This window comes from Vitis vinifera, chromosome 12 (assembly GCF_030704535.1).
Source record: "Vitis vinifera cultivar Pinot Noir 40024 chromosome 12, ASM3070453v1".
In the NCBI taxonomy this organism is placed as follows: Eukaryota; Viridiplantae; Streptophyta; class Magnoliopsida; order Vitales; family Vitaceae; genus Vitis; species Vitis vinifera.
Window position 1 is genome coordinate 6090139 of NC_081816.1, and position 284384 is coordinate 6374522.

The 284384-nt window shown below is 33.9% G+C and overlaps 25 protein-coding genes and 4 non-coding genes across 51 annotated transcripts; 13 read left to right on the top strand and 16 right to left on the bottom strand.

Annotated features, from left to right (window-relative positions):
* Positions 1-447: 447 nt before the first annotated feature.
* LOC100255092 (lysM domain receptor-like kinase 3) lies at positions 448-6941 on the bottom strand. Its single transcript, XM_010658923.3, has 12 exons — positions 6081-6941; positions 5282-5315; positions 5162-5166; positions 4876-5031; positions 4260-4462; positions 3567-3656; positions 2890-2983; positions 2650-2801; positions 2477-2568; positions 1423-1561; positions 1045-1143; positions 448-943 (listed from the first exon to the last, which is right to left on the bottom strand). Exons 1-12 carry the CDS (start codon positions 6694-6696, stop codon positions 779-781), a joined length of 1845 nt encoding a protein of 614 aa, XP_010657225.1. The 5' UTR covers positions 6697-6941; the 3' UTR covers positions 448-778.
* Positions 6942-36159: 29218 nt separating this feature from the next.
* On the top strand, positions 36160-38902 carry LOC100263749 (uncharacterized). Its single transcript, XM_002273429.5, has 5 exons — positions 36160-36646; positions 37338-37459; positions 37570-37661; positions 38403-38489; positions 38582-38902. The coding sequence occupies exons 1-5, from the start codon at positions 36297-36299 to the stop codon at positions 38687-38689; spliced, it is 759 nt and encodes a 252-aa protein (XP_002273465.1). The 5' UTR covers positions 36160-36296; the 3' UTR covers positions 38690-38902.
* On the bottom strand, positions 38626-44175 carry LOC100241486 (uncharacterized). Its single transcript, XM_002273500.4, has 18 exons — positions 44050-44175; positions 43627-43744; positions 43342-43529; positions 43132-43239; positions 42822-42886; positions 42453-42558; positions 41907-41990; positions 41397-41543; positions 41184-41312; positions 40789-40856; positions 40645-40678; positions 40471-40555; positions 40039-40106; positions 39853-39966; positions 39708-39743; positions 39516-39602; positions 39279-39370; positions 38626-39167 (listed from the first exon to the last, which is right to left on the bottom strand). The coding sequence occupies exons 1-18, from the start codon at positions 44173-44175 to the stop codon at positions 39071-39073; spliced, it is 1752 nt and encodes a 583-aa protein (XP_002273536.1). The 3' UTR covers positions 38626-39070.
* Positions 44176-44274: 99 nt separating this feature from the next.
* LOC100249947 (uncharacterized) lies at positions 44275-46818 on the top strand. The gene is made up of 2 exons (XM_002270990.5): positions 44275-44840; positions 46134-46818. The coding sequence occupies exon 2, from the start codon at positions 46169-46171 to the stop codon at positions 46595-46597; it is 429 nt and encodes a 142-aa protein (XP_002271026.1). The 5' UTR covers positions 44275-44840; positions 46134-46168; the 3' UTR covers positions 46598-46818.
* An 813-nt stretch (positions 46819-47631) lies between these two features.
* Positions 47632-53517, bottom strand: LOC100258598 (serine/threonine protein phosphatase 2A 59 kDa regulatory subunit B'). The gene is made up of 2 exons (XM_010658924.3): positions 51582-53517; positions 47632-48411 (listed from the first exon to the last, which is right to left on the bottom strand). The coding sequence occupies exons 1-2, from the start codon at positions 52836-52838 to the stop codon at positions 48022-48024; spliced, it is 1647 nt and encodes a 548-aa protein (XP_010657226.1). The 5' UTR covers positions 52839-53517; the 3' UTR covers positions 47632-48021.
* Positions 53518-55334: 1817 nt separating this feature from the next.
* Positions 55335-63623, bottom strand: LOC100253455 (chromatin remodeling protein EBS). Of its 3 annotated transcripts, none has more exons than XM_002273644.4 (6): positions 63141-63623; positions 62297-62639; positions 62070-62138; positions 60292-60427; positions 57426-57477; positions 55335-55796 (listed from the first exon to the last, which is right to left on the bottom strand). In XM_002273644.4, exons 1-5 carry the CDS (start codon positions 63211-63213, stop codon positions 57451-57453), a joined length of 648 nt encoding a protein of 215 aa, XP_002273680.1. In that variant the 5' UTR covers positions 63214-63623; the 3' UTR covers positions 55335-55796; positions 57426-57450. The 3 variants fall into 3 exon arrangements, with proteins under 3 accessions (XP_002273680.1, XP_003633285.1, XP_010657227.1); XM_003633237.4 differs by lacking the exon at positions 55335-55796 and adding an exon at positions 56487-56792; XM_010658925.3 differs by lacking the exon at positions 55335-55796 and having other exon boundaries at positions 57133-57477.
* A 3692-nt stretch (positions 63624-67315) lies between these two features.
* LOC100248152 (homeobox protein knotted-1-like LET6) lies at positions 67316-72198 on the bottom strand. Of its 2 annotated transcripts, none has more exons than XM_002273769.5 (5): positions 71836-72198; positions 71106-71368; positions 70498-70741; positions 68015-68259; positions 67316-67889 (listed from the first exon to the last, which is right to left on the bottom strand). In XM_002273769.5, exons 1-5 carry the CDS (start codon positions 71846-71848, stop codon positions 67686-67688), a joined length of 969 nt encoding a protein of 322 aa, XP_002273805.4. In that variant the 5' UTR covers positions 71849-72198; the 3' UTR covers positions 67316-67685. The 2 variants fall into 2 exon arrangements, with proteins under 2 accessions (XP_002273805.4, XP_019078791.1); XM_019223246.2 differs by having other exon boundaries at positions 71841-72187.
* An 8584-nt stretch (positions 72199-80782) lies between these two features.
* LOC100243031 (plant UBX domain-containing protein 4) lies at positions 80783-87600 on the bottom strand. Its single transcript, XM_002273869.4, has 4 exons — positions 86878-87600; positions 81945-82230; positions 81473-81568; positions 80783-81376 (listed from the first exon to the last, which is right to left on the bottom strand). Exons 1-4 carry the CDS (start codon positions 87387-87389, stop codon positions 80993-80995), a joined length of 1278 nt encoding a protein of 425 aa, XP_002273905.1. The 5' UTR covers positions 87390-87600; the 3' UTR covers positions 80783-80992.
* A 310-nt stretch (positions 87601-87910) lies between these two features.
* Positions 87911-90700, bottom strand: LOC100265324 (glycine-rich RNA-binding protein 4, mitochondrial). Its single transcript, XM_002273962.4, has 4 exons — positions 90380-90700; positions 90231-90299; positions 88351-88457; positions 87911-88266 (listed from the first exon to the last, which is right to left on the bottom strand). Exons 1-4 carry the CDS (start codon positions 90507-90509, stop codon positions 88150-88152), a joined length of 423 nt encoding a protein of 140 aa, XP_002273998.1. The 5' UTR covers positions 90510-90700; the 3' UTR covers positions 87911-88149.
* Positions 90701-96463: 5763 nt separating this feature from the next.
* LOC100244809 (pyrophosphate--fructose 6-phosphate 1-phosphotransferase subunit beta) lies at positions 96464-101936 on the bottom strand. The gene is made up of 16 exons (XM_002271023.5): positions 101712-101936; positions 101312-101467; positions 101074-101195; positions 100425-100478; positions 100175-100281; positions 99961-100066; positions 99552-99615; positions 98929-99017; positions 98448-98579; positions 98096-98266; positions 97881-97996; positions 97655-97766; positions 97407-97491; positions 97273-97317; positions 97012-97080; positions 96464-96767 (listed from the first exon to the last, which is right to left on the bottom strand). Exons 1-16 carry the CDS (start codon positions 101896-101898, stop codon positions 96691-96693), a joined length of 1692 nt encoding a protein of 563 aa, XP_002271059.1. The 5' UTR covers positions 101899-101936; the 3' UTR covers positions 96464-96690.
* An 8465-nt stretch (positions 101937-110401) lies between these two features.
* Positions 110402-112490, top strand: LOC100260125 (50S ribosomal protein L30-like). Its single transcript, XR_009467086.1, has 2 exons — positions 110402-110488; positions 112382-112490. It is a non-coding gene; the product is annotated as a 50S ribosomal protein L30-like (transcript).
* A 2314-nt stretch (positions 112491-114804) lies between these two features.
* On the bottom strand, positions 114805-118639 carry LOC100255020 (protein NRT1/ PTR FAMILY 6.4). Its single transcript, XM_002274191.5, has 5 exons — positions 117828-118639; positions 117616-117733; positions 117312-117529; positions 116364-116911; positions 114805-115820 (listed from the first exon to the last, which is right to left on the bottom strand). The coding sequence occupies exons 1-5, from the start codon at positions 118083-118085 to the stop codon at positions 114923-114925; spliced, it is 2040 nt and encodes a 679-aa protein (XP_002274227.3). The 5' UTR covers positions 118086-118639; the 3' UTR covers positions 114805-114922.
* A 3001-nt stretch (positions 118640-121640) lies between these two features.
* On the bottom strand, positions 121641-125010 carry LOC100267124 (endoglucanase 11). Its single transcript, XM_002271058.5, has 5 exons — positions 124756-125010; positions 124447-124659; positions 124165-124365; positions 123697-123960; positions 121641-122496 (listed from the first exon to the last, which is right to left on the bottom strand). The coding sequence occupies exons 1-5, from the start codon at positions 124978-124980 to the stop codon at positions 121834-121836; spliced, it is 1566 nt and encodes a 521-aa protein (XP_002271094.2). The 5' UTR covers positions 124981-125010; the 3' UTR covers positions 121641-121833.
* Positions 125011-133791: 8781 nt separating this feature from the next.
* LOC100261947 (probable plastidic glucose transporter 1) lies at positions 133792-140816 on the top strand. Its single transcript, XM_010658928.3, has 12 exons — positions 133792-134115; positions 134213-134336; positions 134761-134961; positions 136158-136257; positions 136870-136982; positions 138213-138306; positions 138401-138557; positions 139095-139241; positions 139341-139414; positions 139712-139800; positions 140083-140197; positions 140320-140816. The coding sequence occupies exons 1-12, from the start codon at positions 133908-133910 to the stop codon at positions 140515-140517; spliced, it is 1620 nt and encodes a 539-aa protein (XP_010657230.1). The 5' UTR covers positions 133792-133907; the 3' UTR covers positions 140518-140816.
* Positions 140817-140918: 102 nt separating this feature from the next.
* LOC100256852 (uncharacterized) lies at positions 140919-151026 on the top strand. Its single transcript, XM_002271127.4, has 10 exons — positions 140919-141545; positions 142137-142284; positions 143264-143438; positions 143921-144036; positions 145049-145108; positions 146366-146516; positions 147016-147082; positions 148860-148931; positions 149140-149205; positions 150669-151026. The coding sequence occupies exons 1-10, from the start codon at positions 141363-141365 to the stop codon at positions 150801-150803; spliced, it is 1173 nt and encodes a 390-aa protein (XP_002271163.1). The 5' UTR covers positions 140919-141362; the 3' UTR covers positions 150804-151026.
* Positions 151027-155387: 4361 nt separating this feature from the next.
* LOC100249876 (nucleobase-ascorbate transporter 1) lies at positions 155388-165470 on the top strand. 2 transcript variants are annotated; one of them, XM_002274567.4, is made up of 14 exons: positions 155388-155687; positions 159503-159600; positions 160021-160197; positions 160753-160853; positions 160935-161010; positions 161502-161561; positions 161648-161835; positions 161921-162017; positions 163757-163843; positions 164033-164091; positions 164197-164288; positions 164555-164632; positions 164716-164876; positions 164983-165470. In XM_002274567.4, exons 1-14 carry the CDS (start codon positions 155612-155614, stop codon positions 165193-165195), a joined length of 1563 nt encoding a protein of 520 aa, XP_002274603.1. In that variant the 5' UTR covers positions 155388-155611; the 3' UTR covers positions 165196-165470. The 2 variants fall into 2 exon arrangements, with proteins under 2 accessions (XP_002274603.1, XP_010657232.1); XM_010658930.3 differs by lacking the exons at positions 155388-155687; positions 159503-159600 and adding an exon at positions 159709-159935.
* A 6891-nt stretch (positions 165471-172361) lies between these two features.
* Positions 172362-172447, bottom strand: LOC132254833 (small nucleolar RNA snoR77Y). Its single transcript, XR_009467214.1, has one exon. It is a non-coding gene; the product is annotated as a small nucleolar RNA snoR77Y (small nucleolar RNA).
* A 60-nt stretch (positions 172448-172507) lies between these two features.
* LOC132254836 (small nucleolar RNA snoR2/U65) lies at positions 172508-172656 on the bottom strand. Its single transcript, XR_009467217.1, has one exon. It is a non-coding gene; the product is annotated as a small nucleolar RNA snoR2/U65 (small nucleolar RNA).
* Positions 172657-172743: 87 nt separating this feature from the next.
* On the bottom strand, positions 172744-172938 carry LOC132254826 (small nucleolar RNA Z112). The gene has a single exon (XR_009467207.1). It is a non-coding gene; the product is annotated as a small nucleolar RNA Z112 (small nucleolar RNA).
* Positions 172939-184264: 11326 nt separating this feature from the next.
* Positions 184265-195759, top strand: LOC100244748 (AUGMIN subunit 2). 2 transcript variants are annotated; one of them, XM_002274660.5, is made up of 7 exons: positions 184317-184623; positions 185215-185337; positions 192884-192988; positions 193198-193266; positions 193630-193743; positions 194446-194806; positions 195321-195759. In XM_002274660.5, exons 1-7 carry the CDS (start codon positions 184501-184503, stop codon positions 195338-195340), a joined length of 915 nt encoding a protein of 304 aa, XP_002274696.2. In that variant the 5' UTR covers positions 184317-184500; the 3' UTR covers positions 195341-195759. The 2 variants fall into 2 exon arrangements, with proteins under 2 accessions (XP_010657233.2, XP_002274696.2); XM_010658931.3 differs by lacking the exon at positions 195321-195759 and having other exon boundaries at positions 184265-184623; positions 194446-195039.
* Positions 195760-199012: 3253 nt separating this feature from the next.
* On the top strand, positions 199013-206213 carry LOC100251719 (uncharacterized). Of its 10 annotated transcripts, none has more exons than XM_002271162.5 (10): positions 199013-199571; positions 199686-199801; positions 201036-201177; positions 201262-201555; positions 201650-201797; positions 202316-203272; positions 203376-203614; positions 203708-203781; positions 204531-204639; positions 205737-206213. In XM_002271162.5, exons 2-10 carry the CDS (start codon positions 199746-199748, stop codon positions 205767-205769), a joined length of 2052 nt encoding a protein of 683 aa, XP_002271198.2. In that variant the 5' UTR covers positions 199013-199571; positions 199686-199745; the 3' UTR covers positions 205770-206213. The 10 variants fall into 10 exon arrangements, with proteins under 10 accessions (XP_002271198.2, XP_010657234.1, XP_059596967.1 ...); XM_010658932.3 differs by having other exon boundaries at positions 199013-199508; XM_059740982.1 differs by having other exon boundaries at positions 199035-199571; positions 201036-201186.
* A 425-nt stretch (positions 206214-206638) lies between these two features.
* LOC100267064 (small ubiquitin-related modifier 1) lies at positions 206639-214230 on the bottom strand. The gene is made up of 3 exons (XM_002274913.3): positions 214014-214230; positions 207041-207190; positions 206639-206948 (listed from the first exon to the last, which is right to left on the bottom strand). The coding sequence occupies exons 1-3, from the start codon at positions 214101-214103 to the stop codon at positions 206883-206885; spliced, it is 306 nt and encodes a 101-aa protein (XP_002274949.1). The 5' UTR covers positions 214104-214230; the 3' UTR covers positions 206639-206882.
* Positions 214231-215394: 1164 nt separating this feature from the next.
* Positions 215395-218339, top strand: LOC100261876 (glucan endo-1,3-beta-glucosidase 12). 2 transcript variants are annotated; one of them, XM_002274792.4, is made up of 3 exons: positions 215395-216152; positions 216295-217617; positions 218104-218339. In XM_002274792.4, exons 1-3 carry the CDS (start codon positions 216095-216097, stop codon positions 218136-218138), a joined length of 1416 nt encoding a protein of 471 aa, XP_002274828.1. In that variant the 5' UTR covers positions 215395-216094; the 3' UTR covers positions 218139-218339. The 2 variants fall into 2 exon arrangements, with proteins under 2 accessions (XP_002274828.1, XP_059596968.1); XM_059740985.1 differs by having other exon boundaries at positions 216295-218339.
* A 3749-nt stretch (positions 218340-222088) lies between these two features.
* Positions 222089-224665, top strand: LOC100246581 (clathrin coat assembly protein AP180). The gene has a single exon (XM_002271201.4). The coding sequence runs from the start codon at positions 222491-222493 to the stop codon at positions 224264-224266; it is 1776 nt and encodes a 591-aa protein (XP_002271237.1). The 5' UTR covers positions 222089-222490; the 3' UTR covers positions 224267-224665.
* Positions 224666-228674: 4009 nt separating this feature from the next.
* Positions 228675-231819, bottom strand: LOC100263717 (protein CELLULOSE SYNTHASE INTERACTIVE 1). 2 transcript variants are annotated; one of them, XM_010658935.3, is made up of 2 exons: positions 229467-231819; positions 228675-229104 (listed from the first exon to the last, which is right to left on the bottom strand). In XM_010658935.3, the coding sequence occupies exon 1, from the start codon at positions 231205-231207 to the stop codon at positions 229498-229500; it is 1710 nt and encodes a 569-aa protein (XP_010657237.1). In that variant the 5' UTR covers positions 231208-231819; the 3' UTR covers positions 228675-229104; positions 229467-229497. The 2 variants fall into 2 exon arrangements, with proteins under 2 accessions (XP_010657237.1, XP_059597151.1); XM_059741168.1 differs by having other exon boundaries at positions 228675-229107.
* Positions 231820-232819: 1000 nt separating this feature from the next.
* LOC100258570 (uncharacterized) lies at positions 232820-247702 on the top strand. 7 transcript variants are annotated; one of them, XM_019223829.2, is made up of 17 exons: positions 232820-232945; positions 235293-235414; positions 235509-235733; positions 235819-236456; positions 236621-236781; positions 241009-241069; positions 241639-241704; positions 242178-242263; positions 243421-243484; positions 243907-244119; positions 244686-244751; positions 245196-245275; positions 245359-245482; positions 245918-245982; positions 246398-246460; positions 246786-246898; positions 247366-247702. In XM_019223829.2, the coding sequence occupies exons 3-13, from the start codon at positions 235592-235594 to the stop codon at positions 245477-245479; spliced, it is 1698 nt and encodes a 565-aa protein (XP_019079374.1). In that variant the 5' UTR covers positions 232820-232945; positions 235293-235414; positions 235509-235591; the 3' UTR covers positions 245480-245482; positions 245918-245982; positions 246398-246460; positions 246786-246898; positions 247366-247702. The 7 variants fall into 7 exon arrangements, with proteins under 7 accessions (XP_019079374.1, XP_010657238.1, XP_010657241.1 ...); XM_010658936.3 differs by lacking the exon at positions 247366-247702 and having other exon boundaries at positions 246786-247165; XM_010658939.3 differs by lacking the exon at positions 247366-247702 and having other exon boundaries at positions 246407-246460; positions 246786-247165.
* Positions 247703-249536: 1834 nt separating this feature from the next.
* LOC100253430 (uncharacterized) lies at positions 249537-250803 on the top strand. The gene is made up of 2 exons (XM_059741187.1): positions 249537-249626; positions 249963-250803. Exon 2 carries the CDS (start codon positions 250053-250055, stop codon positions 250596-250598), a length of 546 nt encoding a protein of 181 aa, XP_059597170.1. The 5' UTR covers positions 249537-249626; positions 249963-250052; the 3' UTR covers positions 250599-250803.
* Positions 250804-262333: 11530 nt separating this feature from the next.
* LOC100256784 (1-aminocyclopropane-1-carboxylic acid oxidase 2) lies at positions 262334-264037 on the top strand. Its single transcript, NM_001280942.1, is given in 4 exon segments — positions 262334-262559; positions 262658-262884; positions 263005-263338; positions 263429-264037. Coding segments are annotated over 4 exon segments (957 nt in total). The 5' UTR covers positions 262334-262454; the 3' UTR covers positions 263720-264037.
* A 9888-nt stretch (positions 264038-273925) lies between these two features.
* On the bottom strand, positions 273926-278525 carry LOC100251662 (probable tyrosine-protein phosphatase DSP4). Its single transcript, XM_002275407.5, has 5 exons — positions 278047-278525; positions 277838-277931; positions 274736-274793; positions 274595-274638; positions 273926-274426 (listed from the first exon to the last, which is right to left on the bottom strand). Exons 1-5 carry the CDS (start codon positions 278295-278297, stop codon positions 274241-274243), a joined length of 633 nt encoding a protein of 210 aa, XP_002275443.1. The 5' UTR covers positions 278298-278525; the 3' UTR covers positions 273926-274240.
* Positions 278526-284384: the final 5859 nt, after the last annotated feature.

Below are 284384 nucleotides of genomic sequence, written 5' to 3' on the forward strand. Positions count from 1 at the left end.
ATTGGATGACATGGAGGTTAATGATGGAACAAATTATATCTACACCATAAAATCAAATAAATGAAGCAAAAAAAAAAAAAAAGTTAAATCCAGAAGTGAAGGAAGAAATTACCAAAAGGGTATGCCAGGATATCTCAGTTGCCTCCGTAAGTGATATATAGTAATAGGTTCGAATTATGTCATTTAAGGGGAGGTCCGACCCTCAAGGTTTGGGTTCTCATGGAGAGTATTAAGGACTTGGCCATATCAGATTATTGGATTATAAAAATAAAAATAAATAAATAATTAATTAATTATAAGAAATTGATATAACTGATAATACTTAGAAGAGATGATAAACCCTTCTTCCAGTTTGCAAAATAATGATGACACATTCACTCAGTGTCACCGTTCAAAGTAGCTGCAAGCTGCAACAACTCAAACCATCTGAACAGAATGACAGCATACTCATCCAAACAGTCCATGACTTGGAAAATCATGATATTATTCTTTCACACCAATGGTGGTCTCAACATGAAACAAATACAAGGAATTACAGACTTCTCTTCTGTTCTATGGCTTCTGCTTTAACATGAAAAAGCTGAAAAGTATTCTACTAGGGTATTGTAGGCATACAATATCCTTCCATGGCTTTCACTGATTTGTTCATCGATCAATAAATAAATTTACATGATCCACCCATAATTCTCGACTATACACATTTACAATGATGGTCTGGAACAGCTTATTTTGAGTGTTTCAGAAGGAAAAATGGTGAAGTATTGTGGATATTCAGTTTCTACCTTCCAGACATTAGATTGACGAGGGCTTGGTTGTCGTAGAAGGAACCAACATCCCAGTCCTCTGTTGAGGATGAAAGAGTCATTAGGGCAACCACGATGGTTCTCATGCTTGGTCTTAGCTGAGGATTTTCCTGGGTGCATGCTTTGGCAAGTTGGGCCATCTGCAACCAAAATTATCACCATAAATTTTATTTAAATTAGAATTATTAAAACAAAAGATTCAAAATTTTTTTTTTTTCCTCTTTGTAAGAAATGAATTCACCTTGCGCACAGAGTCGAGTGGGTAGTTATCTTCAAGCCTAGGGTCAACTAGTTTGCGAAGGTCCTCTCGTGGATCTGGCTTATTTAGCACATCCTCGAACTGTAGAACATGCAAGTATGATACAAATCAGTGCAAGGTTGTATTTTCAAGGGCAAATTCTGAGTAGTTATCAGATGGGCAGAGGCTGCCGTTAGCCCAATGCAAGTTAAAAGCTGGTTGATCAAGAATTGGGAAAGTTTCAGAATTACAGTGAAAGGAATTTGGCTTGTTTAGATTGAAACAAATTCAATTTGAAAGACCTAAAGCTAAGAAAGTTTGAGCCCATCTTCTCACCCCTCTTGATTAATCAGTAAAGTAGGGTTAGTAAAGAAAATTTACCAAAGCCACAAGGCCCTTTGATTCAGCAACAGAACCATTGTCCTTGACCACAGCCTCCTTGGCAGAAATAAGTTCATAAAGGACAACCCCAAAAGCATATACATCTACTTTGGGAGAGACGTCACCATATTGAGCGTATCTGCAAACAAGTGCACTGACTCAATTAGTATTATACACAAATAAATAAATATAGCCAAAGCAAATTTTGACTCTCTTCCTCCAGCCCACTCTCATCTGAACCCCACCACAAACTGCCCACCATGCTACATAGAAGGAAGTGTTTCTTTCTAATTTTAAAAAAAGAATTCTGCTCTGAAGCTTCCTTTTTCTCTCATATTTAAATTAGTTGCATGTGGAGAAATTTGAAACAACCTAAAAACAATGGAGAAACATGCAAATAGAACCACAACCACAAGTCACGTTTCAAAGCATTTCTAAGGGAATGAGTAACTCAATTTCTTCCCTTAAGTTCTTCCTGCAAGTTTTCTCATTGATAAAACATACTCTTAAAGTTTTCACAGGCCAAATCATTCTTACTTCACCAAACATATTTCTAACTTTATTTTACTACATTCTTTTGCTTTCCATACTTTCCTTCCATGTATTGCTACCAGATTTGTCCTCCCTGATGTGTCCACTTATTTAAAAATTAACAATTATTCTGACCCAGAACAACAAAATCAAACTCCAATTCATCTCAAAGGGACTCCCTGCCCAGAAACTTAAACATAGGCTCTCATAAGAACATTTTATTTTTAAATGGCAAGTTACTAGGTGCCATTAATGGGTTTGTTACTAAATCCAGCTTATCAGCAGGTTTACACACTTGCTGCTAGGTATATGGTGAAAGTTTGGAGATACGGTCATGATTTCAAGGCTCCTATTGGTCATAATTTGTAGAGTGGGGGAGATGTATTAATAGTGTCCAGAATGATCAACCAGTGAGCTCAAATTGTTTTTTGTTGCCACTTCAATCTCCCAGAACACCCAAAACCTATCATAATTACTGAGTTCAATATTCTTTCACAAAACAGATAAACAAAAGCCATCTTACTCTGGTGGCATGTATCCAAATGTACCCACAAGACGTGTGGGTAGGGATGAACTCCCAACTTCAGTCAATTTTGTTAGACCAAAATCTGCAACCTGCAAAACAATTTTTTCAGTAAAATAATGTGAACATAGAATTCACATGTCTGATAATAAGGGTAGAGGAATTGGCTGAACCTTTCCATGGAAATTCTTATCTATCAGTATATTTGCTGACTTAATATCACGATGGATATACACAGGAACAGTATGCTCATGAATATATTCAAGACCTCTTGCTGAATCAAGGGCAATTTGAACCCTACTAGACCATTGCAATGGGTCCCTTCCTGGAAAAAGATAAAAGTGATCATTATGATTTCTTTGAATGCAGAACTACCAGAAAAGATTTTCATCATGTACATGTTGTACTCCCACCTGAGCCACGCAAATGTTGGCTTAAGTTGCCATTCTCAATGTATTCATAGACTAGAAAAAGAGAACCCTCAACACAATATCCAATCAAGCGCACCTGCAATATTATAATATATATTAATAGAGATACATAACTGTTGAAGTGAACAACAATCAGGCCTTCCAATGACATTCAGGCAAGGAAAGCACACTGTTACCGTATAACCCCAATAACTATGGAGATAGTTGAGCAACCAAAATATTTCCCAGCAACAAATACTAGATATTTATCTTATATTATAGCACTCAAACAGAGCCGCATATGTATGTGTGTGTGTGTATACCTGATATCAAATTGATGTAAAGGGAATGGTCGGTGCCATGGTTCATTCCAGGACATATTAAGCTGACTATCATACCTTTGGACTCAAAGACTTAATCCAGGATCAACATAAAGTGATGATTATAATAAATATGCAACATTTTGAGGGTACATCTACATCATAAAAGATAAACAAAAACATCCAACAGGAAGTTAACAATGTGATAATGCTAAGATACTACAAACTACAAGCTGGTGAAAATTCAAGCGATATTGATTAACATAAAGCATCACAACAGCACTAAATTCTTTTAAGGACAAATAAAATCAAGCTGTTTCATAAAAATCCAACTGTTTTAAGAGAAAGGAAGTGTAATACCAAATTTAGGTGATGCACATGTGTCAAAACTTTTAATTCAGCAAGAAATTCTCTTGATGCTTGCATATCCATCTTCTTGATTGCAGCTTTCTGCATTAAAGAGTGAGGAGGGAGGAGAGGGGAGGGGAGATGGTGTCAGAGGAGAAGGAATATAGACATTTAACATCAGAAGTGAACATGACATGATGATTATACTTGTGTGTCAAGTGAAGAAATATGGATATTTAACATCAGAAGTTACCAACACATCATAATGTGAAGTCATCTTCATGCATTCAATGTGCATGTTAAAAGCAGTAATCACTTGGAACTCTCAAATATACTTCAACAAAGTTGTGTTCAATAATATGCTTGTTGGCTACTGGTGCAAGACCCATCCACCCAGATTTCTGAGCATCACATTATATCTTTGTCTGGGCTATTTATGGCTACCAATCCAATAGATGATATATTCTTGTTTATATTCTCTAATCTAGAAGGACCCCTGCAATTGTCTAATTTGAAATCACAGAACACTACATGATAGGGTAGGACTGATTTTGTATAAACCTGTTGAGCTCTTATTGCAAGAAACTCGGATAGCTAACTACACAACTAACATAAAATATTCCACTGGCATAGCATAGCATGTATGACTTTTCTCTTCGAATTCATTGTCTTTTATGACAAGTGATAACAGGCATCACCACAAACCTCGCCCCTCAGCTCTGCATAGTAAACAGATCCAAAGCCACCTTGACCGATCTTATTAGCCAAATTAAAATTATCAGAAGCCTTAGCAAGTTCTTCATATGAGAACTCCACTGATTTGTCCACAGTAATGCCTGTAAGACCTGCAGAAGAACCAAAAGCAGGACCTGTTGATTCTACAGCTTTATCTGAAGCAATTCCAGGACCTAAACCCAAAAGAGAGGAAAAAAATTCATCAGTGAAATCACCATATTCCATTAAAGGATACAAATCAGCCCAGGCATTATAAGAAAATAACCAGATAGTTACACCATGTCAAATTGAACATATATTAAAATTTGAAGAAAAAGAAATGAGCACAAGTATAAACTTAAGAATAAACTTGAGACATCTAGTTACGTAGACAATGGAACTGCATCAAATGGTTGGATAAAATTTATCAACTTATCTAAAGTTGATCTATAGTACTTCCCCAAGAGATAGAAATTAGAATAAAAGCTTGAAAGGCATTATTGCCCAAGCATATCCATGAAGTACTTGTTCATTTACAGATACAACTAAACAAACAAACAAACAAACAAAGGGGGCAAAAAAGGGGAGACAAATAAGAAACAAGTACCATGCCCAGGTTGAAGAGAATGTTCTTCAGTTGGAAGCAATGCTGCTTCCTTCACCTTCCTCTTTCTGTAAAATCCAATATATATACAAACTGTCAATAACAGCACTCCTACTACTGCTGCTATAGATATGCCAGCAATCACACCACCTGCTAATCCTGCTTATATAAACGAAAACCAAAAGCTTAGAGTAGCACTAAACTTTCCAAGTTATCATCTAACATCTGTCCAAGAATAAAAAATGAAGACAATCATCACCGAACCAGTATGCAGAAAAGAGGAAATCACCTGTGCTGCAAAAGGGTAAAAAAAACAGATATAGATGTTAAATTTATAATAGGTTCTGAGATGAAACAAGTACTATAGGTTAGTTTGCGAGCACTTCAAAGTGGTAGTAAGAGAAGTTACCTGGATTTCAGGGCCCGATAGCTTCCACTGGTATCTGCAAATTAATTGATAAAATCAGTGAGACAACATCCTAGCAATTTATAGCATATGATGACAACTTAGCATCACTCCCACCACATCAAATTCAATTAGTTACTTTGCAATATTGTGATAATTGCCTTTGTTAGGATCTAGAACTGAAACATGAAAATAAATTATTGATATTTTCTATAATATTTGAACATGTGTCCATCACAAATGGGATCACCACTAGAATTATTAAAAAAGGAAAAAAAATGATAGTAGAAGTAAAAACACGATATTTTGTTGATACCCCTGCATGATCTGTCTTTAAATGACGGCCTAATTTGCAATCTACTTATTTTGTTGTTCATTTCAGTGGTTCAACCCAGCTCACCCAAAATACTGAGCTGCTCCATTATCCATAACTGACTTCAAATTTGCATAAACCCATATTAACAAAAATTCCAAACTGTGCCTCGCACCAGGCACAACCCTCATTTCTGTTCATCGCTCAATTATGAAGCATCTAACAATAATGCGGGTTCCAAATTCGAAACTTATGGAAACTCAATAATCCACACTATAATCAAATCTGGATCATGGAAAGTTCCTAGTGAACCCTATTATTTTTTGGGCTGATTTAAACTGAATTCCACAAACCCGGCATTCAGTTTCTCAACTCCGAAAACATTCATGGCTCCAATTGATATACAAACAAAACTATCATTGACATCATAGCTTCCAGGTTCCATTCTACTATGCATCAACAAACTTGCAAATCAAAACAGGAAATCACCTTTAGTAGGAATGTAAACAAGCCCACTCCCAGCACTAAAATTGGAATCCGGATTGTAACTCTGCAACAAGGAAGCATTCAAACCCTCTGACTCTGCAACCGAAGTCAAATTATCCTCTGGGCGAAGCGGGTAGGACAAGAACAACCCATAATCCTTGGAAACGGTGCTATTGCCACAAGAACAATTTAAAGTCACATTCAGATAAGCATCCGTATCAGGAATTTGATTGGCGGCATAGCTATTGAAGTTCTGCAACCACGCCGAAGTGGTCAGATTTGAATAGTATGTCTCCGCAACAAGATCGTACGTATCACCGGACTGCACCGTGTAGTTGAACACTTTGCCCAGAAATTCTCCATTGATGCAATCACATGAGGAGTAAGGCACGCGGATTCTGGTATCGGCTTCAACACTATCTTGATTAGCGATTTGTGAGTTGTAGCTGAGAATTTCAGAAATCGTTGTCTGGAATAGCTGAGAGATAAAAGTGAGGTTGGAACCTTGCCAGACATAGTATGAGCCCAGAGCAAGATCACAGCCGCGACTGCACTGCGAATCAACTGCACAGAAAACGGAGAGCAGTACAAAAAACCCTAAACCCACCTTCTGTTTCATTTGAAAACCCTAGAACCAGAAACCGTAATCGAGATGTCTTGTGTTCCTGTCAAACAATTATCAGATGAAATGAATGGTTTGATTTTTGGACCGTTGACTGAATTTTCTCCCCTTTTTTTTTTTTCCCTGGGGTGGGTAAATTAAAGTAATGGTCACTGTAGAATGATTGGCGAAGATAATGACGTGGAGAATCCGCCATTTTCAAGCTTAATCTATGTCCTAGTTCCTGTCCTTTTCTCTGCAGTGTGACCTAGCAGTAGATTCAAGCAATCAAGCCCTATGCTTTCCTCTTCCAACTTTCTTTAAAAATCATGATTTATCATCACTACTTCTTTATCTTCTTCTTCTTTTTTTTTTTTTTTCTTTTTTTGCCTCCCTAATTTAAGAATATTTATTAGTATATAAAATAATTAAAAAGATGTTTTAAATAAAGTAACTTACTAAAGAAAAAAAATGATAACTAGCATTGATATTATGTTAAATTATTAATTTTTTTTAAATTTAAGCTTATAAAATATGGATTCAATAGGCATATCATGTTTTTTAACAATTTATTTATTTATTTATTTTTTTGTAGATATTTATTGCATCATTTTGAATTAATAATTTTTTTAATTAGAAAAAAATTGTTATTTTTAATAGGGTTATTTGGATAAATGACTCAAAATAAAGGTAAAATTGTAAAAGTAACTTCATCAGTTAATTGTTTTGAGAGTGACATAATTTGGACATTTTTACCCTTATTTATTTCTCTCCAAAAACGCATAAGATCTCCACCAAATGCATGATATCCCTTTGAAAGCAGGAAACTTTAGTTTTACCTCTCTCATTGGTACTACATTTCTCTCACCAATATTGTGAGTACATCCTATACACCATTTCTGTAACCCACCAATAAAACTGAGTGAAGAGAAGTAGAAAAGAGCAGAGAAACATAGAAGAGTAAGATCCCCCACCAAAGACATGATATCTCTCCAAAAACAAAACATTTTAGTTTTACATCTCTCATCGGTACAACATCTATCTGCATATCTCTCACTAACATTGTGAGTACATCCATATACACCATTACTACAACCCACCATCAAAATTGAAGTAATAGAAGCAAAGCAAATTTAAAGAAAAACATATGGCAAGGTCGAATGAAGGTATGTAAACCCATTTGGGAAAAAAAATTACCTTAGTTTTGCTATTCTCAACATTATTTGGTTGTAGGGAAAAAAAATGAAATTTTTTGTTAAAAAGATTTGTATGAAAAGAGTAAAGTTTGTATTTAACATATAAAAATCGGACGTAACTAGTGTTAAGTTCTTTATATATAAAACTTGAAGATAGTTGGGTACAGTTCAACATGTTAATCGACAACTTTGCGGGATTGAGTTACTTATCCAAATAACTACTATTTTAATATTATTTTTTTGTATCAATAATTCAATTTATTTATTTATTTTTGTTACAGTGATTGATGAAGTGGGAATAATACTTTTGTATGAAGGAGATTGGGTGTAAAATGGAAACATGTACTGCTTTGAAGGTTGCCAAGGTAAAGGTATTGAACTTAAAAAGACTACAACATATGAAGAATTATTGAAGATTGTTATCACATTTTGAAAGAAAATCCAATAGAGCACAATTTTTCAATGAAGTATGTATTCAATGGCAATATACCATCCATTCCTATACAAGTAAGAGATGATGGAGATGTGAAAATTTTCATTCTTTTAAATTGTACTGATGATAAGTTGCCAGTCCATTATGTATCACAATAGAAAAAAGAAGCGGCAATCATGGGTATGAATCAATCATCAACACTGATTTTAGCTCTCTCATACTTTATCTAGGGTTGAGAAAGAAATCAATATGGGCCCGATATTCATAAATAGTGGTGAATCTTTGAGTGGTTTTGATGATGAAAATAGAACAAGGTTGAGCTATGATCCACTTAATTGTTTTGATTCTAATTACTTGAATATGAACAAGGATGGTGAAGATGGTGGAATGAATGTCAACCCGAACAAGGATAGCCAAGTAATGCAAATTGATGTAATGGAAAAGGCAGTAATGAAACATGAAAGTCATGCAGAAGAAAGCATAGAGGAACCATTTATAGTTGGTTATAGTGAAACTGGTGATGATTACATGGAAGAACACCAAATATACTCTAATAAGAAAGAATTGTAGAAGAAGTTGTGCATGATTGCTTTGAAAAGAAAGTTTCAGTTCAAAACATTAAAATCTTCGACCAAGTTATTGTATGTTGGATGTGTCGATAAAGAATGCAAGTGGCGACTTCATGCAATCAAGTTGAGAAATTATGATCTATTTCAAATAAAGAAATATCATTCAACACACACTTGTAGCTTGGATATGATATGTCGTGATCATCGTCATGCAAGTAGTTGGTTGATTAGTGAAAGCATAAGAGAAATATATCAAGGGGTTGGTCATCAATATCGACCAAAAGAAATTGTAGCTGATATTCGAAACAAGTTCGGTGTGGGGATAAGTTATGATAAGGCATGGAGAGCTAGAGAATTTGCTATAAGTTCTATTAGAGGATCACCAGAGGAGTTCTATAGTGCTTTACTATCTTATTGTTATGTGTTGGAGCAAAAAAATGATAATCAATTTAAGTATTTTTTTATGGCTCTTGGTGCATGTATTTCTAGGTTTCGTACATCAATAAGGCTTATCATTACAATCGATGGAACATTTTTTAAGGCAAAGTACTTAGAAACTTTGTTCGTTGTTGCATGTAAGGATGGAAACAATCAGATATACCCTTTATGTTTCAGAATTGGTGATTCTGAAAATAATGCTTCTTGGGAATGGTTCCTAAAAAAATTGCATGGAGCAATTGGCCATGTTGATGATCTCGTGGTGGTTTCAGATCGTCATAAAAACATTGAAAAAGTTGTGCGAAAAGTTTTTCCTCATGTAAGAGTTAAAACAAATTTCTTGAACTTAACTGTAGTTAAGCTTTTTTAATAAAGAACATAGGAGTTAAGTTTTAATTGAGGATACTCACCTAAACTGCACTAGGGTTAAGTGTAAGTTACAAGTAACTTAACACTCGTTAAGTTTGAATTAAAACAAATGTCCTAAACTAAACTGAAGTTAAGTTTTTTTAATAAATAACTTAGTAGGAGTTAAGTTTTAATTGAGGATATTACCTTAACTACACTAGGGTTAAATTTCTTTTATAAGTAATTTAACACTCATTAAGTTTGAGCAAAAAAAATATGAGCTCTACATTGAAATATAAGTTTCTATTATTATGCTTACTACAATAAATTCAAACATGTTAACAATCATATCATAGTCACATTTATAAAAAAAAATATTGCAACCATTCATTTCGTTGGATGTATGAAAAACATGTAACTATTTAAATACGTGCTATAACATAGGAATTTGCTAAACAAAAAACTTCAATGTCATTACATAGAAACATCTTCCATTATCCAATTACAATCCATTTACAATAGCAGGATCACATAGGAAGTTTTTTATGGAAAAATAACTCCACTGCCATCTTCTCAGGAAACCAATCCATTCGCTCGCCTGTTAGTGTATCCATTGGATGCTTGTGCATCATGTATTCTACAAATTTAATAAAAAACATACCACAATCACCACTGCATGAACACAAAAAATGTGATGTTAGCAATGTTAAATATTATTGTATATATAATGAAATATGTGTGTTGGCATGTAAAATATTGTACTTAATCCTTTGATTGCTGTGGAATGTTGTTCAATCTCTCAATGTCCCACGCACGTTCACCATTGGGGTCACCATTCTCCCCATAGTATTTTGTAGCACTTAAGATATGTGGTAACAACATTACTATGGGTGTGACGAGTGTTTTCAATCTATTGGGTTTGTTAATTGACTTTAAGGAGTCATAAATGTAAATTCTCCAACTACGAAGGTGGACAACTCCTAGTACTCAATGTGTGTTCCTTAGATTGATAGGAACATATATGACATCAACCTCAGACTATTTCAAAGAAGGCCTAGGATAAAGACCCATAGCATAATCGATGAGAATGTCATCTTCTGGTAAAATGAATTTGTTTCATGTCTTTTGATTCATCCTCCAACAACCATCTACTTTTTGCTACATAAGGAAAAAATAATCAGAAGTGGTGAATATAACTTTAAAAACAAAGTGAAACAAAGTTAAAATGCACTAATATGCTTACCCAAAATAATGTGTCAGTGATGGTGAATTTTTGTGTAAACACATTAGAGTTTAGTATCCTCATTTTCTTGAAAAAGTATAAAGTGACATCAGTATGCTGAAAATTAAAAGGAATAATAATTAGTAATCCAACAAATTCTATATATTAATGAATAATGTAGGCAACAGTCACAAATTGAGTCGTTGAGCCATTCTCCAGGAAACATTATTTTCTGAAACCATTTTTGGTCCACCTTCATATACTCAATGTTCACTTCAAACCTTTATGTCATATAAGGAAACAAACCATTTGTCAACTTCATAAATTACATAAAAAAAATAAAAATTAATTGAATCAATATTGTAAATAACTTACTCTTCCTCAATCTCATAATTAATATATTTTGTATAAGCCACCTTTGCCTCCATTGATGGTGGGCGCAATGGATCAAAGATTGATGATGTTATGTCAGTCTTACTCATTAATAATTTCCTTCTCTTTGTGGGATCTATAAATGGGTGTTGCAGTAGATGGGATTTCTTTATCTCCCTTATTCGCTTAAAGATATTCGATGATAGTTGATGTGGGAAAACATGAACTACCGTTGCATCAGGTGGGTCATCATTCAAAGCCTCCTTATCATTGTCTTTCCTGGATGAAATAATTTTTTCTAACTTTGATTTGAAGTCCAGTGTTGTTTCATTTCCCATTGTTGCAGTATATGGCTCATTACTCGATTTTCCAACCTGAAATTACATAAAAATATATAAATATATTTGAATAATCAACAACAACCTTTTACACAGATAATCAACAATAATACGCAAATCTACATATATATCAGAAGATCATAGAGTGTGTTGCAGTCTACCATTCAAGAGAGAATTCTTGGTTCGTTCTCTTTCTCTTCATTTTTTCAAGATCTTTTTCGATTCTCTTCCACTTCATTTCATTCTCTTTCTTTCCTTTTTTTTTTTAGAAATTGGAGAAAAAAATGCACACTTCAATCAAATGAATAACCTTTTAGAATCCTTTTACACAAATAATCAACAACAATACACAAATCTGCAAAAAAAAAAAAAAAAAAAAACAAAAAACAAAAAAAAAATAAAATTAGAAGACCATAGAGTGCGTTGCAGTCTACCATTCAAGAGAAAACCTTTGGTTCGTTCTCTTTCTCTCCCTTTTTGCTCTTTCGAATTTCTCTTCCTTTATGCTCTTTTGAATTTCAAAGATTTTTTTTTTCAGGGGTAATTTAGTCCAAAATGGGTCATTCTTCATGTTTTAAAAAGGCAAAGGTCATTTTTCCAAATACCACCTTATTTTAGCACTTTTAACTAAATAACTCTTTTTAATATACTTTTATTATCCTTACTCTAATCCTTAGTGAGAATGACACTCATATATGGTCTCAATGAAAATATAACAACTTAACAATTATTTTAAACTAATTGGAGAGATGGTAATAGTTCTATTTAGCACTCTCCCTCAAGCTTAAATGGGATGAAATTATATTAAGCTTGCTTCTCAAATTTTCAAAATGGTTTGTGCAGAATAAAGCTTTTGTTGATGTATCTACTACCTTTTGCTTTGTGGGGGTATGTACCTAACATCAAATTCCTTATTGAGGACTTTTTCTTTGATGAAGTGTACATATATCTTTATTTGTTTAGTTCTTGCATGAAACACATGATTTGAAGCTAATGATCCAACACTAACATTATCACACCAAAGAATTGAACACTAGGTCAATTGTATACCATATTCTTTGAATAATTGTTATAGCCAAATAATTTTAGTTGAAGTTGGAGCCAAAGATCTATACTAAAATTCTATGTTGGAACAAGCCACTATCTTCTATATTTTTTTTAACTCCATTGAATTAAGTTATTTCCCAAGTAGTTATAGTAGCCATTTATGGACCTTTCATAATCCAAGCTGCTTGCCTAATCTGCATTTGAAAACTTGTATAGATGTAGATCAGAATAAGGCTAAAATGAATATCAAAATTGAGAGTCCCTATGAGATATCTTAAAACCTTTTACATGCTTTCTAGTGACAATTTGTTAGAGCATGAAAGAACTAACTTAACTTGTTTACAACAAAGGAGATGTTAGGTCTTGTCATGATGAGATATTATAATGTTTCAATAGTACTTCTATAGAGAAGGTTGTGAGAAGGCAGAACTGTCATTAATAGAAAGTTTATTACCATAAACTATAGGAGTTTGGCAAGCTTATGTAGTGATCATATTGGTATTTTGCAATAGATTCAAAATGTATTTAGACTAAGTAAGATAAAGTGCTTCTTCATTTCTAAAAGTTTCAAAACTAAGAAAATTATTGAGAGATCCCAAAATTTTCAAAGGAAACTTGTTAGTTAGATCAATTATTACTAGTTTTATCAACTTTACATCATCATCGGTTACTAACATGTCATTAAGATATATTAATAGAAACACAAACTTTCCATTTGCTTTGTAAATGAATAAACTTGTATCTAACTTAAAATTGTTGAAACCCAATTGCAGCAAAGATGCTTTGAGCTTATCAAGCTAAGCCCTTTGAGCCTATTTTAACCCATATAAAACTTTATTTAGCTAATTACATAACCTAATCTTCCCATGAAAACAATTTCTAGCAAGTTACCATTTAGAAAAACATTATTCACATCAATTTGTTTAATATCCTAACCTTTTGAAATAACCAAGCTAAGAATAATTCTTATAGTTAAAGGCTTCACTATTGGACTAAATGTCTCAAAGTTGTCAATGCCAAGTATTTACTGAAAACCCTTGGCAACCAAACGTGTCTTGTATCTTTGAACAGTCCTATCAGGTTTATACTTCACATGTGTTTCCTGCTATATGCATACCCTCTTGATATGACACCAAGGACCATGTATGATTCATAAGAGCTTTGCATTCTACAACCGTTGCTTGTTTCCACTTAGAAATCAAGTACAATTTGACTAATAGATGATGGTTGATTGTAGACCCTCAATTTTGTCCCTTTAGCACATGTCTTTAAATTCGTTTTCAGTGTCTCATAGTAGTTCCTTGGTGGCCTATTACTACTCGTACAACTTACCCTTTTTCTGAATCACCTCGGAGACTCTAGTTGAGGGATTATCTAACCCCTTATTGTGACTCTTGGCAGCCCTAATTTAGACTTAGGCTTTTTTCGTTCATTTTTAGGATAGCTTTTAGGTACACTTGGCCCAGTAGGCACTTTTAGACTCACTTTTTGTATGACTTGCATGGCCCGCATAGGATTGAAGATTTTATTCAATTATTTTGTTTTACTTTATTTATTTTTATTTTATTTTAATCTTTGATAGGTTGTAAGATTGCTAACTCTTTTTGTTTTTATTCTCTCTATTTTCGTTTTTTTTATTGTTTGATAAGAGAATAGGGGCTACTATTCAACTCTCACTAAGGTATGTGCACTTAAAAAGGTAAGAGAAATATTTAGCGAGGAAAAAAGAATTAATGTGGCTGCATACATATGGAAAGAGAAGATCCTGCATGAGAACAGAGGAGCATCCTGATTTTTGAAAAAATGAAGGGAAATAGAAGAAAGGAAAGTGGATTCTCTTGAGCAGATTGAGTTTGAGAGGCTGATACGAATATAAGGATTTTTTTTTAGGGACTTAAAAAGAAAAACAGGCATAAAAGAGGCGCATGAGAAGATCGTCTGGAGGAGAGACATAGAAGAGAGGGACTTGGAACATGTATAGAGAGGGAGAAGATTGGTGGACGAAAAAGGTTCGGGGAGCAGATTTCTCAGTCGGGAAAAGGTGCAGCAACCTGGAACCAAGCAATTGGAGAGGAGAACGTGCAGGTATGTTTCCAGACTTTTACTATATCACCATTTAGTTTCAATCTTTCCTGACTTCTTAGTTTTCTAAAGATTCATTCTTGTCTTTTGCTGTGGACGCAAGGACCGCAATTTGATCAGTTGAGACTGGCTTGCTTGCATGTTTATGCTATTTTAATATTCCTTTTAATGTCTTTGGTTCCATCTGAAAGCAATCTGAATATAGGTTTACCTTTGAATTTGATGCTATGGGTCTTGCCCCCATTTATGTCCCAATCTGGCTTCAAAATACTCACCGACTGTCTTCTTTTCCCCTGTTTTCTTTTCTTTTCTTTCTTGGTCTTTTTGTGTGCTTCTATATCTACGTTTCTTCCCTTTCTTTACCTTGGTATTCTCGGATATAGAGACCATGAGCATTCCGAGAAAGATGGGAACTTGATAAAGGCTGTGTAAAACGGGTTTCCTTGGGGTTAAACAGATGCAGAGGTTACCATAGTTCTTGAGGGTTCTTAGTTTGTGGCATGCTGGGTTTGATGTTCATAAATTTAAACCATGAAGATGTTCCTTGGATGTTTGTGATTGATAGATGAATCTGTATTCTTTGGGTTTTTGTACGATAAAAAATGAGGCATTTAAGGTTTGATAGTTTGGTCGAAATTAAGGTTTTTTTTTTTGGGCATTGAAAATCAAGTCAAGAAGATAACCAACGAATTGAGGATTTCTCTCAGGGAAGCCCTTGATAAGGAACTGAATCTTATGGTAAAGCATGACTTACATCCTAGTACTTCGAATGGCGAACTGTTTAATATTTTATCAAATAAAGGAAATAACGGTATGAAAGTTCCAAACTTAGCAATGTATGTGCAGATTTCTGAATTGAATCTTGATGGTACGATTGAGGAGCCGGAGCTTCTAATATATTCTACTCTTTGAAGTTGTGAGATCCTTCCCAAAAATTGCCACGTGGCTCCCTCTCCCTTGGCCGTGCAAACTGCCCCCCTTGCGACGCGTGACATCGCTCATTCCACCTGGACGGAAATTCTCACTAATTCCACCCGGATGTCTCACAGCCGTAATTCTATTCGGCCGACATCCCACTTTCTCTGAATATCTCACAGCCGCAATTCTATCCGGCCGACATCCCACTTTCTCCGGATGTCTCGTAGCCGCAATCCTATCCGACTGACATCCCACTTTCTCTGGATATCTCACAACCATAATTTTATCCGGCCGACGTTCCACCTTCTCCAGATATTTCACATCCGGCGCCTACCGCCGGATGGGAGAGGAGGACGATTCAACTTTCTCGGGCAGACATGTCCGGACCCTTTCGATAACGCTTATCCGGATAGCATCTGTGGCCAACGATTCACACTCCACCCGGATAGCTTGGCTCATCAGATACTCGCGATTCGCTGGATCCATTTCCGCCCACAATCAAAAGCAAACTCCGACAATACTGCTGAACCAAGTCTCGGTGGTGGGAAATAACACAAAATGCAGGAAATACAACAATGCAGAAAATTGGAAATTCTGAACCTTCAATTCAGTATTTGACTTTTGTTGAGGAGAATCCAATTGAGCTTACAAATTGAGATGTCTTTTAAGTTGAAGCATTTGACAGTTGAACACTCTTGTAGTGAATTGGTCCCTTCTATCCAGAATTTCCCGGCTTCACTTCATGGCAACCTTGCTATACATACCTTCTCTTCTATTTGCTTCTTTGATTGGGAACTTATTGTTTTAAATTGAATTTTTGAACCATTGTTCAACTAAACATTCCTGGCTTTGAAAAATTCATCTTAGATCTTTTCTAGGTATGAAATCCATATTCTAACATACTCTTGCTGCCATTTTCCTTCCGACATGCATTTTCACTATTTTATTTGATTTTCAACCGATTTTCTTGATTTTTCTCAATTTTCTCAAGCATGAACAAACTTCATGATTCCAAATAATGGAATTCATAGAACCAACTCATGCGAAATCAACTAGGGCTTTGGTGGGGGCTCGACATTCATAACACTCTCTTCAATACTGTTTGCTTGATATGTTGATTTTTTATTTTTCTTGATGAAATACTTGAATTCACTTTATATCTATTGTTGAGATACCCTTGTTCCCATAGACGTGTGGATGCTCACTAAACGGGTACGCCCCTTCTATCCTTCAACTCTAAAATTCTATATGTTATCATGAATCATGACCATGTTTGATGCCATAATTGATTGTCTTGATGTTTGATCATCTTTGATAAAATACATATTATGTGTCATATTTCCAAACTAATATCTTATGTTTTATGATAGCGCTTGAGAAGCTGTCCGAGTACGCATCCTAACTTTCCTTTATTGTGATTTGATCTTGTTTGGCATGCTATTTTTGGAATCTCCTAGCCTACTTAGGTATCTATAATTAACTGATTAATTGCCACACTCCCCTTAACTTTGTTAGTAGAGACCTTTTTAGGGCTTAGAGAGGTGCTACCTTTTAAAGGTACCTTCCCAATAGGTAACCTGATCCCCGGACTTAGACTCAGGTTTTTTTCAAAGACACGCTTTTCCAAAAATTATGGAGTCATTTTTTTTAGGGTTTTATTTCTTGTTTTATTTTCTTTTTAAAATAAAAATAAAATAAGTGGCGACTCCGACTTTTTTTCCAAAATTAATTTTTCACAAATAAAAAGCGAGTCTCGCCGATCGAGTGAGGGCGCACGTGAAAAATCTGAGTCCACATTGATATTAGATTTACACATTGAAACAGAAGTATGATAAGTTTTTTATACCAGATTTTGAATGAGTTTGCATGTTATGAGTGGAGACAATAGATTTACAAGTGGGAAAATCTTTAGAAATGAAATAAAATAAAAAAATTAGTTGATGGTAATATAAAATTATGTGGTTTAGAGGAAAGATTTTTTAGTTCTAATAAACTAACTGAATGAGATGTAGTATTAGAGGAATAAGGATGCTATAAAGAATTTAAATTGGGACGATGAGAAAAGGTACCTTGCTTCAGGGCCTAATGAATTGATTGTTAAACCATTTGATATGGAAAAACCATTAGTTGTAGAGTTAAGCATGAAGCTAAGATTGATTGTTAAGGACTAAGCTAAAAAATTAAGGAAAACTATATAATTTGGCAAGAGAAGTGGTGGAAGCAAAATTGGTGGACAATAGAAAGCATTTTTCATCAAATGTGACACTTCTAGTCGTATAAACTTGATCAAAGAATGAAGGTATTTATACCATTTGTGATATAGACTATGTCCAAGAAATACACATTTGGATGGATGAAAGGCAAATTTATGCTTATTATAAGGTCTAAGATTCAAAAAAATGCACAACCAAAGATTTTAAGAAACCTATAATCTAGTTTTAATTGATACAGCTTCTCGATAGTGAAATATTATTAAGAGTTGGTGTAGGAAGTCTATGTATTAAAAATACAGTTATAGCAAAAGCATCCCACCAAAATGTTAAATGTGTGCTTGCTTAAGCTAATAAAGTTAGCTCAATTTTAGTTATATGTCTAAGTTTTCTTTTAGCTTTACCATTTTATTGGTGAGTATGAGGACAGATATGTCTAAAGTCTATGCCAAGATTGCTTAAGAAGGATGGTAGTGTTCTATCAATCCCATTCCTAATCAAATTGTATGTATTTTATTCTTCTGTCAAACTGCAGTCAACAAGATTTTGAAATTGAATAAAATGGCAAAAAGTTTATATTTAGCTTTTAATGGAAATATCTAAGTGTAATTTGTGCATTCATCAATAAAATGAACATAATAATGATAGCACTCAGAAGAAATAACAGGGACAAGACCCCAAAGATCAATACAAATTGTTTTTTTAAAGGAAACTTGGCTTTATTCAACGAATTTGGAAACACATACTGACAATGCTTGCTATACCAACAAGAGCCACAAAAACTGACATCTTTTGTTAAGGAGTAAGAGAAATTCAAAGTCTTGAAAACATGACCTAAGACTTGATTAATAGGATGTTTTGATCTTTTATGCCAAAGATTGGCATTACAAGGATTAAAATCTAAAAGAAGACCTTGACTTTGGACAACTTCCTAGTACGAACTGGATCTGGTAACATCAGTTTGGTACAAGACATATTTAATTTTTCCTTATAAGAGAACTCTACGCATGATCTTGTCCTTGAATAAGTAGCAAGTGCTAAGGATTTCAAAAAAGACATTATAATCTTTAGTGAATTTAGAAATAGTAAGAAGATTTTTAGTGATGGTAGGGACATGAAGAATATTATTAAGAGAAAGATGAGTATTTGTGTGTGAATTAATAATTGTCGAGCCAACATGTAAGATTTTTAGGATTTGACCATTACTGACAGTTAACTTTCCTTTGCCCTTGTAGTCTTCTTTTATGGAAAGATTATTCAAATTAGCTATCACATGACTTGTAGCTCCAATGTCAATATACCAAGTTGAATAATTTACAATAGATGGTCTAGTAAGATATGCCTAAAAATGATCATTTGAGGCATTGTGGCCTTTTTTGCCACGTAATTAACATAGGTTTTCCTTGTCTACCTCTTCCTTGATCTTTTTCTTTGATAATATCCTTGTCCTTTGCCACCTCTATTGTGATTTCGTCCAAAATTTCCCCTTCTTAATGTAGCAAAATTAGCATAAGCTTCTTGAACATAAATAAAGGTTGTAACATGTTGTTGTTCAATGCGTGCTTTATGGCTTTGAAGTAAGAATTGTGCTTCCTATAAAGACTTGATACCCTTTCTACTAGTAAGATTAACCACAACTGTATCATACTCAACAATGTCCTCCAAGAATACATAGAAGCAAGTTATTATTTGTGATTTATTGACCTATTGCAAATAAAGTGTCGACAATTTCACACATCTTTAGCATATAATCTCCAATAAAAAGAGATCTTTTCTTTATGGATTGAAGCATGTTTCAAAGTTGCAGAATCCAAACTATTGAATCAGTATGACTTTTCAGAAGTTTGCCAAACCTCAGTGGAGGAGGTGCATCGAACTATATGTCCAAACATAGCCTTTGAAATTAAAGCTAGAAGCTAACTCATGATCAAATGGTTTATTTTGAGCCATATAAAATAAAATAAAAAAATCTTGGTTAATCTTTTCATTAATGAATCATGGTGGACAAATCTTGCTTCCATCAAGATATCCTTCGAGACCATAAGCTTGGATTGTAGAAAGAACTTGCAAGTGCTAGAATTAGTAGTTCTTTCTTGTTAAATTCATCTCCAAAGGAACTAAAACAGATGCGAGGCAGATTTGTGAAGAAATTTGCGGAAGTGAGAGGGCAAATTGGGAAATGCCATTGTTGATTGCAAAAATAGAGGTATTTCCACTATTGAAGGTATTTTTGTCATTGTTGGTAGTGGCTTTACTTGAAGGTGTCATTGATATTTGTCAAGTAGCTCTAATATCAAGCTAAAAAATAGAGAGAAAAATATGGAGAAATCCAAAGAAAGAAATACGAAAAGAGAAAGAATAAAATATCTGGAAAATATGGTTCTATGATGCATCCAACTATAGACTATTACATTTCATTTATAATGAGGTTTCTATAGTAATAGAAAGATAACAAGAAGTTGTTACATATAATTGTGTTTAGTTGCAATATAACAACTCAACAACTATTCCAAAACTAACTAGATGCATGACAATAGTTCTCTTTAAAAAAATAATTATTTAAAAAAAATCAATTTGGGAAATTCAAACATAATAGATTCAACCAATATAACAAAACAATAATATTATTCTTACTTGATCCATACTGTTGATGAGACTTCAAATGTAAGCCTGAATCATCTTTTGAATTTTTTTTTTCAAGATCTTCAACTTACTACTCTCATATAATGGATGAGTCACTTATGTGGTGCATGTTATTACAAGCGTTAAAAAAAAACATAAAAATGATATTGTGATTTGGGACCGTAACTTTATAAAAAAAGGAAATTTATACTCTCAATCTTCCCATCAAAGGTTACATGGGAGTTATACTTTTCATTTACCAATATTATATACAAATTAATCCTTAATGGCAGGTTATCAACTTGGATACATTTATGTAATCACATAGATTATACTTTTCCATCTTCCTCCATTACTCATAAACTTCATGTATAAAATAAATTTCATAGTAACAGTGTTACAAAAGTTATGACACAACATTCATGTAAATGAAAGTTCCTTAAACTCCTCATTTACAATTTTATTCTTCTACATAAAAGACTCTTAGATACCCCATCAATTAGTTCACCTACCTATCAATTGGTATGATCCTTAAAATATATATATATAAATTATCAATATTTATTATAGAAATATAATTATGAATGTCACACATTATAAAGTAAATAAAAAATAAAATAAATGTTAACATTCTCAAAATTGGTTTTTGAGGAAAGTGTTCCCTCTTAAATTGTAAGAAATGTATTCACTTTAGGCATCGACTCTTTTCTAAATTTTATTTGCCTATTTATTTATCTATGACTTGTAACTACTAATTGGTTTCTATATGAAGACAATTCGAAAATTTACAGTAATTTGCTAACAAAACTAATATAATATGTTAGAAAACCAATGTGAAATTATAATATTTGAAACTCAATATATAATATAAAGTAAATTTTAAAGAGTTCAATGGAATTTTTTATAATGAAACTCAACAAATAGAGAAGATAAAAAGTCAATTTTAAGGAGTTCCCAAGAATGGGGAATACCTTTTTTTTTTTTGTATTCTGACCAATTTGTGATTTTTGAGTTTTAGGACTTTATATCAATTGATATAAACTAATCAACCTTTTTTTTGAAAAAAAAATTAATTTTTAAAAATTATTTTAAAATTTTTAATTACATTAAAATAAATATATTTTATAAATACATAAATTATTATTATTTTTATAATATATTTTATTGAAAAGTATTTATCATTATTATTATTATTATCTATGTTTTAAAAATAAAAAAAATTAAAATTAAATTAATTTAATTTTATATATAATCCGACAAACGGATGGGATAAGGCAATACCCCCACCCCAACCTATTATCTTGACCAATTTAGGTGGTGGTTGTTGTTTTTTTTTTTTTTTTTTCTTTTTCTTTTTGAAATTCTAAATAAAACTTAATATAATTTTACTTTAAATACAACTTAAATTATTTTGTTATGCTAAGCATTAAGTATTAGTAAGGTGAGAATTGTGTTAAGATAGTGTTTTGATTGTTTCAAAAAAGTTATTTTTGTATTTAATAAAAAATTAAATATTTTGATATTTTCTATTCAATAATTTTTTTTAAAAATAAATAATAAGTAGAAAATAAATTAAAAACAAATAATTTAAAATTTGAAAACAAATTGATTTTAAACATTATGTTAAAAAAACCATACACCACCATAGTCTTTTCCAGTTTATTTTTGTTGTCCGATGCAAATTTGGAAAGTTAAAAATTCTATGACCATACGTACAAAAAAGCCCTAGTATTCACCAAAGTGTCCTCATACCCTCCACATATTTATGCAAGCAAACCACTCCCTTTGCACAGAAACTTAAGTATTTGAGAAAAATAATCATTTCCTCAACTAGATATAAACATTAAGACATTGTTTAATAATTGTTTTAAAAAATAACTCTAAAAAAATAATGTTTTATTTTTAATCATTATACATGTTTATATAATTATTTTTTAAAATAATCTTCACAAAATAAATAAAAATAACATAAAATATGTTTTCTAAAAACATTCTACATTTAGTTTCTTAACAATAAAAAACAAAAAATCATTTTTAGTTGTCAAACATGTTTTCTCATTTTTTTTGTTTTAGAGAACAAAAAACTATTCTCGAAGAGGCCGAAAGCTACTCTAACACGCCCAGATGGGATAAAACCCTAATCAAGAATCAAAATTTTGTCTTCTGATTCTGAGACCCATACGATGGTTTTAGTACATTATACCACTAATACACCAATAATGCAAGACAACACACCATCAGATGACCCATCCAGTCAAATGAGCAGGCCAAGGGCTTGAAACTAAAAGTCACTGAGCCCCCAACAACTTCTACATATTGTTTATTAGGACCCCACCAAGCCCTTTTGGGAATCAAGGTCTTTGCATCAAGATTTTCTATCCAAACTGTGGAGCATTAGGAGCGAGGGACATATATTGAATTTGTTCAACTCTCACTTGAGTGATTTCATGGAAAATAAAAACCATATTAATTACAAAGTAAAAGATGCCTTTCAGATCATAAGAGTTGGAGTTGATGCAGCACCCAACCTGGCAATCTAGTTTGAGAATTGATTAATTAGTTGTTCCTCCCACTCATCTTTTCAATTAGGGATTCCAATTACCAACTTTCCCACAAAAAATCTTTGGTGTCTATCACTTCATCATATTTTGAACTATGCAAAAAATTTAAGGTTGTGTTTGAATTATGAAAAAAATAGTGAAAAGTGAAAGATAAAAAAGGAAGAACTAATCTAATTTCTCTTCATTGGTTTAGTATGGAAAGTATGAGAAAATAAATCAAATGTCATTAAAATTATTTAAAAGTTTAATGGTTTATTTGGTAATTGTTTTCAAATAAATTTTTGTTTTACAAAACATTAGATGACAATTTTCAAAAATTGCTTTTAAAAACTATTTTTAAAAATAATTATCAAACAAATCCTAAGTATTCCCAAATTGATTATTATTTATACAAAAATGAAAGAAGGGAAAATGAATTTAAAAGAATAGAAAAAAAGTTGTTAAGGCTATGATAGGGAATTATTCTCAAAAATAGTTTTTTGATTTTGAGAGAGAGAAAAAAAAGATGTGATTGATTGTGAACTGGTCTCGGAACAAATTTTTGAGAATTATTTTTTCAATAACATATTTTATTTTTTTACATTCGTTTTTTAATAATTATTTTTAAAATAGTTAAACAAATATAAAGAATGGGTGAAAATAAAGTATTATAAATAAAAATTATTTAAATCAAAAAATAGAAACAAAATATTCTAAGTTTGCTTGAGAATCAATTTTGAATACTTTTCCAAACAAGTCTTAAGTTTTCTTTTTCTTTTTCCCTTCTGCTCTTTATGATATATATACATGGTTTGTTTTTCTTTTGGTGAATCTATATTTTATGTTTTTTAAATAAATGATAGTTTAACACATAAAATCAATTTAAAAACCAGCACAAGATCACATGGACTTGTTATTGATGACATTCAAGATATCCTCTAGTGGTGGTGACAACTTTTTGTTGGGGTTCTTATGGGGCCTAAAAGATATAAGCCTTTGCAACAATCAACAGTATCTTATGCTTGTAAACCAAGATGGTTGACAGAAAAGAAGGAACAGGAGTGGGTGGGTGACAAAAGTGGAAGCCATTTTTCAAAGTTTGATGTTACATTGAGAATATATAAGGATTTCATACTTGGAAGATTACACACTCATTGCAATTCAGGTGGCCTTTCTCTTTTCTTCCTCCTTTCCATTATCATCCCTCCTCATGAGGCTTCCACCACTTTCTTACTCACCTCAACACCCTTCACACCAGCCAAGATATTCACCTCTAATCTTAAAAGTTCAACAAGTCCCAAACGTATGACTTGTTTGAAAACTATTCTCAAAATGTAATTTTTTTAAATAGTTTTTATTATACTTTTTACTATTAAAAGTCTGTTTGAAAATTTACAATGTTTTTCGCTCATTTTTATTTTTTACTTTTTTTAATTTGAAAACAAAAAGTTGTTTTTGAAAACAGTTAACAAACAAATCCTTATACCTTATTTGATAATTATTTTTAAGAATAACATTCTATTCTCTAAAATAAAAAAGAAACAAAAAAACATATTTCCCAATCAAAATATTATTTCCTATTTTTTATTCTTAAAAATGGAAAATAAAGTATTTTCAAAAAATATCTTTTAATTGTTTTCGATTATTTTTATTTATTTTTTTTCAAGAACGTTTTAAAAAATCATGAAAAATAATTAAAAATAAAGTATTATATATAAAATTTATTATTAAAATATATTAAAAATATTAAAAATAAGTTAAAAATATTTCAGATTTTCAAATAAACTTTTATTCTCAAAAACCGTTTTCGAAAACAATTAGCAAACGGAACCTTAATCTTATTTTTTTTATTACTTGGCTTGATTTTTTAAGTAAGATTTGTAGTGCATTCATTACATATAATTTGTGGATTCTTTGGAGGTGGTTGGTAGCTGGTGGTGCTTGTTGGGTGGCAGTGGTGGTTTGATGGTGGTGCATCTTCTTATGTTTCATGAGACTTGAGACTATGCCTGGAGGGCAATTTTTCTTATTGACAGAAATGTGAACCCTAGTGGAGAATGGACATACATCTGTGTGTGAGTTGTTGCACATTGCAATATTGATTGGTTGCAGCTGTGAAAAGAGCTGTTCCCAACTACCATTTCCCATGAACACAGATTTCTTTGAAAAATTCCTAAATTAAAAAAATAAATAATTTTTTTTTTTTTAAGTACCTATCCAACTTTGGTCCACCTAATAATTATATATGTGATAATTAATTTTCCAATTGTTAAATTTAATATACCCCATAGTTTATTTCCTAATAATTGTCTATTCATTGTCTATTTAATTCAAGGCTTGAAGAGACAATTCCATGTGGGATGAAGAGATGGGCCAATGTGCAGAATGATACAAACTCATAAATGGTGTAGATTAAGCAATAACAACACAATATTTCCCCTCTTTCAAGGAGTCATTGATACCATCATTGAGCAAATGATCCCAAATCTTAAGATTGAGAATAATGAATGAGGGTGTGGGTCATCTTCAAGACTTCAACAAGTTTTTTATTTGAAAGAGGGAATTTTTTATGCCGTACAAACAACATAAAGGAAAGTGGCCTTTGACCACTAATTTGTGACTTTCTTTTGCTTCCAATTTCATCAAGAATGTTGTAATTTTTTGAAGGGGAAAAAAAAAAAAAAAAAACTTTTATGGTAGAGGTTATAGTAAAGTTAACAAGGGTTTTTTTTGGTATGACCCTTTGTCTAGTAGTTCATTTTTTTAATCATTAGTCAAGGATGGGGCTTTCTTTGTTATTCTAAATTAATATACCTTTCTTCTTCCAATGAATTTAATAATTGTGTCTGTAGAATTCTTAAGTGGCTGGGCCAATTCAGTAGGGTACCCTAATCCCAATTAATTTAAAGACAAAATTGACACAATCACTCAAAAATTTGGCATTTTGGTTAAGTGGGTCTTGAACAATTCAGTTGGGTATACCCTAATCCCAATTAATTCAAAGATAAAATTGACATAATCACTAAAAAATTTGGCATTTTGGTTAAGTGGGTCTTGAACAATTCAGTTGGGTATACCCTAATCCCAATTAATTCAAAGACAAAATTGAGATAATCACTTAAAAATTTGGCATTTTGGTTAAAGAGTCTTGAACAATTCAGTTGGGTACTCTAATCCCAATTAATTTAAAGGCAAAATTGACATAACCACTCAAAAATTTGGCATGTTGGTTAAAAGGGTCTTCCACAAATCACTATAATTTCATATTAGACTCATCAAACCCTACTTTTAAAGCTAATATATAGAATAAAAAAAATATTTTTAAAATTTAAGATAGTATTTTTTTTTAAAACTTGCATCTTTTTAAAATAAATATACGAAGGGTTATTATCATTTATTATTGTTAAAAAATAGAAAAAAAATGTATCCAAATGATACAAGCAAACTAGGAAATTATTTTGCCCTGGTACTTTGCCACATGGCCTATCCCAACCCAACTCGACCAATCTTACATTTTTTTTTCTCTTTTGAAAAATTAGAGTATAAAAAAAGAAAAAATGTAATAAAATTAGGTAGCTGAGATTAAAAGAAAGACCTTTCATTCTACAAATTAAATAATTGTTTTAGGGATAGACTCCTTTATTCTACCTAATAAATTATTGGTTTAGCCATGTTCAATGGTATTATGAGTAGGAAGAAGATACCCACAAAAAAAACAAAAGCACTTTTTCAAAAAATTATTGTTGTATAAAATTATCGTAATTTTTGATGTCTGTATATTCATATATATATGTTAGTTGCACAACTAAAAGGGGGTGAAAATTATAATTTATGCATCATATGGAAGAGCTTTTCAAACATGTATGAATTTGATGAACTTTAATCTAACCACGCGAGTCTTCACTCTTCCTATTATTCTACAACCCTAATTGAGTGCGTCGGCATTCAAACTTTGACTTCTTCTTGATCAAAATACCCTTCAATATGGGATTATAAACTAATGTATTTATCAATTGACCTTCAAAGCCTATGGGCATTTTTGTCATTTCATTTGGAACAACTTTCGACTCTAGTTTTCACATAGATGCAAGTTTTTTTGTGTGATAAATTTTTTTAGTCACCGTCCCCATTGAATTGGCCACCCCCACCACCACCCTCAACCGTCATTTTAGGCTAGGGATCCCATGCTTGACCAAACTGTCATATATTCACACCTTGGAAAATTGATGACCGTCCGATCTCGATCGGACGGTGTCAACCCTTGTTGCCCATCACCATGACTTGTGATGGATGTGATCCTAGGGCAATGAGGCCAATGAAGACCAAAAATTGAAGTGTCTACATATGACATATGGGAAAATAAGACGTGGGCCAACCTTGTCCATATATAAATGGCCTAAAGCTTTAGGCCACAACTCAATTTGCTTTCTATCTCATATTCCCCTCACATATTTTTCAGCTATGAATCACTTTCACCTCTCCCTCTTCATTGCCTTTCTCCTTTTCTTCACTCCGATGACCGTCCAGGCCGCTCGACACAGCTTCCCTCGGCTCTCCTTCGCCAGCCAACAAGTTTTCCGACCGCCGGAAGAAGCTCCCATCCACGGACATGCCAGTGAGTACTTCAAATCGGAGAAAAGAAGAGTCCCAACAGGATCAAACCCGTTGCACAACAAGCGATAGTATCGATCTTTTCGACGATTTTTCCTTTCATTTCATATGATCATATGCTACAGACTTTAAAGTAATAGGTTATAGGGGTGTAGAGATGATGTACAGAAGGTAAAGAAGATATATATAGTAGCTGGAATCCATATATATGTACCATGAGTTTGATATATATTCTTATTTATAGATTTGTTTAGCTTGATTGTTGCAGCTAGGGTTTGTGATTTTAGCCCATATTGTGAAATGGTTGTCTTTGTAATAGCTTTATAGTTTGATATTTTGTACGATTTAGTGTTTTACATTATATAAATATATATACCTCTATGTTTCGTGAGTTTTTCCTTTGTTTTCTTGCCAACCAAACAACTATGAGAATTATGATCATATCAATGCTTCTTGATGATCCAATCTTCTCCTACCATCAAATTTATCTCTCATCAATTTGAGTTTTTCAAATTGGGAAATTGCGTGAGGCCGAGTCACCGAACCGGGTTTCTGACTTGGATCATAGGAGAGTCATTAAATGTGTAGTATAAATACCCATAATTTCATGCAACCACCATGCACTTAAGAGCCATTGTTGTACAGGAAGAGTATGTGTTTCATACACTTGCAAAAACCAAGGCAAGAAATGCAGAAATCAAGGCTTGTGATGGTTGTACCTTTTGGACAGTACGTGCTTTAACTTATACTTAGAAGATATAAGTCAAAATAAGAGGGGTAATAGTGGGAAAAAAGGATGATGGTAGAAGCATGAATATCCCTGCATTTTGAGCAATTCAAGTGTTGTAGAGAGAATAGGGTTTTTGTGAAGGTGGTGTGGTCCACAGTGTGGAAGTGCAGATATGGTTATTACGGCTCCACTTTTCTTTATGGGTATGCGCATGGTGTATTTGAAGTTAGTGAAGTTATTATTATTACATGGTTGAAAAAGAAAAAACTTTGGGTTGCCCTAGTCAAATGAGAAATATTGCCATCTTCACACATCAATAAAGGTATGAGATGAATTGACCTATCATAATAATAGCTCATGCCATAAATAAATAAATATTACACATATAATATAGTATGCCATAAAGTCCATTTTTGAGGTTGCAGTTTCCGGGATTTAGGGTTTAAGCCTCAGAGTAGGGTTGGGATCCAAGATCTTGATGATGATGATGATATGGAAAAACCTCTTCTAAGTTCAAGGTATTATATTCAAAAGAAGGTCTATTTGCTCTTTTGTCTTTTTCATTTTCTTGCTTTATCAGAGAAGTTGAAGGCAAACCATGATAAGGAAGTGTAATTTTTGAAGTCATAAGAAAATTGTAGGAGAGAGATGTGTAATTTGTCTTGTTTTAAGCTAATGAAAGAATATATTTATGATTTAAAAATAAAATAATTGGCTAAAAGGGATAAAATTAATAATCTCTATATTTATGGATTTATGGTTTCTCATGTTTTTGTTTGAAAAATAACCAATTTTTTACATAAATATCTTTGATTATTTTAAGTATTTATAGTATGCTTTAAAAAAAATAGTTATTTTTATAAATAAAAAAAAACAATATAAATTGGGTTTCCAATAACCCCCTTAATCAAATAACCCTTTAAAAATCGCATAAAAAATATGATATTAATTTGAAAGTGATCTTGATAAAAGCGTTAAATTATATAATGCTTTTGTTAATTGTATGTTTATTAAAATTATTTCTATAGAGAAATTGGTATTTGAATATAAGGTAAAAAAAAAAATGTTTTTAACTCAATGGTATTTTTAGAGTTCGTTTGGTAGTGATTCTAGAAATTAATTTTAATCTAAAAATTATTATTTTTTAAATAAATGAAAAAGAGAGAAATTTGACACATTTTTTAAAATATGAAGAATTATTTGTAGTGTTGGAAAATCATTTATAATATTTTTTTTAAAAAATATTTGATAAGTGATTCTCTTAAAAATACTTTCAAAAAAAATATTTTCACTAAAAATATTTCAAATAGAAATACTGTCAAATACACTATTAATAATATATTATGTAATAAATAAATAATCAATTGCACAAAGAAGCATTTATCGTGTGCTAATCTATGAATCAATTTCAGATTATTCTTTAAATTTTTAAAATTAATTTTTGAATGACTTTTAGTATTTTTTTTCCCCAAACATCTCAATTTTGCAAGAGAAGTGTGTCCAAGTTTTAATACATACAAAGTTCTAACTCATAGTTTCATGCTTCATCAAGATTTCAAGTATAGTGGTTGTGGGTTCTAGAAGGATGGATGACATGATAGTTGAAAATATTTGAAGAGGGATTAAAGTCGATTCTCATTCAAAAATTCTAGAAAATGGGTCCTACAAGAAGACTAGGCCAATCCATCTCAGAGACATCTATTGTTTCTTTGGCAATAGATTTTAATGGCATAAAAATACAAGGATCAATTCATCACCTTAGTTGCATTCAATCATCCAATCGATAGAGCCATTTGAATTGTCTAAAACTACATGAGTGATTGATTGTACCCATGCATGATTTTGATTGCTCGAATACAATTGTCTAAAATTATTAGATTAGTTTATTCTCACAAGTTTTAAAGGATTTTGGTTGATAAAATAAAATAAGATATCATATGTATATCGTAAGATTTTATTTTTAATGGAATATAATATATTTAAATATTATATCTAATGGATATGTTATATATAATATCTAATGGATATGTTATATATACTTATATTTGGTGTGTATGAGAAATAAAAAATAAAATGATTATTTTAATATTTGATATTTGTTTAAAACAAAAATTATATTACATCATACTATTTTCTATTTAAAAAATAAAATCTCTTTCATATTTAATATTATTTAAACATCGTTCATTCTATAGTTTATCATTTAGTAAGTAAATTTTTTATTTATTTATTAATAATATTCTTAATTAAAAGATTTAAAATTTATAAATAAAAATATTATATTATGTTGTTAAATATATATATATATTAATACGTTTATTAATATTATTTTAGATTATATTCTATACATATTTTTTTTATTCTTTTCTTTTTCAAACTATAATTTTAATTTATTAATGAAATTTTTTTTATCTTGTAAAATGATTAATATAAAGAATTAAAAAATAATAAAAGAAATGAATGGGAAAAATAAATTTATATATCATGAGATATGTATAATCCATATATCAACTTAAAATTATCATATCGCATATATAAAAAATATAAATAAAACATTGAATAATATATTTTACTACTTATCTTATCTTATCTTATGTTTGATTGAATATGAGATATAATAAGTTATAGGATAAATTATCATATCTCATGTTATATTTAGTAAACCAAACATAATTGTAGGATTTATTTTCAAATGTAAAAGAGTTTTAAAGAAAAAAAAAATTCATATATCAAAACTTAAAACCTCAAGGTCTAATTGTTGGAAATTAAGTTTAAGTTTCACTTTTCTTTCAAAGAAGTATGGAGTGGCAATTAATAAGTAATTAGAGATTGTTATACTAAGCAGTGATAGGAGATCATCACATGGGTGTGAAGGAAAATACAATAACAACAATGCATTTGCGAATAAGGACTTAGAGAGAAATGTGCATATAAAATATAATAAAACTTTAGGCTCAATTGAGGGTTGTTCTTTGAGCCCACTTGTTTAGGCATCAACTTAAGTTCATTTCTTCTTTATGGTCGCTTGAAGCTTAGTAAGAAGTTTTGTCCCACTTTGGATGAAGAGAAGAAAAGAAAAAACCAAGAAAAATGTAAAAGATTCTCTATTCTTAATTTGTGGAGGATTTGATGTATGTCATGGTATCACAAGGCTAAATATAGCTCATGCAATCGGAGTTATGAGCAGCTTTTGCTTAATCTTAGAAAGAAACACTAGAAGGTAGTGAAGTGAATCTTCAAATGCTTGAAAGATAACTCAAGTGTGTGCTACTATTTTGAAAGCTCAAACAATCTTGGAAAGATTTATCAATGAAGATATGACTGATGATACAAATAGAAAGAGATCAACATTTGTTTAATTGATACCTTTGCATGAAGGGCTATTTCCAAACTAGCTAAGTTGTAGCATCATGAATTGCCTTATCCACAATAAAAGCTAGGTATATAGATGCAACTAAAGTAATGAAGGAAATCTTATAGTTGAAGAGTTTTCTCCAAGAATTGAGTTTGAAATAAGAAAAGTATGCAATATATTGTGGTAGCCAAAATGCTATGCATTTAAACAAGAGCTCTATGTATCATTCTCACATTAAGCACATTGATGTGAAATATCACACACTGAGAGATATAGTTGAAGAACTTCAAAAGGTCATTCAACTAAAAATAATTCATATTTATAAGAATGTCTCAAATATTTTGGCAAAAGTGGTTTCTAAGCAAAAGCTTGGGAGGTATTCTTCTAACGTGGGTTAAAAGGGGAGATTTTTTGTTTATTCCCTTAATAAAGCTTGTGAGGCTAAAGTTCTTTTGGGCAACAACTTAAGCCCATTTATTGGCATTTAAAAGCAAGTTGTAAATGCTCTTGTTGAGAGAGAGAGAGAGAGAGAGAGAGAGAGGGGGGGGGGGGGGGCGGAAGAGTAGTTGTTGCAAATTTAAGGAGAAAATAAAATAAAATTGAAGAAAGACATTCTGTTAGAGTTGCTTCTAAGTACAAAATGTTGTGTTGATTGATTAATCTCACAACTCATTTGTAAAGGTTTTTCTTTGATAAAATCCTTATATCACTCTTTTATATTATTGAAATGGAAGATGTGGTTTTTCTATTTCAATCTATATATTGACGTATTCCACCAAACTTTATCTCATAGAAGTCTAGTGAGATCCTTGTACTTCACCATTTGATAATGAAATAAAAATTTCTCCATGATATTTTACCTCCTTTAAAAGAATTTTTCTATATTACATTTAATAACTCTTTTTTAATATTTTAATTTATTGTTATTATTGGTTTCTAATTGCTTTTATTGTTGGGTTACTTGTGAAAGTAAAGTTATTATTGTTAACCTAAGGGTTCTCCTAATCACATTTTCATGACAATAACCCATGGTTAGTATACTAATGGTTTAAAATAAAGATAAGTTTTTAGATTTTAATTAAAAAATTCAATTGGAATGACAAAATACTCATCAAGGGATCAAATGATGCAAGTTTAAGAGAATATGAAAATTGTTCAAACCTATGATTTATTTGTAAGATAAATACACAGGTGCACCTAAGTTTGTCATACTAAATCATGCATCTTTAAATACTCAGTTTATACATTAAAGATACATTTTCATTAAAACATGAGTATTATCATACAAACTTTAGGCAAATTGTTTTAAAAATTGACTATTGATACTTAAATACCATGTTTAAGTGTTAGAAGTGAAATAAATAAATAAAAGATAGGTTTTCTTGCCAAATAAGGTGAATCAGTCAAGTGGATTGACCAACTCGACCAATTAAACGGTTAAGTTTTCTCAATCAAGGGCAGATGAAAAGATGCAAAAAAATCTTCTCTATTTTCTAGTAGTTATGCATTCCTAGTCAGGGGTGAGACTTCTCTCAATCGAAGGGTAGGTTTTCTCGATCGAGACTCAAAGATCACCTGTTATACATTTAATACCCAACGGCTAGTCAATCGGTCAAACCGAAACTCGACTAAATGAGGTCTTTTTTTGTTATTTTTTGTTCCTGAGACTAGAAACTTATAAATAGAAAGCTCAATTTTATTTATGAAAAAGAGAACATCTGCGATCAATTGTCCAACTACTTGTCCTTCATTTAAAGCTCTCATTTTCTTCTCTCTTTGGTTCATTGTTTTGTCACTTGCATATCCTGTAGCGCACCATTTCTTATTCATCTTAGCCTTTTTTGTGTATTTGAACATGTTAGAAAAATTAGGCTAATCCAACCTATGGTAATCATCCTAAAGGGGAGGGGAGGGTGAATAAGGTGATGGTCCCTTTTTGCAAATTTAAACTATGTGAATGTAAGAGACAAATTATATGTAAGTATATAATAAGTAATATAAAGACAATTGCATATAAATTAAAAGAATAGAGAAGAGAGAATGCAAACATAAGATTTTATAGTAGTTCGGCGCAACCCGACCTACATCCACTCTCCTATACCTTTAATCCCAAGTTTGAGGTTCCACTAATTCAAGGCTTCCAAACCAAGCCTTCAAGCAATACAATTGGATTATGGTTCCAATTCACCCTCTTGGATTTTTGGCTCCAAGCACCCTTTACACTTCTCAAGAGATATCCCACTCTTGAACAACCTCTCAAGTGATACCCCACACTTGAGAAACTTCCTCTCAAATATTTACAAACAAATGATCTCACAAAATCCTAATATAAAAACTTTAAGCTCAAATGATACAAGAAAACTAGGATTGAATTATGCACTAAAGATATACAAGTTTTAGAACAATGGTGCACTAAAAAACACTCTTTCAAGGCTCAAATATATTCAAGAAAGGTTTGGGAAGGTTAAACTTTTAAACAATGAAGATTAAAACATTTTTATAGAAGAGAAAAGTTAAACTAGTCGTTTGGGGGTTCGACCGGTCGAGTTAGGGGTTGACCAGTTGACTAGCCGTTAGCATTTAATGCTTGGCAGGTGATTGTTGGGCCTTAACCGGACCTCAACCGGTTGAGGTTCAACTTTGACCAGTTGAACAACCGTTCTAGAAGAAAGAGAAAGTTTTTTACACACTCGACCGGTTGAGCTGGGGGTCTACTCAGACCTCGACCGGTTAAGTTGGGGGTTGACCCGGACCTCGACCGGTTGAGCTTGCAGTCGACCGGTTCCTCATCCGATTCAACCGATTGAGCTGTTTTTTAGCTTAACAACCAACTTTTTCAACTTAAAACCTCTTAAAACAAGTTTGAAAAACATTTAACACAGTTTTTAGTTGAAAACATGAAATCATCCAATTCTTAACATATTTAAAACAAAATAACTATTTGATGATTTTGGTGTATAAGTAAAGAATGTAATGCATGAAAATCTTAATGCACCAACAACCTTACAAAGAGATCTTATAAAGCTTAAGTCTTGAAAAACACTTCTCTTTGAGGTGGTCTTCTTCTTCATGATTTCTCCTTGGCTTGATTTGTCTTTGTGATTGCCACTTTGAAAATTATCTTGCCTAATCACACTTGAAATATAATCATTAGTTATAAACCTTGTTTTGTTATCATCAAAATCAAGATTAACCAAACCTTGGTTTCACAGAATATTTATTGAGCTAGGATGAGAGTTTGTTTCTGTATTGTTTAAGTGAGATTATGAGCATTGAAAGATTTAAGTTAGTGAATACTTGAAAGGATTGTATAAGCGTCCATTGAAACTAGATTCCAAGCATAAAGACATTAGAAGCTTGGTTGAAGTATTAAATGGAACCCTCACTCAATTGGAGTTTAAGAAAAGTGGACGTAAGTAAAGGGTGTCGAACCACTATAAAATTTGTGTTTGCTCCTCTCACTTAATCTCTTTACATTTGTACCCTATTTTGATTAAATTTGTAATGATTAGAAAAGTTTTTCAAAAACTCAATTCACAATCCTTCTTGGGTAATTTTCCTAATAAGATTAGCCTTAATTTCACACTTGCCAATCATACTTAACCTTCCTTCATTGGTATTTATCCATCTCCCACTCCCACCATAATATTCTTCTCTATTGGTATGGAACTATGCCTAACAATACTTTCTTAAGATCCAGTGATTATATTTTACCTAAGTTCGCTTAGAAAAAATACATTTTGGAAGACATTTCCATTTATCCTTAGTGTCATTATTTATCATTGTTTGACTTCTTCTTTTTTTTTTAAAAAAAAAAAAAACATTACATTTGAATATTGTTGATAAAAATTATATCTTAGATTATAATTTTTTTTTTAAAAAAAAAATTGTCTTTGTAAAGACTTCCTATTCTCTTACCTCTAACAATCCTATTATGGATTTTAACTTTCTATAAAACAAAATGAGTTTATCATGAATTAAATATTTCAACCATGTTATAAATGGCCATAGCATTATGAATTCCTGGCCATGTACTATCATCATGCAATTCTTCATCATGACTTGAAAGAACTAGATAAGACATGTTATTCATGTGGCATTGAATTGATTCCTAAACCAAGGGATCTCAATTTTTTTCCATGCCCTTTTCTTTATAATTTCTGATAAGGAAGAGCGCTTCACTGCTTGGTTCCCAAGAAACAAACAACTCCTTTCTGGTTTCTAGATAATAGCCATTACTTTTTACTCACCTTCTCTTTCAACTGTCCTCCCTATCAAAGTTATTATTTATTCCATTAGTTTTTTTTCTTTTGTTAACATCAAATTCAACTGCTTTGAGAGTAATTCATTACTTGACCAACACATCACGCCTTCTCTTTAAAAATAATCCCATAAATTCCTACAAAAATTTTGGAATGTCTATTTTCCCAAATTAAAAATTCATCAAGAGATTAGCTTATACTAACAACCAAACACCCTCAAAGGCCAAAAACCAACTGTATAAATACCTAACACTAACTGAAAATTGATTGTGCACAACGCAAACGACAGAGATTTAGAGGGATTTTTTCAAGGGAGAGAAAGAGAATGAGTTTTCTTAGAGGGAGATTAGCTGGAGCAGAGGGAGCATACTTTTACCAGGAAACCAAACACGCCGTGGCCCGGCTCGTTCAGAACAACAGGAATCTGCCAGTGTCGGCTTCCAAAGCGGCTTCATCGGCGGAGCACGAAGGCCAAGCCGATGTGCTTCCTGAGGTTCTGAGACACTCTCTGCCGTCGAAGATCTTCCACCAACAGCCGTTGGATTCGTCGCTCTCCAGTGCTTCGAAATGGGTTCTTCACAGTGATCCAAAAGCTACCTCCACTCCCTCTTCTAATGATATGAACCCTCTTCGAGCTTATCTTTCTCTGCCCCAGGTCACTTTTGGACCCAAAAGGTCGGTTTTTTTTTTCTTGTCCTGTTTGGTTGCTGAGAAATTAGGGGGAAAATTTAGGAATGGAAAGAGGTTTTTTGAAATTCTGGGACCCACAAAACAAAGAACCCTATGCCCAACTGAGGCGCGAGGGCTTGCATTTCCCTGCCCCAGGTCACTTTTGGACCCAAAGGGTCAGTCTTTTTCTGTTCGGTTGCTGAGGGAGTGCAGGAAAACGTAGGAAAAGAAGATAATTTGGGGTTTATTAAAGTTGGGATTTTCAATCTTGGGACGTTAAGAAGGAAAAAAAAAATACCCTTCAATGAAATCAAATTAGTGCAATATTTGGAATTCAGTAATATGTTTTTTTGCAGAGAAATTGTAGGGGATATGAAAGAAGTTGGAAATTGAAATTTAGATTTTCAAATTGTATTGAACTGACAAAGCAAGACACTTTGCTCACCTGAGGCAAATAGAACTATTTGTTTTATTGAAAATGATTGGGGATAAGGTAGCTTCTTCCTCCTTCAAGTTCATGAATTATGCAAATGCTCTTAGCTTTCCCAAGTATGTCTGCCATGAAAAGCAAGTTTTGTTGAAAGCATCATGAAGCATACCATGGGCATAAATAAACAGACCCATTCATGTTGGATTAAGAATATTTGTTTTCTTTCATCGTGCTAATTTCAATAAGCTAATATACTGTTACTGACAGATGGCAATTGCCTGAGCAAGGGAACTCGGTTTTAGCCTCCACAGCCAATGAATTGCGGCGTGACAGGTACAGCCATGTTAATCCTGAGAAATTGAAGGCTGCAGCTGAAGGGCTTTCACAAAGTATGTTTTATTGATCTTCAAATCTTCTCTAAATTTCACTTGAATAATGGCTCTTTAATTTTGTGTCGTTGTATCTTAATTCTTACACCTGGTGTGTTGGTTTCTTCAAGTTGGAAAGGCATTTGCTGTTGCTACTGTGGTTGTATTTGGTGGTGCCACCTTGATGTTTGGAGTGGCAGTCTCCAAGCTACAGGTGCACAATGTAAGTATGGATTTGGCATGCCTTTTGATTCGTAAATTCTCTCCACTACGTAGATTCTTATCTTGTTGTGAATTAGTCATTCTGATGAGAAAGGGTGGTCTGCAAATACAAACATTTCCTATTGTTTACCTTTTTAGTCTTCCACGTTGGTAAGCCCGGCATACTGACTTTTACTATTATTAGGAAAAGAATCAGTTCATGAAACTATTTGGTCCTCCAAATTGTGGTTGTTCATCGGAATGTCTATTCCAATAAAAGACCAAGATGCAAGGAAGGAATTCTTCAAGCCTGGGTTAGAAAATTAGTGTGATTTGACAGAATCTAGAATTTTTTTTTTTCTTGGGGTTAACCTTTGATACATTCCAGAAGCCTAGTACAGGTTGAAATATTGAGATGGGTAGAAAAGACAGAAAAGCTGAATCAGAGTGATGTATGGTTTGAACATAAAAGCACTAAAGAAGAGAAACTTGTTCATTTGCAGAAATGAGATGTCTGTTCAACAAATTCAAAATAATTGTGTTGGAAAAATTCATTAACAACCAGTAGTGCTGTGTAGCATGTTAAATTTACGACAACTTTAATATTTTTCGTAGTAGAGATGAGACAATCTCCAGGACTGTCTTCACTGGTACATTTGTTCAGCCTCCTCAAGGAGATTTATTGTCCATGTGCCACCCATTTCTCTGTTTTAGCTTGACAAATATTGAAATAGACAAGTTTCCTTATCTTTTACTTCGACAGAGTGATGACATTCGAATTAAAGGAAGAGAACTGGTTCAGCCAAAATTTGACATGCTCAGGGAGCAACTGATTCCCATGAGAATTTGGGTACGCTAAATCAGCAGATCTAAACCTGACCATGCTTTTTTTTTTTTTCCTTTATCTTGCTTGCTAACTAATTCAAATCTGTCTAATTTCAGGTTGAAAATGTGTCAAAGAAATGGCATGTGGAAAGGGAGGAAGATATCAAAGAGAAACCTATTATAAAGGAGCTCACCAAGATACTAGGGGCAAAGACATCTAACTGATATCTTATAAGGTATGTACATAAAATTGAGTGTATGCTTATGGTTGTGGCCACAAAGCTGGAAACTGGAAAGTTGAAGAAAATAAACAAATCTCTAGTATTGTATACATCAGTGATTTGATTGGCCAATTTCTTTCAATTTTTGAAAGATTAGTCAATAAAAAGGTGTAAAATCAAAGAAATTGTCCAATACAAGCCATTTCAATTTAGCATATATGCAGATGTTTATTTGGATGTATTGATTCTCATAGATGAAGTTTTTTCTCTCTGAGTTCCCTTCCTAGTCTCGAGGTGATAGAAACCCTGTGGAAACTGTGCAATTATACTGGTTTCTTCACTCCATTTCCTCATCCTTGGCTTTCAGTCATCTTTGAGTGACTCTTCATTGCTTGTAATCTAAACCAGCTCCATATTTCCAAGCCTCAAGATACCGCTTCCACTTGTACTTCATCTTGGCCGGAAATGCATTTATCAGTGGCCTTGCAGAAGAAAGTGTTAAAAGGCATGTAAGCGAAGAATGAGATAAGAAAATTTGTTGAAGATTTAATGGTTTAATTAAGAGAAAAAACGATACCCAGAAAGATCGTTACCTAATTGCAGGATCAATGAAGGTTGAGAGAAATGTATAGTAACCCAACATGACAAAATGTCCAGACCAGTCAAGCAGCACTGGAACACCAACCTTTGTTTAACAAAACACCAGATGCTTGTAAAGATGCAGGAATGAAAATTCACTACTTAAAACCAGATTGTGATTTACATGTTCTAATCTGCTCCATTTTTCTAAGTACTCCCAGCTGTAAATATGGATTTCATTCATAAATTACCTGCTTGAAAATTGATGGAAGAATTTGAGGTTTACTCAGCATAACAAGGCCTAATGTCTTGACAAGAGGCCCAAACTGTATAACATCCTGTAACAATAGAGAGTTTCAATGGAAGATTGGCTCTAAAACTTAACCAATTCAACAAATCAAGTTGAAGTCAGGAACCATGAAAAAAAAAACAGAAAAAAGAACCTGAAGAAATGGCCTTAGTACTGGATCACCTAGCCTCTGGTGAAGTTACACATGAACTCATTAGAGAAGAAAAGAAAAGAAAGGTGTAAGCAAGAGGGGCAGAAGCGAAGGGTCTCTGGGATTGTTTGAAGCTACACAAGCCTACCTGCATGCTCTGGAAATTGACATAAAGAAGCTCACTGATGAAATCAGGAGAAACATCATACTGTTGCTTTGCTGACATTGCCCTTTGAAACAACCATGCTGCACTAAGGTTGGGCTGCATTGAACAAATATTCATTGAGCTAATTGTGTGGTAGAAGTTGCTAAATCAATTACAGAAAACACGAACCATATATGGATTCAGCAAAGACAAGTTGTATGAGTCAAGAAAGTTGCCAGTGATTGCTTCATATATTCCTGGATTTGCAGGCAAAGAAAGATGTAATATTAGTAATTTTCATTATCAATATCAAAGTATCTGGGAGGATGGAAACCCCCACAGAAAGAGAACTCATTCTTTCTTTCCACAACATTATAACACATGATCCACCCTCTTTTTAAGGTGGGATCATCACAAATGAAACAGAGGGGAAAAAATATGGAGCCACCACTGCTATGATTTCTTGAAATCCTAAGGAAATGAATGTTTTATATATGAAAAGAAATAAAACTTGCTTCAAATAACAGCAATTCTGAGTTATTACTCCCAATAATTAATCGACGTTGTAAGATTAGAAAACAAAGTATACAATGCTTCTCCGATTTCAAATTGAGAATGTACCAGTTGACAACCTCTCAAGGTGCCTGGTCAAGCTCCCAAAACCACCAAATGAAACTGGTGACTGTATGCCGCTAGCATCACCAAACTGCAGAGAATGATTTTGTAACACTTCCATTCCATTTGATATGTGACCATTATCTATTGGAGGCTTTAGAAGTATATAATGTAAAACACCTGTAAAATGCGATCAAAAGCTGCTGGCAATGGACTAAGGCGACCCTCCCCCATCGGAAAAGAAGGATGCATCAGATTTTAAGCATATACAAAACAAATCGTTTTAACCAGCGCTTGCAGTATATGTACTACTTGCATTGTTACCTGTCACGATATGTAGGGAAAATTCCAAATACAACTCTCAGTATCTGTAGATCTTCCAAAGAGACTCCCTACAAAGTATGAAATGCCAATGATATCAATACGAGAGCCTCAGAAAAAAAGAGAAGAATTAAATATACTGGCACTACTATTTGGAAGTATGATTTTGAAAAAATTTATTGAGGATGTCATGGCAATCTCAAAGGATGGGGAAAAAAAAAGTGGAAAAGAGGTAAAAGGATTTAGCAGAAGTTTTGAAGGAAGCATTTAGATATGCTGAAGGGGAGCTTAGCCTTGCATTCCGAATAAAAGTAGTTTAAAGATCTAATGTCATCTTGGCATAACCAAAAGTGTAGAAGCATGATTTTAAGAATAGACTAAGATTCTTAAAATTCGACCTGATATTCTGGCATCATATCCCAGTAGTCTTCCAATAAGTCTTCCAATTTTGGGCATTTTGGTTGAGGATCAACATAAGTAAACATGTAAGTAGTTCGATCCACGGGACCTGAGCCAGCTGGAAATGCCTGTAAATTTTTAGAGAAAGCTTAATTAACATAAGTAGAGAATTTTCGAACTGATGCCACTAGCATTCTGGAAAATCAAATTACCTCCCAAAAATATTGTACTTCTGATTCTCCAACCTTCTTGACTGATGAACTACTGTATATGACATCACTTGTTGAGTTATTTGTAAAACCACGTGCACAAGAACCAACAACAAGGCAAACTCCATCTGGCTTCCTTCCACCCCTCATCTGTAAGATATTTTACATTAACAAACGGTTTCGGACCATGTGTAGACATGCTTATTTCCCAAGTAGGATAATCTTTGATCTAACACTAGATTAGTAAAGCAAATGAGACTTCTTTACAAATTTGTTCATATCACAATCCTTAAGCTCAAAATAAAGATGGCTAATGGCACATACGCAAACGTGCACACACACACATATATATTTGTATGTATGTATGTATGTATATACAATATGTGTGTGTGTAACAATTGCTTCATCTTTCCTCAGCTTCATTTTTCAACTATCCTGTATATGCTTTGATATGGGAAGGATATGGCAGCGATTAATAAGCATGAATGCTATGCACAAGAACAAAAATTAGACCTGCTTTACCACAGGGGAAAAATTCCCCATAGCATCGATGAGAAGACGTGTTGACAAAATATTTCCTTCTGCTAGTTGCAAGACCTATGGAATAAGGTGATAAGTAATAGTCCAGTTAGTACCAAAATGCATTAAATGAAGGCTGTTAATTAAGCATATATCTGTTTTCAAGATGTTTGGTTCCAGTGCCATTCTTGGAACCTTGACTTTCAGGGTTCAGGAAGGGGAAGGACAGTGAACAAGATTGTATTTTCTGGTAATCATCATGAGGAAATGTCTCATGTATTAAACTCAAGCAGACTACTGCCATATAACTCAGTAAGTGTCATTTTTTTATGGAATTTAAATTAAAGTGGATCCCATTACCTATCTGTGTCAACTGTGTTCTTCTATACAAGTTGTATAGACTTTTAAAGTTTTTCTGTGTCGAAAATATCTTCCACTCAAGATCGGCACTGGAATTCAGCCAATTACATGACTTAAAAGGTAAATGACAGACATCAACCAATTCAAATGTCAAAATTTTGCAAACAATAGTAAGCTCACCGCTGCATCCTCATATATGCATATATTAGACACGCTGTAACCCTCAAAGATGACTCCTCCAAGGGATGTAAAACGTCTCTTCACTACCTCTATAAGCTTTACAGGTCTGTAGCAGTGAGATGCAAATCAGAATATGAAATGAGCTGCAGAAGCCAAGTCTTTGCACGCGAGGAATATATTTTACTATCATTTTGACTGGTAAATAGTATGTGAAGTATGATGCATTTCAGCATAGCATTTGTCAGCTAATAACAGTATTCATAATGAACTATATTTTCCTAAAACTGATAATGCAAATTCGGCAAAACAATATTTGCTTTCTGTTAAGTACAATATGACACAATGAAACAGTAGAAAAAGATGACTTACGATACACCAAGATTAAGAATGTCTTCAACCCAAATCTCGCCCTTCCCCTCAAATCCACATCTGTTCTGGGCAGTTCATGAAATGCCAAAGGAAAATATACAAATATGTAAGCTAGCATCAGAAACAAAGAGACAAGTGAATGCTTTGATGGAGTTTGGCTTTTGAAAAGGACCTTTGAGCCCCAAATCATGGACCCAATCCCTTTAGCAAACATGGCCCTTGCAATTTTGTTACTACAACTACTATGTGAAGAATTTGGACAAACCAAACTTTTGACCCATCAACTTATGTTGAAGGTTTTGGAACTCACAGGATTAAATTTCGCTGCTGTAACTTGTTTGATATCATCTTCTACTAGAATGCCAGCTTCTACAAGTTCCAAAAGTTCTTTCCTCGAGATATTCCATTCCTGTTCCCTCTGATCATTGTCCAAAAAAATATACTAACATCATCTCACAGCACAGCTGGTTATGTTCATACCGCAAAACATTTCTAGAAACGCCACAAGATAGAATCATACCCCTTTTAGTATGTTCCTCTCCACAACGCCTACTCGAAGACCTTTGGAACTCAAGGCTGTGGCAATGAAGATCCCCAAAGTACCTCCACAAACTAAAACATCAAATGTTTCCACTGCTTTGTCATCCACAGCAGAATGTTTGAACAAGCCAGGAACACTCGAGACTACTTTCCGGGGTTCTTGGTAAACTGCGAATAAATCAAATTAGCCATCATTTTATATCATGCAACCCTGGATCCCCTAAGACAATGATGGGAAATTGAAGTGAGTTCATACAAACTCTACCTGTTTGAGCAGAGCAAATGCTAGACCACAGCTGGTCCAGCCTCTTGAGGGCACTATAAGAGTATGCTCCACCAGCACCACCCACTTCCCCACTTACAGATATACTCTCCATTATCCTCTACAACATTGAAATATTAACAGTTCTATATCAGTTGGCATAAAAAGAAACACAAAAAGGGGAGGAAAAACAGTGTAAAACAGTCAAAAACTGGAAACTACTTCGATGAAATTGAAAACCCTCGAGATATAATTTCCCCCAGCCACACAACACCATGCCAATGGAGCTAAATCCAGCCCAAAATCCTTTTCCTTTCCCAAATCATATTTCCAGGAAATGAAGGAAGCCCAGAGTTATTATTCTCCATGGAAATTTTCTAGCAACCATTTTGAGTGGAACCAGAGAGAGTTGAAGAAAAAGGGTACCTGGGTTCTGGAGGGAAGGGCTTGTGTCTGCAAGCACACGGTCCTGAGAGCTCTCTGCCTTCTTCTCTGCAGTGATGGGCCCTGGGAGATGCCATAATTGGGTTGTTGAAGCTGAAGTACCACCATGGCGGTGGTGCCTTAACTTGGTCCAAATTCTCTGAAAATTTTCTCACTTTCTCTCATTTGCTTTTCAATTTATCATTGGAACTCAAAAGTGCAGGTGAAATATGGGTACCAGCAGCTGACACGTCAAGCACCCAGAATTTTGGGGAAAGTTCCCTAAAAAGATTGCCTTACCTGAAATGACTACATTTAAAAAAATATATATTATTTTATTTGAAAATAAAATTTTGATTTCAATTAAGGAATCTTAACATACTTTAAGAATAATCCTTAACAAATTTTTATTTTTAAGAATAAAAATATTCATTATTATTATTTTCAAAAGCATCATTCTCGCATTTTAAAATAAAAAATTATTGTTAATATTTATTATTTTTATTTTCAAAGTAAAAAAGGAAAAAAAAAATTGACAGTTTTAAAAGGGCGAAACGGGTGACAGTGTTATAGGGTCACAGGTGGGTGAGTCAATCAGGGCTCTTTAAGATAAACCCTCCTCCAGGGTTTTAGAGCTGCTGCTCTACAGGTGGAATTTTTTCTTTCTGCTGTTTGGTTGCTGAGAAAGTGCTGGTAAAAAAGGGTGCGTTTGGATAATCGTGTTTGGGGTTACTAGGCTACTCTCGACCCTGGAAGTTGCCTCAATCTCATTTCTCTCACGTATCGCGGTATAGGTACGACGATCTCTCTCCTCTCTTCTTGATGATGACTTCTGCCTCCAAACCCTAACCATAAATGTAACTAATTTTTGCAGACACTTCTATTTTTGTATATGCTCGACTAACCCAAAAGATCAATTTTTTTTTTTTTGGCTCAGTTGAGTAAAGAGTTGTCTTTTGGGTTCCCAAATAATGAAAAGTAGACTCAAATTTTAAATTTCCTTCAATTTTCTTTTCTTTTTCCTGCATTTTCTCGGAAAATCTTTTGAACTTTAGCCGGAGAGTTTGTGATTGTCTATCATTTTTTTTTTTTTATTTAGTTAGAATGCGGGAATGCTTTGCAAGAATATGTGAGGTCGTCTTGAAGTTATGTAGAATGGTGGAGTGATAGAAAATTGAAATTGTGATGAGACACTTGAAAGGACGTGAAAAAATGGCAAATACTAATCATCAGATCTGATGAAAGCATTACCCACAAAGCCATTGTGTTTGTATATAAAATTAACCTCATATGGGATTTTGTGGGCATGAAGAAATCCAATTTTCTGAGATATGGTTGAGGATGGGGGCCATGCTGTCGTGTGTCACCATTTGCATAATCTTTAATCGTTTGATGAAAATCCTAATGGCAAAGGCACAAGACAAAACAATTGATAAATTAGAAGTCTAATGACCCTTGAGGAAAGAAGGAAAGATATGGGAAAAGGATGAATGATTAGAGGTGATGTAGATAAACCTTGAGATGTTCTCACATAGAGAATTCTCCTTCTGACCCAAGCCTAGCCATCTGGCATTTGCTCAAATCAGCTCAGCTGCATGAAACAACACCTACTATTGGCTATACGAGTCTTTCATTATTGCTCAACTCTTTCAATCTGAATGATTCACATTGCTTAAGCATTATAAAAGGTGTCAGGTCCAACCTGGGTACCTTGTACTTCTAAGTGCATGATATATCAAACAAAGTGCGTGTGAGCTGTGCAGATATACTAGAAAGTCTGGAGGAGTAAAGAACTGATGATATTACTTCGATGATTGAAGTTCCCATCAGAAAAGAGTTTCAAACATTGCCCTTTTTCCACATGATATGGTCATTATGTTGGATATAAACGCCATGTTGGCATGCTTAAATGATTGCATTATCATTTATCCACTATCATGGCACGAATAGGAGATGCACTTGTACTCAATTTATGTGTTGTAAGATATATAGTGTTGGTCCATGGAGATCAATTATTTTATGCATAGTGTTGATTTGTGTTGTAAGCTCTCTAATGTTGTGGAAACAACTTTTATCATTTTGAGCAGGCAATATAAGTAATAAAAGGGGAAATTGTGTAAGTATGGCAAGCATGTTCATGGCACCTACCTTCAGTCTTCTTTCCGTCAATAGAAGCAGCAGTGGATGCAGAAAGCCAGACTGCACTCCTAGGCAGTATCATGCTATAACAATGAGGATAGAGAAACCTCTGGAGGAGTTATACAATGTGAGGGTGGAAAGGCAAGTGTCACCAAAGCGACTGGAAGAGCTGGGGGTTTCACGATGGTCGATATGGAAGACTGGCAAATCTAGGTTGCCTTGGGATTGGCATGTGGACCAGTTGGTTTACATTGAGGAAGGGGAGGTGAGGGTTGTGCCTGACGGAAGCAAAAAATACATGCAATTTGTGGCAGGAGACCTTGTTCGCTATCCCAAGTGGTTTGAGGCTGACCTCTTCTTCAATGGTCCCTACCAGGAGCGCTACCGCTTCCGAGCATATGGGGATGACTAGTAATTCTGCATTACATTTTTTCTGAAAGTTTGTTTTGGGTTCTGATATCCTCTCTTCTCCTTTTTTAATCTTGGGTTCCTCTAGAGAGATACACACTCCCCTGTGAACTTAAGACCAGTTTTCTGATGTATAAGTGTATCAATTTTAGTTGCGGCCCAAGTGAATAGAAATGAATCAGAAGTTAATGTACACTTTGATTATGCATTTTTTGTTTAAACCAATTCTCTCCATCATAGTTTTGATAGCTGCTGCTATTACCAGTACTCGCAGGGGAACAATGTTAATTGTTGAGCTATACCATTTTCCTCGTGCCAAAATCCACTCTCCATGAAATAAATGTCAACAGCTAGATGAACTCTCAGCAGAAATCCAGGACACTGAATTTGAGAATAGAAGCATAACTACAGATTAATTTAGTCTTGCTGCTGCAAGGCAGGATCATGCTGGTTTGTTGATGATTGGGGCATGAAGAAAGCTTTCAACATGCATTTTTCCGATCTTATTGTTAAGTCCCATGGTTTGTCCCTTCCCTGAGATGCCATTTAAATGATTCCCAAGTACTTTTTCTGAGAAAACTTTCATTCTACTACAAAATAGAGGCTTCAAGTGAGGCTTTTAGTTTGGGGGGGTCAGACAGCAAATCAAGGCTAGCCAAGAAAGTTTGTCAAATTAGTTCAAAAGATCCTCCACACCAATTGGGAATATAAGTAACGCAAAACGAATGAGAGCCTCTGTGCCTATTTTGGAAATGGTGAGAGTTAGGAAATCACCTGAGAGAAAGTAACTTCTGAAAGCATTGTTAAACTAGATGAAGGCACAACAGAATAATACAGCAATGATCTACCAGACAATGAACGGCCAAGAAAAGCTGAGCTGCAGCAACCAGGCAATCACCCCAATATCACAGCAATGAATCAACCGCCAGAGGAAGTTTCAACTCAGGGAAAGGTGTGATGGGCATATCTTATAGCTATAAACAGAAAAACAAACACGAAAAATAAATGGAAAGAAATGAAAGGAATAAGAATCACAACTAAAAGTACAAAGGGAACAATCTTTTTGCATCATTACACAAAATAAACATTATCAGGTAGGAAATCCGGAGCAGCACTACCTCTATAAACCAAATCCCTTATGATACACACACTTACACCTCCATTGATAAAGAGGAAAAAGGGAATGAGCCCACGAGAACCAAAGGAGTAGAAAGAAAAAAAAAAAAGGAAAGAAAAGAAAAGAAAAGCCACTTCAATATCCACATAACCCCACCTTCACTTTTCAAATTTGACAGGTGGAGTTAAACCTATAAGAACCCAAGGGAAGCAAGGTTAACAATGGCTATACCGCACCCATTGGGTCTCACCCTGTATCCTTCAACTACGACTTACAGGGTAAATTCTCACAATTTGCTCAAGCAGCAGCCATCAAGCACCTGCAGTAGTTCGAGGATTTGTGCTGGTAGAAATGGCAACAGAAGAAACAAACTTCGAAACAAGCACAGCCTCGTTGCTTACAGCCTTGGAGGCTGCCAAATCTTCCAAACGCTTCCAGGTTGATTCCCGCTTCTCCTGTATCTCCCTTTCCTTGGCTTCATCCTCTTGAAATTTGACCAAGCATTCATCAAGTAGCACCTGGTCTTGATCTGAGAATATCTTTCTCACATTCAGTGTCAGGCTTTGCACAGCTTGGTTCCAGTGACTCCTTGCGTTCCTCTCCAAAGCTGGGAAGATTATAGGCAGTATCACCATACAGTTCTGTGTGATCAAATTCCTTATATGGTCATTGTTCCACAGGAACAATGCACGTTCAGCTACCTGCAGTTGAAACCATGTCCAAGCCAGGTCTTTCTCAGTGTAATTGGAGGAATTCAAAGTTCATTCATTTAGATGTATCTGATGGAAATGTTTCTAACAAAAATTTATACAAAAAGATCAACACAAACTGAGGTCACAAAGACGCCTCTGTAATCAATGAGATGATTGTTTACCCTAGCATTACTATCTTCCCCAACTTGTTTACATAGCATTACTATCTTGTGATTTTTCTTCCCCAAAATTACTTGCATCTCTTAAGGAATTGAACGGTAAACATTTCCATTATAGTCCTGAACTCTGCCTTGACTATTCAGTATCGACAAGATGCAGGTGATTTTGAAATATATATGTATATATCCGCAAGGAAACATGGGAATTCATTGTCAGGGTCAGTACTCCTCAACCACTTTAGCAATGACCATAATCAAAACAATTGCCTCTTTAATGTCCAAAATACCTCCTCATCCATATAAAATGATAAAACCCTAATATCAGCTTTCCTTCATTTCTATGTTTTTACCTAATGGATAATACCATCCCCACATGCCATGAGAATAAGCACACTAATGATGAATAGAACAGCCTTTCAAATTTTTTCTAGGATTTATGATTGATGATCCAGGAGGCATTATCTGATATCACATTGTCACATAACAGAATCCTTACCAACCTTAGCTTATAAATATGAGGTACAAAGCCAACAAAGTAAAGGGTATTATTCAGGAAAGGCCTTGAACTTTGTAATGGCAAGATTCACCAAACATTTATTGTTGCAAAAGAATGTTTTAGGGCCAGTATATATAAGGCAACCCATTAGAGGAACCCAATAATTCATACTTCTCTGCCCTGTCCAAACGGTCACTTAGCTACAGTATATGTTGTGTGAAGTCATGCCATTAGAAAGCTCAAGCCTCCTAATTGACACCCTTGCTCCTATAGTTACATCATTCTTGGGTTAGATAGTTTCTCAGACTCATGAAAAAGTTGGTAAAGATTGCATATAGGAAATAATTGGATTTTCCAAAACGGTTTGCTTTAAAGTTTAACCGTACTTGCTTGGCTTGAATACTTAAAAAAGCATCAGAAACAGTAGTTGGTACTTCATCACTGATTGTTCATCAATGGCATGTATGGATGGAGCTGTGTGTTGGGTGGCAAACATAGAGAGAGAATTTATCATTTCATATGATCATTAGCTATTTTAGGAGAGAAACCACCAATTTTCCCTTTAAGGAGTGGTATACTGCCATACAGCCTCTCCCCCCAGCCCAAATAGACAAGAAGACAATATTCTGATTATTCATGAAATCCATCACAACTCAAGAAGGAAAAAGGGGAATATGCAAATGGCAAATGACTGTAACCTTTTGCAAAAACCACAATAAAAACACAGAGGATCTTGAAGATATAGTTGGCACCTGGTAAAGCTTCACACCAACTTTAAATCTGAATAAGTTATTGGTCCAACTTTTATATGATATATGCATTATAATCAGTAAAAATAATCTTATTGGCAACAATCAAGAAATACCCTCTCTATTAGCATTCCTAGATGCAGCTCTTTTACAAGAGGAAAAAAATCAGTGGCGATATTGTTAGTTATTAATACTAGTTTCAATGAAACACAAATAAAGGGTCATACATCTAAAGATTATAGATAATTTACCCATCGCATTCCATCAGTTAACTAAGTACTCAAAAGGAATAAGCTAATGACATCTTTTCTAGAATAATATTTGTACACAAACTGGACTAAGACCTAGGAACAAGATAAAAATAAAATGCCAGGATACTAGATTTCAAGACAGCAATTGGACAAGATCTTGGTTGAAATATAAGAAGAAAATGCATATAGAATTAACAATTTCTTTCAAGCAAAGTGTCCATGTAAGACATCTAGCTCATGGAAAGGCATTCTCAAAAACAACAATATTTCAATAATTGAGACAGGTTTTTAAAGAGGAAAAATATGTGACAGTCCATCTCATGCATCCAAGCACATTAAGCTAGGGAGCAACAGAGGTTGGAACCTTAAATAGGATAATTTGTCAAACAATATAAGCATGAAAAACAGAGAACTTCCAAGTTAATGATTGATGATATATTGATGAAATAAAAAGCACTCCAATTCAAAGAAAACTTTGAAAATAAATCTCGTTCAGGATGTAGATGCTTAAAGAGCTTTATATTTCCCAACCAAATAAAAGCATTCCTTTGCAAGTTAGTGGAGAATGTCTTTCTATTAGATATTCTACTAAGGAGAGACAAAATCCCAAAATATGTGGTTTCTGTAAAAGAATATCCTGAAGTTCTCACTCTTATATTCAAGCAATTCAGTTTGACGAGTATTTGGAGCAAAATAATATAGGAGCAAAATCCAAGCAAAGTACTCAACCACCTCAGTTTTGGAAGGCAAATGATATAATGGATCAAAAATCTTTAAATATGCAATTATTCTCATCACTCTAAAGAGCATAGGAGAAGGGATCTATATTTGAATAATTAAAAAATAGAAATCAAGTATGGTTTATTTAAAGAAATTTTAGTTCCTAACATAGTCATGAAAATATTGAAGGAATTTTTTTAGTACATATGAATTTATAGATAAAATGATCTCTGATCTTTCATCTTGACATTCAACAAAATCAAAGAAATAGCCGACACCCAATGAAAACCTCCTTGTTATCTGTTCTACTTATCTTCAACAGCTTAGTGAAATAAGACAAATTGAAGTTATCAACAGAGAGCGTCTTCCTTTCTTTCTTTTTTTCGATAGGGTAACGACAGAGAGCACCATAAGAAATACACATGGACAAACACAATTATAGAACTAATAAATTTAGGAAGCAACTTTCTTCAAATGGATAATAAAAGTTATTGGAGCAAAATTTGTCCTACATTGAGAAAATCTTGTCATATATCATTGTCCATTTGGCTATAAATGGCCTTAAACATGACACAACAGACAAAGTTCCTAGGAAGAACTACCTATAGAACTGCAAACCACAAAACCTTAATATATATATATATAAGAGTTACAAACAAAATGCAAAAGGAAACAAAACAAAGAGCAAACAGATGAAGGGAAATATGAGTGGTAACCTTAATGCTGATACTAATGTATATGCCCAATGAAAACATACAGAAAACAAAGAATCTGAATCCAGTACCTGAAAATGTGAGCTATTGAGGCACCGACCAATCTGCCGGAAAAGAGGGACCATGCAGCGCTGAAACTCTGCTGGCTGAGTGGCTTCTAGAACTTCTTCCAATTCACCAAGAAACATAACCTCCTTTGAACTATTAGTTATGGGCCAATACTTCAAAAGGCCTCGAATCACTGTATCAGCCAGCTTAAAGTCTTTCTCCACAAACTGAGTGATGCAATACGAAAGTTGCTGATGATACATTGACACACACTTGGGTTTGTGGAGGGGAATCAATGCACGAACAAGGAACAGCTTGTGCTCTTCCTTCAAAGGCAATGCAAACCCATTAATTATACTGCCCAATATCTCAAGCAATTCTGCAATCCCATTGTGCTTCTCAGTCTCAAAGATGAACCTGTAGAATATGTTGTTGATAGCTTTCCTTATGAAGGGTCGATGCACCATGAACTTGCCGTAAATTCTGTGAAGTATTGTTTTTAGATACTCTCTCTCCCTCTGGTCCTCGGAGTCAAATAGGTCAAGCAGTCTCAATACAAACGAATGATCAACATATCTTTTGGCAAGCTTCGCATCAGTCTCTGATGAAGCTACAAATCTAAGTAGAAATTCATACACAATTTGAAGATGGGGCCACGCAGGCTCCATAGTAGGTTCCTCCTCTTCTGGGTCATACATTTCTGGGGTCTTATTATCATGATTGGAGGACGAGAACGTTCTAAACAAATTCAATGCCACCATCTTTGTAATCTCCTGCATTGCCGTTTCATTGAATTTCGAACTCACTGATGAAATATAATCAACAAGCTCAAGCAAAGTTTGCCGCTTTATATCTTTCTCTTTAGGATTCTTCGATGGATCATTGAAATCAAACACAACGCAACACAAATTCAACTTCCTAATGAAAAGATTGGGCTTCTCCGGGTTGGGAACGTCCCGAAAACTCGGCAAGGCCTCATATGCTGCAGAAGCTAACACCGGTCCGACAGTAGCGACGGCGGCTGATTTCTTCCCGTGATTCGTCTTACCGGAATTTGAGGAATGCGGCGCCAGTGTCCCATTGTTCGACCGAGAAGCACTGGCACTCGAATTCGAAGATTTCGCAGAACCCGAATTAGCTTTATGACCAGGACCCATTGAATTCGAATTGGGTCCCTGAGATGAATTCACAGGGGCGACCGCACCGTCATGATTAGAGTCATTGTGCGATGATTTCGAGGATGGTTTCCGAGGTAGCTTACCCAGTAACTGTTTAATCATATTCACAAACCCTAAACCTAACCCTAACCCTAACGCTAAACCCAACAAGAGCCCAACTTTCCGCCTCTAAATGCGTCCTAGCACATAAACATTACCCCAAACAATTCAACAGAAAAACCCAATACAAGAGAACTGAGAATTCGCGTCCCTGCAGAAACCCTAATTACCAGCTCATACCTTCACATTGACGAGAGGGAATTGAAAGATCTAAAAGCAAATGAAGAAGACCCAGAAACAAAAAAACCCAGAAAACCCTAGAAAAACCCTATAGATGATATGTGAACTAATAAACCCCACTGATCTGAACTTGAAGAGCCCTATAGTATGTAGAATCAATGGATGCTTGATAGAGAGAGAGAGGGGGGGGAGAGAGAAAGAGAGATAGGGGAAATTGGAAAATAAGAAAAATATAAAAAATAACAAAGCCCCCTCTCCCTATATCTCAAATATCTAATCTATCTTTGTTTGGCAAGTTTGCATGCTAAGAAGGGATTTAGAGTTTAGAATTTGGATTTTGGAGATGGGAAAATATTGAATTTTGGGGATTTGAATATTAAATAGAAGAAAAATAGGAGGTAAAACTGAAAAAATTGTTATGAAATAAGGGTGGAGAGAGAGGAGAGGTTGGATGTTTGGCCACTCATGAAGGGTATAGGGCTAAGTTGTCAATTTACCTCCATAACCATTTTGTTAGGGTTGTTTGACCCATTTGTTTAGGGTATGTGGCCTGGCTGAACTGTCAATGGACTTCTCCACCTGTCCCAACCATTAGGCCAATTAAGATGGTTTTATTTAGAGTTTTTTTTATTTTTTTGTTCTATTTTTTGATAAAAAATTTATTTAGGGTTAGATTATGGTACTAAAAGATATCCTTCAACAATAGATTATATCTTATCATGTGTATTTAAAGCTTATTATTTTATATCTGTGATCTGATTTATTTATATTTCAATATCATTTTTTTCATATACTTTTAAAGATAAAGATTGAAATTTGATAAATACATTATTAGCTTTTTCCTTAAATATAAAATAACCTTTATATACAACCTTTTTTTTTAAAAATAATAATATTTTTATATTAAATTTTTAAATTTATATATCTTTTAATAAAAATATTCAAATAGATTTAAAAACTTTCATGAATTTAAATAAGAGTTTTTAACCTTAAAGGAATCAATTATTTTATTAATATATAGTGAATAAGAACTTGTTTGAAAATTTTTCTTAAAAAATATAAAATAATTTATTTGCTTTTTTCCTTTTCTATACTTGAGGAAGTTTTGAAATCCCATGCTAATGCTTCAATGTGGGTACCATGTGTTGAAGATAATCATGATTCCTATGTTACTTGGTTGGCCCATATTCCTTTGAATCCACTTCTAATATGCAGCCTGATATTTTTATTATTATTTTTTTTTTTTTTATCAATTGTATGTCTTTTGGGGTTGGGGTTGTGGGTTGCCACACCTTGAAGGAGCAGGGCAAGGTATACCTTGACACAAATTCCAACATGGAGATGGAGACACTCCATGAATTGGGTTGAAGAGAAAGGGAAAAGGGTAGACAAAATTCAAAAAATTATTTTTGAATTTTTGTGATTCAAGATGCGAGTACAAACCACAACCCTTTATAAATTTTGGTCACCATAAATATTTTTTGGTCAAAGTTTCTCATACCAAGTGCCATGGTTTCAACTTTCTTGAAATGATCAAAATTCCTAAAGATATGATCATTCCCATGAAGAAAACCCATGTATGAATGCACTTTTTTTCTTGCATTCCATAGACCACTTTTTCATTTTCCTTGTTCATCAAGATGAATTTCTTATGACAACTGAAAATTCTCTTTTATTTAAATGGTCTCCCAAATAGGATTAAAAATAATCTCATTTCTTTGTGCCAAAGACCATTCCATTATAATTAATTCTATTTCTTTGTACTAAGATTTCTTTTTCTTTTTTTAGATTCATTAATTTAGATTTAAACATACACATCGATAGCCCAACAAAATCGAATTCCTAGTTCGATGATTTCAAATTCGATATAATATTAAACCTAAAGCTCAAAATTACGATTAATATGATTACGAGTGTCAATATTTGATACAATTCGTCAATACAACTCAAACCCATTGGACATGTTATTCACAAGTTTGGATTGAAAATAATCATATTTGAATCAAATTTGTGCCTACTTCCAAAATTCATTTAATAAATAGGTTATTTTTGCCGCCTATTTGATAATACCATTAATTAACCTAAATATAGCTACAAGTCATTTAAATCATATTTGACTCGCTTAAAATTTGATTTAATAAATGAATTAATTAAATAATAAACAAATCGGGTTAAAGGGTTCATCATATTGACTTAAACAAGATCTAACTCGACCTATTTAATCGTATCATGATTTTAACCACCTAATTATTATTCATATCGTGTTTGAATTAACCCATTTAAATGAATAGGTATAGCAAAACACAAAAACAACCCACCAACACGAATTACTACCCTTACATATAATACAATGAATTCATAAGAGAAAACAAAATAGATTCAAGTGAGTGGCTCCAAGAGAAGACAACCCTTTTCCCATGACCATGACTTGTGTAGCCAATTTCTTTACCCTGTAGCATGGCTTCTTTTTCTTTTTTACTTTTTTTTTTTCTTGATAGGCATACTTGGTAACATGGCTTCTCAACTCCAACATTCCAGGCTATTATTCTACTTTGTCAACCATGCTTAATATTAGTCAATGGAATGTTAAAGCATCTACAAAAATTTGACCAATTTAAAGGCAATGAATTGAAACCATTGAAAACGGCTCTTCACTAAAACTTCTGAGAAAGGATAGGCCTACTTTTACTCAGCATCACTCATTATTGATGAGAAAAAGAGGAAGAGAGAAGCACAGATGCCAAGAGCTAGGGCTTTGGAAAATACCAAGGTACCACATTGCTACAATTCCAGACAATGATAATCAAATTTCAAACAGGTATAAAGAAATAAGACTAAAATATAAAGAAATAAAACCATAATATAAATAAATGAGAACAAGATACCAACAAATAAAACCTAAATTTTATTACTGTGATTGGCTCGCTTGTATGGTATCAACAAGTAACTTTTCGTACCATAGGATGGCAGTAGGGCTTTTATTCCCATTTTTTATCTGGGTTTGTTTTGTTTGGCTCCAAGTAGAATTTGATGCCGGTGTCCAAAGTAACAGTACCTAAGGTTCTGAACCCATAAAACTCTTAATGTATTTTACAAACAGAGAGGATAAACCAACCCCAGAGATGAAAATTATCCACACCCTGAAGCTAGACCAGTCTACCGGATTAGACCTAGAAATATGAACTATCGTCCTAGCATATATGATTTCTTAGAATTGAAAGAGCCTTAAACACAAGACACATAAATGACATAATGCATTCCTGTTCATCAGAAAGTACAAAAACCCGTTGTGAGTATCTTTGAATATGTAGGGTGATATTCCAGCTGATGGGAGATACTAGGGCATAAGTGTATCTTCACAAAACAAAGCAACTTGTAAGAATAGAGCTTTGGAAGCAACATTTCACATGGGAAAAAAAAAATGGGTTTCTGCCATTATCCTAGCAGAGAGGGGGTTCCAACAGAATCTAATTCCACCAGTGAAATCAGCAGATGAATTAGTTACTTGAATTTAAACCCACCTGTTTTCTTGAACAAGTTGTCTCAGGTGAAATGTACCATTACAGCAGGAGGTCTCAAAAGACCCAATAAGGAATAATATCCACAATTCAATGAGCTTCCCTTCAATTGGGATTCACACTAGTTTCCACAAAAAACTGCACAGAACTTGCACAAGGATGTTTAAAAGCCTATCCCCACAAGTACAGAAAGAGAACAAAGCAGCATTCCTAGAAGCTCCCATCATATGCAACCATACAAGTTGAACCAGGAAAAGCTCTGGAAAACAAGAAATGATCTATTCACATTGACAACCACATTGAGGATCTGAAAATATGAAGGTATATTGTGGAATTGATTTTTAAAATGGTAGAGATAAAGTGAATCAAGTCCTTGTGGATAAAGATTTCAGAGAAATATATATTAAACCCGATAGATATTCGGAAACTAGATTGGCAGATAGCCAACAACATGGCTGTAAAACCATCTTGCAGGGCACCAAAAACCCCTCCCCCTCCTAAGAAACAAAAATATAAATAAGAGGAAAAGGCTATTGTGACATCACATGCAGCAATAGAACCTGGGGGGGAAGAGAGAGAGAGAGAAAACGAAGAGCAGATAGCCACAAGTCTGAGTTGTCTCCTACCATTTGAAGTTTGATGTGATTTCATGGGTTCTGGATTAAGATTAGGATTACTCCACCTTTTTGCACAGATTGTACTCACAAGGACAACACAGATTACAAAGTCATCTCCTAATCCTAGCACACATACAGATTTATATATGAAGTCAAACATGGCAAATTTAGAAAAGCCTCTGGCTTGTGCGAGCACAGTATCTTCTCTGCACTGTACAATTCCACAACACAACGATAACAACAATTGTGGAGCTAATGTGCAAGAAATTGAGTACCTCCTCATTATGCATCGACCATCAGTCATCTCTTCCTGCGCTTTGGTTCCACCTAGCATAGAGTGAAGGACAAGAACCAATTACAAAAAAGTGAAATGGTAAAGATGGAAGCAACACGGACAATGTTAAAATGATGAGCATTGTAAGAACAGTTAAAAGAATGTGCTTGTACAAGTAGTATTTAGATACCCCAACAAAATGAAATAGTTCTATTGTGTTTTATACAAGTTCAGTAAAACATTTTACTTCTCGCATCCCTGCTTGCAGAACATTAGCATGGCTCAATTTTCCAGTGTTAGCTATATAGTTCCTGGTCCTAGATTGGATCCATAGCAACAGTAATTTCCACTTTTAAGTATCAACACTGATCATCATCATAAGTATACAAACACTACGAACCTACAAAAAAAGGAAGTGATGAAAATGGAATACCAACATGAGCATGAAACCATTTATTTGACTAGAAAGTTATAAAGAAAACTAGCTCAAATTGTTTCTAGGTAATTCTTTTACACAATCTATAAACAGTATGAAACTCCTTAGAAAATGGCCATTTCCTCATGAACATCATTGCCAAGGTGGGGTCTCTCTTCATTGATCATTAAGGGTAGCATCTTGGTTGCAAACTATTGTCAGATCTAGCTAAGGAAAATTTACATCAAAACTGCAGCGCTGATGGTCCTTACAAACATTAAGCACCTGTACATGAATGTTTAACCCCTTCCCACCGTAGAGTTAGACCAAATAACCAGGCACTCTCATGAGGAGCAGATAATAATCTGTCCAAATACTGAAGTAGAAAGAATTTTGTCATTCCATCTACTTCTCATGTTGATCTTGCAAAACCTGATCCACATACCTGGATCCACCAATCCACAAGGAAGTTCAATTTGGTTCTTTTTATGAGAAAGTTGAACCAAAGTAGGGAAGGTTAGTTCAGAAAGAAAAAGGAAGCTCTTTGGAAAAGGGTTATAGTAGGGAAGTTCCAAGAAGCAGCATGGGGGGTGTGGAGCTCATGTGAGGCAAGGGATAAGCATGGAGTGAGCCTGTGGAAGGCAATGAGAAAAGGATGGGATGTCATTAAAAGATCTTGTTTCATAGTGAGAGATAGGAGGGAAAAGTTCTCAAAGGATAGGTGATATGGTGACTCAACTATAAATGATTCTTTTCCCTCCCTTTTTGCTATAGCCACTGCAAAGGACACTTAGGTAATGGATGCATGGTAGTCAGGGGAAAGGGAATGTAGGAGACCCAGTTTTGTAAGACAGCTACAAGACTAGGAGCTGAAAAGAAAGGGGGAATTTCTATTAAGATTCCAAATGAAAGTGGTGCACAGGAATGGTGGAGATATGATAGTCTGGTTAGAAAAAGTGGAATTTTTGCATGGAAAACAACTTGCTGTAGGACCCTCACAATAGATCAGCTGAAAATTTGGGGTTTGGACCATGGTGAACAAATGCTTCTTGTGTAAAGATAAGGAAGACTCAGCAAACCACCTTTTGCTTCATTCTACCCAAACAATAATTTTGTGACAGCTAATCTTCTCATTGTTTGTGGTTGAATTGGTGATGCCAGAATAAGTTAAAGGTGCCATCTTAAGTTGGTAGGGATCCTTTGTAGGGAAGAGAAAAAAGAAAGCATGAAGGACTGCCCCCTCACGTTTTTTGGATGGTTTGGAAGGAGAGAAATGATAGGTTCTTCAAGGATGTGGAACAAATAGATCAAATGCTAAAATTCTCATTCTTATGCTTATTTTTGGAGTGGGTGAGGGTGGGCTTAGATGAAGTGACAATGTCTATGGTTGACTTAGCCGATTATTTTTTTATATCTTGCTTTTTTTGTTTTGATCTTGCCTTTTGGTGCCCTTATATGCGACTGGAGAACTCTAGTGTGCTCTTTTTACAGGCGCTGTTAATATATCTTTTCTTGCTTTCTTAAAAAAAATAAAAACAAAAATAAAAGAGAGAAAGTTGAAGCAAAGAAACCTCTATTTGAACCCAATAATAGAAAAGGATAATATTGTGTTTGGTTCTTCCATACCTAGTGAACCTAAACCAACCCAACCCAATAGGTACTCCCAGGATTCTCAGTTTCTATATTCTCAAATTAAAATACTAGATTAAGCAGGTTAGCCAAGTTAGCCCCCAAGTAAACCTCTAACAATAGACAAAATAGTCACATTCCAGGCAGATGGCTTTGGAGCTAACAAAAATTTAATCCAACCCAAATCAAGCCCATTTCCAGCACTATTACTAAAAGATATCCTAGACTTAGACGGTATCTTGAGAATCCAGGGAAAAGTACAAAACTAGATGAATCCTATCAGATTTAATAATATGAAACAAAACCAATCCCTTGACTAAGCTAGCATTCAAAAAAGAAAAGAAAACAAAGAGGTAAAACATATTGAAGGAAACCAGTTTTAATAAATAATATATATATATATATATATATATATAAATTAATTAATTAAAAAAAAAAAAAGCATGCTCCAAAGTATAAACAACACAAGCATTCTTCAAAAATGAAAATGAAAAAACTATTTTCAACAATTGAGCAACTAATACATGTTCAGATATATTTTAGTAGACAGCTCATGTGTTTGCTTTAGAGAATAGTTGTTTTTCATCTTACTGTTAATTTCTTCTTACCATTTGAGGCAATTTTATCTTTTAACAAATGTAAGAGCAATAACATCAGAAAAAATTTATGGACACTCCTTAGAACTTGAAATCTCTTTCACATTGCTTCTCCAAAGACATAACAATAAAGAGTGAAGATACAGAGGTATGACATGAATGATATAATATAACATACAGATTTAACTGCAACCAAACATGAAAAGGTGGAAATACAAGTATCTCACCTTAGCCTCAGATGGTGATACTGGGAATGCATTCAACGATCTTTTGGCATCATCATCAGATGAACAGTCAGAACACAAAAAGTGGTCCAATTTCTTTGCCTCTTCTATGGTCATACCCATGCAAGAAGGATGAAACCTGCAAGGAATTGTTATAACAAGTTAAAAACAATTGTGTGTATATAAAGGACATACACATAAGGATATGTGGCCTGAATCAGAAGATAGGCAAGACAGGAGAATGCAGCATTATGATGTTCAGGATGAACCACATGGTAATTACTAAAACTAAAATATTCACCCAACCTTCAGAAGACAAATGCTTAGAAATCATTGAACAAACTGCAGAAACCCAAGTTGAATACATAGGCCTCCCACTCAATATTTCTGGAAAGCGTTCCACTCAACAAGTTCATTTCAATTATAAAACCTTTTTTTCATAGGTAACTAAAGATTGTATTATCAATGTATTTAATTGTAAAACATTAAGATCATATATCATTAGTGCAAGATCCCACACATGACAGAATAGTTGTTAGTATATCTTTGTATAGGAAACAAGAGATTTATCAATGTTAAGGCTTAAAGAAGCTTGTTGATGTAAAACACTTTCCTTATGGATTGTGTGTTTAGAAACAACTTCAAGAAAGATCAAAAACAAATTTCAATGCTTTCCCAGAGAGATTTATAGGATTATGCCAGAGGATGCTAGTGCTACTATGATACTAGAAAATCTAATCTTTCATTTTATTGATATTATCATCCATTCTTACCAAAATGGAAAAAAGCTTTAATGGCCACTTAATTGATTTCTACCAGTCTGTTGCATTGTTTTTTTCCAAGCATTTATGCAACTTAAAGCTTTTTTATTCTGGTTGTTGAGTTGAATATGAAATTTGGAGCTCAGATATATAGTTCAATAAGATAAATATCTTCAAACCACCATTAATGCCCTTGTTAGTTTTGCCTAAAGAAGTGGCAGGCATTTGCTAATATTAGACAGAGGAGGACTCAGTCGGCAAGTGTGAAGCCCTAAGCTAAAAACAATGAATAAATCAACAATAAAACATGATAGAATATTAGTAACACCTGAACAATATTTGTTTAAATACCACGTAGCTCTAAGAATCATAAAAATTTTAAAAATCACTAATGCAATTGCAGTTAATAAACCCGAAGAAAAGATGAAGCATCTTACCAGTCATCATTCAAATTACATAGTCACTCCATTCAATAGCTAAGATAAATGTATTACAAGAAAAATAAAATAAAGTTCTAAACTCTGAAGATTAGGGTCTTGTTTGGCAACTGTTTTCCAAAATAGTTTTCTATTTTTCATAACAAAAAAACAGGAAAACATGTTTGGCAACCAAAAAATAGATAATATTTTTTGTTCTTAAAAACAGAAAATAATTTCAAAAAATATCTTTTAGCTATTTTCACTTGTTTTCTAAAAATTGTTTTAAAAAGTAATTCTACAAATATGGAGAATGATTAAAAATAAAGCACCATAAATAAAAGTTATTTTTAAAACATATTTAAGGACATAGAAAATGGGTTAATAGCATTTCAGGCATCCAAACTGACTTTTGTTTTCAAAAAACTATTTTTCAAAACTGTTTATGAAAACACTTCCCAAACAGAGCCTAATTTTTTTATGATTTCAACCTCTAGCAACAAACAATATTTAAAACCAAAACCTCACAAATGTACAGGGCATTAATTTCTTTTGATTAGTTTTCCGCATAACTGAACAAATAAAAAATATGCAACAAGTATACCAGTCCTTGCATCCTTCGCACTGCACCATAAGGTCGTCCGGATTATAAGGCATCTCGCACTTACAATACCTTTAAATCAAAACCCAAAAACATTCAAGCATCAGTCAGTGCCAATCAAAAACCCTCAAAACATCCAATCCAAGTAATTATTAGTTTAACAATTTGAAAGTAATTTTCTGCTTCTATGAGCTAAATGCAGTTTAATCTTTAATGGAACTCGGACTCACACAGCAACCCGGTCGGGAGTGAACCCTCCTGTTGCAGCCTTGTACTCGAACCTACAGAAGTAATCCTCAGCCCCAACATTCTCAAGCTTAGTATAATTCTTAAATGAGTGAACAATGCACTTCCCTTCTATAGTGTGGGCACTCTGCACATCATAGTGGTCGGACAAAAACAGCTCCTTGGCTCCATGGAACTGCCTTCGCCCCCCAATTGACTCCTCTGGCCGATAATACCACCGCACCCGAACCTTCACATTGTTCCTATGATCTGCCTCAATTTTCTCCACACGCGCAACATAGGGAGGCTTATCAGAGTCTGATGGTCGCATTAGCACACAATCTCCAGCTGCCAACCACAGATTTTTTAAAAAAAAAAATCCACCCCAAATTGTCGGATTTTCATTATTTGATACTAGGAGATAACAAGAACTTCAACTTTACTAATTCCCGGATTAGAAGGGTCTGTTTGGCTCCGTTCTCACAAAGCAGGTTTTCGCTTTCCGATTTCCAATCACAGAAACTGGAAAAGGGTGTTGAAAACTCACCCGAAAAAAGCATTTCCGAAACTATTCTGTGAAAATCATTTCAGATAAAATGCCCATTTCCCATGAACATCTAAAACAAGTTTCCCATTTCCGGTTCTCAGTTTCCCTAAAAACTTTCGCTCTTCTCCAGAAACCCATTTCGGTAAACCCTCCCCCAGAGGACAAAACCAAACAGACCCCAATCAGTTCCCTCCCTCCTCCACAGTTCTCGGAGCAACCAACCAGCAGGTAAATCAAAACAAAAACCAGAGATTCAGATTCCACATGCACAAGCCAACAGAAAAAAAAAAAAGAAGCCTCACCTCTAACAACCTTGTTGGTGCCCTTGATGGTGTAAGAATCCAAGTCCTTTTTGCCAGGCTTGGTCTTGGCCATGAATGGGGTTGTAAGATTCACAAAGAATAAGCTCTAGAAAGAGAAACAAAAAGCAAAGCTTCCACAGACACAGGGTTGGGAAAGAAAATAGCAATGTTAGGGGGACTTGAGATGGAATTATGGGTGATTTGTGAGAAGAAAAATGGTGGGTTTTGGAGAGTGGAGTGAAGGGGTTTTGTGGGGGAGTGGGAACACAAACCCTAGATGCTGGGAAAGGGAGAGAGAAAGAAAGAAAGAAAGAGAGAGAGACCAATGTCGGACCAGAGATTTTGTTTGGATGTGAGTATGAACAGTGATACGTAATATGTAGCCCACATTATGTACCATGGACCATCTCAATTCACCCTTCATGCATATGTCTATTTGTTTATGCACTCCTATTTCCTAGTCCCTCTTCCCTATATGTGGACTAATTGAATTTCAACCTAAACTTCATCAATTTCAATTCAATTTTCCAAACCCAATAACCAATAAAATAAAATTAGAACTTGAATTTTTTATTAAATGTTTGTGACTGTTTATGGATTAGGGCAAAGAAGATGTCTTGGATAACTCAAGTTGGCAAAGAGGCCGCAATCTTTTCTCTGTTCTTTCAACTGTAAAGACAAATCTCACACATTACCCAGTGCACACACTGCTAAAAAACAGTAAAAATAGCTTCTTGTCTGTTCAAAATAAAGAATTTTCATATGCAAACAAGAAAACTTCCATGGTGGGATATGGCAAAAGAATGACACTAGCCATAGAAGGGTGGTGCTCAGTATAGGAAAGTAGGTGAAGAAAAAGGCTGCATTAGGTGGTTATAACGCTGATAATTGTGGTGGAAAAAAAGGCACATTTGTTATGCAGAAATGACTCAATTACTTTGTTTCCTTTCTTGTTTGTAACCCCATTGTACTTCACATTAGGGCATTGGAAAATGGTCATCTATTTACTAACCTCATTGTACTTCATATTAGGGCATTGCACAATGGTTATTTGTTTACTTCTGATATGGCATAAAGGAGGAGCAAAGGTCTAGCATGAAGATGTGATAAGGGGCCAGTTGTGATCTCAAACCCACTATTAAAAGTCAAAGCCAAATAATTATGGTGTCATCATCATTAATTTTTTACATTTGTGATTGATGGGTTCCATGGGTTCTTCTTTTTGTTTAATGAAACTAAAAGGATACAAATGAATTCTCCAAAAAAAATGATAATGGGTTATAAATTTGGTTAAGAAAATACTTCAAATATTTTTTATGTTTTGAGAAATACACTGAAGTACTTCAGCAGTCAAATGTGTATCATTTTGGTTTTTTCATGCCATTTCACTTGTATATGGAAGCAAGAATAACAAATTCAACACACCAACTAATGGTTCAAACCACCTAAGAAATCAACCACTTTGATATGTTTATCAGTTAGGTAGAGATGCCATTATCATCGAGTTCCCATAAGATCTAGCAGGCATGCAACAAACAAGAGGCACTCATTATTCATACCAAATCTTCATTTCCCAGCCAAATATAAAACAACAACAAATAATTAGGGTGGTCACATAGACCACTAAGGGATTTGCATTTAAAAAAGAAAAAGAAAAATATGGTTAATTAAGCAATATTCTAAAAAAATATGAACAAACAACCACTATGGCTTCACTAATTATTAGGGTTTAGGTCTAAGAAGCATGTTTTGGTGTTTAAGTTGCTAATTATCTTAATGTTAAGTGATGAATAAATATGATTTAGGGTAGGTCCAACTGTATGCATTCCTACAATGAAAAGCAATTAGTGATATAGGTAACAGCTATGAAGCAAGGATGCCCTCACCTACACCGATTAATTTTGTACTTAAAAATTTTAAAGTAGGTTTCCATAGCATAGCATGGATGTGAAAAAAGAGGTAATGCCTTTTTCTTTTCCTTTTTTAAATAAAGTTGGCCTGCACTTTGAGGGTGATGGTAATGTACATGGTGCCTGTTAGTTTTGAGTTCAGTTTCATGCACAACCTTGTTGTGATACAAACCAACAATTTTAGGACAGTGCCCTTGATTTTAAGGAGAGGTTGGTCCTTACCCACATGACCAATTCAGTTCCTTGGTCAAAATCATATTAGGAATTTAGGATGGGGGCCCTACCTCAGCACAAGGTTTTGTTATGTGCTCTATTTTAAGGTGTATACAATTATTTAAAATGAAAAAATATGCAACTTTAAAGTACTAGTGACTTCACCATGTTTGGCTGTATGAGCTGTTTCTTCATCTGTCTGTCACCCTGAAAGAAATGGTAGAAGAGTCCAAGAGAGAGTGGTGTTACAATGAAGATTGAAAACCAGCAAAGAATCAGTGGGCTTGGCAGGTTTTCCAATCCAGCCTAAAAATGGACTTGGTAGGCTTTCTACTCACAACCAACTGGGCCAACCTCTCCAAGTGGCAATAAGTTTTCAAGGTTTTCAATAATAGAGCTTTAAGACAATTTTCAATTACTTTTAGAAATAAAATTATATTTATGAATTCAAATATAAAAAACAATATTTTTATTATTTTTTCGTGAAAGTGTAACATACTTATATATGACATTTAAAATATCTGGATATATCATTGATATATCCTAATATATCCAAATCTGTGAATCCTGATATAAAATTTTAGAAGATATATTCATTAATTGATATTTTCAAATATTTTTTTAATTTTTCATTTTTTCAATTATTAAACAAATTAATTATAATTATTTTATTTTTACATTTGATTTAATTTATTACCGAAAATATAAAAACTTAATTTATTAAATATACAAAATATAAATAGTAAAAAAATTATACTTACATTATTATTTATTTGATATTATTGAATATATTTAAATTAAAATGAATCATAATTTTAATATTAAATATATTTTAAAATTAAACATCTTATCATAATCTTATTGCAAAATAATATATAATACAACTTAATATTTATATTTTTTTATGAACGTAGGGACATTATTATCAAATATGACAAATTATATATATATATATATATATATATATATATATATATATATATATATATATATATATATATATATCAATTTTAAAAAAATAATAACTTTACAATGTCTATTTTTACTTCTTATAAATTTTTTTAAAGTTTTTCTTAATATTTTCATAATTTTCATGTCATCGATATTTTATATCAAAACATCTATTGATATATTAGATATATTCATAAAATTAAAATACCAATATTTTCATCCTTATATATAATACAAAAGTTTCCAAAATATCGTCCATATCTTCAATGATTGCTTAAAACACTCTACATAAAAACAATTCAAAATATTTATTATAATTTGTTGTTAAAATCAACTTATTTTAAAAAAGATTATTTGATTAAAAATAATGAAACCATCCTCATTTTGTAAATTTAATCCTCCACTTTTTTAACCCTAAAAAATACTCATTTTAGACAAAAATATCATCACATTTTTCTTATAAAAATATTTTTTTTTTTTAAATACACATGTAAATGATCAATATATTAAGGGACATTTGCATTAAAAATAAGTTACTTTTCAAAGCGAAAAACAAGAGATATTAGCTTTACAAATATATCTTTCCATCCCTTCCAACAATATCCACTTAGGATCTAAGCTTTTGTACACTTCATCTAATAATATTAGTATTTAATTGCTTAAGACTATATGCATGCTAAAATGTTAGTAGATCGATTCAACTGGCTGAATTTTTGCTATCTTTTCATCTTGTTTGGGTTATTCTTATGTTAGGTTACTAGGCTACCCATATTCCACAAACCACCAATGAATCTTAGAGTCCATGACATTAAACTAGGAAAGGTTTTTACCCTAAAAATTGTTTTTAAAAACCTGAAAATTCACTTATAATATTAAAAAATCACTTGCAATATTTTTAAAAAAAATATTTGATAAGTGATTTTTTCCAAAGACACCTCGATAAGAAGACAAACAAACTTCCAAAGATTTAGACTATAAAACAGTATATTTTATATATATATATAAGAATCAAGGAAAGAAGGAAGGAGCATGATAGGCTTCCCCCTGTTATAAGGCTAGATATGAATTAAGTTCAGCCCTCCAATAAAAGAAAAAAGAAAGTTAACCAATGGCAGAAAATCAGTAGATTCATACTTTTGAAGGGTTCTTGTCAACCAGATCAATATTGCTGCTGAGAGAATAGTAATCGGTCTCCCTATATATATATAACAAACAAAGCTCAAAATGAATACAGATAAACCACAAAGCAGTGGTGAGGGTAGAGCCACATTCCACGTGGAAACTAATATATATATATAATATATATATAAAGCAGCAGCTTAACTTAAATTCTTTTCCCTTCTGCTTCATATGCAGTACCAATACCATTACATATAGTACATACCTCTAGACGCATTACCAATGATGTTGCTCATAACAACACTTTGTTCAATATAGAGAGCTCAGGGTTTTCAGGTTTGGAAAATGTAGATCATAGAAGCGTAGGCGTGCAGTCCATGGGGAACGGATTGCCCATAACGCTGTCCATGTAGTAGTGGGGATGGGTTGCGTCCATCACCACAAACTGCATATCCTCTGAAGGTTTCCAGTGGCGTTTCCTCTGATTGATGAACCAGTTGTTTATCTGTTTCTGATCTAGACCAGTCGATTCTGCAAGTGCCAGTTTTTGGGACTCCTGCATGTTGATGATTACAAACATGTGAACTACAATTTCAACAAGTTTTCTGCAAAGCTTGTAGTCAAGTATGTGATCTTAGCATGCGAGGAACAAAGCTGTTAAATGGAAGTGATGCGATTTACCGATGGGTAAGGCCACTTGTAGTGTCTGCTCCACCAGTCAAGCAACTGCTGCCTGGCTTCCTTGGGTAGTTTCCCTTTCTTTTTCTTCTTCAGGAACTCCTGCTTCAGGCTACCCAGATATCCACTGTACTTGCGCAGAAGCTGGCCCTTCAGCTCCCTGTCTTCGGCTTGAGGGTCGATGCAAGTGTCATTCCCATCAACCTCCTCCTCAGATGATCCAACCCGACCCGCATAACTACCACAAACTGATGACAAGAAACCAGAAGAGCAAATTCAAGTCAGTGTATTCACCTGCAAACATGGGCCTCTAAGAATCTACAATTTTGGAAAGATGAATGATTTTTTCTTTCATAAGAGAACACATATGTGCATACACAGAGTGTTTCAGTTTAGGTCCCTTAATTTTTCAGGTTATAATATTGGATGGAGAGAGCACGCCCCTAATACCACTGTGTTCATCAGAGAATTTTGGGAAGATCAATCATTTTCCTCATTATAAAAATCAATTAAATCACTGAGACATTTGAAATAATACTGAAGATTCAATTGTCTTGCTTCTCAGTCGCTGAGACACTGCCTGGAACTCAGACAACATCACAGTTTAGGTCATGTACTAGTCAAACCCGGATAAAATATTACTTTTTCTCCTTTAAATTTCCCAAGTAATCAAGAAGCAAGCCCATGAGGAGCGCCATTCATGTTTGAATGCAGACCTGCAGAAACAACTGGGAAACTGCTTCAACTGCTTACCGTACAGAAAGACATGCATGTTCAAGAAAGCAGCATCTTGATACACAAATAACAGATATGGTCGGCACCCTCACATATTCAATGCCTTAATGAACCTACTTGCCATGCAACTAAACCTCTTGATCGTTCTTTAGTACCCAATGTCAACAAGATCTACCAGGCATTCCCTCTGTATGCTGTCCGAGAGACCAATTACCTAGCTTATATATAAAAGATGATATACCATGGCAGATAAGTGACATTGTGGTGTTCTTGCCCTCAAACTATGGGTTGATAGTCACGAGTTAAATATCAAAAAGGTATAAGATATTTGATCCGACCGACAGTATTTCTCTAGACATCTCAGAATGACTTGGGTCATGTCCTGTGGAAGTTTGATCAGTCCACTGAAATATATTTAAGTTTTCAGACGATTTTGTTTCAGTTTTTCAGATTATGCCAAGAACTTTTAATGCATTAAAACCAACTTATTGACCAAACAAAGCTAACAGTAAATCATTACGAACTTCACACATAGCAAACGAAATAAATTTTATAAACCTAGTCATGGGGCAGTGCCCTAGGGCATAAATACCATAAGACTAGACAAAAGGACAAGTTCTATACTGATGCATCTTCTTCAGCGGTCATGCAATTAATGAAAAACTGAAACCAGATAAAAAGATGATTAAAGCCTTCCATGCATTCCGTGGCATATATATATATATATAATATAAATATTTTCAGGTTATTCATCCTATACCAACAAAAACAAAACAGGAACAAGGTCAAAAGTTGAACAATAAACAAATTCTTTATCAAAATAAATCATTGAAAAACTGAAAAATATCTTTGAATCTATCGACTAGCCCTTGTCCTATTGCATATGTATGCATCATATGCAGGTGTACTATCTCAATAAACAAAACATATAAAGTACCTAGGTTTCAGTCTAGCATCATTGTTAGAACTTAGAACAAGGATAGGATTCAACTCCCTTTCTTTTTCTCTCTGAACTTACAATAAAAAGCAGAAAGAAGAAGAAAAAAAATTCAAGTTCGAGGGCTTACAAACAGGAAATTAAAACCCTATTTCTTCTATGTTCATCAGTATATACATTAAACTGATAAGGCAAACTTAAGAGTATAAGAAAGATACAGTGCTCATCTGTTCTCTCAAAAAATACTATGCTGAAATTTCACTTTAAAAGCCTAGGATTTTGATAAGCTTGACAAACTTGGGTTGTCCTCGTGTTTATGCAAACCCTAGCTAGTTACATCACTGGAAACCCCCATCCATGTATGGTTTATACATAGCTTCATAAAAACAACACAGGAGTCTATATCCGTTTTATTTCTAACTTCCCTAAGAAATTAGGATATGAAGGTGAATCAGCCCTGAAAATTCAAAGTTTAAACAAAACAACATCCTATCAGGAAAGGCAATTATAAGAATAGGCTAGCAAGTCTCAGTTCAAAGCACAGGAAGAGAGAGAAGAATCAAGACAACAAATACCTATTAGACCTAGCCATCTACAAATCTACCCATCTAGCTTTCCATACCCATCTAGCAAATCTCAGAGTCTTTCTGAACACAAACTTTTCATTTTCATGGAAAACCACACACATGCTGACATGCATGATTTTGTAAGAACAGTTAATTATTATACTAATGGAATCCATTAAGGAACAGTTTTTTTAAGGTATGTTAAGGAGTGGGAAGAGAGGAGAAAAGAGGTTGAAGAGAGGGATCACCAGAATCTGAAGGGGCAACAGTTAGGGCTTTGAACTGGCACTCGATCCTTGATAGGAAAAGCATGGCTTCTTTGAAGGGTTTTGTGAGCTCCTGCTCGTACTTGGTGAGCATCTCACAATATGCCTCCATGAACTGATCCAGTGCAGGGTCTTCTCCTACGCAGCTTGTTGCAGACCTACCCATGGCTTCCTCAGAAGCACAAGCCTCTTCTAACCTGGCTACCACTTCCGGCGGTGCCCCCACCTGATTTGTTTGTTTTCACTCTCTTGTCAGAAAGATAAGAACACATATATGTAAAAAATAACTGGTGAAAAAAATATATATATAAAAACACGGAAGATCAATTATAACTTCCAATCAAGCAAATAAAAAAAAATTCAAAAACAGAAACAAAAGGAACAGTAAAGTGTAACCAGGCGTGTGATTGATCTTCCGCATACCCCCACCCCAAAACTAGAAATTTTTTTTAAAAAAAAAAAGGCAATTGATCTCTTACAGTTACTGGGTGTTTGATTTTCAGAGAGGCGATGAAGGGTTCCTCTTAGATTTTGGTTTTCTTTTTCTCTTTCTTTTTTTTTTTTTAAACTGAAATTCTAATTTTCTTCACCTTTTGGCAATTAACATAGGCAGCCAAGAGGCGAGGGTAGTGGGGATGAGCCATGATCTTAGCTTTCATAGAACAGCTGGTGCAGTCATGATTATTGGTGGTGTTGCTGTTGCTGCCTTCCATGAAATAACAACCTGAGTTGTTGTGGTTGCAGCTGCCTTGGGGCATTAGGGCAGAGACCTTTTGGCTGCTCTGCTGATTAGGATTGTTGCTGCTGTTGTTGTTGTTCCAGAAGGGTAGAGGAAGAAACACCTTACTGGTTTCTGCATTAGAAGAAGACATAAGAGGCATCATCATCACCATAGAAGAAAGTCCATTACTATTGTTCCCAAAACCCATCATACATGAAGTAGTACTAGGACCACCACCACCACCACCACCACCAACTTCCATCTCTCTTCTCTTTCTCTTCTCTCTCCCAAAACCCACCCTTGTTTCTCTACAGATTGTTGTCCCCAAAGAGCACTCCCGGTTTTTAAGCTACCACTATCAGTCTTTTTACAGAAAATCCTAAGTAGAGGGCAGTCAGTTATGGGGTTTGTTTCCTTCTTGGCTGGTCTGTAAAGGCTGATCCAGACTTCCCTCGGAAATGGGTGCTCTTTTTTCTTATCTTCATTTTTTTAAATTTCTCTGTACATTAACAGTATCTCATCCGTATCCCACTGTATGTATGTGGCTGTGTCCTATAGAGGGAAATAAAAAAGGAGTGTGAAAGAGAAAGAGATTGTACTGAACTGTGTCATCCACCTCTGCAACTAAGCTTTTCCTTCCCGATGAAAGCTCTCTCCCCTCGGTTCTTGCACTGCCACTGATCAACCTCTACTATTACTGGCTGTCCCTGAAGAGATAGAGAGAGAGAGAGAAAGCGCTTAATTGCTTGCTTAAAGGGTGTGAAGATTTTGGAGAGGATCAAATCAATTGGACATATGCACCCAATGGGAAAGCAAGCTCTCTCCTTGTTGTGGCTCCCTCTCTCTCTCTCTCTCTCGTCTCATCTCCTCCGTCCATTCTAATCTTTCACTCGATATATTCTCTCTCCATTCCTCTCTCTTCTCTCTCCCAGTGGTAGAAGACAAATGGGGACGACGTCGTTTTTGAAAGGGAATCAACCGAACAAAACCCAAACTACACCCTGTGAGAGAGAAGATCAGTTCACTCTTTCTCTTTCTTTCATTCATTCAATACTGTCTAATCTGTAATTATATTTACTGTGGAAAAAGCGTACACAAAAAATGAAAAGAAAAGGCTGATAAAGCTTGTGGGACAGTCCGAATGTCTTTCCCTCTAACCTCTCTCTCTCTCTCTCTCTCTCTCTCCTTTGAACTCCCTATTCAATGCCGGTTCCTTCCACCTTTCTTCTCCCTCCCGCATTCCATCATAATAGTTTTCTTATCAATCATGGACATTATGAGCTTTTGGATCTTCTCACATAATTTTCTTACATTTTTTAATTATATTTGTATGTTATATTTATATACGTGTTAGGATCAAGAGTTTGTCATGGGAAACCCTAGCAAGAATCCACCTTCACTCATTGCTGATTTGTCCTCAAGTGACTTTAAAAAGACAACAAATTTTGTTAAATTCTAATACAAGATTATATTTCACGTATAAATACTTTTAATTTTATAAAAAAATTATTATTATTATAAATATAAAATTTTTAATATTTTAATAATCACATCAATCATTCATATATTGTTCACATTATCGATATTAATCCAAAAAATCAAACTCAAATCTTTTAATCAATCAAAATTTTGATATGATTATAACTTTATTCATTATCATATAGCACGTGATCTGAAAAAAAAAAAAAATCCTTCAAATTCAAATATTTGTTATCATACTTGACATGATGGATGATATATCCCACAAACACGAATTAAATATGAGTATCACACCTCTTATACTTAAAATTTATAATTGAAAATATTCTCAAAATTAAAATTAAAAAAAATGTTAATCATACATTAAAAATTTAAGATAAAATTTGAAGGGTCAAGAGTTAGGTGGTCTAAAATATTTAAAAATTAAAAAAAAAATCATTGAAAATTTAGGTTTTGATTTCAATGCCCAATATTGGATCATTAGAAGCTTATTATTACCTTTTTGTCTGATTAATTTAATAGTTGTTAGGCACATTGACTTGAAAGTTTAAATTATGAATACAAACTTTGAAGATTAATACTCATTGATAGTTCCAAATTAATATTCCATCATTGGGGTTTGAAATTATCGAATTTCTGAAATTAATTGTAGAAACAAAATTTTCTTAAATTATTTGGTTAAGTTTTGTAAATTGGGAGGTAACTTTTTGAATTCGTACGTTTATTTTTTTAATACAATATTTTAAAAACATGGATTTCACTGCACTCCTTACGTGCTGTATTCTTTGCATCAATCACTTTAAAAAGAGTACTTTATTCTCTATTTCAAAACTTTTCTTTTTTTTTTTTAGAAAATCATTCTAATAACTGTCAAGAGAAAATATCAGGTTCTCCCCTATTAATTAAGCTTCTTTAAATTATTTATTTAATAAACAAAATATTATATAATATATTTTTGTTTAATATGCATTTTAATACAAATTAATGTATTTAAGGGCATGTTTGGTAATTGTCTTATTTAATATCCCATGTTTTGTAAAATAAAATTTTATTTGAAAATCTAAAATGTTTTTAATATTTTTAAAAAATAATTTTTATGTTTGATATTTTATTTATAATCATTTTATATATTTGTATAATCATTTTTTTAAACAATTATAAAAAAAGTGAAAATATCTAAAATATATTTTTTGAAAACGACATATTTTATATTTTTTTTAAAAATAAAAAATTGGTTTTGATTGTCACGAGTTTTCCTCTTTTTTTTATATTTATTTTAAAGAACAAAAAACCGTTTTAAAAAATAGTTATGATATAGTTTATAAAATCCTCTTCTACTCGACACTAAATACTTCTAAAAAACTTATGTATAATATCTTAAATATTAAAAGTTATAATTTGAGTTTCAGAATTTGATTTATTTATTTTTTGAAAAAAAATAGAACACTCAAGTTGTTTTATTATCATGTTTTTGTTTAATTGATTAATCTTAAAATTATTTTTATTTTTAATAAAAATATTTTATTCAAAACATTAAATCTGTCACAAAACAAAAATAATTATTTTTCATTCTTTTCGTCCATTTCTATAATAAGATATTCAAAAGCTAGCCAATCCAAATGATCCTAAATCTTGCTTTGAAATAATAAGTTTTTGAATAATTATTTTTCTACTATTTTATCTTTTTCATAAATTTAATCATTTAGGTATAGACTTTTAATTAGTAGGAAAATCTCCCTTAGGAATTAGGAGATGCTTTATTTATTTATTTATTGATTCATTGCATGCATTTTATTTATAAATAAAAGAATTCTGAATTAAAAAAATAAAAAGAAAAAGAAAAATAAAAAAGAAAGGTTTGGCAGTGATGGAGATTACAATTCACTGGCTCACATGTCTAGTTGATGGGTAGGCAAAACGGACGAAGAAAATCTATTTCATGTCAAAATCACAAATCATTGTGGTGGGTTTTCCCAGAAACTCATACTTTTTTTTTTCTCATAAATAAATAAAAAAGCGTGATCCAGACAATTTTCACCAAGTGGATTATTATTATTATTATTAAATCCTTTTAGTTTTTATGATTCTATTTTTTGCTTCATTTTTGGCAGGTAAAATCTAATTACATAGCCATCCTATCCTTCCCAAACTTGACTCTTTTTACTCATCCCATGCATTGTAATTTTTTTTCTTTAATACATGATTTAATTTTTATGTTAATTAAATAAATTATAATTTTCAAATTCTAATCATTTTATTTTGATAATTTATTGTATCGATTTAATCAATTTATATATGATAAAAACTGAACGAATCGGCTATCAAACCAAACCAAGCCTTTTAAGTTAGGTTTGATTCTATTTTTGTGAATAGATTATAACCTTGATTGTTGTTTTTTAGTCTTCAATCCATGTGTAAATTTGTATTTGTTTTGAACCTAAATCTCATTATTGAGTTTATATTAATTTGATATTAAAAATATATCGACTTATTTAACCATAATATAAAAACAATTAATTACTTTAATAGAATCGAATATAAAAAATTTATTAAATATCAAACAATTATTTATAAGTTTTTGAATGTCAGTTATGCTTGATTTTTATCAATTATAAGACAAGAAAATTAAAAACCGAACCAATAAAGTTGGTTCTTAAAATTGTCAAACTAAACCGATATTTTTCTTTTATTAAAAACTAAATCAATATGATCAGTTTTTTATTATTTTAGATCTATTTATCAATTTTCTCGATTTTACTTACACCGACACATGGACTCAAACAAATATATTAGAATTATCCACAATACCGTAAACATTACTACTCTTTTCACATGTTGTGTTAGCTCAATTTATTTTATTTCTTTAATTAAACGTAAACCTTATACTTTTGTAGAAATTAGACATAAAATAATTTACATACAGATTTTTTTTTTTTTTGGTCACCTTTAAAATGAGATGACAAGCGCCTCACTAACCCACCTAAGAGGCAGGGGGCAGGAATTTATTTATTTATTTATTAATATTTTTTTTTTTTTTATAGTCTTTTAATAAAACATTTGTAAAATGTGGAGATTTGTTTAGAAGATTTCGATGGAAAGTATTTTTTAAGGAGATAATGGGATATGGTTATATTATATTGAAAATTTAATGTTGTTCATCCAAGATTTTATTTCAAATTTTAATAGTTAGAGTATTGTTTTTTTTTAAATAATTTTTTATTTTACTACCTATAAATAAAAAAAATACTTATCAAATAAAAATAAATAAAATTATGTTCCATCATATCGCATCATATATGCATCTAAATCTTATTATTTTTGTACTTTCGATTCCATTTATATATACTTTAATTATATTCTTTACATTCCAACTTATTCCATGTACCTTAATTCAATTATTAGTACCTTTCGTGAATAAAGTAAACTTTTTCATAGACTTTTAATAGTGGAGACTTAAATTTTAATAAGTAACTTTTAGATACCTTAAAAGGGAATTTTGAAACATGTTTTTGAAAATTTGAAAATAGTTATCTTATGTTTTTAAAAACAAAATCATGTTTATGAACTAAAAACAATTTATTTGTGTTTTCATTTTTTTTTTTATGAAAATAAACTACAAAATAAAGTATTTCCATAAACGATTAAAAGAAGAATGGTAATAATCTTCGAATCATTATAATTTTTATTTATAAAAAATAACTTCAAATATTTTTTAAAAATAATTTTATTTATATTATTTTATTTTCAATCATTGTAATTAATTTTTTTTTTAAATAACCTCTTAAAAAAAAGTAATTAAAATATATTCTAAAAAAAATGGTAATTTCAAAACAAGTGAAGACTTTGTTTGTTTGAAAACTGTTTTTTAGATGAATTTTTAGTTTTTCATAACAAAAAAAATAAAAAACACTTTTAACAACAAAAAATTGTTTTATTTAAGAATAGAAAATAAAATATTTTCACATCTTTTAGTTGTTTTATATTATTATCACTTATTTTCTAAGGCAGTTTTAAAAAATATTTATATAAACATATAAAATAATTAAAAATAAACTATTAAGTATACAATTATTTTAAAAATATTAAAATTATGTTAAAAATATTTTAGGTTTTCAAATAGACTTTGCTTTATAAATAATAAATATCATAAAATTATTTTAAAAAACCATTCTTTAAAATTATTTTCGAAAACCATTACCAATACCAACCTTTGTGTTAAAAAAATAATTTTTTATTTTAAAAAAGATGCTATTATAAAACTGTTAATTTAATGAAGGAAATAGTGTAATCCAGTAGGAGGAATATTTGATGAAAAAGAGCGAAGAGTGATGGAAATGTTGAAAGAGTGATGTTATGGATTTCCAACTCAAAATAACTTGACGGCGTACGTCCTTTCCCTTCTATCAATCTTCATGCTTTGACCATCCGTATACATTTATTTTATTCTCCTTTTTTTTTTTTTCTTCCCCTCATATTTCATCATAATTATTTTGTAATTAAAAAAAAAAAAAAAAATTGGTGTTGGAATTTCGAGTTACATGCAGTTGGTGGATTTTGACAGGAAAAGAATTTTGTATTTTGGAGTTTGAATCACATACCACCTCTCATTCCACAACTCCAATCAAATTTTGACATGGGTGACAAAATTTCAGATATAATAATTATTTTTTTCTAAAAAAAAAGTAATGTGTTATAATATTCTATTTAAAATTGATTTGAAAATGATTTTTAGTCCGTAAAAAAGTTTCTTTGTAAAAATTAAGGATTTTATAAGCTTTTGAAATTCACATTTATATAAAAGATTTATTTGAAGTAATTCTCTGGGTGATTATTTCAAAAATCATTTTTTTGTTATATAATATATTATCGAAATATACATCGACTATTTTTAAAAAAGCTTTTAATGGAAGTGATATTTTTAAAATCGTGTTAACTAGAATCATTTCAAACAAAGTCTTAAAACTTATTTGATAGTAATTTTAAGAAATGGTTTTAGTTTTTCTAACGCTTATAAAAAATTTCAAATTTTAAAAAAGTTGAAAGCACTTTTTAGAATTGTTATCAAACAAACTCTTAATAATTGGAAATTATTTTTGTTATACAATTTTAAAGGTGAGAGTTAATTTCTAGTTCACATGAGTTGTGATAATGATTTTATTCTTTGATAAGGACTTTATTCTATCAATTATAAATGGTGATTTATTAAATTTGTGTGTAGTCATTTAAGATCCTTACTAAATTCAAAATGATAGAAATAGACAATATCATCGTATGTGTTATAATATTATATTTAGAGTCAGTTTGAAAATGATTTAAGAATGCGTTTGAAAGTGATTATAGAAAACGTTTTTATTATTTTTAACATTTGATAAAAAATTTCAAATATTAAAAATATTAAAAACGTTTTCTAGAATCACTATTAAACATATTCTAAAAAGAGTTGCAAGTGTTTTTTAAAGATTTAAAAATATTTCTTTAAAGAAATTAAGCATCTAATAGGTTTTTGCAAAAAATGATTTTAAATAGAGGATTAATTTAAAATTTATCATTGATGCATAAGCTTTCTTTAAAAGTGGTTTTTAACTAAAGAGTTACTTTAATTATAATCATTTTCAAACGAGCTCTTAATAAAGTTACTCCTGTAATTCATCATCAGTCAAGGAGTAAAAACCGAAAAAGAAAGATTCATAGCAAACCTAAGTAGATTTTTTTTGTTACTTTAAAAAATAAAACTAGAAAAATGATAGACTGAGGAACAAAAAGTAAGAAATGGACAATTTTCAGTTGACAAAGAAAACAAAAGAAAATTGAAGAATTAGGTTTCATTTTTCTAAAACATACTCATGAGCACTGGAGGGGCAAAAAGAAAAGGGATGTTGATAGATGTCACTGGTGAGAAGGTGGGGAAGCCATTGCCAATTCCATACAAGCTTTTCTGGTTTGTCCTCTTTAAGTCTTATCCATGACCATGAATTTACCCACACACCCCATTACAGGGAACAAACAGCATCTACTGCTATTCAAATTTTGAACTCCCCCCTCAGCTCAACTCAACTCAACTCAACTCACTCCCTGAAACCAAAGTCCTTCTACCACCAGTTTCTCTCTCTCTCTCTTTTTTTTTTTAAAGGGAAAATAAATTATGCAGAGCTGGTTATGGGGTTAGAGTCAATTTATAGCAAGAAATATGAATTGTCTCTATGTGAGGGTGAAAATGACATCCCACCCATTGGTCTATGAACTCGAAGGATACAATATATAGCTCACTCATGACGTCCTTTTAGGCCTATTAATTAGTTAATAGGCCATATCTACCTGGATTGGGACATCCCTTTAGGTCAATTAATTATTACATTCATGTGATAATCATAAAGTTAATTTTTTTTATATTAGACCACCTTTTTGTAAACTTGATTATGGGTTTTCTAAGATATCTTAAATAAAGCAGTTGCATGCAAGTTTTTCTATGTATTCATTATGGTTTCCTAGTGGCATGCCAGACATTTATGTTACTATATGGTAGATTTCCTTTCTTATGCCAGACACTCCGGTACATATTAGAGTGGAGTCGTTTGGACAAGCAAAAGCCGCCAATTGAATACCATGGAAGAGCTTTTACATTCAAGGGCACACATTACTTCACTGCATGCCTTATCTTGGATGATAAGGATTATCAACTAGGGTCCCCCAAAGGCTATAAATGACTCAGTCCTGAAAAAGTGAGTATTCTCATCTTTTAGACTCGTTGGGTAAAAATTGGAAGAATGTTATCATATGATCATGGTGAGTTCTGAAGTTCTGTTTTGTGGTTGGTGATGGAAGTTGATCAGAAGTGAAGGGAGATTGAAGTAGCAGGAAAATTTATTTGCCTTTGGTGTTGCAAATGGACCAAAAACTTAATATGGAGGATACAAGTCAATCTGGGAGGGCACGGTTCATGATGATTTGTTTGGTAGGGTTGTAACATAGTTTGACAGGTATGGACCCTACGCTTTTATCTTCCTCTCTTAGTGTCCTCTAGACTACCAGATAATATTTTATGTATGATTATGGTTGGATAAAGGTGGGTTTGAATGCTACTAGTGAGTGTTTCACAGTGAGGAATGGAGCTGGAACATGACTCTTTCCCTATCAATGGTCTCCTTGTTGCCCCTCTATAAGAGAGAGCCGTTGATTTTTGGATGGTGTTTGGATATGACACTATAAAGTGAACTTTGCACGCCTAATGCAATTTGCAGAGTTTAATCAATGCTGTCGCGTAATGCGACATAATCTTCGGCCATGATTAAGCCTTGGAGGTGGATACCACTGAATCGCAAGGTGGTCTGCTGGCCATTCTTGTTCCCGGTTAGTGTGAAAGGTTTAGGTTTTAGAGTTTAGGATTTAAAATGACGGGAAAGCATGTTATGAAGTATGAACATGGTATTGTGAATGAGGAGGGGATACAGGCAAAGGTTGAATGAGTTTGAACACCTAATTCTTTTGCCTAATTGTGAGTGGAAAAGGAAGGCAAAGAGGCCAGATGTTTAGTACCAAATCTGGTAAAAGATTTCACCCAACTAAAAAAAACATAACACCAGAATTCTGGCGAGTCATGATAGATATTGAAACCTAGTTCATAGAGTGGTGGCAAGGTTAACATATGAGGGGCCCTCAATGGAGCAAACCCTAGATGGAGCCTTCTCAGGGTAGCATTACCAGCTGTTTTGGCCGACAATCTCTTTTTCTCTGAACCAATCCAATGCCTTCAAGAAGGGATCATATGGCCTGAAAAGCCAAGACTTTTAGGCTCATCGACAGCCTTCCTTCTCCTTCTCCTTCTCCTCCTCCTCCTCCTCCTCCTCCTCCTCCTCCGAACCCGTAGTACAATTTCATTAGGCACATGTCATTTGAAACTCTAGTGCTGATGGCACAACCCTGGACAGCTAAATCACCTGCATCATGGTCACCGTGGCCCCATAGGTGAAGTTCTTAGGGGCAGATGGTGTTCACTGTTCAGAACCCAATTTGAGGTTAACGCTCTTCAGAAAATAAAAAGAAAGAATAAACGATGACAAAGGCAATGGATTAAACCGAATGCACATCAGATTTATTGTGTGTTTTTTTTTTGTTTTTTTATTAACATGGATGATCTCTTGCTTCAAGAATGAAATTTACTCCCAAAATACTATGGAGTTGATGAAGAGGAGTTATTGGGTATCATATGAATCCCATCCAGCAAACAAGTGATATTGCATTTGGCCTACTCGAGGAAATTATAAAACCTTATGCAACCTGCTAGAATTTCTGGATAACAACTGAACTGGCTAAGCCAGCCTGCTCTATCGTCTGGTCCAGATCAGTAAGTTGCTTGGGAGGGAACCCCACTGTTTGCAGTTGATAATCTCTTGGCCCACTGGATCTTGATGCATCAATGAAGTTACGGATGTCTCTGACTGTATGGTGATAGTTGAAACGTGAAATCATTCGTGTACCGTCTGCCAACCTCAGCTGAATTGAGGTTAATGGTAATGTCTCATCTACAACTAGACCCATCGATGGAGCTGGAGCAGTGTTAAAGGGAGTGGCAGGAACAGTTGGGTCAGGGCCTACTGGGTTGCTGCTGCTGCAGCCTAAAGTTCTTCCTACACCCTGGAATGGAGGGTGTGGCTTCTCTGGTTCCTACATGAAAACAAGGCAAGAAAAAAAACGGCAGTTTTATTAATAATAAGAAGCACATACACATGGAAAACTGAATAGGAAGAAACAAGGACATACAATGAACTTTTCATTCTTCCTCACAAGATTAACATTGACTGCAGTCCTCCTATCTGCTGGTTCAAACTCTTCAGGCCATTCGGACTTCTTGATGCTCTGCATTAAGAAGTAACCGACCGTAAGGATGCAACATCCCACTAACGGCAAGATGCCGACAGTAAAACAGTTAAACTTCAACTCTGGTTGAACTTGAACCAAAGTAATTTGCATATGTTATGGCATTCAACTTCAACCACACAGGTAACCAAAATAATTCTCTACATTTCATCATGACCAGTGAATACGCCCAGTAACTCGTTAAAAAAAAAGGAAAAAGGAAAAAGAAAAAAACATACAAACAAAAAAAAAAGGGATAAATATCACAGCACGTGATGCTCAATGTAGATCTTGGAGCAAACTCTACTGCCAAATCCTGAAGACTCAGGATCATCAATATCAATCCAGAATCCCAGATAGAAGGTTTAGATATTACCTCTAAGAAGGATGCGTTTTCAGGATCATCCAATCTTCGCAGAGGACCATCATCCACAGTGAATCCATTACTCCAAAAAATGATGTTGTGAGTGATAGATGCAGGAGGCTGAGGAGTGGAAGACACTGTCTCTCCTGAGAGTAATCTCCCCATTCCAGTGAAGCTTCTTGAGCTTGAAGATGGGGGAAGATGATCAATGGGCCTTTGCACAGCTCCAGCCTGTCCTGCTTGATTGAAAATGGCATCCACATCATTGGCACTGGAAGGATCTTGGACAAGCATTCCACTGCAAATATTTTTTAGTATTATTTTTACTGTTAAACAGATAAAGCCTATAGAAATATTTGAAGTCTATCATTGATAGCATCATTATTAGATGTTGAAGACAAGATGAGGTCAATTAATACAAGATGCATTATTTGTTCCATCAGGTTGGTGTAAGAGCCAATTTTCACGAAGATGTAGTTTGTAGTCATGTTAATAGATTCTGAACCAAATTCTAAACATGGTAAGTGGGTTGGAAATGGCAACATACAAGAAACATCAAAATCAACATATCTAACAATTGTATTAAGAAATATATGACAGCAAGTATGCTCTGACTCAAGATGGCAAAGTAATGATATCCTGTATTACCTTCCTAAATAGAAGGATGTCAAGAGGAGAAAGATCAAACTACATGAAGATGCAAAGTCCAAAGAATTGCATCAGAGGTTGCATCACAAATGATAAGTTCACCTACGGCTTATGAAAATTTGTACAGCTGATATAAAGCAATGGTCATCCTAATCCCATGCTTGTATCCCCCTTACCATGATATGCATTGGCAATCCACCAAAACCATGCTAAAAAACAGCCTCAAAGTTGACTGATAAGAACAAGCTTGTCTTGAAGTGTCTCTAGAATAGTTCCAAGCCCTTGGATGAGAGCGAGGCTAATAGTGCCAGCCTACATTTAAACAAATATTGAAGTGGTCTATGGGTATAACAAAAAATCCTAGATTTTGCCTATCAATTCTAGGTGTTGATACCTAATCCTATACAGGCATGTGGGCCCAGGGAGTATTTGCTTCATGACCATCATAGCACATAGATTACTGACATGCGAATTCATTCTCAGAAATTGCATCAATAGTGGCCCCACTCCTATTTATAGTGTCATCCAATGCCAATACTACCACCTATGCTTCAATTGCTTGGTCAAGCACCCATTAGTTTAATGCCTACAACCACCCTAATGAAACACCCTCCTATCCTCCTGCTAAGTATTGCAAGGTAGTGCCTACAACCGTCTTGTGACAACTGCAACGTCAAGGCCCCTGCCAATGATGCAAAGAAACTACCAATAACCCACATACTGTTGTAACTATCTTGCCTTTGCTCTGCTAGGGCTGCTGTTACTCCTACTTTGATGATAGATATTCATTCTAGGTGGTGATAGCTATTGTCCAATTGAAACATGTATCTAGGGACATTCACCGCTTGACTATCATGACATATAAAATTAATTACACATGAATACTATTGGAAGTCATGTCATTAGTAGGCCAACTCCTATTATAGTCTCACCCATTGCCAATATTAGTACCTATTGCTTCAATTGCTCATTCAAGCACTCATTAGTTTAGTGCCTACCACCACTCTAATGAACATACTTCAATCTTCCTGCTAGATATTGCAACATGGTCTCTACACCTGTCTTGTTAAAACTGCAATATACTCCTGCCAATACTGCGACAAAACACCATTTTTTTTTTTTTTGATAGACAATAAAAATTTGATAGATAAGCGGTAAATAAGCAGTATGCCAACCACCTATACCAACAAAGGCAAAATGCAAAAAATAATTCCCTTCGTCAACAAGATCCCAACCAATCTACAAAATCAATTAAACACATCTAGTTTTCTTCTATGCACAACCTATTCCTATCCCACATATTGTTGTAAGTTTGTAACTACAATGTGGTCACTCTGCTCGTGTTATACCACTACTGCTACTTTGCTAGTGAAGAAAGGAGACACATGAAATAAATTCATTGTAGGATTGATGCATTTGCATCATGGAGAGAATGAAGAAGGATCACCCCAAACATGCTAGGTTAGGCAATTGTATGTCACTTTGTTTCCTCTACTTGTTATTACATTAATCCCTCCTCGCCTCATTGAGAGAGTAACTCAAAATGGTTGTCTCTGCATCCTTCCCAGAGAGCATCATGTAAGCATGACCCCATCTTATAAAAGATATTGCCTCACTCCTCTTGAAGGTGCCTAGTAAGATAATACCTAGATGTTTCATGTCTGTCTAAGTCAAGAGTATGGGGAACTAATTGGACATGATGCTCCTTTTGGTGATTCCACGCAGTCTGACCATCAAGTATTTGGGATATGACTTAAGTTAGAGGTTACTGAGGTGGGAATAACACAAACACAAATGGGGTTATTTCTGCCAAATCAGGGAAGTTGGAGATTACTTATTGTTGTTACCACATTTTTGGCCAAAAGGGTCAACTAGTTGTAAGTGAGTTGTCATTTTATTGGTTAAAATATTTCACCTTCATTTACCCTTTAAAAGGCCTTTAGAATAGGCATAAAGGGTCATCATTTCAAAAAATAAAAGATTTTCTCTAAATTTGAACCTTCATAAGTTCACTCATTGAATTCTCCACTTGAGGCCTTTAGAGTGGTATTGCTAGCCTCTCCAACCACTTTTCTCCTCTCACTTTGCTTTGTCTTTTCTCAATTTGGAACACCTCAACATTACCTGGTCTACCTCATCTAACAAAGATACTAGCATAAAACTAGACAAGGAACAAAAATTGCTAATTATTGTGTGTATATATATATATATATATATATAAATACAAATTATAAATAAGAGTTAAAAAAAAAACAAGATCCCAAGCCAAAGAGAGTAAGTTAGAAGAATCTTTTCTCAAAGAGGCGGGGAAGGAATATAGCGAAACATAGATTTATATTAATCAGCCCAACTTACACTTTTCAAGCCTAGTGTGAAGCAAAGGGATTGGATTTGGGAAATAAGAATGGAACCATAGGCTCCTATGCTGGAAGCATTTCAGGGTATAGGTCTAACCACCTTAATTCCTGTTTCTGGCCAAAGAAAATATCTGTCATTGGAAAAAAAAATTAGATCTTAAATATTGTTAGAAAAGGATTTTTTTTTTTTAAAGATATCAACTTCTTTTGCTGGGTTGTTACAAACCACATTACATGGGTTTAGGTATGGGTGTTGGGTGCAAGTATGCGTCTAAGCGTCTGATTACATCTCAAATTTTAGGATATGAGGACTCAGCTGAAAAATGATCTTCAATGGTACTTGGATATGATATAATAAAGGGAAAAAACCAATTAAAAGTCAATTAGAAGCAAAAAAACCAGCATATCTTTGAAAACAACAAAATTCTCTTTCTTTCTCTATTATCCTCATTTTTTAAAAAGAAATAAAAAAGAAAAAACAGTAAATATCCAAAGCAAAATAAAAGCATCCTAAAAGGATCCCCACACTCACACCCATAACACTCTTGTCATATTGTCTCGACACTGGTATGTTGGGTGAAGTTGAAGAGCCTGGGTATGACAGGTTAACAAAAAACCTGGAAGAAAAATTAGATAGGATGAAAATTGGGAAAAAAAATTATACATTTTGAAACTCATCATCTTATATATATTTAAAAAAAAAAAAAAAAGGAGTTACCTTATGAGAAGAGGAGGAAAACTTAATCTCAAACTTTGTTTTTGTTTCCTTTTGTTTTCCTTCTTTTCTTTTCTTTATTACTTTATCCTTTCTCCTATAGTTTATGTAAACACAAGAAGCCTAAGAAGATAAAATTATAGCAGGATAATGCAAACCAAAGGATGTGCATTGCACATGCCCAACAATGCAGGATGATGCAAACCAAAAGAAGCCTATAATTTCACTTGAAAAGATGATCTACACTGTCTCCCATGGTTTATGTAAACCAAAACAAGCCTAAGAAGATAAAAGTATTGGACTAAAATATAACCATGATGCACCTATATTTTCACTTAATGGATGACCTGTTCCTGGGCTTCATATGGCACTCTTAGCACCCTGCACATAGATTCAGGGTATCCAACTGGGGCAAATCAGCCCAGCCCAGGCCAGTCCCACTGAGGAGTCTAATCCAAATGATGTACATTGCACATGCCCAACAATGCGCTCTGGACCACTCTGTTCGCTTCATTCAAGCTTGGGGTAACTTCATGCCCATGATCAGCATTGTTTCCTCATCTCCCCTGGCAGAACACTGTCCGGTGCCCAAGCAAGCACCAGGCAGAGCAGGTGGAGTAACTCCAACCCAACAAGGATTCTTCTAGAAGCTGCGGTAGATGGCAGTTGAAATATCTCTGACAAAGACAGAAATTGTTTTAACTGCCTAACCTTGAAGTTAGGAACCTAACGTGAAGTGAGTTGCAGACGCTCAAGCTATAAAACAAAACTGAACCAAAAACTGTATGGTAATTGGTAACGTTATCTATTGCAGGTGCTCATTTCTACCTATCAAAGTTCCTACCCAGGTGATCCTCACAGTGTTTCTTGGAGCTCAAGCATTTTTACTTCCAACAACATGTTACGCAAATTTTTAGCAAATGAAGATCAATAACCACATCTACTAAGAAATCATTTCTTGAGCTTACCCCAACCAACGCTATTGAACGGTGGCCATTCAAAGCCCTCCAAATAAATCGCCATCAAGAAACCATCAAAGTCAATTCAAACATCAAATGATTGTTTAAAATATCCAAGAAAACACCACATTCTGTGCGGCTCAACGAATTCCACAATTGCGTTAGGCATAATAACTTAAAACAACATTATATCAAGATTCCAAGACTCCATTTCCTCACCCATTCTCCTGGGAACCAAACACACCAAGAACCTTAAAAGAGAGTACCTCTTCTCGCCACCAGTGTAATACTCCTGCCCATCAGAATCGCTATCGGAGCCATCTCCAGCCGTCCGATTCAGATCAGAAAGCGTTCGAATACCACCACGACCCCTCGGCGGAACCTTCCTGCCGGAAGCAGAAGAAGCCATGGCCTTCCTAGATCGGAGCTGGTACGGATCCCGCGGCCTAGTCGGTCCCGGGGACGGCGAGCGGGAGCGCGACGGCGACGACTGATCCTCCGACTGAGATTGCGACTGAGACGGAGAAGCAGAAGCAGAAGCAGAAGCAGGAGGAGAGTGAGAGGGAGAGGGAGAATGAGCGGGAGCGGGAGCGGGAGCAGGAGAGGGGCTACGGTGGGCGGAGTCGTTGTCTAAGAAGGCGGAGAGGGCTGCATCGAGGTCCCAATTGTGGCTCTCCAAGAAGAAGACGGCCACTGATCTCGATGATGACGAGATCTCCAAAAAGGCGTCGATCAACTGGCTTTCCTTCTCCTTCGCTTCTTTTGCTCCGTCGTCCATTCTGTATACTTGATACTCCTGGTGACTTCTCGGAGCTTGGCTGCTTGAGGATGTTCGGACTCGCTACTTACCACTTAAATCCCCTTACGGCGTCTTAGACTTTAACGACGCCGTACTTACATGGGCTATTTTATTTTCGAAAGATATTATTTTTAAAAATATGAATTTAATTCTTTGAGACACATGAATGGGATTGAAAAATATATCATCTATTAGGTATTAGAAATGCTAACTTTTAATAACTTGTTCCCAATTCACTTCCTTGGGTTAGAGGTCAACTCCGATACCATTTGTATTATGACCCGTTGCTCTCATATAGACATTACTATCTATTATAGGTCCAATGAACGTTTTTACACGTATGGTTATGAGATATGAGATATCTACATGTTAGAGTCCAAAACTTCTTCCCCGATCCTTTATGAGATATCCCACCAATTCCATCCCCACCCTTCATTTTTCTTAACATACTCATTGAATTCTCGCTTCTACTACCTACATTATTCATTATTCAAGAAAAGTTACGAAACAATCAGTCCAATCCCATGAATCATTTACTAAACTTGTTCATCAAATTTTCAATGCAATTGAAAAAAAAAGGCAGAAAGTAAAAAGTAAACAATAAGAGCCATAACTCATTCTTGAAATTCACTTTCATCTAACAAAAAATCATGGCCACCATCACCATATGTGTAATGTAGCTACCCCATCTCATAATTCATCCTTCTGCACGAGGAATTGGCAGAAATCACCTGAACTTTCAAGAATTTCGACTGTTGTTGTCATCTCCACCATTTAAACGGCGCGGGACAACAATTGGTCCACCGCGTACCTTCTCCAAAGCATAACTGACCCTCAATGGTCGACCTAAGAATGCCTGCAATCAAGAACACAGGATTGAATTATTGATCCTTCAGGAGGTGCATTTTTAAGTATACAGTAATAACCAACATCAGCTCACCTTTCCATCCATGGCATCTTTCGCAGATCTGGCATCAACTTCTTTTGAGAAATAAACAAACCCAAAGCCTCTTGATCTACCACTATCCTTATCGTACATTATCCTCACTAAATCACAAATACCAACATAATTTAGAAACTACCTTGGGTTTAAACGAACTTTCTAAACTAACTGCATTATTTTTTTTCCCCATTACGCCATATAAAATGATTGAACGCTTCATACTATCATCAAAAGGCTAAACTCAAAATTCTTAAATTTCATCTCATCCTTAAATTTCATGGATGAGTCCTTCCTGATGTCCTAAACTTAAGGTATTAGAAATGTCCAACACCTAAACATGCACCTGCATCAGGCAGTGTAGTAAAACAGTAACCCTTTTACAAGTGATCTGAAAATGCCATTTTACAGAACTTTAAATTGGTTACTTGCCTCCCTATTGTTATAAAGATTTATACTTTGAATGCTACACAAAATATAACAGAGCCCTTCAAAACTTTAATGTCTAGTATAAACATGACCCAAGTAAATAAGATTAAAGTTGGCAATGAAGCAAGGTGATTCAGCAGATACTTGTAATGAGCCAAAGATTTTCTAACATGCTAAACAAGGAACAAGCTAATTATACAATGTTCACTCCAAACAAATTAATTTTCATGTCTCCTTTTCAATCTTTCCTCATAGAGTTAAATCACATTCTGTACTCTTCCTTACTGAGAGGTAAGAAAACACTATAAAATGATGCAAAGCTGGTTTGATGAGAGTTAGCAAAGTTCATCAGCGTCACATCAGTTTCCTCCAATTGAAGCTTTGCTACAATCATCTTACGAAATAAAAAGTTCAAAAAATTTACCACTGCACACACTTCATGAAATGTCCTGTTAAACTACCAATTTGATTCAAAAGCTTCATAATAAGGAATAAAAAGAGACTTGAATTCGAGACCTTTAACACTACACACACATCATGAAATATCCTGTTAAGCTACCCATTTAATTCAAAAGCGTAACGATAAGGAATGGAGATTAAGAGACTTGAATTCAAGACTTTTAATAAATTATAATCATTATTTCATGTTAAGCTACCAAATTGACACAAAAGTTCAAGCTAGTAAATAACAGCTAACAAATAGCTAATATATTCCACCAGAGATTAATTCTAGGTAAACCCATTTTGTTCCTTCCACACCCACCAACTCTGGTTGAAAATTCAAGATTTAAGCATTGCCAGTAAAGTCCCGAGAGGGATGACATTTGCAGGTACCAGGCGGGCATTTGAAAAAGCTCAAATACCTAAAGGGTGTTTTTAGTCCATGGGAATGGGAATGGCAGGAATCATAATACTGTGTAGAAGTGATAAATTAAAATCCTAATGAGAGTAGGATTTGATTTCCATAACAAAGATTTATTTATTTATTTAATCTCTATTCTCATTCTCAAAAACAATCCAAACACACAAATGAACAGGGAATTGATTTCCCATTCCCATTCTCTATTCCAGCATTCCAAACATGGCTGAAAGGATTGCAATCTTGATTATCATAAGCAAGGGTAACAGCATGCTAAGATTGTGCAAGCTCTTAAGGATCCAATCACACAGGTTGCAACTGTGATACTGTGAAAGGCACATAAATAGTATGAACTAATAAATTGAAAAAACCACTCCACTGATCAACAATTTTTACACCCATTAACAGTAGAACCTCGATTCATATAAGATGCCAAATTTGAATCCAACCCTTACCAGTTAATATATAGTCCAGTATCTCAAATTAGATATAAGCGTTAGTCATCATTGAGACATTTTCTCGAACAGGTATATGATGAACACTACACAAAAATGACATTCTACATTGGGGTTGATAAAAGTTTCTATTTTACCTTCAGTGACATCCCCAAAAGAAGAGAAAGCATCCTTCAAGGACTTCTCATCAACTGACCATGACAAACCTTCAACCCCACAATACATCAAATCAGTAATGATATAATTTTTCGAATGTAGAGAGATAGAGATAGAGGTAGAGAACAACCGGCTACAAAGAGCTTTGTATTGGAAGGAGGAGTTGGGAATGATGGCGAAGAACAAAAGCAACGCCAGTCTGCAGCTGGGTTTTGTACCGTGAGTGCTCTTCTGGCAAGGGACACCAAGCTGTTCTTCATTTTCGACGAAGATGATGCTCAAGCGGCGCCGTTTTGTGGGGAGAGGTCGCTACGCCGTTTTATAAAACGGAGCAAATGGAATAAAGGCGGGCTGGGAAATGTAGAAAATGGCCACCCAACCGACCGGATTGGGCATTTTTACCATAACTGAATTTGGGTTCGACTCGTAATAAGGTTACAATCGGCCGAGCTTAACCCGAACTCGATTAAATCAATAAATATTTAAGAAAAAAAAATCAAATTATATCACTTTTTATTGTAAAATAAAAGAATAAGGAGAAGAAAGACGAGAGAATAAACAAAGATATTCAAATAAATATAAAATAGAATATAGGAAGAGAATATGATCAATTTTCATTAGAGGTATCTCCCTTTTATAGAGAGTTATAAAGATATATTTATCAATATGAATGATCATCCACAAGTTCCCATAATCCGATAAATTCCCGTATTTTATAACACTCTCACTTAAATGATCATAAAAATATGTCTCATTAAAACCTTACTAGGAAAAACCCTAGTGAAGAAAAAAAAGTATAATATTATTTTGAATTACTACAATTGCCTCGTTAAAAATCTTACCAGTAAAACCCAATGAGACAAAACCTAGACGAAGGAAAAAAGAGTGCAGTGTAATGATATTCTTATCAATTAGCTCCCCTCATATTGACATGATTATATTTTCTCTAGTAGCACATCATAGAGATTTTTGAGTCGGCGTATTTCAATAAGTTTCTTGAGTATTGCAGTTGACAATGTCTTTGTGAATAGATCTATTAGATTGCCACTTGATCTTATTCGTCAAATAGCAATTTCATCACTCTTCTAAAGTTAATGAAAGTAAAAGACTTAGACGATATATGCTTAATTCTATCACCTTTAATGTATCATTCTTTAATTTGTGCAATGCATGCAACATTATTAACTTAGTAGCATTACCTCTAATGAAGAGTAGTCCGCATGTTTCCATTATTTGCTTGATTGATCTCCACAATATTGTCGTACCACCATATATAAATACATACCTCATTTGAGATCAAGCTTTGTGAGGGTTTGAAAGATAGTCAACATCTACATATTCAAGCAATCAAGATTCTGATCCTTCGAAATAACATAGACCCATGTTATTGTAGTACATGATTAGCTTTATTCCAATGTCTCCGAGTTGGTGTAGAACTACATCTCACAAGTAAATTAACAAGGAGTGCAATATATGATCTTGTATAATTTGCAAGATTCATTGATACACCACTGACACTGTAATATGATACTTCTTGACTAAGTAGTTCTTCATTATTTTCTTTATGATAGAAGATGTTTTTTTTTTTTTTTTTTCACTTCAAGTGAATTAACTATCATCAAAGAACTTAATGGATGTGATTTATCCATATGAAAGTGCTTTAAGACTTTCTTTGCATATGTTGACTACCAAACTAATATTTTGTTTGAAAAGTACTCGATCTGCGGGCTGAGGAAATTTTTTTTGTTTTCTAGGATCTTTCATTTCAAATTTACTTTTCAAATAGTCAACTATTTTTGTAAGTTCTTCAGTAGTTCCAACAAAATTCAATGTTCCACGTATACTATAATAATTGCAAATATTCAACATAATGAATATGCATAGACAAATAAGGTAATACATACATACTTCTCATTTCAAATATTCATTGAAGTGATTGTACCACATGTATTTGGATTGCTTAATCAACACAAGGATCTTTATAGCTTAATTGAGTATATGTTACAATGTTTTGAATTAGTTGCTTCAAACATTTGAAATCCTTTAGGGATTTTCATATATATATATATATATATATATATATATATGTCATTATCTAAAGATCCATGTAAATATGCATTAACAACATCCATGACATGCAAATCCAATTTTTCTAAGACTTTTAAACAAATTAGATATCTAAATATGGTTGTGTCCATCATGGGAGAATATGTTTCCTTGTAGTCAATACTAAGTTTTTGAGGGAAACCTTGAGCTATGAGTCACGTTTTATATCTCGTGATTTCATTTTTCTCATTATACTTTCTTATAAATACTCATTTATATCCAACAAGTTTGACAACTTCAGGCGTCTGGACTACAGGTCCAAATACTTCTCATTTTTCCAATGAGTCTAATTTTTTCAGGATGTATTATTTCCATTTTGGCCAATATTTTCTATGTCGACATCATAGTTTTTACTTTGAGATCCTCATCATTTCTTATGATGTCAATAACTATTTGGAAAGAAAATATATTGTAAATGGCAAGAGTATTTCAATCTCATTTTTCTCCATATATAAGTAAATAATTGAGATCTCATCAATATAAGGTGCTTGTACATTTTCAGGAGCTAATTGTAAAACATATGCCTCTCATAGGGCTACTTATTTAAACTATGCCTCTTTAGGGGCTGTTTGAGACTGATCAGTCATTTTAATAACTCACTTTATATGTAACTTTTTCAAGAGTGCCACATTTCATATTGTTAGCCCAAGGGTTCTTCTAATCATGTTTTGATGATAACAAACCATGGTTGAGTTATTAATTGGTTTGAATTATAAATAATTCCAGGTGTTAATTTGGAAATTCATCAAATGACCTAATGGATGCAAAATCAAGACTTTTGGAAGACCTTTAATAATAGGAAACATATGTAAGATGAATGCATGGGTGCACTTAGGACTTACACATCATTTTATGCATCTTTAAAAAACTCGGTTTATGCTTTAAAGTTACATTTCCATAAAACCCAAGTTTTATCAAATGAACCTTAGGCAAATTGCTTCAAAATTGACATATTAATTTACTTAAATACTTTGCCTAAGTATTAGAAGAGAAAATAACAGAAAAAGATAGGTTTTCAGGTAAAAAATTGTGAACCGGTCAAGGCACTGGTCAAACCGGCTCAACCAGCTAAGGTACTGGTCGATCGGTTACCCTTTCCTGGTCGAGGTTCGGTTGAAAAGTGCAAGAACATTCTCAACCTTCCATTAGCCTCTCATTCTCGGTTGAGGGATTTGCCTTCTCGATTAAGGTCTGGTTGAGGGTAATAGACACCTGCCAAGCATTAAATGTTCCAACGGCTAGTGAATCGGTCGAGGCTATTTTTTGTTTTTTTGGCTCCCGATGTTAAAAACCTATAAATAGAAAGCTCCACTTCATTTATGAGCAAGAGAACACCTGCATTTATTTGTTTACCTACTTGTTCTTGCCTTAAAAGCTCTCATTCTTTTTCTGGTGCATTAAATCTCCATTTGCATACTCTTTAGTGCACCTTTGTGATTCATCCTAGCCTTGAGTTGTATTTGAGCCATTGTTGAGCTAGGTTGAGAGATTCATACTTATTAATTGTGTGTTAAAGCCTTCAAATGAGTTGAAACTTGAAGAGATTGTGTAAGAGTCCATTGGAGCCGGAATCCAAGTGTAAAGGTGATTAGAAAACTTGGTTGAAGTTTCAAGTTAGTGGAACCCTCACTCGGTTAGGAGTTTGAGGAGAGTGGACGTAAGCAAGGAAAATGCGAACCACTATAAAATTTGAGTTTGATTTCTCTAACTGTATCTCTTTTTATTTGCTCATCTTGTGCTTAATTTTTTTTTTTTTTTTAATCCCAATTCCCCCCCCCCCCCCCCCCCCCCCCCCAATTTTGGGTGTTTTCTCTTTTAAATATTAGCCTTTATTTTCTCACATATATCTTTCCTTGTGTTTTCCTCTTAATGTGTTTGCTTTTTCAGGGTCTACCACACTTCAAGCATCCCTTAGACTCATTATTTAATTGTCATTCAGAGACATCAACTCATTATTTAATCGTCTTTCAGGGACATCAACTCATTTTTTTAATTGTCCTTTAGGGACATCAATGTATTATTTAATTGTATTTCAAGGACATCAATTCGTACTAGAATATTCTAGGTCAATGAAAATGATTTTGTTACTTTCTTTGCATCAATGAAAGCATTTGGTCGTTGATTTGTAAGTTCTTGCAAATAAATAATCTTTTAAACTTCTAGTTCACATTAATTAGTATAAGGATCAAGATAAGTCAAAATCAATGCATTCCAAATAATTTCACGTTGTTCTTCTGGAACTGGCTCTTCTCCCCCTAATGGCGAGAAAATTGTCTTATTAAAATGATAATATGCACAACATGTCATTCTACCTTTTAAGTGTATAGGTAGACTAGTCACTAAATAAAAACTTTTGGTTTTATAATGTACATCCATACGACCTTTTACCCTTAGGAACCAAGTTGGTCTTACAATATTCTTCTAGGTCTAGCATTGTATAAAATGGTATTCACATTAAATCAAATACTACTAGTAACGTAGTAAAAACTCTTTTGGAGCCTTTAATCAAGTTTCTATCACCTGATATGGTATTAACATTGTCTGTCATCAATGTTGTGCAATTAATGAGACAAGAGTTTCATCAAAATAACAAGTCATAAAACATTATCATAAAGACTTCGTCTTTATAGAGTTGAAGAAATATTATCATCAAGAAAGAGTTAGAATCAATGGAAAAATATTAGTCATCGATGATGACTTAACTTAATAAGTTGTATAAAAGCAATGAGAGCAACAAATTCAAGCTTTGCAAGGCTTGACATTATTTGAAAACTATATATATATAGATTAATATTAATAAAAATATTTCAATTATTATAATAAACTATTAATAAAATGCTTTAATAATATTTCAAGTAAATAATATCTAAAAATATAATAACCTAAAATTTATCAATTTAAATATGGTAAAAATGTATAAATAAGAAATAAGAATTAAAATCTAATATATATATATATATATATATAGTTTCGGGCTATGATTATTTTATCATAACAAAAATGTGCAAATTAATACATAGTTTCAAATTATGAATTATTTTATGTAAATTTGTGCATAGCTTCGGGCTATGAACTTTCATTATGTAGATTTGTACATAGCCAAGCTATGAACATTTATTTATTTATTTATTTTATAACTTCTAACTATATAATATTGCTTGGTATAACTTCTAGTTATACCGTATAATTAAAAATAAATAATTATAAATCATATACATAACTTCTAGTCATGTAATTATAATTTTGTAATTTTTCGCATAACTTCCGGTTATAGAGATTGCACATATTTTTCATAACTTTTGGTTATGAATTTACCTCATAATTTATAATTTATCCAATAATTTCTAGTTATAGGAATTGTACATATTTATGCATTCAAATAAAATAAGTAAAAATAGAAAATCAAAGGGTAATAAAGTAAAAAATCATGATATAAGTTTATCACATACTTTTTTGTGAAAAAGAAGAGAGAATAGTCTTTCTATTTCTTTGAAGAAAAGAACATCTTTTTATTTCTCTGAATAGAGAAAAATCTTTCAATTTCTTTTGTAGAGACTATTCGTATTGATAACGTGTTGTAAAATAAAAGAATAAGGAGAAGAAAGACGAGTATTTAAACAAAGATATTAAAAAAAAAAAGGAAGTAGAATAGAATGTAGGAAGAGGACGAGATTAATTTTCATTAGAGGTATCTCCCTTTTATAGGGAGTTACAAAGAAATATACATCAATATGGATGATCATTCACAAGTTTTCATAATCTGATAAATTATCATATTTTATAATACTTTTTTAATTTTTAAAAAGATATATAAATTTATTAATTTTTTTATAATTATAATTAGTCTCATTTATTATTTAAGAATTGGTATAGATAAATAGAAAAAAAAATGGAAGCACTCTAATCAACTTGACCAATCCAATCTTGACTAAGCTTAGAAAAGTGAAATTAAATTAAATTTAAGTACCTTAAATTAAAGATTGGGTCGAGCTAGACTCGAGTTAATTATTTCTTAATTTGGGTTTGACTCAAGATAGTTACCAACCTGAACAACTTGTAGTCCTACTCTTGAGTAGTGAAAAAAGTACGAAGACAAAGAAAGATAGAATTAAATACTTGGAATACTATTTTTGAGCAATGTTTGGATGAAATTAGCAAATGGTTTGAGAAAGTCACAAAATTACAAACACTGATCCTTATTTTTTCTTTATGACCTGAATGAAAAACCGGTCACTCTGATGCCACAAGCAAGTGGAAAATGTACATCTTGATTGATTCTCTTCTTATTGGGAAAAATATAAAACTGATAACAGGAGGAGAAGCTCATTGACGCTCCTAAGCTTGGGCTCCCAGCTCCAGCATTAGGGTGTGATTAATTTCATTGGCTGTTGGACCCACAAACTGCACAGGGCCTGCGAAAGAAAACAAACGAAAAGATTGGGAAATGAAAGATAAAGTCCTTTGGAATGAAGCTGGATTGAGGGATCCTTTGGAACCAAAATTCATGAGAAAGTAAAATATTATGCTAGCCGGTTTTATAGAATACTAGAGGTTGAACTGATTTAAGCTGATTAGACTTGATAGTAGGAGCTAATTCAGGTCGATTATACTTGTCTAAACGTCACATGGATGCTGGAAATAAATGTAGTGGCATACCTGGACTGACATATCGGTTCTTCAGAGCCCACTCATCGCGAAGGGATGCAAATTTTTTGAATGGTGCACCTGGAATTTCAAAAGATGCAGACAGAATTTGCTTAGGTTTTTGTGGGCCAAAGGAAAATGACACTAATGTAACACTGCTCCACATTAGTACTAGAGCACGTAGAGGCATGAGCAATACTAAAGCAGTTCCTGCACAATGTCAACTCTTGGTACAATGAAGGCAATATAGGATGGAGGGCATGGCCGTGTTACCTTCGAGTTCCACCATTGCCTTCTTTATCACGGGTTTGAACTTTCCTGCCAAATGGTAAGGTTTAGAAAAAATAAAAAACCTGATATGATTGGAGGATAATAAGGACAATGAGATAAGTGAAGCGGTAGCAAACCATGTCTCCTCTCCACATCCATCAAAGAAGTCAATGCCGTTCCTCCCACTGTCCATTCTTCAACTGGAGCACCCAAATTTCCCACCTGGAAGCAAAATCACTTCAATAAAGAGTTAAAGCAACTTAAACTTTGATGTTCATCCACTAAAGTTAAAAGGGACATGCTTGAACTTACAAAGAAACATAAAGGCAACAAAAAGATGGAAAATAAAATTGAGAACAGAAAAAAAAAGGATAGAAACACAAACTGAAGAAATCAATCCAGTCTTTCCAGAATGAAGGAGAGCTCCAGCACCATAACCCAATGCATAGCAGTAGTTAGCATCAAAATTTGTTGGCAAACCACATCTGCCCTCATACCTGAAGTAAAAATTAAGTGTCATGTAAAAACTTATCCCAGGAAAAGTAGCATAAGCACTCTGTTTCTCTTATAAATTATAATAAACATCAATTCTCCACCAATATGTCGGTTACCCAAAAAAATGAGACTGTCCATTAAACTTCCCATTATACGAATGTTCCTGCCTCCTTTTCTCTAATTCAGTGTCCACCATTTGAATAAGCATCTTTTCTGTTTCTATCTTGGCAACCTACAATGTGATACAGAGATCTCATTAATGGAAAAGAAAGGAAGAAGCCGACAACCATAGCCAGCAGGAAAAACATACCATACTAAACAGATTAAATACCTGCACATTCCCATGTGGATCTCTCTCCAGCAGTAGTTGCTCCTGTATTGCTTGTGGTAAAAAGTCAAAAAGCTGCTGCGACTGGTTTCTGAGTTTCTTTTTCCACTGCCCACCCTCATCAACAACATCATGAGCTAAGATTTCATTAAGTTCTCCAATAAGCTGTTGAACCTGTAAGTGACACAATAATATAAACCAAAACCATAAAACTGAATCAATATATCAAAGTCACAATAATAGCAGTCTCAAAATCCACTTGCATTTCAAGAATCTTACAAAATGAAGAGAGAAAAATGGGAGATAGAGGTAGATGTATAGGTAAATATTTATCTTTGGTAATTCATAATTCTACCTCAGGAATGAAATCTATCAGGCCTTCGGGTATAAGTATAATGCCATAATTAAAACCACGTTCTGCTCTTTTGCAGATTATATCTGTGATGTAATCAGTAACATTCTTCAGTGTCAGCTTCTTGAGAGCAACCTGCAAAAAGATCGAACTTCTGTCAATCTAAGAGGGTATTCATTCTTATCATTTTGAATATCCAAAAGCAGAGGTCCACATTTTAGTAGCAGCAAATAACTCCTACTCATTTTTATCTCATTCAAGGAGAGTGATGAAATAAGTTCACTTATTCTTGACCCTATAAGAAGTGGAAAGATCGTCAGAAAGAATGCAGCATCATTATCCTATCAATGACTTCACTCAGATTTAAACGTCTTAGCAGTCTTGAACTCCTGCTTTTACATAGTTATCATTTATCTACACTGTCCAATGTACGCATGGAATAGGTTGATCAAACTAATTTGGGGAAAAAGGCATCAGAAGGCACCTCTTCTCCTATAATTGTAATGTTTGGATGAGTCTGCAAAGCACACTCCAATGTTATGTGGGAAGCTGCACGACCCATAAGCCTTACAACTGCAGAAGCAGTAAATTAGAGATAAAAAAAATACAAACATAAAGAAAAAAAAATGCAAATGTAATAAGTTCATTAAAACTGATCAGTCCCTCAAACTCAGGTAAGGAACTCAATAGTAATATAGGGTGAGCTAAATATAATTATTGACCAAAAATCATGAAGCATTTCTATATGTTCCAAAATGGATGAAAATTTCCAACCACAATGGGATAGAATTGTCATTTTTACAAGTTTGAAGAAATGATTCATAATTTTTTAGGGTTTAAGAAAGACTTGACTAGTTACTACTTTATTATTTGAACAACTAGATTTAACTAAGGCTTCAAGGTGAAGGTAACTATATCTAGATCACAATGAAGTCACAAGCTGGTTATCTCAATGTTGTCTCTGAAGTGCTGCTTGTTATTCTTCTACTTCTAGGAAATTATCCATGTAACTGTGAAAAAATTCTTTTTCATCAGTTACATCACTCTAAAGAGATATAGCAAGAAATGTAGAGAAGAGGCTGGTAAATTTTGTATTAGTAAACTTACAATGGTAGTATTTTCCAGTTGAACGAGCATCTATCATGACATTTCCAATCATTTCTGCATATATCTGCATGTTCAGAGGAAGAGAAAAATATCAAAAACCATTTGTACATACTCCATGACATTGTCAAACCATACATGTCTCTTTCAACCAGAAACAGGCCCATGGTCATTGTTTCAATATTTTGTGCGCTGCTATTTCTATTGCTTCAAATTGGGTTAGGAAGAGTTTCTTGACCCATGTTGTGATTACCTGAATCAGGATCTTGTAGATCGTTGTGAGAGGAGGAAACCACATGGAATTGAAGACACATGGGGCTGAGTCCATGGGATTATGTAAATTAAATGTCTATCATGAAAACCATTTACGATTTGTTAAAGGTGCAAAACCTGAGCTGGGAACAGTCATTACCTTGCATGCAGTGTCAAAGCCAAAACTTGTGGGAACCTCTTTGCATTTCAAATCGCCATCAATGGTCTTTGGACATCCAATGACCCGTGTTTTCAACTTTTTACCCCTGAAAATTTTAAAGAAATAACAAACCTTCATCAAGAGGATCTCTGACTAAATATATAAATAAGAGACTCTTCAAGCTTAAAAAGACCATATAAGACTCATGCTGTACCTAAAATTTTCAGCAAGTAGGCAAGCATTTGTATTTGAGTCATCTCCACCAATAACAACAAGCCCATCCAACTCAAGTTTTGATGCTGTTTCATCAGCTTGCTTAAACTGGAATGTATGACCATGAAAAGTAAGTTTTTCTCTCTACAAACACCTAATCTAGAAGAATGAAGTCTACTCTAAACATCAAAGTTGATGATAAACCATAGTCAATCAAACTAGTTATCTCACAAGTAACAGGAAAAAATCACCTGTTCTGGAGTTTCAATCTTGTCCCTGCCACTACATATCATATGAAAGCCACCCTGTCAAAAGAATTCAACATAAGTAAGATGGGAATCCCCAAAAAGAACCACCTGATAAACACACTACAGAATGAAGTCTGAAAAAATACATTACTCAAACAACCTGCACTAATGTTGCTCCTGTACTTGTACATTTACATGAGAAGTTGAAAAGCACATACCCACAAAGACACCAACAACCAAAATAACACCACGCACAAGAACAAATTAAATCAAACAAAAGAAATTAGTTAAGTAGCTATCTCTTTGGAAAGCAGAGATCAAAATTTGAGGTTACCAATGCTTAGCAATTGAAAAATATAACTCACCCAAAAACACTGAAATCAAATATAAAGTATCTCTATACACCTGCCAATCAGAATCATAAATGGCCAATAGATAACCAACAAACTATTCACAATAATCCCATTGATTCAAAGCAACATAGTACTCAATTGAATCCCTCCTTGAAGCATAGGCATCATTTAGCAGTTCTCAAATGTTAATGCAGCAGGATTATTAGCACTGTTTTTGAATTATCATGACAATGTTGAATCGTTTATCAAGCATGTGACACACAAACACCTAAAGCAACCAAAAACATTTAAAAACTCACCTGGTTTCGGAAAGGAAGGATAAACTCCGATGTCAACTCAACATATTTGCAATTCATGATCCCAGCAGGGCCCCCCTTGAATCCATACATGGTGCTTCCCGTTGTGCACTCTTGTAGATAATCTACCACCAAATCAACCAAACAGATTGTTACCAGGAAAAAGAGCAATTCAAAACTAAAAAAAGTTCAAATCAAATTCAACTCTGCCTAGTTAAAGCCCACAAATCAAAACCCTCACCAAAGATCCCTGAAATCACATTGTGCCCTCCCGGTGCCTGTCCTCCTGACAGTACAACTCCAATCCTCAAACCCTGATCCTTCTTCAGGCCCTCTCCTGGCACCAGAGTTGCTGATGGCTGCCCAAACAGATTCGGAAATAACTTCGCAATCTCATCTGTCATCGTAATTAGAGAATTCAAAGAGGGCACGTATTTTAAAAATGATAAATTATATGAAAAGCTCTGGAGATTTTCTTTTTCCGCGAATGCAGTGGCCGACAAATAATATTGTACAATCATTTGCAGAAGCATTTCAGACACATTTCTATTCTTGTATAAAAAATGTTCAGTTCCGTGTTCCCTTTCCGGTGCTTCACATATGATAAATTTACAGAATAGAATACAGAGAGGGAGGGAGACCTGGGTTTCCGGCGGCGGAGCTGGGAGGGCCATCAGAGACGTTGAAGGGTTTTCGGAGGACAGAAGGGAGAGGCAGGGAGTGCCGCAGACGGCTGGTTTGGACTTCGCTGAAGACGGAGGAGGGGCAGCCAGAGGATGGTCTGCCGGCAGTGGCGCAGCCGTTGGATGCGGCGGAGGAGGTAGACATTGTCGACGTGAACGTGGACAGCGCAAGGGAGGTTACTGAGGCTTTTTAAAACGGAGAGTTCGTTATAGAAAAGGGCAAAATCGTCATTTTTGTTTCCGTCGAGACAGGGGTGTAGATCGTTAGTTAGCGGAAGTATTCAACGGTTCAATCCTTAAAACGACATCGCTTCTCGGCACTTTTGTTTTTTAAATTAAAATTTGAAAATTATTGTCCATAACTTTTTTTATTTTTTTAAATTTATATAATTTTTTTTAAAAAAAAAATAAAGATATTATGTTTTTTAGAAACTTTAAAATAAAAAATTTAGCCATGTTTGACAACTGTTTTTAAAAATAATTCTGAAAAATAGCTTTTAAAAACAATTTTTAAAAATTATTCTTTGATATTTTATAAAACAAAAATTTTGAGAACTTAAAATACTTTTAATATTTTAAAATATGCTTTAAGAATAATTTTCATATTTAGAACTTTATTTTTAATCATTATGCATATTTGTATAATGATTATTTTTAAATAGTTTTCAAAAAACAACTTTAAACAACTAAAAAAATATTATATATTTTGTTCTTTGAGAATAAAAAACAAAAAATAGTTTTTTGATTGTCGTGTTTTTTAATTTGTTTTCTAGAAAATAAAAAATTGTTCTTGAAAATAGTTGTCAAACGAACTTTAAACATCTATAACTCACTCATCTGTTGAATAATGGGAAATATGGTCTAGTAAGTGACATATGGTCTTGGTTCGAATCCTATCATTAATGATATCCTAAATTTACCTAATACTAATTGGTGCGAGACAATCAACACCTCGAGATTTTTATTTTTTGTGATCTAAATACGTATCTATGAAAGATAATTTTTGATAGCCAATTATTACATCCACTAGCTAGTCTATCTAGGGAATTTAGAAACAATCCTTTGAACAAGCTTTATTTAAATCCAATTACTCTATTCATACTCTCCATTTACCATCCTTCTTTTTAGGGACAACAACAATGTTTGCTAGCTAAGAGCAAGGTATTGAACTTTCTTAATAAATTTGGTTTTCAAAAGTCTCTACTATTCTTACTTAGCAATCTATCACTTGTCTAGAGTATATTATTTTTTGTTTGTCTAGAGTTACCTATGGATCCACATTTGTCCTATGCACAATCACTTCTCAATCTATTCCTATCACGTCACCTACCTCCCATATGAATACAAACCAAAACTCCTTCAAAAAACTAAATGGTTTATACCGCTTGACCTAAATTAGACTCCAACTAAATAGTATAGCAACATCCTCAATTGCTTATTATCTTTAGCCAAAGCCTAATGTCATTGCAAGAAAGGCTACATATCCTCTATTCAAATTGCATCTGCTCCTACTCTAGCCATATTTGGAATTGGCGCATCGATGTCTTTTCAACCATAACTTCATTCTCTAATAGATTTGTGTGTTTTTACCACACATAACATTAATGTGTAACAACTATAAATAAAAAATTTCTCTCATTATTCATTTTATAGCCAACCATACAATTACATTACATGGAACATAGGGTATAACCATTTTACATATCCTTTCGTTTTATTTGGACATGAGATCATGAGGAATTTTTTTGTACTTCACAAATAGGCATGTCGGATCATGCATTCACCTATTTATCTATATATACAAATAGATCGGGCTAATCAACCTATAGATTCACACCTATATATGTTTCTACAAATAACAACGCCCTTAGATAACTAGGCATCATTGTAGAACACCATAGCAAAGAGCTCAAACTAAATATCCAAGCACCCAACTATGGATTGAAAAATCGATTTTAATCAGCAATATTTTGACAATATATCGGATATCAGACGGTCCCGAAAGGATATTGAACACCAATTATTGAACAGGTGGAATATTGAAAAAATATCAGGAAAATCACCGAAATATTGGCTATATATCGGTTTGGAATCAATAAATCGACAAAAAAATCGAGCGTGAAGCGATGCGTAGAGAAGTGGAGGAAACCTATCAAAATATCGGAGATATATCGATAAATATATCAGATATATTGGCAAATATATCAGATATATTGGCAAATATATCAAATATATAGGAGATTTTTTTGAAAGCTTTTTTTTTTTAAATATCTTTTTTTAATTATTCATTTTAATTTATTTTTTATTTTAAATCTATATTATCATTTTATTTTTAACTACTTTTTATATTTATCTCATTAATGATACTTATTTTATCATTTTTTTTAGTTTTTTTCAAGCACTCTTGTGAATTTTGAATAATTTTCGCCTCATGATACTTTTGTTAAAATATCCACCAATATTTCTCTAATATTTCCGATATATCCGTATTTATCGATATTTTATATTTTAATCCTTGCACCTAACACTCAGATTGCCTTATTAAAAATTCATTAAATATTTAATGAATTTCAATGATTTTCCAATCTTTAGAGGTGAGGCGGCTAAGCCTTGAGTATTAATTTGGTAAAAAATAAAAAATATATATATATTTGGGCATTGAGTGTTAATTTGTATTTTAAAATAAATTTTAATTATTTTAGAAATAAAAAAGTTATACCATTATTTTTTAATATAATTTTTTACTATTGAAATTTAAAAATAAAAAGTAAAAATAGCTACCAAACATAATTTTCAAAATTATTCTCAAAATTTTAATTATAAAAAAAAAAGAAAAAAAAAGTGCAACCAAACATGGCCTTATTAGTCTCCAAGAGTTCCATTGATTCAAACGGACCCTTAAATAGGACCGATAAAAAGGAGAGGAGAGTACTTTGTCTCACACGGCTGGCAAGTAATTCTTACCCTAACCCTAATCCAATTTCTTCGAGTTCAGACGGGAATAGGATGATAAAAACTTGACTAGCTAATATATACAATGTAGTAAAAAAAATGGGGGGAAAAATGAGGGATGACAAAATACTTACTTTATCATTTTTTTTTTTAGTTTTTTCAATCATTCTTGTGAATTTTGAATAATTTTTGCCTCATCAATGTTTTTATTAAAATATCCACCGATATTTTTCCAATATTTTCGATATATCCGTATTTACCGATATTTTAATCCTTGCACCCAACACTCAAATTGCCTAATTAAAAATTCATTAAATATTTAATGAATTTCAATGATTTTCTAATATTTAGAGGTGAGACGACTAAGCCTTGAGTATTATTTGGTAAAAAAATTAAAAAAAAATATTTGGGCATCGAGTCTTAATTTGTATTTTAAAATAGATTTTAACTATTTTAGAAAAAAAAAATTATACCATTATTTTTTAATATAATTTTTTTATATTGAATTTTAAAAATAAAAAGTAAAATTGGCTGCCAAACATAATTTTTAAAATTATTCTCAAACTTTTAATTATAAAAAAAATAAAAAATAAAAATGCAACCAAACATGACCTTATTAGTCTTTAAGTGTTCCATTAATTCAAATGGACCCCAAAAGAGGACCGATAATAGAGAAAAATGAGAGAAGAGTACTTTGTCTTACACGACTACTAGGTAATTCTAATCTTAACCCTAATCCAATTTTTTCGTGTTCAGATGGGAATGAGATGATAAAAACCTGACCAGACAGTATATACAACGTAGTAAAAAAAAGGAAAAAAAAATGGGATGATAAAATACTTACTTATTTTATCATTTTTTTTTTTGTTTTTTCAAATATTCTTGTGAATTTTGAATCGATATTTTTTTTAACATATCCTCCGATATTTCTCCAATATTTTCGATAAATTCGTATTTAACGATATTTTAATCCTTGCACCCAACACTCAGATTGCCTAATTAAAAATTCATTAAATATTTAATGAATTTCAATGATTTTCCAATCTTTAGAGGTGAGATAGCTAAGCTTTGAGTATTAATTTGGTAAAAAAAATAAAAATAAAACAATATTTGGGCCTAGAGAATTAATTGGTATTTTAAAATGAATTTTAATTATTTTAAAAATAAAAAAAATTATACCATTATTTTTTAATATAATTTTTTACTATTGAATTTTAAAAATAAAAAGTAAAAATGGCTGCCAAACATAAGTTTAAAAATTATTCTCAAATTTTTAATTATTAAAAAAAAGTGCAACCAAACATGACCTTACTAGTATCCAAGAGTTCCACTTATTCTAACGGACCCCTAAATAAGACTAACAACAGAGAAAAATGAGATAAGAGTACTTTGTCTCACACGACCGTCAGGTAATTCTAACCCTAACCCTAATCCAATTTCTTTGTGTTTGGACGAGAATGGGATGATAAAAACCTAATTAGCCAGTATATAAAATGTAGTAAAAAAATGGGGGGAAAATGATAAAATACTTGCTTATTTGATCATTTTTTTTTGTTTCTTCAAGCATTCTTGTGAATTTTGAATAATTTTCGTCTCATAGATATTTTTGTTAAAATATCCACCGATATTTGTCCAATATTTTCGATATATCTGTATTTACTGATATTTTAATCCTTGCACCCAACACTCAGATTGCCTAATTAAAAATTCATTAAATAATGAATGTCAATTATTTTCTAATCTTTAGAGGTGAGACAACTAAGCTTTGAGTATTAATTTGATAAAAAATAAAAATAAAAAAATATTTGGGCCTTGAGTGTTAATTTGTATATTAAAATGACTTTTAATTATTTTAGAAAAAAAAATTATACCATTATTTTTAATATAATTTTTTACTATTGAATTTTAAAAATAAAAGTAAAAATGGCTGCCAAACATAATTTTAAAAATTATTCTCAAATTTTTAATTATAAAAAAGAAAAAAAGAAAAAAAAAATGCAACCAAACATGGCCTTATTAGTCTCCAAGAGTTCCACTGATTCAAACAGACCTCTAAATAGGACAAGTAACATAGAAAAATGAGAGAAGAGTATTTTGTCTCACACAACCGCCAGGTAATTCTAACTCTAACCCTAATCCAATTTCTTCATGTTCGAACGGGAATGGGATGATAAAAACCTGACCAGTATATACAATGTAGTAAAAAAAAGGGAAAACAAAAAAGAGGGATTATAAAATACTTACTTATTTTATCATTTTTTTTTTTTTAGTTTTTTCAAGCATTCTTGTGAATTTTGAATAATTTTCACCTCATCGATATTTTAAAAAAAATATCCACCGATATTTCTCCAATATTTTCGATATATCCGTATTTACCAATATTTTAATCCTTGCACCCAACACTCAGATTGCCTAATTAAAAATTCATTAAACATTTAATGAATTTCAATAATTTCCAATCTTTAGAGGTGAGGTGGCTAGGCTTTGAGTATTAATTTGGTAAAAAAGAAAAAGAAAAAAATATTTGGGCCCCGAGTGTTAATTTGTATTTTAAAATGAATTTTAATTATGTTAGAAATTAAAAAAAAATTATACCATTATTTTTTAATATAATTTTTTACTATTGAATTTTAAAAATAAAAAGTAAAAATGGTTGCCAAACATAAGTTTAAAAATTATTCTCAAATTTTTAATTATTAAAGAAAAAAGTGCAACCAAACATGGCCTTATTAGTCTCCAAGAGTTCCACTGATTCAAATGGACCCCTAAATAGGACCAGTAACAGAGAAAAATGAGAGGAGAGTACTTTGTTTGACACGACAGCCAGGTAATTCTAACCTTAACCCTAATCCAATTTTCAGACAGGAATAGGATGATAAAAACCTGACCAGCCAGTATATACAATATAGTAAAAAAAAGGAAAAAAAAATGGGATGATAAAATACTTACTTATTTTATCATTTTTTTCTAGCATTTTTGTGAGTTTTGAATAATTTTCGCCCCATCGATACTTTTGTTAAAATATCCACCGATATTTTTTCAATATTTTTTATATATCCGTATTTACTGATATTTTAATCATTGCACCCAACACTCAAACTGCCTAATTAAAAATGTGCATTAAATATTTAATGAATTTCAATGATTTTCCAATCTTTAGAGGTGAGACGGCTAAACCTTGAGTATTAATTTGGTAAAAAAAAATAAAAAATAAAATATATTTGGGCCTTGAGAGTTAATTGGTATTTTAAAATGAATTTTAATTATTTTAGAAATAAAAAAAATTATACCATTATTTTTTAATATAATTTTTTACTATTGAATTTTAAAAATAAAAAGTAAAAATGGTTGCCAAACATAATTTTTAAAATTATTCTCAAATTTTTAATTATATATATATAAAAAAAAAAAGCGCAACCAAACATGGCCTTATTAGTCTCCAAGAGTTCTACTAATTCAAACGGACCTCTAAATAAGCTTGGTAACAGAGAAAAGGGAGAGGATAGTACTTTTTCTCACAGCCACCAGGTATTTCTAACCGTAACTCTAATTCAATTTCTTCGTGTGTTCGGACAGGAATGAGATGATAAAAACCCGACCAACTATTATATACAATGTAGTAAAAAAAAAAAAAAAGGAAAAAAAATGATAAAATACTTATTTTATCATTTTTTTTAGTTTTTTTAAAATATTCTTGTGAATTTTAAATAATTTTGACCTCATCGATATTTTTGTTAAAATATTCACAGATATTTCTCCAATATATCCTTATTTATTGATATTTTAATCCTTGCACCCAACGGTCACATTGCCTAATTAAAAATTCATTAAACATTTAATGATTTTCCAATCTTTAGAGGTGAGGCGGGTAAGCCTTTGAGTATTAATATATATATATATCTATATATATATATATATATATTTGGGTCTCGAGTGTTAATTTGTATTTTAAAATGAATTTTAATTATTTTAGAAATAAAAATATACCATTCTTTTTTAATATAATTTTTTACTATTGAATTTTAAAAATAAAAAGTAAAAATGGCTGCCAAACATAATTTTTAAAGTTATTCTCAAATTTTTAATTATAAAAAAAAAATGCAACTAAACATGACCTTATTAGTCTCTAAGAGTTCCTCTGATTCAAACGAACCCCTAAATAGGACTGATGACAGAGAAAAAGGAGAGGTGAGTACTTTTTCTCACATGTTCGGACGAGAATGGGATGATAAAAACCTGACCAGCTAGTAAATATAATGTAGTAAAAAAAATAGGGATGATAAAATATTTACTTATTTTATCATTTTTTTTTTAATTTTTTCAAATATTCTTGTGAATTTTAAATAATTTTCGCCTCATCGATATTTCTCCAATATCCATCGATATTTCTCCAATTTTTCCGATATATCCGTATTTACCGATATTTTAATCCTTACACCTAACACTCAGATTGCCTAATTAAAAATTCAGTAAACATTTAGGGGGTGGGAATAGGGAGTGAGAATAGACATCTTATTCATTTTTTCCTTTATTCCTATATTTGGATAAATGTTAAGAAGACAGAAATGGAATAAAAAATTATTCAGGGAGAAATTAAATCCAACTTATAAGTCGAATTTGAATTCATCAAAAGTATGTGGTATTTTGATTCATTAAACTCATTTGATAATTTAAAATAACTTAAATTTACTATTTTACCCTCTTATCTCATTCTTCAAGCTCGATACTTATCTTCTTTGTAAAGCTAGAGACCCATTCATCATCTACTTCTATGCAACAAGTGATTCTCCCAAACTGAATCAATCAAATCTTCCACGACATTTAGAAAAAAAAAAATTCAATTTCTAATTTCTAGGATTTTGAATGAATTTTGAATTCTTTTATTTCCTCTTTTGGAAATAGGAAAAACATTTGCTAGCTTTGAGAATTTAAATATTTTTTTTTATTTTTATTTTGGTAAAATATAATTTTATAACTACTTAAGCATGACAAATTATTCAAATTTTTAATAAAAATGATAATTGAATATTTGTACATTAGGGTTATATGATTTTTTATGGTTAATTTTTTATTTATTGGGTATATACATTTTTTTAGTCTTATTATTTAATAACAAAAAAAACTCTCAAATTTTATTTTTTTTTAAATAAAAAAATTATTTTAAATTATATGGAAGGATATTATTGTAAATTTATTTCTTTTTCATTTTCATTCCTATTATTATCAAACATTAGAATGAAAACAAATAATCATTCCAATCTTGCATTCCTAAGTTCATCCAAATGCTAGAAATAGAATCATCAAATTCACTTCTATCCACTAATAAATAGGAATGAAAACAAAATATTCATTTTCATTCCCTATTCGAACGTACCAAACACCCCCTTAATGAATTTCAATGATTTTCCAATCTTTAGAGGTGAGACGACTAAGCCTTTGAGTATTAATTTGGTAAAAAATAAAAATAAAAAAATATTTGGGCCTTGAGTGTTATACTTTAAAATGAATTTTAATTATTTTAGAAATAAAAAAAATTATACCCTTATTTTTTAATATAATTTTTTACTATTGAATTTTAAAAATAAAAAGTAAAAATGGTTGCCAAACATAATTTTTAAAATTATTCTCAAATTTTTAATTATAAAAAAAGAAAAAAGAAAAAAAGTGCAACCAAACATAGCCTTATTAATCTGCAATAGTTACCCTGATTCAGACGGACCCCTAAATAGGACCGGTAAGAGAGAAAAAGAAGAGGAGAGTACTTTGTCTCACACGGCCGCCAGGTAATTCTAACCCTAACCTTAATCCAATTTCTTCGTGTTCGGACGGGAATGGGATGATAAAAACCTGACCAGCCAGTATATACAATGTAGTAAAAAAAAAAGGAAGAGAAGATCTTGTCGCTGAACTAGGGTTTTGTACATATTCTAGGTTGAGCTGAAACTGATTCTTGCAGTGGTTGAAGTGTTTTTTGTTTGGCTTGTCGATTGAACTGATTTGGGTTGGTATGAAAATGAAGAAATATTTTCAATTTTACTCTAGTTGTTAGCATATCCTTCTCTGAGTAGAACCTTTGCTTAATCTTGAAATGGTGTTTGTTTTTTGATCCCATAGCATTTGACGTGTTTTCTGTTGAGTTTGTTGATTGAATTAGCTAGTATGGAAATGGGGAAAACGTTCAATTTTCAATTCTATGATTATGGTGTGTCCTGAATGTAGCTCTGCCTTATGTGAGAGGACCGTTTGCAACTTTGAAATGACGTTTATTTGCTGATCCGATTTTGGGTGCTTTGTTTGATTTTTTTATTGGGTTGGTTGTTTTGTTAAAGAGGCAGATAAGGCTTATCCTATTTGTTAATTTATTGAGACTAAAGGCTTAGATGGATTTAAACACTGAAAAAAGGGACTTGTATAACCTACAAGGAGTTATTGAGATATGAAGCTTTGTCGTGTTGAATTGTTTTGCAATCTGTTGGTGTGTTAGGAACTGGGTTATTCAATGTTACTGTGGCTTATGACAATCTGCATATTTTTGCATAGAGTCCAGTGTTTTATAAGATTTGTTACAATAAATTATATAAGAAGACTACTCTTGGTAATCTTGCTCTTAAATTTTTTGAGATATTCATTGAGGGGGGTGTTGTTTTTTGTTGCCCCTCTATTCTTGTGGTGGTGCCTTTAGGCGTCCGTTATGTACTTCTTGTGTATTTCGGGGCGCTCTCTTGGCGTTTCCTTTTATAATATCCTCTCCCTACCTGTCAAAAAAAAAAAGCCAAAACATATGTTATTTTTATAACCCTAACCCTAACCCAATTTCCTCACGTTCGGACGGGAATGGGATGATAAAAACCAATGTTTTCAGAACCGGACCGGTGTTTGAATCAGAAAAGTTACCAATTCACATTTCCTTTTATAATATTCTCTCCCTACCTATAAAAAAAAAGCCAAAATATATGTTATTTTTGTAATCCCCATTTCTGACTGCCTAAATTTGGAAAGAAGACTTGGTATCATCTTTTGGGAGATCATATTGAATAGAGAGTAGAAGAAGTATCTCCTAACTCATTAAGGTGAAGATTCACTCATATGAGTGATTAATAGATGGATGTATTTTGTGCCTACACGAGGAATATCCATCCGTGAATAATAAAGTTAACTAATTACCTTCAATTTTGGACTGCAACCAATTTATCTAGATACTAATTATTCTTCTTAGATATTTTTATTTTCAGCACTTACTGTGGTTATTAATATGCTCAGAACCTGATTTGCCCTCAAATATCTGAATTTTCAGAGTGATTGGTGATTTATGATGTTACAGGTTTTGTATGATTAATAAAATGACATATGAAAGTTCATTGTTTTTTGACAATATTATTTCTAATAAACTGGAGTGCATAAGCATGCTTAACATCGATTAGTGTATGCAAATTGCAAGAAAAGAAAAAAATTGTCTACCATTTCCTGTTTTGGCACTCCCACTTCTTCCCACTGTTTCAATCTCTGTTAGGTGCTATCATTTTATTGTTTAATTTGGGAAAAATTATTTATTTGGTATTTCATTGGCTGACATAGGGGCAAGAGATAAAATATGAATGCATTCAAGGCTTTTAAAGCATGTGTTCCGGTTGCATGGAGCCCTAATCTTTATATAACCTTGGTGAGGGGCATTCCAGGAACTAGGAGACTCCACAGGCGTACATTAGAGGCACTGCGCCTCCGAAAGTGCAACCGAACTGTCATGAGATGGAACACTCCTACTGTCAGGGGAATGCTTCAACAGGTGCTAAAATGAGCTTGTGATGACTGATGAATGCATCATCCATTATATATGCTTTTTAATTGATTTTGGTTGCCAAATTTGATTGTTTTAGGTAAAAAGATTAGTTGTTATTGAGACAGAAGAGATGCATAAGGCTCGCAAACTGAAGGAGACCAACCATCGAGCTCTACGCCCACCTTTGGTCATAAACCATGTCCTTCCCCCACCAGCAAATGATTCTTCTTAGAATCCTATGTTACTCTCAGAGGTTAGCTTTCCTGCTTTTTGAAAGGGGGTCTTCTTTAATGAAATTGTTTTGGCAAAAGTTGGTTTACTAAAAGTATGGCAAGGCAGCAACATAGGCACACACATAATATATGTGTGCGATGCAGCTTTGAGTAGCTCATATAATGTGTCTATTGGTTTGCTTGCTTGTTAATCATGCTTTCTTGACCAGTCAAATGAAGCTGGATTAGCCAGTCATCTTTGATGTAAATAGCCTGTTTTTATGTGGGTTTCTGAAATGTGATTAAACATGTCTTTCCCTGAGACATCTCTGAAATTGGAAAAGATTTTGTGTAATTAGAAGACAAGGTAATGAACTGTTAAAAAAATTTTAGTTTAATTCTTTTTTCTTTTTTAAATGGCAATGGAGAATCATAGCATGATGCTTGGAGATTGTTGTGGGTACTTTTCTAGGGGTTAGATTTGTTTGATCTCTTAACCTTGTGACATATGACAAGCCTTAGATGTTGAAGATTGAAATGTCCAAAATCTCCTCTAATGTATACTAGGTTTGAATGAAGTGTAACATAGCAACTAACTTTACATAATGGTTTCGCATGTACAACATGGGTATCCCACTCAATTTGATGTATTGGTATGCCAAAAGGAAAATGAAACAAAGTGTACCGGGCAAGTTCTAATGAACTAGGGCCGTCTTTCCTTCTTCCTTCAACTGGACTTCTAGAGGGTATTGCATTCAGCATGTTGCACACAAATGTCATACCCATACCAATATCATCTCACGTCTCACATCGGTGCTTCACACATTTTAAAGTCTGGAAAGGAATTAGGTGTTGTCAATATATTCTATGGGTCCTCTCACCAATCCACTCTACATCAATTTATATGCTTTTATGATTGAGATTTTTTCTCGTTTCATATCATCGCAATTCAGTCATACCCTTAGGAGTTGACATCTGAAACATGTCCAATTGGTCTAGCCATCAATTGTGGGTCAATAGCCTAACCAGGTTGTTTTATGTCCATTGTCATATTTGAGCATTCTTCTCCCTAATTCTGATGCCCATTCGAGATTAGTTAGCATTTCAGCATGAAATACAACAATGGTTAATTTTTGGACTTTGTTGTTAAATTCTCTTTAAAAAACTCGTGTGGTACCAATGAATATGTAGCCGCAATGTTTTGCTGCAGATGAAATATTTCTTGAACTTTATTCCATTGGTATGATTTTAGAGGAAAGAAAGGAAACAACATGAGACCAAAAAAAAAAAAGATGTTCTTTTACATACTTGACCTTATTTTTTTTTTTCTTCTTTTTTTTTTTTTCAATAGTGTTGCCATCAATTTTTTTTTTTTTATAGGTAAATAGTGTTGCCATTAAATGAGGTGTCGTTAAATTTTATTTCTTTCCTCCTTCCAGGATCTGAGATATTTGGTCTTTGAGTGAACAAGCATAGGAAAGCACATGACCTAAAAAGGAGGCAATTGCTGTGGCCATTGTTCATGCTGTCTGTAAGCTGGTGACTTGGGGTTCATTTTGACTCTGTCTACTGTGAAAATAGAGATGTAAATGAACAAAGAAAAGATGGCTTTAGGAAATGGATATGTTTCAGGCATTCTGCTGATTTTGAAATTTGTATTCATCCTTCATCTGTAAGACTTGATCATGTACTGGCCTACCTGGCATTTGAACTCCATAAGTAAGTTTGCTTGAATAAGAGCAATTCAGTCGCCTGATTTGTGCATCTGTGTGTAGTAGAATCATTGATGCATATTGTTCTTGGCATGGTTTCTGTCCTTCAAACAAAGTTCTGCTCAATTTTTGTGTCTAACTTCTATGTTAGGGTTGGTTTTGGGATCCGAAGGTTTTTAGAAGAGTTCTTTAGGAAAATCAGTCTAATTTCAGAGGCTTAGATAGCAAGAGCATTCTGATTCATTATTTGACATGTACAGGACTTTGCAGTCATGAAATATTTTCTCAGTTTTGTGCTATTAGAAAATTGAGATTTACAAAACAACAGTATTGTCGGACAAGAACATTACTTCTTAATGTATTAAAGGTAGGAATGCTTATACCTTTTGATCTGCATGTGAATATAACTAAAAATGTTATATTTCTTTCTTCCAAGATAGTACATGATTAAAATATAGTATGCGAATAGAAAATAGGGCTAAAAATAACATAAACAAACAGTTGAAAGTGTATGATCTAAGGCTCCTCCTTTCCTTCAACTCTCTCTTTCTTCTCCATTTCGCTGGTGATACCTTCATTCCATCCCTTCTTTAGCTCATTCTCCCCATAAACATCAGGGCTTTTGTACTGTAGTGTCTTGTACTGGTGTCTCATTGCAAAGACAAGAAAAGCCAAGAAATTCAATACTCCTAGGACTGCAAGCATCCAATAAAAGTTGTCCAATTTCCCCCTATTCAAATTGCTCCTAAGCCATCTCATGTTGGTCACTTTGTCTACCAGAGACACTAGCAAACTACTAACAAAGAACCCCATTGCAAGGGTGCTTAAAAAGAGTCCTGTGCTCATTGATTTCATCCTATCTGGTGCCTCTCTGATGAAGAACTCTAGTTGTCCTACATAAGCAAAGGCTTCCCCAGCACCCACTAGGAAGAACTGAGGTACTAGCCAGAATGCACTGATATTAGTCTTGTGTTGAACAGCAGCTTCCCTCCTTTGCTTTTCAACAATAGCAGCAGTTACCATAGCCACCATCGAGAAAATGAGCCCAATTCCAACCCTCTGAAGGCTTGTAACTCCTTGGACATTGTGGGTGAGTTTCCGAGCACATGGGACAAAGATCCTTTCATTTAGGGAAGTGAAGAGAAGAATGGAGATGAAGAGGAAGACAGAGAAAGAACCTGAAGGAACAACAAAGGAGCCAAGTTTTCGGTTCATGAAGGTGGCTTGCTCAATCGTGAAAGTTGTCATTTGAGAGTAGACTGTCCAAAAGAGGATACATGTGGACCAGATGGGAAGGAGCTTTATTACCATCTTCACCTCTTCAACTTGGTTCACTGTAGAAACTATCCAAGGGTTGTCCTTGTTTCCACTGGCAGAATAATAGTCTTCTAGGATTGCAGCCTTGTCGAGACACCTAATCAATCACATGCACAATGAAATTGAGATCTTAATTCAATTAAACAAATCAATGAGAAGTTGATATGTATTAAATTTTAGCCACTTGACAAGGACATTATTTTATATGAATTGGGTTCTCCGGGACATTATGAATGCATGGTTCGAGAGAGTATGGATGATGTTCTATAGTACGGATTCAAGTGGCTGGGCATATTATGGTGGTGAAAAGGGTCATAATTGGCCAAATTGGGTGACACACTGTCTGAATTGTGTGACTTCGGAAAGAATGAGAATCAATGGAATTTTTATTCCTTTCTTGACAGAAACATGGAAGTTCTTGCTTTTTATAGTTTTGTAATTGCAATTTCACAGGACAAAATTTGAATTTGGAGAAATAGAGTAAAAGAAGACTCAGGTTTATGTGAAGTCCCCGATTGAAGCTAATTTCTCACCAAAGAGTTGTTTAAATCCATGTTACTCTTTCTCACTATGTTAGACAATATGAAATGGGTTTATGAACTTGGGATATTCATACAGAACTGTAAGAAGTCATGGTTACCTGAATCTTTGAGTGTGAGAGACCTTGGCATTGTGGTACTCGTTCAACAAACTGGGATGAGAAGGATAAGGGAGGTTCCTCTTCCTCCAAGCCAAGAATATGACTCTCCATATGACAGTTAAAGGGCTACCTCGAGGCATCTTGAATCGGTAAAATGGTGTCCCACCGAGCAAGATTGTGACTGCTATCACCATTGTCACTGCTGATATTCCATAACCCCACCCTCTTCCCACATTGTCTTGTATATACACCAGCACTGTTACTGCAAACAAGGAGCCTATGCTAACACAGAAATAGAACCTATTGAAGAAGAAAATCATGGCCTTCTCCTCTTTGGGATCAGAGTTATCAAATTGATCAGAACCAAAACCAGAAACATTGGACTTTATTCCTCCACCACCTAGGGCTATAGTATAGAGAGCAGCATAGAGCATGGCTAGTTGACTGCCGTTGGCCTCTATGCACTGGTGGTGCTGCCTCATGTAGTCACTGCATGGAGGGGGTCTCATGCTAGGAATGGTTGTGGCTACCGTCAACAAAATCACCCCCTGCAAGATAGAAAAACATCAGCCCAAATAGTTGAAATCCTGTGGTAGTAAAATGCCTTCCATTGACATCATACTGGGTGTTTCTATGGAATAGACTCAGAAAAAGTTTATCTTGGTCTTTAATCTGTGGATCTAAGGTATGGTGTCTATGAAAAGATGAAGGATCAAGATCAGGATCAGGATTTAGGATGTTTCTTTCCCAAGATTTGGCCAAATCAATGACAGTCCAAATTCAGTTAACTGAAGGGATAAGCCACCACATCATAGTATCATGACAGCATATTTCCAGAAGTTTCAAAGTCTTCCATTTGATCTATTAGTTTTGGTTAAGGATCTACAGAAATGCCAAGGCCTAGATTGCTAATGAGTTTAATTTTCATATTGTTAGTTCAAACCTTACCAAGGCAGTTATGGATCCAAAGATTGCAACTGTCAAGTAACGGCCAAGTTTGGCATCTGCTAAGAAACCGGCTAGGAGGCCACAAAGATTAAGAGTGCCCATGAAATTAGTCACGATTGTTGCTGATTTTGCTGCTGAAATATGCAGATTTTGGACTAAATATGTCACTAAATTCATTGATATCCCCATCACACATACCCTCTCTGCAAATTCAGTTCCTACAACAAAATTATGCTTCACATCAGCATAGAGACACAAAATCAACATTAGAATACTTTTTGAAGCCATGGTAGTAAAGGAAAACCTAGAATGAGCCCTGCACCAAGCCATCCCCCGGTTCGTGTCTTGTCCACAGGGTTTCCCCTAAAATCCAGAGCTCCATCATCTGTACCGTCTTTGCCAGCATGGGCATCAACTAGAACCTGTCCAAGTTAAGAGAAATGGGATAAAGAACTCATTAACAATATACACTAAAAATTTAGCACAACCTGTAATGTCGTTTGAGAAAGTTGTTACCATTTTCGCAGAGGGAGAGGGAGAGAGAGAGAGAGAGAGAGAGAGAGAGAGCAGTGCTGAAATTGGATGGTTCGTTGTGGAGTTCACAAGGGAGGGATTGTAGTTGATATAGACTGAAGTGAATGATTGGGGTAGAAAGTATGATAAGAGTCTGATATTAGTAGGCATCTCATGGCGTCCACATCTTGTTGTGGCACAAAAGTTAGGGTTTGAATGATTATAAAGTTTGTACCATGTCATGCATTTTGGACTAATCATCCTGTGGCCATGGTGCCTGCAGCCCTGTTCTGGACTTTGGAAAGTGACACTTCTTCATTGCAAAAGATGCCTCTTATCATGATAAACATGACAAATATGAGGGTAGACTAGAAAGCTCTTGTCCTCTCATTTAGGGCTCCTTGGCCGTTCGCCAAGTGTTCAATCTAAAGGGAATTTTATGGTGTCGTTTCTTGATACATTGTGGTAGCCCCACCATTTTCAAAATCTTCTTCCTGCAGAAAACAAATGGTGTGCTCTCTGGGTTCAAGTTCAAAAGGATGATTAGAACCCATTTGGAAGAATGGCCAACTCAACACTCGTTTCGAAGTTTTAGAGTTGTAAGTAACTGCGTGGTGTGTAGTAGTCCTCAATAAGACAAGAAAAACTCAAACATTTTGAAGCATATCTTCTTCATATGGGTGGTGATGATCCCCACTTCTTCAATGACATGGTCTCTGGTGGACCAACCCATCAATCATAGGTCAATTTCAGTGAGATGCCATTCAAGATATTCTAAGCCCCAGACCTTTTACAATCATTCTTCCCTTGCCCTCAACTCGTGCCAAACATGAGTCAGGAGGTTAGAATTCGTGATCATTTTTTCAAAGAGAGGTCAAAGATTTTATCTTGTTCTAGAACACCTTAGCCCTTAGGTGTCCATTCCACCAGAAAAACTGTAGTTTAGCTATTGAAAGATTCCTCATCATATTCCATTCACAGACTGCTGTTCAAGGTAGGCAAATTGGAGACTTGCTGTAGTCAATTTTTGGTAATTTTGTGTCTAGGTTCAGAATTTTGAAAAATGAGGCTGAAAATGCCCCCCAAAAAAATATAGACCTAATTTGTTTTGTTTTTTGGCTGAAACCCCAAAAAAATCCAAACAATCCAAAACCAGGTAGAGAAGAGAAAACAATAATTTAATGAAATTATACAATATATAAATATTCTTAATTTTATTCGTCTGGCATCCTGAACTAGGTCGGTAAACTAGCCACCGGTACTCCTCCATTTGAAATCCTCATCTATCTCATCCTCTTATCTTGCTTTTCTCATCCACATTAAAAATTAGTGTTTAATATTTTTTTTAATAAATACTGGGGTTGGGGTTGGCCTTTGATCTTGGAATAATATCTTCTTCTCTTTTGGGTTTTTTATCATATCAAAAGTTGTCACCTAATTTTATTTTGACACGTGTAAAATAAAAATGGGGTAAATTTGATTAGGATACAAATGATGTGATTACATTATAATAAAAAATTAAATTAAATCAATGGATAAAGCTTTCTTCCCCTTTTTGTTCTTCTTTTGAACCACCCATCTGACCCAATAATTTTGATAGAGTCATATCATGAATCTATTGATACTCCCCTCCTTTATGATTAGTCTTTTGAACCGCCAATTTGTCTTCTTGACCACATAACCAAACCCACTTTCCAGGCCCCAACCAAAACTGTAGTGTCAAAAAGTTATATTTCATTTTCATGCATTAATTACAACCACATTCTTTTGTCGGGATTCTTCGACTGGTTTGGTAATTATTTTCAAAAATAATTGTTAAAAATTATTTTGTAAATCTAAAATATTTTTAATTTATTTTTAAAAATTATTTTTATTTCTAGTATTTTATTTATAATCATTTTATATATTTATATAATTATTTTTAAAATGGTTTTTAGAAAATAAGTGAAAATAATTTCAAAATATTTTTTAAAAACATAAAATAGTTTTATAGTTATCAAACATATTTTCCTTTTTTATTTTAGGTAACAGAAAAACTATTCTTAAAAACTACTACCAAATTAACCCTTCATTATACCAATTCTCAGCTACATAGAAAAAAAAACATTGGTATATAATGAATCTCTCACATAGTATGCTATCTTGCTTTTAAACCACCCAAAAGTCAATTTTCCAATTTCATTTTCATTTAAGGGGAATTTGCATCCAAAATGGTTTTCCCTTTCATTTATTTCTTCTTTTTCCTTAGAAATGGCAAGGTTTTAGAGATAGGCCCTACCTACAATGGATGTTTCAGTCCAAACCCCTTTCTTTGTTCTCACATCCCACATATTTTTTAATCAAATTACAAATTTTTAAATTTTGTTATTGTATTTTGCTTGAAAAAAATGTAAAAAGTTAGGTAGGGCTTGGTTTGAAAAAGGATTTTAGTTTATTTTTTCAAAATTAATTTCTATTTTTCTATTTTTTATTTTATTTGCCATATTTCTTATTTAAAAAATGTTTTAATATGCTTATATTGAATCCAGTAAAATAAATTAGTTTTAATATAAAAAATGTATAATAACTCATAATATAACAAATGAATAAAATATTTATATAAGATAATATTTAAGTTTAAATATATATATATATGAAATAATATTTTATTTATAATTATTTTTTATATTTATAATATTTTTATTTATTTTTATATTATGGGTTGTAGGAGTTAAAATGACCATTAAATTTAGATAAAATATATTTTTTATATAGAGAAAAAAGGAGATGGAGAAAATACGACATAGTCTTTTTAGTGATTTTCTTATAAATGATTGATGAATATTTAAATATGGTATAAATACAATTTTTATTCCAATTCAGACGATCTTTTATTCTAATTGGAGTAGATGTCAATCTTCTATTTTAATTCAAACTCTATATTCTATTCTAATTCAAACACAAGACTATCTCCTATTTTAACTTAAATATACATATTAATATTTTAATTAAAGATATTATCTTTTACTAACATTTTAGCTCTTAGCATTGCCAACGTAATTGGCACATGACATGGTAGATACAACATGAATCCTTGTTGTTCTCCTTTATACAGGTTTTAAGTAGAGGCCATTATAGAAAGTGAGCGACTTTTCCTTTTAGTTTTTTTGAAGAAGATGGGGCATCTCATGATATATAATTTTCGACTATAAACCTAATTTACTTGTAATGCGCATTGTTTACTTACTAAGAAATTCAAATGAAACATCAAGGCTTTTAATGTCTCGATGTTAACAAATGTTGTTGGCTCGATGAGACGTCATTGATACATGCATCAGACATAATTGATGGACATGACAAACGTGATATAATTGATGAACCAATATGGCATGTTTGGCCGACACAACGCGATATAGTTGACAGACACAATTCAACATAGTTATGACTAAAACTTAAAAATTAAAATGTTTTGCCTACTCATAATAGTTACCACTTGAGTCTTACAAGTTCTTTTATGTGATTCTATTATCTTTTGTTTTTTATTTTTTATAAATAAAAAAACATATTTTATTTTTCTTAAAAATATCAAACTTGTGTTTTCATAGTTGAATTTCCAAAAAATAAAAAATCACTATACAAACATGATTTTTTTTAAATAAAAATAAAAATAAAAACCTAGTGTAGACCAAAAAACAAATGGTGGCCATTTCCTTCAATTTTCTTGTTCTATAGCTTTCCTCACAACTTTTCTAGTTACAAATGACTCAATTGAAAATAGTCTTGAACTTTTTTTCTTACCACCCTCCTTCCTTCAACATATGTAAAAGCCATATAACATAGTTTACCAACAATTTTTACCTTTATATTTAGTATTATAAACATTAAAAAATTGAAGATACAAATCGGGCTTGATGGGCCAGATGGGCTTTGACTCAGCCATCAAAGAAGCACTCTGATAAAAATGTAAGAAGCCCACCAAGACAACAAAACCAAAAAGCCCATTATAGAACTCAAAACACTCTGTATTCCATTAGTAAGAGGCCACCAAATTCTGGGTTTGGCCATCCTCATTCTCCTCTAACTGTAACAATTTCCCAAAAACTCCGATCAGCGGCGCCGTATTATATGTGCAGGCCTCGGTCTGCACGTAATTTCCCCTCTCGTCCATGAAATTGTCCTGGCAATCGGGTCCTCCCACCAACGCTCCGATGATAATGTTCGGGTTAGGCTCGGGTCGCCCATACCAATTATCATACCCTTGGGTGCAACCTATGAACCCCTTGTTCTCTCTATATGAGACAATTGAGGCTCCCCTGTGGTGGACCCTTGTGGGGTACTTGGGCCCAAAGCCCACTAGGTAGCTCATGTTCATTGGGTTTGAGCCCAATATATAATCAACCTGAGATTTGGCAAACCTGAGCAGCTCTTCATGGCCAACTGACCCTCCATGGCAGCTGAGGTTTTGGTTGGAGTTCCGGAGGAAATCGGAGTAGACGGTCAGGAGAAACGCCGCCGTTGAGACGTACTGCATGTTGTTCCATTGCCGGATGTATATGAGGCCGCCGGGGGTGTGATCGACGTCGCTGCCGTTGTTTTTTCTCAGGCATGAACAAAGATAGAACTCTGCTTTTGATCTGTATTTTTCAAGTATGTGACTATACTTCTTGTGTTTGTGTTTCTCTTCCATAAGCAACTGCAAATAAGAGGAACATTAAAACCATTAGGATAATTTCTCTACTTTTTTTCCTCTAAATTTTGTGACACCGAACAGACCCTAGTAAAACCCATGAAAGTTAGACATGCATATAGTCAAATGTGACATGATGAGAACCTAAAAATTGAAAATCCATGGAAAAACTCGTCCATGAAAAGGGGAAAGAAAGGGCCAAAAATGGACAGTTGCACCCATGTTAGCCCTTTTGAATGGTAGCTTTGGACCCCGGCATGTGTCCCTAGTGTACTGTTCTCTACTGCTCTGACAGTAAATCTAAAATCAATAGACCCCAATTTTGAATTTGCTCTCAAAATTTCAAACACCCAAGCCACCAAAAAGGAAGAGATCTACTGCAAAAGAAGATCCAGAACAGTGGGTCTGCCCTAGTAAACAAGGTCGTGCCTCCTCCAACCCTAATAAATGATGAAATTGTAACCATAAACTTTGCCTTTTTCAAGTGGCCCATAGAGGCCCCCCGTCTTGAAAGATGGAGGAACCCAATTATATGAGCAAAGATTATAGCTTACAATGACTGCAGCACACATGGTCTTGGGACCCTTTTTTTTTTATGGCCCCTTTAAATGGGAAAATTTGTAAGGAAATTTTTTTGGGGGGCAGGGTCTGAGAGAGATGGGAGCTCTGACCACTAAATTTGTGACAAATGGTGGCTGTCTTTTTTGGGTTCATCATCCATTAAAGAGCTGGCCAACACCCACATGGTTTTGTGCTCTTGATCTCTCTTTCTTTCTTTTTTGTTTTTTTTTTTATTTTAATTTATTTGAACCCACCCTCATATGATACCTTAATTGATGGTCACTCTAGTATAAAGGGAAAAGTTTGATTTAAAGCATATTGGCTCATCTTTGAATCAAACAAAAAGCACCAAATCATAAGAGATCTAATAGAGAAAAGAAGAGACACTATACCAAAACATCAACAACAACAACAGCAATAATAATAATAATAATAACGCTCAACTATTTGAACAACCTCTTTTTCAAACACACTCTTTCACAACTACCCTTTGCACAAAACATAGGAAAAAAAATTCTTTCTTTTAAGTTCTAATTTGTGTCAAAATAAATTTTAGAAAGGCAAACACAAAGTAAAAGGAAACGACTTTCACCTAGAGCCTAGAGCCTAGAGCTGAAAGAGAAAGTAAAGAGAAGATTAGACTACCTGAGAAGCGATGATTTGAAGACCAGCGTACTTTACATCCCAGCTGAATTCGGAAATGGCCCAGCCAATGCCACCAAAACAATGAGCTTTGGTGATAACATACTTCAAATACTCCTCTCTGTCGGTGGCCTTGTAAAGCCACAAAGCTGCCCACAACAACTCATCCATGTACCCACTCACCGACGCATAGTACTTCTTCACCACTCCCACACTCCCTTCTTCCTCATCATACTTTCCTCTGTACTTGTCCCCAAACTCAAACAACTGCATGCCCACCAAAAAAATATTCATTCATCCATTCTTTCTTATAATCCCTCTCTTTCTCTCTCTCTCTCTCTCTCTCTCTCTCTCTCTCTCTCTATATATATATATATATATATATATATATATATAAAAATACATATCAGCAAGACAGCAACTACGCCCCTAATTAACCAAATCCACAAAAATAAAAATATTGATAATCACCTGTTGGGCATGGTGCAGTAGCAGGTGAGAGTAATGTGGGTTTGTTTTCCTGAACACAATCGATGCTGCTGCCATGGCCGCCGCCGTCTCTCCGGCCAGATCCGACCCTGGGTTGCTCTCGTCCACCTTGTAGGCTTGCCTCGACGTCGTCATGTCCTCCGGCCTTTGCCAGCAGTAGTGATCAGTGTCACCGTCCCCCACCTATAACCTCCAACATTATAAGCTACAGAACCAGAAAATATTCGAACTCTTCTTGAGCGAATTATCTGGTAGTATCATTACCTCTGCCCATAACACATTTGGGCTGGTGTGTGCCTTGATGAAGTAGTCAGTGCCCCACTTGATCGCCTCGAGTGCATGCTCCAATTCTCCGGCGCTGCCGATCTCGTTCCGGTATTCAATCACACCCCATGACAGCATTGTCACAGTGAAGGCCATTGGCAGCCCGAACTTGACGTGATCGCCGGCATCATAGTACCCTCCGACCAAGTCCACCTACATTAATCATAACACCATAAAAACAACCTCAATTATCACTAAAAATTGAAATGCCATTTCTTTCCACAACTGGGTGTTCTTGTTTCCACTCACTCCTTGCTCCAACCCATCGGTTAGCCCCGAATGATCACGCCAAACCACGCGCTGATTATGCGGCAGCCGCCCCGACCGCTGCGCCTCGAAGTAGAGGAGGCTCTTGGAGAGAGCGTCGGTGTAGTTGTGGGCTTGAGAGGCGGAGATGAGGGAGAGAATGAGAACGAGAAGACGCCATTGTTGAGCAAATCTGAAGCTCTGGTGCTGCTTCCTCTTCTTCTCCATTTTCCCCTTCAAACTTTTCTTTTTGAAGAGGGAATCAGGTGTTTATAACTCTCCCTCTCGTCTTCGTCACGTGCCCCTCACATGACAACCGGAATTTATGGAAATATTTATTAATATTTGGAATTTCTAAATATGGAAAATGGGATTATCATACTATTTATTGAAATTAACTAATGGGGTTTATGTTAATCACCTTTTATTAATTGTTGATGCAAAGAAAACAATCGAAATCAACGAGGATTTGGACCCGATTAAATGCACATTTGATTTTGGACAAAAAAAAAGTGTCATTTAATTGGATGGTTAGAAATTTATAGGCATGATGCCAAGCAGCCAAGGCCACATCATACGGTTTTTTTTGGAACTCTTCATGATAGGAAAAGACAAGTTACCCCATTTTAATGATGTCGTAGACTTGTATTTTCTTTATGGTTAAATTGTAATTACATTAAATGATTTTTTCAACTCAATTTAATACTAGAAATAAAAATAAAAATGGACATAAATCCTGATTTAATATAAGAAGAAGGAAACAAAATTATAATAATAACGAGGTTTGATTTTCATGTTAATAAATTTTTTTTTTCATTCTTATTTGGAAAACAATTTTAAATACATTCATAAACGAAACCAAAATTAAGAGTCTGTATAATAATTATTTTTAAAAACCAATTTTTAAAACAATTTTTAAAATTTGTTTTATAATATTTTGTAAAACAAAAATTTGTTTAAAAACCTTAAATATTTTTAATAGGCTTTTAATATTTTTAAATATATTTTATACATAAATTTTATATATAATATTTTATTTTTAATCATTCTATATGTTTTTTATAATTATTTTTTAAAAACAGCTTTTACAAAACAAATTAAAACAACTAAAAAATGCAAAACACATGTTTTCGGTAATAAAAAATGACAAATAGTTTTTTTATTGTGAAACGACTTTTTCTTATTTTTTGTTATAGAAAACAAAAAAGGGGATGGTCGAACAACCCTTAAATTTCTATTTCACACTTCACTATTTTCCTAAATAGTGAATATCAAGTTCGAGGAAGAAAATGACTACTAATGGTCATTAAAATTGTTCCATTTACATATCTAAAATACATATCTCATTAATTATTGTAATTTCCATTTTTTTTGTCCAAAATGATGCTATTATTACTATGATCACTTACATATATAAAATATATTTTTGTGGTATAGGCTTTAAATGTTAGATTAGGGCACTCATAAATTTTGTACAAACATTGAAATCAATGTATGAGTAATTAATTAATTAATTAATTAATTAGCAGTCCATAATAATTGAACAAATCATGGAAAGAGCAAACAACATGGAAAGATTATTGCTATTATTGAGTACATCAATCAGTCCAATATCAATTGCTCCTCATCATCATGTTCTCTAATTATTAAAATTTCATCTCCATGGGTGTAAAGTGAGAATGTAATCCGCAAATTAAAAGTATATGAAAAAAAAAATAATATGTTATTATAGCACCGACATGATTAAAATGTGAAACTCAAATTATACCATGGGAAAAGTACACTTTATGCATTCAATCTTTTACCTCTTTTATATACTTTGCCTCCTCGTATTTAAAACCCGACACTTTATTTTACTCCTCAAACTTATTAAAGAGTAATATTTTATAAATTGTAAAAATAATTGTTTGTTTTTACATTTTGATTCGAATTGAGGTGAAATGAACTTTGAATTGACAACTTTAAAATGAAATTTCTCAATCATATTTGAATTTGAATTTTTTATTTTATAAAAACATTGACATTGCTATTTGTGATTTTCGTATGTAATTGCAAAGAGTGACAACTTTAAATTCGCATAAAAAAATATTTTTCTTTTTCATTTTAACTTTATTTCTTCACTTATCACATTATTTATTAATTTTTTAATAAGTTTGAGAGATAAAGTGTTATATTCAAGGGTGAGATATATAAAATATAAAACACTTAAAAATTCGAAAGGGTGAGATATATTTAATCTTTATATTTTTAAATTACGTTGAACAATAATTCTACTAAGTGTTTTAAAGTTCGTTTGACAATGATTTTAGAAAACGTTTTTAATATTTATAACGTTTAAATTTTTATTATTATTCAAGCGTTAGATATGCTAAAAATGTTTTCTAAAATTACTCTCAAGTGTATTCTTACTCTAAAAAATATTTTTGAAAAAAAAATGATATTTGGCCAAATTTAGGAAATACTTTTTAAAAATCTAAAAATTTGCTTATAAAATTATAAAATTACTTATAGTGTTTTTTTGGATAAACACATGATAAATCATTATCATAATTTTTTTAAAAAAACACTTATATTAAAAATACTTTGAATAGAAATACTATTAATTGCACTCTTAGAGTTTATTAGCAGTGATTATAAAAAATGTTTTTAGTCTAAAAAAAATCTTTTTGAAAAACCATTAGGCAATATAACAAAACACTTTTTAAATTTTTAAAAAATCACTTATAGAATTTTATGGAAAAACATAATACGTTTAATAGTGCTTTTATTCGAAATATTTTTTTCATATAAAAATGTATTCTAGAAGAATCACAGAGATCATTAGACAATAATTTTAAAAAACGTTTTCACCATTTTTAATATTTAAAAATATTTATTAGAAATATTAGCAACGTTTAAAGTCAATTTCTTGTCTTTGGAGCGATGTGGTTAGGGTTATTTTATAAATAAATAAAAAATTATTAATTAAAAAAAAAAAAGAAAAAAAAAGGAATGGTTGCAGAAATATTGTCGGTGGTGTGCCTTGGGGCAATTTCCAGAGGAGCAAAAAATGGAAATGTAGATTGTGTACGGAAATAGCCTTGAATTGAGTTGACTGACACGTTTGAAGGTGTGACCGGCTTGGCCAGTCGTTTTTCCAGCACCGACTCTTGGGTGGACCTGCCCTTGTTCCCTGACCGACATTCCGGTAAATCCACATTTTTAATACAGACAAATTTCCCAATAATCTGGGAAATATTTTCCCACCTCACTAAAATTCAAAATTTTCAACTCCTTTCTCATAATTTTACTTTCTCAACGTCCGTTACGCCCCCGCCCCACTTTGGACAGACTCAATCATTTGAATTCACTCCTTAAACCACCATTTTTCAATTATGTACTTTTATTTATTTCTCACATTTTTATATTAACAATTAATAATTTTGGATTATAATAAATAATCACATTTTTAATTTTACATAATTATATTATGTGAATTCCTTAATATTTATTCTATATTCGTCTAGGGAGTTCGAATATAAAAATTAGATTTATTTATTTATTTATTTTCAACAAAATCGCTAACAATATAACATTTTAAAAATATTTTCATTCAATTCTTATTCATAACGTTTTACAAAAAATAGTTAAAACTTATTTTAAAAAATAACATGTCAACAAAACAAATTATTCCTAGTGCGATGGATTTCTTGGTTTTTATTTTTAAAAGTAAGAAATAGTTATAATTTATTTATAAAATACGATAACTCTAGTAAAAAAATATAGATTCACCTTTCTTGTGGATGGTCTGAAAGATTCATAGGACCATTTAATAGGTAGAAGCGTTAGATGGTCTATACAAAGGATAATGACATAGTTAACATGAGCTAATGACTCTTAATTTATTTTCCATCATGATGAAATTTGAAAGATTACTAGGCTTTATTGGTCTATACAAAGGATAATGACATAGTTAACATGAGCTAATGACTCTTAATTTATTTCCCATCATAATGAAATTTGAAAGATTATTAGGCTTTATAAGTCAAAGTTATAGGCTCGTTGAATACATCAAGTTGTATACATATAACCCAAAACATCTAAATTTACTTTATCTTTGAAAATTACTTTTAAATTTTAAAAAACTTGTTTTCGAAAAATATGTTAAACATTTTTTTTTTTTTTATGTTAGAAACTGGTTTTTATTCTAGAAAACAAAAAAAGTGTTTTTGAGAAACACTTTCTAAAGAGGGCCTAAAATTCTTGCGCTCTCCCCTTAAATAAAAGCAGATATAAATATACACCAGTAAAATTTGTGGTCCTTTCATTCTCCCATAAAAATATATGAGTGTCAGTGGAATAGACACCCCAACCCTTTTCCATGAAATTGGTACAACAACAAACCCTGCTTCAAAAATCACTTCCTTCCATTTTGTCACCATCTTCTTCTTCTTCTTGGAACTTATTGTTTCTTCTCATTGGACCACAGACATCATCCTTTTATCAGCAGACTGTAGTATAAATACTTGCTTTTAACATAAAAAAAACAAAAATAAAAATAAAATAAAAAAGAAGAAAAAATCTATTTTGATTTTCCAACCACAAAAAAAAAAAAAGAAAAAAAATAAGTGGGAATTGATTTGTTTTTTCTCAGTTTTGTAGCCAGCTTGCAGTGGCCTACATGGATGTCCTAGGAATTAATACTTACTGGTGTACCAAATCAATTATTGATGGTTAGGTATACTATCCACATTTATTTGACCTATTTTCCACCCTTAATTTTTTTTTTTCTTGGAAATATCTAATCTCCATCTATACCACGTGTAAGTATGTAACACATGATAACCATAAGGCCTTTTGAACAAACTAATTAACTGGTTGTTAGGTAGTAGAGCAATATAACCATTAGGCCTTGGAGCTCTATCGATCAAGCCACTCAAGGCTTTGTCTCAACCAATGGCTAAAATATGAAGTTTTAGCACAAAACATGATAATAAAGAACTCATGGATGAATCTTTCAATGTGTTTAATAAGAATATATAATCCTAACTCAATATATCTACAATCTTACTTGATAAATCTTTTCTTGATTTTTTTTATTTTTTATTTTGCTTCATATATATTCTTTTTAATGATTCTAAGAAACTCATAGCTAATTATAAAATATTAAATTCAATTCTTATTTTATTATTATCAAAACATAAAGTGATGTTCGATTTTCAAAAAGCACTAAAGAATTGAAAAAATATACGAAAAAAAAATGATTTACTTATATTTGATTATACTATGAAAAATATAAAAGAAAATAAAAAAATAATTAAAATTATTTAAAAACAACTTATGTATTTTTAAATTATTTAATTTTTATATTAAAAAATTAAATGAGTTTAAAACAATATATAAAATAATTTATTAACTCAATTTTTTTTTTCTTTCATATTTTATTTCCTTCTACTTTTTTTTTTCTTTTCATCGAACTTTCCTTTATATTTCCCGGTGACCAAACATACCCCAATATTAATAAAACATTATTATACAAATAACTAACCCTATATATATACATATATATAGGTATGACGTCTTCTTTTCATTGAGTTTTCCTTTGTATTTATTGGTACCCAAACATAACCCAAGATTAATACAATATTATTATACTAACAACTAACCCAATATATATATATATATATATACATCGGGTTTCCTTTGTATTTCTTGATAACCAAACATAGCCCATGATTAATACAACATTATTATACTAACAATTAACAACTAACCCAATACATATATATATATATATATATATAGGTATGGTATCTAAAGTTACTTGTATCTTTTCATCGAGTTTTCCTTTGTATTTCTCGATAACCAACATAACCCAAAAGTAATACAACATTATTATACTAACAACCAACCCAATATATATATATATATATATATATATATATATATATATATATATATATATATATATATATATATATATTGGTATGACATCTAAAGTTACTTGTTGGGTAAGAATTTTATTATTATTATTATTATTATTTTATTTGGATTTAAAAGCGTTGGAGCAAGTGCGGAAGAAATTAATAGTGAGTGATGTACCAAATGTATAATTGATGGTAGGTATACCATCTACATTTCCATGAAAAATATTTGAATATTATAAGAATCTAGCACAAGATTTACTTGGAATTTGATTCATTATTATTATTGCCATAAATGTGCTCCTAGAGAAAAGGGACATACCCTAATAAGTAGACCCCAAACCCAACTTTATAAAATGTCATATCTGCTTGTCTTCACAGCTTCCTTGAAGGCGCACCCCCTTGATTTTATTTATTTATTACAAAATCTAGACAATAATTGATTTCTAATAATCTCCTGTCCTTAGCACACGAGTCAATGCATCCATAAGTACCATGGTACTAAACCATAGTTTAATGAGTTGATGGTAGGGATTGGAGCAATTTTCTAACCCCAACTCAAATGGGTTGAATTTGGGCTAAGGATTTAACCTCAAATTCAATTTAATATTTTTTTAATAATATTTATATATAAAAAAAGTGTTTGATATGAAATATGGATTAAAAATTTGGTGAGGGGTAATTTCGTCCATAAAATATTATATTTCATATTTTTAGAAGATGAAGGTTATTACTCTAAATTTAAATTTTTAATGTTTTTTTAATCAAATAACTTTATCATACAAAATATCATTAATCAAATCATTTAAAAAAAATATGAGATGTACAAGTCTGTATGCACAAATTTCGAAAATTTTGGTTCTGCAAAAATTAGCAAAACAAAATAGGAAAATAATACGAACAAAATATTTATTGAAATTAAAAATATTTTGTGGACATCGTTTTCTTGATTTCGAAGATCAATCGAGTTCCTTCTGATTCTTTTCATGTAGTTAGATTTTCTCGTTAGGATTTTTCTTTTTTGGATTTTTTATTTTATTTTTGAATTTCCTCTCATTCTCACCACTATTTATAGGTTAGGATAGAGAATTTGAATTTCAAATTCCCGAATTTTAGTTGCTTAATTCAAATGATTTAGTTCCTTGATTTAAGGGATTTAATTAATTGATTTTAATAAAAAAATTTCTCGGGAAGTTTTGCCAACAAGATAATAATAATAATTATAATTTATATATATATATATATTAAATTTATTTATTTTGAAGACGAAATTAATGGTAATTTAATCCATTAATTTTTTTATGTCTACAAAGTCATTCAAATAAAAGGAAAAAAAAAAAACATGAACAATGATAGAAACAATGATAAATAGAATTTTGGATCGGGAGCAGTGATTTGATTAATAATTCTTTGTTTTGACTCTTCCCTAATGACAAAAATCAAATTATCAAATTACAGTGAGTTTAATTCATAATAATGATCTATGGAATAAAAAACGACTTTAGTTATCAAATAATTGAACAAAACCGACAAAATTTCTTTGCAAGTTCCATGCATTGAAAAGACATTTCAAGAATTGTGTGATTGAGGAGGATTTGTTGTGCATAATGGACACACATGTGCTAGAAAGCCACATGACTCTAAATACCAAGGCCCTACAAAAGATATGACCATTGTTTCCAACGTATACTAGCTCTTCATTTTAACTTACTCTATGTTTCATTCTCAAAAGTATTATTATTATTATTATTATTATTTTATATATTTGGTTTTACTATAAAAATATTAAAAATCAAATATAATTAAAATTAGTTATAAATTTATATTTTTTAAAATTATTTAATTTACATATAAAAAAGAAGTGAAATTAATTTAAAATATATATAAAATTAATTTACAAACTTTAAACCTTTTTAAAAAAAAAATTTTTTTGACATTTGTTTTTCTTTTCTTTTTTATTTTTATTTTCTTAGTGATCTTAATATAGTCTCTAGGCTCTTTACAAAGCAAAACAAAAAAAATATATATATATAAAGAAATAAAAAGTAAAGAAAAATATAAAAACTTAAAATTAATAAATTATTTTTAGATATTACTTTAAATTTATTTAACTTATTTAATAATTCTATTTAAATATTAAATAATTTAAAAATAAAATTAATTTTATTCACATCCCCTGAGATTTTTGTTTAATATATTTAGCCCCCCATTAGTTTGAAATTTCATAAAATGTTTTTTTCTGTTATTCTTATTTGATATTTTTACTCATATTTCCCTAATTTCAAATAAAAAAGATATTTGATAAATTTTCAAACTTTACGTGAATTGGTTTTATTTAGTTAAAACCTCAAAGAAAATGAGTAAAATTAATCATTTTAAAATATATATATAAGTTCCTTACTAATTTAAATTATATTTTATTTATTTTTACTATTTTTTATAATAAAGCAAGATACGAGAAAATAATTTTTTAAGTATTTTTTTCCTGATACTTTTTCGGGAACAAAGTTAATATTGTTATTGGGATTGGGAATTGTTAATATGGGCCTACCTTCGCTAATTTGGTTGTCCAAAAATGGGCCGAAGAAGGATTGCTTAAATCGGGCCTTAAAGCTGGTCCAGCCCGCTAGAAGTTTCAGCCCACTAGGTGAAATCAGATTAGGCAGATGGAAACGTGAGGTGGCATTGCAGGGAAGAGCGCAAAGTGCCAACTCACACCCCATCACTTTTAAAAACTAGTGGGTCCCGCAGTTATCCAATCGAGTAATCATTAACACGTTGTACCTCTCTGTTTGTCACTACCAAAATTGCTGGTTCCACACCCTATCTTGTACTATTATTTATTCTGGATATAGCAATTTTTTATATCACTTCGAATTAATTATTTTATTTGGGTAATAAAGTTATTTTTTAACTTTTAAAAATTAAAAAAAAAGTGATTTATATTGAAAAAATGACGATATTACTAAGCAATATAGCCATCATATTCGATTATTTATTAAAAATATTAATAATTATGCTTTTATTTAATAATAACAATTTTTTTTTCATTTATTAATAATGAAAATAATTGATTATTGTTATTATTATTATTTTCCACGTGTAATTGATATATGAACTGTACGGTCAAAAATGAATAAAGCTCGGCAGTCGGAACTCCTTTCACGCAGGCTGAATTTCAAGAGCTAAGGATGAAGAAGAGACTCATCTCCCCGATTTTTTTCTAGTCCGAAACCGAAACGAACCTCCTTTATGCCGATGTGGGCAGCTACTCTTGTTCATCAACCGCTTTATGTGGTTCCGAAAATCCTCTCTCCTCAATCAAACCCAAAACTTTTCGCCTACCCTCTCATCAAGTCCAAACCGAAATGTCGCCGTTTCGGGTTTCGGTCTCGGTCGAAAAAGTTGGAAGTTTCGGCGGCGAAGGAGCAGCTTCCAGAGTTGCACGCCCAGAAACCGGGTCAGTTTTTTTAACTCCTTACGAAGTGGTTTTTGATTTGATTATGATTTATTCGAACCGAGTTTGATAGTGGAAATTCGGGAATTGGGTGTTGCAGGTGCTAAGGAAGTAGCAACAGAGGAAGAGGATGGTGATGAAGGGTTTGATTTGGGATGGTTGCCTGCATTTCCACACGTGCTGATTGCTTCTATGTCCAATTTTCTCTTTGGTTATCATATTGGGTTATTCTCTCTCTCTGGTTATATATATTTATGCATATGTATGTATTGGTGTGTGCATGCATGTATCCGTTTTATTTGCAATTAATATATTTCAGATGAACTCCTGCACTGGAATTTTAGTTACCCTCGTTTGGTTGCTGAGAAAACTGAGGAAAAGGGAAGAGGATATAATTTTAAATCTGTTGCTTTATATTGTTTTAATTTCCAAAAACAATAAATTCTATTCAACCTGGGTGATTGTAGTAGGCTCGGCTAAGTACAGATTGTTGTTTTATGGCCTAAAAAACAATAAAAAGTCTAACCCTCAAAACTTTGAATTATTATATTTTGTCCAATTTGATGGGTCTTCTGAAAATCTTATTTAAAGTTTTCCCTTTTTAATTGATTTTGTTGTTAATCTAATCTAGCACAATATCTGTTTCAGAGTAATGAATGGTCCTATTGTATCAGTTGCACGAGAGCTTGGTTTTGAAGGAAACTCAATCCTTGAGGGTCTTGTGGTGAGCATATTTATTGGTGGTGCATTCATTGGGAGCTTAAGTTCTGGTTTACTTGTCGATAAATTTGGTTGTCGGCGCACGCTTCAGATTGATACAATACCATTGATTCTTGGAGCATTAATAAGGTAATTCCCATTTGCAATTGGATGGTTTTGTCCATGGTATCTCCTATTTTTTGGAACTGGGCTTGATTTATATTGACATTATTTAAGAATGATCAATTACAGTTATTGGAGAAACATATGAAACTTTATTTTAGTGTTACTTTGTTGAATTTTGGTGATAGATTCAGCACAAGTGTGAATCATACTGATTAAGTCTTATTCAACCTGGAACTATTCCAACACTACAAAATTTGACATGTACAATTAATTTAGAAATTGGACCCAAACATAAAAATAGGCACCATAGGCAATTTGGTAGCACATCCAAGCATGGATTTGTGGTCCAAGGAACACATTATGGTCATGACAGAGGCAAAGCAGCTCTTGCTGTAACTGCAGTAGCGGGTAGAAAGTGATTTGTAAAAGTGGGGAACTGATCTAATGAGATAACAATTGGGAATACAGGTGCGAGCTGAGGGAGAGAAAGGGAGGTGCATGATAGAGGATAAATGGAACTTTTGGCTTGTTCTTTCCTTTGCATGTATGCAGTTTAGTCATGAATGGAGTTTAAGGTCTGTTAGTGGGCCGCGATCAGTTGTTGGAGTCTTGAAGTTGTATTATGAACGTCTTGAAGGATTTTTATCAGTGTGGTTGGGGTCTGGTCAGGGTAGGTTTTATTTGATCTAGAGTTTTATTCGTGTTTGATCAGGTCCCAAGTTCCTCAGATGATAATGAATGGGTCAGTCTTACACCACAGGTCTCATGTCTTTGATTCTTCCCATTTCTCAAGCCTTTACAGTGACTGTTGTTGGCACTTGCTCAACCTTGCTTCGCTCTCCAAGCATGTAGAAGTTCCTTTAATTTGCCTTTTATAGAAAACTGATTGTGAAGGTGTTCGCTTTCTGTTATTTGTGTAATTTTACGCCTTAATACTCATGGATCTATGTCACGTGAAAATTTCCTAGCAATATTTTTTTGCCTAGATTATCCCAACAAACACCATGTGTCTTCTATTCATACTAACAAGCACACAAATGACAAAACCATATATATAGTCATGCTTCCATATCTAGATTTTATGGAGTTTCAATACTTTCTAGACCCTTGTGTTGTGTTCACATATCATAGATTCTTTCATGTTGAACTTTGATTTATTTTATTATTATTATTGTTATTATTATTATTTTTAATCTCTGATGCCTTTCAATTTATACCAGTGCTCAAGCACACTCTTTGGATGAAATACTTTGGGGGAGATTTCTTGTTGGCCTTGGTATTGGTGTGAACACGGTTCTTGTTCCAATATATATTTCGGAGGTACTGCTTGATACAAGAGATGCTCAGTTTACAAATTTCTTGAGTAGAAACTCCAATTTTCAATATATCCCACATAATGCCTGGAATTTGATTGTTCAGTTACATGCACTGCCTGTGAAATGGGTTTTAACGTCTTCATATTACTTAAAACTGGTTACTGTTCTGTCTTTATTCATCCTTGCTTTTCCCTAGTTCAGAAGAAAAAGAAGGATGGGAAATTGGCTGAATGTATGGCAGTGATGGAAATCATAAGGGATTAACTGTTAAAGAAGTCTGCTAAACGGCTGAAAAAAGTATCTGGTTTTCTGTGTGATGTACATTAAACCTTGAACCCACCATATTAATTAGATATGGACCATGATGCATCTTTTAGAAGGGTTTTCCTCAGGATTAAAAAATTATTCTAGCTAAAAGGTGCCTGAAAATGCAAATGGGGTGGTGTAAGTGAGAAATACACTTTAGGACTGATGTTTAATTTTGAATTCTGGAGTGTTTCATTATCTGCATGCTTTGGAAGATGTGGATAGAGAGAGAAAGAAGGTTATTTCTAGTATTAACCATTATTTTAATAATTTTCTTTGTTCACATTTCCCCCATTGTTTGGTGTTGTAGGTTGCTCCAACAAAATATAGGGGTTCACTGGGAACATTGTGTCAAATTGGCACATGCCTTGGGATTATAGTATCGTTGTTTCTAGGAATTCCCTCAGAGGATGATCCTCATTGGTAAGACTCTTTTCCCTCTTTGTTTCTCATGGGTCTGTGGGGCATGGATCCATTGGAGACTTATTTCTTTCCCTAATTCTTCTGAAAGAATATGGTTGAGGCAGTTGGATTCATGCTCAATCTCAAGGAATTCCTACTCATCTGATTTTCTTGCAACCTTGCAAAAAACCCATGAACTTTCTAATAATCTGTAAATTGCGCATATGGAAGTGCATGCCAAGTGGAGTGACATATGGATCTTTCATGAAAATTTCCATTCCATATGATGCTAATTTTCTAAGATTTGTTTCAATCTTTACTGAGAAACTAATTGGGATTGGTGCCTTGAAAACTAGTGAAGGGGACACATATTTTAGCATTCATTTTTTCATATAGGATGCATCAGTAATGATTTGTCTTTTAACACCATTTTGAGTATCACAAAACATGTTTGAGTTCACGCCCTTGTTATGTTGAACACCTCATATCAGTGTTGAGCACTTCTGTGTTTTTGTTATTGCTGCATAACTTAAATCCTGAAGTCAATGGCTATAACAATCTTTACCAACGATTTTGGGAATTTTAGAAGACAACAAGAATACATGATGGAGAAAATGATGCATATTTTCTGCCTCTTTTTTTTGTCCTTTTATATATGATCCCTCCTTATTACCTATTGAAAAAGAGAAAGAAAAAAAAAAACCAAAAAAACAAGAAATAAAGAAAAAAAAAAAAAAAAAGAGAGAGGAAAGTGATGCAGTGCATGGATTGGGGAAAAAAATGTAAGCAGACATTATCATTCTCAAAATGATATGAAATAGTTGCAGTAGTTTGTGATTTGCAATTTATCAATTTTCTATTTTCTGAATGATTCACAAATTATAGGGAGAAAATGGGATTACTTTTACTTTGATTTACATATGCTTATTGAGAACTGAGAAACTGCATATCCATAAAAAAATTTCAAACATCATGGTAACTTTCTTGACAATGATGCTAGACTTCGTGAGAGTTTATGCAGAAATACATGCACATTCAAAACTTAGACTCTGTCATCTAGTTGAAAGTTGCTTATTGCACTAATATTTATCAGATAAATAGGCATCTAAACAGGCAACAGAGTTAGAGGGATGGCATGCATTGACACATTATCTTTGAATCAGAAATGATCATTCTTCTAACAGATAGTTGGAAGATTCTTAATCCTGTTGGTGATGGGTTGGATGGAGTTTAATGAATTATGGTTTTCAGGTGGAGGACAATGCTGTATATTGCAACAATTCCCGGTTTTATTATCTCACTTGGCATGCAGTTTGCTGTTGAAAGTCCCCGCTGGCTATGTAAGGTAGGGCTCTGTTTCATCATTCCATGCATAAGTCTACTTCTCCTCCTCCTTGATGAGTTTTTCCAAAGCTGTCAATCATTACATTGTTTTGTAGGCAGGTAGATTGAATGAAGCCAAAACAATTATCCGCAGTCTTTGGGGAGTGTCTGAAGTTGACAGAGCAATTGAAGAATTTCAGGCAGTCATTAAGAATGATGGTAGTGACTTGGACAGCAATTGGTTAGAACTCCTTGAAGAACCACACTCTAGAGGTTGTATTAAGGTGGTTGCTAGGTGTCATATTTAAATGCATTTTATGCATTGAATGCTGTGAGTTTCACTTTTATACACCACATCATCGGTAAAATCTGTTGGAGCGTGATTTTAAACTCACTATTTTTTATTTTTTATTTTTTAAAGTTATGAGAAATATATGGGAGCTCGAATGGTTGACATAATATTTGCCTTGGTTGAGGAACCAGAATTCAAAGAAATATTTGTTCCTTTGACGTTGAAGCTCAGGGTTGTAGTCAGCTTGCCAGATCTGCTGGTTTTCCATTTCCCCCGTCCACAACAAAATGCATGGACTAATGCATTTTACAAAATTATATTTTCTCCTGATTATGTTCATTGAATTTCTGAAAACCACCTATAAGATGAGAATTTATTTAGGTGTCTTTCAAATATAAGTGATGGATATTCTTTTTAATTTAATTGTGGTCTACTTTCCAAGTTATAATTAGCAAGATATATATACATAATATGACAGTAACTCCAGAGTTCCTGACATGGATGTTATATGGTCACAGTTGCGTTCATTGGAGGTACCCTATTCTTTCTTCAACAGTTTGCTGGCATTAACGGAGTTCTTTATTTTTCATCATTAACATTTCAAGATGTTGGAATCACAAGTGGGGCTTTAGCAAGCTTGTTTGTTGGAGTTACCAACTTTGCAGGTTTGGAACCTGATATATAGGCATTCATTACTACTTATCAAACTATGGTTTTGGTTTTAAAATAGCTTCTCATTCTTGGTGATTGGTGATAATCTCCAGGTGCACTTTGTGCATTGTACCTGATGGATAGGCAAGGGAGACAGAGACTTCTAATTGGGAGTTACCTGGGAATGGTAAGTGAAATTCTCTTACAAGCAATTAAGCTATTAAGGAGTTGCCAGAAAATAGCATGCCATTCACAGAGTCTCACACACTGACAGAGAGATGGGGGAGGGGGAGATTTTCCATGCACACACATAGGGTCATTTAACTTCATTGAGGAAGGAGTGTTCTCCATTCCCCGAGGTTTGAAATTGAAATTCACCACAATAGGCAAGGTTTACTCTCATTGATGCTACCTGCAGTTGAATTGAAATGTATGTTTACAGAATTGCTTTTGATACTGAATTACAAACTCTGTTCCTCTGCAGGCTGTTTCGATGTTTCTCATCGTCTATGCTATCATTTCGCCAGTGGATGAACAACTTGGTCACAACTTGTCAATACTGGGAACCCTGATGTATGCTGTCTTCCCCTTGCAGCATTTTAAATTGATATTAAAAAATTGTCTTCAGGGGAACCTTGACAGGGTCCTGAATTTATTTATTTGTCACTCTTTTCTTTCCCCAGTACACATCATGTTGTTCTTTGTAGGATTTATTTTTGAAGCAAACGTAGTTTCCAACACATGCCTGTCCTATTGGACCTGCTTGATGGCATTTTCCCATTTGGTTTTGTGCACATCTTGCATACAAGAAAACTCTGTTGAATTAGATCTCCCTTTCAATTTGTACTCTTATAGGTACATTTTCTCCTTTGCCATTGGAGCTGGTCCAGTAACCGGTCTCATTATACCAGAGCTTAGCAGCACCCAGACGCGTGGGAAGATCATGGGCTTCAGCTTCTCTGTTCATTGGGTATGTAATAGTTGTGATGAATTTCCAAAATTTTCCTCAATAAAAGGCTATTCTTAAAAATACCAGCACCTGGATTACAATGTCAATCTTGTAACAATTCAATGTGCATGTCTTTGATTCAGGTCTGCAATTTTGTGGTAGGATTGTACTTCCTGGAACTAGTGGAGAAATTGGGAGTTGCTCCAGTTTATGCCAGCTTTGGTGGGGTTTCCTTGCTCTCAGCAATATTTGCATACTACTTCATAGTTGAAACCAAGGGCCGTTCCCTGGAGGAAATCGAAATGTCACTAAACCGCAATTTCCCGTCTAGAGATCGGTAACAACCACAGTTCTCCTCCCAAGTTGGGGATGACTCCATGATTGAGCTCGGTTCCTGAGATTGTTCTGCTTCGAAAGGTCACAAAGACGGATGACTGATTGGTTTGTTCTTATTTATCAGATAATCAAACATTAATCTGGAGTTCCTGATTTGGAAGCCATTTAAGGCAAAGGCGGCCATGGGTGGGTGATCATCAATAATGTTCCTTTTATTTGGCATCCAGATCACATTGTTTGTACAATTTGTTCTTCTTGAAAAATTATTAACTAAATGGTAAATTATAGAATAATTTCTAAATAATATCAAATATGAAAGAGATTTTATATTTTTTTTAAAGAATACATATCGAGATTTAATATAAGTTTTGTTTTAAATGAATATGAAACCCGTGTTACATTTTTATTTTTACAAATCAAATATTGGTATCATATAGTATATTTTATTAGATATAATATTTGAGGATATCATATTCGTACATGTTAATAATCATAATAAATTCTTTTTTATTATCTAGTATTATTTTATCATAATTTCTTAAAAAATCTAATTTAATATATGAAATTATTAATTATTTATAATTTGTCCTTCGTATATTTGATTTGAATCCGGGTTAAGCCCAGTATTTCATCTGCGCGGCTGCGCCAGTGCGCCTTGTCCTAGTGGATCCACCAACCAATGGGCCCGCCTAGGCTACGCCACGTGTCGACGTGTTGTTGACCGCTGCGGTGTCTTCTTCAGCAATCGTCTTCTCCCGGAGAGAATTATGTTGTTGTCATCTGTATTGTAATAATATGCTAAAATTCAATTTAATTGTACGGATATAGGGTTCGAATTCCAAGTACAGAGATGGCTTCTGTGGAGACCATCGATAGTGACGCTCCCGCGGTGGAGCTGATTGTCTGCGACGCATCATCATCCGATTCAGCAGCTAATAGTGTGGGTTCTGAAGAGATAGAACCTCTGTTGGCGGTCTCGGAGAAGCCCAAAATCAACATCTTCTCTGTTTCTTACTCGCGAAGAAAACCTAGGGTATAAACCCTAATCTAGAATCACCATTCTTCGAATGTTCCTGTTTTTTTTTTTTACTTTTCATTATCATCATCATTATTATTATTTATCTATTTATTTATTTATTTTTATTTTTGTGATCATGAACGTTGATTTTGTATCGATTAGGTTGAATGTTGAGATTTATCAAAACGGGATTAGTGGCTTTGAATTTGGTTTTGAACTGTGTTTTAGCAATGGAGTTAGGGGTTCGTTTGGTTGCTGAGGAAATGGAGGAAAAGGAAAGAAAACGGGATTTTGAGTCTTGTTGTTCATAACGCAAGGAAACAAATGCAGTTGTATCAGGCTCGACTAAGTTGATTGTTTAGTTAACATTTTGATTTCGTGTTCATTTCCTGTTTTTTCTAAGCAACCAAGCAGAGCATGATGGATTCAAAAATTGGCAACAAGGGACCCTAAAAAGAAATAAACCACTAGTTAGATTGCAAAAGGAGGATTTGGAGTTAATTTGACTTATTTTAATGGTGCTCTCGTGCCATTACAATTTGAAATTCAACATCTAAAACAAATTTGGAGAAACTGATTTTGTTGCCATATGCTGTTTATCTGCAGGAGCAAGTGACAAAATCAGCTGAAGATGCATCCTTCACACAATTTATTTTATGGGCATGGAGTGGATCCAGATGCTCAGGTCTTCTATGCATGGCCTTGTCATCTACTATATACTGTATCATGGAAGCTCTTTCAGACATCTTTTCTGGTTAGTGGGTTCTATACTCTATTCTCAAAAGGCAGCTCCTTTCTAATGACTAATGTTGTCTATTTTGTGTATATGTATACTCCGTGGTTGATGCGTTGTGTTATGCTTCCCCGTCATGAAATTTAATGTCAGCCTCAAAGCATGTGGTGCCCGTTTTACAGTATCATATATATATATGTATAGTGAATTCCTGCCACTCATCAATTCCTAAGGAAAACTGTGCTTTGGCTAACAGTAATGGAAAAAAAAAAAAACTTCAAGTTTGAAGTTCTTACAATGCCCATTAGGGCAAATATGGAATATTGCTTCGAAGTATTGCAGAAAACATTAGGATTTATTTATAATGAATTCTTAATCATAAACGTGCCAATTTTACATGTAATCTGAGAGTTGTGATAGCGACTCTCTTTTATATCTTTTCGTGTGTAGTGTTTTTTATTATATTGAAGTGTGATTGATGTTATAGGTAAAGCTGAAAAATAGAGGTTATTTTCTTAACTTTATATTTACAGCTAATTATTAGATGTGGTTTTGTAAATCCTTTTTTTTTTCTTTTTTTTTTAAGAACTTTTTTTTGGGGACAGTATTTGCCTGGGAAGGCATCCTGTCTGGAAATAATAAAATTATAATGAAAAAAATTCCTCCAACTTTTGTGCCAGGTCATCAGAGACCATGATCTATTTATGCTTGCCCTACTGGGACATCTAATTGTTGCCTACGGCAGCAAATTTGGAAAGAATCAAGAGCCCTTATACCATTTTTTTTATCATCACGATAGTTAAAAGTGGATACCAACTTGCTACTGAATTATGATTTATGAGTTTTTCTATTTTATATATATAATTTCTACAGCTTTGATTCTGTCCCATTCCATACCTAGGATTCTAGACATATTTATTTTCCTCCATCTGGGTCTTTTTTAATTAGTGCACCATGTTGGTTTTAACCGAGTAATAACTCTTCCATTTTGTAATGACAGCTCAGTCAATTCCATTATTCGAGACAGCATTTACAAGATGTACAGTTACCTTGATATTGTCATATTTTTGGTTGAGAAGAAGTGGGCAACCAATATTTGGTCCAACACATGTTAGGAGTCTTTTGGTTTCAAGAGCACTGATGGGATATCTTTCATTGTTGAGTTTTGTTTATTGGTGAGTTACACTTCATATACCAGCATTTTGTGAATAAAAATGGTTGTTTTCATTTTGTGTTTGTTTTTCCCTATATTAGTATTGGGTTTACTATAGCTCTGTTTGGAAAAGCTTTTCAATGTTTCTTAAGTTCTTAGGTCTCAACCATGGGCCCTATAGTTACCAATGGGATTCATCTGCGTTTTGAAGAAACAGGGAGACTCATTCCTTTCCTCAAACAGAATATGGGAAGCAAGTTTTTATTTAAGTTGTGAAAATGTCACAATAATTTTTATCTTTAATGAAAACATTTTTAAAATTCAGTTTCCAAATATAAAATTCAATCGCACTGCAATAGTAATTACTTCTACTTCTACTGTTAAATATTATCCCAAACAAGGCTTATGATGGAGTGCTTTTGCAATGACTTGTAAGCTTAATCCTTTGGAACATAATATGTGGCAACCAATGTTAACCACACTGTGTCTGATTTTTATTTTCAGTATTCAAAGGTTACCTTTGTCTCAGGCTGTTGTTTTGAGCTTTACAACTCCAATCATGGCCTCAATCATGGCAAGAATCATTTTGCATGAGAAGTTGAATATTGCAGAAATCGGAGGTATGATAATATATTTATGTTCGTAATTCTGTCCTCATGCTCATATTTTTTTTCATTGCTGCCTGATATTCTATGTTCTTATGTAAGAAGTGTTGTTTTTATACGTCTCAATAATGAATATGGGAGCTTTTGGAGTGACTATTGTAATAAAATAAAAAGTGTTTGTTTGTGGGAGCTCAAATAGTTTTGAGCCAAACTTGGGAATTGGTCAAGAAAGCTGGCAAACCTTAAGGCTATGTTTGGTTCTCAGAAAAATTTGAGGGAAAATGTAAAGGAAAGAAAATAGGGAGGAAAAGTGGAAGGAAATAAAAAGTGGGTGAAAATAAAAAATTCATTTAAAATCAATAAATTATTTTCATATGACTCTTTAAACTCATTTCACTTATTTTCCTCCCTCATATAAAGATTAAATAATTTTAAAATGGATAAATTTCTAATTATAATTATATTTGATTTTTTTTTTTTCATATTTTTTATAGTAAAACCAAACATGAGAAGATTACTGTAAGCCACTTATACTGAATTTAGTGAAGATGAAACTTGTTTTACTGTGCAAGGCTCTGCAAATTGACAAGTCTAGGCGCTAGATACTACTACAGGCTCCGATTTTAATATTGACTTCTTATGCTCTAGCAATAAAACTTACTCTAAATTAGTAAACTCATCAATCACAAATGAGATACATTAAATCAAAGTTCCTGATTGCTCTACCATGCAATGATACCCTAACTGCCTTTTTTCTTTGTTAATAAATAGTTTACAGGAAAAGCATAGATCTTATGTTAATGCAGCATGTTAGCTTCCACTTGTTTCTCCCATTGATGATTTGTTAGTTACTGTGTTTCATTTGGAAAGCCAGTTGAGCTACACTTGTTATTTTCACTCCTATCATTCAAACTAGTTATTCTGAATGCTGTGTTTTTTCTCCCCTTTCTTTATATAGAATTATACACATACTTTTGTGAAGCAGGGGGTGAGACTGATTGCTTTGTTGACTGCATCTACTTTCCAGGTCTTGCTTGCAGTTTCATTGGTGTGCTCTTCATTTTCCGGCCAATACTCGCTGCACAAGGTATAGAAGTGAGTTAGTGAAACCTTCTATATTAAATGATGAAATGGGTGCTCTGGATGTGTTAGAAAATATGAATTTGAACTACAAACATGATGTGCTGTTAGTATTCTCATTACTTTTTAGTGATTAACTATTGGTTCTATAAGTTAATATCGTCAACATTATTTGTAACTCACTCATGTTCACAAAGGTGTATGAGAGAGAGAACCTCAAATATGCCACCTCAGCGACCAAATGTTTCAGAAGTTTCAACCAAAATGTCTAAATTTTTGAACCATGATTTTGGGCTACTTTTATGATTAGCTACAATATAGTATTGCTTCGTGGTTTGGACTGCAAATTCTCAATGTTATTCACAATTCATGTCATGCTCAAAAAATGGGAGTGAGAGAACCTTGAATTTGCCATGGTCCTCTTCAGAGGGAGAAAATAATTTTTTCTGAAGTTTCAACTGAAATGTTTCTAAGTCATCAACTCAGACTGCTTTTATATATCACAGTAATACATTATCACATGAAGGTTTAGGTTGCCAATCCTTAACATCATTTGCAATTCATATTATGCTCAAAAAATGATAGAGTGAATGAGAGAGAGAGAGAGAGAGAGCCTCAAATCTGTTATGGTCCTGTTTGTGGGGGGAAATCAATGTTTCAAAAGTTTCAACTGTTTTTGATAGGCAAAATATGTAATATTTTTAATCATCAACTCAGGCTAATTTTTCCAAGTGTCAGTGGTATAGTATGGCTCTAGGTTAAAAGCTGTATGATGTTTCTTCCTCTAAGCTAGCCCCATGGCACATCTCAGAGGAGCTCAGTTCCCTAAAAACTAACACTTCAAAGTTGGGTCATAACCAAACAAATGAGTTTTCTACATAAATTTAATCTTATTTATGATGGTTATTCCTTGTACACTAAACAATTTTACAAGAAGCGGGTAAGTTTATTATTTTTACAAGGATTGCTGCAACATGCCAGTTCACTAACAAATGAACACTCAGCCCAAGAAAATGAATCGCCTGTGGTCTACTTTGCAGTTAGTGGACTAATGCCTGCAGCAGGAATAATTGTGTAGTTGAATAGTGTAACTGATACATGCTTTATCTGTGTTTGTTTCTGTCCTTCTCTTGCATTATCTGTTTATAGCTTAATATATGGCAGGGTTAAGTCACTTCTTGTGCTTGTAACAACTACAACAGGGGATGGTTTTCTGTTACTTCTCTACCTGAAATTTTGCATCATTAATTATGGATTTTTGCAGGTGGGTTACCTAAGGCTGAGGAAGCAAATAATATATATGTTGGTGGAAGCGACCATATTTATGCTGTTTTAGTTGGTTTAGTTTCATCCATAAGTGGTGGAATCAGCTACTGCCTTACAAGAGCTGGAGCAAAGGCTTCTGATCAACCTGTGTAAGATTGCTGACTTGATTCTTTGATCTAGAATGGTAATGATATTGATAAAAAGAAGAATTTTTTTTTAAAAGAAACACTTGTGCTCCTTTAAGTTGTTTTTTCCCTGTTTTTTTTTTATTGTTATATGATTATGCTTCTTGCTGATGTCACCACAGTTTTGTTGTTATTTTTGCTTATGATTATTCTTCTTGCAATTTTTACCACAATTCTTTTATTACTTTGACCTAAATACGGGAGCTGCAAAAATTATCACTAATACTTGCATCCAAGTCCAACAGCAGCTTTTGTTTTGATTCTCATTCTCATATGGTTATTACCTATTAGAAGAACTAAAACCTATACTAATATCTTTTGCAACATAGTGAATACTACAAAATTTATTTGTATATTTGAAATATCATTTTTAGAAATTAAATTGTACTAGTTTTGCCTGACACATTTTTGAAAACAACAAACCACCTTTTTTAGATTGACTAACACCCAGTTTTACTTTCAGCATTACAGTTTTTGCATTTGGCATGCTAGGTAGCCCTGCTGCTGCAATATGTACATTTGCCTTCCAGGTAAGGCCATGGTATATGGATAAAATAACTTGTTAACAAAGTTATTTGAATGTTTGAAAGTTCCTAATCTCCTCCAGGTAATTTGCACAATGATTACCTGAAAAGCCAACTCACTTGCACTGTTAGCTTTGAAGGAATGATTGTTCAAGAAACAGAATTAATGTTTGACTCAGTTGTCTGAAACCCACTCTTATATTTTCTACCATCTGTTGTATGAACAATGTATTGCTTCCCATGCTAAACAAAATTTTAATTGAGGAAGGATTTAAACCTGCAAGGGGCATATCTAACTTGGATTTAAAATAGTGGCATGAAATTTCATATGCTTAAGCATGTGATTTTTTCTTTTTCTTTTTTTGTACCTTGGAGATCCTCTTGAAATTCCATATATATGAAGTAGGCTAATTGTCACGGACTTAGTCGTTCACTAAGCTTATGCGGCACTTAGGCAAGTCAAGACGTTTGATCTTGCTAAGTCAGCCTTGTTCCCAATGCTTAGCTTGCTAGGCTAAGACACTCACGACTCGAAAGCTTAAGAAGCTTAGAAGGCAACTCTTTAAAGAATGGAAGTTCTTATTAACTCAAGGAAGCCTTTACAAGTGCTTGGAAGCTCACTTGCTTGGTTAGGAAGTGATTTGGGTGGTGCCTTGGCCAAATGAGGGTCTCACCTATTTATAGGCACCAATGGAACTCTCTGAAACCCTGGAGGGTTCCTTACAAGTCAAGAATATTCTAGAACTCCCTACACTAATCTATGTACAACCTTATGTACAAGAAATCTCTAGAATTCTCTAGAAAGCCTTGGACTCCTCTCATGCCTTCCACCATAGTGTAGAGATGTGTGGACATCTCTAGGCATCTCTAGAACCTTCCACACTCTTCCCACCAATGTCTTAGTGTAGATGGTTCCAGGAGTCTCCAGAAACTTCCCTCCTCCTATATAAGCCCATGGGGAGGGTCATTTGAAGCATCTTGTGACATAATGCCTAGAAATGGACTTATCTTGGTCTTTTTGTATCAATCTCAAGCTTGTGGGACAACAAGAAATCAATTAACCAGTACACAGACAAAAATGAAGGCTTTGCTTGACAACTATTTTTAAGAACACTTCTCTGTTTTCTAGAACAAAAAAATAAGTGACACTCAGAAAACCGTTTTCTGTTCTCTGTTCTTAAAAACTGAAAACATGGTGTTTTTAAAGAACATTTTAAAGTTATTTTCAATTGTTTTTTAAGGGTTGCTTTAAAAAATTATTATACAAACATGGTGAATAATTAAAAATAAAGCATTAGATATAAAAATTATTTTTAAGAACATTAAAAATTATATTTTAGGTTCCTAAACAAACTTTTGTTCTACAAAACATTATAGAACAATTTTCAAAAACTGTTATCAAAAGTTGTTTTTCATAATTGTTTTCGAAAGCAGTTACCAAATAAGGCCAAAATCTTTGTAAATAATTTTCTTTAGAGCCTAAATGCAAGTCATCTGAGAAAGAACCCAAAATTAGGTATTGTTGTTGGATAACAACTATCAAGCTTCTGATAAGAATATAAATAAATGAACAAATAACAACTATCAAACTACAGAAAGGCTGAGCAGATAATTGCCAAAGCAATTTCTAATCATTTGGTTTGTACTTGATGCTTGAAAATCATACTGGGTGAGAACCAGCATTGTTGTTTTCCAAATTTCCCTGTTCCTACACTTTGTGTTGTTATGCATGTGTTTCAACTTTTAATGTTCTCAACAATCAATGATTATTTCCTTTATGCAGGATTTTGTGCTACCAAGTTTTTATTCATTTTTTCTCATGGTTATACTTGCTGTACTGGCTTTCTTCGCTGAGGTACTACTCTGAACTAGTGTTGCCATTGCATGTTATTCAAATTCCAGGTTACAATGCAATATCATTGCACTGGAGTATAAAATTTTTAGATTATTTATTTATTTATTTGATAGGTAAATTTTTGTCCCACTGGGACTTGTTTTTAGATACCCCTGACCATGTTCCATCAAATAATCAATCTTCTGAACATGTCTCCACTGAGTTACAGGTGTTTTTAGCTAGAGGGCTTCAGCTTGAGAAAACCAGCAAAGCCACTAACATCCAGTACATTGAGGTAATTTTTCTTGTTTCTGATGCTTTCTTATAAAAGGCATTAAAATTTCCGCAATGTTATTGGGGAAATGAATTAGGGTGATATTTAGGATACCTCTATGTAATGATTGTTGCATTAGGGATCTAAGTTTTTGCTTAGTTGCAAATATGGGAATATTGGGAGAAACCATGGGAAATGAATGCACAAGGTCACTCTGTCAAATTCTGCAAGAGATGTTTATGGGCCAATGATCTTAGAATTCTCCAAAACTGTTTTTGAAAAGTTACTTAAAAAGTTCTTTTTAATAAAGTATTTAAAGCTTGTTTGGTAGTGGAAAAGAATGTAATTTTTTTAAAACTATTCTGTTAAAGCCCTCTATTCTGCTTTCAAACTGGGAAGTACAAATTTGTTTCTAGTAAGTGTGATTAGGAACTCTTGGGTGTCGCCGAAGAGGACTTTTTTACTTGGGTGGCTACTTAGACAAAGGTTTTAACCTTGGATCATTTAAAGAGAAGAGGATGGTCTTTGGCAAACAGATGTTTCATTTGTTAGGTAGAGGAAGAGTCCATTGATCACATCTTATCCACCATGTCAACACAAGGATATTTTGGCATCTATTGTTTTCCCTTTTTGGTGTGTATTGGGTGCTTATCTATTCGGTCAGAGAGACACCATGGGTAAAAGCAGAAATAGTCATGGTGGGTTACTCCCTCATATTTATTTTGGACAATTTGGAAAGGAAAGAAACAATAGATCATTTGAGAATGAGGAGCATTTTGTTCAAAGACTAAAACATTTCTTTCTTTGTAATCTTTGGGCTTAATCTAAGTTTAGCTTTTGGTCTCCTATATGTAGTAGATTTGAGGACTGGCTGGGCTCATATTGAGGTGGGCGCTGTTTTTTGTTGCTCCTCTTTTTTTGGAGGCGCTTTGAGGTAGCCGTTGTATACTTCTTGTGTGCTTTGAAGCTCTTTGTTGGCGTCTTCTGTTTATAATATTCTTTTGCTTTACTCATCAAAAAAATTGTGAAAACTACTCTCGTTTTTAGAAATGAAAACAGGGAACATGTTCCTTTGTGGATTACTTTCAATTGTTGAAGTGATTACATTACTTAGAACACACAAAATAATTGACTTTTCTAAAATAGTGTCCAAAAACATGCATGTCACATTTATTTTTATATTTTTGAAAATAGAAAACAGTTCCGGTTTCCCTACCAAAAAGGCCACAATAACTATTATGTTATTGAAGTATGATTGTTCAAATCATATCTTTGATAACAGTGTGCTTTGGATTCTTTCTTAATTTTGACATTGACAAGAGTGATGGCTTTTTGGGGAAAAGAAAAAAACAATTGAGATCGAGGGAAGCTAAAATTGGTTTACAAAAGCAGTGTGTAGGCAGTCTAAACCTTATCTTGATGCATTTGCTAATCACATATCATGTCCTGCTATTATGTTTTATTATTGCCCTTCCATGTTTCAGGCTGCCCTATCACAACTATGGGGTCTTGGCTCATCAAAGATAGCTCCATCTTTTGGTAGACTTGTCGGGTGTTTTCTCATCTTCGCTTCAACATGTTGCACCATGTACTTTGGGCCCGACAAAGAGATGGAATGAGAGGTACCTAAACTTCTGTTCTGTTTTGGGGATTTGCACTGCATTTGGTGCTTTTATTCTTGTATTTATCTTGTTGATTTTAGGAAGAAAAAAAAAATTAAATCAATCTCATTGGTTTAAATGCATTACATGATTGAGGATGAATGGGTTCTCAAAACAACAGTACATTTTCCCAGTGAAGGAACTCTTGAAAATGTTGAAATGAAAATGAAAACATTGTTTATCACGGGTTATAGAATTTGTTATGAGCAAACTACTAGTTTTGCATAGTTGATTGGGGAATTCTCTGCAAACACTTCTAGATCATGTTTTCCTTAAAGTAGAAACATTTCTAGAAATGTGGCCTACTCCACAATTTCTCAAATCCAAAGCTTCATCAGCAAGAAGACGGATCTGGTGTTACCTAAAATCAAGGGAAAATGGAAGATGAATTGGTTCCAAGTCCTCAGTCTTCATGTTAAAAACTCCCATATCATGACACCCTTGTATGCTCTCAAACTAGCCTTCTCAATAAGCATCCATAAAGTAGATACAATCCGGTTTGAACTCGGAGAACTCCTTGGTACGTATGGAAATTGACCCATTATGACCCAAGGGCCAAGAATAAAGCATCGTCTTCTTGGTTCTTCACAGCATTCCGCATCCTTTTACTAAAATCAAACCTAAATACCAGAAACCCAGCTGTTTTATATGGATGTCTGCCAACATCATTAATATCATCCCACTCCCTAGTCTCTTGAGACCTGCAAAGTATCCCCAGATGATTCAATCAAACACTTCATTCAAAGGATGGGATGTGTGAGTGGGTGCCACATGAATGACTTGCCCATCATCGTCATCACATCGATTCAAGTTTCCCCATTGATTCACGATATAGAAGTTGTCTCTGTAATGGAACTGATCTCTACCACGACTACATCATGTTTGATAGGTGGAAATGAAGAATGAAAATAAATATTTTATTTTTACTTTTTTTTTTTTTTGCTTTGATAATTTTAATTTTTATATTTGGATGTATTTGGTAATATAAAATGTTAAAATGGTTATTTATTTCTAATATTTTTTTTAGAGTTGGAAAAGTCCAAACTAATGGAAATGAAAGGGTAAAACAATAATTTTAATATATTTTATATCATTTCTTATATCGAATGAATCAAAGTATCTTACATAATTAAAATCATTTTTATGAGAGAATTTATTTTAGTTGGAATCATTTTTAATATTTCCCATCTTTGTCCCTTCTTTTTTATAACCTATTTGATTTAAGAAATATATTTTTTTAATTTTAAAATTAGAAAAAAGAAAAAGGAAAAAAAAATGAGAGAGAGAGGGTAAATGGAAAAAAATAAATTCATTCAACTGAATAAATAAATAAATCTGTCCCGTTGCCATTTCTCTCACAACAAAAGAGGGGGAGGGAATTTCTGTTGCGAAGTTCCACCGTTTCCGTTAGGGAAGAGAGGTTTCTCCGGGTGTTGAAACGGGCGTAGCTTCAATCTCGAGATGCTGACTGAGCCATAAATGGAGTCCATGAAAAGACAGTGACGCCTACAATTAATTCCAAGATCAGGTGGCTGCGACTGCACACGAAGACTATCATACCAGATATCATACCACACTTGTGTCATTAACCGAACAAAGACTTAAAACTGCCACCTCCATTTCCATTTCCTCAGGGGTAATTTTGTCATTTAGAATAAAATAAACAAGGATTGTGTAAGATGGTTTGGTTTGAAAAGTGGAGGCTTGGACGGTGGTTTATGGAAGCCACTCAAGTTATTCCAAATTCCTTATTAAATAATTAGGGTTTCATGATTTCCCCTTTCAAGGAAAATACCATAATGGACTTGTCTTTTTAGTAGTCCTCCTAGTAGTATTTTGGTTTTTCTTAGATTTTGAGCCATTCTTATAAGGAAAATACTAACACAAAATGAATGAATGAAATTACATATATAATATATACGAATAAGATTCTAGTACAAAGAAATGAAATCTGAGTTGTACATATGATATCACTTAATTGATGATGCATTTTTTTTTATGGATAATGAAGTATATTTCAATATTAAAATTGGATTCTTTTTATAGATATGGTTTTTAACATGCGATGATTTGATGATATTTTTATTATAAATGTTTTCGTGAAGAAGTAATTAATTTTTATATATCATAAAATTATTTTAGAAAATGCTTTTAAATATTACTGAGCATATCTGGATCTTCCAAAATCATTCATAAAATAATTCAATTTTATATAAATATTTAAAAAAAAAAAAAAGAAATTTTAAAACTTGGGTTATGATGTTGGTTAGGATGGGAGGATGATTGTGGTGTTTTGGGTATAGATTCCTTTTCATAGGCTTTACTTCAAGTATGCATTTTATGGTATCATTCTTGTGGGGTTGTTGTGTGAAATTAAAACCTAGGCATTCTAAGGATAACTTTAAATGCTTGACTTTCAATGTGTTTGCTAAATGTAAACAATCCCTTTGATGCTTCCCATTTGCTTTGGAAAGAGCTTAGATTCCATGAGGGCTGTTTTCAATGGAATTGACATAATATAATTTTAGAAAAATATATTTTACATAAAATATTAAGCAAAAAGTAAGAAAATCAAGGTCTATAGAAATTTTTTGTTTTATTGTAGAGTAATATATAAATATTTAAATTTAACATCGTATGAGATTAGATGGGGTATATCAATGTTGTTGTAAAACCCGAGACTGAGATTATTTAAATGATAATAGTAAAATATTATAAAATGTTTAATCTATCTTTCTATATCATCAATTCTTAGATGAAATAATCAAAGTTTGACCCGATGTAAAGACTGAAGTTATGGATTCATTCAATGGAATTTTTATACTTGAGGATGAATTATTGAGATGAGGGATAGATACTAGTTAGTTTGATTTTTAAATGAATTGGTCAAATCCATATCCAAGATTTATTTTTCCTTTAAAAGAATTAAATATTTATATTTTTATATCAATATTATATTTTAATTAATGATAGAATGACAACTTCATAGATATAATGATTTTAAAACAAAATTTATTTTTGTAAAAAAAAAGGTTGGGTTGGGGGAAGAGAATTATTTTGAAGGGAATGTTGCGGTAGTGGGAATGTGGGCAGGCGTGTGTGAGCCGCTTTGTGAGCCGACAGCCAGCCACACGTGTGACGTCATCGTCCTTTGACTTTATTTGTTTTCAGTTTTCACACTGTTGGTCATGCTTTTCCGCTAAATTTACGATTCTACCCTGATCCTCTCGATTTGAAGGCACCCAATATTTTGCCTACGTGGCAGGCAGCCAAGAAAGCATATATTCTTTTCCCTTTCCCCAAAACATATAAGAGAAGGAGAAGGTACAACCATGAACAGCAGGAAACCCCCTCCCATTACTTATCTTTCATTTATACCTCCCACCAACTTCTCTGTAGTCACAGCTCACTTCTCACTTTACACCTCACTCGAGTACCATCTATGAACCCTTAACTCCTCGTACCCACCTCCCTTTTTTATTTTCTATAATTTATTTATTTATTTATTATATTAGTACCCATTTCTGTATTTAAAAGGGAGTTTTAAACGATTTTTATTTTTTTTATTTTTTTTAAATATAAAAAATAAGTTGGAAATTTTATAATGCAATATTATAGGGACTGTTTCTGATTTAATATTTTGGCAATATAAAAATTTCATTTGAAACCATTTCCATTATCTCCAAGGGGAAAAAAAAAATCTAATATGGAAAATCATGAAAGATTCAAAATTTAAATTCTTATCTACAAAAGTTCAAGGGGCCCACAGAAATCTTATCTCTGAATAAATTGGGGAAAGTCTATAATGGCAATAGAGGCAAGATAAACTAAATGGGGCAAAATTTTCCTTTTTTTTTTTCAAAAAAAAAAAACAGTCCTAGGTAATTATTTTTCTTTCAATTGTTGGGAGAAAAGATCATGATTAAGTGAAATTAGTGGAAGATTCTTTACATCAGAGGGCTGATAATGAATGGCCAATCATGAAGGTGGGATCCACATGATTACATGGTTCATGATTTAGTATAAGAGTCCAATCACTAGAACCATCTTGGCATATCCTCAAAATGTGCTGATTATGATTGTACCCACTGGTTTTTTAGTTTCAATTTTCACACAAAAGGCTAAATAACATCCCACAAATAATCATGTATGATAATCAAAAAGCTATTGACTTGACAAATATTTCAAGATTTGGAGTCTTTAAAAGCATGAGAATCCAGTAGGACCAGTGCCATTGTTGCCATGTATGGCCACTGTGGACATTGGGTACCGCAGTGATGAATCATGGTACAGCAGCAACCGTTCATCAAAACGCATCGTTTTAAGGGGTTTCATTGTTCAGTGAGAGAGGAGAGATGAGGTCATTGTGAGTGGTGTCTACTGTGGGGTTCTGTTTGAATTGGACTTCATTTTTTTTTGAGCTATTTTGGGGGACTGTGGGGTGCAGTGAGTGGGTAGTGAATTAGTGATTAACTGATTATATGGAGAGGGGAGGGGCAAAAGGGTAAAAAATTTGGTGATTTGAAAACAGGCTTATTGTTGCTACAAGGGTGGCGTCTCAGAGGGGCTTTCTCTTTGTTGGCTATCTATCGATATAGCCTTTGCATATTGTTCTTTTTTCAACTTTTGCTCACTTTTCTATCTGTACTTTACTTTGTTCTCAGTTCTTCATCGTCTCCTGCTTCTTTGTTCTGTGGCTGCTTGTTCTCTTCTTCTTCCTCTATATTCCCCTATCGTTCTTGGGGAGCTGTGTCAAAGCTTGATCAATGGCTGACATAACTCACCTTCCCATGGAGCAGCTCCAGGACCTTGAGTACTGCATAGACTCTAACCCTCCTTGGCGTATGCTCTCTCTACCACTCTCTGTCACTGCGTTTTTGCATTTGAATGTTGTTTCCGTGATCTTTAGACACACTAGACGAGAAATGAGTTGGTGGGTCCATTTCTTTCTCAGTGTTTGTTCTCTGGGTGTTGGTTTTTATCACGCTGGGAGTAAAATGGGCTTGTGGGTCTCTCTGTGTTTTTGTATCTGTTCATTTGGGTGATAGGGCATTTTGGGAGAGAAATGGGTTTGTGCGTCTCTCTCGCTCTCTCTCTTGTTCCCTCTTTCTTCATATTTTTGTCAGCTGGTTTGTTTTTTATCATCTTAACTCGCTTTTGAAGAGAAATGGGTTTGTGGGTTTGGAAGGAGTTTCAGAGTAGTTCTAATGGTTGATAACTATAATGTAGAAACTTTGGAGGCAGTGCAGCATTACATAGTTAAGGAAAACAAATTTTTTTCCTGTTCATCGCAAATGGGTGACATAAAAATGGAAGATGATAATATAACCATTTTTTTTTTCAAGAATAATGATGAAGGTTTGAAATTTTGGATCTTTCCCATTTATGAGTTAATGGGGGTAGCACTTGTTTATTTTGCCATTTTTTTTTACCACTTGTTTGGTTGCTGAGAAAACTTACGAAAAAAGATGAATAGTGGTAACAAGTAGGGAATGGGGTGGTAGTCCTAAGATTCCAAGTTTTTTCTTTTCCTTCCCCACTATTCATCAACGATTAAAGGAGCATCTGTAAATGTTACGGTTCGATCATGTTTGGTGAGTTTCCTTTTAGGACGTAAAAAGGCTGAGTTACTGCTTAGAAGTGGAATCTTGATTGTAAGACTGTCGGTGAAGAGTACTTTATGTGGTATGGCATTCATGATATATCATGTTTTAATAGTTAATTGTAGGCTGTCACTGGTTATGTTTTGGAAAGAGAAATGGTGTGATTGACGATCCTTTTTGAGTGTTCCCTTTCCCTTCTTATTTGCCTTATCTAGTTCTAAAGAGGCTTGGGTGGTGGACTTATAATGAGAGGGGCGTTTGGATTCTAAACGATCGAGGGATTCATATTATGGAGGGCTTTTTGGCAAGGCTACAAGACAAGGTGGTAGTTGAAGGAGGAAGAGGATAAGGTGTGTTGGTCGAGACAAACAGTGGAATCTTTTCTATTAAATCCCTTTGCTCTAGCCTTGAGGTGGGGAATTAATTTAGTGCCGGTCCTAGTAGATGTTGCGTGGGATGCATTGGTTCCACTTACTTGAGTGGTGTCTTTGGGGAAAGCAATGACTCTCGACCAGCTACAAAGGAGGGGTTGGTCATTGACTAATAGATGTTTCATGTGTCAAGCTCATGAGGAGTCAATTGACTACATCCTATTGCATTGTAGTAAGGCGTGGGAATTATGGGAGCTTCTTTTCTTTCTCTTTGGGGATTATTGGGTGATTCCTTCCTTTATAAGAGATATTCTACTAGGTTGGTATGACTCTTTTGTTAGAAGAAAGTGGAAAAAAGTTTGGGGAGTAGTACCTTATGCATGGACAATTTGGACGGAGAGAAATAGAAGATCTTTTCAAAATGAGGAGCTCTTTGTTTAAAGACTGAAAATCCTGTTTTTATGTAACTTGTTATCTTGGACCAAACTGTTTATAAGAAAGTTGGATGTCCTTATTTGATTTCATTGATTGGTTGGGGTTAGTTTGAGGAAGGGGGTTGTTTTTTGTTTTCCCAATCCTTTTTTTATGCTTTTTGCTGGCCATTGTATGCACCATTGGTACTTTGGTGCACCTTTTTTAGCGCTTCCCAATACTATTTTTAGTTACCTATAAAAAATAAAATGTTTTAATGGGAATATTTTTTTTCTTATGCAGTTGTGCTTTACATTATCAGCCTTGTATAGCAAGTATAATTTGCTTGGAATGGTAAATGAATGATCAATCCATTAGCCTTAAGGTTGAATTTTGTTAAGTCATGTACCTACCAAGATTGAGGCTTCTGATGTGTCTGCACCTTGTTTTTTTATCATGAAAGAATGGTTGCCTTTTCTAAGTGAAGAATTAAACTGTTCCAAGTGATTATTGTTTCACTTTAAATCGTTTGTTTTCAGTTTTCTTCCTTTTTTTGGTTATGGTCAATATAATTGATAGCATGTCGGAAATATTGCAAAAGATTTCATTTCCTTTGAATAAGCCCTTCAAAGATTTAACTTGGTCTGGTTGGTAAGGAGTTCTGATCTTTAAAATTAAATTGTGGGATCTATGGGTTCCAAGGCAACTCCAAGAATGAAAAACTTGATTTTGGTGGGGACCTTGTGAGAATTGGTTATGCTGCTGTGCTAGCAAACTAAAAATGTTTATAAAGCCTCTAGATAGCTTTTAGATTCATGGTATGGTTATTGGATTTATTTAAGTGGTTTTTCCACTCTACTAGAATGTTAGGATCTGAACAAGAAGTTCGAAGATTCCTAGATTAGAATGTTGGGACATGAAGGAACAGCTTGAAGTGGAGCAGATGTAGGGGATGAATGAGTTAAAAGGACATGAAAGATGATTGGGATTGAGATTGTTGAAACATGCTCAAGGGAGTAAGAAAATATAATGGTGTGATGGACTCACCAGTGTGAAAATTTGAGTAACAGTGCCAAACTGCCACTTGAAGGCCATAAGATGAACAGAAAAAAGACAAATATGGCATATTGGAAATTCATATTTGAATTTATTATTGGAAGCATGACATCTGACAGACTGGAATAATGGAGAGGGTTCCTGGGTTGACACCAATAATAGCACTATGATGCTGTTGATTGATTCATTGATTGATTTGATGGCTTCAGTCCAATTAGGATTGCATTAAAAAATTGAGTTTTCGATTCAAAGGATGAAAAATTCTATTGTTTGTAGTTATTGGTCTTGGACTAAGTTGTTTATAGACGAAGGACTTATGTCTTTAATCGACTTTTTTAATTGGTTGGGTACTAGATGAGGGTGGGTGAGTTTTTTTGTATTCCCTCTTCTTTTTTATTTATGCCTTGAGTTGCCTCTTGTATACTCCCTGTATGCTTTGGGTTGACCTTTGGGTGCCCTTTATTCTTCATATATGATATACTTTTGCGTTTTTGCTTATAAAAAAAATGACGCATTTGGACAACATATGAATAGTAGAAACCAGAATGTCGTTTTCTGATTGATGCAACAAAAGGAGTACAGAGTTTTTGTTTGTAGAAGAGTTAGCTTCTTACATTTGTGTTGATGATCTCAATCATGGTTACTAAGGAGTCTTGGCCACTGCCATGCCTGTCCCAAAGAGACAGAATATTGCATGAAGATAGTAAAATCACCAGCCATCACCTTCAACATGTACCATATTTGAGAAAAACGGAAAGGATTTTGATTGATGTATAATATAGAAGTAAAATGAGTGACTGGTTTTCTTCCCATTGTTTCATTTATGCCTGGAGGTATGGCCCAAAGAGGGGAGAAAAGGCAACGAGGGTCATTTCTATTTGCCAACGTACCTTGGTATATCGAGGCATCAAACAGATACCAATAATTCTGCTTTGAAAATGCATTTGAAGTCTGGATATATCAGAATTCAAAACTGTTGAAATTTTAATTTCTTGTATAAAACTAAAGTGTCTGTAATAATTCTGCTATTTTTTCCATTTTGTTTCTTTGTTATTTTGCTTCAGTCTTGATTGAGCCTAAGAATATTATTGAAAAAAAACAATAAGAACAATAATCTGAGTCCTTTGCTATTTTTTCATTAGTCTCTTTCGAATTTGCATGATAATGGAGACATCATTTTCTCAGTTTATTTATGAGTAAAATCTTTGTCTTGCAGCCGAAACAATTCTATTAGCATTTCAAAACTATATTTTAGTGTTGGGCACGAGCGTTATGATCCCTTCTTTGCTAGTTCCAGTAATGGGTGGAAACGATGTAAGAGTCTGTTGGACTACCACCTACCATTTCTGTTCAAACTCCAAAGTTTTCTGAGAAGCAAAATTCATGATTGGTCAGGAAGACTGCATTTCTGGGCAGGTTTTTGTTCAAACCTACATTGTGAAAATATGCAAAAATCTAAACCCAATATTTTCTGGGTCCCACCTACAAGACTTCCTAGGTTGAAATTCCACTGTTACAAATGTTTGATTTACTTTGATCATTTCTTCTTCCTGTTCTTGTCCAGAAACCATTGTTCATTGGATAAGTGTGATCATTGTATATTGTTGAATTTTGGCCTAGAAGATCTTCTTGGTGGGACTTGTTATATGGTAGGTCAGAAATGCATCTCCTGACCCAAAGTTATCCCTTCTTTTTGTCAAATTATTTTGATCATTTTCTTGCTCACGCAACCAGGGGGACAAGATACGAGTTATACAAACTCTGCTCTTTGTAGCTGGCATTAACACACTTCTCCAAGCACTTTTTGGGACCAGGTTGCCCGCTGTAGTTGGAGGATCCTTTGCGTATATCATTCCCATAGTTTACATAATAAGCGATTCATCTCTACAACGAATTTCTGAACCTCATGAAGTAAGTTTACCATACCACATCACGTCTCGCTATTGCTAGGGTGTTTAGGAACCACCACATGAGATTTTTCTATTTGGTTGCATTTGAAATTCTGAATACACCACAGCTAGCTGAAGAAGTTGCAAATTGATAAAACTCGGAATAAAAGTCTCTAGCTCCTTCATGGAGTATGGAAGAGAAAAAATGAGGCATAGCATCCCAAAATGTAATGGAGGAATGCACAGCTTTCCTAGGCCAGGGTGTATACCGTTCTTCAACTGTAAAGGGATAAGGAAGCTCATTGCAAGTTCCTTTTTTGAAGTGGAGCTGCCACCTGAATAGCCAATGTTCTAGGAAAATAAATAATATGTTATCATTTGTTGAATTTAGATATAACTTTGTTTTAATAAATGTTCCCAAAATCAAGTTTTCTTTTAATTGGATGAAAAAAAATAATTAGACTCGCATTTAAATGGGATGAAAAGAAAAGTAATGAATTCTTTACCTTTGGTATCCAAGTGCAGCAAATGTGATACAGTACTGAAGGAGATCTTCATGTCCAATTTGGTTTTGCAGAGATTTATACATACAATGCGAGCTATCCAAGGAGCTTTGATTGTTGCTGCAAGTATACAAATCATCTTGGGTTACAGCCAAGTTTGGGGTCTGTTTTCAAGGTAAGATGGTACAAGGGTATGAAGGTGATAAAGCTTGTTCACATTGGCTGTGTTCTTAGTTATTTCCGTTTTGCTTTGTAGGTTCTTTAGTCCTCTTGGGATGGCACCTGTGGTTGGATTGGTTGGTTTGGGATTGTTCCAACGAGGATTCCCTGCGGTAGGTATTGCAGTTGGATGGAATTTACTGTACACATCCGGTAATTGTCATGACAGGGCTTCCATTTGACATGATGAGCATCACCCAAATATCCATTTTAGATAATCACAAATCCTTACATCTTACATACTTTTGTAATTGCTGGTATCCGCCATATCATCTTCTCTGTGATTTAGGAAATAGGATTCTGCTTCTTTTGGCCTCGTGTTTCTTCTTTTAGCCACTTTCATGCAATAACTCTAATTCTTCTAATGAAATCATTGATGAATGTTTAATTTCAGCCAGGGGAAGCATAGATAGCAGAATCAAAGCAATAAAACCTTGGTGACATTAGTTGACTGGTGTTTGTGTATCCCATTTTCCTAATATGCCTTGCCCACCCCTTTATTTCATGAATGACACTAGACTAATGCATGCTGCATATTCATCTTTAGCCGTTCTTGTTGGTTCATTCTCTCAATGATTTATGCAAATTTATTTTTGTTTTCCAGTTGGGGAATTGTGTTGAAATTGGGATCCCGATGCTACTTTTGGTCATTGGAGTGTCACAAGTAAGCAATTTTGTATGTTATTTGGGGCAATTTGTGTCTAGATATGATTTCATTTCTTAATTTGAATGTGGGTTTTGTTACTTCAGTATCTAAAGCATGTGAGGCCATTAAGGGGCACACCCATTTTTGAACGATTTCCAGTATTGATCTGTGTTACAATTGTATGGATCTATGCCCTCATCTTGACTGCTAGTGGTGCCTACCGAGGCAGGCCTATACAAACTCAAATCAGTTGTCGTACGGACAAAGCAAACCTCATATCCTCTGCTCCATGGTACTTCCACAGATCATGATCATTTCTTTTGATTTGTGCTATGTTTTGTTTGGTTCTGAAATACCATCTCATGTGTTATTTGCAGGTTTAAGTTTCCATATCCCCTGCAATGGGGTCCACCTACTTTTGCAGCGGGTCATTCGTTTGCTATGATGTCTGCAGTTCTTGTATCGATGATTGAGGTATTATGTGGGTGCCCTTTCAGGCTACTAAGTCTTTGGTCCTTACTTTATGTTGCAACTCTTGATTTGGTTGATGTGGACTATATGATTGATGGGCCTCCTTTTACGGGGCTCTAGATGTTGAATTGCATTAGTTGCCTTTTTAACATATCTATTGAAGGAGCAAAACAGTTCAAAAGAAATGTATGCAGGGGATTTTTTGTGCCAAAACTTAGAGCTTCCGATCAATAGTCAATTGCTTACTTAATGCAATTCCAAACATGAATCTTGAACTAACATGTGAACATATGCTTATTCTCATGTCATTATTCAACTTCGAGACTGGCTATCTGAAGTTTAGAGCTTTGAGTTGCAACTATTTGGTGAATGTTGGACCTTAACCAACAGTGACTAACTACTAGGACTAACGGAATGATAAAACACTCAGAAGTACAGATAACTTAGTATTTTGAAACTTTAAACACATTAAATAATTTGAATATACAGACTATTCTATTCCAGAGGTTCTACACTATGATCAGAGCTGTAATACAAGGATTTTTTGCAGCTTAGCCACTAATGAGTTGTGGGAAACTGCTTGGAGCTTAATGCAAATGTAACTTGTGTTGATTTGTGTAGTTTCGGAAGAAGTATAAGATTTTCTTCAGCTTATCCATTCTGTAGTGTTGAGGTTAGATCCTTTGAATAAGTTATGGTAGGGGTAGCTAAGAATGGGAAATTCTTGGTTAAATCTTTTAGTAACTTCTTGAATTTAAAGGAGCCAGGCTCCTTTCCTGGGAATGAGGTTTGGGTACAGTTGGCGCCTACCAAGTCAATTTCTTTAATTGGGACTTAGTGTGGAATAAAATTCTTACATTGGATCGATTTAAAAAATGAGGATGGCCTTTAACTAGTTGATATTTCCATTGTAAGCAGGATGAGGCATCACTGAATCATATCCTGATTCAGTGTAAAATAACTCATAATGTGTGGTATTTGGTATTTTCTTTATTCGGTTTTTCATGGATACTCCCCAGATTGATCAAGGAGTTACTAAGTTGGCATGGGAGTTTCAGAGGAAGAAACGGAAAATTTTTTGAAGGTTGGCTCCTCTTCATTTGATGTGGTCTTTGTGGAAGGAACGGAATAGAGGATGTTTTGAGGGGAATGGAGAGCATGGAGTTGGTTTCGAAGATTTTTTGTTGGTTCTTTGTTCTCTTGGTCTCTGGTTAAAACCTTTCCCCCACTCTTGATTTTGTTGACTTTCTGGGTAGGAGTTAAAAATTGTTCTGTTGTTTTGCTATCTTTGTATCCATAATGTGTGCTTGGGTTGCGCAACCCCACCTTTTTTTCGCACCTTTAACATAGTATCTCTTTGCTCATCAAAAAAGAAAGAAATGAGTGGTTTTGGATAATTTATGGATAAACGATGTTGAGCTTTTTGTCCAAAATACTTGGGTGTTTGTGCTACTGAATTCCATAAAATAAAATAAAAAAGTACAAATTCATAACCCATGGTTGGCTTGTATTTGCCATTATTCAGTCCTATATTACCCTTGATATAGGTTTCATGTTAACATAAGTTCTGTTTTGAATTAGAAGACAATAAACTTTGCTATGACAACTTGAACTCAACTTGTTTTGCATAATACTGTTGGCTGAGTTACAAAGTAAATGTCCGTGACTCTCTGCTTCCTAATTGAAAATGAACAATTTGTAGTATAATGTTTTTCTTCTTGAACTGAATTTTCATGCTGCAGTCAACTGGGGCATATAAGGCAGCATCGCGGTTGGCAATTGCAACTCCACCTCCCGCTTATGTACTGAGCCGGGGTATTGGCTGGCAGGTGAGCTAGTTTGACACAACTGTAGCTCATGCTGTTATGTGTTTACATAACCACATAGTTGTAGCCAACTTCATTCTAGCATTTGTTGAACTCTTTCTTCATTCTCTTGCTGCTTGTGAGTTTAATTAGATTTAATTATTTGTGTCCTAAAAGGCCTGAATAGTTTTGATGTACTAATTGATTTGGCAGGGGATTGGGATTTTGCTGGATGGTCTTTTTGGAACCTGCACTGGTTCCACTGTATCTGTGTAAGAACATACTGTTACATGAGCTATAGCTGCAGAGAGGTTCTTGTGTCAATCTTCTTTGGGATACAAAATGAGCTTGACAGAGATCTCGGCCATTTATTTCAGGGAAAATGTGGGACTTCTAGGACTGACTCGAGTTGGAAGTCGTAGAGTTGTTCAGATTTCTGCTGGCTTCATGATATTCTTCTCCATGTTAGGTTGGTAACACCTTTGGGACATGATCAAATTCTGAGTAATATTAAAAGGGACTTGCAATTTTCTCTACCTAATATATATTATGCAAACCACTCACATTGTTGGCCTGACTGAGGCAAGAAATAGACACATTTGGGCATACTTTTTGAACCAAACATGACTAAAGTATTTGCCCTCGATTCTTCTTCAGACCATGCAATTGTTGAAATCATGGTCAACGGCCCTTTATAGCCTTTGGACACATTTTCACTCTGTTATTTTTCTGCAGGCAAATTTGGAGCAGTTTTTGCTTCTATACCGTTTCCTATTTTTGCTGCATTATATTGTGTTCTTTTCGGCCTTGTGGGTATGCTATTAACTTTGAGCCAGACTTCTCTTTCTGCTATTATATTTTTGTAGACTTCACAATATTTCATCATCAATATGCAGCATCAGTTGGGCTGTCATTTCTTCAGTTCACAAACATGAACTCCATGAGAAATCTTATCATTACGGGGCTCTCCCTCTTCCTTGGGATATCTGTTCCTCAATTTTTTAACGAATATTGGGGTCGTAATCGCCATGGTCTTGTCAATACCAATGCTGGATGGGTAAGTATTTATTTTAACAAACCCCAGTATAGGATATAAATTTGTTGAAATTTCTGAAACATGTATACTTGATGTTGTATTCGGCCTTTTTTCTTCCTTCTTGCAGTTCAATGCATTCTTGAATACCATATTCTCATCACCAGCAACGATAGGATTGATCGTTGCAGTGTTTCTGGATAACACATTAGATGTGGAAAAGGCGAAGAAAGACAGAGGGATGCCATGGTGGGTAAAGTTCAGAACATTTAGAGGAGATAACCGAAACGAAGAGTTCTACACTCTGCCATTCAATCTCAACAGGTTCTTTCCACCAACATAGCTGGGTTGATCGAAATCAGAAACCAAGTCAGTTCCTCCTGCAATCCCAATTCAATTAACATGATGGATCAGTTTTCTTAGGAGTTGGAAAAATCTGAAGTTGATGGTATAAACATCTTAGCAAATGCTAAGCTTCCTTTCTTCAGCTTTCTCTCTATTTTTTGTGGGCCATGTGTAGCAGGGTCCGAGATTAGGATTGTAGAGCATTTGATCCATGCTTTGTAGCTTCGGACTCTTCTCTTGTAATAAAAAGGAAGCAAAATTAGCTCTCCAACATATCATCTCTTTCTACAGGACAAAATGGAGTTTACCAAAGAAGGGTGGGAGATACATAATCAATGGGTGTTACAACCGAATAAAGGATCTCTAGAATCTCTCAATCTTTAGTTTCTATTTAGTATAAGGAATAACAAATCCTTAGGATTAATAGTTTTTATTAGGAAGAGTGTTCTATTTTAATAGGTGGTTTCTAGTTTATATTAGGATGAGTTTCAATTGGTTTCTATTTCTATTTCTATTTCGTAGCTTATATAAATAGGGGGAATGTAATGAGAAAAAAAGGTAGTGATGAATTATTCTTAATAAGAAAAAAGTGTTATCTTGGTTCTCTCAATTTTGCATCTTCTTCTTAGGTCATAAGAATTGGTATTAGAGCATGTTCTTGACATCAATCATGACTCATCGGATACTGTTAAGTAGTTGCAAGACTCATCGGATAAACAAGCAACTACTTTATTGTAGTTGCAGGATTCATTGAATAAACGAGCTACTTTATCAGAATTATCAAGAATAGTTGCAATAATAAACCTGAAATTGGAACATATGACTTCTAGAAATGAGGAGTCAGGTATTGGGGGTAGTGCTTCAATTAATTAAAATGGGATTGGCTATCACTCACAAGGCATAAATTATCTTCAAATCAAGTTTTTCAAACTCAATTTTCCAACTGTTGAATGTGAGAATCCAAGTGGGTGGATTTATAAGTGTGATAGATTTTTTAAAATTAATGGAATTGGAGATCATGAGAATGTAGGATTAGTTCCTTTACATTTAGAAGGATGAGCCTTAGAATGGTTTCAAGGGTATGAAGCTAGTGACAAGGAGATCAATTGACAACAGTTTTCTATAGATCTGGTTTCTAGATTCGGCCCTAATGCTTATGATAGTCCTATTGGACAAATAACCAAACTAAAACACATTGCTATGACTAGGGCATATCAAGAGCTATTTGAGGCGTTGATGGCCAAAACTAGTGGGTTATCAAAGAAGTTTTTTGTTCAATGTTTCATTAGTGGCTTGGAAGAAGCAAAAAAAATAAAAAATCAAGGCACCATGTTTCACCCAAGCACACTATCCTAAGCCATCAAGTTAGCCTTGCTACAAGAAAGACAATGGAGGCAATCCTCAAAAAGGTCAAGGACTCTAATGAAAGTGGGGAGAGTACAGTGAACTCTATGGGAATCAAAATGAATCAGAATAGCCAATTACCATCCATTAAGAGGATTTCAACCATAGCGATGTAAGAGAGATAAGAAAAAAGACTTTGTTATTATTGTGATGAGAAGTATGAACCTGGTCATAAATGTAAAAGAAAACATTTTTTTATATTAGATGGTCATAAAAGTGAAGTGGAAGCAACATGTGAAGTTGAGAAGGAACAATAGAGCGGTTGTCCAACTTGTTTCCAAGAGACACAACATGGAAAGATGCTTACAAGATTCAACGAAAGCATTCGCAATTTTAGTCTTGAGGACAAGGCTTCTTTTAATGACGGAGGGAATGTTACAACCCGAATAAAGGATCCTTAGAATTTCTCAATCTTCAGTTTCTATTTAGTATAAGGAATAACGAATCCTTAGGATTAATAATTTTTATTAGGAAGAGTTCTATTTTTGATAGGTTTATAGTTTCTATTAGGATGAGTTTCTATTGGTTTCTATTTCTATTTCGTAGCCTATATAAATAGGGGGAATTGAATGAGAAAAAAGGCAATGATGAATTTTTCTTAATAAGAAAAAAATGTTCTCTCAATTCTCTCAATTTTGCATCTTCTTCTTGGGCCATAAGAATGGGATGGAATTTATAGGCTATGGTGTTATAGTCTTAAGATGCAAAATAATGGTGTTACTCTAAGGACTCGATGCCCTAAGGTGTTATGCGGTACACTACTCTTGATGGCAAGTGCCAATCTAGTCTAAACTCCAAGGCAATGAACAACACGAGGTCCTAGCAGGTACTTGTGGACTAGAACTCTAAGGTTATGATTGGTTCTAGGAAAGTTCTAAGAAAAGAAAAAATCTAAAGAAAATAGTTTTTTCATGTTCAGCTTTATCATAAAAATACAAAAAAAAAAAAATCAAATATAATTAAAATTAATTATAAATTTATACATTTTAAAATCATTTAATCTTTATATGATGGAGGAAAATAAGTGAAACAACTTTTAAGAAACATATAAAAATAATTCATTGACTTTGAATATGTTATTTATTTTCCTTCATTTTTTATTTTCTTTCATTTTTTCCCTCAATTTTTTAGGAATCAAACATAGCTTAAAGAATTTAATGGAGGCCTAGTGTCCAACCCACGAAAAGGGGGTTTGGCTCGAAAATCATAAAACACATATTTAGGGTAGCCAATGGCTTGAATAACAAAGGGCCTCATAAAGTTGCTTGAATGAATTAACAAGTCGTACGCTCAAAGCCATGAGAGGCATCACTATCATACCTTTTACCCTCGAGATATTAAAAGTGTGCCACGAGGGTATGCCATGCCTAAATTTAATGTAATATGTAGGACCGATGATTCTTTGGATCATTTTATTATTACAAATAGATGAAGGTGCTAGAATAAGGGAATGATCAACTCATATGTAAAGTATTTCTTTCCAATCTGAAAGTGCTGATATTATCCTGATTTTATCGGTTGCTACCTGGATCAATTGCAGACTTTGAGAGCTTAAGGGTGCTATTTGCTTCCTTGTATATGCATTTAGCTAGATAGAATCTCGACACCCTTTTTAAGATACACAACGCTTAAAAAATGAATCCTTAAGAAGTTATATTCAAAGATTTAGTCTCAAAATCATTCAAATTGACAAGGGCAATGAGGTAGTAGCCATCGTGGCCTTCAAGAATGAGTTGTTTGTTGGGATAAACCCTTAAAAGCATAACATAATGTAACAAGACATGGTTTTCATAATTATTTATGTTATAATTCTAGTTCTCTTTCACTATTCTATTTATGCATTATCTATGTTGAACATTCAAAGCTCATATCATTTGTACTATAAATGACTTAGGAGTTATACAAAAGATTTAAGTCATCGATTTTTTGCAAATTGATGAACAGTTCATAGTTGGTTCATGTACTAATTTGAGGAATGCATTGTCTTGGTCATTGGGATGAGATTCTCATGGTAAGTGTATTAGTGTATCTGGTTACACATTATACAAGATCTATAACTACTATATTGTATGAACTTTCAACTTTAAAAGAATATTGAGTTAGTTTTGAGGTCTTTAGTGACTTTGACCTACGAGTGAAATTCTAAGATTGTCATATATTCCTTATGAATTGGGTCGTTGTTAATTAAGACATGTATCAATAAGTGTTCTTAATATAAATACCATAATATCTCATAAATTTGAAATAGTGTGTCCTCTTAAATGATCCTAAGAACATGTCATAATGAAATTTATCACAATGGTAATTCTTTTATTGAAATTTGACATGTTCTTGGAAAGTTGGAGTATATCAATTGATTACATAAGAGGAAAATATGAAACTCAAGGACGATAAAGATAATCTTGAGAGGTTGATAGCATAACATGATTACAAACATTGGTTAAGTGGGAGCTTAAATACAATCATTAGTAAGTTATGAACCTAAGTTTTCTATCTTGATCTAATACCATACGATGCTGAAGTGCGATTAACTCTTTGTAATGGATATTAAGTCATCTTTAGAATTTGATCATGATAGAGATGGTATTCTCTTATGGGTCCCAATGGTCTTTGTTTGAACTCATATTCCTTAGTGACATATTATTTGAGGGATAGTTGATTTTTTTTTATTCATTTGTGGATAAGAGCATTTTGACAAATACGTAAAGTTGCATAAGAGTTTATGAATGACCTTTCAAAATTGAGATAATTAATTCATTAAAGCTTAATATAACCGATTAATTGAGTAAGATCCAATAAGTTAGATTAAGTGGCCCAAACCTAAGATGAGCTCAAGTCATTTAATTCCATAAGGTAAAACTATATACACCTTCTTAAGGATTTAGGACTTAAAAGGCTTGTGATACAATTTTCCATAAAAAGAAAAAAAAAAAACTTTAACCTCCATCCTCATAGAAAGGATTTCATCATCCTCATATGTCAGAAACGATTAGTATGAAAGGGGATGGATAGGGGATTCATGACAAAGTTTGGGAAATAAGAAACGATTGACAAAAGAAACAATCATGGGTTGAGAACAAATACCAAAAGGATCATGGGGCGGTGTATACTTCATTCAATGTGTCTTATGTTCATAGGTCATATGAAACCAACATCCTCTCCAAGGATGCCTGATACCATGACTTGAGACAATATTGTGAATATCACAAGGAAAGAAGTCATTAGATGGATGACTATATGAGCCTAAAATAGTTGGTAAAAGACCTCCTAAAACAAAGTCAACTCTAGGAGTTTATATAGAAAAGAAAGAATAAGGGAGCATCCATCACCGCAAAAACAAAGGGCAATCATATTCATTATGTTTGGTGGGTTGAATGCTTAGTAAAAAAGTATGAAGTAGAGTATATAAACCTTAGATGAATGGTTGCTAGAAACTCTAAAGTCCTCAACATGATGCATAATCTAACTACATCCTCTTAACAAGCCTTATGCTTTTTAGAGGATGACCTTTGGTGCATTAGAACCTCACATCAAGACCCGCTAGTTATCACCCTAAAGGTTACAAATTATGAAGTCTAACACATTCTTCTCAACCTTGCGAACTTTGTTGACTTGTTTTATTAGCAAACATAAAAGCATATGAACTTGTGAAGGGAAGAGTTGGCATTAACCCTTTATTTGCTAGTAGGGTTAGGTGGCATTCCTTGTGAACCTTTGGAGGAGAAACCCTACTCATAGTAGTGGGACCTATAACCCTACCAACATGATTCTCTGTCATGGACATGCATGTATTGTGCAACACCATCATAGGAAAACCTTAGACCTATAACATTGTGGCTTTGTCATCAAACTATCAAAATTACTAACCATATAAGGAACATGGGAAATATATGGAAATCAAGCTATGACAAGTGTGTATGTTGCCATATTGCTCCTCAAAGTTGTAAGCAAAAAGGTCATTGAAGGAGTGGTTATTGTCTCCAATAAGGATCAAATAGCAATTAGCTAGTGACCCTAAGAGAGTTAGGGAACTCTGGGAATCGATAATTATAAAGACCTTACAGCCCTTAACATTAGGGGAAAAGCTTGAGAAAAAGAGTTTGATCGAATCACTACTATTAAACAATGAGTTAAGAAGACGAAAGAAAAAGTTAAATCTCACCAAATGCACATTTTGAAAAAGGTTAGGAAACCCGAACCACATAAAAGTGGTGTTAGAAATGTTGGTCTCAAAGATGATCAAAGAAGTTTAGAAACTCATCAATATAACTAGAGCATTAAGAAGATTTATAGAACGGATGACTAACAAGTGTCCAACAATTTTCAAGATTGTAAAGAAGACATGGAAAAATAGGTAAACAAAAAAATATGATTGGGCATATGAATAATTAAAAAGTTATCCAGCTTGGTTGCCCATTCTAGCTAAGTTGAAAGAGGGTAAAACCTTCTTGTTTCTAATGATCTCGATTGTAACAATAATTAAGGGATTGGTGAAAAATATTACTAGGACAACTTATATACTATGTAAAGGGTTAGTTAATGTGGAGACTCGGTTCTTCCTAATAGGGAAATCGGTCTTGGCCTTAGGATAACCCCCAATGACAATGACATTACTTGTGAGCCAATGTGATCTTGATGATCATAAAGTATTAACTTTGATTCGTCTTAGTGAAGCCTAATCTATTAGGACTGATAAAGTAAGAATGAACAATTTGAATGCTTAGAAGTTGTGTGTTACTGAAAACTAAACTAAAGAAGTCAAGATTATAATACTTTTACAATTACTCGAAGATGAAATTACTTGTTTAATATGCTTGGAACACCCAATAACAAACACTAAGATGGAATATGAAACATGACATAAGCAGATTTTCCCACCCGTAGGGGATCTTGGTGGACAAAGAAGAGCACAAAAAATGTAGGGACTCTTAGAAAAGCAACCAAGCCTTTGTAGACACTAGACAACATTAACCTTCGAAAATCCAAGCCATTTGTGGCACTTTGGATGATAAACATTCAACATGCATTTAAAACACCTTAGATTTCCCCCTTGTGGTGAATGACACTAAGATAAAATTAAACATTCCTTTTTTCTTCTAGACTTTGTAGATGTTTGCTAGTTTCTCATTTAAGGATGGAAGCCCTTGGGGCTAGGAAGGAACAAGGGATCATGATTTGTTCTTTGTGCAAGGATTGAAGTGAAAGGTACACATGATACACAAAATGCAAGTTTCAAAGCTTTAGCTTCTATATTCATGTCATGAAGACCCAACTTTAGAATGGGTCATTTCTCAAGGGTTAAATGTATTTTATCTATTCAATCCCATACTCAAAATTCAACATTTCCTTTACTAAATAGTCCTTCATCATTTACAATCCCTCCATAAATTCAAAAAGTCAAAAAGAAAATTATTTCAAGCCTAAACCAATTGAGAAAAATCAATTTCGCAACATTAGTCAATCTAATCTATGAACAGAATAACCCCATGAGCCTTAAATTACACCTTGAGACACAAATTTCCAGCGTCTGTTTGCTTGCTGAGAAAAAAAATGCAATAAACTCGGGAAAGACCGGAACTTGAAACTTTAATGGAAATTTGAAACGAGATTTCAGATTTCATATAGAATGAGGAGCATTTGACCCAAGATTTTAAAATTTTTATCTCCATAGTATAATATGATTGAAATGGGAGGTTTGCCATGTTTCTCCCCCTCAGATCCCAAAAAGTTGTTCTGAATAGTTCTATGAAAAAAGAAAAATTGAAGCCTCAGAAAGCCAGTCAAAATTTGACATCAAAGCAAAATTCAGCCGGTAATTCCAGATCAGACAAAATCATCATTGGCTTCATCCAAACACTAAGAAGGAAAAAACGAAAAGAAAAGCCAAACATAGTACCCGGACTGAAAAATGTAATCGCAAAAAATCGGCTCCGTAGATCGACGGCATAAACCTGATCCACAGGTTCCTATCAGCATGCGAAACATAGATTGATATCGGTCCAATCATAGCATCGCCGGTCATCGCCAATGGCTACCGGCGACGTGGCATCGGACCTCCCAAGTTCCCAACAACACTAGAAGAAAGAAAGAAAAAAGAAGAAAAGAAAAGGAAAAAAAAAAACCATTCGTTAGAACAAAACAAAACCCTCAGAGTCCCGTTTCAAATCACACACAACGGCGCCCCATAACCGCGTTATCCCGACCAATGAACGAGCACCTCAGACACTGAGTCAGAGGGACGCAATGGTGGATGGGAAGGTTGGGTTATGGGCGACGCCGCTGCTGTTTGGAGTGTCATACGGCACTTCCTATCATGGGCTTTCTTCCTCATTGGGATTTTGATACATCAAAACCATAAACCCTACCCTAATTTCCCTATCATAGCTTCCAAATTGTAAACCCTAGCCCTAACCCTAACTGGACTGATCTGATCAGCTGATGACGCTGTGGAGGAGGCCAACGAGGGGTTTATATAGAGAAACGACGCGTAGCCCTAATTGTGAGTGCTCGGATCTCTTCAAGCTTTCATCTTTGTGATATTAGAAAAAATAAAAAATAATAAAATAATAAATAAGAAACAATAAATTTTCCATTAAAATAGTTTATTTTATTTAGAATATTGTAATTAATTTTATATAATATACATGATATAAAATAATAAATAATTATTTCCAATGAAAAATAAGGATTATGGTTAAACTAATAACCCAATAAAAATCGAACCAAATCCACATTCTAAAATTTGTATATAATTATTTGATATTTGATAAGTTTTTTCATGTTAGATTTTATTAAAATAATTCATTATTTTTATATTATGATAAAATTAATTTTTAATACATTTTATTAGCATAAGGTTTTCCTAATCAAGTTTTGATGATAACAAACCATGATTAAGTTACTAATTGGTTTGAATTGTAAAAAATCTCAGGTATTATTTTGGAAATTCATCAAATGACCTAATGAATACAAGATCAAAACATTTGAAAGACCTTTAATCATAGAAAACAAATGTAAGATGAATGCATAGATGCATTTAGGTTTTACATATCATTTCATGCATTTTATAAAACTCGGTTTATTATTTAAAATTATAATTTCATTAAAACCCGAGTTTTATCAAATGTACCTTAGACAAAACATTTCAAAATTGACATATTAATTTACCTAAAGACCTTGCCTAAGTGTTAGAAAAGAAAATAATAATATAGGTTTTCGAGGCCAAAAGGCTGAACCGATCAAGGAACTAGCCAACCGACTCAACCGGCCAGGGAACCGATCAACCGGTTCCCCTTATCCGGTCGAGGTCTGATAGAGGAGTGCTAAAAACACTTTCTCTCATCCAGTAGCCTTCTCTTCCCGGTTGAGGTATCTTTTTTCCCGATCGACTTTCGATCGAGGTCCGATTAAAGCAACGATAACAGTAACGGTAACCTTAACCTGCCAAAGCATTAAATGTTCCAACGGCTAGTGAACTGGTCGACCCCCAGCTCGACCAGTTTAGGTTGCTTTTTGTTTTTCTTGGCTCCCGATGTTAGAAACCTATAAATTGAGAGCTTCACTTCATTTATGACATAGAGAATACTTGCATTTAACTGTGTACTCACTTGTTCTTACCTTAAAAGCTCTCATTTCTTTCTTGGTGCATTAAATCTTCACTTGCATATCTTTTAGTGCACCCTTGTGAGTCATCCTAGCTTTGATTTGTATTTAAGCCATTATTGAGTTAGGTTGAAAGAAGATCATTCTTGTGAATTGAGTGTTAGAGCCTTCAAGTGAGTTAAATCTTGAAGAGATTGTGTAAGAGTCCATTAGAGCCGGAATCCAAGTGTAAAGAAGATTAGAAGCTTGGTTGAAGCTTCAAGTTAGTATAATCTTCACTCGGTTAGGAGATTGAGAAGAGTGGACGTAAGCAATGAAGTGTCGAACCATTATAAAATCTGAGTTTGAATTCTCTAACTTATCTCTTTATATTTGCTTCTATTGTGCTTGAATTTGTTATGTTGAAAAAGTTTTTGAAAAATCCAATTCACCCCCTCTTGGGTGTTTTTCTCATTTAAGATTAACCTTTATTTTCTCAATTGGTATAAGAATTATGCCTCATGTTTAAGACTTAATAGTATAAGAGGAAATGACTATTCCATCAAGCTCATCTCAAATTTTTGCAAAAATAGAGCTCCATTTTTTACAGGAACTGATTATCCCTATTAGAAAACTAAAATGACTTAGTATTTACAATCAACCGATTTAGACGTATGGGATGTCATTAAAAATGAAATGACCCAACTTTTCTTATAAAAGTAGTTGATGGAGTCATGGTTCCAAAACCCAAGCAAGAATGGAATGAGTTTGATAGAAGAAAATTTCAATTAAATGCTAAAGTCATTTTCACTTTGCAATGTGCTATGGATAAAAATGAATATAATAGAATATGTTAATGCAAATCGACTAAATAAATTTGGAGATTGCTTGAAATAACTCATGAAGGAACAAATCAAGTGAATGAGTCAAAAATAAATTTACTTGTTCATAGCTATGAATTGTTTTTTATGAAAGAAAATGAAACTATTGTTGAGATGATCGCTAGATTCACCGACATTGTCAATGGTCTTGAAGTATTGGGAAAAACCTACAAGGAATCCGAAAAGGTGATGAAGATCTTGAGGTCACTCTCATCAGAGTGGCATACAAAGGTCACCGCAATTTAAGAAGCAAAAGACTTGACCAAGCTACCTATGGAGGAGCTCATAAGGTCATTAATGACATATGAGATCAATTTTGCAAAGAAGCTACAAGAATATGAAAACAAAAGGAAGAAAAGCATAGCTCTCAAAGCTACAACTAAGGAAGAAGAAGAAGTTGAAGAAGAAAAACAAAGTAAAGAAGATGATGATCTAGCCCTCATCACAAGAAAACTCAACAAATACATGAAGGGTGAAAGGTTTAGAAGAAGAAGGTTCACCTCTAGAAGAGACCTTTCTAAAAAGAAATCTTCATCTCATGGTGACAAGGAGAAATGGGAAGAGAAAAGAGATTTGGTGTGTTTCAAATGCAAGAAATCGGGACACATTGAATATGATAGTCTTCTCTACAAAAGTGAAGCCAAAAGGAGAATGAAAAAGGCAATGATGGTCACTTGGAGTGAAAGTGAAGAATCCTCCAAAGAAGAAAATGAGAAAGAAGTGGCAAACATGTGCTTCATGGCAATAGATGAACTTGATGAGGTAAACTTTAACTGTAGTGATGAAGATATGCATGATTTTTTTGAAGAATTGTATGAGGATTTTTAAAACTCATCTTGAAAAAAAAAAAAAGATTTTGAGAAAGAAAAATGAATGGTTGACCCCCTCTGTTTCAAAATTTTCTTGTGGGCAAAAATATTTTGAAATGATTCTAATTAGCCAAAAATGTGTTTTTGACACAAGAGATATGATTCAAATCTTCAAAAAATCAAAAGTATTTTAAAAACTATTTTGTAAAAGAATCCTCAAGTGCAAATCCTTCTACTACTTGCAACTTTTATGGAAGAGGAAGACACATTAGTAGTACATGTCCTTTGAGAAATGGCTCTCAAAAGAATTCAAATGCAAAAACTAAAAAGGCCTGGATTGAAAAATTCAAGGTCACTAACCCTCGAGGACCCAAAAAGATATGGGCACCTAAATCAACTTGAGTTTTATTTTGTAGGGTTCAAAGAAGGATAAGTGGTTTTTGGATAGTAGATACTCAAGACACATGACCGAAGATGAATCCAAGTTTGCTTTCTTTACAAAGAAAAATGGAGGATATGTTAACTTTGGAGACAATGCAAAAGGAAGAATCATTGGTCAAGGCAACATTGGCAATGACACATCCTCTTTTATTGAAAGTGTTTTATTAGTAGATGGTTTAAAACATACCCTTTTAAACATTAGTCAACTTTGTAACAAAAGTTTTAAAGTGATTTTTGAAACATCTCATTGCATCATCAAGGATATTCAAAATGATAAAACTATCTTCATGGGTCATAGATGTGATAATGTTTACACTATAAATATTTCAAAATATGATGGTCATGATAGATGTTTTTCAAGCATGCATGATCAAAGTTGGTTGTGGCATAAGAGGTTGGGACATACTAACATAGACCTCATTTCCCAACTCAACAAAGATGAACTTGTTAGAGACCTTCCCAAAATAAATTTTCAAAAGGACAAAGTTTGTGAAGCTTGTTAAGTGGGAAAGCAAATCAAAAACTCTTTCAAAAACAAAAACTTAATTTACACATCTAGGCCACTTGAGTTGTTGCATATGGATTTATTTGGTCCCTCTAGGACACTAAGTCTTGGAGGAAAGTCTTATGCATATGTTATTGTGGACGACTTCTCTAAATACACATGAGTCTTGTTTTTAAGTCAAAAGAATGAAGCCTTTTATGAGTTTTCAAAGTTTTGCAATAAGGTTCAAAATGAAAAAGGTTTTACAATTACTTTTATAAAAAGTGATCATGATAGAGAATTTGAAAATATTGATTTTGAAGAATATTGCAATGAGCATGGTATTAACCACAATTTTTCGGCTCCTAGAACTCCTCAACAAAATGGGGTAGTTGAGAGGAAAAATATAACTCTTCAAGAAATAGTTAGAACCATGCTAAATGAAAACAATTTACCCAAATATTTTTGGGCCGAAGCAGTTAACACTTCTTGTTATGTTTTAAATAGAATATTATTGAGACCCATTTTTAAGAAAACTCTCTATGAGCTTTGAAAAAACAAGAAACCCAACATTAGTTATTTCAAAGTTTTTTGGTGCAAATGTTTTATATTAAACACCAAAGACAATCTTGGAAAATTTGATGCAAAATCGGATGTTAGAATTTTCCTTGGTTACTCAACTTCAAGTAAAACCTTTAGAGTTTTTAACAAAAGAACCATGGTTGTAGAGGAGCTCATCCATGTTATTTTTTATGAATCTAACAATTCTCTCCAAGAAAGAGAGAGTTTTAATGATGATTTAGGTTTGGAGACCTCCATGGGAAAATTTCAAATTGAAGATATAAGACAACAAGAAGAAATTGGAGAGGATCCCAAGAAAGAAGAATCACCATTAGCACTACCCCCTCATCAACAAGTGCAAGATGAATCAAGCCAAGACCTTTCTAAAGATTGGAAGTTTGTCATCAACCACCCACAATATTAAGTTATAGGTAATCCATTTAGTGGGGTAAGAACTAGAAAATTACTTAGAAATATTTGCAATAATCTTGCTTTTATTTATCAAATTGAGCCTAAAAATATAAATAATGTTTTAGTTGATGAAAATTGGATGATTCCTATATAAGAAGAGTTAAGTCAATTTGAAAGAAATGAAGTATGAGAATTAGTACCAAGACCTTCAAATCAAAGTGTTATTGGAACTAGATGAATTTTTAGAAATAAAATGGATGAAAATGGCATAATTGTTGGAAATAAAGCAAGATTGGTAGTCCAAGGTTTTAATCAAGAAGAAGGGATAGATTATAAAGAAACCTTTGCCCTCGTATCTAGGTTGGAATCCATTAGGATGTTTCTTGCCTTTGCATGTTTTAAAGACATTGTTCTATATCAAATGGATGTGAAAAGTGGTTTTTTAAATGGCTTTATAAATGAAGAAGTATATGTTGAACAACCACTTGGTTTTCAAAGTTTTAACTTTCCTAACCATGTTTTTAAACTTAAAAAGACACTTTATGGTTTGAAACAAACACCTAGAGTATGGTATGAACAATTGAGTAAATTTCTTTTGAAAAAGGGTTTTAAAATGGGAAAAATTGACACAACTCTTTTCATAAAGACAAAAAAAAAATGATATGCTCTTAGTTCAAATATATTTTGATGATATTACTTTTGGAACTACTAATGTCTCTCTTTGTGAAGAATTTTCTAAGTGCTTGCATAGTGAGTTTGAAATGAGCATGATGGGAGAACTCAACTTCTTCCTTGGACTTCAAATCAAACAACTAAAGGAAGAAACCTTCATCAATCAAGCAAAGTATATAAAAGATCTTCTCAAAAGGTTTAACATGGAATAAGCCAAAACAATGAAGACTCCGATGAGCTCATCCATTAAGCTTGATAAGGATGAAAAAGGTAAATTCATTGACTCAACTATGTATAGAGGCATGATAGGTTCTTTGCTATATTTGACCGCTAGTAGACCTAACATTATGTATAGTGTATGCTTGTGTGCTAGATTTCAATCTTGTCCTAAATCATCTCACTTAAGTTCCATAAAAAAAATTCTTAGATATTTGAAAGGAACAATGGACATAGGCTTATGGTATTCTAAGAGTGATAACTTTGAATTAATTGGATTTTCGGATGCCGATTTTTCCAATTGTAGGGTTAAAAGAAAAAACACTAGTGACACTTGTCATTTCTTAGGACACTTACTTGTTTCATGGCATAGTAAAAAACAAAATTTGGTAGCCTTGTCAACGACAGAAACTGAATACATAGCAATCGGTTTATGTTGTGTACAAATTCTTTGGATAAAACAAACAATTAGTGATTTTGATTTATCTTTTGAGCATATTCTTATTAAATGTGATAATACTAGTGCCATTTAAATTTCAAAAAATCTCGTGCAACACTCTAGGACTAAGCATATAGAGATTAGACATCATTTTCTTAGAGACCATGTACAAAAGTGTGACAAAACACTTGAATTTGTAAGCACAAAAGATCAACTTGCGGATATATTTACAAAACCTTTAAGTGAAGAACAATTTGTTGATATTAGAAGACAACTAGGGGTGATTTCTTTATGATCTAATGATTGCTTAATGAATTCTTGATGAATATACCTTCTGATTGCATTAATTTCATGTCATATGCTTCATATAGACATATACTTAGATAAATGGTCAAATTTTGACCAAAAAATCAAAATTCCCTTGGCATTAGGCATAAAAAATTAGGGATTTCAACTGAAAATGGCAGATGAATGATCACGAGACGAGAAAATGCACAAAAGTTGAAAAGTCAAACTGTTGACCGCGTTGACTAGGCGGTCGACCAGTTCGTCGAGACTGAGGATTTAAAGAGACTCCCGCGCTTCGTTTTCTCCATTATTCTCCTTCATTTCTTTAGGGTTTTTCACATTTCGGCTTCCAGAGACCAAATTGAGCAAGGTTTGGACCGATTGAAGGCTTTGGATTGGATTTTTGGGAAGATTGGAGGCTAGGGTTTCAGTTTTGGACTACACTTTCTTCCTCTCAAGCGCCACAGTTAGTTTTTTTTCTTCTTTCACGCCTACCTAAGGTTTCGGTTGTGAGTGCTTTTCTCTCTACCAACCTCGTTTATTTTGTTTCTGTATTTCTCATGGCTCTTAGGAGAGAGTCGACTGCCTCTAGGGCACAGGAAAAGTGCCTAGCTGAGACATCTCAACCTGCTCAGACAAAGGCTCGCCGAAAGGCGAGGTTTGACATCGCCCTATTCAATTATGTGGAGGATTATCAAATGTACAAGAAAAAGTTTGCTTAGAGTGAAGTAGTTCCAGGGAGAAGTATCAATTTATCCCAACTCCAACATTTTGGGTTTGAGGGTCTTTTCAGTCGGATAGGTTAGTTGCCCATAGTGACAATTTCAAAGCCGATTTTTCGACATTGGTGAGAGCATTCTATTCGAGGGCGACATATGACATTGGTGGCACGATTATTTTCACCGTTAGAGGAGTCGAGATTCAGCTAGACCTAGAGAGCATCTGTCTCATTTTTTATATTGCTCCAATTAGACTCAGGGTGTACGAGTCCAAGATTTGGCCCACTGTGCCGGATTTCGAGCCTAGAGAGGTCGTTTAAAGGATGTGTGGACTTGCAAACGCCCAGGGGATGGGCAAACCATCGGCCCACAACTTGACCGTGGTCAGTAGAGTACTACACCGCATGATTTGCTTTATCTTGCTACCACGAGGCAAACACCGAGACGAGGTCTCCTATTATGAGGCATTCCTCGTGGACTCTATTCTAACCGAGAGACGAATTCACTTAGGGTATTTGATGATGATGCACATGATCTCATGTTGTGAGAGCACGACCCGCGTACTCCCCTGTGGCTGCTTCCTCACTAGAGTGTTCAAGGATGTTGGGGTTGATTTGAGCAGAAAGAAAGATTTTGAGGTCCCCAACATTTATGATACATATGTTGAGCAGTCTTTGGGACGGATGAAATTTGAGAAGGTCCCTGATGGTTCTTGGATTAGGAGAGCAGAGAGACCACCAGCATAGGCCCAGGGACAAGGACAAGGACAAGTGCATCCCGGAGTAAAGGAGGAGGCCGAGATAAGAGAGATGAAGGGTAAAGTAGACCTCAAAGACACTTTCAGTAGAGAGAGCTCGAGCTTGACATTCCTCCACTCCAGTTATAAGGTGTTCAGTTTGAGGCCAAATTTTTTGAGCCAATGATGTCTGAGTTGACTTACATAGTAGGACCATCTTCTTAACCATCATTCACAGAGCCTCCTCACATAGAGATACCACCTCATCAAACACCTCACACTCCTGATCATGCGCTTGGATGGATCTATCTACTTAGATTAGCTCTTTTGGCACTCGCATGAAGGAACTTGCAATAGTCAGTGATAGTCGATTCTACTCCATGGAGGATCGCATGGATCAATATCAAATTGGCTTCACCTTTCAATTTGAGTATCTACAGTAGAGATTTGAGCGTATGGATGATCGCATGGATGATCGCATGGATCAGCAGCAGACTGTGTTTGAGCATCTCCAACAGAGGATTGAGCGCATTGAGAGTCGCCAGGAGAGTTAGCATGAGGAGATGATGGCTTACCTACGCTCCGTGTTTCCACCTCCACCTCCTCAGCCTTGATTTCATAGAGACCTCCTTCGTTTCAGTTTTATGTTGCCAAAAAGAGGAGAGATATTTAGGACCTAGGAAACTTACATGCATATCATTGTCATATCTTTTGTTTGGATCAAATATATGATAGACTTATATGTTTCATGTACTTTTGACTTATATATGATATGCTATATGTTTCATGACTTACACTGTTTCTTATTCAAAATTCATTATCTCTAGCATGTCTTGATTTTCTTGTTTTTTAACTTCATAAATTTTGATTGATTGATCCATGATTGGTTTGAGGGGAAGATTCTTCTTCTCCTAGATAACCAAGGTTTGTCATCATAAAAAATGGGGAGATTGTTAGCCCAAGAGGTCTCCTAATTAGGTTTTGATGATAACAAACCATGGTTAAGTTACTAATTGGTTTGAATTGTAAAGAATCTCATGTATTATTTTAGAAATTCATCAAATGACCTAATGGATACAAGATCAAGACATTTGGAAGACCTTTAATCATAGGAAACAAATGTAAGATGAATGCATGGGTGTACTTAGGTTTTACATATCATTTCATGCATATTTGAAAACTCGGTTTATTCTTTAAAATTACAATTTCATTAAAACCTAAGTTTTATCAAATGTACCTTAGGCAAAACATTTCAAAATTGACATATTAATTTACCTAAAGACCTTGCCTAAGTGTTAGAAAAGAAAAGAACAGAAAAAGATAGGTTTTCGAGGCCAAAATGCTGAACCGGTTGAGGAATTAGCCAATTGGCTCAATTGGCCAGGGAACCGATCGACCGGTTCCCCTTATTATGTCGAGGAGTGCTAAAAACACTTTATCTCATCTAGTAGTCTTTCCTTCCCGGTTGAGGTATCCTCCTTCCCAATCGACCTCCGGTCGAGGTCTGATTAAAGCAACAGTAACCTGCCAAAGCATTAAATGCTCTAATGGCTAGTGAATTGGTCGACCCCCAATTCGATCAGTTGAAGCTGCTTTTTATTTTTCTTGGCTCCTGATGTTAGAAACTTATAAATTGAGAGCTCCACTTCATTTATGACATAGATAACACTTGTATTTAATTGTCTACCCACTTGTTATTGCCTTAAAAACTCTTATTTCTTTCTTGGTGCATTAAATCTTCACTTGCATATCTTTTAGTGCACCCTTGTGAGTCATCCTAGTTTTGATTTGTATTTAAGTCATTATTGAGCTAGGTTGAGAGAAGATCATTCTTGTAAATTGAGTGTTAGAGCCTTCAAGTGAGTTAAATCTTGAAGAGATTGTGTAAGAACTCATTTGAGTCGAAATCCAAGTGTAAAGAAGATTAGAAGCTTGGTTGAAACTTCAAGTTAGTAGAACCCTCATTCGGTTAGGAGATTGAGGAGAGTGGATGTAGGCAAGGAAGTGTCGAACCACTATAAAATCTGAGTTTGAATTCTCTAACTTTATCTCTTTATATTTGCTTCTATTGTGCTTAAATTTGTTGTGTTGAAAAAGTTTTTGAAAAACCCAATTCACTCCTCTCTTAGGTGTTTTTCTCATTTAAGATTAACTTTTATTTTCTCACATTTAATATATTTTTAACATCAAATTCAAATTAATTTCAATTAATTTTAAAAACAAATTAAACTTAAAAGACTTAATATAAACTCAAATTAATGAACTTGGGCTCAAAACAAATCATTTATAATTAAAAATGACCATTAAATTGAGTTAAAATAGATTCATAAAAATCGAACAAAACCGACTTTTAAAGACTTGGTTTAGTTTTGTTTTTTACTCTAAATTTGATTGATTCAATTTTTATCATATATACATCGACTATATGGTTTGGATTCATTTTTTACTAAATGATCGACTCAATCGATCATATTTGTATCACATACAAAAATAAGAAATGTGTTGATATACACTTACTTCTCTTAAAACCCGGAATATGTTTCATATATTAGATGCATTGTATTTATATTTATCTAAATATAGTTTCATATATTAAAAATTTATAATATGTTAAAGTAGATTATATATTGTTTTAATATATTTTTTTAAAGCCTTTTATTTTCTTATTTTTCTCACCCTTCTCTTTCCATTTTTAAAATTTATATTATTCCTTTCATAAAGATTTTCAAACATTATCTTTCCATATTTTTAATGCATTGTTTTTTTTATATATATAAATAATTTATTTACTTATTTATTGTATTTTCAAATTTCTCTCAACATTTTCTTTCCATATTTATTAGATATGGGCTATTTTATATTTTTTTATATAAAAACTATTCTTAGTCAATGTATCAAAAATACCTTCAATCAATATATCAAAGTATTTTACCACTCTTATATACCAATAATACCCTGAATCAAAATAGTAAATATTTTTTAGATATATATATTTGTATTAAGATATATTCTTCTTAAGAACTTTTGTATTATTTTGTGCCTTTAGTAACTAAACAATTAATTTCTTATATATATAATCCATAATTATAATTTTTTTCTTGTATTAGTAGTTTGATCAAGTTAATTGCTTCGGGTTTTCAAAAAATTGAAGTTAATTTAATTTAATTTTATGAACAATCATGTTTAATGAAGATTTTATTTTCTTAAAAAATTTGAAAATTGAATAAGAAAGTATTTTTTACAAGAATAATGTGTTTTTTCAAAAAATACTACAAAATAATTTTTTAATATTATAAATGATTTTTCAGATTAAAAAAAAATTATTTTTAAAATTTTGTTCAATGACTATTTATTTATTTATTTTTTCAAAACACTTTTGAGACTAAAGTGATTTTTAAAATCATCGCGGAACGCAATGCACGTATTTGAAATACAAGCGTTTAACCGGGATGACTTGATAGCTTAAAGAGTTGAATGACAAAACATTGACGTCGTAATCCCAAAAGCATATTATACGGAGTAGTCTTACCAAATCCGTAGAGGATTCGACCCGACGGAACTGGCATATTGAGATTTCAAAAAATTTCAGGCTGCCGTCCAAGCAACTCACACTTCAATTTCAATTTGAATCTGGAAAAAACGCCAGGGTTCGGGCTTTGAAATGTCGATGGGAAGCGACACCAGCTGGGTGGGGAAGAAGCCTCTGAGACGCCTCGGAGGCATGTCCGATGCCCTCTCCATCGCTGCTGATCTTGGTTTCTCTGTTAACCCTCCTCCTTCCCAGGTTCTCTCTTTTGGGTTTCTCAATTTCACTGCATTTTTTTGTAAATATCTGCATATCAGTCTCCATTTTCGGCTACAACATCAACAGGGGTCGTTTGATCTGGACCCATTTCAGTACCTTGGACGTTGAGCTTGATTTGCTTTCATTATAACCGTTTTGTTTTGTCTCCATTGGTGTTCGTCAATTTGGGTTCCTGTAATTTCCAATTTGTGTACTGATTGGGAAGTAAGTTTTTTCCATGATTTTCTTTTCGAAGGGGTTTGTTTATTCATGGAATTGGAGATTTGAATCTCGACATCAAGAACATGGGTTTTCTAGGCGTGTTTTGAATAGCATTTTTGAAATGTCTGGTAAATGGAATTCTAACATGTTCTTGAGCTCATGGATTTGGTGCAAATTATGTGATGGAATACTCAAAATGTCTGAAATTTTCCTTTGAAATCGTAATTTATGAAATTTTGAGATTGTGCTACACTTGTTTGGCTTCCACTTAGATAATTTACCGTCTTAGTTTGTAACCCTTAAGTATTTTATTTGTATTAGTCATACCATGGAGGCTGGTCCATACAATTGATCTATCATTCTGTACAGGAAGAACTCCAGAACTTATCTAGTACTGGTGAAAAGGGTGATGACTTGATAAGGGTTTTAAGAGAACTTACCACCGTACAAAGAAAAATAGCAGATTTGCAAGTGGAACTTCAAGGTCGAAAGGTGAAGTATCCCATATTCTAATCCTTGTTTTAATTCATTATTTCATTCACTAGAGACTGTCACAATTATATTCTTTGAGGGATGTACATGTTGTCAGCTTTAGGAGTTGCAGTGGACATTGATTTGGTAGGGTGCCCTTTTGGACAATCTTATTTATAATATGGTGGTGGTCGTATAGATACAGAATCTCAATTGTTTTTGCTGACACATGTCCTTTCTCGTCAAATATGCATGCACGTGTATTTTGGATGGTATAAATCGATGAAATTTTAATGGGGTCATTGATTCCATTTTTCTTTTGCACAAAAACCTGATACCAGAAACATTTTCAAATCATAACTCATCATTTAGAATGGAGAACAATGTCAAAACAGAAGTAGAAAAAATGCAAAAGGATACTCAACAAATAGAATGGTGCAATACAAAGAAGCAAAGAATCACTTACAAGGACATTATAGGAGAAGCTCTTTGCTTAGCTAGATAGTGCATTATGCAGTTCAATAGTTAAAATATCTTAGTGCAAGAACATCTCACTTAGACTCCATGGATCTCTATCTATCCTAAAAAATGTTCACATTTCCCTATATCCAGATTTCCTAAGAAACAGTGAGAATAGCCAGCCTCTAAAGAACCCTATTCTTAGCATTTCCTCCCAAACCCATGAAGGGAATGGCCATCATCTCAACTGCAGCCATTGAAAAGCAGTCCCAGCCAACTGAAATAACTTGTGTTAGAGAATGAAAGCCACTGGATAATGAAAAAGTAGATGATCAACAGTTTCTCCACAACCCATTCTCATTATACGATGTTCAGTACATTAGTCTTTAAAAAGTTTCCTTGGATATTATATATTGTTAAAAGAGAGAGAGAAGAAAACCTTGATTCTCATTCATGTGGTGTCTACTTACAATTGAGAAAATATATATATAAAAGGCTAGGAGTCCTAACTACCATACATGTGACCTATATTAAAAAAAGGAAAGATTGTACACTATAAATTCATTATATTCAACACTCCCCCTCAAGCTGGAGCATATACGTCATATGCACCAAGCTTGTTACAAATGTATTTAATCCTAAGACTTCTGAGAGATTTAGTGAAGATGTCTGCTAGTTGATTATTTGAATTCACAAAACTTATAGCAACACATCCTGATGCGATATTCTCTCTAATGAAGTGACAGTCAACTTCAATATGTTTGGTCCTTTCGTGAAAGACTGGATTGGATGCAATATGTAATGCGGCCTGGTTATCACAGATGAGTTTCATCTGTTCATCCTTTCCAAATCTCAACTCTCGAAGAAGATGTCTCAACCATATGAGTTCACATGTTGCCAAAGCCATAGCTCGATACTCAGCTTTAGCACTAGATCTGGCCACTACATCTTGTTTCTTACTCTTCCAAGATATTAGATTACCTCAAATAAAAACACAGTACCCTGAAATGGAACATCTATCTGTGGGTGAGCCAGCCCAATCTGCATCTGTGTAACCAACAACCTGAGTATGACCTCTGTTCTCGTACAACACACCTTGGCCTGGTGTACTTTTGATATATCGAAGAATGCGGATTACGACATCCCAATGGCTATCACATGGTGACTGTAGGAATTGACTAACAACACTCACAGGAAAAGAAATGTCTGGACGAGTAATGGTGAGATAGTTCAATTTACCTACGAGCCGTCGATATCTCCCAGGGTCTCCTAAATGCTCCCCCTGTCCTGGTACAAGTTTGACATTCGGATCCATAGGTGTGTCTATCAGTTTACAGTCTAACATACCAATTTCTTCCAGGATGTCTAAAGCATACTTCCTTTGGAAAGGACCACACCGGAACTGGATTGAGCTATCTCAATTCCCAAGAAATACTTGAGTTTCCCCAAGTCTTTGGTCTGAAAGTGGGTACAAAGATGTTGCTTTAGTTTCTGAATACCATCCTGATCATTGCTTGTAATGATGATGTCGTCCACATAAACAACCAGATAAATACACTGCCCCAAAGAGTTATGATGATAGAAAACTGAATGGTCTGTTGTACTGCGAAGCATGCCAAACTCTTGAACAACAGAACTAAAACAACCAAACCATGCTCGAGGAGATTGTTTCAAGCCATATAGAGAACAGCGTAACCTGCACACTAAACCAGACTCCCCCTAAGCAACAAAACCAGGAGGTTGCTCTATATAAATTTCCTTGGCAAGATCACCATGAAGGAAGACATTTTTAATATCCAACTGATAAAGAGGTCAAGAACACATAACAACCATGGAGAGAAGCAAGCGGACAGAAGCAATCTTGGCAACAGGGGAGAATGTGTCACCATAATCATAACCATAAACCTGAGTATAGCCTTTAGCAACTAAGCGGGTTTTAAGGCGATCGACCTGACCATCAGGACCAACCTTAACTGCATAGACCCAACGACAGCCAACTGTAGATTTACCAGAGGGTAAAACAACAAGATCCCAAGTGCCATTAGAGTGTAGAGCAGCCATTTCATCCACCATTGCCTGTCGCCAGCCTGGATGGGAAAGAGATTCATGGGTGCTCTTTGGAAGAGAAAGAGAGGATATAGCAGAAACAAAAGCAGAATAGGGTGAAGATAATCGATGATAACTCAAAAAATTGTAAATAGGATGAGGATTACGAGTAGAGCGAGTACCTTTCCGAATAGCAATGGGTAAATCATCAGGAGAAGGCAGAGCCGGGGCAGGAGAAACCGAAGGGATAGGAAGTGAGTCAGTAGGTGCCTCAGCAAAAGGGAGAGGAGCAGCGACACGAGGGCGACGATGATAAACCTGAAGTGGTCGAGAAGGCACAACATCAGATAGGGAGACAATGGGAAGGGGCAAGACTTCAGAAACAGGAAGAGACTCAGAAGTGGTGGGAAAGAATGGTGAGTCCTCAAAGAAAGTGACATCAGCGGAGATAAAGTATCGATGAGTCTCAAGGGAATAACAACGATAACCCTTTTGAAGTCTGGAATATCCCAAGAAGAGGCACTTCATGGCTTTGGCGGAAAGCTTGTCCTGTCCAGGAGTGAGAATATAAACAAAGCAAGTACAACCAAAGACACAAGGAGGAAAGAAATAAAGTGGTTGGTCAGGGAAGAGAAGGAAATGAGGAATCTGATCATGTAAAACAGAGGAGGGCATACGATTAATCAAATAACAAGTGGTAAGAACAACGTCCCCCCAAAAACGAAAAGGAACATTACTATGGAGGAGGATAGTATGAGTTGTCTCAACAAGATGTCGATTCTTGCGTTCAGCTACCCCATTTTGTTGAGGAGTATGAGCACAAGAAGACTGATGAAGAATCTCATGATGAGACATAAATGAAGTAAATGGGGCTGAAAAATATTCCCTGGCATTATCACTGCGTAACACACGAATAAAAATATTGAACTAGGTCTGGATTTCAACATAAAATTTCTGGAAAATAAAGAATAACTCAGCTCGATTTTTCATTAAAAATAACCAAGTACATCGAGAATAGTCATCAATGAAAGTGACAAAATACTGAAATCCTAAAGTAGACGCAATCCGACAAGGACCCCAAACATCAATGTGGACAAGCTCAAAAGGAGACTTTGCCCGATTATTCAAACGCTTTGGGAATGAGACACGAGTATGTTTCCCAAGCTGACATGACTCACACGAAAGTGACGACAAAGTGTAAAAACGAGGGACCATCTTCTGGAACTTGGAGAGACTAGGGTGGCCCAAACGATTGTGAATGAGGAGAGGAGCATCAATGGAAATGCAAACTACAGGAGATGAATCCGAGGTGAGGTGATAGAGGCCTTGAGACTCACGTCCTATGCCAATCGTCTTCCCCGTACTCCGATCCTGCAAGGTCACAAATTTATCAGAAAAGGTAATAGAGCAATTAAGAGTACGAGTGATTTTGCTGATGGAAATAAGATTAAAAGGACATTCAGGAGTATAAAGGACAGAAGTAAGAGGTAGAGAAGGCAGAGGAAGGGCCAAACCAATACCTTTAGCTACAGTTTGAGAACCATTAGCTAAGGTAACAGTAGGTAAAGCAGAGGTAGTAGTAATAGAGGAGAAAAGATCCTTATTACCAGATATGTAATCAGAAGCTCCAGAATCTAGAATCCAGGGTCCAAGAGAAGATGTGTGGGTAAGACAGGCAGAAGCATTACCAGGCTGGGCAACAGAGGCAACAGAGGCCTGAGATGCGGAGGAGCTCGGAGGCTGAGGTAGCTGAGAATCAGAGGACTGGGCCACATGGGCAGTGTGAGGAGGCCATCCATGTAACTGATAGCAATGATCGTGAGTGTGACCAAGTTTATTACAATAGGTGCAATGAGGACGTTAACCTCTACCTCGGTTACCACTGCGTCCTCCTCGAGAGGTAGTGTGAGAAACTAACACAGAAGAATCTGAAATGCTATCAGATGGCAAAGTCTAAGTGGACGAGATACGAAGGAGGCGAGCAAACACATCATCCAAGGACAGAACTAATGAACTACCAAGAATTTGATCGCGGACAGGCTCAAGATCCGGACGGAGGCCAATAAGAGTAAGGACCATGAAGAACTTATCAAGCTGTGTTTGTTGAGCCCCAACATCAGGAGTAAGAGGCATCATAGTCAAGAACTCCTCCTTAAGAGAGGCAATCTGGCCAATATAAGTAGATAGATCCAAGTCCTGTTGGTTGATATGGACAATAGCAGAAGCCACCTTATAAAGACGCTGGATATCATTCGTGTGTAATCCTTTGGCTTGAGTCCAAAATTTAAAACAAGTTTTGTAGGCCCGAAGATGAAGAAGGATCTTGGGATCAACTGATTGCCATAATACACTACATAACTGGGCATCTATCTTTCTCCACTGTACGCGCTCAACCTTAGGGATATCTGCCTCCTTTGTAACCAAGTGATCCTCATATCTTTGTCCCATAAACCAAAGTTCAACAGAGGCAGACCAAGAAAGATAATTTTTACTGCCAACCAATTTCTCCAAAGTAAAAGAATCGCCCGTGTGAGAGGCCAAATAGAAAAGAAAAAAAACAGTCGTGGCACCACCGGAAAGGTAGAAGAACACTTCCCAAGGCACGTGCAGGGATTGGGGTTGAGAAAAAATAGCTGAAGGACACCGGAAAAACTGTTCGGAGGGCCGACGGAGGCAAAAGAACCCCAAAAGAGGCACGTGCAGGGCTCGGATGGCAAAAACAGGTATGAAGGGTGGCTAGTCGGCGTTAGGCGAGGTTGGAGGAGGAAGTGCGTCGCCGGAAAGTGGCTCACGCGCCCTCACGCGCCGGCGCGTGAGATGCAGTCGCCGGCCGAAAAAACGCGCGTGGCCGGCGCGTGGGTGGTTTTCTGGCTCCGGTGCTTTGGGAAAAATTGGAGATCTCCTCCAGGCGCTCCTTGCGGTGTCAGAAAAAGACGTTGTAAGGAAAAGTTCACCGGAAAAGTCGTCGGCGGTGAATGTTTTCTGACGACGATTCGACCGACCGGAAAGCTTTGGGGTCTGGGGAAGGTGACCGAAATGAAACACGGTTTCCCGGAATTGATGACACGGGGAAATTGGAAAGAATTAGGTTTTCTCCCTTGGCTCTGATACCATGTTAAGAGAGAGAGAAGAAAACCTTGATTCTCATTCATGTGGTGTCTACTTACAATTGAGAAAATATATATATACAAGGCTAGGAGTCCTAACTACCATACATGTGACCTATATTAAAAAAAGGAAAGATTGTACACTATAAATTCATTATATTCAACATATATGATTAGTATTAATTTTTTTTGTTTGCAGCCATGCAAAAGCCAAGACTTAGGTCGAAGTTTGAACTTTCAAAAGAAATTTAGCCTAAAAGAAAGAAAGAGTGTCTAAAGTAGAGAGTGCCCAAAACAAATATTGTGAATAAAATAACCATGAAGGAGTGAAATACCAAATTCTCTCATTGAGAAAAGAGGATGATAATTAATCATGAATCAAGGAAGACATGACAGTATTAAATTCATCAATTTTGTAGTCAGATAAGTTGTGTCAGAAATTAAAATTCTAGGATGAGGAGGAGGAAAGGCTTAGAATAGATCAAATAGAAGAATATTTAAATCTTGAGATCTAAAAGAAGAATCTTTAAACCTTGGGATCAAATAGAGGTTGAGATAGGGGGTCTAAAATGTTTGGTCTCCCCACCACTCATCTTCCCACAATCAAATCCTAGAACCATCCCCAATTAGGAGCCAGGAGTTCCCAGACAAATTAGAGAAACTTCAGGCAATTTCTTTTCAATGTGCTCAATGTGACTATCGGATTACTATGTTGGCACCCCAATTAGGAACCAGGTGTTCCAAGACATATTAGAGAAACTTTAGGCAATTTCTTTTCAATGTGCTCAATGTGACTGTCAGATAACTATTTTGGCATCACAACCATTGGAGTCTGAACCATAAATACGTATAATTACCTTGTGCCACTCTCCTTGGGAAACATCCATAACCACTCACCCAAAAGGGTTCTATTCCTTAAAGAAATCTCTTCAAGATCCAAACCCCTTTCATTCTTAGGCTTACAAATTGGTTCCCAGCTGATTAGATGATTGTTGCAGTCTTTCCTAAATCCTGACCATAGTAAATCTGTGTTTCTTTCAATTTGAGATCTGAGAAGTGATCTTGCCTAAAACTCTGAATGAAAACTGAGAGGAAGCAAGTGGAGATAAATGATAAATATTTTACCATTGCCAGTGCAGCTCTTCCTCCTAACTGTGGACAGATTCTTCTCTAACCATCTAGCCTACAAGTGATACTTTCTAGAATAGGTCTCAAATTTGGGAAGCAATGGGATTCCCACTCAAAGGAGCCCCAATAGAAAGAAGACCTATCTGCGATCCTGCAACCTAAAGATGAGGCTATCCTTAGAGTTTGGTCTTGAGCCACATTAATGCCTGAAAGGGCACTTTCATTTAGGTTTACTTTAGGTCCTGGTATCCATCAGATTTAAAGAATAGATTTAATGCTATACACAACCTCTCTACTAGCTCTGGAGAAAAATATAATCTCATCCACAAATGTGACACCTTGACATGATGCCTGCACACCCAAAAAATCTTCCACAATTCCTCTGCCCTTGGCTCTGATCATCATTCTCTCAAAACAATGCTACTAATGCAAAGAGAAAAGGAGAAAGTTGGTTATCTTGTTTGATCCCTCTAGAAGCGTTTACCCAACCTTTCATACAACCAATTCATTAACATTGCAAAATTTAAAATGGAGTAAAATTACTATGTGATACTTGTGATTCACACTTTTACTTATATCTCTTCCTCCTCCTGCCTTCCCCTCCTCTGCTATTAGATGGAACTTACAGACATTACAAACATTCAAACTTACATCATTACATATAACATATTCTCTTTTGGCTTGGCTTAAACTCCAAACCTGTAATCTAAGGCAATTTGGGAATTCTCAAGGATAATTTTTTGGTCTCTTTTACTTGAATCTGTTTATTTGAAAATTTTATACTGGGCACTTCCTAACTGACATGTTTGTTGAATTGGATTGTTTAGGAAGATAAGAATGTGGCACATCTCACGCATGTAAGTGAAATGGAAAAGAAGTGTGAGACTTTAGCAAGGATTACTGCTATATTGAAAGATGTTATTCAAAATAAGGTGATGTATTTGGTTCTAATTTTGTTCATCATAGCCTACTTGAATTGGTATTCTAGTGTTTCATATGCCTTGGTTGCAGTGTCATGCTTCATCTTAATAATGTTTCATTTTTCTTCATATACATACACATGCATCTTCAGCACACAGGTAAAATGACATCATTAATCCTGTGTAACATATATGCGGGAATCTTTGTTCCATTTTGGCAGGATCGCATTATAGCTCGTCTTCAACAACCATATTCACTAGATTGCATTCCAGTGGAAGCAGAATTTCAGGTTGGTCACTCAATCAAGATGCCCATATTTCTATGTTCCTGTTTTGGTGGGTTTCCAAAATGTGCAAAAAGTAGAATCTCATACACTACACTAAAATTTTCCTTTAGTTTCTATGTTTGTATCAGAAGTTTAGGAAGATTATTTTTGTGATTAAAATATTGGTCAGGTTTGTGATTCATACTGCAGATTGTAAATTTAGTTTATGAAAATATCTAGTGGGAAACATGGACAATATGTCATAATTTTCAAAGTTGGTTCAAATTTTAATCTTGCTTGAATTTTATTGTATGGTCATCTTAGTTCATTATGTGAAAACAACAAAGTTCCCAATGCTGATATTGTCTTTTGGTTGAGTTTGTACAGAAACAATTTTCAGAATTATTGATGAAGGCTGCAAGTGATTATGGTGCCTTGACAGCATCTGTTGCAGATTTCCAATGGACTCAAAATTTCAAGGAGCCACCTTCAGTATGGGGGGTATGTTTATGGAAACATTTGATATCTTCCTATGGCAAGTACAAATTGCATATTGCAACAAGTTGAATAATCCATTTTTCTTTTCTTGACTTAGCTCTGAAAACATCTTATCCAGTTCAGATGTCTGTAGCGGATTTCAGATGTTATACAAATGTATTTTTTTTAATAGAGTTGGCTTTTCTTCATTATTAACTAAACTTACCCCAGACATGGAGCATGATTTCCAATCTTATTGTTAATTTGATATACCTACGAGAGAAATAGGAGTGCTGGAAACCATGTGAAAATGATACTGTTCCATTTTGTTTTTGACACCCTCAGGTGGCACAGATTTATCATTTAGTAGGAACCTATTCATGAGATGAAAACTTAAATATTGTTAATCTAGTTTCTGAAAAATCACTGGCCTTGCCTAAGGTTATGCAGATTTGATCATTCTTTTTGGGGTTTTAAGCTTGGGAGGAAATCGGTTACCCAACAAAAAATGGTGTTATTTCTTGAAAGTTTTCAGAATGATTTTGTAAATGCTACAAACAAAACTATTCAAGATGAAAAAGAAAACAGGATAGAAATGTCTGGGCTTCTAAATGATATGACCAGATGAGCATCACTTTTCTATTTAAAATGAGTTCAACCATATGTTAAATTTAAGAGGAAGTTTGTGCTGCAGAATGTGATCTTTTGTTTGGTTGACTGATACAGGAAATGCTCCGCCCAATTCCTGTTGCTTTAGCATCATGCACTCGATTCTTTGAAGCTATGTCTGCGATGAGAGAATCGTTTGCAACACTTCAAAATCTAAGGGTGGGTAACTCTGCTTCCTCCTTGCCTACAACACCTGCCAAGGATCCCTATCAAAGAATACCAGGGGATTCTGAATGTGTGACTCCACCTCCTTGGAGAAATGAACCAAGCTTTGATGATTTAGCTGTAAGGAGTGTGAGGAGGCAAGAAAATGAAAGGCAAGAAGTGGAGGATGAAAATAGTGAAGTGGGTGAATTAAATCAGGTTGATGGCACGAGCCACAGGAGATTGTCTTGGCCTCCTTCAGTTAAGAAGAGTGGTATGTAGTGAATAAGCTGATTATCATTCGTTGCCACTCATGCTATATTTTCCTTGAAATTGTCCCATGTACAACATTTTCATTATAATGGATTCTTCTCGCTCTTCCTTAGCTACTAATACATGCCAGTGAAACCAACATTCATTTGTGCAGTAATATACATTTTTTAATTAAATGTTGTAGTGAGTAATGATGCGGCTTGGCATCTTTCATATACATTACTAATTTTCCTTGTGCCCTTTGGAATCTTTCTTGACTCATAAAATATTAATTTTGTCTATGTTTTATGCTGTTTGGCATCTTTCATATGCATAATATTAGTTGTGTATGTTGGTTGCAAAGGTGCTTATTGATTGTTCTTTAACAGGCAAATTCTTAGCTTTGTTTGCCACCTTATGTTAGTTTTGTTTGACATATTTAGGAATAAGGTGCCTTTGCCATTGCCTAACGATTCTACCCCTAGGTTTCAACTTGCAACAGATTTTTTCATTTCGACTGTCTGTCTGTTTGGCAGATGGGAAAAGTCTGTACTAGAACATCTCATGTGGTTAAACTCTACTGCTTTAGATTTCAAAGTACTCCTCGGTTATCCCGACAAGCGCGATAAATGTAGCTGCTGCTAGTTGGTTTCATTGGTGCAACCAAGGGATGTGATATTGCAGCTGTGTCATTGATCCATAAGAATTCAGATTACAGTTGGGTTCTGTTCCAAAGGGTAAGAAATTGCTTGTAATGCAATAAAGCCCGCCTAACTCTGGTGAGTGTGCCACACATTTTTCAATACTGTTGCATGTTTAAAGCTCTTGTTGGTTTAGTCACACAAACCTTGTGCCCAGACAACTCAACATCTATCCATCCCTTCACAAAGGTATGAGTTTTGTCACTGAAATTGGAACTCATCACTTGATGGCTTCACTTCAACTAGTGAATTTTGATCATACAATTCAAAGGCATTAGGAAAATGCTAAGGTACCAATGGTGATGCCTACCAAACAAAATATCTGGATCATTGATTATAGATGGTGAGATTTAGTCCATTGAACAAGCATATCTTAGATCAGGCTTTGGTCATCTCATCGGAAAATCAATTGGTATCTAATGAGGATAGATTAAGCTTTTTATAATAGTTGGTCACCATCATTTGGGTGATTTATTCCCGGACTTAAGAGGACATTATTGCACTCCAACAGAATATAAACCAATGAGATGTAGATATGAATGTATAAACAAATGAAATCTAAAAATATACCCGGGACCATTGATGGTGTCGTTTTTTATACTGTAACCAGAGCCAAAGTATTATGCATATGAAACATGGATCCTAGCCCAGATAAGAGGGGGGGAAAGAAGGGGAAAAAAAACCCTAGAAGCACATGATGGGGTGGATCATAACTAGGATAAAACTGGAGCCAAAGGAAAGTTGCATGTTGGCAATGTGGGCTGCAGGAGTGAAAGATGCTCTCAGCCTTTTAGGCCACCTGTGTTGAGCAAATGTGAGGAACACCCATCTCCTTTAAAGTGGTCTAGGACCACCCATTTGTTGTCCTGCATAGGTGAGTCCCCCCAACAAAATTAATTCCCTCAAAAGCTGCACTCGGGTCCTTTCACAGTCTAAAAGAACCTTCCCCGTAGGGCCTACCTAATCATCCCAATATTTTGCCAGGAAACCCCAACTAAAACTCATTCATTTACCCACAGAAACTTCCCCAAATCTCTTTCATCTTCTCTCCCTCATCATTTCATCAAGAGTCCATCCACCCATCTAAAGTAAACAATTCCAATTCACATTCCCATTAGAGGATAAGATAAAAACGGATCATAGATAGGGAATCAGAGAATGGAATGAAGGAAACAGAACAGAAGCCCAACACTTTGTAACAGAAGAAAAAGTCGTGCACAAACCCCTAGAGGAGATGGTGCATTTTTATTTGAGGGTTCCACCAAATCTAAACTTCCAAATAAGAAACTTCACATGGAGTTTATCTGCCGACCTCAAGCATTCATTAAGTGAGTTTAAGCATAGTATTTTATTACAAGGAGGTACAAAGCATTGCCTTCCCCGTTCAAGTCACGGTGACAATTGACAAGAAAGTCACAGCCTTTCTATAATTGTTTTAAAAATAAAATTTTGTATTTAAAAATAAAAAATTATTTTCTAAGTTAGAAAACGGACAAACTTTTTTTTTTTTTAATACAAAATATTTTTTTCATAATTTATTTATAAAAAATAAATTATCTTTTGAAATAAATTTTAGATATTTTCAATTTTTTATATAATATTATAAATAACAATTGAAAAGTTAAGGAATATTTTGAAAACTTTTATATTATATGTAAATGTAAAACAATTTTTTGAAGAATAAGAAAAAAAAAGCATAATTTTTATATTTAAGTTTTAATATTTTAATAAAGAATAATTATTCGGGATTATTTTATTTTATTTTTAACTTTTAATATAAAATTATTTAGGATATTATGTATTTGATAAAAAGACGACAAACATGAACGTAGCCGTCTGAGAATGTTATTTTATTTACGGATTATTCTAAAATTATTTAAATATTAAAATGATTAAAAAATTATGGTTGAATAAAAATGCTTTTAATTTATAATTTTTTTATTAAAATATTATACAAATTTATAATAATTTTGACAATATATTATATAAGGAAAAATAATAATTCAAGTAAAATAGACCAAATTATTAATCAGCCACCTCAATTTTGGATGTATAGTTTTTGTCTTTCATTTTCTCTGACAGCCCCGCAGGCTCCCCATGTAAAATCCAAGCGATGATGCTTCCATCATCCAGATCCCCTACATCTGTCTTATCCCATTATCTTATGCACCTCGCGAATAAAAATTTCATCCAACGGCTATCCGGGCCACCCCGCACGATATCACTGATTGTTCGGCTGAGATGCGTCCAAAACTCTGGTGGGTCCCATACTCATCATTCAGAATTCACAGCTCTGAATCCCGCGTCCAAAGAAGGAAACTCAAAGTGGGTGCTACGCACAAAGCGCATCTTATGATCCTTATCCATTCCGTAGACAGGGGAGGCTGGAATCGAATACCATCCCGACGTGGAGGGCTTATTTAATATCCAAGCAAGGCACTTATCCCACCTTGGAATATTTCCTTTTTCTTTTCTTTTTTGGTTATAAATATAAAATCAATAAAAAAAAGGTATGAATTTTTACATGAAATTAAATATTAGAACTATATTTTTATTTTTAACAATTAACCTAAACTTATATTGGATGAAAAAAATTAGTTTTTTTGGGTTTCCATCTTGTTCCATCTAATTATAAAATTTAAATTAAATTAATTTAAATTTTTATATTTTTAATATATATATATATATATATATATTTTATAATTTTTTAAATAATAAATGTCCCACTGCAATTTCACAAATCATGTTGTCCCTAGGGAATAGGTCACAGTTTCCATGTCTAGCCTTACATCTATGACATAGTGGGAGTAGGATGCATCATGAGGCAATTAATTAAGAATACGAATGAAAATTAAATCTCAATTTCCACCTACTCATATGATGTGCTGTAATTAAATACCATTTCTAGAATTTAGAAATAAAGAATAATAAAATGCGCAGTCTATATATAGTAATTGCCTAGAGCCGAGAGCCTATAACAAGTGTAGGCGTAGGGTCCATGCTACCCCAATTTCAACTGTTCCACGCTTTACACACGCGCTTTAAATTCCCCTGGTTACGAGTGATTCATGCTGACATTTGCGAAAAATAAAAATGCAAAAAAAAATTGTGGGGCCCATATGACTGTGTTCAACTCCACTCTTTCTTGCTTCCTTGGCAGTAAAAAGGTCGTGGATAAACGAAAGAAAATGTCGTCTTATTTAGATGTAAAATGACACGTGGAAGTTTTTTTATTATTTATTTCTATTTTGACTTTTTTTTTTAAATGGAAAATGCATGGTATATTTTAATATTTGTTTAAATTTTTTTACTTTGTAAAAAAAAAAAAATTAATTTCTAGAATTTATAATTTGTTTAAAAATTTTATTTAATTTTTGGTTTTATTAAGCACCACTTTAGGATGTAATGATTAATACCTAAATTACTTTCCTTCTAAGCAAATGTGGACATCTTAAATGTCAACCTCGAAACTTTATTAACGTAGAATCCACAAAAACTCAAAAATTCCCCGTGATTGACTCCGCAACAAGAAGATTGTAGAGAGCGCGTTTGGGTAGAATGTACACAACAGATACACAGTAGAATTGCCCCCACACGCGTAAGTGTGAGCGAAAACCCAAGTTCCTCGGCTCGCCGACCTGTCTCTCCGAACCTGACTCTCCCCTCTGCAAGACAACGACGATCCTGGCGGGAAGTATCAGATCCTTTGTGCGAATTCCCCATCCTGCCCCTCTTCTCCACTAAGATAACCTCAAATTTAATGATCGGGCCTACGTGTCCTTGACGGCTTCCGGCTCCCACACTCTTTAAGCCATCCATTTCTTCTCTCAATTCTGGAGAGAGAAACAATGGCTGTGTTTCGGTTTCGGTCGTTTTTCTTTTATTTCTGAAGCGGTCTATTTCGCTTTTTCCTTTTTGATTTCCGTACACTCCGCTGCGACGTCACTTTGATTGCTGTCTGTTGCGCTGATCTCTTCTATCTCCGCCGCTCACCGGCGACTCTCTGTGTTATGAAGTTCGGCGGTGATTGCTTCTTCTCTCTCGTTTCCTCTTCTCTTCCATTTTCATGGAATTTCCTTGATCGAGGTCTCTTTGACGTATTTTTTTTCTTTTTTCTTTTCCTCCATTTTTTAAGGAGTTGTTTGATTTTCCTTTTTCCTTTTATGTTTTTGATTATTTGTGTTTTGAATGTATGTGCAGTGAATTGTGGTGTTTTTGGTGTGGATTTGAGCTTTAAACTGGGGTTAGAGCCTGTTTCCAATGGGGAAAGGCGAAGATGGTCGATGCGTGTTCCCTCTAACAAGCGTGCAGATTGGGTAAGAATGTGGATTGTTTTGTGCTTTATTTGATCAATTATTTTTTTATTTTTTGAATTGGATTTTTGGTTTCACCTGAATTCTTTGCATTGGACAGCGAAGAAAAACTGGAGAATTTGAACTTACTGCGTTTTTTGTGATGTCTTGAGGCTCATGATATCTCTGTTATGTCTTGATCTTCTTAATAAATAAGATTGAAATTTAGAATATATTCCGTGATACTTCCCTAGATCATGGAGGGGAACACAATCCTAATTATTTCCCTTTCTGCTTTCTGGACATTCTCGATAGTCTGCTTTTAAATGTGATTTTCACTTTTTTGGAAAAAAAAATATTTTGGAGAAAGAAGGATGTGTGTGGGGTTTTTTCTCTCTCTCTCTCTCTCTCGTTTTTTTTTTTTCCTTTCCTGTTATTTAAACTATTTGTGATGCTATATATTCTCCAATGATTTTCTGTACAAGTCCAATCATTGGGCATTTTTATTGGCATGAGTAGAGCGCATTCAAAGGAGTTCTGTGGTTACTGATTATTCTCAGTGTGGAAGGAAACTTACGCTTTGATGGGAACTTGACATGCAACTGAAGGCTTAATTGTAGAGAAAGAATTTAGAATAAGATAACTTAGGGATTCGCCACTGATCGTCAACTGGTATTTGATGAACTATATTTTTTTAAGCAGAAATTTGGGAATTTGGCTCCGTAAGCAGAAATTTGTAGGTTTAGTTTTATGTTTTGTGTTATGTTACTGAAATTTTAAGAATCATTTGAAAATTTCAATTTCAATGCACAAAAGATGAGAATCCCATTCAATGTAGGAGAACTTTCATGCAAACAGGTTTGTGTCTTGTATTACCCCCAAACCATGGGCTGAGTTGGGTTCAGTTGCCATTTTGTTAAATCTTTTCTTTTTTCATGTGATTGACACATTAAACACACACCCATCCAAAAGTTAATTTCATACTTTCGACGTTATTTAGGTTTAGCATTTTACTTATTTGTCACTTGAGGTTTTGTATTGGAGAGATGTGATTGTTGTCTCACAAGCAGTTCTTTATCCTTTTTTTTTTTACCCTCTCCACCACTCTCCCCTCTTCCTCTGTCCATGTAAAAAAAATGATTATTTTGCTTCATTTTGTAACTGATTGATTTGTAAATCATGGAAGATATTGTTGATATTTGTTCGATTTATGAGTTTGTTTACTAAATTATATCTTTTGTGCTATGTTTGTTTGCAGGGACCTACAATCATATCTTTCACATCTTAGCCTTTTCCTGGCCCCTGAAAGTAACAAATTCTATGTGTTGGTAGACAACCAACCATGGTTGAGAGAAATAGTTTCACGTCCTGCACACATATGGCAATTGATGGTTACTAAGGTTACTAAGGCATTATTGTTCACATTCTTTTTCCTCTTAAAATGATAATCACTCAATAAAGTAATGTTTTTAATTCATCTGCAGTCCAGGTTGTCCCCTTTTGCAAACAAAGCCCGTAGGGAGAGAAAGGAGCCAAAAGAGATGCTTGAGTTGAAGGGTGGCTCCAAATCCAAGAATAGTAAATCAGAAAATTTTCAAAAATGGTTTACATTGATTGATGCTGCAACATTGTCTCGTAAGCGGGTTCTGCTACCCGTAAAAAATTTTAGTTCATCTTTGCTTTTGAACAGCGAGTTGCATAGAACATTATATGGTTTTATTGTGTTTGAAGTTGCTTGGAAAGATGTTCGTGGTATCAACTATTTGAATGAGCTTCAGGTATTAACTCTTCTTCATGCTCACCAAATTATTTGCAGTGTATAACAGAAGAAGTTGTGGACCTTGTGGTGAATGGTTTCCTTGCTCTTTGCAGACTGATACATCTCTGGCTATAGAGGCTAAATTTATGAAAAGATGGGAATTTGATAGCATAGCTCAAGCTGCAGAACATATATCTTCATGGTTTCCAGGAACACATGGTGATCGGCATCTCTTGAAAGAGTATCTGGATTCTGCCATTGGTATTCCTTTTCATCTCATGATTCCTATTTTACTGGAAAAACTCTTCTACTTATTTTTGTACCTATTATGAATTCAGGTTATTAAATAAAAGCAGAAAATAGGTGCCTATCCAAAAAGGAAAAAGGCAGAAAATAGGTGGATAAAAATGAAAATCAATTAGATGTGCTGTTTTGTAGATGCTTGAAACAAATCTTTCAGAGTCAGAAATATTTTTGTACAATGCGATTCTTGGGTCTTTTATCGACTAATCGAAATCTGAAAACAGTTTACCGGGATGAAGTTTTTGTAACTATGAAGCTATAGTTTGAGTCAAAAATATTTTTGTACAATGTGATTCTTGGGTCTTTTATAAATCAATAAAAACCTGAAAACAGTTTACCAGGGTGATTTTTTGGAATTGTGAAGCTATACCAATCAAAGTCTGGTTGTGGAAAACCAAAACAGTAGTTTATTTATAACATTTATCTGACATGTGAAGAACCATTTTAATTTTTGGTTTTATTTGGAACTTTTTCAGGAGAGGTTTTCTATGATGCTGAAGAAGATTTCTTGCCAACTAGCCCTATCGATGATAATGAAAATAATGTGTGTGATGAGGACAATGCACATCACAACCTCAGTAGCGATTTTAGTGTATACCCTGTTAGCATGGAAAATAGGACAGGTATACTGCATACACCACCTCCTCCCACTGGACCCTACAAAAGAAGAAAACTGACAAGGTCAATTAGGACTGGAGTTGACGTATATTCTGAGGAAACACAAAGTGAAGCTGTGGACTCAATGAATCATTCTGAGACCTTTTGTAAAAATGATTGTGAAAGTGCCATTGAACCTACTGAGTACTGGGATGTTTTAATTTTGTTTAGGTTCGACGACCATGACCTCCCATTTAAATTAAGTCAAATAATTATGTCTGATTTGCGGTTGCTAACTTTACTAGAGTCCGGGCTTCCATCTTGGGTTATCTTCCTTCAGTCATATCCAGGGTTTTGCCATCTCTATCGTCCATGGATGTGTCCCTTGGCAAGAGCTTTATACGTGTTTATTTCACTCGTCACTGTTCTCATAGGGTTTTATGATTTATACAAAAATGTCCCAGTTCTCAAGGCAACTGCATCTCGCTTGTGTGGACCTCTTTTTGACTGGATAGAAAGTTGGGAGATGATATCAAGGATTAGGTACTTGGGAACAATGCTATTTCTGCATAATTTTCAGAAGGCCGTCAAATGGTTCCTAATGATGACACGCACCACAAGGTCCTTCATTTCAGTGCTCACTCAACCCATGGCAGAGCCCTTTATGGAGCTTTTAGGTTTCATTCTACCATTGTGGAATATGTGTGTTCAAATAGTGGAGAGCTTCGGTTCATCTGTTTGGATTTTGATTGATTCTTCTTGGAACCTAGTTGATGACATTGTAATCGTTCTACTTTCTCCAATATGGTTTATCCTATCTGTTCTCTGGAGTATTGGTAAGTCATTGGATGATCTAGATTATTCATTTCTTGGTTGAAGGCTTCTGAATTATGAGTTCTGGGATTGACGGTGTGTTTTCTTGTTTGTACTATACTGCAGCAACTTCTATCATATACCCTATATTTTGGGTGCTTTGGGAAATCCTATATGCTCCGATTCGCCTGGTCCTATTGTTTTCCAATTTTATAGCTTTCATTTGCTCATTCATATGTGATGTGCTCGGAGAAATATGGCAATCTCTAAGTGGCCTGTGCCAGCTAGGCTCAGCGTCTCGTACAGCACTGAGCACATCTGAGGTTTCCATGTGGCGTTCACTTTGGAATGACCTTTTCTCCCAGGTTGTGACATACTTCATAATTGCATTTGATAGCAACTGTAATGTGAAAATATAAATGGTCTTTGTTTTGATTGTATTTTTCTTGAACTTTCAGGTTTTCCGGGCTGTTAGAAGCATTTTAAATGGTTTCGTTGCCTTCTTCACAGCCTGCAACAGACATCGGCTTAGGTATGCTATAATTTTATTTTTCCTTTGCATTTCAATCTGCCATAGTTATTTTTGTCTGTCTGCTCATTTTCTTCTTAATTTTTAATGAAAAATATATCTAGAAAGACCACTTTGGCTTCAGTAGTTCACCTAGTCGATTATATTGTGACGATGTTTTCATATGAAGGTTAGGACAGGAACCAACAGTACAATATTAATATTAATAAGATATTTTGCTGATGGTAGTCAGAATTTGATCTCTATATATTTATGTTTTTCTACTAATGTGGTGTAGAAGTTTTAAGAATGGATTAATGAGTGGAAATGTGTTTCTGAAGTTTTTGAGTGTGGTCCCTTCTATCATATTTTCTACTGTTGAAGTAATTCCACGAGAAGCAGTTTCCACCTGCCCTCTGGAGAAGTTCAATGGAACTTTCTGGAACAAATTCACTATATATGAACCTTAAGTGTCCCTAGGAAATATCATTATTCCTTGTAGTTGATTACGGACCCTCATTTTATTACTTATGCATTTTGAGTTCAATTCCTTATTCATCATTCACAAATGCCTGTTGATCTTAGCAGTTCATAGAAATAAAATAATGATAACAAGTTCCTGAGGTGGATTATGCTGAGGTCTTTATTTTTGGCAAATTGAAAATTACTGCTCTTGAAATTTTGTGGTTCATCAAGTCATGTCCCCGTTTTACAAAGCTGAAGCAACCCATCCAACTAACAATTCTTTCATTGTTATGTTATGCACTATGCAGCATTTATAATCATATACAGGAGTTCATCCAAAAATTATATGGCCCACCCCAAAGGTCAAGGCCTTCAGATTCTAGACATAGTAGACGAACACGTGGAAGCCGAAATCAGGTAATATGCCATACCTGTAAACATGCACATACAATGTGTACCGCTTGCGCACAGTATGATGAATATTTGCCCCACACAAACATGTGCACACACACACAGAAGAGGCACTAACTTTTGTAGCCTGCTTGTGGTACGAGAGCTTCATCTTTGGGTTACTAGTAAGAATGAATTTCATGTGACATTATTAAGGAAAATCGGCCATGGTGGTACCATTTTGAGTTAGTTCCCTGTCATTCTTTGGTAGTATCAGGCTAAAACCTTATGATGTTTGCTTGAAGGTTCATTGGTCCTCAAGGAAAATTGACTCTGAGTATCTTGATTTTCATGGGCAATGGATCAAATTCAAGCTATGAATTATAGATTTACAAGTAGGCATATATATCCCTGAATCATTGTTGTCCTTACCAAAGTTAAATTGCTGGTGGTGTTGCTCTTTGATGACAATATTTGTAGCAAAAATTTATGATGATTGGTTTGATCAGTATGAACCCCATGATTTCTAACCATTCATAGGTTCCCTGTTAAGTTAGATAGATGAAGCTTATGAACTGGATTGGTATACTTGTGGATATCAACAGGTCCAATTGAACTGGCATTATTACCTTCTTTTTTTTATGCAGGGGAGCAAACAATGACCATGACTTTCGAAATTTTCCATTAGGTAGTGCCTAAAACCACATGGTGCCCTAGTCTGGTGCTATATTTAGCATCAAATATTGAAATAACTGCTGTTTGCTTCACAGCCTCTGCTTCATCCAACTCTGGTCAACATTATTATAAAAGCTAAATAATTTCAGGATTCAGAACTAATCAGTATTTCTGGTACTTAAATGTCATGTTGATAAGGTCTGCATTTGTCATTTGCCACTAGTGGACTTAGATGGTGTGGAAATCAGACGAGAGCAATTTTATTCTTTCCAGTAAAAACAAAAAGATGAAAAACTTAATTTACACTTGCTTGTAACATGAGTTGTGTATGATATGTTTTTGTTTAATCTCTTTTGGGCAATCACTTTAAGAAATAATATTAGACAATAAACATTTTAACACATTATATTGTTGGGTTAGGCTAATTCTGTTTCATTTTGGTAATGCAGTCAGAAACAGGGAGGAAACTCCACATTAGGTAAGCAGTTCAGCCGGCCTTGGAGCTTTAACAGAAAGTAATAGAGTGGGAACCCGTTTCCCAGCAGCAAACACCTTCCATAGGACGCAAGAAAAAGCTGACTCCAAACAAAACAGCAACCGGGGAGGAGCAGAGGTTCCCTCTTTAATTCCGGATTCTGCACCAAGTTACTGATAACTTAATGCCATAAAGAAAGAGTTCATTCTTTTTGTTCTTTCCCAACTTGTCATCCATTCTTCTCCATTCCAATTTTCTGCTGTCCTCCCTAATAACCCTAACTTGATGTATTACACCTCTTCTTTTAGTTGTCATTTTCAGGTGACAGTGTTGTAAAATTTAATGTACAGGATTTCTGGTTTCTATATCTTTAACCTTCACATGTTTTTGGGTGTCCATAATCCATATATGTATTCTTACTAATTCTCAACGTGAAAATGAATTCTAAACATTATTGTGTTTCAGCATTTGAAACCCTTTCGTTATACCATTGAACTGTCTGATGTGACGTGAAAATTATGTGACTACAGAATGTTATAAAAACCCAGGAAAACATAAATGGTAATTTCAATTTTGAAGGGTAAATAGTAGTTTCAAAGGGTATTCCTGTATCATTCGGACATGGATTTTCGGCTTATGGAGGTAGCATGAGATCCGTAGTAGGCGAAAATTACTCATTGAAGGGATAAAATGTGTTCTGCTATGATTATCAATCAAATAAATAAAAAATTATTTTATATATCAATGCATTGTCCTATCTCATATGCGAACCCACTCAATCTACGAAAGTGGCAATATCATTCAGTCCTCTCTCTTAATGTTCCATGACAACATTTAAGATGGATACCATGATTTAGGGGACTAACTCCCACAAAATAATAACAATAATAATAATATTGTATTTAAATTATTTTTTTCTTCTAAAAGAGCGGCTGTGAAATTGAGCTTCCCATCCAAAACTCAAAAATCTAATAAGATGTTAGCTGCAGATTGTAGAAGAGAAATCTAAACATATTTATAAAACAAGACCAGCAGACAAACTCCAAGATCCAAACATCCAACAAACACTTTCACATAGTTTAAAAACCTTGCTTCAAGCGTAGGACTACTAGCTCGTTACTTAAACACAAGCACCGCCAGTTTGGTGCAACATTGCATCTATCTCGTCGCCATCCTCCATTTCTAGCTGTGAAGCAAAGGAAAGATAAAAGCATCAGGCATCCAGGCAATGGGGCATTGGATTCCAACTCAAGGATAAGATTAAAATGAGAGAGATACCTCATCAGGGGTTTGTTCTCCCCGGAGACGACGACCATCAAACAAGAATGCAATCGAGTTGAGGTCTACAGATTGTCGGTCACAATAAGCATTCATGAGCTTCTTCAGCTGTGTGCTTCTTTTGATCCTGAAGAAAACTTCATTCCCATCCTGCAATAAAAAACACAACACATCCTCGTCATCTTGTCCAGGAAACCTAGCAAACTGCAAACAGAGATATTTTTAGTCCAAATTCTTAGAACTTGCTCCCATAGTGATATATTTCAACTTTCAATCCAAAAAGATTTTTTTTTTAGAAAGTCCCATAATATAGGGTTCCAAAATTTTGGCCCGTCCACCTATATTTTTTGCCAACTAGGATTGGGCAGCTGCTCTGTGCCGTTTGCTTTTTCCTGCAAAATGGAAATGCATCTTGGGAGTAGGAACACAATTTTCTTGTTTTTGTTTTTGCTTTTGTTTTGTTTAATATATAATAATAAGAATAAGAATAATAATATATATTATTATTATTTTGTTTTTTCCCAAATGTCAATATGTAGCTCAAAGCTGCATCATCTATAGTGAAGAATTGTATAAATCACAACTGCAGCTAAGTTTCTATATCATTTTATTCTTTCAGGAAACTTGCACTAGAAAAGTAACGGCGAGCTTTACTAGGGTTGGTATTTTAAGAAATGCCATAAAAAATGCATTAGCTGCACCTTTTTCAATCGATAATCTTTATGAGCCGCCACATCTTCTGGCAACCTTTTTAATAGATAATCTTTATGGTGCATTAATTAGCACAATAAAAACACAAATGCAAGCCCCCCATTTTGAACCATCTCACATTCCACAGTGTAAACCCACACACCTCCCACCAGTAATCCAAATCATTCTCACTCCCACGCTGAAATCCCAGTTCAAACAACACAGCACCCTGTTTTTCCTTACCCCCTAACCATTCTCATTTTTTAATGTTCCAAACAATTCTAAAGGAAACCACCACCCCTTCACCCCCTCTCAGTTCATTTATCCATAACCCTAAGGCAACTAGCAGAATGAAGAGACTGATTAGGATTTATGATGGGCAAGGATCTCTTCAATCAATAAGAAATAATCGTCCATGTCCTAGCTAAAAACCGACTGACTGAAAATTCTCCAAGACATGTACAATCTCAAAGAGTGCCCAGGCAATTCTCACAGCCCCAAGACAGTTTCCCAGGTCTCTCATTGGTCATGGGCCAAGCGTTCCCACTAGGTGAGTGAGAGGTATGGTGTGGGGTTGTGGAAAGCTATAAAGGAGTGGTGTGGAGATGAGCCACTTTGTGAGCCACTTTGAGTGGCGGATGTTTGGAACCTTGAAGGTGAAGGGGGTGGACGGACCCCTCTCTTTTCTCTAGGGCCTTTAATGATTGGGAGTTGGATTTTGTGGAGTGTTTTCTGCAAAAGATTCAAACAATTACGGCATACAGGGATATGGAGGATAGGGTGATTTGGTCAGCTTCAAGGCGTGAGAACATTTTAGTCAAATCTCTCTATTTTATTTTGGAGCCCGGATATTCTCTTTTGTTCCCAAGTAGCAACATTTGGAGGTCGTGTGCGCCACCTAAGGTGGCTTTCTTCTCTTGGGAGGCATATTGGGGGAAAGTCTTATTTGTGGATCGGATTCAAAGGAGGGGGGTATTATTTAGCAAATAGATGATTCCTTTATCTCTCTGAAGATGAGATAGTTGATCACCTTCTTCTTCATTGTGTTAAGGCGCGGGTTCTTTAGCGTTTGCTTTTTTCCCTCTTTGGGGTGTCTTGGGTTCTTTCCTGCTTGGTGAAGGAAACTCTTCTTGAGTGGGATGGGTCTTCTATGGGTAAATCACATAAAAAGGTTTGGCTAGTGACCCCTTTATGTATATTTTGGACAGTGTGGAAGGAAAGGAACTTGTTAGCGTTTGACAATGACGATTTATCGATTCAAAGATTGAAGAATTATTTCGTATGTAATTTGTGGTCTTGGTCTAGAGTATCTGTAGATATGAGCCCTATTTCGCTTGTTAGCTTCATTGATTGGCTAGACTTGAAGCATGGGTATCTGATGTTTTTTACTTCGTTCCCTCTCCCTTTGGGATGAGCCTTTAGGCATTTACTATATACTTTGAGGGCACTGCTTTTGGCGTCTCCTCTTTTCTTTTTATACTACTTCTCTTTACTTATCAAAAAAAAAAAAAAAATAGCCAGGCCACCACAAATCACATGGGGCCTAAAGCAGGTAGTAGGAGATCTTCCCAGCCAGCAATGATTTGCCTATACTGGCCATTAGTTTGTCTATACTGTCCAATCTGTTGGCTTGGGACTTTAGCAAACTGATTTCAAGATGGTTTTTGAGCCTCCCTTGTGAGGAAAGCTGAGGTATTCCTTAAAGAGAGTGGATTCCAAAAGGATTTGAAAGAGAATAAGTCACTCCTAGACATTCCAATCAATCAGCCCTCCCAGACATCCTTGACTACAAATTCCTCAAAATACCGGATAGAAATGACTCTACCATCTCCTTTTAAACCTCAGATTCCAACAACTATGATCTTCCACCAAATGCCAATAATCAGTTACCATTAGTTTATTAATAACAATATTGAACAAATTTAAAACCGATCCTTTAAAAAACTACTGCAAGCACCAAACCTTGGACCAGAACTTTATGGTTTCCATTACCTGCAGATATGCTATCATGAGACCAAAACTCAATCCATCTTACTTTAATAGATTCCAAAGTTCGATGCCAAAGGGTCAATAGGCTTCTAATTGTTAGAAACTTAGACCACCTTTCTCTTTTTCAAATCAAGCATTTGATTATTTTACCAAAGCATTTTCCACTCTAAATCCCCTAAAGAGGATCTCTCTGAAGTTTTTTCAATATACTTCAGACTAGTATGACATAACAAAGGAAGACATAGCATAGATCCATAAGTTGGAAAGAATGCTAGCTAACAATTTTTTTAATTAAATTTCTACAAATAAGTATAAGCTTCTTGGGAATCCTCAAAATTCAGAGATTTATGCATTTTTTTAATTTCCGCACAGATGCATTAATCACCATACCCATCTATTTACAATAAATTCTTACACTAATAAACACAACATCGGAACACATGATGCTAATTTTTTGCTAAATTTAAATGAAGGGGTCAAAGAGTGATAAGATTTTTAAGCTTGCAACTAACACACTCAATTTTTATAACTTCAGTAAAATTTATTTATTTATTTATTTCACAATTCTTGACAGTATTCTTGTATAGAGCATAATTCCTAGAAATTTTAGCATACAACCAAAATATGGTAGGTCACATAAGGCAACAAGACACTTTCCTAGAGAATCCACTAGGGCAGAGTACCTTGCATTTAAAGACTTGTTGAAAGTCACAAATACTAAATAAAACCTACACATACAACATTAAATTACCAGCTTACTAAGTAAATTTTGAGAGACCAGGCATGAGAAACATGTCATGAAAATCTAAATTAACAATCATCCTGGTTTTGCAATTGCACCAAAAACACACACACACACACACACACACACAACAACAACAAGAAGAAGCACAAAAAAAACATGCAAGCCCAATAAGTTAGTAACATTCCAAAAGACAAAAAAGAGAAGCAACAGAATAAACATATGGTCAACAAAACACTTGTTTGAATAAAAATCCTCCACAATTTGTTGGTTCACCAGAAAAAAGAAAAAAAAATGGCACTTTTAGGTAAGATATGAAAGATGAAGCGAAAATGAACTTTAAGCTCTCTCTTGTAAAAGACTTAGGGAATATTTGTTTTATTGTTTAAAATTCAAACAAAACTGAATGCATAATTTTAAATGATATGTTTGTTTTTATCAATGTCTAGATGTTGTTCGCTGTGAAGCTTGTCTATTTTTACTAATTAAAACATCTTAAAATTGAAATTAGAAGCATTTTTCCCTACAAAAAATTAATAAGCTTGTTATTGTTCCACATAATTATGTAAGATATGTAAAATGATTGTCCTTAAAAAAAATTATCATTATGTTTTTTATTATTTTAAATATTTATTTTACCAAAAAATCTTATCCAATAAAAAAATTAGTTCCAAAATATTGTTTTATATAATATTCATATTATCATTATAAAAAGTTTAAATTTCATTTTATAAAAAATAAGTTTTCTCTTTTAGAGGGGATTTCAGGTTGTGTATTGAGGTGTACTTCTCATGGATGACAAGAGCATGAACATGGAGAGCATAACTATTCAAGCATGCTTGAGTGCACCTAAAGCTCAACCACTTCCTAGTAATAGGGCCTTGCTTGCCAAGGTGTGCATCTTGTTGGAGAGGCACACCTCATCCACTTTATTTTTCTTTTTTAAATACTTATATTATGAAATTTTCTAATTGCAACTTTGACAAATTTTTTATTAAACGTTTTTTTGAGAATTTGTTCAGAAAACAAGTGGTTTTATTAGTATAAGTTTAAGGTGTTTGTTATAGAGTATTATGAGAAACATTGGAATTATGAAGAATACTTTGGGAACTTTTGCATTGTACATATGTATATATTACCTGCCAGGAGAATAAGTATAGCAAATGTTTTTCATATTAAATTCCCAAATAGAATTTTGTTTTTAAAAAAACTGAAAACTATTTTTAGGAATTGTTCTAAAAGAATATAGAAAAAAAATAAAAATCACCCTTTTTGTAACTGTCAAGATATTGACCACAATTTTCTGTTCTACCAAAATACTAAGCCTAATTATATAACAATTCTGGCCAAGAAAAACCAAAGAAATGGTTACTAATAAAAATGGACGCATGCCTAAGCATGAGAGAATAAGGTGAGAAACTAGAAGTTAAATCTGCACTTAGGGTCTTAGTATCAAGTTGAGTAGAGTAATTTGAGCCTTTTATATTCCATAACTCATAGCCTTTTTTATGTGCCATTAGAGCACATATTTGAGCTCTAATCAAATATCAATAAAAAGGAAGAAGCGTTTTGATTTTTTTCTCTTTTTATGGACAAAGCTTAGGCCTTGTTTTTTTTTTTTAAGTCTTCAAACTTACAAATGTTTGTTTTTTAACTTATCCCCCCTTTTTTTTTCAGACAATTGTATTAGATGAAAAGAGTGATTTTTATTTTTATTTTTTTGCTTTGCTTGAAAAAAAAATAAAAAATCAGGTTTCCTCTTTTCTCAACCAAGTTTCTACAACACCAAAACACTAACTAGGTTTTCAAATATTTTATTTTGATTATATAAAATAAGAAGAAATATGATAGTTATTTTTACAAGGGCAAAAACATCTAATTAATAAGTTTGAGACGTTTTTATAGACATAGTATTCAAACATAAATTTAACTTATTCAGGAAATTGGTTTTTTTTTTAAAAACAGAAAAACATGTTTAACAACTAGAAAAACAGAAAATGGTTTTCTATCTAAGAAAGAAATAGAAAATATAGTGTTTTCTTAGGGCATCTTTTAGTTGTTTCCAATTGATTTCACTTGTTTTTTTAGGATTGCTTTAAAAAATAATTGTACAAATATCGACAATGATTGAAAACAAAACACTACAAATAAAAGTTATTTTTAAAACATATTTGAAAACATAAAAAATATGTTAAAAACATTTGAAGTTTTAAATCCGACTTTTATTCTACAAAACATCAGAAAATAGTTTTAAAAATCGGTTAAAAAAACAATTTTTCAAAACCATTTTTGAGAGCACTTCTCCAACAAAGCCTAAGGGTCTGCTTGACAAATGTTTTTGAGAATAGTTTCTTGTTCTTCAAAAAAAAAAAAAAAACATGTTTAACATCCAGAAAATTGTTTTCTATTTTCTGTTCTTAAAAATAAAAAACAAGTGTTTTTAGAAAACATCTTTTAATTATTTTCCATTATGTTCCCTTTTTTTTAGAGCTATTATAAAATATAATCCGACAAACATGTAGAATGATTAAAAATAAAGCATTACATATAAAAATTATTTTTAAAACATATTTAAAAATATTAAAAACGGGTTCCAAACTACTTTTGTTCTACAAAACATCAAAGTGTTCTCAAAAACGGTTCTCCATACTGACTTTTGCTCTACAAAACATCATAGAGTTCTCAAAAACTATTTTTCAAAACTTTTTTTAAAAATAGTTACCAATAGGGCCTAAGTTTTCGCTTTTCTTTTTCTTTTTCTTTTCACTTTTTCCACTGGGAAGACTTAATTGAGTTGATTTTTTTAGGTCTCACGACACAAACAAATGCAACGAAGTGTTTAACCTTCTCTCTTTCTCTCAGTCAAGTGAAAGATAACGTCAATTTTCCCAGCAATTGCCAAAAACTAAACTCAGAATAAGCACAACTCAGAACCATTAGCAACATTTTCAAAAAATCAAAATTCAAACAAGAACATCACGTCTACAGAAATATAACAAACCCTCAAAACAATAATCAAGTCGCACATAACACTTGAAATCCAACAATGCCAAACAATGAACTTGACAACTGGAAGCAATCAATCAAAGATAAACGTTTCATCACCTTCTGTTTGGTTGGTTAGAAAAACTGAGAAAGAATAAAATGCAATAAAATAACGAAATTTTCAATTCCAAGATTTATGTCGGTATGTCACCCCCAAAAAAATGTTGAACAGTTGCATTAGGCTCAGTTGAGTGAGAACTAAAATTGAAAATTTGAAACTTCCAATTTGTCCCCTTTCCTACATCTTCTCGGAGGAAAAACGGTTGTCGTTTCAAAAGATCAAAGAAAGAAATCTCCAATTTTTATTTTTTATTTTTTTGGCGTTCTTCGATTTTCTCAGCAACCAAACACGAGGTAAACGAGAACAAATACACAAATAAACAAAAATAACAAAAACAAAAGCATCCAAAACAATGGTTAGCAGCAGAACGGAGAAACCCTAAAAGAAAGCTCCAGAGAAGTGGCAAGACAAAAGAAACCCTAATCGATTCAAGTGAAAGAACGTACCTGACCCTTGACCTTGAGATTGATGTGACCCGATTGGTCGTTGGGCTTCTTATCTTCGTCCTGAGAAGACGGATTCGCCACGCCTGACATACTCCTTCGTTCCGGTGACCTACCCTACGTTTCCTTCCACCGTTCCACGCTCACCAACTCTTGGGGCTTCGCATTGCTGTTTATACTTTATACGCCACCGACAACTGTTTTCAAAGTTGGGCTCCGGCCCAAATCCATTGGGCCCCGGCCCAAATCCATTGGGCCCCGGCCCAAATCCATTGGGCCTATCCCTTCTCACTATTTGGCCCATTACGAAAATAGTAGGTTTGGGTGCTTCCTCTTTTGATAGGCGTTATAGGCCTTGTTTAATTCGCTTTATTGAAGCTAAATGCAATATTTTAAGTAAAATGATTTTTTCATATTTATTTTACCATAAAAAATAATAAATAAATTTAAATATAATTAAAAATTAATAATAAATATATATTTTAAAATTATTTAATCTTTATATATAATAGTTAAATATGTAACATATAAAATAAAATAATAGAGAAAAATAATTTATTGATTTTAAGCTTATGTTTGATTCTCATACAATAGTAAAAAAGAACAAAAATATTTTTTTAATTTTTTATTATTGAAAAATATCAAAAATATATATGTATATATAATTAAAATTATTAAAAATTTATACATTTTAAAATTATTTAAATTTTATATCGGTGAGTTAAAATAAATTAAATGAGTTTGAAATAATATATAAAATTACTTTATTAATTTTAAATTTATTTTTTTATTTTCTTTCCTTAACTTATCATCACTAGTTTATTTTATCTTAAAGTTTTCATAAACCAAATAAAGCTTAAATCTACTTTTTACTTGTCTTTATTTTTTTTTTCCTTTTTGCTTTTCCTCTTTATTTTTTTTTTCCCCATTTTTCTCAAAATTTCTCCTGCACCAAACATAACCTATAAATTCTCATATATTACTTCTTTTTCTACTTTAATCGGAACTAAAATTGAAACCAAAATTATAATTTTTACAAGTAATATTAATATAAAAAACGATTTATTAAATATAAAACAATTTATTATATAAATCAAAATAAAACTTCTACAACAAACAATATTTTTCTAACTTTCACATTTAATTATTTTTCAAATAATATTTTTTTTCACAAAATTACCCTCTAAAACCAATATAAAAATTCTTAATTAAACTTTAAAAAACCTTTAATTTCTCAAAAATCAATTCATTTTTATGTTAATTTTTCTTTTTTAGTATTTAAAAATCAGCTAAACAAGTAAATGAATTTTTAAAGAACTTCAACAAAAAAGAAAAAAGAAAAAAGAAAAAAGGACGTAAGCGTAATTTCGACACTTGCTTTATCATAAAGATGTGATGTATCATGTATGTTAAACAAGAAAAACGGAGACGTTACTGTGTTAGACTAAGAAACGACGTCGTTTAGTTTGTCGACAGGCACATCTCCTGAAGAAGGGCAAGTCGTCCCCGGCTCTGAGGTACAATTATGAGCATTTACTCCTAAATCCAGTTCAACACGCCCGTTGAGTGTCGCGGCCAACGTTCGAAAATGGGTAAAACCACATCACCACACGTAATTTCAACCCACACATTTAATTCACATCATAAAAGGTAATAAAGCTGGATCTGATCTAATGTACCGCACTACCCTCACACTCAATAAGACTGACTTACAGCATCCGTTGAGTTTGTGTCAGGCTACGTGGAGGGCAGGATGGGAATGTGCAGAATGAAAAATCGTCGGGGCGAGGGTAGAAAGAGCACAAAACGGTCGAGTTTGTGGGGGCCACGTTGAAGGGAGTTTGGGGGTGTGGTCCTTTTCCCTTTTTTTTTTTGTTTTGTCAATGCTGCAGACTGGTGGGGCCTACGCCCACCATCTCGATCTCGGCAACGGATTCTCTTTCCTCCATAAGAGGCCTGTCTCTGTCCCTCTCATCTCCTCAGTCACTCACTTCTACTCTCTTCTTCTCTGAGGACAAGGTTTTCTCTCTCTCTCTCTCTCTCTCTCTCTCTGTCTAAGGCTCTCCTTTTCTCTGAAACGGAGCATGGAGCGTCGAGCATTGCATTCCTTCCTCTTGGTTATTTCGATCTTTGCATTTGCAGGTAAAGTGAGAAATTTGCATAAGCTCTGTTGGTTTTTGGGAAATGCTGAACAAAAGAGCAGTTCAAGCATTTTATTTCCCCGGAAAATGGTTAGAGGTTGTCTATTTTCTGAGTTTTTTATGTTTCCATGGTGCATTTGCAGATGCGGGTTCAATTGGAGTGAACTATGGGCGAATCGCCAACAATCTGCCATCAGCAGTGAAGGTGGTACAGCTTCTGAAATCGCAGGGCATAGAGCGAGTCAAGGTCTTCGACACCGACCCGGCGGTCCTGAAGGCCCTTGGCGAATCCGGCATCAAAGTCACCGTGGACTTGCCCAATGAGCTCCTCATCTCCGCTGCCAAGCGCCAGTCATTTGCCAACACATGGGTCCAGAAGAACGTCGCCGATTACTTCCCAGCCACAAAAATCGAAGCCATTGCCGTCGGAAATGAAGTGTTCGTGGACCCACACAACACCACCCTCTCCCTCGTACCCGCCCTGAAGAACATTCATAAAGCTTTGGTCAAATACAATCTCCATTCCCATATCAAAGTCTCATCTCCCGTAGCTCTCAGCGCCCTCCAATCCTCCTACCCATCCTCAGCCGGCTCATTCCGGCAAGAACTCATCGAACCCGTGTTCAAACCCATGTTGGAGTTTCTCCGCCAAACTGGCTCTTACCTCATGGTCAATGCCTACCCCTTCTTCGCTTACGAAGCCAACTCTGACGTCATCTCTCTCGACTACGCTCTCTTCAGGGAAAACCCGGGCGTGGTCGATGCGGGTAATGGGTTGCGCTACTTCAACCTTTTCGATGCCCAAATCGACGCCGTTTTTGCAGCCATGTCCGCTCTCAAGTACAACGACATCAAAATGGTCGTCACCGAAACAGGCTGGCCCTCCAAAGGCGACGAGAACGAGATAGGCGCGAGTGTCGCCAACGCCGCCGCCTACAACGGCAACCTCGTCCGCCGAATCCTCACCGGCGGCGGCACGCCACTGAGACCCAAGGCCGATCTCGTTGTCTTCTTGTTCGCGCTCTTCAATGAGAACAAAAAGCCAGGTCCTTCTTCTGAGAGAAACTATGGGCTCTTCTACCCTAGTGAAGAGAAGGTTTATAACATTCCATTTACAGTCGAGGGCTTGAAGAACTACCGGGACATCCAGTCTCCGGTGACCGGCGGCGTGAGGGTGTCAACGCCGGTGACCAGGGGCGGAAGTGTGTCGCCGAGCTCGTCGGGGCAGACATGGTGCGTGGCGAACGGCGAAACGGGGAAGGAGAAGCTGCAAGCGGCTTTAGACTATGCCTGTGGTGAGGGACAAGCTGATTGCCATCCGATCCAGCCCGGTGCCACGTGTTACGATCCTAACACCCTTGAGGCCCACGCTTCGTTCGCCTTTAATAGCTATTATCAGAAGAAGGGTCGTGTGATTGGCACGTGCGATTTTCAAGGGGCGGCCTACGTTGTCACGCAAGCACCAAGTGCGTACTCTTATCTTACTCTTCTCTCTTCCCTCTCCCGCGCCCCCCTCCCCCCTTCTCTTTCACTCATTCACAATACATGGTCCGTGTTGGACGAATACCTAAGGCGTAATGCGCCCCAGTAGCCCTGGGTCCGAGTGGTGCGCGCCAGGTTAGAGAAGTGTCAGACGAAAGCACGTGATTGGCTTTGATGTGACAACCTGTCCTTCAAATCTGATATGGCGTATGTTTTCCGGGCCTGAGTATTTTGCCCTGCTTTTGATGGGCCGCAATCTCGGACCAAATTGGCCCGTTATTTGCGGACCTCAATTTGATGATAAGTAGGGCACTCAAGTGTTGCACTGTCACAAGTAGATTTACGAATTTATTTTATTTTAGATCAACCACGTGGCACTAATTCATTGGACACTTGTTGTGTGGATGTGTTTTATTTGACCAAGTCATATTTTGTTTATCTAACTAAAGAAATTGGTTTGTTTTTTGCAGGGTTTGGGAAGTGTGAGTTCCCGACTGGATACTGAAGAGAAAGAGACTGGAGTGGTTGAGTGATAAAAGGCTTTGGTTTTTCCAATTTTTGGGGGTCCAACTATGTATTTATTTTGGAGTAGTTGGAGGGTTGGTTTTTAGAATATTGTTTTGACTGTGATATGTCTATAAGTAAATTTTAGGTGTGTTATTGTAGTTGACGCTTTCTAATCTTAACTTCAATCTGTTTCTTCCAACTTGTCTTGTGCTTTGAAAACTGTTCTCTGATTTTGTAAAACAAAAATTGGTTTGATTTTCAAACGTGTTTTCCAACTTTTTTTGTTCCACATCATGAAAATTGTTGCCAAACGTACCCATAATAATCCTTTCAAAAATATTATAAAAATAGTTTTTTGAAAACTATTTTAAAAATCGATGCTAGACAATAGAAGTGTTTTTTTGAAAACAATTCTAAAAAATTGTTTTTGTATATAGTTTTCAAATACCATTCTTTGTGAAATATTTTTTATATTGTTAAATAAATTGTCTGGAGCGTGCTATTTTTAATTTTGTTTTTTTACACATGTTTCAAAAATAATTTTCTAAAAGCACTTCAAAAAATAAAATTATTTTTTATTTGGGTTTTAATCTAAAAATGATAATTATTTTCGAAAAGAATTATCATCAAACATGCCTTAATGTTACGAGGGACGTTTTAGAATTATCAAAATGATGAGATTCTCAAGAATCAAACAAGAGCCGAAGTCCTCATAATCTCACTTTTTCTTGAGGGGGGGGGGGAGGATGATGGTGGGGGGGAGGACGGGGATGATGGGATAAGCCGAATCCTAACGAGGTAAAGGGTAGGGTGAGAAAGGTAGGTCCTACTTAGATAATTCGAAAGTGATCAAAGGGCATGCCCAAAAGCTTCCTTGGATGCTTTGATCTGTGGCTTCTTTTTTTGCTTAGTCAATGGATGAAAAGAATATCCAAACTACTTTTGGGGATTTTGGGCTCTACAAGTCTATTTTTTGTACTATAAATTTCATCTATTTAAAGTGTTTTCATGTGACCCCCACTTGGAAGAATCTAAAATTTAGTGAAAATGAAAAAAAAAAAAAAAATCACATTCAGTCATATAATAATAATAAAAAAGATGTTATACATGTATTTTATTATATATATAGATAAATTTTGAGGTGATGTTTGTTTCTTAACTTAATAAAAAAAAATTAAAATATTTGATTTTTTTTTATTCAACTAAAATTAAACATATATTAAAATGAATTTGTTATTAATAGGTTCTGTTTAATTATATTAGTTGATATCTTGATAGTACTTTTAGCTTAATTAAAAAAAATTATATTTTTTAGTAGTTGTTGGTATGAAGAAAAATGAGCAAATGCTGGAGTGGAATGAGGGAAGCGTAGGTTGCGAGTGTCTTGGTACAGTTTAAGGGTATTTTTGAAATTTCAATACTTGAAGGTTAGTATAAATGTCATTTTTTTTTTCATGTAACTCTAATTTTGATATAGTGAAAGTCTTTTTCCCTAGTCTCATGAACATAAGCAATCTGTCGAACCACATTAAATCTGTATATTTTATTTTTCTTTAATTTCTTCACTATGAATCGTTGCAAGAAAATCAATACTGTGTTTGTTTTTTGGCTGAATAAGAAAAACCAAATGTTTTTTCATTTTTTTTATTTAGTTAAAAGTAACATATTGATATCAACTAACATTAAGTGAATTTATTGATAACAAGTTTATTTATGTTGGTTGATATCAACAAATTAATTTTAACTAAATAAAAAAACCAAATATTTTTACTTTTTCTATTCAGTCGAAAAACAAACATCATAAAACTTTTTTTTATTCAATAAAAAAACTTATATTTTAAAACAAAATTTAATATTCACATATTTAAATTTAATTATATAAGAACTTAAATTTCTTGACAGTTAAAAACATGATGCAAATCAATTGCCCCTTGTAAAACCTCTCACACCAAATCACAATATTCAATCACATCAAATCACAATATTCAACCTTCTTCAAATTTTTCCTAGAATTATTCTTTGCATCTATCACATGATAAAACATGCATTTATATGATTGTAACCCATATGAAAAGGATTTGATAGAAAAGTGCCAAAAGTGTATTTTATTTTATTTTATTTTATTTTTCAACACAAAGTTGAAACCTCCATGTGCTTTGGACCCACCACCTCACATACATTTAATTAATCAAAACAATATATTTACCCATTTTAGTTTAATTCATTTACTTTTTGCTTTTGGGTTGGACTATGAGTGTGCAAAGCTCAGGAGGCTCCACTTAAAAAAATGGTACTCATGACCAATGGAACCACTGTTTATTTGTAAAATTGTGAAGCCTTGGAGCTTAGTATATGGTAGTACTACTATAGCTTTTTTGGTTCACATTTGGCCCCATGTGCTATGTACATTGCTTCATTTAATATGTCACATATAAAATGTAATTGGGATGGAAACAAATTGTACACCCATGCCCCTTGTGCTAGAGAGATTTGGGTAAAACTTAATGGTTTTTACTTAATAAATAAAATTATTTTATAGTTTATTACTTGAAATTTATTAAGTGATTTTATTTCAAGTATTAAGATTATTTGATAATTTTTTTTTTTGAATTATCAAATTTACATATTTATGCTTGTTAATTTTAATGAATATTTAAGGAAAATTCTATAATACCATCAGAGATATATGATGAAATTTAAACCCTTGGATGAAGGCATAAAAAGATTAAAAGTATAAAAAAATTATAATTAAATTTGAAAAATAACATGTTTTTTTTTTATATAAATATCCTTTAATATTTTCATTATTTATATCTAAGTTAAAAAAAAGCAAGTTATTTCTACATGAAAAGAAAAAAAACGAGAATGTTTTTATTAAAAATAAATATTTTATATTAAAAAAATAGAATGTTAGATTTATAAATTGGGAATGATTTCATTAATATCAATCAAATAATAAAGTTATAAATATATGAAATGATATTTCTAAGACATAAGATCGTATACAAACAAACGAGATCAAAATACGAAAAAAGTTGTATTAGAAAACCAAACAATAAGATGCAAGTGTATTCACTAATTGATTTCTTGACCTACGGGAGCACGGGGCAAACCGCAATCCCTTTACATGGTCTTACAACTTTGCAGAGACTTGTATTTTTGGTAAACAGTCACCCGGTTTGATTATTGCGACCCATCGATGAAGTAGAGAAAAAGCCATGTGCTATGATATAAATAATTTAAGAGCAATGTGTGGATAGCAATGCAAAGACAAGTGCAGTGTGTACATATGTTGGAGTCTCTCGTGGCTTAGATCCAACAGAGATTCTCTTTGCCTCCCTCTTTCACCCCTACTGCATATTCACATGCTCCACTATTGAACCAACTTTTAGTCTTTTAGTGCGTACTTATTGTATTGTTGTCCATTTCTGTGTATGCTTACAAAAGCTTCCTATCTACAATTATTTATGCCTTGTGGGGCATACCATCATTCTAGTTAGGCAAATATTGGTAAATATTTTCACTAATTTTTATTTATTTAATGTAGGCAAATATTTCACTATGTAGCAATATTTCAACATAAAAACAATGAAGAATTTGAAAATTTATTAATTTCAAAATATTTTGATTTTTTTTTAAAAAAAATTCATTTATATATATATATATATATATATTTTCTTTTCTTGAACCAAATATTGCCTTAACAAACAAACTTTTCTTCTATCTTTGCTTCATTTAGATTAGGATTGGATGAGAGGGTATTTTGACATGAAAATTGCAATTGGTAGAAGTCAAGCCCAAAAGTTATCATGGGCCATACTGGTTATTCAGGCCTATAAGGAATATCATATTATTAAAGCAAGCCCAATTACCATGAGGATGGGGTGGGCCCCCAAAACGCCCTCAGGAGCTGGTAACCACTTCTCCACAATGTTGAGCCCACCACTTTCCAATCCAGATTCAGCCCATGACAGATGTGAGCCCAAAAGAGCCACAACAACATTCAAAACGGTTTTAACGACTTTGTCAACAAGAAATGGTCTTTGGAGATATGGGACTCGAGGCCTCTCCATCCATTACTCTCTCACCCCCCAAAATTAGGCGAACATCTGTTCAAAAAACCACCTCCCACTCTTCAAATCAAAATTTTCCCGGAAAATCCACCTCAATTTTCCCCCAAACACCTCCCTACTCCGGAAAATCCAAAAAATCTGCTTATCCCCAAAACAAAAGCCAACCCATATAGGCATTTCTGCCATTGATTAAACGTCAAGAAACAAAAGAAACCAGGCACAAACACAGTGAATTAACTCTTCAATCTCCTTCACCGAGCTCTTGGGCCGATCCGCGATGCCGAGCAAGCTGAGGAAGGCAATCGGTGCAGTGAAAGATCAAACGAGCATTGGCATCGCAAAGGTTTCCAACAATGCCTCCAGTCTTGACGTTGCAGTGCTCAAGACCACCAGCCATGATGAAGTCCCTCTTGATGATAGATACGTAAATGAAGTTCTTCAACTCATCTCTACCAACAAGGCCTATGCTGCGGCCTGTGCCCAGGCCATCGCCAAGCGAATAGGCCGCACCCGGAATTGGATTGTGGCCCTTAAGTCCCTCATGCTGGTTCTTCGAATTTTCCAAGATGGTGACCCCTACTTCCCTAGAGATGTCCTGCATGTCATGAAGCGCGGGGCGAGGATACTGAACCTTACTAACTTCCGGGATGACTCGAATTCCAGTCCGTGGGACTACACTGCATTTGTTCGGACGTTTGCATTGTATCTGGATGAGCGACTGGACTGCTTCCTCACCGGGAAGCTTCAGCGGAGGTTTGCCCGCGATGAAACGGAAAAGAGACATGGCGGTCGGAAGTTGAATCCACCAGTCCGGGACATGAAGCCGGGGATGCTGATCGATAGGATTACCAATTGGCAGCGGTTGCTGGATAGGGCGGTTGCCACCAGACCAACTGGTCCTGCCAAGACTAATAAGTTGGTGCAGGTGACTCTATATGCAGTTGTGCAAGAGAGCTTTGATCTTTACCGGGACATCTCTGATGGGCTAGCGCTTCTTCTTGATAGCTTCTTCCATTTGCAGTACCAGTCCTGTGTTAATGCCTTCCAGGCTTGTGTCAAGGCATCGAAACAGTTTGAAGAGCTGTCTGGCTTCTACTCTTTGTGTAAGAGCATTGGAGTTGGGAGGACTTCTGAGTATCCGAGCGTGCAGAAGATATCTGATGAGCTCATTGAAACGTTGCAGGAGTTCTTGAAAGATCAAGCTCCTTTTCCATCAAATGGGCGGGCACCGGCCTCACATTTGCTCCTGCCAGCACCGCCGAAGAACGCCGGGGCGAGTTCTGAGCACGGGGAGGCCGATCAATTGGAAGTATCAGAGCCGACTGAGAGGTTTTCAGGTTATTCCACTTCATTAGAGGACTTGGTAAGTGTGGTTGATCTCGGAATGAGCCCCTCCATCTTCGCTGATCAGGAGGGTGGTTTTGAGCCGTCTGAGAAACAATCACAGCAAGGCGACTTCGCAAATTTCTACGACAATGGCTCAGTCCCTTCCCTATCCGTGGAGCAAAGATCCTATTCAGCTCCAGATGATCTTGTATCGTTCTACGAAGACTGGCCAGAACAGCCAAAAGAAGAAGAAAAAGAAAAAGAAAAAGAGGCCTCATCTTCAGCTGAAGCAGACTTGTGGGAGATTGTCTTGGTGGAGACTGCAAACCAAGTAACACAGCCATCTCACGACCTCTCCAATAGCTTCCAAAACCCGTCTCCCATGGACGATTTCTTCAACCAGACTGCAGTTCCTGATCAGAACACCAACCCATTTCTACAAGATTTGGACGAAACGCCTGTCATTGCTGCTGCTGCTACCACCACAAGTTTCTTCCCAATGTCCCCAACCTTTCATGCAACTCCAACCTTTTCCGCGCAGAATCTGAACGACACGGAAGTTGCTGTGCAGGATTCGGATGACCCCTTTGCAGCATACCCCACTGCAATGAGCAATGAACAAATATTTAATGGGCTAGATAATCAACAGAATGTGCTGCATGAACAGAAGTTGTGGTTGGAGCAGCAGAATAAGATTATAGCCAAGGTACATAGCTTAGATTCATGAATCTAAAACGTGGGGTTTTGTAAATTGTAGTGTGATTATGTGTAGTCCTGGTAAATTCAGCAGAGAAAAAAAAAATGAAACTTGGCAATTCTAGGATTCTAAATATTCGCTGAGGTGGATGACTACCTAATCTCTTGCCAATCAAGCACCCAGATAGTCCACATCATCTCTCCTTTTTCCCACCAGGAGAAGGTTCAATCTTAATTACAGGAATATGTTGGGTAGTAGATTTTGGGCATTAAATTGTGATATTCATGAGCACACCTCCTTAGTGCTAATGAGTTTCAAGGTGTAGTTTATCTCATGTCCTTAGCGGGCCAATTCAAACATAAGTTCAAGAGGAATGCCCCACAGCATATGCCATGGTCTATATGGTTCGTGGGTGCCCTTGGAAGTAACTAGTCGATTAGTAGGGGAGAACATTGCGAACATTTGATCCCCCGACTTAGCCAAATGGGTCAAAGTAAGTAGTCCAAAACATTGGGCTGTATAAGTTCCCAAAGATGCAGTAGGATAAAATAACAAGTAATAATACAAAAGGTTTCAACTCTTAGTTACAATATGAGCGACACCATAACATTTGTGTCCTTTTCGTTTGAGCATATCAATAACCTAGGAGGTCTTCTAGTTTGTCACAAGAATGCAATTGAGAATCAGAATGGGTCAATTGGTCCTAAAACAAAAGAGAAACTCTTCCTTAACATTGCTAGGGGTGACAATTATCCTACTTATATCTTGGAAGTTGCATAAAAGATTCAAATCATAAACAATATTTGGATGTTGAAGTAGTGGAATGAATTTGCATATGCAAGGCGTGACAAATGTTAGGAATCCTATGTAACAATTAGGTAGTATGTGTGCTTTAATTTGGTCGCTCACACCATGCTAGTAATTAATGTAGATGGATTGGTCCATAACCATATGGGTTGCATTTATTCTTCTTTAAATCCTCTATCTACCAAATGCTCTTTGAGACCATAGAAATGTCAAATTGAATCTCAATTCATGTCTAAGAAGACAATTCATGGTTCTTGGTGTAATAAGTTAGGCCACAATTGTGCAACATGTGCTAATCTACTACCTTGAATAACAAGTGCTACTTGACTTATGGTTGTTTATGGTGTCTTGTTTCGACTAAAGGGGGTGTAATTGAATTTACAATGACTGGTGTCAAACTTCATACTGTTAGATTTCAATTTTAGTATCCCAAGAGTATTGGGTATCATCTCTTCATAGGGATTTTTATGATATTGGTTTCGAAGGCAAAAGAATTGGGTTGTGCTTATTAGACCCAAGTTTGGTTTATCCCATGTTTTGATGATAATAAAATTAAGTTTGGATTTAACATTTTATAATTAGTGGATAGGCATGAACATTTGGTTGGAGTCAGAAATCAAGAAGAATGATATCAAGAGAAAGTTTATCAAAATCAATCTTTAGGATTTGTATTGCAAGATTATAAGTGCATAAAGTTAGAATGAATTTCATATATTTATTTTAACACCTAAATTCAACCCAATGCCTAAATTGGTTTTATATTTTTGTAATTTGGATGAATTTTTTTTGTGCAAAAAGTTGTCCTCTATATGGATATATTCCTTCAAATAGTTTTTCAAAATATTAAGGAATTTACCTAGTCAAGTTTCCTTAAGATTTTTGTGACATAAATTATAAAATTTTCTAAAACTAAAGCCATAGGGACCGATTGATAACTCGGTCAACTAGTCTAGGATGTTTTAAAGGTCTTGTGTCTCCAATAGCCACCAATTGAACTAAAACCTCAATTCAAGGTTGATCATTTAAACCTATATCGGAGCTTAGTGGCGAGTTTGACCCTTCAACTCCTACTTAAATGCTTAATGCTTCATTTACGGATGAGACAAAACTTTCAAATCTTTGATGAAATATCCTTTGAGTCTTAAAGGAGTATTTTGAGTGTAATTTAAGCAACAATCTTGCATATATTTATTTCGTGTATTCTTGATTTTATTTTCATTTATATTCCTTGAGTTAAAAATTGTGAATTACAAGTTTGTATTAAAAATTCATTTATTGGAATCCTTACGAGAGAAAAAAACTTACGAAAGGAATATTCAAGAGTAAACCATCACTAAAAAAAAGTTAAATGATGGTCATTATTAATGCACACGCCATTGGGCTCTATCGTGTAGCCTACTGGATCTGGCCATCGTGGCTTGTAGGCCTTAAGCATTCGGACCAGACTTATGGAAATGGGCCAAGCCTTGGCGGGTGGGGGCTTGAGGGATTGGGGTCGGTCCCTCTAGGCTTATTCCTGTCCCGAACCCACATAATGAAGTCATAAACCATGTACTTCTTTATTCCGTGGTATAATATATTCCACTTCAACATTACAAACTTGGAAATGGGTGTGTTTTGTGAAAGCAAATTGATCAGCGCTGAAAAGCGGAGAAAAAGTTTTATGTTGAATTGCAATTAGCAGAATCCCTGGATTGTTTGACTTCTCTCCCTTTGAGAGAAAAGCGAGTGGAAAAGGGCAACAAAGCGCATGCAATAAGAGAAAAAAAAAATTGGAGTTTTCCCTTTCCCAGAACAAAAGAAGCACTTTATGTCCAAATCACTCTAAATATTAAAAGCACCTCACAAGACTGTAAGTCTATAACTAACAAATGAACGGCTGTGGTAAGTGTAGGTGTATCTGGTTTGGTACACATGCAATCATGTGGTAATGCATACAGACCTCAAAGCGAGTCCTATTTTAAGGTAAAAGAACCGCATACACATTTGGGCATAGTTTCATGGGCGATGATGAACGAATACAATGATGGGGTGGGATCCAATGGGTCCTACACATGCCACGTGTAAGTTAAAAAAGACGAATTGATGGCCAGAACTCTTGCCAAGTGCCACGTGCCAGTTGAAGATGGCCTAGAATTCAGCTTTCAATATTCAAGAGCTGGACTGCCATTGGTCAGATTGGTTGGCAATTGGTGTGAAACATCACTTTCTGGATTTTTGGCGTTTCCCAAAACGTATATTCATCAGGTGCTTCAAAAAAATAAAAACAATTGCCGAACGGTGATTTTAGGATAGAATAAAAAGATATGGAACTGCTTGTGAAAAAATTTGAAATGTTTAGCGCACAAGGTTAGGGATGCTGTTGAAATGGAATCACCTGCTACGATGATGAAGGCTGAAATTTAGGATGACCAAGCCTTCAAATTTGAAGAACAAAACAAAATTTGCCAATGACCCACCAATCTTAAAAGCTATGAGACATTTGCCTCTCGTGATTCCAAAAGAAGAGTAAATAAAATAAAAACAACGCAAAACAAACAAATTATTGGTCACTAGATCTCATAAGAGTTAAGTGCCGGTTTGGAGCAGGTGGGGATGATGGGATGGGATGGGACGGGGATAAGAAGCCTCTATCCTCTATCCTCTATTGGGATTTGGTAGTATAGACAAGAAAGCAATAAACAAAGGGCACCAGGGGAAATGTGTTTTCTGATATCGGTTCAATGTAAGCTTCAAGCATAGGCGGGAAAGGGGAAGGAAAAGAGGAGCATAAATACAAAGTAATAATGACATGAGAGAGGGAGAGAGAAGGGGTGGGTTGTGACTTGTGAAGCTTTACAGGTTGTTGGATACAGTGGCTTTAAAGGGATATCACGGGAAAATATGAGCAGAAAAAGTCAGAGAATAGGCACTTCTCTTTTACCAGGCATTAGATGCATTTGCGGTAGGGAAAGAGGAATTGAGGTGGAAGCGGGCAGAGGCCTCCATGTGAACCTGTGCCTACCAAGTAGACGATAAAAATAAAAAATGGGCCACCCAGCCAGATACAATGCCGGTGTGTCATCAGTCATCACTAATAAAATGAACCTGTACTCTACTCTTTCCCCATGTGAGGTCGCTGTAAACTTCTTACTCGGGACCCCCATCCCTAGTTCCCTTTCTTCCCTACATCTGCGCCGAGCCTTCCTCCATTCCCCCTTTGCTTTTCCACCCTTTCCCAGATTCTCAAATATCATATGGGTCCTCTTCCCACATCCTCACTGGATCCCATCTCCACTCTCCCCACTATCTTCGTCTTTCTTCTTTCTTCTTCCATAAGCCTCGACCACGAAATGATCAAACACTCCTCCAAACATCAACACCTTCCATTCAATCATGGGGCGACCCACTCTCCACAGCCCACACTCCCCCATCACGAAATCTGATAAAAGGCCATTCAGCCCTTCACTTTACAATTAGGGATTATTAATTTCAAACAACAACTGCTACCTCCCAAAGCCGTGGGCCAGCAACGCTCAAATCAATCAATATCTGGATCCCCATTGCCCATAACACACCAACCCGACCAGACAAAATAAAGAATCACAGGCAGAAATGATATAACAAAATCCACACTAATCAAAGTAAAAAATGAAGCACACTAAAACGGTTACACACTTTCCAACTAGACTACTCAGTGTACATTACATATATAGGAACAAAGACTCCCGGGATGTACATTATCAAGCAGAGGTGATAATCCGAACATTTCGAATTTAAAAAAAAAAACGAAATAATACTAGTAATAACAGACATCATCAATTCCCTCTTACACTCTTGCAGCTTTCATGAGTGAATGAATTAAAATTAAATTAAAAAAGAAAAAAAGAAAAAGAAAAGAAGAAACAAGGATACTCCCTAAAAACCGCATCCATGCCGTTGTGATATATAATATTAAATGATATTTTAAGTTTAATTAATTAAAGCGTATACGAAGTGTGTGTTTGTTGGTTGCTCAGTCCTCAGTCCAGGAAAACTAGTTCCCTCTTCGACAGTTAGAAAATCCAAACGGACTCCTCCTCCTCCTGTATATTTTAATGATGACAAAAATTCAAATGTCAGCAAAATCTTAAAAATTAACCCTAAAATATGAAGAAAAATAAAAAGTACAAGTCTGACGTGTCCCACGTGTTATCTAGTCAGTATCAAGACTGTTCAACGAATCCAACGGTTAAAGATTAAGCAAGAACTAAAAGGGATATTAGAATTAGACGATAATGGTGGGACCCACAGCTCATTTAGGTGACGGTGTGGACAGATGGGAGTGGCTATGGATAAGGGTAGTATTGTCTTTTGGAGATGAAGATAGTTATAGTACGCGCCACCGCATGTTAAAGTAGCTGAATGTACACTTGGCACAGTTTGATTCGTTCTGGAATCTTACCTTTGCTGGTCGGGGTTAGTTGCTTTGCTGGTTATTCCCTCCAAGTCCTGCTGAAGATGCTCTTCAGCCGATTTCCGACCAGTCTTTGCAACGCCTTTCTGGCTCCGGGGACCTCCGTTTCGGCGAGCCTCTGCAACAGAGGGTAAGCCCCGGCGGCTACCAACCTCTTACGACAACCCTGACTCCCTCCGGCCAGAGTCGCGGCGACGACCGCCACAAGAAACTTTTTACATACTAGTTCACTCTTAGGATCCAGCATCTGCATCAACCTCATCACACTCTTCTCATCCCTAACCAACTCTTTTCGATTTGATCGAACGGCCAGCAATGAAACGAGTGCCTGCGCCGCCACCTCCTGCAATCCCACAGGCTTCGACGACTCCATTAGCTTCACCAGAGAAGCCAAACAACTGGCAATGGCGCGTTTGTTCCCGTCGCTTATGGACAGATGAGCGAGCAGAGAGGCAGCGCTGTGCTGTAGAATAATGTTTCCGTGCTTGATCAACTCTGAGAGTTGGATGATGAAAGCGGTTGATGAGGACAAGGATCTGGATATGGAATCGGAGGCTGAGAGTGAGATGAGCGTTCGGAGGACGTGTTCTAACGCTTCCGAACTTGATGAGTCATGAAGCAATTGCATCAATCGCAGCAATCCTCTTTCTTGTATTATCAGAGCTCTAAAATACTCACCGGAAGAGGCGAGGATCGCTATACAGTTCGCAGCCTTTTCTTGGGCTGGCCCGCTGCCGGAAGCCAGTAATTGGACTAGTATCGGAACAGCTCCTTCCTCCCCCAACGAGTTTCTAATATCTTCCACGACAGCTACGTTTCTAAGGGCACCAACAGCGTGCGTCTGCGTCGACGAAGTAGCAGATCGGCACGCTTCGATCAATATCGAGACACCGCCGTATGCAGAAACCGCCCACGCATTTTCCGGATCGGCAGTGATAGCCTCCACGGCAATTGCCGCCTTCTCCTTCAGTGTCACCGATCCTGTTTCAAGTATTCTCAACAAAGGCCCCAAGCCGCCTTCTTCGAAAACGCATTTTATAGATTGATCGCTGGCAGACGCCAGTACAGAAATCGCCGTAACCGCTTGTTCTCGAATACAGGGATGATTATTCATATCAAGCAAATGCACCAAATACGCAATGTTACCTTCCTTCGCCACCGTAACTGGAGCTTTTTCATCATCTGCCAGAAGCTGAAGCAGCGACTCCAAAGCTTTCTTCTTGAACTCGATGCCTCCGATTTGTAATCTCGTGAAAAGATCTCTAACAAAGAACCCTAAATCCTCCTTGGCCGAACCAGGACCAGGCTGCGAAAGAACAATCGCATTCGATTGGCGGAGGACACCGGATCTGAGGAGTAAGTCGAGGTCATGAAGCTGTTTCGAGAGTGAAGCGGAGGCCATGTCGAGGTCGCTCTGCATGAGAAGCTTCCCGCCGGCGTATGCCGAGTCGGCGCATTGATCAGAGAGCGACTTGAGGCGCTGGAGAGTGGATACAAGACTCGGAATGAGGGTTTGGAAAAGAGGATTTTCGGACCAGTGGGGCGAATCGGAGATTTCAACGATAGAGGACTGCAGACTTGAGAGCTTAGAGCGGAGGACTTGCCACCGTCCGATGAAGGACTTGACGGAAAGAGACGAAAGGAGGAGGAAAGAGAGGAGTTGGGTGATGACTTCCAGGGTGGGTTTGGACGTGGACGACGGCGACGCCGGCCCGGCGCTGGGATGCATTTGGCCTCGAGCCCAGGCTAGCACAGGGGCGAGCAGGCGTCGAGCTCAACCTCAACCTCAATCTCAGTCACAGGCGTCGAATGCATGAGAGGAAGACAGATGCCTGAGATTGCTTGAAGAGAAAGGAAAGAGGAATGGGAATGAGGGTTTGGAGAGAGGGGTCTCTGACAGGAGAATGGAGAAAAGCGAAGATATCGAGGAAGCTTAGACGAAAGAGAGAGAAGCGTGAGCGTGGAGGGAACCGGTGGACCTTGACTCTGAGATGTCTCGGGACGTGTTGTTTGCGCGGGACGTTCTACGCAATGGACGGTACGTGATTTATCTTCTCCTTTTAGACCTATTTGCTAACACGTGAATGTGCGTGTCCGTGGACTCGTGGAGTCACGACTCACAACACAACACTCCCTTCCCCCAACCGTTCGTAAGGTGTGACCTCAAACCTAACTAGTCCGGCCATTCATTTTTAATATTTAAGAAAAAGATTCATTCTTGATTCTTCCACTGTTCCACATGTTAATTCATTAATTACTTGATATTAAAGTGTATCTGCCATTGTAATTGTGTAGTTCATGTACATTCTATGTAAGATTTATATTATTAACTATATATATATTTATATATATATCTTATATAATTTTAATATAAAATATTGCTCATGCTCTTATAAAGCTTACTCATCGAGCGTTGGATAAGGTTTTTAATAGAAAATATAAATGATTATTTAATTATTTTTAAATTTTTATAATTCAATATTTTAAAAAGAAAAAAAAATAATAATATTAACTTATTTATAAAATATAATAATTATATTTCCAAATATAAATTTTAAAATTATTTATAAATTTTAAGTATAAAATTAAATGTGACAGCCCAACGTGACATCATATTAGTTATTTAAGCCTAGGACAGATCTTGGAATAGCACCTTTTCCCCCACAAGGATGAAAATATCGGTAATCACAGATATATCGGTAACTTGATTTTACGGATATATCGGATATATCAGAGAAATATCGACGGATATTTTGAAAAAAATTTTTGATAAGTAAAAAATTGATCAAAACTTATGGAAATGTAAAAAAACCTCGTGTTAATGTAATTAAAAGTATAATAAATAATTTAAAGTTGTTTTGGTGAAGAATTTAATATATATATATATATATATAATATGATTTGTGATATTAAGCATAATTATATTATATTAGTTGTACTTATACGCTCATTATGAAGTTTCATGAAAAACTTATTTTAGTAAATATCAATAATTTATACATATTATCACATAGCTTGAGGTTCAATTTTGACTATTGGATCACATCCAATTTCAATTTGGACCATCTGATGCACTGGGGTTCAAATTGAAATATCAATAAAATATTTTATTTAAGATCTAATTTCTAAAATTTTATTAAAAATATGTGGTAACAACTTTATTTTATTAACATTAATTTATTTAAATAATTAAAATTATTAATAATTTATCTTATTAAATTAATTTTAATCCATAGTAGTGATTTAATCATAAATAATTAATAATTATTTATATAGAGAGAGGAAAATTGTTCTCATGATATGTTTCCTTTTTTTTTTTTAATCTCTGCTAAATCTAAAAATAAAAAGGCCACCCACTTCTCTCACTCGGCCATCAAGAAGCCCGAAGCCCTTTTCTGAAGTTGCCCTCCAGACGAGAGAATCCCTAAAAAGGCCCTATTTTCCTCTGCCACTCTCAATCCTCCCAGGTACTAATCTAATCTTGTTATTTATTTTCATTTTTCTGCAACCCCGTTTGATTCCCATGAAAATCCATCCCCCATTCGATTTCTGGGAAAATTCATCCTCGTTTGATTTCCGAGAAAATCCATGCAAAACCCCCCAGGAAAACCAGAAAGATTGCTTTTTTTTTTTGCTTCCTGTGTTTTCTGGATCTGTTCTAGGGGTCGCTTTGCTTTTGTGCCATTGGATTTAAATTTCACGAACCCTAAATCCACGATTTTTGAGCCAGGCTAAAAAACACAACCTTTGCCTGCAAATCATGATCAGATTTTGTCACCTGTGCGCGGGCTGGACTGGTAGGAAATATCGGGAAATTTTCAGAAAAATCGGAAAAAAAATCGGCTATACAAACCGAAAATTCGCCGATAAATTGCAGTGTCCGGCTATTTTTTGAAGATTTCGCCGATTTTTCGTCTGCATCCATTTTTCGGCAATTTTTTCGCCGATTTTAACCGAAATTTGGCGAAATTTCTCCCATCGACATTTCGCCCCCCTCTTTCGTATCGCCGACCACCGAAACCCGAAATTTCGGCGAAAAAAATGGAAACTTTCATCCTTGTTCCCCCATCGGTCAGCTTCTCCTATATTTGTGGAAAAGACAAATTTAAACTATAAAAAAAAAAATCATAAAAATCTTATCACCAAGGGTTATTGGATAGCTAGATTAGGAACAAAATGGAAATGAAAGACAACAATCTTTATTTAAAAAATAAAATAAAATAGGTTCAAGTACAACCCAAAAGTAATAGAAAAAAATTCATAAATCCTCGTATTTCATTTGTTTTGAAAAATAGGAAAGAGAATAAAATATAATACAAATTATCAAAAAAATTAATTATTTTTAAATTCTTTATATATAAAAATAACATGATGCAAGAATAATAATAAAAATAGTTTAATGAGTTCAAACTTTAAATGTGTTTATTATTTATTTCACAAGTTCTCGATTTCTCATATTTTACGTAATAAAGAGTTCAATCCTTGTATTAATGGTAGAGGATTTTCAAATTTTCTTCGGTCAAAAGTTTTTTTAAGATCACTTGTGAAAGCTTTGAAAAATGGAGAAGAACTATGACAAATAAAAAGACTTTGTTCTTGGACTGGTTTTTTAATATATAAAACTTTATATTTACATCAAAACCCTATAAGAAAAAATTGGAGGGATGTTTTCAAAATTTAAATTTTATAAAGATCTTAAAAATCGTGAAAACAAGTTAAAAATATATAAGTAAAAGTTTTTACATTCAAGTGTTCTCCTTAAAATGGTATTCTCCTACGAGATGTTTGATCAATCTATATATGACATTGAAATATTTTAACTTAAGTTTTCGCATGTAATATTGTTTTGGGATATGTTGTCAAATATATACAAATACTTTGATATACATAGCTTATATACGAATCAAATTTGAAATGACCTAAACTCATTCTGACTCATAAAACACGTAAAATCATCAATCTAATATAAAATATTAATTATAAAAAGGATGATATTTTACAAAATTGGATAAGTTGTAAGTTGTAACATTAAAGAAAAAATAGAAAAAGAAAAGGAATGAGGATCTTCTACATTTATTATTAGTGGCAAGTTGGCGTGAAAGTTGAAAGAAAAGTAAGAAATAAGTTTTAGTTCAATACATTTTGTCTTTGATAATTTTCTCAATTTATAAATGAATTTTTTCAAAAAACTAGAATAATTTTTATTTGATCACATTATTTTTAATATTTTTCAAAGTAAATAAAAATTCTCAATATAGAGGCACAAGAATTCTCTTTCTATTCAAGATCTATTGGTTTCACAAATTTTTTATTTATATTTATATCTATATTAATTTACCACAAAAATTCCACATTTTTTTATTCTATTGAAATAAATACTGTCTAAATTAAATATTTCTTTTATTTGTTTAATGGAATATTAATTTTTCTAAAAAATTAAAGCCCATTTTTTTCCTTTTACTTTTTCCTTTTTGGTCTTCTCAAGCTTTAGAACATCGAAAATCTATTTAATTCTCTCTTCTTAAATATGAATTGATTGACAATGGGAATAAAAGTAAAATAATAATAATAATAAAAAATTAAAAACCAATTTGCTATATATTTTGAATAAATTTTAAAAATTATTATCTTTCTCTACTATTTATAAATAAAAATATCTACTATCTGTCCGTGCCCAAAATCATTTGCTGGGAGAATGATAACCCAAATCTATCATCTTATTGATCCTTTTTTATTATTTTCCTTTCCTCTAAATATATTTAAAAATTAAACTGTTTTTACTTTTATTTTCTTTATACATATTATATTAAATAGAAATATCTGGCAAGAACGTTGGTCGGGGAGCGGAGGTGGGCTGGACTGGACACTGTGGTAAACTCAGATTCAGTTTGGGCCCAAAATAACTACGTTTGGCAGCCCAGCCCAAAATATCTCAGGTGAATTAACTTTCCTGCAAAGCCTACAATTTTTACATGGCAACAATTGTACTCTCCCGAGTACAACACATTAAACGGTAAAACTCCATCGCAGGAGGGAGGCAGAGCCGCCGCTGTTGCGAGACTTACTTCCGAATTGATTCGCGCAACCCACAGCAGATAGAGAGGGTGCTGGAAATGGTGAATAAAGCATGGAAAATAATCCCAAGACCAGTGCTGGAAACAGTGCTCCACAACCACGCGCAGCGCCACCGAGTTCCTCAGCCTCTCATCGTCCACGGCCCCAGAGGCGTCGGCAAAACCACTCTCGTCCTCGAGCGTGAGCCTCTTTCTCTCCCTTTTTCTCTACCCTCTTATTCCCTCTACTCTTTTTCTATCTGATTTTCTTGTATTCTCTTGTTCAGGTCTTCTTCCTGAGTGGAACAAAGGCCCTCACATCACTGGTTACGTGGACTTGGCTCAATCAGTCAAAGACCACCACCCAGATCACAACTCCTCATATCCCTGGACGTCATGGTCCAATTGCCCACCACCCAGTTTGACAAATCTCCGGACTCAGCTCGAGCTATGTCTCGAATCCATGGCTGAGAAGGCTGTCCGACTCGGCACCATTAGCTCCCAACAAATCTTCACCACTTTGAACAAATGGCACAGTCTCAACACCGCACTTCGCCGTATTATTGAAAGTAATAAGAGCTCGAGCAATGCGGTTTCCGATAAGGTTTCCACTTCTGCTTTGTGGGATCGGGCTCTTTTCGCTCTATCTGCTCGATGGAATGCCGCTGAGATTGATAGGGTTATGGGATTGGGAGAGAAGGGGAAGGCCGTGTCAATGGAAGAGGCTTCGTATTTTAGGGAAGCGATGGTGGGGTTGAGGTTAGCGAAGGAGGTTATTAAGGTTCAGCAAGGGTGGCGAGCCAATGCTGTGGCTCACTTGAATCGGTCTGGTGGTTATTCGAGGTCCTTAGCCAATTCTGCTACTGATTGGCCTTGTTTGTTGTTGGAACTATTATCACAGGCAGCGGAGATTGGGTTTTTTCAGGTAGTTAACCCGAATGCTTCATTTGGTGGATGCTGTGTTTTCTTGTCCTGTTCATACTCTATATTAAAATGGAAGTAATGTAAAACTTAATTCTGGGTATATTTATGTGATTTGACTTTGCATCAGCATGCTAATTAAATTTTGTTTTGTATCAAATTCATCAGCCGAAGCTGATAATTAACAATATTGATGTTCTTCGCCATGCAATTTTAACGGATGATTCAACAGTGTGTGCATCGATGTATCATGACAGCTTGCTGTGGAGAATAATAGCTTTGGGTGTGAATGAGAGGTGTTTGCCTGTTGTGCTTGTAACTTCAGATAGGTAATTTTCATCTGTGAACTTCTGGGTTTATGTTTTATAAGGGTATGCAATTGTTATCAACCTTATTCTTTTTTTATTTCCTCCATATAATCCAGTTGCTTTAGTGCCACTGTAAAAGGTATTTTTATTTTTACTCTTTGATGCAAAACAAAAATTCATTAATTCTAAGTTTGGAATACATGTAAAGGATGAGAAATGTTTCCCAAATATGCAAACTCTAATTAAAAGATCTGATGTATAAAATGTCTCCTATATACCCACACAGCTACACAAAGAGAAGAGGTTTTGTTCTCATCAGAAATCAATGCATCTACAAAAGGACTCTGAAGCTTTGCTCCAAGATATGCTGTATTAAAACCTCTATTTGCACAGTTCCATTGGAGTTGAATAATGCCAAGAGGATTGCCCTTGAAATCTGACGTTGAAAATTGTTATATTTCTCTTCCATACTAAACAAATTAGAGTGAGACAATTGATTTTCCAAAGGGTTTTGCCTCTACTTGTACTCTCCAGGCCTTTGAAGGAAATGGTCATCATGTTGCTTATGCTCTTAGGAAGAACCCAATCTAACTTGACCATGTTAAATAATCTATGCCAAAGCACTATAGTCATCAGATAGTGTAAAAAAAGATGATCAATCATCATGTCACTCATCATATGCATAGTGCAACGTTTGGGACTAAGCACTTTGTGAGATTTTCTCACATGTAGTGAGTCATTGATGCTAACCTTCTTGTTAGTTGCTAACCAAACAAAGACCTTTGACCTTAGATGGGACTTTAGATTGCCAAAGGAATTTTTCTGGTGAGAAATAAACAATAGTTGGTGGATTAGACAAGGCTAAAAAGAATGATTTTAAAAGATATGCCTAAAGAATATAAAAACCAAACTCTCTTGTCAATGATACATGGAATTAAGTGCACATAAGAGAGAGAAGACATTAGTCCTTCCACGTCCTCTTTCTCCACATCAATGAGATTACGACAAAAGATAAGGTTCTAAGAAAATAAGAATAGATAAAATTGAAGAGTTTTTAATCATCACAACTTTAAAGAGATTTGGAAATTGAGAGCATAGAGGCTGATCCCCCCACCACAAGTCTTTCCAAAAGCGGATCCTTGCCTTATTCTCTACCACAAAACAGGAATGACCAAAGAAATCTTGGAAAACTTGAGCAAAGGCCTCCCAAGGGCATTAATGTAACCATCTAACTAGAATATTGGCATCCCAACCATTTGGATGAATCCCATAGGTACTCAAATCTACTTTATGCCAAAGAGAGTCATTTTCCTACAGAAACCTTTAAAGCCATTTCCCTAAGAGTGCTCTATTCCTTAATGAAATCTCCCCAAACTCATCTTAGGCTTGCACACTAAATCCCTTTGCATTTTTTCAATTGTTGTTGTCAATGGTAATTCATCCAACTAAGGATGAAAATGCTTTTTTCAAATAATCTAACCTTTGCGAAAGTCTATCTACTACTAGATACCGAAAAACACTTGCCTTAAAAACACTTGCCTTTGGGTTCCCCCTAGAGGAAGACCCAAATAGGTTATAATCCATTCAAAGATCTTACATTCGAGCATCGAAGCTAGCTTAGAGGTTTAATCTTGATTCCTATTGATACCAAATAAAGTTCTCTTCTCTAAATTGATCTTAAGACTTGAAATGCATCCTAAAACCAACAATATTAGTTTAAGGTTTTGTAAATCTTCCATATGAGCACTTGAGAAAACAATGGTGATGTCCTAACCATTTGGATGAGATAGATACTCAAGATTACATTATGCCAAAGAGTGGTACTTTCCTTAGGAAACCTCTAAAGCCATTTCCCTAAGAGTGCTCAATCCTTAAAGAAATCTTTCCAAACCCATCTTACTTTTGTACACTAAGTCCCAACTTATGAGATGATTTCTCTTTCCCTCCCTTATCTTGACTATAAAAATCCCTTTTCATTTTTTCAACCTTTGTTGCATTGCTAATGGAATTTTGTATGGTGAAAGGAAATAATTGGGAATGTGAGACAAGAAAAATTGCTTTATGGTAATTTGTCCAACTAAAGACAAAAATGTCTTTTTCCAACCATCTAACGTTTGCTAAACCCAAAAAATACTAGCCTTTGGGTTCCCCCTAGAGGAAAACCCAAATAGGTTAAAAGCCATTAAAAAACCTTACATTCAAGTATCAAAGCTAGTTCGGTGGTTTAATCTTGACTCATATTAATACCAAATAAAGTGCTCTTGTCGAAATTGATCTTAAGACCTGAAATGAACCCAAAAGCCAACAATATTAGTTTAAGATTTGCAAATCTTCGATACTAGCACTTAAGAAGAAAAAATATGGTGTCATCTACAAAATGCAAGTAGGGAACCCTTATTCCACTCCTCCCAACTAGAAAGCCTTCTAAGATGCCACTTTTCTTTGCTCTCAAAATCTTGCTCAAGACATTAGCTACTATAATAAAGAAAAAAGGAGAAAACAGATCTCCTTGTCTAAGCCCTTTGGTTACTTTAACTCATCCTTTGGCACTTCCATTCCCTAAGATCACAAAGCTTGTTGAAGACAAACAACCTCTCATCCACGACATCCATCTAGTGCTAAACCTCTTCCTTTATAGGGCTTGATCCAAAAAGTCTCACTCCACATCATCATAAGTCTTTTCAAAATCCATTTTGAAGACTCTCATTCCTCTCTCGAACACCTTTTCTCCTCCACTATTTCATTACCTATCAATACCACATTTAAAATTTGCTTCCCTTCTACAAAGCTTCCTAAAATAAATGAATGGTTTCATCAAGGACTCTTCTGCAACTTGATAAGACTTGTGGCTATGATCTTATACAAACTTGTAACCAAACTAATAGGTCCAAAGTTTGATATTTTGATAGTTTGACTCATTTCATTTCGACATTGGAGCTATAAAGGTATCATCGGTACTCTAGTTAATCACCCCATTATTGTGAAACTCCATGAAGACTCTCAGTAAATCCTCTTTAACCACATGCCAACACTCTTGAAACACAGCTATGGAGAAACCATTAAGCCTTGGTGCCTTTTCCTTGTTTAACTAAAAGATAGCTTTGTGAACTTCTTCTTCAATGAAATGGTGATCTAACCACATGGTGCTCCTTATTGAAATGGGAGACCAATCTAGATTTTTTATCCTCCAAGAGTCTCTAGGTGGTCTAGAATACAATTTTCCAAAAAATCGCACTATCTCCTCCGATAGGCTCTCAAAATTATCTAGAGTTGCCCCTTCTTCATTTACCTAAGATTTAATGAACTTCTCATTTCTCCTTCCATTTGCTACCCTACGGAAGTACTTTGAATTACAATCTCCTTATTTTACCCATCTATCCTTGTTTTTTTTTTTTTTTGCCTATAATGCACCTCTTCCCTTAACAACATATCCTCCTATTCCTTGTTTTCTTAAGGCCCTCAAGGCTGAAAGCTCGGGAGGTAAATTTCCTTCCTGTTCACAACTGTCAAAGCTAACTATATCTTTTAAGATGTTCTTTTTCTTCTCAGTCAAATCTCCAAAAGATACCTTGTTCCATTCTTTCAATTTTGACATAATGAATTGCAATCTTTCCGTAAACCTATGACCTTCCACCCTTCTCCCTGAAACTCTTTCCATCATAGATAGTCAGGCTAGTTTCAGATGAAGAAGGGGACTTTTGGATTACCTCAGTGTATGGTCCAAACAATTCCAATATAAGAAAGGATCTTTGGGTGGAAATGAAGGATCTTTTTGGTTTAACATTTCCAAAAAATGATGTGTGTGTTTGGGTGGGGGATGATTTTAACATCATAAAGAGAATTTCAGAGGAGTTTGGTAAAAGATATTTTTATGCTTATGTTATTTATAGTCTCGTCAGGAAAAAGGTTGAAACTATTGCACATCATTCCTTATGCATTACAGTACCTTATAGTTCTTACTGCCAGTTTTGTTTGAAAATATGGGTTTAAATTGAGTGCTTATGCCTAGATTTGCATTGTGTTACCTCATATTGAAACTATTAGATGGTTACCTGATCAACATGTTGCTTCGATTCATATTGAAACTATTAGATGGGTACCCAATCAACATGTTGTTTTGATTCCATGAAGTGTGATGATGCAAAATTTTCTTTTTATTATTATTTGTCACTTTGAAGTTTTAGATCTGAATTTTATGTGTTTTCCTTAGTCTGACCTACAAATCTCATACTGACCAATATGCCTCAGCTACTATTCATACCAAGCCTATTTGGATTTTGGATTTCCAGACATATTCATCTCTCGTGAGGTACCGAAAAAATCTCTCTCTCTCTCTCTCTCGTGTTTATGCGTGTGCATATGTATTCTGGTTTATTTTGGATTTTTTTTTTCTTTCCATTAAAAATCCTGAAGTGCTGATGTTGGTTTCTGCACCTTTAATGCCACCTACTCATAGAAAATATACCAGAGGTACTCTGTGATGCTATTTATGAAATATATCAGGATACTTTTTCTATCTTGTCTAGAATTGACACCCTTAACTGTAACTTGCTTTGGCACGTGCGACTATGTTTATGCTGTGTTTCATTTTATTTGGTTTTATTTTTAGAGTGTGTTTATGTGGGTTTTGCGAGTATGTATATGTTTTTGCACATGTTTCACTTTATCAGCCTTGCCAGTTGAGTGTGTGTAGGTTTTGCACGTGTCTCTATGCTTGGATTAATTGACAATAGGCACATGCCTGCACACGTGTCAGATAGAAATTACAGGTTTTTGCGTGTGTATTTTTCGCTTGATGGGCTTTGGTAATTTGAGGGACCATGCTTAATGTTTGATGATTCTGCTGTATGCCTTTTGTTTTAACTTGATGATCTGAAGACCTTTGGATGGACTCCACAAGAAGCTACACTGCATATGGTCACAGATTATTTCAGTCATTCTGAGGTGAGCTGATTACTTAGTTTTTTTTTTTCTTTTTCTGATTACTTAGGCTTTTTTCTTTTTTCCCCTTTACTTATACATTATAGAACTAATTGATTAAAAAGGATAAAAAGATCTCATATTTGTAAATCTAACCTCCTCCATTTTTTGTCTTGAAAAGTAACCTGTTTTTGACATAAATGTCCCTCAACATATTGATATACAAAATGGGGACGATTTCATCCATTTTGATCAAATAACCCTAAATTGTAATTTTATTAGAGAAAGAAGAACAAAAATAATGAACCAACAAAAAAAGAAATGGAGAAGAGAAGCAGAAGAAAAAATGAGGCCCAAGGCCTGGCAGATCTTTGTTCATTTCTTTCCTAATTCAATTTTACATGAGTTTTATTGTCTTTCTGGAAAGATCTTTTATTTTAGTAATTTTTATTTGGCATTACTGGTGAGTTTTAACATTATATTTTGTTTAATTGTAGTTGGCAGTGATAGCTGATGTTCTTGGGCCAAACCCTCGGCATCTATTTGAGCTTTATGCACTTAAACAGAGCAATTATTATCAAAAGTAAGAATTATGCCTTTGTTTGCTTTGTTATCTTCAAGGTTGCAGTGATAGTTCTTCCACGCTCGGCTTCTTGTTTCTGCAATTAGTTTAGCTATGATTGACATTTATTTGCTACTAATATTATTTATTAAAGTCTCTCCGTGGTGTTTTAACAGTTTAGTTCTGATTATGAATGCACTCCAATGGAACGGAATGCACTGCATGCTTGTTGATTGGTGTTAAACTGTCCGTTGGCATGTGCTTTACTGCATGCAACTCTAGATCACAAGCACTAAATCTCTTGCCATTGACTTGCAACATCCCCCTACTGATAGTGTCAGTTAGCATATTATTGTTTTTTAGATTTTTCTTTTTCCCTCAATAAATTTTGTGGAAAAAGAAATGGTTTGATTTTTTCCATATGGAAATTGAGATATTAGGATAAGTTGGAGTTGCATGTTACTTGAATAAACATAACATTGCGTAAGATTTACTGTTCCAGTGGACCTGGCTGCAATCAACATGGAGCTCCAAAATTTTCTGCAGTTTTGTTCTTTTAGAGATCTATAGATATGAAATCCACTGTTAATATCATCTTTCACATCAATGTATAATTTCATTGGCTTTGTCAGAGAAGTGGTGGATTATATTCAACAAAACAAGTACGATTTTCTTGGTAGAAATGCTATATTGGCTTTATGATCTGGAATATGAAATATAAACATGTTAAGCTATAAATGATAAGTTATCTTATGAATGCAGGTATGACACCTTGATATATCACATATTTTCATCTTTTTTTTTTTTTCTTTTGTCTTGTTTGATTTTTATCCATGAATTCATGTTCATTTTGTATTTATGATGTATTATGAGAACAAACCTCATGTTTACTTTGTGTATAACTACTGGGATGTGGTATTTGTCCATTTATCTAAGGATCTTGTATCGAAATCTTACTCTTTCCATAAGGACATAAACGTGAAATTTTCTTTTCGAATGGATTAACGGAATGTGTTACTATTAAGTCTGGGAAATATTAACTTTTAGAGCAAGAAGTATTCTATGAAATGCAAATATGAATTTGTGTGCTTCATTTTAATAATCAAGCTACTGCCTATTCATTTAAAGTCAATAATCATATGCCTAATTTGATTACTCTCATTTTTGTTTTACTATAGGGTCATGGAAGACAGTGGTAGTACATTTGAGGACATCATAGATGCATATTTGTCATATTTGCAAGTAAGTTCACAAATGAGTTGCAAGTTTGCATGTTGTTGCCTTCAAGAATGCTTTTTTCTCATATTTTGAAACTTGCTTACATTGATTGGTAAATCAATGGGGAAAAAAAGTAATTGTTTTAACATATTGATGATTTATATACAATAAAAGCAGTTGTAGCTTCTATCAGGTACTGGTTTCAGTCTCAAGTTCTAAACCGGTTAAGTGCAAAACTATATGCTCTGGATATGGGGTTTTAATACAATTTATGCTCTATTATATATTAGATTGTGTGTTCTCTGTGTGGTTGTTTTTCTTTTTTTCTTTTTTTTTTTTAAGATTTTTTATTATTAGTTATTTTGTCATGAAGTTCAATTTCTTTCTAAATTTTCTTGAGTGCACTGACCGCACTCTTGCTGGTTTTTCTGATTACCTCCTCTTAGATTACTGTGGTGAATCCTGCCATGGATAAAGCATTGAAACTCCTGGAAAAGTTTGCTGTTGATGCACGAAGTGGAAGGATTCCAGAAGATAGATTACGTTTTGGTGCTCCTTGGAGACACCCTCCACGTATAGACAACCCTACTTTGTGCTCGGAGTGGACGAAGCTTCAATTAATTGATTTTGTTCAATCTCTAGTAAATGCGGAGTTTGGGGTAACTCTTTCTTCCTGACATGTTTTCCATTATTTTTTGTTTTAGCCTCTCTTTTGCTGGCATTGTGGTAGTTGTGGTATTAGAAGAACTAAGTGAATCTTGTAATATGTGCGTATCATTCATTAGATTGTGGTCAATTAATAAGAAATTCCTTAGTGACTGCTACTTGAGTTGTGTGTGTGTTTGCTTCACTGCACAACTGGCTAGAAACCATATCATCACTTTTTCTTCCCCCTCCCCCCACAACTTGTTCATTGTGACTCTACATGAGTGATCCAAACTATTTGGGGGCTAGGAGCTCAAGTCCTCTATCAGTTAAGATTGTAAGACTGTCAAAGTTGCTCTTATATACAGGTTTGCATGTATGTCTTTGTGATTTTATCAATAGCTATTTGTACTTCTAATATTATTATAACAGTTTCTGTTTTTGATTATCTTAAGAGTTAGAGCATACCTCAGTTTATATATTTAAGCCGATGTACAGTGTGTATTTGGTGTATAGAGTCTTGGTTTTCCATGTGCTATGTTATATGATTTATTTTTTTATCATCCTCGCTGTGGTGCAGTTCAATTATCTAGCCGACTGTAGCCTTGAGATCCTTGATGATCCTTCTGCTGTTGCATTGGTAGAGGTACTAGTCTCTCTTGGTAAAAATTATGTTTCTGGGATGCTGGATTTTCATTTATCTTGTGCTGTTTTCCATGGCTTTTCATTTCTTTTGGCCCAAGTTTGTATTCTTTTTAATTGCCAAAATTTTAGGCTGAACTTGGCTTTTCTGGTTATGAGGTTTAGACTTGTCAGCTTTCCTGAATTTCATTGAAATGTCTTGGGATTTCTGCCAAATGTTATTTTTTTTTTTTATAAAAAAAATGATTGATAAAATATAAATATTAAAATAGAAAAAATTTCAAACCTTTTTTTACTATGTTATTAGGAATATGACTGAGTTGTTTTTTAGACTGGACTGGATTATCATTAGTTTGGTTTCAGCTCCTGTACTGCATCAGAGATTCTCCAAATAGATGCAACTAGGCAAATTTTGAAACCATCCTTTTCTTTTGTATTCCTTTCCCAGGTTGGTTTGCTGTATGCTCAACGGGATCCATCCTTCATTCGCCCCATATCCCTGGGTATTCAGAGGTGTCTTGTGAGATGGTTAGTGATGTTTCCTGGAATTAAATTTCTTAAAATGTGAGCCTGAAACCTCAAATGCTTGCATTTGTTGATGCTGGATACAGGCTTGTCCAGGAGAGGATGCAGATGAGCTTCCAACAGTCGTTCTGGTATCTCTGGCACCGAATCATTCGCGGCCGTAGTTATCGCCATTTGCTGCTACAAAAGGGCTATAATTATAGATAGAGAGTAAGAGTTTGGAAAATATTCTAAATAATTTAATAGTAGTAAAATTATTTTTCCTGGAGCAATGAATTTAGTTTACTGATCCGACTACACGGGACAATATAACTTGCTGCGATATTAGATGGGAGCCTAGGGTTGTGTGGATTAGATTCAAACCTGTGGTTAACCTGAAGCAGCATTAGGCATTGGTAGCGCATGTGTCAGATGTTCAATGTAGTGCAAATTTAAATTAATTTTAGATTTAGTTCTTATTTGGGTTGGTAATTATAGAGAAAATGGGGCATGATAGCTTTGACGGGTTTTGGGAGGCAGTTTTGCAAAGGACTTCAGCTACTACTCCCTTATTTAATCTCATTAATTTCTTAGTTAAAATTTCATCTATATTATGGCCAACTTAAGTTCCATCGTTGGATAAGATTATTTTGTGTTGCCTTTCAGGTGACTTTTTGGCAAGGCTTATTCATTTAGTGATGCAGGCATTTTTCTTGTGCGTCGCACAAGATGTAAGTAGTTGAAAATATTCATTTAGCTTTTCTAATGTAGATCAGTTCCAAGATTTTCCTTGATTTCTATTGTCCACTTTATCCCATTGACTCCTCTGACCAATTGAAATGTTGAAGCCTTCTATCATAAATTGTAAGTAATTAAATATTTAACCCACAACTCGGGATCAGACCTATATTGCAAAGATTCTTAAAAGTAAAAATATAAAAAAGACTTATATTTCTCCTTCATTTTATAATAAAATATAAGTCTATATTTATATATGTATGCATGTATGTTGCATAACGTCCAGCTTTAGCTGTCATTCCTGTGTCATTCCATTTGAAATTGTGCTGTAGAATGGTATAAATTTTCCAGCAGCTCTACATTCTTCTGCTAAATTTTGAATAGGTTACTTATCTTTCTTTCTGTCAGTCTCTTCAGTGTGCAGACAATGTGGGGAGCAGCCAAGGCTGATTCTCATGAAATTGATATACTGTAAGCCTCACCTTGTCCTTCTGCATATATTTTTTATACTCTGCACTATGATTGTTAATGGAAATTCATCATGCATCTGTTGTTTCAAGCTAAGCTAAAAGACAGTTCCAGACTTGGGAATTTATTAGTTGTGTAACATTTTAATAGTTTGTTATTATTTTCATTTGTGAAGCTGATGATATAGCTAACTGTTGTAGTTTTGTTATTTTGAAAATTGAGTTCAGTGAAACAATGCATGACTTCTTAAGCTGATGAATTCAATTCTTTGTTTTCAGTGAATACTCTTTAATCAACTTGGATGTAACATCAGTTTCTGCTTTTGTAGGCCATACTGAAGCAATTTACTAGTTTTAAGTAGTATTGAAGATTCAAAGCTTGAAGGCTGTACTAAACAACATATTCTTTGGCATTCCAAGATGACTCTTGGCATGTCCTGAGGTGAGTTTTAGTTGTCACCATCCTCGTGAATTGATCGAGGACCTCACTCATAAGGATTCATAGGAAGTTTTCTGCTTCTTATCATACTAACAGTTTCAATCAGCGATTAGATTTTAAAGGGAGAAAAAAAGGATAAAATAAAAAGAAAAGATGGAAAGATGGAACACATGCTTTCTTCTTAGAGATCATTGCTTTATAGCTATTGCTATATAGATATATCAGCTACTAGATTATACTATTAATTTGAGTAATGGTTGTTGATTCAAACTTACCTGTACCTTGTTTGCTTCTGTGAAGTTGAACACTATGCATAAAATTTTCATACATGCACCTGCATCGGTACATATATTCCTTTTTGCCCATATTTGAGTATGTGAGGTCGAACCTTCAACCATAACCCACATATGATTCATTTTTCCCTTTGGCTTGTGACTGGTTTTTGTTTCGGAAAAATGTTACCATGGCAGGGCCACCATTGATTTGGTGAAAACCTGCTTGTTCTGGAGTAGGAAGAAATCCTAAGAGAGGCAGTGTTTCAGTGGAGTCAATATGTGAACACAAGTGTTGTTGAATATTTCCCTTTAAGTTTTGAGCTTACGTTGTCTTGATTGTATTACTTGATACTAGTGTGGTCATGAACTTCTCCAGATTAGATGGCCCATCTTGTGCTCTGTCAAAGAAATGATGTTTCCATCCAGACCATGGACTGGGTGAGTATCTGTTGTAGTTGCTCTGAACACATGTATCCTGTATGACCCCATGAATGGAACCATCAAACTGTCGATAAGAACCAAATTTCTTGGATTTCTATGGTATCAATGGCATTCCAGTCAAGATGGGTAGCTAGAGAAGAATGAATGCATTAAGATAGACGTGCCATCAATGGAGGAAAAGATAGAAAAAGTCAGGTAAGATGATTCAATCTATGTGCTATTGAAAACCAATAATTGGTAGGGAGTGAGTGATTTGGTTTGGTTGAAGGTCTATCAGGATAGGAGATGACCAGAATAACCTGGGTTGAGACCATGAGCAACGGCAGCAAGACATGTGACTCAACCCAGGAAGTGGCCTGACAGAGACTGATATTGCTTAGAAGAATTTGTGTATCTATTCTGAGGTAGTCTGCTCCTGCTCCACCTTCTGTGTTGATCCAGTACAATTTCTCTTCCCACACAGCCCATGCTTCAAAAAGTAAAAGCAGGGTGAGTTCTAGAGCAGTTTTGGTTAAAACTTTGTCAGCATAGTTATTGAAGGATGTTGGTTCCTGATTTCCATGATTGAGTGCCCCTGTGTTCCAAGCACCTTTGGAAGTAGAACTTAATCTTGGACTAAAAATAAATTATTGATAATTTGTTTTAAAAATATATTGTTTTGTAGAACAAATTTTTTAAGTATTTTGATTGATGTTTTTTTTTATGGTGTTCTACGTAACAATTGAAAACAATTTTACCACTTCGATAAAAATAGGTTTTTGAGAATTTGTTTTAAAAATACATTGTTTTTAAGAACAATTTTTATCTATTTAAAGCTGTAGATATACAGCTTGGCCAGCCTGGCGATGAAAATTGAGGTGCCTAATTTCCTGACCTCTTTAGGATCAGTGGCACAAGATCCCAGGTGCTTCTATACAAGATTTAGACAACGAATCGTATCATTCTATGCAATTTGCAGCTAATCTCCTATATTTCAATGTGTATGTCAAGCACTGAAGCCATCATTCTGTTGATGCTGCTCTTAGGCCCATGAAAAATGGCTAATGAAAATTGATGTGATTATGGTAGAAAATAGATTGTGATTGGCATGGCCACTTCACATACAGTTGGATTGCACTTCAATTCAGGAAGGGGGTCCATGCAGAACAGAGCAAAAGGAGAAAAAGGTGCAGGCCCAAGTCATGTACTTTGACAATTGGATTATACCTCCCAAGAAATTGACTCCTAATTTAAACTATACCCATTCAAATTATGCCCCCATATGTTGTTGTTGTGGCCCCATTACATCCCAAGTCCACCGCTTCACATTGTTAATCATCATTACATACTATTCCTAATTATTTGTCCCTACCCAAAAAGTAACTTCATTTTATTATCATACTTTTGGGGCTTAGCGCCCTAACCTCAATTTGAAATCAAGCTATGAACAGAGTGCATTTTGGCCTATTATTTTGAATTGCAGCCAATCTGGGAGATGAGAGTGCCGGATTCTATGGCTTTTGACTTGAGCCACCAAAGGGCATTATTGCAATTGTAAGAAATCAGGAGTAAAGAATGTAAGTATGCATGTATGATGGGCCAAGTGCCAGTGTCCCACCCACCGTAAGGCCTTCTGTCTTCCAAAAAGGCCTAACTTTATAATGTTGTTTGTTGATAATCACATTATCACATGAAGTGTCGTAGCTTGTTCATTCACATTTCACTAAAAGGATTATGCGCGGTCTGCCACCTTTTCAACCATTATAATAATAATAATTACAATGCGGTGGGGGAGATAAAACGGCGTCGTTTTTGGGTCCTGAAACGACATCGTTTTGGAGTACCCCCATCAGGGAGGCTGTAGCAACATCGATTTGTCCATTTCAGAAATGTTGTTACTGTAACTGTCAAGAATATATGCCTCAGAACCCCAAAACCCCACGTCCTCTATATTCAATCCACCATCACCAGCTTTCCTTTCTTTGTTTCAAATCTCAGCTGGCTACGCCCCGTCTCTCTGTAAATAGCTTTTCCAAGTAAGCAAGCCTACTTTCTCCTTCCCATTCTCTCTCCCCCCCCCCCCCCCCCAATAATCTCTTGTATGATTTCCATCATTGTCGTTTTTCTTGAAGTTCAATCATCCATCTTGATCATTTGATAAAATGCCCGAATGCATGCATGTTTGCTTTCTTGCATTTGATCTGTAGTGCTCTTTCCTTTTTTTCCATTTTCTTTGGTTTTTCTTTTACTCTCCGTTTGGTTTTCGAGAAATCTAAGACAAGGAAAGAAAACTTGACTTGAAACCTCACAATGGTATTTCTCACTTCGACTTGTTATCAGTTTCCAAGTTTTCTTATCTCGCTATTTCTCAGCAACCAAGCAGTCTGTGCTGACACAAAACGAGTGCAAGAGTAAAACAACGGATCTGAACTTGCAGGAGAGATAGAGATAGAGAAGAGGAAATGGAGGGAGCAGAAAGGCAGGGAAGGTGGAAGAATCTGAAGCAACGGCTGAGATTTAAGGGCATTGGGTGTTGTGGGAGTTCGTGGAGTTACAATGCCTCCAGCATGAGCATTTTAGAAGAAATCCACCATGAAGAAGAAGAAGAATTGATCATCGGCGTGCGTCCGATTTCGGCCACCAACCGCCGAAGTTCAGCTTACGTGAGTCAGATTCCGGCAGCGTCGGGAATGAACTTAGCGTCGGCGTTAGCAGCGGAGCGTAAATCGCGGACTGTGGGTCCCACCACAGCCGCTGAGACTGCAGTGCCTCTGAAGACGTTGATGAGACTGATTGAAGAAACGGACGGTGTAGATTTGATGAAGAATAGAGACAAAGAGGGAGGAGGCGATGGTGTGTGCTGCGTGTGCATGGAGAGGAATAAAGGCGCGGCTTTTATCCCATGTGGGCACACCTTCTGCAGGGTTTGTTCCAGGGAGTTGTGGCTTAATCGAGGGTGCTGTCCTATTTGCAACCGTTCGATTCTCGAGATTCTTGATATCTTTTAGATCATTTTGTGTTGGATTAATGAAACATTCTTTGATCGGAAAGGCGTAAAAAAAGGCCGAGATGGGCCGGGAGGAAGAAGGTGAACCGTCCGATTTATCTGAATATGGAACCGTAGTGGAACATCGATGCTGTATTACATGACTTTTGGGTCAAAATGGCCCTTTGGTATAAAAAAATATTGGATGTGACCTTTTTTGAAACGAACCTCTTTTGTGGTACGAGCAATGTCATAAAAATATATATATTTTTTTAAATTTTGATAATTTGAACTTAAACCAATTGTCAGTTTGAACTAAAATCGCAATTTTCGATTATTAAATTATAATTTATTATTAAAATTAAAAATATGTATTTTAATAATAAATTTTTTATATTTAAGATTAAGAATCTATTATTACTTCCACCAATATATATTGATAGATAAAAGATATTATAAATGAATATTTTATTTATTAATAAATTAATAATTTTAAAATAATAAATTTATATAATATATAAATAAGATATAAAACTATATAATTTATTAATTTAAAATATTTAATTTTTTTAATATATTAATTTATTTGTATTATGTCAAATTTATCCATAGGTTCTCTCATTGTGGAGGCGTATGAGATTATATATATATATTTTTTTCGGACATATAAATGTTTAGTAAGTATTTTTTTGTGACTTTGATGAAATTATTAAAAATTATATTTTGAAGTAGACTTTTTCTAATTAATTTCATTAACTAATTTTGTCAAAATATAAATTTATTATTTTAAGATTATTAATTTATTAATAAATAAAATATTGATTTATAATATCTTCTATTTATTTTGTTGAAGTGATACTAAATTCTTAAGTTTAAATATAAATAATTTATTATTTAAGTATATATTTTTAATTTTAATAATAAATTATAATTTAATAGTTTTTAATTAAATTTAAAAAAAATAAATTTAATTGAAGCCTCAGTTTACAATTGAGGCTTTAGTTTAAAAAATGAAACCTCAGTTACCAATCGATGTTTTCATTAAAAAATGAAGTCTCAATTAACAATTACAACTTTAGTTTGAAAACTGAATCATCAGTTGACAATTGCGATTTCAGTTCAAAAATGAAGTTTTTGCTAATTGAGACTTTAACTAAAATTTTGAAAAAAAATATATTTTTATGACATGGCTCCTACGTGACACAAAATAAGCTAATTTGAGCATAAGTTTCAAAAAGGGTGACATCTAATATCTTTTTATACAAATGAGCCATTTTGACCCAAAACTCCTATTACATCCCAAAGTTTCTCCTAAAATTTCGTAGCTTTTTACGCCCAATGACAGGTTGACAAAGTCATTGGCCAAACTATTTGAGCTTGGGCTTGACCCAAACTCTTTTGGAACTTGGGCTTGAGTTTCTGGGCTTGGGCCTCGATAATTTACATTCTAATCACAATGAAAAGCCACAATCTATAAATACAAAGCTAGGTTTTGTGATAATTATAGAACTTAGAAATAGGCATGCCATTGGGCGATTTTTTTTGGGTTCAGATAAATGGGGTAGGAAGGAAGGGGCTTGAGATTTTCTTTTTTAATCTTGGGATAGGTTTGGGTATTACTTTGTCGCACCATCATCATATATATTCATATTTCTCATTTTCTACTTTTTTAAAATAAAAGAAAAACAAAAAAATCTATTTCTCAAGTAAAATAAATTATAGTATTTCATAATATTTGCTTATTTATAAAAATATTTTTTTATAATATAATTAAAAAATTTAAGAAAAGTTTAAAAATAAAAAGGGTGGATTGGGTATGATGAGGGTAAAAATAAGTTTCTATAAATGACTCATACTCGATCGCATATTATCATCCTTATCTAGAAATGCTTAGGAAAAAAGGAACAAAAAAAAAAATCTATTATTTAATATTTTAAACTTAAGAAAACAAATAAAATTTATTTATTTATTTCTAGAAATAATAATACAATAGACATTCAAATATTTATGTTGCTTATGAATTAAAAGACTTTGAAGAAGGTGTGCCCAATAAGATCGTTATCATTCCCTTTGATTCTTTATCCAGATGTTCCGGCTTACAACCTTCGCTAACCCACGTGGAGGATAGGCGATTGTTCCACCTAAATCTCATACGTATATGAGAATTAAGACGCAACAGCCACATGAGTTTCATATGGTTTTGTTTACCAAATATGTCCTCAATTTTCTTTTTCCTCTCTCCTGTCCATCTTTTTATGTTATGTTTGATATCCATGTTGAATAAGAAAAGAAGTTTAATATTATGTTTTTTTTTATCAACATTTTGTATCAAGGGAAAAAGTTCTTAATAGTATGAATTTATCTTAATTTTATAAATACCTTTTAAAACATGAAGTTATGTATGGTTCTCGAAAATTTTGAGGAAAAATATGAGGAAAATAAAATAAAGAAAAAAAAAAGAAAAAAAAATAAATTTAAAATTAATAAATTATTTTTATATATATTTTTAAACTCATTTAACTTAATTTCCTCTATTATATAAAGATTAAATAATTTTAAAATGTTTAAATTTTTAACTAATTTTAATAATATTTAATTTGTTTAAAATTTTTTTTATAGTGAAATCAAATATGAGAAAAATTATTATTTTTTGTATTTTTTTTCCTTTATATTTTTGGGGAACCAAAATAGTATGGTATTTTAATAATAAAAACGCGAAGCTATGTTTGGTTCGTGAAAATTTTGAGAAAAAGAAAATAAAGAAAAAAATTAAAAGAAAAAAAATTCAAAATTAATAAATTATTTTTATATGTTTTTTAAAATTTATTTCACTAAATTTCTTCTATTATATAAAAATAAAATAAATTTAAAATGTATAAAATTTTAATTATATTTAATTTTTTTTTAAAAATTTATAATGAAATTAAACACAATAAAATCATTTTACTTTATATTTTTTTTCTTGATATTTTCTAATAACTAGATAGAGATTTTTTGAACTAAGAATAGATAATATCGGTGGAATGAAAGATCAATAAACATAAGATCAACATTGATTTCTTACTTGATGTGAAAACTTGATATTCAAAGATTCCAAAAACGTAGCAAAATTCCATCTTCTAACCCAAAATGTCAAAACTCATTTGAAAGTATGCCCCAAAAGTGGACGGAGGACTTCCATATCACAAGAGTTTGGCGAGTTGGAAATAAAGATGGCGTTCAGAGTCTATTTTCTCTTCTTTCCCCTTCCCCCCTCTCTTTCAACCCAATTTTCCTGAAAAATCCGTATAGACTTTTTGGGTCAATGAAATAGGGTCAACTAATGCATACAGACCATTCAATAATTGGAGTGGTCCTTCCAAGCCGTGATGGACGGGGATGTGATGTTTAGGATGTTCAAAAATGAAAACCAAAATATTCAAAAAACCATCGTGTCAACAAAATAATAATAATAATAACGACGATGATAACAAAAGTTTATCACATTTCCGGTCTCCCACATTTTTGGCCATCCCTTTTTTAATTTTAATTTTTTAAATTTCCCTGTTGTACGATTCAATTTTGATTTGTCAAGAATCTAAGTATAACATGGAAACCATGTTGGATTGCAATAATGCCATCGTGCCTAAAAGATGACTTTAGAATAATGATTAAAATTTAATTCAAAAAATGGTAGTTGTAGTAGTAGAGATAATGATTATAAATGGAGGCGTGCCACGCTTGGCGTTTTTCATTTTTTTTTTAAATGCTAATAATGATTTTTATGTTAATTTTAATTTTTTTTATTTTAGATTTATTCCTTGCATTATTTTTTATTTTATAATATAATTTTTTTTTAAATATATTTACTATTTTAATTTTATTTTTTTATATTTTTTATTTTGAAATATTAAAACAATAATAAAAATTTAAAAATCTCTAGAAACACCTAAAGAGGATAAATAGAGAATCTTCTTCAATTTAACCAAAAGCATTGTATAAATTTTTTACTTAGATTGAAACTTCATAATTAGGGTAAGAATTTCAATCATGTATGGATGAAATGATTCATGGAAAAAATCACCCATAAAACATCTTTAATATTTTATTGTTGTAAAACCACAAGATTAGAAATAGTAAATCCAAATTCCATTAAATTTAAGGAATATGTACATAAATTTACGTGGGGATCGCTATTCTTAATAATTATGATAAAAATTCCAGTCACATGTAGATATATGTATAAAAACACCCATATGACCTCCCAAATATTTTACTATTGTAAAATCTTGAGGTTAGAAATGGTATAACTTAATTTGATTAAATCTAAAGAATTTTTACATACATTTATCAAACAAATGTCACTCCCACGTGTTCACTTAGGAGCTTACACCTAATTTTAAACTATTATCATGTTTTTCTGAGTGAAATCACTCTTAATGATGTGATATCTCATATTAGATAAAAGAGGGAGTTTTTGCGTCATATATAAGTATTAATTTTTCTTAATCATATAAACACATTTTAAAGTTATGAGGATTAATGACCCTTTTGATCCCATAATGGACAATATCTACATAATTGATTGAACCATTACAAATGAAATATAACTTCATAATGTGTCTGTAAGGTTGGGAAATAGGGTAATTGTAATATACTACATTGAATTGGGGAGTAACGAGAATAATATGATGTTATATGAGTATAGACTCAATAATTTTCCAAAACAGTTCCTATGACCTACATCATGGAATCTAGACTGATCTCACATTTGTGGGGCAACACTACCATGCTTTTTAGGAGTCTATGCTCTTTGGTGGACTTATCAACATCGTAAGGGAATAAACTTAAAAATAAAACATGAACCTATTTTAAGAGTTCGTATAAACATAAAGAATAATGACTTTTATGTTATTTGTTCATCAACCAAAACATCTATTAAGATATTATTTTTTCAGATCTTAATCCTATACTTCATAATATTTTTATAAAATCCAAACATTGATAATTCTATAATTTCCTTTATTTCCATATCTACCCCAAATTTGTTTATATTTATTCAAGAAGCATAATTGTACGGATAAATAGTTTTTTATTTTTTTTAATATATGTTATAAATTCAAAGGGTGAAGAATAGTATAATTAAGGTAGTTTCTAGGAAGAGGCATAACAAATCAAATCGTTACACTTACATGGTCTCCTATCTTGAACTCAACTTTGTCCCCAATTTTCAAACCCCAATTCACATCAAGTTTACGATCAAATGATTTGTTTGGACCAAATCTCAAATTTTAAAATTTTTTTATTTCATATATTAAATTGAAAAATATGACGATCATTTTTCTTCCTTATCAAAGGGTGTTCAAATTTGTGGTTCAACTCTCATAGTTGACTAGATTTTTCCATTTGAAAGGGTCTCCATCATTCACCTCACTAGCAAAAGCCGCCACAAGAACCCAATGTTGGTCTCGTGTGGTTGTCATTTTTTCTTTTTCTTTTTAAAAAAAATAATTTCTTGAATTAAAAACTATCATATGATAAGCTTCAATTTATTTAATCTCTATGGTTTCAATTTATTTTCTACCAAGCTCTAAGAGATATTAAAATAAGTGACATGAAATTTGGACCACATATTAGAATTATTGATAAGGATGAAGAATAGAGAAAGGTACCTAAAGAGAAAATGAGAGAGAAGGTAGAAGAAGCACGTGACAAGATGAAGAATAGAGAAAGATACCCAAAGAGAAAGGTAGAAGAAGCACGTGACAAAATGTGTGTTGATGGTTACTTGCACTTATTCTCTTTGACGGTGACAAACAAAGCAAGAAAGCAAAAACCAAAAAAATATGGGAGGAAAATTTTGAAACCACATTCTTTCCATTTTGATTTTCAAATGATGAATGATATGCAATGAATCGTGAAGGATTTATATTCAACTTCAATAATGGTCACTACAAAGAAGAAGAGAAAGTGGCATATGAATCACTTTAGTCTTTTTTTTTTTTTGAAGTTGTAGTTCTTCTTTTGAATTTTCATATTTAGTCATTGAAAATACGTGTTTAAATACACTTTTTCTATCATGATTATAATTTTATAATTTGAAGTTTGAAAAACCCAAATAAAAAAATAAAATAAAATTCATAAATATGTGTATATTCCATAGGATAATTATGATTATTGAAATATAATTTCTTAATGGACAAAAATTTCTTTCACCTACTCTAAAGGGATGACCAAGAATTAGTGATAGCTGGAGTTTTGAATAATCGTAAAAGAAATTTTATTTAGAATATAAATTTTTATTTATAAAAATTAATAAATATTATTATTTTTTGGGTTAAGTTCATTCACTTTTCTTGAGGTTTTGAATAAATACATTTAGTTTTCATAAGTTTGAATTTTCATCATATACTTTTCTTATTTTGAGTAAGAGTGGAGGTGTGTTAAAATAAAAGAAGTTGAGGTTATCGCGTTGAACGGTATTCCTAAATCCGCCACTTTGGAATAAATACATTTAGTTTCCATAAGTTTGAATTTTCATCATATACTTTTCTTATTTTGAGTAAGAGGGGAGGTGGGTTAAAATAAAAGAAGTTGAGGTTATCGTGTTGAACGGTATTGCTAAATCCGCCACTTTGGAATATATACATTTAGTTTCCATAAGTTTGAATTTTCATCATATACTTTTCTTATTTTGAGTAAGAGGGGAGGTGGGTTAAAATAAAGGAAGCAGGGGTTATCGTGTTGAACGGTATTGCTAAATCCGCCACTTTGGAAACCACTAGAGGTGCCAAAGGATCTTCCAACAAAGTATTAGTTATAAGAAAGGTGCATGATAAAATTTTTAAACCTACGAAGACTAAATGTATTTAACCAAAACCTCAAGGAGATGAATGAAACTAACCCTTATTTTTTTTTCATTAAGTTAAATTCTCTCTTGAATTTTCATATTCAAATATAGAAAATGCACGTTCAAAGTAAAATTTTTCTATCATGGCTATAAATTTACAATTTGGACGAAGAAAAACCAGAATCAAAGAAGGAAAAAAAATCATAAATGCATGCATATTCTACTTGACATGATTATGATTGTTGAAGGATAATTTTTTTAGCACCTAAAATTAAGGAAAATTAAGGGATGGCTAAATTAATGATAATTGAAGTTTTGAATAACTATAAGATAATTTTTTTTTGGAGTATAAATTTTCAATATAAATTAGTGAACATAGACTATAATTTCTTTTACTTAGTCTAAAGGGATGACCAAGAATTAATGATACTTAAATTTGGAATAACTTTAAAAGAAATTTTATTTAAAATTTTTATATTATGATTGAAAATATACAATTTGGATTAGGACAAAAAATTCATTACCACAAGTGTATTCCACTTGATATAATTATGGCGGTTGAATGATCATCTGGTCCAAAAGGATGACCTATAATTAATAATATTATTTCAAATTTTGAATAATTCTAGAAGGAATTTTATTTCAAATAGGAATTTTCATTTTATAAATTAATAACACGCTTTATTTTTAAAATTATTTTTCTTACCATTTAGTGGCAATTGAAATAATAATAATAATAATAATAATAATAATAATAATAATAATAATAAATATTAATAGGAAAAAAAATTAACTTGGGGTCAAAGTGAAGAAAAGAAAGACGATAAAAGAAGTGTCAAAGAGTAACAGAGTCACTATATGTGAATGTAAATAAAATAATGACCTAAAAAAAACAAAATTTCAACATGGGCTAGGGGGAAATAAATTCACTAGTAAATTAATTTTTTAATTTTATTTTGAATGACTTTTTTGAATTCATTATCATATATAAAAAATATTATATTTATAAATTTAACAGTCATTTCATTCTTTTAACTAATTAATTCTTGAAAGATTTGAACCGACGATCTAGACATTGATGGGGTGAAATTGGTAGGACCATGTACAATAATGCATGGCATGTTCAGTGCTAGCGAGACTTGAATTTATTCACACTTTACACGTTTATATTTGTCGCTCTTTTTGTTTAATTGTGTCCGAATCGGGCCTGCTTCATGTACTCAATTCCATGCATTGCATTTTCCCTATAGATGCATAGTTGTAGCATACCCACGCTTCAATCAAACTCATGACAAAACTTTGTCTTCCACTAGCATAATAAACATATCACTTTTTATGGGCATAGGTTTAGAAAACCTTTTAGTACAATTACCCTATCCTTCCTCGACACCCTTTTGTGCAAAACCCTAACCATGGAATCGCAAAAGGGGAATGAAAAAAAAAAAAAAGATAGTTGAGGAAGACATGATAACCCTCCTTGCCTTTATTGTCCATTCTTTTCTTTCTTTTAGGCTTTACTAAGGTTTGCTTTTATTGTCAATTTTTTTTTCTTTCTTTTAGGTTATAGCAAGATTTCAATATAATGTCAGTCATATTTATTAATTGTTTTTAAAAATAATTTTCTATTTTTTAAAACAAAAAAGATACTTGATAATTAAAAAAATAGAAAAATAGTTTTATATTCTGTTTACTTATTTTTATAAGAAAGGTGTATAATAAAATTTCTAAACCTATGAGGACTAGATGTATTTAGTCGAAACCTCAAGGAGATGAATGAAACTAACCCTTATTTTTTTTCATTAAGAAATGTATATGCCAAAGAATCTTCCAACAAAGTATTCATTATAAGAAAAATGTATGATAAAATTTTTAAACTTATGAGAACTAGATGTATTTAGCCGAAACCTAAAGGAAATGAATGAAACTAACCTTTATTTTTTTTTCATTAAGTTAATTTTTCTCTTAGATTTTCATATTCAACTGAAGAAAATGCAAGTTCAATGTAAAATTTTTCTATCATGACTATAAATTTACAATTTGGACTAGGAAAAACCCGAATCAAAGAAGGAAAAAAAAATCATAAATGCATGCATATTCTACTTGACATGATTATGATTGTTGAAAGATAATTTTTTTTAGTACCTAAAATTAAGGGATGGCTAAGAATTAATGATAATTGAAGTTTTGAATAACTAGAAGAGATTTTTTTTTTTGGAGTATGAATTTTAAGTATAAATTAGTGAACATAGACTATAATTTCTTTTACTTATAGTCTAAAGGATGACCAAGAATTAATGATACTTAAATTTGGAATAATTTTAAAAGAAATTTTATTTAAAATGTTTATATTATGATTAAAAATATACAATTTGGATTAGAACAAGAAATTCATTACCATGAGTGTATTCCACTTGATATAATTATGGTGGTTGAATGATCATCTAGTCCAAAAGGATGACCTAGAATTAATAATATTACTTCAAATTTTGAATAATTCGAGAAGGAATTTTATTTTGAACATGAATTTTCATTTTATAAATTAATACCACACTTTATTTTTTAATTTTTAAAAATTATTTTTCTTACCATTTGCCGAAAGTGGCAATTAAAATAATAATAATAATAATAATAAAATATTAATTGGAAAAAAAAAATGACTTGGGTCAAAGTGAAGAAAAGAAAAACGATAAAAGAAGTGTCAAAAGTAAATGAGCTACTACATGTGGATGGAAATAAAATAATGATCTACACAAAGATGAAATTTCAACATGGGCTATAGGAGGAAATAAATTCACCAATAAATTAATTATTTTTATTTTATTTTGAATGACTCTTTTAAATTCATTATCATATATAAAAAAATATTATATTTATAAATTTAAGGATTATTTCATTCTTTTAACTAATTAATTCTTGAAAGATTTGAACTAACGAAATCTAGACATTGATGGGATGAAATTGGTAGGACCATGTATAATAATACATGGCATGTTCAATGCTAGCGAGACTTGAATTCATTCACACTTCACACGTTTATATTTGTTGCTCTTTTCATTTAATTTTGTGTCCGAATCAATTGGGCCGACTTCATGTACTCAATTCCATGCATTGCATTTTCCCTATAAATACATAGTTGTAGCATAGCCACGCTTCAATCAAACTCATGGCAAAACTTTGTCTTCCACTAGCATAATAAACATATCACTTTTTTTGGGCATGGGTTTAGAAAACCTTTTAGTACAATTACCCTATCCTCCCTCAACACCCTTTTGTGCAAAACCCTAACCATGGAATCACAAAAGGGGAATGAAAAAAAAAGAGATAGTTGAGAAAGACATGATAACCCTCCTTGCCTTTATTGTCCATTCTTTTCTTTCTTTTAGGCTTTAGGAAGATTTGCTTTTATGGTCATTTTTTTTTCTTTCTTTTAGGTTATAGCAAGATTTCAATACAATGTCAGTCATATTTATTAATTGTTTTCAAAAATAAATTTTTATTTTTTAAAACAAAAAATATACTTGATAATTAAAAAAAATATAGAAAAATGGTTTTATGTTTTGTTTTCACTTATTTTTATGATGATTTTAAAAAAAGAATTATATAAATATAAAAAATAATTAAAAATAAAATATTAAATACAAATCTTAATTTTAAAATATAAAAAACGGGTTAAAAATATTTCAAATATTTAAACAAATTTTGTTTAACAAAACAACAAAACATTAAAAAATGTTTTGTAAAATTGTTTTTGAAAACATTTACCACGATTCAGTCTTACTATAATTTTGTGTAGGCCCACGTCATGGAGACCAAAAATATCCTATTTCTTGGGGCTTTTCCCCGGAGAATGGACTTAAAAAGTATCCCTTCACCTTCCCTTAATTTCTCTTACATTTCAATAATATTGTGTAAGATTTACATACCTTTAATATTCAGAAGTCAAAGATGGATTCAAGGGCATAGCTCGGTGATAAGGAGTTAAAAATTAAAAATAGAAGTTAATAATAAAATTAAGAATAATTTGGAAAAGGTTTTAACTGCTTTGAAAGTATGGGCCCCACACGGTCGACAGAGTCAATAACTTTATTTGAAACTGAGATTGCTATATATTTACATCAAAATTAATTGTGGAATAAAAAATTAGATAAAGAGCCGACATATAATTATTAGAAAAAAGACACCATGAGAATGATCTTCGTGTAGGGTCTTGGCTAAAGCAATGGACAAATTTCCTTCGACAACCCAAAGAATGCCTTAAAATATAGGTTTAATTGGGTCTATGATTTCAAAATTAAGAAAATCAAACGATATTTGTATTATTGAAAGTCATAATCATTCATAAGACGAACACGAGTCATGGTCTAAATTAGGTATGATTAAAAAGATGCATCAGGTCTTTCGGGTGTTCAAATTTACCCAATTGGTGTTGAAAAGTAAGATTCAATGTTGGTATATTGAAAAATATGATCAATCATATCATATCACAAGTATATTTTATTATCATTTTATTTATATTTTGCTTTCGGCATAGATTTCATTGATTAATAAATATTTTTAAAATAGATATTATTAAATAAGAGGAGTTTAATAATTGTCAGGTGAGACCAGGCTCTTGGAATGGGCAAGATCTAGGGGGTTTCCTAGACATCAAGCTCAACATGCTTGCAAACAAGAGAAAATGGGTGCATGCATGGAAGGTGGAATGGTCAAGAATCTAGGAAAGAAGAAGGCAGCAACCAAAGTGGGCACCACACTACCTAAAAGAAGAGATGATTCAACAAGGCTCTGTAGCCTCACCTCACACATTAGTTGGACCCAAATAGGGGAGAAGAAAAATGGGGTCCACACATTCTAAATGTTATGGGTTTAATATCCCAACTGCCCCAAAAGACACCTCCACTTGATGTTTTTCTGGGAACCCATCACTACTTCAAGTCCTCTATAAATTCCACACCAAACACCACAAACTGCATAGCGAAATTAACTCAAAGCTTACTTGAGAGAGAGAGAGAGTAAAGGAGAGAAGAGAGAAAAGAGAAAGAGAGAGAGATGGAGGCCTTCCCTGTGATCAACATGGAGATGCTCAATGGTGAGGAGAGAGGAGCCACCATGGAGATGATCAAAGATGCCTGTGAGAACTGGGGTTTCTTCGAGGTAAGGATATATAAATGCTTCTTCCAGAAACCACTAAGTGTCTGTTAAACTGTTCCATTACTTATGATGTCTTTCTTTTTGTATGTGGATAACCATAGTTGGTGAATCATGGAATCTCTCATGAGCAAATGGACGCTGTGGAAAAATTGACAAAGGGACACTACAGGAAGTGTATGGAGCAGAGGTTCAAGGAACTAGTGGCAGCCAAGGCTCTGGAGGGTGTCCAGACTGAAATCAAAGATATGGATTGGGAGAGTACCTTCTTCCTCCGCCATCTACCTGTCTCAAACGTCTCTGATTTCCCAGACCTCGACGAGGAATACAGGTAATTAAACAATATCTTCTTACTATTTCTACTTCAAAATATGCTTCTGGGTGTGTGTGATTTCCTTCACAGATGTAATTACTTGCCTTCTGATTTTCTTTTCTCCCACGAATCATGCAGGAAAGTTATGAAGGACTTTGCTTTGAAACTTGAGAAACTAGCAGAGGAACTCCTGGACTTGCTGTGTGAGAATCTTGGACTGGAAAAAGGTTACCTGAAAAAGGCCTTCCATGGCTCCAAGGGTCCAAACTTTGGCACCAAGGTCAGCAACTATCCTCCCTGCCCCAAGCCAGACCTGATCAAGGGACTCCGAGCCCACACTGATGCCGGTGGCATCATCTTGCTCTTCCAAGACGACACGGTCAGCGGCCTCCAGCTCCTCAAAGACGGCCAATGGGTCGATGTTCCTCCAATGCGCCACTCCATTGTGGTCAACCTCGGTGACCAACTTGAGGTACATACACTATCCGGTCACCTTCTTTACTTGTCTCTTTCCGCTTCCCTTCGATGAATCTAACTTTCTAAGCTTTGGTATAAAAAATAGGTGATCACAAATGGCAAATACAAGAGTGTGCTGCACAGGGTCGTAGCCCAAACAGACGGCAACAGGATGTCAATAGCTTCATTCTACAACCCTGGAAACGATGCAGTCATCTACCCAGCACCGGCATTGCTGGAGAAAGAAGCAGAGAAAGATCAAGTGTACCCGAAATTCGTGTTTGATGACTACATGAAGCTATATGCAGGCCTCAAGTTCCAGGCCAAGGAGCCAAGATTTGAGGCCATGAAAAACGTTGAAGCCAGTGTCAACATGGGGCCAATTGCAACAGCCTAAGAACAGTTCTAATTGATTGAAGGATTTATGTTGCTTGTTTCCAGGTTGTGTCCAATTAATTAGCTCAAGTTTTTTGCTTCTTTAGAAGCTAGAATTCATTATTATTTGAGTGTCAGTTTGTTCCCTATAGGTAAAAGTTAGTCTCTCCTCACACATAAAAATACTGTTTGTTTTGGTGGTTCTCCCCCCATCTTTTTTAATGTGACCCTTTTGTACCCCTACGGGGAAAAAAGTGTAACTCCTACAAAGGAGTTTTTGGTTGCAAATGATCTATGTATTGGAATGTTTTTGGAATGAAAATTAGATTTTTCGAGGAAATGCTTATGTTAAAAAGTAAAATACTTCGAATAAAAATACTGTCAAACAAAGCGGACCATCCCGATTCTTTAGAAAAAATGAGAAGGAAAAGAAAAAAAAATCGTTGTCACAAAATGAGACAATGGCCTATGAGTCATGAAGAGCCATTGTTTCGACTTTCAAGATACATCCAACTAAGAAGATAATCATATATTAATCCACGGAAGACTTCCCCTTTTTAGCTTGTGTTACCTACTTTAGGTTTGTGTCAACTAGCGTAAGTGGAGAAGCCAGCAAGGCATTGAATTTGAAGCCTTTTAACAGAATGAAAACCACAGAAAAGACCAAACCTCTTTTTCCCTTCCAATCTTTTGTCTACACTCCTCTTGGAAATATCAACACCGCAATAGAAATTATAAAGAAAAGATTGTGGTATGGTCAAGCATGGCCCTTTCTGTGGATCAAAAGCTTCTTTTGGACCGTCGCGATATGCTTTCTTGAGGGAAAAGTTTTGGGATCCTTTTTTTTTTTCTCTATCTCTTTTGTGGAAAATGCATTTCTTTTTCCAACTTGGCTTTGTAGTGAAGTTACAACGGGGATCTACAAGGAATCCCACATGAAATTTCCACAAGAAGCAGTAGTTGGTGAAATGAATAAGAGCCAGCTAAGAGACGTACCATATGTTTAAGCATTGTCACTAATGTTTTTTAAAATCGAATTGGAACTCATAAATAATAATTAATATTTTTAATTTTAATATATTTGATCATGATTGAATTATCGATCCATCCAATAATTTTTTAGATTCAATCATCCATTGGGCTCTAAAATTATTCGACATATTTTGATGTTCCCACTTTTTATTATTATTCATTTCCCTTGGTCAAGGCAAAGATAGTTAGGCAATAAGTAAGGTAACTTTAGAAGCTTTTCTAATTTAATTACATTTTTAATTTTTATAAATAATAAAAAATGTATGATAATTTAGATGTTTGGTAGTTATACAATTACAAATAAAAGAATTTTTTTTTATAATTTTTCAATGAATTTCAACAAATTTTTAATGTTTGTAACTATCGAGTTTTAAAAATAAAAAAGTAAAAAACCACTTAAAAATGTTTGCTAAGATTATTTTTAGATTTTTAATTATAAATATAAAAATTGAAAAGCTAAATGTGAAATGAAACATAACCTATACGCTTTAATTTTAAAAATTGTAATATTTAGATATTTTTTAGGGATTAAATACATTTTACCTTCTCAACCTTTGATGTGTTATACCTTTTACACTTTCACATTTAAAACCCAACATTTTGCTCCCTAAACTTATTAAATACCTACACTTTGTCCCCAAATGTTTCACGAAGTTATAAAAGAGAGATCTTTTTCGTACTTTAATTCAAACACGAATATGAAAATGGGGTAAAACCAATTTTATATTAATAGTCTCGAAGTGAAATTTCTCAAATACCTTTAAAATATCATAGCTATCAGTTTTGATCTTTTATTTTTTACCCATGAGTATTTGTGATTTTCACGTATAGTATTGCGAAGTATGACAACTTCAAACTTGGGTAATAAATATTTTTCTTTATATTTTAACATTGTTTTTTTACTTAACAAACTATTTATTGACTTTTTAATAAGTTTAAGGGGGTAAAATATTGCATTTTAATAAATTTGGGGAGCAAAGGATTAAATTTTGAATTGAAATGACAAAGTGTAAAACACGTCAAAATGGGTAAACTTTTTTTTAATAATCACCCATTTTTAGCAAATGTTTTCCAAAGTAGCTTTTCAAAAAATAAAACAAAACAATGTTTTATTTATTTATTTATTTTAAAAAGTAAAAAAATATTTCTCATTCAAAAGAACAAGGCCCAAACTTTTGAAACCAAGAAAAGCTTGCCTTCCATTGAGTATTCCAATACGTCTCTGTGGTCAAGCATTTGCTACTCTGCTTCAATAACATACACCTTTCATAATTTTAAAATAATAAAAATAAATAAATAAGATAAAAAATAAGAAAGGCATACACAAGTTTGTTAATTTACAGGTGTAACATATCCACTAAGTGGTAGTATTTATCCTAAATAAGATAAGAAATTATTAAATAACATTGAGACCAAGAAAGTCAACAATTTGTCCATAAAAATGTGCACATATATTTTTAATTTTTAATTTTTAATTGCATTTGATCCAAATATTTGTACCTAAATTTGTTAAGTGTACCCATCGTATCTGTCACGCTTACATTAGAATAAGATTATATTAAGATTTTAACATTAATTAATTAATTATTTTTTGTGTTTGCGTGCATGCATTAATTCATGTTGACAGTACGTACCATGTATAGCCATATGGACAATGTGTTATGTGCATTACCATTTGGACCTATTTTCATGCATTAAAATGATCATGGGCATAATCTTAATTATTTTTTTAGGATGGGGGCAAGAGTATGCACCATATCTATACTTTGATGACGAGAATCATATCGTTCATTTAATGACGAAAATAAATGATAATTTAGTATTCGATTGTTATGAAGATGAAAATTTTAATATCTATATAATTTTTAAATTTTTTACATATTAATTTTATAATTTCATATTAAAAATGAGACTAATAACACATGGAACATGAGGGCTGCATCATCTATTATATTACATGGCTTAGTGTCACGTAGGGGAACCTCTAAAGGTCAAGCCACCAAAGGTCTCACTTCAATTAGCCTTCAAAATGGAATTTCATCTTATACGATGCTAAAGTATATATGTTAGTTTTTTTCCTATAATATGTGGTCATATATAATTATATTTATGTAAATATTATTTAAGGGTATCAATTGATAGGTAGGTGAATCAAATGATTGGGCATTTAAGAGTCTGATGTATGGAAGACTCAAATTATAAATGGGGGGTTAGAAAATTTAATTTATATGAATGTGGTGTTACAACTTCTGTAACCCCATTATTATGAAATTTAATTTGTACATTATGTTTATGAGTAATAGAGGAAAATGGAAAAATATAACTCATGCAATTATATAGATGCATTCAAGTTCATAACCCACCATTACCCATTAATTTGTATATAATGGTTGTAAATAATGAGTATAATTCTCATATAGTCTTTGATGGGAAGACTAAGAGATGTACAACTTTTTATAAATTAAGGTCTCAAACCACACTCTCATTCTTATATCATTTTGTTTTATTTTTAACAACATACACCACACAAGTGACTCATCCACTATATGAGAGTAGTGAGTTGAAGATCTTGACAATACAATTCATAAGGTGACTCAATCTCACTTCAAAAGTATTATTGGTATTATGGATCAAAGTAAGAATATGATCATTATTTTAGTACTTACATTTATTTTGTTTTATGCATCCAAAATTATTTTTTTTTAAATAATTATTTTCGCATAAAGTTTATAAAAGTTTGGTTAACAATTGGTATCAGAACCAACCAATTTTGGATCAAAAAACATATTTTTTTTGTTTTTTGATTATTGTTTGATCTTATGGATGACTAAATATATATGATGCGATGCATATGAATAATGTAGTAACACACATCTTCAATGTTTCATGATTTCAATCATATCTATTGCATGATTTTATGAAAGTTTAAAAAATACGATTAGTAATTTAAATATGTGATTATGGAAATCTCAAGAAATAGTTTTTCTAATATGTATGTTTTTTTACTTGTTTGTTTGAAGATGATTATATATATATATGTGTGTGTGTGTGTGTGTGTGTTATTCAACTTATGAAACAAGTGTTGATCAACTCAACGGAGGATCATCACCATGTTTGATTATATGACAAGAGTTTAATAATAAAATGTTGATAAAGTTTTTACCCAACGATATTAAACTTCTTTACATTTCAATAATTTTATTTTAATAATTATGTTATATCTATATGATTTATGAATTATTATAATTCAACCCAACGGATGGATTATAATAAGATACTTTTGAATTATGTGATTGTAGTTCAGTCCAACGAAAGAACTATGATATGATCTCTTATGTTTATGATTAATGTGATATCTAACTTAATTTTTGTTGTAGTTAGATTATTGTAAAGTGTGGTGTTAAATATTGTCATGATAAAAAATAATTTTCCTTTTGAATTAAATTTTATTTTGCAGCAAGGAATCCTACCGCTATTACATGCTATTTGTTTGGTATTGAACAATTAAGTGGGGCAAATTTTAAAAAACAGAAGGAACAAATTGGAATTGTTCTTGGTTGCATGGATTTAGACTATGCCTTAAGAGAGCCTACACCCACAAAGCCTACTTCTAAAAATATTAATGAACAAAAGGCTTTATATGGAAAGTGGAAGCGCCCTAATCGCATGAGTCTAATGATTATGAAAGGTTCAATCACTCCTGCAATTCGTGGAGCAATCTCGGATTCAGATAATGCAATGAGCTATATTAAATCAATTGAAGAACAATTCTTAGGAACTTCCAAGTCCTTTGCAAGTACTCTTATGATCAAAATGATAACAATGAAATATGATGGCCATAGTGGTGAACGTGAGCACATCATGAAGATGAGTAATATGGTTTCTCGATTGAAAGGAATGGACATGGCAATTTCTGAAGGTTTTCTTATTCACTTCATAATGACTTCACTTCCTTCACAATTTGGTCCTTTTAAAATTAATTATAATACTAAAAAAGATAAGTGGAAAATGAGTGAACTAATTGCCATGTGTGTTCAAGAAGAAGAGAGGCTTAAAGTGGAAAAGCCTGATATGGCTCACCTCACTATTGGTTCAAATAAAAAATCTTTTAACAAAGGTAAAGGTAAGAAAAAGAAGCAAGGTAATGATGTATCTCATAGTGGGCAAAATGACGAAAATAAGATACAATGTCCTTTTTGCCACAAGAAAGGTCACAAAAAAAAGAAATTGTTCTGGTTTTAAGGCTTGGTTGGAAAAGAAAGGTAGAGCAAAAGGACGAAAGTAAGATACAATTCATTTTTGCCACAAGAAAGGTTACAAAAAAAAAAATATTGTTCTGGTTTTAAGACTTGGTTGGAAAAGAGAGCTAAAACTCAATGCTTAGTGTCTTATGAATCTTATTTAGTTGATATATCACCAAACTGTTGGTGGATTGACATTGGTGCAAGCATTCACATAATGAATTCATTGTAGGGATACCTTACAAACAAGAGACTAAGTAAAGAAGAGTGAACTATTACTTTAGGAAATGGAACAGAAGTGGAAATTGAGGTTATTGGCGTTCTTCGTTTAAATTTGGATACTGGTTTCATTATGGATTTATTAGATATAATTTATGTTCCCGTTTTTACTAGAAACCTAATTTCAGTTCTAAGACTTGATTCTTATGGTTATGAATTAAAGTTTGGAAATAATGAAATTTCCTTATTCTATAATTCTTGTTTGGTTGGCTCTGGCACTTTACATGGTAATCTTTATTCATTGAATTTAGATTGCAAATATTCACAATCTCTTTTATCTTATCATGTGTATGAATTCTCTAAAAAACGAAATCGAGTAAATGAAAACTCATCCATATTGTGGCATAAGTGATTGGGTCACATTTCAAGAGAAATGATGGAACGTCTTATTAAAGATGAAATTTTTATTTACTTGATTTTTCTAATTTTACTAGTTGTGTTGAATGTATAAAGGGAAAATACACTAAGATTAAGAAAAAGGGTGTCTCAAGGGCTACTGAATTGTTAGAATGTATTCATTCTGACATTTGAGGACTTTATTCAATTCCAACTATCAATGGACATATGTACTTTATTAGTTTTATTGATGAATTTTCAAGGTATTCTTATGTGTATCTTATTCGGTGAAAATTTTGAAACATTAAATGTTTTTTAAGATTTATAAAATTGGGGTTGAAAATCAACTCAATCGGTGAATTAAAAGTGTAAGATCTAATGGAGGTGGTGAATATTATGGTAGGTTCACCGAATCAAGTCAACATCTTAGTGCTTTTGCCTTATTTTTAAGAGAGTGTGGTATCATTGCAAATTACACAATGTCTGAAACACCAGAGCAAAATGGTGTAGCAAAGCAATGAAATCGTACTCTAATTGACATGGTGAGAAGTATGATGATTAACTCGACCTTGCCTGAATTTTTGTGGGGTGAAGCATTGAAATCTCCTATTCACATTCTCAATCATGTTCCTAGTAGGGTTGTACCCAAAACTCCTTATGAGTTATGAGAGGGTAGGAAACCGACTTTGAATTATTTACATATATAGGGATGTCCAGCTGAAGCCAAAATTTTTAACCCAAAAATAAATAAATTGGATTCTAAAACCATAAGTTGTAATTTCATTGGCTATCATGAAATATCAAAAGGTTTTAGATTTTATTGTCATGGTCAAGACCCTAAAATTGTTGAAACTAGACATGTTGTGTTTTTAGAAAATGAATATTTTAGTAGGAGAACTGAGCTTAAAAAGTTAACCTCTAATGAAGTATCAACACCAATTATGGAATATGGTGTGATTCAAGAGGTTTCTCATAATGAAAATGAGAATGTCCCAACTACAAAAGTATCTTTACGTAGATCACAAAGAGAGAAAAGACCTACTATATCAAATGATTATGAAGTTTATCTTAAGGAGTGTGATTATGATGTTGGCTTGGAAAATGATCCTACTTCTTATGATCAAGCCATCAATAGTGAAAATTCAACTCTATAGTTTTATGCTATGGAAGAAGAGTTGAAATCAATGAAAGATAATGAAGTTTGGGATCTTGTAGAATTGCCCAAAGGAATTAAAACTATTGGTTGCAAATGGATTTTTAAAACCAAACATGATTCTAAGGGCAATGTCAAAAGATACTCAAGAGGTTTATCGTAATGAAAACGAGAATGTCCCAACTACAGAAATATCTTTACGTAGATCACAAAGAGAGAAAAGACCTACTATATCAAATGATTATGAAGTTTATCTTAACAAGTGTGATTATGATGTTGGCTTGGAAAATGATCCTACTTCTTAGCCATCAATAGTGAAAATTCAACTCTATGGATTTATGCTATGGAAGAAGAGTTGAAATCAATGAAAGACAATGAAGTTTGGGATATTGTAGAATTACCCAAAGGAATTAAAACTATTGGTTGTCAATGGATTTTTAAAACCAAACATGATTTTAAGAGCAATGTCAAAAGATACAAGGTCAGGTTAGTTGCAAAAGGATACACTCAAAAAGAAGGAATCGACTATAAGGAAACATTTTCTCTTGTTTCCAAGAAAGATTCCTTAAGAATAGTCATGGCTTTAATAGCTCATTTTGACTTAGAGTTACATCAAATGTACATTAAAACTATATTTTTGAATGGTGACTTGCATGAAGAGGTTTATATGGATCAACTTGAGGGTTTTTAAGATAAAAGCAAGGAACATATGGTATGTAAACTTTAAAAATCCATATATGGTCTAAAGCAGGTCTCTAGACAATGGTATCTTAAGTTCCATGAAATTCTCATCACTTTTGGTTTCAATGAGAATCTAATGGATTAATGGATATACCTTAAGATCAGAGGGAGCAAAATTTGTATTATTGTATTGTATGTTGATGATATGTTGCTTGATAGCAACAATATGGGAATGATTTTTGAGACCAAACATTTTTTTATCCAAGAATTTTGATATGAAACATCTTAGTGAAGCATCTTATGTGATAGGAATTGAAATTCATCGAGATAGATCACGTGGATTATTAGGATTATCCCAAAAGAACTACATTGAAAAAATTCTTAAAAGATTCAACATGCAAAATTGTTCTAGCAATGTTGCTCCCGTTGTGAAATGGGACATATTTTGTGAACTTCAATGTCCCAAAAATGATCTTGAAAAGAAACAAATGGAAAAAATTATTTTGCTTCTACAGTAGGGAGTATCATGTATGCTCAAGTTTGCACTCGACTAGACATAGCTTATGTGTTAGGCATGCTTGGTCGATACCAAAGTAATCTAGGTATTGATCATTGGAAAGCAGTAAAGAAAGTATTGTGTTATTTGCAAGGGACTAAGGACTACATACTTACATACATAAGAACAAATAATCTAGAGATTATTGGTTATTCTGATTCTGATTATGTCGGTTGTAAGGATATCGGAAGGTCTACATCTTGCTATATTTTTATGTTATCAAATGAACCTATTTCATGGAAGAACCATAAACAATTATTGATAGCTTCTTCTACAATGGAGGCAAAATATGTAGCATGTTATAAAGCCACATGTCATGCAATATGGTTGAGAAATTTTGTCTCAGGGCTTCATGTTATTGATTCGATAATGAGACCATTTAGAATATATTGTGATAATAGTGTTGTTGTGCGATTCTCTAAAAATAATAAGCCTACAGGAGGATCAAAGCACATTAATATTAAGTATCTGGCTGTAAGGGAGAAAGTTCAAAATGGAGTTGTCTCTATTGAACATATTAAAAATACACTCATGTTGGCAGATTCATTGACAAAGGGTCTTCCACATAAGCTTTTCATGGATTATGTTGCGCACATGGGCTTGATGGCAAGTTTGCCAATTTTAGATTGATTGAGAGTGTAATGTATGTGATCTCATTATAATGAGAATAAAGTTCTTAATTATGATTTATTGATGATTATTATGTTACTTTTATACATCAATTTTGTGCACAATCTAGATGTTTAAAAGTTGATGGGACCATTATGTGAATGAATTAGCATTTTCACCTTAATGTTGCTAATGTCATAAAAGTCATTGATTCATGTTAATGGAGATGCTAGTACTATAATCCTTAAAGAATATTGGATTGTTGTGTGATCCAATCATTTCAATGATTCGGTGTTAGTGGTTCCATGAAATATAATCTTAACGTAAAGGATGTCTATTTTTGATAAATTGTTATAACCATATTATGTTTTAATCTATTACAAATATAATTATGTAGGCCAAGTGGAAGATTGTTAGCTTTTTTCCTATAATGTGTGGCCATATATAATTATATTTGTGTAAATATTATTTAAGGGTATCAATTAATAGATAAGTGAATCAATTGATCGGGTATCTAAGAATCTTATGTATGGAAGACTCAAATTATATAATGGGGGTTAGAAAATTTAATTTATATAAATATGGTGTTACAACTTTTGTAACTCCATCATTATGAAATTTAATTTGTACATTATGTTTATGAGTAATAGAGGAAAATGGAAAAGTATAACCTATACAATTATATAGATGCATTCAAGTTCATAACCCACCATTACCCATTAATTTGTATATAACGGTTGTAAATAATGAGTATAACTCACATACAGTCTTTTGATAGGAAGACTAAGAGATGCACAACCTTTTATAAGTTAAGGTCCCAAGCCACACTCTCATTCTTATGTCCTTTTGTTTTATTGTTAACAACATATATCACATAAGCAGGATAAATTGTGTGACAATGAGTAAGAATATATATATATATATATAAAGTTAATAAATTATTTTTATATATTATTTAAAAAGATCGCAACTGTGTGACAGAGAGTAAGAATTGCTACCGTCATACTTGTTGCTATCGAATTCCCAACCCCTAATATGATTCATGAGTAGGCCAAAGATGCTAACCCTAACATCACCCAAACCAATCACTAATCAGACAAGGCACTGCTAGACCCCTTTTTCTTTTGCCTGTTCTTTTTAAACTTTAGTTATGCAGAGAATGATTATCGTAGAATATTGTTCCCCCCTAGGATTTCTCACTGATGGGTGATAGCCGCGCTTCCAAAGGGTCTCTAAGAACTAAAATGCAGTAGGATATACACTTGGGACGAAATTTTATTAGTTATCCTTCTAAATTCACAACGAATGGCAAGAGAATCTTTTTAAGTGGAGAAGGGGATCTGCAACATAACTACAAGGCTTAAAATATATTCATCATGGAACATGATTCAGAATCTCAGAATATCTACAATAACTGTTACATATATATAGCAGCAAAATGCAGGCTACATAGCAGAGAGAATATGCGGAACGAGGTAGGCCTAAAACTTGCTTTATTATCATCCTAAGAAGGAAAAAAGAAGCATTATCCCTTCACTGCTGAGATGCATTTCCAGGAACTCGTCAACTTTTCTTCTTTATTAAAAAGCAGGAACTAGAAGTAAATCTCTTCCCAGTGGTAAAGGGAAGTAAAAGCCTTCCAGGATTACCAATTGTTTACCTCTTTGAACATGAAAATGAAATTGGTAGGTGCTTCATGCTTGAGACATCAAACAACTCCATAAACCTTTGATCCGAAACTCTAGCTTTAGCAGCTGCGAACCGCTGGTACTCATCAAAAATAGATGACAAGCACCATTTTTGCAATTTTCTTAAGCATCCCACAACGCAACCTGTCCGGTGCTGAACAACAAGATGAAAGGCAAACGCCATATACATCTTATAAGGTTTTTGGAACTTAAAATGAGGTGTGAATTAATGAAACAACTCAAACTTCACTTTCGGGGGGAGAACAAGGAAATGAGTTTGTGTGAAATTATATATTAAAAAAAATAAAATTCATGCAGATACCTTCCCTCTTTTGCAATGGATTAGAAGTGGATGATTCCTTACATCTACATAGCAAACAGGTAAAATGCAGATGTAAGCAAAATTGTAAACAAACTATGCTCTAATTAGACCATAAGAAAAATGTTGAAGCGCTTGTATTACCAAGAACAACTTTTAGCGCTTCACGGATTGTATCCTCTGGGATGTTCACAAAAGGCTCCTGAATGCAAAATTTCAGATATCAAATTTGTAGCATTAAATATCATTTCAAATCACAATATTTCCTTCACTGTATAGGAAATCAAGTATGTCATGTACAAGACAGACTTCCAAATTACTCCTAGTTTAATAACAAAACCCAACCAAAAAAATATCAGTCCCAAAGTTCACAAGCTTGGCCATCACAAAATCATTTGGTTGAACCTGTAAAGTTCATGACTGTCTTCTGTGTCACTGTATATATTGTTTCTCCAATTGTGAGATTCATTAACACCATCACTGACTGGAAAACTTTTGCTGCATGCTGCATGCATTTTTGGCATAGGCGCCAGTAAGTTCCTTTAACACCCTAACTGTCTCTAAAAAGCAACTTACTGCTCATTTTGACCGTCTCTTGTCAATGAGCTCCCCATCCCCCATAAAAAACCTTGACAAAAGAACAAATGCTTCCCTCTTTTTCATTAAACATTTCAGAAAACTTGAGTCTGCAACCTCATTGATTATCTAAAAGTGTATCATGTGTCATGTTCACCTGAGAGCATTTTCTCCATCCCTGTCAGCGTGAAAGTGGTTTCCATGTTTAAATGATTTCATACCTAGAAGCAACTAACACTCAATTCTGTGTGGTACAAGATCATCATGTGACAATACTTTGGTTCTCAAATGATTATTGTTTTACTGGGATGTATATAGTGGTTCATGATTGGTGCTGACATAATCCTATACACTTAACTCTGTAGAACTTATACTCTATCCAAGAATGTCCTTGCATTTAGAAGTGCACGGTAACCATATTTTATGTTCCAAAAGGAACAAATGTACAAAGAAGGCCCACTCAAGGGAAATTGTAAAACCAAATTAAGTTGCAACATTCCCACGCTAAAAGGAAGGGTGCAATTGGGACAACAAAACTTGGTATCATAAAACCTATTTTAAAAAACATTCAGTGCTATTAGTAAAATTAGACATGATGTTCTTCAGATTTGATATCAATAGCGAACATATTCTAATTTGGTTTCTTTTTCTAAATCCTGTCAGATTATTGAATCAGATTGGATTTGGATAATTTCTCATGACATCCAGTTCAAGCCCACCTTATCTAGTCCAATTCAATCCCCTTCCAGGCCTACCAAGGAGCATACAACGCCAATCTTGTGACAAATAGCAACAGAAAAGGCATGCTGATAATTCCCAAGAGGTAAATGCAAATGCACTATAATGACATTCCTATGGTCATGGATACTTATGCACTCATTGGATCAGGTGCCAATACCTTTGACAATAATGTCTACACAAGGTAAAACTGCACCTATGACTTAACAATCTTTACTAGGACAATGTCTAATGTCTTGACTCTATGTAGATGGGTGCTATCCCCATGCGACCTTCCACCTCATCCACAAATGTCAAAACCCCATGCATAATTAAGTTTTAATGAATTAAGATTAAAGGCTTGAGAAGTTTAGGGAGTATGCAGTCGTGCAGATTTTTGGTAATCTGATCAAAAGGATAAAAACTCCTAAGTAGGATACAACTATCGCTGCCAGCCAAGCCTGAAGCTCTTTGCATGCCTAGCACAAAGTTTTAGTGGGTTAGACTGGGGTCAGGGTTTCAGGCCAAAATTTTGAGTTTGGGCTGAAACCCTGACCCCAGTCTAACCCACTAAAAACTTTGTGCTAGGCATGCAAAGAACTTCAGACTTGGCTGGCAGCTTACACTAGCCCAGCCAAGGCCCAATATCTAAAGCACCAAATGCACATAATTATTATTATATCCTAATAAGGGTTACACAACTAAATACTTAGGTAATCTTTTGAACTAATTAATTTAATTCAATAATTATGCAAACTAAAATGGAATAATCTGGGTAAGAAGAAATATAACTTGAGTAGGAATGACTGACATGTTTTAATATTTCTCTGCATTGATCTACATCTAATGATGAACAATGGTAAAAAAACTACATAGAGGAAGCATATTCTTTAGAAAAGAATAGTCCATTTGATCTGAGCCTAGAGCTGAGCCTACATTTGGTACATTGGGTTTGAGTTGGGATACCACTGGCCTGGACTGGACTGGCCAGCCCAAGCCACCCCATTGTGCAGCCCTAACTCTGGATAATATTTAGTAAAATATATTTCACTAGAAAGACATTTTAGTACATTTTCAGAGAGATACGTTTAAATTGAACACAAAGAAAGAAAATTCACGACCTTGTTAATTATCAACTTTCACTCCATCTACAAATAGGCTCATAATATAAGTACAGGGCAGAAACAAACAAAAAGAAGGAAGTGGTAGACAGGACAAAGAAGCAAGAATTATACTTTCCACATAAGGTAACCTTGAGTGGTCCTTACTCTTAAGACGAACTTTCAAATTTTCTAAATCTAAAAACAAACAATGCATGGATACTAATCAAGTTAAAGAATATATCCATGGAATATTTAGAGAGCAAACTCATGTGATACTGTAAATTCACATGTCATCAGGCCACAAGGGTGCCATATTTCATGATTCTTCATTCAAAATTAAAAACCACTCAGAATGTTTATGTTGGCTAATGTGTTTGATCTATATAAAAAGGATGATCAAATACAAATCAATGTCAATATGATGGAAAGAATCAAGGAACATGAAATATTTGAGTTATGCCTCCTTTTGATACATTTAATGCTATCTTCTTATGTCAAAACAAATGCTAGTTTAATCAATTAAAGTAATGATATTTGAGAATCATTGCAACTAAACAAACTACCAGCAAAGATTTAGGTAATGCAAATAATACACGACACAACAGCTTCAGTGCCTCCGCGAGATTTGATTTTATCACATTCTTTCAATTTCCTCCAATTCCATTGAAAAAATGACAGTTCAGTCTGATCTTCAATTCTCCGATCAGTCCTAATTCACTTATACTCAAACTAAACTGAATATAACAAGAAAGCATCTCCACCTGTTAAAGCTTCATCATAGATGAACTCAAAGCAAGTACCTCCTTCCAAATTCATTTAAACAAACGATTCAATGAGGACGAAAATATACCTTATATCCTTCAATTCCAAACTGAAAAAGCTTAATCCCATTCGACTTGAGGAACTCATTATTCGCCTCCGGATACGTCTCCGGGCAAAGGTATCTAAATGAAAATTCAACCAAAAAAAAGAAAAAGAAAACCAAAACCCTAAATTAACATTTCTCAGTTCAAGATCAGAGCCTAAAACGAAGCAAAAAGGGCTCAAATTCAGACTCACATGATTGAACGGAGACCTAGGGTTTGCAAGAAGGCGAAGTTGGCTGTGTCGGGAAAACCTGAGCGGAAGATGCCGTTATCGACCATGGCGAAGTTGAGAGGTGGCGTGAATAGCTCTTCACCATCTCTGTCAAGCTCATCTCCGGCGGCGACCAGAGCCTTGGACGGAGACAAGTGGTCGACGACCACGACGGAAGCGACCTCGATGGTTTTGCACATGTCGTCGGTATCGTGACTGTTTTCTAGTTTCATGAGTTTTTCTTCTAGTAGAATGTTTTTCTTTTCCTTGCGGTGCTTGCAGTGGTGGTGGGAGCTGGTTTTTATAGGCAGTTGAGGAGGGACTGCGCAGCGGCTGTGGTTGGCGGTGGTGGCGGCATGTAAAGCGAGGAGGGACGGCCAAGAAGAGGGCGCTCAAATGTGGGTCATCTAGAAAAAGGGACTTTTCATTTTGGAGTTTTTAGGGGAAGATTTTATCCACCACACCTATCTTCAGCGCGTGCAAACAACGCCCTTATGTAATCCCTTGCCCCCACTACAAAAGCAAAATTATTGAGCGAGTACCTAAATTTTTTTTCCAAAATAAAATGCATTCATACTGCATATTTTCAAAGGAGCAAAGCCAAAGTCATACAAGAATATGACTTACATTAATTTTTAAACAATACAAGCAAAGAAAAGTAGAAGCTTGTTACATCAAACCCATGTGAGGAATTTTCCTTCCAAAGATTTTAAATTTTTATATATTTAATTTCAAAATATTTTTCAAATTTTAATTTAATTATATAATTAATAATTCTAGAAATATTTAAAAGCGTGAATAGCACGTGGGTCTTAACATCATAAATAATTACATGGGACAGATGTTTTATTATCATTTATGATTTGATGATAGACTTCATTACCAATTTAAAAATAATAATAATAATAATAATTTAATATAATTACAAATAATAATATCAAACGTATGATCGAGAAGAATATGAAAACCCATCATTCTTATAAGAAAATGTAACATCTATGATCAACGTAAACATAATGCTAACATATGGATGAGTGGAACGTGGATCCCAATCTCCTCACAAGAGCGTGCCACGGCATCCGCATCACAATGCGGTGCTTCTCGCCGTGCTGGGAGAGGCAGTGATCTCCTGCTTCCCGACATAAAGCATTACCATACTACAGACAAGGAAACCCCATACGGATGATATCACAAACCATCATAGAAAAATGAAGGGCGAAGATCGGATGGAAAAGGTCGGGGGGCGGATACAAGGGTGCACTGAAGGGCATGGTAGAAGCCCTTTTTGGAATATGATTTTATTTAAATGAAAGATTTTTAAAATAAAGTTGAATTTGTTTGAGGGCGGGAGGGTACATTCGAGGAATATGCTAAGGGAGTGTGCTTGTACGGTTGCGCTTGGGTGGCGAGGCCTGCGCGCCACGTACTTCACTGCTCACACTTTTCTGCCAAATCCATAGAGAGAGAAAGTGCATAAAGTGACCTAAAAGGTCGTGGCTTCGTTTACAGATTTTGTATGGAACATTTACTCTCCATTGATACCGTAAAATGTTGATACCTTTTCTAACGGACGCTAACGAAGTGGGTTGAAAGATAAATGTTAATAATTTTTAAAATTAAATTTTATAACAATTTTTAAAAAAATTAACCATCAAACAATTGATTTTAAAATACCAATATTAATAATATAATAAACTAAAAATATTAATATTTTTATTATAACAATCCATAACTATTTTTGAATCACCTTTAATCTCTAAGTTTAAGAACCCGTTATTTATAACAATTAATATATTATTTTTTAAAATCACATATTCCTTATTTATATGCTTATTTGTAATTATTTTTATAGTTCCATTAAAATCTTTAATAAATCAAATTTGATGGATAACTAAAGGTTTCGCTCAAATACTTTTAAAAATTATGTTTAGAGTCGACACGTTTGAGTCATCATCGATAGCCTTTCTCCCAGAGAATAATGATTAAATATACAAGTGATTCAAATGTTTGATTGATTGGGTTGAAGTGGATGCTTGTATGAGAGGATTAGTTTCAATTATTGGAGGAGGTAGAGTGATAGTTCCCTATCATGGTCCATGTCTATGGCTGGTTGGGAAGAAAGGGTCATGGTCCAACAATTCATTTATATATATCGTGAATGTTTGGCAAGAGAGATAGGTCACAATAAAGTGAGTAATGATTGTGAAGAAGTCGCTATAATCTATGATTGGAATGAGATGTTTTTAGACTCCATACCAACAAGAATGGGAGCTTATATTAAATTAATTTATTCAAATTCTATCTAATATGCAAAAATACATCAATAAAAAGGTCAAATGAATATTTGTATGATAAAAATGTGATGGTCTTGTCATGCAAGGCAAGCTTTATCTTATCACTATTAATTGTCTTGACCCTAAAATTAGTTTATTGACAAATTTATATGATTTTGATTACTAAAATCTTATATATTTTTTAATGATACAATGTGTAAATTTTTTCCACCTTAAAAAAAAAAAGTCAAATAAACATGATAGGAAGGGAAGCCGTAGAGTTTGACATTAAGGCAATAATAATTGACATCATGTATATTGTTGTTGGAGGGTAAGACCCAATGAACCTTCTAGTAGATAGACAAATCATAATTCAAATTCAATGGCTTGAGATTCTAGATAAAATCAAACCCATTAAAAATAGTCTTGATGTAACATAACCTTATATTATTCGTTACTAATATGGTTATCAAACTTTATATGTATAGTTGATTGTATTTACTTACCTTTTTATGAGTATATTCTTATGATTTATGTTGCATATGTTTTTAATGTATTAGGAGTTGTACAAAAGATGTAGATCATGAGTTCTTTGTAATTTGACAAATAGTTTGCAGTTAATTCATAAATTTGGGCAATTCAATAATGATCATAATATAATGTCTTTTAATAGGATGACTTATCTTATCTCGATTGTCAAAATGAGTTTTTTTATTATAAGTATATCAATTTATATGATTATACATTGAATAAAACCAATAAAAAAAAGTATGTCCAAATGGTTATCAAATCACCTACGTTTCTCTAAAGTACTATATTGCATAGGTTTTCAATCTTGAAAGGGTATTTTAGTGGTGTTTAGGTCATCAATCACTTTGGTCATATGGGTGAGATCATAAAATGATGATATATTCTCAATGAATTTGATAGTTTATGGTCTAAGCAAGTAAAAATAGATATCGTTGATAAAGACACCATGATATATTGAGACAAGATATTCCCTTAGTGATCTTAAACAAATATAATCATATAAGACTAGTCATAATAATTCTATATTAGTGGAATTTGACATGTATATTAATGGTTAAAGAGATATCAGTTGATTATAGATGGATTTGAAACTCAAGGAATTCAAATGTAATCATGAGAGGTTGATAACTACTACTTTCTTGGATTATGGATATCAATTTCGGATAAATAATAGGTCTCAAACTCTAGTAATAATGGTTAATTATGCATTCTCAACTAGTACCAAGAGTATTGAGTGCAATTAACTCCTTTATCGAAATGACGGGTCAATCATAAAAATTGAACGTAATTCTATGGAAATTGGTATTTTCCTATGAATTCCAATAGTCCATACACAACTCAATTTCACATTGCTACAGGTGATTAAAAAAGAAATGATAGCAACTTCTTTAGGGCGCAAAGGGATATACACAAAGATGCACCAAATAATGTAATTTAATTGGAAATAGGTTAGCTCTATTTATTACTTAAACTCTAATTTACTTTAAGCTCATGAGTCATTAGTTGCTTAACCTCAACTAATAAGCTTCTAATAACTAGAGCTTAGTCTATATCTCATAAATGATAATTATGTTTGGTTTTTGAAAAGTACTAAGAAAATAAATAAAAAATATTAAGAAAAATTATTTTCTTGTTTTTTTATTGTATTATGAAAAATACCAAAGAAAATAAAATATAATTCAAATTAATTAAAAACTTATGTATTTTTAAATTATTTAATATGTATATAAAAAAATTAAAATAAATGTGATGAGTTTGAAGTAACATATAAAAATAATTTATTAACTAAATAATTTTTATTTTTCTTCACTCTTTTTTTGTTTTTGTTCTACTTTTCGTTTATATTTTTCTTTTTTTGTATTTTCTCACAAATTTTCGAAGAACTAAATATAGCGATATAGGTTTAGGGTCAAAGATGGCTGTAAATTTTTTCCACCTTAAAAAAAATGTCAAATAAACATGATAGGAAGGAAAGCTATAGAGTTTGACATTAGGGCAATAATAGTTGACATCATGTATATTATTGTTGGAGAGTAAGACCCAATAAACCTTCTAGTAGAAAGACAAATCATAATTCAAATTCAATGGCTTGAGATTCTAGATAGAATCAAACCCATTAAAAATAGAGTCTTGATGTAACATAACCTTATATTATTCAATACTAATATGGTTATCGAACTTTATATATATAGTTGATTGTATTTACTTACTTTTTTATGAGTATACTCTTATCATTTATGTTATACATGGTTTCAATGTATTAGGAGTTGTACAAAAGATGTTGGTCATGAGTTCTTTGTAATTTGATAAATAGTTTACAACTAGTTCATGAATTTGGGTAGTTCATGAATTTGGGGAATTCACTAATAGTCATAATATAATATCTTTTAATTGGTAGGATGACTTATCTTATCTCGATTGTCAAAATGACTTTTTTTATAATAAGTATATCAATTTATATAATTATACATTGAATAAAACAAATAAAAAAAAGTTATGTCCAAATGGTTATCAAATTACATACGTTTCTCTAAAGTACTATGTTGCATAGGTGAAATCAATCTTGAAAGGGTATTTTAGTAGTGTTTAGGTCATCAATCACTTTGGTCATATGGGTGAGATCATAAAATGATCATATATTCTCAATGAATTTGATAGTTTATGGTCTAAGCAAGTAAAAATAGATATCGTCGATAAAGACACCATGATATATTGAGATAGTATGTTTCCTTGGTGATCTTAAACAAATACAATCAAATAAAACTAGTCATAAAAATTCCATATTAATGGAATTTGACATTTATATCAATGGTTAGAGAGACATCAATTGATCATAGATGGATTTGAGACTCAAGGAATTCAAAGGTAACCATGAGAGATTGATAACTACTATTTTCTTGGATTGTAGATATCAATTTCAGGGAAATAATAGGTCTCAAGCCTTAGTAATAATGGTTAATTAAGCATTCTCGACTAATACCAAGAGTATTGAGTGCAATTAACTCTTTTATCGAAATGACGGGTCAATCATAGAAATTAAACGTAATTCTATGGAAGTCGGTATTTTCCTATGAATTCCAATAGTCCATACACAACTCAATTTCACATTGCTACAGGTGATTAAAAAATAAATGATAGCAACTTTTTTAGGGCGCAAAGGGATATACACAAAGATGCACCAAATAATGTAATTTAATTAGAAATAGGTTAGCTCTATTTATAATTTACTTTAAGCTCGTGAGTCTTTAGTTGTTTAACCTCAACTAATAAGCTTCTTATGAAACCAAGATTTAGTTAATCTCGATTTTGATGATAACAAAACAAAGTTTAGAACTAATGATTATATTTCAAGTGTGATTAGGTAAGATGATTTCTAAAATGGCAATCACAAAGACAAATCAAGCCAAAGAGAAATCATTAAGAAGAAGAAGACCTCGAAGATAAATGTTTTTCAAGACCCAAGCTTCATAAGATCTCTTTGTAAAGTTGTTGGTATACTAGGATTTCTATACATTACATTCTTTACTTATGCATCAAAATCATTCAAGAGTTATTTTGTTTTAAATATTTTAAAATTGGATGATTTCATGTTTTCAACTAAAACCTTGTGTCAAATGTTTTCCAAACTTATTTAAAAGGTTTTAAGTTGAAAAAGTTGTTTGTTGAGCCAAAACGGCTCAACCAATTGAACTAGATGAGAAACCGATCGACTCCCAACTCAACCGGTCGAGGGGTGCAAAACAACTTTCTCTCTCTTCCAGAACGATTGTTCAACCGGTCAAGGTTGAACCTCAACCGATCGACCCCCACCTCAACCGGTTGAGGTTCGGTCAAGAGATGGTTAAGGTCCAACGATCACTTTCCAAGCATTAAATGCTAACTAGTCAATCGGTTGACCTCCAACTCGATTGGTCAAACCTCCAATGGCTAGTTTGGTCGTTTTCTTATTTAAAAAGGCTTTAATCTTCATTGTTTCAAGAACTTAATCTTTCTAAACATTTTTTTGAATATATTTGA

What these genes read in the sequence shown, in the direction of transcription:
- LOC100249947 (XM_002270990.5), top strand. Translation starts at nt 46,169, where the DNA reads ATGGCAAGCATGTTCATGGCACCTACCTTCAGTCTTCTTTCCGTCAAT.
- LOC100253430 (XM_059741187.1), top strand. Translation starts at nt 250,053, where the DNA reads ATGGAGGGAGCAGAAAGGCAGGGAAGGTGGAAGAATCTGAAGCAACGG.
- LOC100246581 (XM_002271201.4), top strand. Translation starts at nt 222,491, where the DNA reads ATGCCGAGCAAGCTGAGGAAGGCAATCGGTGCAGTGAAAGATCAAACG.
- LOC100255092 (XM_010658923.3), bottom strand. Translation starts at nt 6,696, where the DNA reads ATGAAACAGAAGGTGGGTTTAGGGTTTTTTGTACTGCTCTCCGTTTTC. An exon ending in TGTTTACATTCCTACTAAAG is followed by an intron (nt 5,316 to 6,080) that starts GTGATTTCCTGT and finishes ATTAATTTGCAG; the next exon opens with ATACCAGTGGAAGCTATCGG. An exon ending in CAAAGGGCCTTGTGGCTTTG is followed by an intron (nt 1,144 to 1,422) that starts GTAAATTTTCTT and finishes CATGTTCTACAG; the next exon opens with TTCGAGGATGTGCTAAATAA.
- LOC100251662 (XM_002275407.5), bottom strand. Translation starts at nt 278,297, where the DNA reads ATGAAACTAGAAAACAGTCACGATACCGACGACATGTGCAAAACCATC. An exon ending in CTAGGTCTCCGTTCAATCAT is followed by an intron (nt 277,932 to 278,046) that starts GTGAGTCTGAAT and finishes ATTTTCATTTAG; the next exon opens with ATACCTTTGCCCGGAGACGT. An exon ending in TCCATTGCAAAAGAGGGAAG is followed by an intron (nt 274,427 to 274,594) that starts GTATCTGCATGA and finishes CTTGTTGTTCAG; the next exon opens with CACCGGACAGGTTGCGTTGT.
- LOC100256852 (XM_002271127.4), top strand. Translation starts at nt 141,363, where the DNA reads ATGGCTTCTGTGGAGACCATCGATAGTGACGCTCCCGCGGTGGAGCTG. An exon ending in AAGGCTTCTGATCAACCTGT is followed by an intron (nt 146,517 to 147,015) that starts GTAAGATTGCTG and finishes TTTTACTTTCAG; the next exon opens with CATTACAGTTTTTGCATTTG. An exon ending in TATGTACATTTGCCTTCCAG is followed by an intron (nt 147,083 to 148,859) that starts GTAAGGCCATGG and finishes TCCTTTATGCAG; the next exon opens with GATTTTGTGCTACCAAGTTT.
- LOC100249876 (XM_010658930.3), top strand. Translation starts at nt 159,732, where the DNA reads ATGCAAAAATCTAAACCCAATATTTTCTGGGTCCCACCTACAAGACTT. An exon ending in GCCGGGGTATTGGCTGGCAG is followed by an intron (nt 163,844 to 164,032) that starts GTGAGCTAGTTT and finishes TTGATTTGGCAG; the next exon opens with GGGATTGGGATTTTGCTGGA. An exon ending in ACTGGTTCCACTGTATCTGT is followed by an intron (nt 164,092 to 164,196) that starts GTAAGAACATAC and finishes CATTTATTTCAG; the next exon opens with GGAAAATGTGGGACTTCTAG.
- LOC100258570 (XM_019223829.2), top strand. Translation starts at nt 235,592, where the DNA reads ATGGTGAATAAAGCATGGAAAATAATCCCAAGACCAGTGCTGGAAACA. An exon ending in TAGTAAATGCGGAGTTTGGG is followed by an intron (nt 244,120 to 244,685) that starts GTAACTCTTTCT and finishes GCTGTGGTGCAG; the next exon opens with TTCAATTATCTAGCCGACTG. An exon ending in CTGCTGTTGCATTGGTAGAG is followed by an intron (nt 244,752 to 245,195) that starts GTACTAGTCTCT and finishes TTCCTTTCCCAG; the next exon opens with GTTGGTTTGCTGTATGCTCA.
- LOC100263749 (XM_002273429.5), top strand. Translation starts at nt 36,297, where the DNA reads ATGAGTTTTCTTAGAGGGAGATTAGCTGGAGCAGAGGGAGCATACTTT. An exon ending in GTCACTTTTGGACCCAAAAG is followed by an intron (nt 36,647 to 37,337) that starts GTCGGTTTTTTT and finishes TGTTACTGACAG; the next exon opens with ATGGCAATTGCCTGAGCAAG. An exon ending in TGATTCCCATGAGAATTTGG is followed by an intron (nt 38,490 to 38,581) that starts GTACGCTAAATC and finishes GTCTAATTTCAG; the next exon opens with GTTGAAAATGTGTCAAAGAA.
- LOC100244748 (XM_002274660.5), top strand. Translation starts at nt 184,501, where the DNA reads ATGTCGATGGGAAGCGACACCAGCTGGGTGGGGAAGAAGCCTCTGAGA. An exon ending in TTAACCCTCCTCCTTCCCAG is followed by an intron (nt 184,624 to 185,214) that starts GTTCTCTCTTTT and finishes CATTCTGTACAG; the next exon opens with GAAGAACTCCAGAACTTATC. An exon ending in TGGAACTTCAAGGTCGAAAG is followed by an intron (nt 185,338 to 192,883) that starts GTGAAGTATCCC and finishes TGGATTGTTTAG; the next exon opens with GAAGATAAGAATGTGGCACA.
- LOC100253455 (XM_002273644.4), bottom strand. Translation starts at nt 63,213, where the DNA reads ATGGCCAAGACCAAGCCTGGCAAAAAGGACTTGGATTCTTACACCATC. An exon ending in CACCAACAAGGTTGTTAGAG is followed by an intron (nt 62,640 to 63,140) that starts GTGAGGCTTCTT and finishes TGTGGTTGGCAG; the next exon opens with CTGGAGATTGTGTGCTAATG. An exon ending in TGCGAAGGATGCAAGGACTG is followed by an intron (nt 60,428 to 62,069) that starts GTATACTTGTTG and finishes AATTCCTTGCAG; the next exon opens with GTTTCATCCTTCTTGCATGG.
- LOC100243031 (XM_002273869.4), bottom strand. Translation starts at nt 87,389, where the DNA reads ATGGACGACGGAGCAAAAGAAGCGAAGGAGAAGGAAAGCCAGTTGATC. An exon ending in TACACTGGTGGCGAGAAGAG is followed by an intron (nt 82,231 to 86,877) that starts GTACTCTCTTTT and finishes AAATATTTGCAG; the next exon opens with TGGAATGCTTGTCCAAGATC. An exon ending in AAAACGCATCCTTCTTAGAG is followed by an intron (nt 81,569 to 81,944) that starts GTAATATCTAAA and finishes TTCTTAATGCAG; the next exon opens with AGCATCAAGAAGTCCGAATG.
- LOC100255020 (XM_002274191.5), bottom strand. Translation starts at nt 118,085, where the DNA reads ATGATTAGTCCAAAATGCATGACATGGTACAAACTTTATAATCATTCA. An exon ending in TGGTGCAGGGCTCATTCTAG is followed by an intron (nt 117,530 to 117,615) that starts GTTTTCCTTTAC and finishes ATTTTGTTGTAG; the next exon opens with GAACTGAATTTGCAGAGAGG. An exon ending in TCTCACACTCAAAGATTCAG is followed by an intron (nt 115,821 to 116,363) that starts GTAACCATGACT and finishes GTGATTGATTAG; the next exon opens with GTGTCTCGACAAGGCTGCAA.
- LOC100258598 (XM_010658924.3), bottom strand. Translation starts at nt 52,838, where the DNA reads ATGATTAAACAGTTACTGGGTAAGCTACCTCGGAAACCATCCTCGAAA. An exon ending in TCAATAGCTCACATTTTCAG is followed by an intron (nt 48,412 to 51,581) that starts GTACTGGATTCA and finishes TTTCAACTGCAG; the next exon opens with GTAGCTGAACGTGCATTGTT.
- LOC100244809 (XM_002271023.5), bottom strand. Translation starts at nt 101,898, where the DNA reads ATGTCTACCTCCTCCGCCGCATCCAACGGCTGCGCCACTGCCGGCAGA. An exon ending in AGATTGAAACTCCAGAACAG is followed by an intron (nt 100,282 to 100,424) that starts GTGATTTTTTCC and finishes CATACATTCCAG; the next exon opens with TTTAAGCAAGCTGATGAAAC. An exon ending in TGATAGATTTCATTCCTGAG is followed by an intron (nt 98,267 to 98,447) that starts GTAGAATTATGA and finishes TGTCACTTACAG; the next exon opens with GTTCAACAGCTTATTGGAGA.
- LOC100267064 (XM_002274913.3), bottom strand. Translation starts at nt 214,103, where the DNA reads ATGTCAGGCGTGGCGAATCCGTCTTCTCAGGACGAAGATAAGAAGCCC. An exon ending in ATCTCAAGGTCAAGGGTCAG is followed by an intron (nt 207,191 to 214,013) that starts GTACGTTCTTTC and finishes TTTTTATTGCAG; the next exon opens with GATGGGAATGAAGTTTTCTT. An exon ending in GAGAACAAACCCCTGATGAG is followed by an intron (nt 206,949 to 207,040) that starts GTATCTCTCTCA and finishes TTTGCTTCACAG; the next exon opens with CTAGAAATGGAGGATGGCGA.
- LOC100265324 (XM_002273962.4), bottom strand. Translation starts at nt 90,509, where the DNA reads ATGAAGAACAGCTTGGTGTCCCTTGCCAGAAGAGCACTCACGGTACAA. An exon ending in TACAAAGCTCTTTGTAGCCG is followed by an intron (nt 90,300 to 90,379) that starts GTTGTTCTCTAC and finishes GTGGGGTTGAAG; the next exon opens with GTTTGTCATGGTCAGTTGAT. An exon ending in AAGATGCCATGGATGGAAAG is followed by an intron (nt 88,267 to 88,350) that starts GTGAGCTGATGT and finishes TCTTGATTGCAG; the next exon opens with GCATTCTTAGGTCGACCATT.
- LOC100251719 (XM_059740978.1), top strand. Translation starts at nt 199,746, where the DNA reads ATGGGGAAAGGCGAAGATGGTCGATGCGTGTTCCCTCTAACAAGCGTG. An exon ending in CTAACAAGCGTGCAGATTGG is followed by an intron (nt 199,802 to 201,035) that starts GTAAGAATGTGG and finishes GTTTGTTTGCAG; the next exon opens with GGACCTACAATCATATCTTT. An exon ending in TGCAACAGACATCGGCTTAG is followed by an intron (nt 203,782 to 204,530) that starts GTATGCTATAAT and finishes TGCACTATGCAG; the next exon opens with CATTTATAATCATATACAGG.
- LOC100261947 (XM_010658928.3), top strand. Translation starts at nt 133,908, where the DNA reads ATGCCGATGTGGGCAGCTACTCTTGTTCATCAACCGCTTTATGTGGTT. An exon ending in ATTCTTGGAGCATTAATAAG is followed by an intron (nt 134,962 to 136,157) that starts GTAATTCCCATT and finishes AATTTATACCAG; the next exon opens with TGCTCAAGCACACTCTTTGG. An exon ending in GTCCCCGCTGGCTATGTAAG is followed by an intron (nt 138,307 to 138,400) that starts GTAGGGCTCTGT and finishes ATTGTTTTGTAG; the next exon opens with GCAGGTAGATTGAATGAAGC.
- LOC100248152 (XM_002273769.5), bottom strand. An exon ending in TGTTGCCCCTTCAGATTCTG is followed by an intron (nt 68,260 to 70,497) that starts GTGATCCCTCTC and finishes TCTTGTCATCAG; the next exon opens with TTTGTGGTAGTTATGCGGGT. An exon ending in ACAAGTGGCCTTACCCATCG is followed by an intron (nt 67,890 to 68,014) that starts GTAAATCGCATC and finishes ATCAACATGCAG; the next exon opens with GAGTCCCAAAAACTGGCACT.
- LOC100267124 (XM_002271058.5), bottom strand. Translation starts at nt 124,980, where the DNA reads ATGGAGAAGAAGAGGAAGCAGCACCAGAGCTTCAGATTTGCTCAACAA. An exon ending in CCGATGGGTTGGAGCAAGGA is followed by an intron (nt 124,660 to 124,755) that starts GTGAGTGGAAAC and finishes TGATTAATGTAG; the next exon opens with GTGGACTTGGTCGGAGGGTA. An exon ending in TACTGCACCATGCCCAACAG is followed by an intron (nt 123,961 to 124,164) that starts GTGATTATCAAT and finishes GTGGGCATGCAG; the next exon opens with TTGTTTGAGTTTGGGGACAA.
- LOC100263717 (XM_010658935.3), bottom strand. Translation starts at nt 231,207, where the DNA reads ATGCATCCCAGCGCCGGGCCGGCGTCGCCGTCGTCCACGTCCAAACCC.
- LOC100241486 (XM_002273500.4), bottom strand. Translation starts at nt 44,175, where the DNA reads ATGGTGGTACTTCAGCTTCAACAACCCAATTATGGCATCTCCCAGGGC. An exon ending in CAGCAGCGAAATTTAATCCT is followed by an intron (nt 42,887 to 43,131) that starts GTGAGTTCCAAA and finishes TGAACTGCCCAG; the next exon opens with AACAGATGTGGATTTGAGGG. An exon ending in CCTTGAGAGGTTGTCAACTG is followed by an intron (nt 40,107 to 40,470) that starts GTACATTCTCAA and finishes CTGCAAATCCAG; the next exon opens with GAATATATGAAGCAATCACT.
- LOC100261876 (XM_059740985.1), top strand. Translation starts at nt 216,095, where the DNA reads ATGGAGCGTCGAGCATTGCATTCCTTCCTCTTGGTTATTTCGATCTTT. An exon ending in TTCGATCTTTGCATTTGCAG is followed by an intron (nt 216,153 to 216,294) that starts GTAAAGTGAGAA and finishes GTGCATTTGCAG; the next exon opens with ATGCGGGTTCAATTGGAGTG.